Source organism: Toxorhynchites rutilus, chromosome 1, assembly GCF_029784135.1.
Source record: "Toxorhynchites rutilus septentrionalis strain SRP chromosome 1, ASM2978413v1, whole genome shotgun sequence".
In the NCBI taxonomy this organism is placed as follows: domain Eukaryota; kingdom Metazoa; phylum Arthropoda; class Insecta; order Diptera; family Culicidae; genus Toxorhynchites; species Toxorhynchites rutilus.
The window spans coordinates 2,288,687-2,577,044 of record NC_073744.1 but is presented as its reverse complement, the minus strand read 5'-3'; the positions used below and the strand labels follow the sequence as shown (position 1 = coordinate 2,577,044).

At 38.6% G+C, this 288,358-nt stretch overlaps 6 protein-coding genes across 11 annotated transcripts; 3 read left to right on the top strand and 3 right to left on the bottom strand.

The window, feature by feature from the left end:
* Positions 1 to 76,335: 76,335 nt before the first annotated feature.
* LOC129767878 (la-related protein 1) lies at positions 76,336 to 92,622 on the bottom strand. 2 transcript variants are annotated; one of them, XM_055769139.1, is made up of 9 exons: positions 91,534 to 92,622; positions 90,425 to 91,341; positions 89,648 to 89,828; positions 83,984 to 84,063; positions 83,113 to 83,921; positions 81,954 to 83,043; positions 81,001 to 81,883; positions 76,846 to 77,191; positions 76,336 to 76,772 (listed from the first exon to the last, which is right to left on the bottom strand). In XM_055769139.1, exons 2-9 carry the CDS (start codon positions 91,154 to 91,156, stop codon positions 76,352 to 76,354), a joined length of 4,542 nt encoding a protein of 1,513 aa, XP_055625114.1. In that variant the 5' UTR covers positions 91,157 to 91,341; positions 91,534 to 92,622; the 3' UTR covers positions 76,336 to 76,351. The 2 variants fall into 2 exon arrangements, with proteins under 2 accessions (XP_055625114.1, XP_055625106.1); XM_055769131.1 differs by having other exon boundaries at positions 90,425 to 91,310.
* Positions 92,623 to 103,626: 11,004 nt separating this feature from the next.
* On the top strand, positions 103,627 to 110,713 carry LOC129767865 (zinc finger FYVE domain-containing protein 26 homolog). 2 transcript variants are annotated; one of them, XM_055769111.1, is made up of 4 exons: positions 103,627 to 103,998; positions 104,065 to 109,917; positions 109,979 to 110,100; positions 110,161 to 110,713. In XM_055769111.1, exons 1-4 carry the CDS (start codon positions 103,939 to 103,941, stop codon positions 110,597 to 110,599), a joined length of 6,474 nt encoding a protein of 2,157 aa, XP_055625086.1. In that variant the 5' UTR covers positions 103,627 to 103,938; the 3' UTR covers positions 110,600 to 110,713. The 2 variants fall into 2 exon arrangements, with proteins under 2 accessions (XP_055625086.1, XP_055625095.1); XM_055769120.1 differs by having other exon boundaries at positions 104,052 to 109,917.
* Positions 110,714 to 116,436: 5,723 nt separating this feature from the next.
* On the bottom strand, positions 116,437 to 117,512 carry LOC129761767 (growth/differentiation factor 8-like; the record flags this gene model as incomplete). Its single annotated transcript, XM_055759523.1, has 1 exon — positions 116,437 to 117,512. A coding segment is annotated over one exon (396 nt), but the record flags the coding sequence as incomplete, so codon positions are not given.
* A 659-nt stretch (positions 117,513 to 118,171) lies between these two features.
* LOC129767838 (uncharacterized) lies at positions 118,172 to 272,484 on the bottom strand. Of its 4 annotated transcripts, XM_055769079.1 has the most exons (14): positions 243,878 to 243,915; positions 243,731 to 243,803; positions 232,027 to 232,370; positions 194,204 to 194,449; positions 183,768 to 183,910; positions 181,469 to 183,255; positions 173,263 to 173,778; positions 173,073 to 173,184; positions 157,818 to 164,546; positions 121,654 to 122,099; positions 121,337 to 121,591; positions 120,994 to 121,274; positions 120,720 to 120,928; positions 118,172 to 120,653 (listed from the first exon to the last, which is right to left on the bottom strand). In XM_055769079.1, the coding sequence occupies exons 1-14, from the start codon at positions 243,898 to 243,900 to the stop codon at positions 120,505 to 120,507; spliced, it is 11,313 nt and encodes a 3,770-aa protein (XP_055625054.1). In that variant the 5' UTR covers positions 243,901 to 243,915; the 3' UTR covers positions 118,172 to 120,504. The 4 variants fall into 4 exon arrangements, with proteins under 4 accessions (XP_055625054.1, XP_055625069.1, XP_055625061.1 ...); XM_055769094.1 differs by lacking the exons at positions 243,731 to 243,803; positions 243,878 to 243,915 and adding an exon at positions 271,433 to 272,484 and having other exon boundaries at positions 118,172 to 120,665; XM_055769086.1 differs by lacking the exons at positions 243,731 to 243,803; positions 243,878 to 243,915 and adding an exon at positions 271,433 to 272,484 and having other exon boundaries at positions 118,172 to 120,665; positions 232,027 to 232,367.
* On the top strand, positions 250,251 to 252,638 carry LOC129761418 (uncharacterized). The gene has a single exon (XM_055759140.1). The coding sequence runs from the start codon at positions 250,251 to 250,253 to the stop codon at positions 252,636 to 252,638; it is 2,388 nt and encodes a 795-aa protein (XP_055615115.1).
* Positions 272,485 to 277,880: 5,396 nt separating the features above from the next.
* Positions 277,881 to 280,825, top strand: LOC129769725 (E3 ubiquitin-protein ligase MGRN1). The gene is made up of 5 exons (XM_055772161.1): positions 277,881 to 278,273; positions 278,353 to 278,471; positions 278,531 to 279,349; positions 279,409 to 279,552; positions 279,611 to 280,825. The coding sequence occupies exons 1-5, from the start codon at positions 278,186 to 278,188 to the stop codon at positions 280,478 to 280,480; spliced, it is 2,040 nt and encodes a 679-aa protein (XP_055628136.1). The 5' UTR covers positions 277,881 to 278,185; the 3' UTR covers positions 280,481 to 280,825.
* Positions 280,826 to 288,358: the final 7,533 nt, after the last annotated feature.

Genomic DNA, 288,358 nt, shown 5'->3' with positions numbered 1-288,358 from the left:
TGTTGGGGGTGTGAATTGAACTCGCGACCTTGCGGATGTTATCACTACGCCAGATCGCCAGATCCGTAAAAAACTTAAACTTATTCATTTAACCAACTGCAATGTTTTCAAATTGATAATTATTCAATTAGAAAAAAATTAATGATAGGATTTTCAAAGAAATTTGGCTATGGGGGTCTAAGGTACGACTTAATTCTGGAAAAGGGTTCTCTTGCTCAAAACAGTTTGAGAACCCCTGATTTAGAGCATGGCGCTGTACAAAGATTGTTTTCTCATATCTTGAAATATATAAGATTATCTTTACATCGGATTTTAATTCATAGGAATCAGCAGTACAATAGAGCTCTGTGAGAAAAAATATAGTCCTTGAGAAAAACACTTCAAAACATCCAAATTATTACTATTTTTTTTATTTTAATCGTACAATTGAAAACCACGAATACAATAAAGTAATCGATTTCAAGTAAATAAAAATGTAATGGGTTGTATCTAGAACACGACCGCAGTTTTCGACGTAGAACTATGGAATTATATTATTTAATCCACTTGTTTACCACTTTGGATATTATTTTAGAGTGCATCGAAATTTTTGTAATATCTTTTTAGCTATTTAATCGCTTCTGTGTTTTCATTCTATCTTATTTTTGGTTTCCGCCTCTAGCTTTGAGAAGGGCCCTTGTGGAAAGAAACTCTGTTCCATACTTCTCCTTCACCCGACAAGAAAACAATCCTCTCCCACTCGACGCTTTTCGGCAAACATGTTGCTTCGATGACCATCAAACGAGAAGTGGTGTGGCTTCAAATCGCGGATGGCATATTTAAACCAAATATGTTGAAAACGGGCAGAAACGAATGTATCAGTTGCTCGTTATTGACAGCTCTGTTCAGGAATGCACACAAATCGGCAGAACTAATGTATGGGAAAATGGGAATGCTTCCAGTTTTCATTAATTTAAACTGTTTAGACATTAGTGGATTGTACTGTATAGTATATCAAACAAATCTTAGAGAATTTCCGATTCCATTGGTGTGCAAAGTATCAGAATTTGTTCGCTGTGAAAATAGTTATTAACGTTAACTTTATTTCATAAAAACGTGACCTGTTTTCTGATTTGGCACCCTTCCTGAAAGACGTAGTTCTACGTCAAAATAATAATGCAGACGATGAAGAAAATTATGTTTATATCTCGCAATGCTCTTAAACATTCAGGAAACAATTGCACCACATGTAGAAAAAAAGACACATAGGAACGCATTCAAATAAAAATTAGAACAGAAGCGGGTCTCAAAGTTATATTTTTTTCAAAATTTTGAAATTCCAGAAAATATATTAAATTTTTTTGTACCGCATATTTAATTTTTTTTATAATTACATTTTTTGATGAAAAAAATTGTTTGAAGATATTTATCGATACACCAGTAAGATGTACTTTCAGTATTTTTCCATATTTTTGGCTCAAAGCTATTGAGAATGGCGTGAAGAAAACGAGAAGGTGCATTTTTCACCATAGATCCTATGGTGTACCATATAAGGACTCAAATACAGGGAAACTTCGATATAACGTACCCTCGTTATAACGTACCCTCGATATGACGTCACTCGATATAACGTACATTTTACTTCGATATAACGTACACATTTCCAAAGTGTAAAGGAAAAAAAATCAATATGTTTTTTCCTGATAGAACAATGAATTATATGTATTGTGATGCTAAAACAAGTTGTGTACCTTCAATCAATCCCTAAATACAGCTGATTTTGTGATTTCGGATTCTAAATGAATCAAGATTTAATCAACACTACGAAGGGAAACATCATGAGAAAGGCTGGCTTCGTCTTCTGATTGAAGTTATTCGTTAACTTTACTAAAACAGCAACACAATAATGTATTATAGACTACGTTTGTGGGTACTTTATTATGCTTCGATATAACGTACAATTCGATACAACGTACAATTTTGAAAGTGAAATGTACGTTATATCGAAGTTTACCTGTATATGGTACTACTGTCAAAATGTTTTATTTAGTACTCTATACAATATTTTCCAAACAGCTGGTGATTTGGTTTGAGGGCACTTTTTACTCCCTTACCCAGCCAGACCCTTCGGAAATATAAAAAGAAAATTTTGTATCGCACAACACTGAAAAAAATCACACATATCTAGAAAAGCCGTAGGAATATATTTAAACATGAATTAAAATAGTACTGAATCTTTAAATCCCAAAAAAAAAATGCAAAATTTCAATATTTTTTTTAGTACTTAAATAAAAAAATTTTTGATAATTTTTATTGATACACTGTAGTAAGATGGACATTAATTATTTTTTTCAAATTTTTATCTCGAAGTTTTTGAGGATGGCGTGAAATAAACGAAAAATTACGTTTTTCACTATAGATCCTACGTCAAACCACATAGGGGTTCAAATAAACTGCCAAAATTTCTTATTCAATATCCTATACAATATTTGCCATACAACTGGCAAAGGGCCTGTAGCCCTTTTTATTCAGTCCCAATAAAAATACGCAAGTAAATACATCATTGGGAAGCCAACATTCTTCCATGAGACGTAGTCCCATCGAAGAAATAGTAATTACGGTAGTCTCCAAGTGAAAGTAAACGGAAACCGCGCTCAAAACATCGACCCATCCGGCTAATATAGTCACGCTAAACGCACAACAACAACAACACCACAGAGCTTTAAAAACTGCATCACCGCGATGAGGACGATTGCAGCAGCGATCGGGAAACACCCATTGGCACTGCGCCGAACACAAGACGGCGAATTTATTCCGCATTATAATGGTAATATATTTCAAAGCTTGTCAAAACTGTTGGCGAAATGATAAATTGTTCTGACAGAGCGAGCGACATCTATTTATTATCTTCCGCGTTGTTGTGCAACGCGTTGATGGGTGGCGAGGGGGTGATGTTTCAATGCAGTGTATATGCAGAGTCTTCTCGTTGAGTACAACTACCGACTACCGACTACCGACTACTGCTGCTGCAGGTTGATGCCAGTGCCAGATTCGAACATTCCGTCCGAAGCTGAAAGGGTGGGGGAAGAACTTCTCACGCTCGGCACGGCAAACGCTCCAGAACGGTTCGATCATTTCAACATTGAAATGAAATGAGGGATGGGAGAGAAGTCATCAGCCACGCCAGTAGTCACGAAAAGCGTCGGCCTTTTGGAATGAATAATAAACGGATACGGCATTGGAAGTTTAATAGAAATGTTCGGTGTTTGATGTCAGCTCCACATAGTGCCGAGATGAATTGCATTTCAGCGTAGGCTCGACGCGGTAAAACGCACTTGATCTGGGACGAGAGAGAGATATTGTGTGCTGTGTGCATACCTGTTTGACGAGGTCACTTTGGCGGCTTATCGATGACGCCGAACGGAGATGGATGGAACACTGTGAGAAATGAGTTCTCCAATGATGCTGTCGGTTGTGACACACACGCGACCCGATTGAGAGATTATTTGTTATGACGACAGAAGGAAGAGCCATTCCGAACGAACAGTAGCGAAAGTTTGTGGTTAACTGAGGCAATAAGTCATTTCAGTAATGGCCACCTTTGATCACAGTCAGGTCAATATGGCAGCGGCGTTGGAAGCAAAGCATGCTTAGATATGGCGTGCAATTTCAACAGATAATAAAAGTTAGTGAATTGACACTTCAAGATCCTATTTAGGATAGATTGGAAAGATTCTTCTATCAGTGCCCACATCAGTTGGTTTCCATGTCACTCTCAAGAGCACATATTATCCTCGAGATACTGAGAGAAGTACTTACCATACGCATTCCATACAACATCGAGAACTATTCGACGTGGAATGACCATCATTGGCTTCATTAATAGGAATCCATATCTCACTCATAAAACCGGACGCAATTTCTGAACTGCAGATCCGAACGATAGGACGAATAGTGCAGATTGGTAACTGCCATCGGGCTTATTTTCTGCCGCAGTCTTCGATCTCTCCCAGCTTCAATCCATTGTGCCATTTTGTCCGAATCATGGCCCGTCGTTCTGGTCGAGATAAGAGAATAAATATGCAATCACACGGCTAGGAATCATTACCGAATCAGGAAGGATTTTCCATCCCACAGTGCGTACCGCTTTACGGTCTGTATCCGTATGCCGTTCAGTTAGCCAATGCTGTCAAAGGACGGGCATTTGGATGGGTCGGAAAAACATTAAATAGGCAGCCGGCAGCTCCTTCGGCAAAATAATTATGTCCACTGTTGGAAGAGCGAGTGCGGCTGGCACAGACAGCTGATGATTGCTAACATACTCAAGCTAAAATTAGGGATTCGTCGAAATTATAGGCAGTGCGTCGTTTGACAGGTGGTAATTTCCTCATTTCTTTCACTCAGAGAAAGACAACGTCTTGTATTGGAACGCATTCCTATTTGGCAAAAGTTTTGACACATCCAGAAGTTTTGCCAAAACGATCAACCCTAACCCATACGACTCAGCATGTGACATTCAAACTGTGGCATCAGGACTGCTGATACTATTACCGATTGGACACTGCTACTGCTGCTGATGATGATAGCTTCGTTACCGAGCTCCAAACTTTCCCAAAATCGGTCTAATTGCAATTAGAGTATGACAACAACAAAACCTCCATATTTTAATTAAAATATATCGCTCCATAAACATCAAAGGCATCCTAACGCTGCTGCCTGCGGCTATCCGGGTGTTCAAATACATTCGCACTCACGCATACGCACACAGTCATCACATCGTTGGGAAGGAATTTTCCGGTTGTTTGAAAACGAGGCGCTCAGCCTACGGTCGTTATTGTCCTCCGCTTCCTTTTTTTCCATGCTTTTCCAGCCCCGATTATTTGCTTAAGAATATGATTACAATGAGGGTTCCGATTAAAAAGGCATTACCTCCTTGATTTAGATATTTCGGATTTTTCGATCCGAAATTTCTCCAGGGAACATACCTAAATGGTCATTAAAACAAGTTTACCTACGGCAAACAGCATCCCATGTAGCCATTCATATGCATATGTGATGAAATTGAATTGAATTTGCCTGGAATGGCATTCCGGCACTCTCAATCAAATCCAATTTGTGGTTTTGCAATGGCGATTCTAACTGGTTCTGGCTTAGCTTCTCTACTGCGCGCCCCATTCGTTCTCAAATCGAACGGTAATAACGATACCTCACAATTTCCCTCGCAATGGTCAACCGACAACCCTGATCCCGACATAAAACACAACGGCCAATACCATAATTTTCAATAACAATCCTCTTCCCATAATTGATACTTAACGCATTTCTCGACGCGCTTTCCGAGGCCCCGAACCGTGGAAGTGGCAGTATGCGGTTCTGTGGCGGCCATTTAACTTATTGATGATATCTCCTTCGGCCGTCGTCTGTCCCGGGATCGGACAGGAGCGAGCCCACTGACGCTCCCTGGTGGCCAATATCCTGGCCTGTTGAAGGCCTTGATGAAAAGGGTCGACACACCAAATGTCATTGCCGCGTTGGCCGCATTAATAGTGGCCAGGAGAAATATATATTTGTTAGCTCACAGCCGGATTTTACACCTTTCTGCAACACGGAAACACGTGCGGATTGGTGAAACTGTAAAACTCTATCATCAATGCGGAAGCATGTCGTCGATTTCGATTAGACCCGAGGACACGTGTTGTGTTCGATTCGGGGGACTCCACAGGTCTTTTTAATTATTGGTAAATTGGAAAACCATGCGCAAGTTATCAGTGTTTCGCCGCCAATACCATTGCCACTGTTGCAAATAGTTAAATTTCCAGAACATGAACAATTGAACATTTATCTGAGGGAACAACCATACATGAAACAAAAACGATCAGATAAATAAATATTATAGCACTTAACGAGAACAAGTTTTTTTTTCAATGAGCTGACAGATCTGCCTCCCTTATTGATTCCACGAAATCAGCTTTGACTATTACTGTATTCTTGGGAATTTATCAACTTCAAAAATGTCCGCCAATGAACAACTGAACAGAACACTTCTTCATACGAAGAGTTTTATGGTGACATTCGATCTGAGTAAAACTGGATCACGAAAGTAGAACAATCGCAAAATCATCTTTTTGTTGTACCAAATTTCGGCTCAATCAACAATAAGAAGGTTTATTTTCTAATAATGTGGAACAGCGCTACAGGCAACGTTACAAAGTTACCTTCGTACACACAAACGGGTCAAGCTAAAGAAACCCGTTCAAAAAACGGAAGGCCAAATCGTGAAATCCGAGGAAGAAAGAAATGGTCCGATTTGAGCCGTCTTTATTTTGTTGTATTCGTTTCATCCCGTAGATCAATATTACGGAGAGAAAAATAAAAAAAATCTCAGAAGGAAAATGGGAAAATTCGGAAAATTGAATTCCCATATGTTTAACAATTACATCATGATAAGTGTTCGCCGAAACAGCCCCTCAAAAACGATACTTACGCACCATCACCCACTAACGGCTAAACCCTAAACTACAACTGTCAGAGGTGATGATAAGCGAGGAAGAGGAATGAGAAAGAAGAGTAAAACGAAGAATTGTAAACAATATATATATATTTCTAAATCTGAACGATTAGGGGACGAGACTAGAAAACTTTGCTAAAATAAGTACTTTTTTGGATTCTTTAATTTGTTACTACAATCGGAGACTAAATTGTAAGTTGTTTCGATGCATTATTGTGAACCTTTATTTCATGAAGTAAATTGTAGCTTGAAGCTGATTAACACTCGGAAAAGAGCTGTTTTAATTCGCTGGGAGAACTCCGATAAATCTGTCTCAACAATAAGCGTTGGTAGTCCATTCGATGTTTACGCAAACTAAATTGATTTCCAGGCGAAAGAGCCCACTCCCAAATCTTCTATCTATATAAATAAAAATGGAAGATCACATGTGTTGGTAAGCGCAAACCCCGAAAAGGAATCGATCGATTTGAGCTGTCCTTATTTTGTTGTATTCGTCTCTTTCCTTTGATGAATATTATAGTGAGAAAATAATTTGAAATTTTTGCAAAAGCTTTGAAAGAAAGTTGTTAGTGCAATTGCATTTCGCATTTGCGAAACTAAGCTTCGTGTTCCGTTGATTTGAAGCTAAAATGGCAATGGATTATCAGGTGGAATAGTTAATTCGCTTAGTCAGAACACATGAATGTTCGAAACAGTTCATAATTTTGGACAAGTCTAAATTCACCGGGGCAGCTAAACGGAAGCGGGATGATATGAATCTTGGCTTTCGGGATGATAATACGTTCGCAACAATGGCCCCTCGGACGCCTTTGCGGTCGTATTAAATTTGGGCGTGGGTGTCGTACTGCTCAGAATTATTTTTCCTTGAAAAAGCAATGATACATGCAAGATTATGAAAAATAAACATTTTTATATATATTTTTTGTGGACTATATATACGTACTAACCTAACAATGTCCATCACACCGAAGTGGTACAATTGCTAAATTCTGCTGTTATGATTATTGTCCCACATACCTATGCATTCTACGCACTGTGCATTATCTTGTGTGGGTGATTACTTTGTTTGATACTGAGTACCGTTATCTAAAGCCTGTCCACGTTAAATTTCGGACACTTTTCTTTCAGTGTAGTTTATGAAATATTTCACTAATCATTGAAATAGTTCACTTACATGACAGCTGAAACCCTCCTCTTTATTTCGATGTCCAACATGTTTACATTCTCCTTCAGTTTGGTAAAATGGCGTCGAATCAAGTGGAGGTACGCAAACGCATTTTGCGCGAACGGCAGCAAAATCGAACACTGTCGGTACGCGATCTCGCCAAAAAGCTAAAACTGCCGAAGAGTACCGTGTTTAGTGTGTGCAAATCGTTTTACCAGCGCTTAGCTGTGGATCGGAAGGTTGGAAGCGGAACAAATCGAAAAGAATGCTCCCGACAGATGGACCGAACGGTGGTTGCCATTATTGAGAAACATCCCAACCTTTCAGCTAGAAATGTGGCTCGAAAGGTTGGAAAATCAAAATCATATTCATTCGGAGGGAAAAGCCCACATAGGTGGGCGCAAAACCTCATCTTTTAAGTATCAAACAGATTACATTAAATCCTACAGATATATATATATATATATATATATATATATATATATATATATATATATATATATATATATATATATATATATATATATATATATATATATATATATTTATATATATATATATATATATACATTGCTTCGACAACTCGCAAGCAGATCGGTCGAACCTATATTTGATCCGATACAGGTGTTTTTTTTACATCCGTTTCTAGTGTGTATTTTTTCATCTGGTGCGCTGCTAGCGAAGTAAAGCTCATAAAAAGTGGTGCGCCTTCGAGACAATCCGGCAGCAAGACACATCATCACACACGCTACACAGCGGCGGCAAGTAGAAGTTTATTTTCCTCTTTCTTCTTCCATCATTCTGAATAGCTTCTGTGCACGATTTACACCATTGTTTAAACTTTGTGTTTACCAAATCGGCAAGCGTTGGCATTAGGGGTGTCCATTTTGATACATCACCGTTGAACTATTTTGGAACTTTTTTCATTTTCAAATTACACATAATAACAAAAATTGAAATAAATAAAATTTTCAACAATAACTAATATAGAAATATAATTTCTTTTACTAATTTATATTTTCCAAATTATTATATTCTGTTCATATCGAACAGTTGTCTACTTCTTCGTTTTTATTAATATGGCAGAGGGCGGGGAGGATCCCCCATCCACGCCAAAGAATATATCAGATAATGAACCTCCTCCTGAAGAGCAGGAGGATGAAACAGAAGACGAGGAGGAAAATTCTGTTTACGAGATAGAAAGCTCTGAAGATGAGGAAAAAGACGAGAAGCAGGATTTTCGTCTAAAAGAATACCCTGATGGCGCCAAAGGCCCATTTATCGTATACTTTAGACGAAAATCCAAACCTCTTAACGTCATTCGCATCTCAAAAGAGTTGACACAGAAATTTTCCGAAGTTACCGAGATTACTCGGATGGGGCCAGACAAATTACGAGTTGTTGTCTCCAGCAGAACCCAAGCGAATGAAATAACGCGCTGTGATCTCTTTGCGATCGAGTATCGCGTATACGTACCCTGTTGCAACGTTGAAATAGACGGTGTATTAAACGAAAAGGGTTTGACTCGAAAAGAGATACTCGATGGTGTCGGTCGCTTCAAGAACTCTTCACTCAAAAGTGTGAAGATTCTTGCATGCGATCGACTGAAATCTGTGTCACTTAAAAATGACAAAAGAGTCCTCAATCGGACAAACTCTTTTCGTGTGACATTTGAGGGTTCCGCCCTTCCTAACTACGTTGCAATAGGTGCACTTCGTTTACCTGTTCGGTTGTTTGTACCCCGGGTAATGAAATGCAACAAATGTATGCAACTCGGTCACACGGCCGCCTATTGTTGCAGCAAAAAACGTTGCGCAGATTGTGGAGAGATCCATGATGAGAATCCTTGCCCGAAAGAGCGCAAGTGTCTTCATTGCGGCGGGACTCCTCATGATCTTACTCAATGCCCGGTGTACATACAACGAGGGGAAAAAATCAAGCGTTCCTTAAAAGAACGTTCCAAGCGGACTTATGCAGAAATGCTTAAGAGTCCCGTTCCAACGACTCAGGACAATCCCTACTCCATTCTGCAGAACGACGAGCCTGTTGCTGACGCTCCCAATGCAGGAAGTTCCGGTACATCGCAGGGTGCCATCAGGAAAAGAAAAATTACTTCTTTTCCTTCACTCCCCAGAAAGAAAACCGAAACTTCCCAAGTTGGAATGAAAACTCGAATCGAACGTGCTGAGAATAGACCGAAGCAAGTACCTCCTGGTTTAAGCGGTTCTTCTACGCACCAGGGGTCCTCAGCACTTCCCGGAGCAGCACCCAACACGTCTGCTCCTTTTTCGCGGTCGAGGCAACAGCCACAATCTGGCTTGCTTGCGCTTTCTGACCTGGTGGACAACATTTTAAATGCTTTAAATATAAACGACCCTCTTAAAAGCATAGTATTATGTTTGCTTCCAATTGTGAGAACATTGTTGAAAGAAAAATGTGGTTTTTTGGCAGCTTTCATTTCCCTCGATGCCTGATTCAGTGCAAGAGGTCAAGGATTTGACCACTGTAATACAGTGCAATTGCAGAAGCATTATTCCTAAACTAGATCAGTTTAAATTTTTAGTTCACAGCTCTAACTGTGATGTATTTTCTCTCTGTGAAACATGGCTTTCTTCAGCCGATGAGCTGAATTTCCACGATTTCAACATTATTCGCCTCGATCGAAATGACTCGTTTGGTGGCGTACTATTGGGGATCAAAAAATGCCACTCCTTCTATAGAGTCACTCTCCCATCGATGACAGGCATTGAAGTTGTCGCTTGCCAGACACAAATCAATGGCAAAGACCTCTGCATTGCCTCGATATATATTCCTCCAAGAACTATGGTTGGCCGCCATCAGTTTTTTGATATCATCGAGGCACTGCCGGAGCCACGGCTAATCTTAGGTGACCTCAACTCCCATGGAACAGCATGGGGTTCACTCTACGATGACAACCGTGCCACTTTGATTTATGATCTGTGTGACAACTTCAAATTGACAGTTTTGAATACTGGGGAAGCAACTAGAATAGCCAACCCTCCTGCACGGGCAAGCATGCTAGACATATCTCTATGCTCTTCTTCGTTATCCCTGGATTGCATGTGGAAGGTAATCCAAGATCCCCACGGTAGTGATCACCTACCAATAATTTTATCGATCGCTAATGAATCAAGCTCTCGTGAGTCAGTAAATATTTCGTATGACCTCACGAAGAATATTGACTGGAGAACGTTTGCGGAAATAATATCTGAAGCAATTGTTTCAATGCATGAACTTCCTCCACTCGAAGAGTATAACTTTATATCGAGTTTGATTTACGAAAGCGCACTTCAAGCTCAAAAGAAACGTGTACCGGCTACCACTTTCCGACGTCGTCCTCCATCACTTTGGTGGGACAAGGAGTGTTCAAAGGTCTACCTTGAAAAATCATCCGCTTTCAAAAAATTCAGGAAAACTGGATCAGTGGAATGGTTTCTAAAGTACCAAGCTCTAGAAGCCAAACTAAAAGGTTTGATTAAAGCAAAAAATCGTGGATATTGGAGGAAGTTCATCAATGGTTTGTCAAGGGAGACCGCTATGAGCACTCTTTGGAATACGGCTAGGAAAATGCGTGGCTGGAACCATATAAACGAAAGTGAGGAATACTCTGACCGTTGGATTTTTAACTTTGCAAGGAAGGTTTGCCCCGACACCGTTCCTGCACAAAACGTCGTACGCGACATTCCACTTCAAAGCGATTATGAGAATTTTTCGATGGTGGAATTCTCAATTGCCCTTCTCTCATGTAACAATTCAGCTCCGGGGTCGGACAAGATTAAATTCAACTTGTTGAAGAATCTTCCCGACTTGGCAAAACAGCGTTTGCTGAACTTGTTCAACAAGTTTCTGGAGCTGAATATTGTCCCGCATGACTGGAGACAAGTGAGAGTGATAGCCATACGAAAACCCAACAAGCCGGCTGGCGATCACAACTCGTATAGGCCGATTGCAATGTTGTCCTGTATTCGTAAATTGTTAGAGAAAATGATTCTACTTCGTTTGGACAAGTGGGTCGAAACGAACAATTTGCTGTCAAATACGCAGTTTGGCTTCCGCCGAGGTAGAGGGACAAATGATTGTCTCGCGCTGCTATCTTCTGAAATCCAAATCGCATTTGCTCGCAAAGAACAAATGGCTTCCGTTTTTCTCGATATCAAAGGGGCATTTGATTCAGTTTCCATGGAAATTCTCTCAGAGAAGCTTCATAATCGTGGACTTTCACCAATTCTTAACAATTTCCTGTACAATTTACTGTCAGAAAAGCACATGAATTTCTCTCATGGCAACTCAAAATCTTCTCGTTACAGTTTTATGGGCCTACCGCAAGGCTCCTGCCTAAGCCCCCTCTTGTACAGTTTTTACGTCAATGATATGGATGATTGTCTAACTAGAGACTGCTCGCTGAGACAACTTGCAGACGATGGAGTTATTTCCATCACGGGTACTAATCCCGCCGTTCTGCAAAAATCCTTGCAAGATACCCTGAACAACCTGTTCACGTGGGCCCTCAAGCTGGGTATCGAATTCTCTACGGAGAAAACTGAAATGGTCGTTTTTTCTAGGAAGCACGAACCCGCCCAATTCCAGCTTCACCTATCCGGCAAAACGATTCAACACTCTATGTTTTTCAAATACCTTGGTGTATATTTTGACTCTAAATGTACCTGGGGAATACACATTGCGTATTTGAAACAGAAATGCCAGCAAAGAATCAATTTTCTCCAAACAATTACCGGAACATGGTGGGGTGCCCATCCAGGAGACCTCATTCAGTTGTACAAAACAACGATATTATCAGTGTTAGAATATGGCAGTTTTTGCTTCCGATCAGCTGCCAGGATTCATATTCTCAAGCTGGAGAGAATACAATATCGTTGCTTGCGTATAGCCATGGGGTGTTTGCATTCGACACATACGATGAGTCTCGAAGTTTTGGCAGGAGTACCCCCGCTTACTCTTCGGTTCACAGAATTATCCTACAGATTTCTCATCCGTTGCAAGATCATGAATCCATTGGTGATTGATAACTTCGAAAATCTACTCCAACTGACTCCTCAGTCAAGTTTTATGTCTATATACCATGAGTACCTTACCCACGACGTGCACCCTTCACCAGGCATCTCTAACCAAGTTTGCTTCCCTTACTTCTGCAATTCCTCTGTCATTTTTGATCTGTCCATGCGACAAAAAATCCATGGAATCCCAGATCACCTACGCTCCGATTCTATTCCGCCGATATTTTCTGCAGAATATGGGAAAGTTGGATCTGATAAAATGTTCTTTACTGACGGTTCATTCATAAACGAGTCCACTGGCTTCGGCATCTTCAATGAAAATTCCAGTGCCTCTTTCAAACTCAAAGATCCTTGTTCCGTGTATGTCGCTGAACTGGGTGCGATATATTACGCATTAGGGATCATTGAAACATTGCCCATCGACCACTATTTTATTTTTTCAGACAGTCTCAGCTCAATAGAGGCAATCCGCTCAATGAAGGTTGATAAACGCTCATCTTATTTCCTAACTAGAATAAGACAACTATTGAGTGATTTGGTCGAAAAATTATTCAAGATTACCTTAGTATGGGTTCCCTCTCATTGCTCGATTCCGGGGAATGAGAAAGCGGACTCGCTAGCTAAGGTGGGCGCTTTAGAAGGCACACTTTTTGAAAGGCAAATTGCTTATAATGAATTTTTCCACATTCCTCGTCAGTATACGCTCGTAAGTTGGCAGCGCATGTGGAGTGGTGATGAGTTCGGTCGTTGGTTACACACGATTATCCCTAAGGTCTCGACGAGTGCATGGTTCAAGGGATTGAATGTAGGTCGTGATTTCATTCGCGTGATATCTCGGCTTATGTGCAATCACTACAACCTAAACGCGCATCTCTATCGCATTGGGCTCGCAGCAAACAATCTTTGTGATTGTGGCGATGGCTACCACGACATCGAGCATGTTGTCTGGTCGTGTATCCGGTTCCATGCTGCTCGCTCTCAGCTCTCTAGAGCACTGAGAGCATAAGGCAGACAATCGGATATCCCCGTCCGGGATATCTTAGGTAGCCGGGATCCTGATCTTCTGCTTCATCTATACCTGTTCCTCAGAAACGCCGATGTCAACGTTTAATGATGTTTCCTTCGTTGTGTCCCCGTTTCATATCCCTCCTATCCGATCGATAAACTTTTACTTAGTCGCGGCAATACATACACCCACTCTTTACAGATGCACGGGCCGAAGGTTGTGCAGTCCACTGATTATTCAACAAGAGCCAAAGGTTGTACCGCTCATGACAACTCTACACGAGCTGATGATTGCGCCGCCATTCTATCCTGGATTCCTCGAGTCGAGAAAGACGCACCACGCTAGATATGGGGTACAGACTAGGGGGGCGTTGCTGATTAATGGTCAGCTGCATCCCAATAGGAAGTATCCCGTGTCGGGCACACGTACAGAGCATCGAAGACTGCGACATACCAATTATGAGAACACTTGTAATACTAACCTCGAGTCAACCGCGAGTAATCGGTTACATATTACTAACATAGTCTAAGCAAACATTGTCAAAATATTGAACTCCCGGCCCCGTTAGGCTGACGCCATATGAGCCTTAATAAAATATATATTTTGGATAAAAAAAAAAAAAAAATATATATATATATATATATATATATATATATATATATATATATATATATATATATATATATATATATATATACATTCAAACTTGTTTAGAACATAAAAGAAGCAATCAAGTAACAAGAAGATTATCATAAAACAAATTCTTTAGTCTATCACGGGACACATTAAAATCAAAACAACGATAACATTTATTGAACGTTCTGCAGATGCTAATAAACGGTTCATTTGCGCCGTAGTTCGTTCGAGAGGCCGGGACGGTAAAAAAATAGTGAGAACGCAAGTTCACGCGTCTGATGTTGATATCCAACTGTTGCAACAGTGCACCACAATCGATATCAGATCGCAACAGATCAACAATAAATATCGATTTGGAAACGTCGCGGCGAACACTTAATAATTGTAGGCTCATCAAGATGCATCTACATTTGTATTCTGGCAGATTGAAACAATCCCTCCATGGTAACCAACGAAGAGCAAAGCGTACGAATCTCCGTTGGATGGATTCGATGCGATTCACACCGTTGCTGTAGAAAGGTGCCCATACTACAGAACAGTATTCTAAAGTTGATCGAACCTAAGACGAATAGAGTACCTTCAAGCAAGAAACATCTCTGAATTCTCTGGCGAACCGAAATATGAATCCGAGTTGTTTTGAGGCCTTAGCGGAAACGTAAGCAACCTGATCCTTGAAAGTCAGTTTAGAGTCAAGTATGACCCCCAAGTCTTTGATATTCGACTCGCGGCTGAGGATATGATCCTGCAAGCAGTATGTAAAACAGATTGGTGATTTTTCCCTACAGAACGTGATAACTGCACATTTTGAGGCGTTTAGCACCATTATATAAATAATGCGTCGCCTTGGTCCTTTATAACAAAATAAAGTTTAAAATCGTCGGCGTATGATAGCTTCATGCACCTAATAGAAAAATGAACGTCGTTCAAATATAGTAAAAAAATGAAAGGTTCAAGGTGACTTCCTTGAGGTACGCCAGAAGATACAGAAAACGATTCACAAATATGATCACCAATTTTTACAGCCATATATCGACCGGTAAGGTATGAGCGTAGCCAATTGAGAAGAGAACCGTGGAAGCCAAGTAACTCTAATTTGGCAATCGCAATGTTAAATATGATTAATTTTATCAAACGCAGCCGAAAGATCGGTGTAAATAGCGTCGACTTGATGTCCTTTCACCATCTCGCGTATAATTGATGAGGTGTATTGTACGAGATGTGTAGCAATAGATCTCTTCGGCATAAACCCATGCTGTTCGGAGGCAATGTAGCTGGAACAATTGTACTTAAGGTAATCCAGCACCAACAGTTCAAATAGTTTGGAGACTGCACATAAAGCAGCGATGTCGCGATAGTTCGAAATCGACTGTTTATCGCCCTTCTTGAAGATTGGAAAAACGAACAAGAACTTCCAGATCTCGGGAAAAATTCCAGAATTCAACGAAATGTTGAAGATGATTGCTAATGGTGCGAACAGAATATCAATGCATTTCTTGATGACGAGCGAAGGTATTCCGTCTGGTCCAGCGGAGATAGAGTTTTTGTGACGTAGGCTAGCTTTTCGTACGTCTTCACCTGAATTGACGGATGCGGCCTTATAGCACGACGCACAGGAACTTGACGCGCGACAGCTGAGATATGGTCTCTAGATAAAAGTTCGTTGACGAAAACACTGCTGAACTGTGACCGAAACGGATCAGCAATTCCCGCTGTGTCAGTTGCCTCTCGATCTGCATTGAACATAGTGGAAGGTAAACCTGACTCTTTCCGTTCATGATTCACATAGCTCCAGGAACTTTTAGGATTCGCTTTCAGCTTGTTTTGTAGTTTACGTTGATGGGCTTGATAAAGCCGTTTGTTGAGTTGCTTATACCGTTTGTTGGCGATGTTATATTTTCGTTTCGTCACGATCGTACGATGTTTGCAAAACTTCTTTAAAGCAGAACGTTTGTAGGACTTCAGTCGCATCAGTCGATGGTTGGACCAAGGTGGGTTAATAGGTGGGGACGGAATTTTCTTCGGAACGAATTGATCAATCGCATAAGCGACAATATTGGAAAAAAACAGATGTTGCTGCATTCGCATTACAATCCCGGAGTTCATCGTCCCAGTTGGTATGATCGAAAGAGGTGATCATCCCATTGAAGTCAGCTCTACGATAATCATAAGAAACCGTGTCTACAGTACTACGAAACGAACAATCCTGACGGAGACGTAATGTTATGTGCAGCGGTGGATGATGTCTGCTTCGTTTGACTAACGGCTCAAGTGCCTCAAGAACCGAACACTTAGAAGCAAGCTCGCGACTGACGAAACAGAGATCAAGTAACCTGTTGTTCTCATTGAAGGCTCCATTCAGTTGTAGAAGATCAGCGGTGTAGTAGCAGTCCAAAAGAGATGTTACTAGAGGTGTAGTACATGGGCCATTGATGTGAGAGTGTAAGAATGCTTTATCGTTTCTGGTCCAGTTGATTGAAGCCAGGTTAAAATCACCGACAACAAATATATCGTCGACAAGACCCAAAAAATTGAATCGATGTGTTGATTAACCTGAGCATATGTACAAAAAGTTAAGCAGAGGCATGGACTGAAGGCGTACAAAGTGAAAAAGGTGCCCAATCGTGATGATAAGCAAAATTTCACTGCAAAAAGCCGTACTAAGGTGCTCGACACCCAGTTTTTGCAAAAATGTTCATGCACCAGATGAAACTTATGTTCTCGAAGACTTCAAACAGCTTCCGGGTCTCGCTTTTTATACTGTAATGCGAAGTAATGTCGTAGCCGAGTGTTTCCGGACCAAGAAGCAGTCTAAATTCCCCGAAAAGTACTTGGTTTGGCAGGCCATATGCTGTTGTGGCCGAGAATCCGAATCTTTCGTCTCTAACGGCACTATCAACAAAGATGTCTACGAGAAGGAATGTCTCCAGAAGCGGTTGCTACCATTCATAAGAGGCCACGACTCTCCAGCGTTGTTTTGGCCAGATTTAGCCTCTTGTCACTGTGCAAAATCCATCCTGGAATGGTATAATGCACATGAGGTCAAATATGTGCCAAAAACAGCAAATCCACCGAACTGTCCAGAACTTCGCCCAGTGGAAAAGTACTGGGCTCTGATTAAGCGAAAACTATTCGAAACTAAGAAGAAAGCGAATGGCATTAATAATTTCAAGAGGAGATGGAAAGCGCCGCCGCCAGCATATCTGAGGATACTGTAGGAACCTAATGGCAGATGTTCCCAAGAAAGTTCGTGAATTTTACAGGTAACGTAATTAACATCGAAATAAGCTTTCCTTGTTTTAGATATAAGTCTATTTTACTGAAATAAACAATCGGTTTTGTTGGATTACGTGGATTTTTGTTTTACTGGCATCATCTTGATGTCCGAAATTTAACGTGGACAGGCTTTATTACTCATAGGAGCACCGTATTGATTCGTGAACAGGTTCACTAGACATCAAGACATCAAGGAAAAGCATAAACTGATACTTGGTTGAGTAAAATATAAGATTGGCATGGTTTCTTGCTGTGGTGGCTGAGAGCAGACAAACGACCACAAAGAGTTAAACCATTCTCTGTTCAAACGGAAGAGTTCGAATCGTGGTAGTCAGGACTACAACATCATCAACATCAATGTCAATGAAAGAGATAGAATGAAATCAAACACGAATAACAGAAAAATAATACTTACCAACATTCGCCTTCCTAGTTCTAAAACGAACCCCTACCGAAACATTGAGTCAAATAAATTTTATATTTTTCCTCTCTGCAAACAGTGAAAGAATTTCTTCATTGAAATAAAATACGTTCGAAAAAAAATAGAAGAAATGTTGTGTAATATGATACAAGGTGCCCCGAGGCTCTCAACAAAGATAATGGTGATTTTCTGATGAGCTTTTACTCTGAGCCAATCGTCGGCCTGCATAATTGACTACTTCTTTCAGTGAGAGTGCCACATGTCATGTTTCATTTGTGATTTCCATTTGCATAACAGACTTAAGTGATTTGCAAACTAATTGAATTGCAATTCAAAGATTCTCTAATTTTTCGAGACTTGTTTGATATGCGAAACATTGTTTAAATTGATGAAAATTGGAAGCATTACAATTTTTCCCATTCTAATATTTCCCCATAATGTTTTTCTGCTATTTTTCGTCTATAAAAAGTACAGTAAAACCTGTTTTTGTGCGATTTTTTTTTGTGCGGTATATGAAAAAAAGCATATTCGACGAAGTTGTCGTCCATTTAGTTTTTGTTCGATGATTTATATGCATTTCAGAGCGAAAAAATTATAGGAGGTTGTGTCCAAGATACGACCGCATTGTTGACGTAGAACTTCGCTGTTATTTTATAAAAGTCGCTTGTTTATACATTCGGATATTATTCTATAATGCTGTAAAATTTTAGGAACAACTGCTTAGTAGAATACTCTCTGAGATGTTTTTTCATTGTAGAATCAGTTAACGACAATTGATTGATGATTCATGCCTTCGCAGAACAATACACTAGCTGATCGTATGTCGCAATTTATTTCATGTCAATGCATTGAAAATTTTCCTCGAATGCTATTCCGGTGACCTTTTTCGCAATTGACATAGACTCGGCTACAGTCGATTAAATACATGTTGCACCAGCACCATTATTCCACATCTCATAACTACATCAATATATCTTTGACCCCGCGAAGAAACAACAACGATGACAACACTTGCAAGTATCAAATATGATGCTACATGTTATTTAGTATTGCCTCAGTGGAATTGCACCTTTAGGCATCGTTCGTACAACGTAAACCAAGCGCCAAACAAGCGTTCGCCATAGCATGCATACATAGCCATACATTGGTGGCTTCAAAATACTAGGAATATAAACACTTCTCATCATTTTGCGCTATTCTCGAAAGAAAAGCTTCTGTTTATATTACTGGCCTCGAAAAAGTTACTTTCTCATGCTCGAGATAAGCGCAGCTGTCACCCTTAGTGGTGGAAGTTTCGCTACTGGCAAGCGAAACCTAATCACATACAAAATTCCAGAACGATGGTGACTCTACAAGCGAAATAAACTCTTTTTGTTGATATCAACAAACTCGAAAACAGTAGCATTGCTTCATTATGATTAAGATTATCGCAAATGCAATCGTAGTTGAAGGCAGTTTTGCGACTGGCACGCGAACCCAAATAACTTACGACACAACGGTACGGTACAACCTTAATGCCTGCTTCGCCATAACGTCAGTTTAATGCATTCATGCAATGTCAAAGGCACCACCGAAGCCCCTATCATGACGAAAAACAAACAATGTTAACTGCTTTGAAAAAGACTGAATTATGCCACACATTGCTGAATGAATTCGAATTGAATTCGATTGCTGCCTGGGTAATGGCATTTACATTTTCGACCGACGCGCCGAAGTCGCCTATTTCGCTGTCGTTCGATGCGGTGTCACACTCGCGAAGGCTCGGTTCGAGCGCCTTTCACTGCACCAACATGGCGTGCATCATTGGATGACCCTTCGTTTTTAGCAGGGCTCGAGCCAGCCTGCCTCTCCTTCTTGCTCATCACACAACACCCGAAGCGTCCAATTTATAACGCGAAAAAAAACGAATTGGAAAAACCACACGACGATATCCAAGTTGAATTAGCACTGGTGGGGTCCAATCTTGGATCGAAGCGCAGCGAAAGCAAAGTGAACTGGATTGCTCAACAGTCCTATGCCGATTGAAAGTTTGCCTCAGCGAGATCCACTGTTTATACTCTAGGCAAATATTCCCCTTCATTCTACTTCTTTTCCTTTGTTCACGGAGACTTTCAATCCTACGATTTCCCCTTCGTTGCTCGTCGATAAGTTGCTCGTTATTGACAGCTCTGTTCGGGAAAGTACACAAATAGACAGAACAAATGTATGGTAAAATGGAAACGCTTAAAGTTTTCATGTATTTTAACCATTTACAAACCAGCAGATTATAATGTATAGCATATTAAACAAATCTTAGGGAATTTCCGATTCGTTTAGTATATTAATCGCCTAAATCTGTTCGCGGCAAAAATAGTTATTAATGTTAACTTTATTTCATAAAAACGTGACCTGTTTTCTGATTTGGCACCCTTAATGAAAGACGTAGTTCTACGTCAAAATACATACAAACAGGCACAAACCTCACCAACAAATTCCGGGAGAATCATAAAATTACGATAGGTAATGGCCTGGTTGTTAGCGCTAGCGAATTGGTCTATTTAGGATCGCGATTCTATTTTTTTGTGCATTTCGCATTTGCGGATAATCAACGTTTCACTGTATAGTGTAGAAGATATACGAAAAAGTCGTAAAATTGAAATGTACTACTAAAAATGTGTGGCGACTAGATGCAGATGGGGATTTTGCGTAAACACTTACTCTGAAGGGTTTACTTTCTGTGAAGCCATGTAAGTTTGTGGACAATCCCGCAAGTTAAATACAGAGAAACTTTGAACGGCATTGCGAGATACCAGAACAACTAATGGCGGGTTTACACTAGGGACATCTATAGCTATAGATGGATTTATTCACCTGAAAATAGGTGTAAACGGATGAGAATAAATATGATACATTTATTCGAGGTATAGATAACTTGAATAAATTCAGCATATGTAAACGCTTGTGAATTTCTCACTGGTGAGAAATCACTAAAGTTGGATGCAGTTCTACTTCAGGTAAATAAATTCACCGAAAATATGAATATATTCATCATAGAAGTTCACGCTAGTGTAAACGGTTGATGCGATTTCTATAAATCTCATCATATTTCTTCACATGAATATATCACTAGTCTAAACCCACCCTAAGACAATACTGGGCCGCCCTCCGAAATTGCATCATCAATCAAATTTTCGCAAACGATATTAGCCCAACCACTACCATTGCCACCAAAATGCGGTCGGAGTAAAATCACGTTCCATTCGATGCGCTGCAATTTCATTACACGAAATGTTCATCTCTGTCACGAAGATCCCATCCAATTTTTCTCATCGCAGCGCACTTCCCATTAATCCCATAGCATGCCTTGGAACATACCAAGCGAATGGCGTTTCTTGCGCGCGCGATCGTCGTTTCGCGATATTGAAAAATATGACAGCAACAACCCAACCAAAGGAACCGACCGACCGACCGACGGACGGACCGCGTTCCCATATGCAACAATATGTGCGAACCGAACGCTAATAAGTGACACCGGAACTCCAAGCATCCAAGCAAGCGGAGGCAAAAGAGCACGTTTCTCGACTTTGTTTCAGTTTGATTTGCTTTTCTTGTTGTTGTGTTGTTGCTCCTGGGTCTCTACACACCGGAACCGAGTCGAACCAATAAGAGTGTAGGGACTTCCGCCGAAAGCAGTTAGTTGCACACGTTCCGCTCGCGTTATCGACTTATTGAAAATAATAAATTGCTGCAACACGGTAATCCACGGAATGATAAAATAGTGTTTATAATATTAATGCCACGGCATGGATAGTGCGCGCACTCTGTGTTTATATTTTCCACTTTTTGGCATCTCGGTTCGCTTCCTGTGATCCTTCGCCGTAGAGTGGGGCAAAAGTGAACCGGGAAGTTTCCGAATACTGGAGATAGTTTCAGACCGACTTCGCTTCGGTTTAAAAATGTTGTTTGTTCAATAGATTTCGCTCATCTTCCGCGTGGTACCAACGAGCTCAAGGAACGAGAACGACAGCCAGAAAAAGAAACGATTCGCGAAGCATCTGAAAGTTAAGATACATGCCGGGGACGTGTTCTCGCCTTCAGCAAACAACAAAGGACAAAGAACATTCTCAGCAGCAGCAGCAGCATCAAAGCTAGCAGTCGGATAGGAACCGGTCGGAATTCTTGCCACAATGGGGCTCGGCGATGGAAAGGAGGGATATTTATTCGATGCAGCTTTTTTGCTAGCTGTTGCTATCCGGCGGTGGTGCGATGGCAATTTGTATCGTTTGCAAACAAGGCAGAGATATTTGGAAAACGATGGCAACGGCAGCAGATTGTCATCTGTGGCCTGTGTATGTGTGTGTGGCCGAGATCAAAGGGGAATAAAATAATTATTTGAAGCAAAACGATAAATTATATTTGTATCGCATGCGGAAAGTACAGATTGGAATTGGGTCAAACCAAAAACAAACTTTTAACCCTCCCCCTACTTTCGATTGTAGCAGTGACGGTGGGACAAGATTTGTGAGAAAAGTCACACTGCAGAGCATGTATCAATTTTGCTCCCAACTCCCTTCCCATACTGGGATGGTTTGTGTAATGTTTTCATAAGCTTAAATCCCACTGCGTCCGTAAGCCATCCTCGGAGTGCAATAATTCAATGGTGGACTTAAACATTATTTATATATTCCAGCCTGCTTTAACGCGCGGGGCAAGGGAAGTGGATCCGTTGGCTGCTATTTTGATGTTGAAATTTTCCATGAAACGCCCCTTCTCTGCGATATCTCAAAGCAACTTGTCGCTTTCACAATCTCTTCCATTCGCGCAACCAAATACATCCACCCAACCAACAGTTACGCGGAGCGTACATTTGTCCGTGTTGTTCAAATCCAAAACCCGAGCAAAGAAGCTTAAGGCTAAAAACTGATAGAACATGGAGTTATAATGAATCATTGAAAATATACTCCGCCGCAGCCGATGCTGTGAGGGGGAGACCAACAGATGCCTTTTGCTCCCATCAGGGATAACAACGACAACGACAACGACGACGATTGGCAAAGGCATATTTGTTTACAGAAACTCCACTCGCCGCTGCCGTATTCGCAAAATTTATTTATTGGCCATGGACAAACTGCGCCTTTCTCGGGGCAACCGGTGAAATTCTAATCTCGCCCGGACCGACCTCAGCGCAGCATTCAGATTCCCGGATGAGCTGTACGGTACGCATCTACAAGCATGCATACATACACACACATACACACTTGAGGTCTCCTTCCTTGGCAATGCCACGGTCGCTCGATTCTCGAGTTATGCAGCAAACCACGATGACGTTGAAAACGAGATGCATTCGTGTCCTGTGGAAGCAGAGCGTCCGCCTCCCTCGGACGAAGAGAAGTGCATTCAAGCGAAAATGGGACGTTTGTGTGATGTATTTAAAGTCGGCGTGGAAATGATGCCCGTTTGGGAGGGTTATTTTTCCTGATGGAAAAAACAGGAAGTGGGTTATATCTATGGTATAACCGCAAGGGTGACGTAGGACTATCGTTGATTTAGAGATCATTTGTTTGAAGTTGAATCTGAATTCATTCTGAATGAATGAATATTTGGGGGACTTCGAAAACGAGAGCGTTACGTTGGAGGTAAAAGGTTTTATGCATCCAATATTGGATACGGAAATATCCTACTGATGGGGCAGAATAATCTTCAGAAGCTATCCTGTTAATTGCGATTGATTGAAAAATCACAAAACCAAATGTATCTGGTCACACTGTTACATGGATAGAAAACATTCAAATAAACTCTTTCACATGAATGTATTTTTAAATTCCCAGAGGAACTGGCAGATTATTTTCCGGATCTTTCTCGATGCTGAATGGCATCCAAACGGAAAGAATTCCGTGTGTGTGTGTAGCGGCTACTTCGATGGTCACCTTCTCTTCTCCTAAAGGATCGGCTTCTCTGTGCTCCCTCACAATTTCAAACAAACTGCTTGCGTTTCAGGGCAGATCTCGATCCTTCGTCGACCAGCACCCTCAGCAACGATGTTGTCTTGTCGATGTCCTCACGAAAAATGAATGCGTCTCACCACCAGATTATCGCTTAAGTATGCTTTTTGTGCGTGATTGAATCGAGAGAAGGCGTGGTTTACGATGGCAATTTGGAAGGCAAACTAGAGGGGAATGAACTCTCTGAGTTCGGAACATTCGGCGACTGAGCAATAATCGATTGTGGGCACATACAATATTGGATACGGAAATATCCTACTGATGGGGAAGAATAATCTTCAGAAGCTATCCTGTTAATTGCGATTGATTGAAAAAGCACAAAACCAAATGTATTTGGTCACAGTGTTACATGGATAGAAAACATTAAAATAAACTCTTTCACAAGAATGTAATTTTAAATTCCCAGAGGAACTGGCAGATTATTTTCAGTAACGATTAGATATTTTCACATTTTCCTCGATACTGGAAGCCCACCAGTGGTTAATGCTAACACGATAACCATCTGTTAACACTCCTATACTCGCGCATTGGTCTGTCAGACCGAGAAATCAATAATTCGTTCATTTCTCAGAAAACATCAACACTACGACTTTGCGATTGTCTCTAGCTTCGTTATTCGTCGTTCCTCATCGAAATATGAATGTTTAACTTTCGTATAGTTATTCGCAAAATATAATGGTCATACATATATACACTTGTGAAAGAATTTCACTTGTGGAAGAATTGTAAACAGTAAACTTTTAACAGTTACAGTTTCGGGGATATTTTTTTAAAGGACAATATTGACAAGAAAACAATTAAAAGAAAAGGAAGGTCTTAGAAAACCTCTTATAACCATTTTAAAAACCATCTAAAAAAAGACAATAATTCTTAGTTTACCAACAATACGGATACAAAGAATATTAGAAATATGCAAACTTTATATTCCAGAACCTTTATGCTATGTGCTATGTTCCGATTCTTACTCCAATGAAACCACAACCGATTAATACGTTTTTATGTTATTTTATAGCTCTTTAAACTTCCATGAATTATATTCAGTTGCTTACTTTTAATTAATAACAGTGAAAAATTCGAATTTCGTATTTGTGTTGGAGTATCAAAAAATACTCTGTTTTGATGAGGCTGAATTAGATGGATTTTAAAACATAATAGAGACGGAGAAAACATATATTGTTGAATTTTTTCATTCAATCATACCCTCTTCTCCAAATAAATGCCAATAAAGCCTGGAAAATACACAATGGCAACATTACAGAGAAGTTTAATTTTCGGTCTGTGACACCGTGCGCGAGTATACGTGTTATGATTTTGCACGCGAGTACAGGAGGATTAATAGCACTTGATTGAAACATATTTAATCACAGTGTTACATGGATAGAAAACATTCAAATAAACTCTTTCACATGAATGTATTTTTAAATTCACAGAGGAACTGGCAGATTATTTTCCAGATCTTTTTCGATGCTGAATGGCATCCAAACGGAAAGAATTCCGCGCGTGTATGTGTGTGTGTGTGTGTAGCGGCTGCTTCGAGATCTTCCCGGGGAACCGTTTGTGGCATCACTCTCCTCCTGATGGAGCCTAAGGTGCACAAACAGGCTCTTGGTGACACCGTTCATCCGCGCTTTCATGATAAATGAAGAGCTTCACCACAACAGCGACAACATACTCCAATCGCTGTTCAATTAGAACTGAGTGGATTTCCGAGCGCCGCTCGCTTATATACCGATTGGTGATTTCAATAGCCTGTTTTGAAAGCAATTTTAAGACTATTGAAACAAGTTTTTGGATCAGAAAGTAACAAGTATAGAACGCGTAGACATTTTATCTTTCGAATGAAGTGTTTATCATACCATTTCGTTCAGTTATTTAGGAGCTATTAACGCTCAAAATCTCGGTCTCCGGCGTAACGCTTTCGTTTTCGAAACTTTGATTTTACACCCCGATATAGAAATGAAAGACGTAGTCCTACGTCAAAAATTCTACATTTTGTTGATATATCGTTCTATAACTGTAACTGATAATTTAGAGCAGAAATTCTCAAAGTAGTCTACAATAGAGAAAAAAATAATAGGTGAATAGGCTCATAGTCATCTGCATTATAATCTATCATATATAATGCATATTAAAATAGAGACGAATGAACTCTCAGAGTTTAAAGTCTCTCTAATTCATTACCATTACCATTACCATATTAAAACGCCATCTCTGTATGAGATTACTTATATTATGAACAATCAATGGAACAATGCGATCTGTTTCACGTTTCTTTGTTTTTAAGAGGCTTTAAACTTTGCAGTTCATTCGCCTCCATATGCGATCTGTCAAAATTCGAATTATTTTGACCATGGGCAAACGAAAACCTTCATTAACCAGTATTTGAGTGGAAATAATAATAAGTGTTTCACTATACTATTCATCGTGACACGTTTTAAGATTTCAATACAAATTGATTATTGATTTACGGTTTTCTGTGATTGAAAATAGTAAGTATGTGCTGATATATTAATATTTCATAAGTTGGCTTTGAAATTTTTCTTTTTGTTTACAAAAAGCCATAGTGAACATTGTAGTCCCGATGAAAGACGGTTATTAAAAAACTGCGTTATGAAGGTAAAACTTTTATAGAAACAGCAGAAACCATCGGCTGCTCACAGTACATGTCTACAAATGCCCGGAAAAACCGGAAGAAATCAGAAACACCAGGACGGAAAAGGAAAACTAGTTCTAGGGACGACCGCCGGATACTGAAATTGGTGAAAAAAAGATCTTTTCCTTACATCTACAGCCATCAAAAACGAAACTTGGACTGGAAATGACGACAAGAACAATCCGGAACCGCTTGATTGATTGTAAATACCGTTCTCGTGCTGACAGAAAAACTGTTTTCGTATCACTGCGAAATCGTAAAAAAGACTGGTATTCGCTAAACATCATCTGGAGAATCTCAAACAACATGGAGCCAGCTATTTCAGAATGGAGTGACGAAACAAAACTAAATTTGTTCGGTGCAGATAGCCGATCCACATAGCCGATAGCTGTCCACATAACACGTGGGCAGAAAAAAGCACGATTTTAGACTTCCCCCCTCCACTCCGTGGACAAGCGTAAACATTATCGAAAACAAGTAGCAAAACAAAGCATATGTTTCATATGAGCCCCATTTTGAAATACTTGCGCAATATACAGGGCTTTATTCCCTAATACTCTACACGTGAAAACAATGGGAAGTGAGTACAAACTAATTCCGGATTACACGCAAATGTAAACATTCTACCAAATGTTTATGAATACACCGAGTTCATCCATCGATGTTATTCTGGTTTACACTACACGCTCTCGTCTGTGTAAACCAGGGATTCTCAAACTGTTTTGCGCAATAGACCACTTTTCCAGAATGAAGTGATGCCCTAGACCCCCATAGCGAAATTTCTTTAAAAATCTCTAGTTGTTTTCTTATTCATACATAATACTTACCAATTTAAAAACTTTGCGGTTGATGAAATGAAAAAACTCGACTTTTTTTCATTAAAATCAACAAAATAAATATATACATGAACCTCAGTAATTATCAAGTGTAATTAATAATTTTTAATACAAATTACTTACAAATACTAAAGTAGGTAATTAATTTTTGAAACTATCTTTGAAATCGCAAAGTAAAGATAAAAATATGTTCCCGAAAAGCGTAAGCGTTATACCTAAAATACAATCGCAAGGTTGACGTAGGACTACCGTTGTCTTAGTATTCATTTGAGTGTATTGATTAAGTTATTGATCAAACCAGTTGTTCAACTCCGAATTCAAATGCGAACAAATCCCAATTTAGGTCAATTCATGCATTGTGATAGATTACGTTCTTCGTTGCAAGTCGTATGGCATGACGCCTTTTTCGTTTCATTGATTTCAGGTGGACTTTCAAAATATGTGAATGCCAGAATAGGCTGAACGATCAATGTATTTTACATTTCCCTCTGAATTTATTGCATCTCCCAAGTGTAAGTACTTCTCGAACCGCAAACTTGCTTGATTTATTGAGCTTCAGGCACTCAGTTTTAATTTTAACATGTAAGTTGAACGCATATTGTTCAATCGACGTTATCGACGACGACACCCAACTGGAAAGAGGTTGGTCTTTAATAACATCTCGTCATATCATCGCTCAAAGTAATTTTTAGTAGAAAGTATGTACCAAATATATTGTAGCTTATTTTTCTACGCATTTTTGTGAGTGTAAGTACTAGATATTTTAGGTATGTTCACGAGTCTACTCATTGATAAACTTGGATATAGTCTCTATTGTATAGAAATTTTGGATTAGGCACCAATCAGCGTAGAGAACAAAAACAAAGAAACCCGAACATTCATAATTTTCGGTGACAAGTGGTCGGTGTTAAGTCAGAGGGGACCAAGACGCGAAATTAAAAATCTCGAGTTATTGATTGCATTAGGTTAAGCATGTTGTAAGCTACATTCAACATCATTTCAAAAATCAAACATACAGCATGAAAAACGGATCGAAATTATTATGAATGATCAATGAAAATCCCCTACATCACTAAGCATCCATACTTCTCACGCAGAGATCACGAGTTCAATTCTCACTCCCGACATTCTTCCAAAAATGGAAGTAAAAGTGACGAACCAGCCGAAATGTGTTGAAAGTCACTATAATAGAGAGAAAAAAAAATACATCACTAAGCTTCAAGCTTCTCGAAATCATGAAAATGTCACATGGACCGGTCTGACTTACACCGACCAAGTATCCTGAAGTAATAGAAAAAGTCACAGGAGGGTTGTGTCCGCGACACGACCGCATAATTGACGTAGGATTCCGTTAGGTTATATGTTGATTTTGGATAATTACATCGTTAAACTCTTTGATAATGATTAGGTGGACCTGAAAAGGGCCGTTTTGTTTGGTTGTTGGGTATTTTTTCATTCCACCAGTGTTTAACGGGTGATGATGACAGAAGGATGATAAACAGTCGTTGGATGGTGCGTATCAGATAAAGGATACCGAAGTGGAACGAGATATGATGAGAACCGCCCTCTATAATACTATAATCCGAGATGCCTCTTGTGATATGTATTCATGAAATAAAGAAAAAAAATCACCAATGTAATATAAGATAATTATTAATACCGAACACAATTATCAATTTTTCTTATCAGTAAAAACATGTTACTTATTTTGTAATTTTCTTTTATAATTTTTACTTTCTGATTGTTTATTCAACCCAATGCGAATTTTAATTGGAATAACAATACCTAATACTATATGTACACCTAATATAATACTATATGTACTATATGTAGTGAGACTCTATGTTGTACGGGAAAGGGTTAACACAACGGCGATCGTATACAATTTTACACCTACCCTTGTGCTAAATTTTTCACAATACACGATCAGACATTGATATGGAGTTTCACGAAGCAACCAACATTAAAGTTCCAAATTTAAATTTTATTTGCTAGAATTATTCGTATCACTCTTCTTACTTACAATATAAAAATGCCCTCGACTTTCATGTATTTGCAATGCCGATTTCCATCAGGCAGTTGGGTTTTGATGTCTCTGTTTGGGAACCGCCGCATGTGTCGTCAATTTCGACCAATCAGAAGTGGGTATTTCCGTTAGGATAGTGGTTGAGATTTTTCAATTGTTTGATAGTTAGTTTAATGATATATATTATTTTATTTAACATAAAAAATTGTTATGGAGGGCCGAAATCGATTGACGCAAAAATTTCATCAATCCATCATGAAATGACTTAGCAATAAGCGTTTGAAATTGGACAATTTTCGCGATGTGCTCGGTTCTCGATTTTCAATTTGTACTCCAATATGTTCCCGAAAGACGTAATCCTACGTCAAAAACGCAACGCGTAACTAAATATCTCTTGAATTATTTTTCAATCACTTCATTTCAGTTCACATTATTCAGTTGTGTAATCACGTTGTCAAGCTCCAACGAATTTCAGAACGCAAAAAAACTTGCAACCTAAATGCAAGGTTGTTATGTTTTTTTGGACTTGAATTTGATCATGACTTCATTCGTTCTACTAAAGTATTAGTCATTATTATAACAATTTGCTTCACGTAATACAACTTATACAATATCAATAAACTTTCAAATAAGAACTTGTGTTAATTAATAGGGGTCCATTTTTAGACCTCGTCGACCCTAAAATCAATTCTCGTTTGTGTCCACCCCTTGGAAACCGAAATCGACTCCAAGGGGTCGATATCGACCACTTTGAGAAACCCTGGTGTAAACAGAGCGATTCCTCGTGCTCATCGTAAATGCCGATCATATTCCTTTTTCGACACTACTCGAGGATAACGTTTCTCTTAGAAACGACATTGGAAATGAACACAGGGTCTTTCTGGTTTTCACTCCACTTTCTACACAGAGTTCATTTTTACACTATGACATTATGAAATCGGTGGAAACGGGAATAGATGAAAAAAATGAAGTTAAATGTAAGCGTAATGGGAACGTAAGTGTGAGTGGATACGGGAATAAGGCCCACAGTTAACCATCCGAATATAAACCACACAATTCCAAAGATTGATCTTGACCTTTACTGATCGATCGCTTTGCGCCAATCGAGTAAAAATAAATGGATTTAAAATCTCTATCAGATACAATTTTAGTTCACGATTTTAAGATTAAAAAAAGTATTGAAAACATATTTAATACAAAAAAGTCAATTTGCGTTCACAGTTTTTTCAGAAATGGAAATCTTAAAGTTTCCTGAGGTGTTTGCAGTAGCAGCAACAAGCCTTGAAGTGAATTGCATATTATGTCATAGTATGAGCTATATCGGTGCCGAACTTTTCGAGAATACAAACGAACAAAACAATGTTATATGTATGAATTATTTTGACGTAGGACTACGCCTTTCATTTTTGTACTGGGTTCAGAAAAAGTTCAAAGCTTCGAAAACGAGAGCGTGACGCTTGGAGTGCAAGGTTTTGAACGTTAATACATCTTTGCTGGTTGAATGGAGTGGTATGATAATCACTTCATTCGAAAGACAAAATGTCCAAGAGTTATATGATTGCTAATTATTGACCCGAAAACTTGGCCTATTCTACCACCCTCCCTCCTCCCGATGGTACTCCACCTACACCTTCACCGCTCACTGTAAATTTGAAAATGTTCTTTAAAAGTCCAGTTGTTCCTTTGACGAATGCATTACTTTATAACAAAAATCACTCAAAATTATATATCTGAAATTTGATCAAAACCACTCAAATCCACTCTCGGTTTTTGATTCACCTTTAGTCATTAGCACAATACGAAACCTCTTCCGCCATAGTTCGAAGAATTTTCAGAGAGTATTAATATTGTATTAAAAATATTTAATGGGTACACATTATTTTTATGTATTTCATGTCCACACGGACGTAGTCCATACTAACTCCCCCCTTCTCCGTGGACAAGCGTGGACATTTTCTTATCTCCTTAACCCCCACCCCCCCAAATCTGTCCACGTGGTATGTGGTCAGACCCTTGCGCCAATCGGCATCGGTCGGTTTTAGCCGCCCGGTGAAACCAAATAAGTGTGGACGTGCCGACCGAGCTTGCCACGTCGCGACGTGGCGAAAACCGACTCGAATCATACCGAACACAACCCGAAACAAGTCGGTCCGGATCAAAGAAATGAAGTGATTTCGTGTTGACGGCATTGTGCTTCGTTACATGACGAACCGAATATCGGAATATTTTAATGTCTTTCTTCATTAATCCAATAGTTTTGTAATTAATTGTTAAGTTACGTTTAACACGTTTACTGCCCAGTCAGTCACCGGTGACTGACGCAGCCTGACGCGAAAACTCGGGTTTTTAAACGTATTAGGGCCATCGTTTCGTATCTTTCGAAAAAATACCTTTTCACTACAATGAGAAACAATGGCCCTAATACGTTTAAAAATTTCCATAGAATCGCTATGAAACCGTGACACTGAACGTGTTGAACAATAAAATTGATATGTAAAACTATAAAGTAAGCCGTTTATTTACGATTTGTTATCAAATTTACTAAAAAAAATTTTTCGCATCCATTATTTTTTTCCACCGCTGTATATCGCCCCCTTGGGGTTGGTATCCCAGGGGTCGAAATTCTGATTTTGTGGGTCGACGAGGTCTAAAAATCGAGTCCTATTAATTAACATATGTTCTTATTCCAAAGTTTCAAGATACTTAACAAGTTGTGTTACGTGATCCAACTTGTTAATTTTAGTTGTCATGTTTGTTTGAAATATGTGTAATGTTTTTATTGGACTCCGTCTCAATTTCAGAGAAGAGAGGGGTGTCATACCATCATAGAAACATTTCTCTTATCCTATAAACGTCACATCCCAAATTTGGCTCAATTTGCATGATTAGTTCTCGAGTTATGTAGAAGTTTGTGTTTTACTTGTATGGCAGCCCCCCTCTAGAGAGAAGGGAGGAATGTCAAACTGTTTATATGGTGGTTTGACATTATTGCCCCATAAATTCTCCATATGCCAAATTTGCTTGATTAGTTCATGAGTTATGGAGATTTTTTTTCATTTGTATGGCAGCCCTCCACTTAGAGAGGAGGGAAGGGGTAAGCAACCACCATAGAAACATTTATTGCACCTCGTGCAATAAAGGAGGCTCGAGCCCCCTAAACCCTTCACATGCCAAATTTGGCTCCATTTGATTGATTAGTTTTCGAGTTATGCAGAAATTTATGTTTCATATGTATGGCACTCCCCCCCTTAGAGAGGGGGGAGGGGTCTCGAACTATCATAAGAACCTTCCCCGGCCCCAAAAACCCTTATATACCAATTTCCATGTCGATCGGTTCAGTAGTTTCCGAGTCCATAAGAATCAGGCAGACCGAAATCCTGTTTTATAGATATGGAAGAAGAAGATACCTGATTCTTACCCCTTCTCATTATCAGTTATCTCTTCCAAAATAATAGCTGGAGAACTGTACTACAGAAGTATCTTTCCAATTGCGAATTTCATATTAATAATTTTCTATAAATTTTTTTTTCTATTTTTTTTTCGATAAAGATAAATTCATAAATTCAATAAATTCACTAAGATATCGAAATCAGATACGACTCAGAGATTATTTGTGTGTTGCATTTTAGTTACACAAACGCTTAATCATAATTTGATCAAAATGCTCAATTCAATATAAGTTTTTGATAATGTTTTTGGTAAATTTCAACAAATGACTTAAAATTTGAGAAATTTTTGAAAAACAATAAAACTTAGATAAACTATCGTTTTTTGTTTACATTGTTATTCAACACTAACATCCAAACAGTTAATATATCCGACCACTTCTGTGCGCCCAGAGTTTCGAAACTTACAGAACGAGACCTCAACGAAGAAATACTCCCGCCATGGCATCGAATGGAATTCCAATCTCACCGAAAGCCTGCCTCGAACGTCATCGGGAGCTACCGTGAACTGACCCCGCATTGCATATACTATGCGTGTCATTAGTTTTTCGGTGATCCGAAAATCGCCCTCCTCGCCCATATTTCTGACCTCATCGCCCAACCCCTCCCCCCAATAGGAACGAAACAACGAAAAAAGCCCGGTTGTCTCATCATTCCCCTAGGGAGCTCTTTAGACGACCGGGCGGACAATAAAACAAGAGCAGACACGGCATCGTTTGGAAAATTTGCTTGCTTCTACTGCTCCTGTTGCTGTTGCTGGTGCTGTTGCTTGCTGCCAGGATCTGTTGGACATGTCCCGGATGGCTGGAGGCTCTAAAGTTTCGCTATTAGGTAGGGAAGCAATGGAGTACGTGTCGTCGCACATGCCTGTGGTGACCGGACGTGCGGAATTTGGGCACGATGGATTGCCCCGAGCGGTCACCGTGTGTAGTATGCACCGTTGTTGTTCCGATGAACAGAGATAACCACGGGAGCGACCATCGAACAAAGAGGCGCACTATGATGGCACTGCCTTGTCCAATCAGACAAAAGCCGGGAGACAAAGATCCCATAATTAATGTCATTAGAGAACGCTGGACCATTCTCGACCAGGAGGTGATTAGCGATGGGCCGTAATCGTTTAATGTTTGTTTAGATTGTTTGGAATAATGAGACGATTTTTATGTGCGCCGCGAATGATATCGAAACAGCGCATGGGTTTTCTGTTGATCGCATTTTAATCATTCATGCTATTAACATTTATTTCGATTGGAAAACAGATTGTACACCGCCTGATAATGTCCTCGTTTGGATTCATATAATCCCTTTGAAAATTTCCCGGTATTATCAACGCCTGCTGCCAAACGATACAGAAATCATATTATCCCAAGCTGCCTACAGCACGAATAAGAATAATAATCAAAATAAGCATCCTAATAATGATTCTCAACGCAAGCATCAATTCCACTTCGCACACGAGTCCTACACAAGGAAAAAAATGAAACAATGATTATGGCCTTCTTGGATTGTTTCCCTCGCAAGAGGGGTAACAGAAGAGTGGAAAGACGATTCAACCATTTATACACACCCCACCACCCCCCCAAACACTCAGTTATCGCGGGAAGATCCCACACAACTGCCAATAAACAGCCAGTCAATTCGCCTGCTACGACCGGGAAAGGGGTAGCAAAAGTCACACGTTTCGGGTGGAAAAAAAGTGAAGATAATTTGATCCTGTCGGGGGTTTTTTGATACCGCACAACAAATTGAAAATGAAAACATTTCGCCCCCGCTTGGACACAATAATGCTGCATACATGTATGCGACGAGTGGGTATCTAAAAGTCTGGGAAAGAGAAAGAAAAGCGAGGGTACATTGATTCGATGGCCAAATTGCATGGGATGAACCTGAGAAAACCATATCAAACGCCAACCGAGAAATGGAACGCTCCGTTGCTCCTTTTGTGTAACACTAGACCTTCAAACTGCGTCGGAAGAATCGAGGTGGAACCAAACGATAGGGGAGAAACTGCTTACGAATGCCGAAAGGGAAAAATCTTTTCATTATTAAATTCAATTTCTTTATAGCAGAAATAGTTTTTTCGTCCATTCTTTTGCTCTTAATGCCAGCCAATTCGGTGTGTGTTTTTTGCCCAACTCTCTATTGCGAACATTCACGGAATGCCTTTTTGTTCTAACTGAAGTAGAAAAATGAAGATGTGGAAAATTCAAATGTAGCTTTCGGCGACGACACGAAGGGAAATGTTGTCGTTTCACAGAACGAGTCGTAGTTCGATTCAATTCATCTAGAATGAAAACCTTTGCGTCGTTCGGTTAGAATTAGCTTGACGGTTGAAGTCATCGGACATTCAGACATTTTTCAATATTTGGTTTCACAAAATTTTACCTCTAGTAGTTTGAATCGATTCAATGTTTTTTTAAGATTATGCAACTATTATTCTTAATTCAACTATTTTCCCCGTATTTCACAACATAACATGTGTTCGGGCGAGTTATACGAAAATGTTTTGACGTAGGACTACGTCTTTCATTTCTATACCGGGGTGTAAAATCAAAGTTTCGAAAACGAAAGCGTTACGCCGGAGACCGAGATTTTGAGCGTTAATAGCTCCTAAACAACTGAACGAAATGGTATGATAAACACTTCATTCGAAAGATAAAATGTCTACGCGTTCTACACTTGTTACTTTTTGATCCAAAAACTTGTTTCAATAGTCTTAAAATTGCTTTCAAAACAAGCTATTGAAATCACCAATCGGTATATAAGCGAGCGCCGCTCGGAAATCCACTCAGTTCTAATTGAACAGCGATTGGAGCATGTTGTCGCTGTTATGGTGAAGCTCTTCGATCATCATGAAAGCGCGAATGAACGGTGTCACTAAGAGCCTGTTTGTGCACCTTAGGCTCCATCAGGAGGAGAGTGATGCCACAAACGGTTCCCCGGGAAGATCTAGAAGCAGCCGTTACACACACACACATACACGCGCGGAATTCTTTCCGTTTGGATGCCATTCAGTATCGAGAAAGATCCGGAAAATAATCTGCCAGTTCCTCTGGGAATTTAAAAATACATTCATGTGAAAGAGTTTATTTGAATGTTTTCTATCCATGTAACACTGTGACCAAATACATTTGGTTTTGTGATTTTTCAATCAATCGCAATTAACAGGATAGCTTCTGAAGATTATTCTTCCCCATCAGTAGGATATTTCCGTATCCAATATTGGATGCATAAAACCTTGTGCCTCCAATGTAACGCTCTCGTTTTCCCCCAAATCTTCATTCATTCAGAATGAATTCAGATTCAACTTCAAAGAAATTATCTCTAAATCAACGATAGTCCTACGTCACCCTTGCGGTTATACCATAGATATAACCCACTTCCTGTTTTTTCTTTGGCAATCTGTTTTGAAGCAACAGATCAAACTGCAAATATATTTTTCCATTTATTTGATATCACATAATTTATTCATCAATCTTACAATTTGAATTTTCTTCGCCTTCTGAACAAAATGTTTGCTCTCTGATTGCCGAATTTCAGTTCAGATTGGCTATATTGGTTAATGAAGATGATTTATTCAAACCTCATTATATTCACAATTTGAATTATTTTTCTACCTAACATTCTAGCAGCCAATTCAACTTTGAATTTCAGCTCAGCGAACTTGCAAACACATTTTCTTTCCAATCACACGGTCTTTCAAGCTTTTCTCAAACTTTCTAATAACTTTCTGCAACTTTCTCTCTTAAAACTATTTACAATTTACTTTTCAAAATTTTCCAATCGCCCTTTTGTGTAACTCTCAGCTTTTCTTCTAAACTGCGAATGTCTGTTTTTTATTTCCACTTTCTGTCTTTGACCTATCTCACTCCGTTCGTTTCCTCATCAGCCAAAGTCTACAGCGATGCGACTAGTGATCCCCGATAATCGATCGATTAATCGATTAATCGAATACTTTCTACAAAAATCGATTATTTATGGAATGAATACTGTGCAACCAATAATCGAAGCGAACGAATAATTCACTTCGATTAATCGAACCAAATGCAGAGAAAAAACGCCTGTACGGCCTCTGTAGTTTAAGATTTTTTAGAGGTGATTCGATTGTTATCTATATATATATATATATATAGATATATATATATATATATATATATATATATATATATATATATATATATATATATATATATATATATATATATACACTGGAGACAAAGTTTAGTAAATGCAGTTACCAAATCTTTAGTAGTCAGAACATTGGTAAAATACACAAATGTTTTGTATATATTACAAAAAACGTGTAAAATCAATGTCAGATGCAATGAGCATCCCTACTAGAGATTCGTACATTTTACTCGATACCATTAGTAATCTTGTTCTTTTGATCATACCTAGCATCTGTGATGTGTGCACTTTGCGATCGCCATTTTTGTTTTGGAAACGAAGCGATTCGGAGGTAAGCATTCTGCTCTTGTTTTAAATTTCTTTGTAAATATCTCTTTTTCGCTTTCTTTTCAGCTTATTATCTTACAGAAACCTAACAATGTGGTCCAGGAAATAATTGCACTTCCATTCGGAGGTGAGTATCTTCTCGGTCGAGGAATTAATTCCATCCACCGTGGAGAAAGATTGTATTGTTTAAATATAAATCAATTTGGAGGTAAGTATTGATTTCCGCGATTATTTGTGGGCGGATGATCCGCGGATTACACCGGTATACACCGTGCCGCACTGTATTATTTCATTATTACCGTTTACATCTGATGCCATTGTTGATAATTTCCCAACAGCTAATCTTTCGACGTCTGTAAAATGTTTTCCGTTCATTTGTCACGTACCCTGGTGTCAAGTTATCGGTGGACGTTGCAAAATAATTCAAAAATTTTTTTTTTTGTAATCATCGCTACGATACTGTTCAGTGATTCCCGGGAATTTTAATCACGGCAGAAATTAACTGGGCTGACTGTATATCTTCTAGTTTGAGGAACTATTTTCAAACTTCCGCAGGGGAGAAACATTTTTAATTTTATTTGTAGGAATTTTGTAGAGATACGTTGGTGATTAAAGAATAATTTTGTGCAGATTGTTTGCATTTGAGTTTGAGTAGCTGAACCTAAACAAAAACTTTCAATTCTAATGAGCTAGATTCAACTTCAAACAAATGATCTCTAAATCAACGATAGTCCTACGTCACCCTTGCGGTTATACCATAGATATAACCCACTTCCTGTTTTTTCTCTTCTTTTGTAGCTGGCCTTGAAAATACCGTGTCATTCCGAAGGCTCAGAATACATATTCATATAATTAATCTATTATAAATACATATATATCGTGTATCATTATAATATTTATGTTTCTCTTATTTTGTACAGGTAAATATTAAGAAATGGATGAATCCGGCGACTGAATTAAAAGACAGTACAATTTTGGAATACTGGGCTAAACATTTGTCACACTTATGCTATCCAGAAAAATTTTCGGGTAAACATGCAAATTTAAATTGGAACGAATTCATCACTTATCACTAACATATCTGTATTTATTTTTATTTATCAGGTAACGGGAGGACACAAAATAAGACACAAAGTGCTGTTTTCTGATGCCTTCGATTGCCGACCAATCAGTAAGGAAAAGCATTTTGGTCTAGCAGAAAAAAGAATATAAATTGAATTATTATGAATTTGTTATTAGTAATGTATAAATAATATGACTATTTGTATCATAATGTGTAATTAAACACAACAATTTCAATAAAAACTAATTATCAATAATATCATAAGTGATAATTACGATCCCTGAATATTATACCTTACAAATGAGCAACATTGAACCAATGGTGGGTCCCCAAATTTGCCAATATTGAAGCGACGAATCGCTTTTATTGAATCGATGTTTGATCAACATTGAACTGACAAACCATCGTTCTGCTTAACATGTTTGCCTACAAATATGTTTTCGTAAGATTTACCAATAATTAGTACGGTAGAAAACGACTAGCGAATTGGTAATATTTACTAAATATTCCTCTCAGTGTATATATATATATATATATATATATACACTGAGCCATTGGACTTCTGCTTTGTCATTCATAACTTTGTCATCAACTTTCCAGTTCAGAATGTTCTTTTGGATAGTAGTTTAAAGGGCGAACACGAAATTATTGCGACACAAAGGAGCTGGAAGAAAACCGGAACCGGAGAACAAAAAGACGGAGGGAAAGGTGAAGCGGATGATCAAAGCAAATCCCAACGTCTCAAGCCGAGATTTGGCTAAAAAGATCGGCATGTCGCTGAGATACGTCCAGAATGCAAAGAAGAGAGCTGGACTACATAAATACAAGGTACAGAACTTCCCAAACCGCGATGAGCAGCAACAATCGACGGCTTAAATTCGGGCACGGAAGCTCTTCGAGAAGATGCTGACAAAATATGGCTGCTGTGTGATGGACGACGAAACGTATATAAAAGCCGATTTTAAGCAAATTCCGGGGTTGGAGTTTTTCACCGGCAAGAGCAAGTTCGATGTGGACGACAAATTTAAGAAGAAGAAAATGTCGAAGTTCGCCTCCAAATATCTCGTTTGGCAGGCCATCTGCTCTTGCGGACTGAGGAGTGAGCCTTTCGTGACAAAGGGCACAGTAAATGGCGAGATCTACAAATCTGAGTGCCTCGAGAAGCGGGAACTTCGGAAGAGCAAGAAGACAGTCAAAGACGAGAAGGACATGTTAAGAAAATGGAAAAAAAACTGAGAAACTGGTACCGAATGACACTGTAAAGACTTTGATGGAGGGTATCAAGAGAAAATGCGTTCAATTTTACACTCAAGGCTCCATCGATTAACTTTTCTTTTGATTTTTGAAGTAAATATATGTGTAAAACTACCCTAAAATTTTGGTTTGATTCTAAACATTATAAGAAAATTGGCATGACATTTTCGGTGTCGCAATAATTTCGTGTTCGCCCTTCCAAAAATTGGGCAGTAAATAAAAAACTACAGCTTTATTTTACTTTTTTGTAATCATTTGATTCATTCTCTCCTTTTTGATCCAACAGCTTCCATCGGGTTCACTATTTCAGGTGATCCCCTGTGATGAGAATAAATTCAACCTGGATAGAATTGTTTATACTGGAAGGACGTACGGAACGATTAACGTAATATTTCAACTCGTAACTATGGAGACGAAGGTGTGATGACTTGGGGAAAATTTTCTGAAAGAGGTCCGATCGAGAATACTGCGAAGTACTTCAGAATCATTTACAGCTGTTTTGCATCAAAACAATCGTGATAATTGGGTTATCCGATAGGGACGCATCAGTTCATAAAGCCCGGACAGCTATGGCATGATTTAATGAATCTTTCTGAACTGACCAGCTTGTTTACCAGATAAAACCCCAATCGAGAACTTATGGAGAATGATCGAACGAATAGTACATGTAGTTAACAAGCAGTATGAATGCTTTGGTGTCAGTTATATTTGGGTGATGTGGCGACGAACGTGTTAAACTGATTGAGAATTTAATGTGATCCACGAATAAGAAACTGTTTTAATTCATAGGAAATTAATTTTAAATTTGTAAAGGAGTGACAGTGTTCCATCTGATTCTACTCATATTGTAAGGTAACAATATTACAGAATGTCGATTTGCGCAATTTGCAATTTAATTACATGTAAAACGAAAGGGACGATTCGACAGCTTTGGTTTCGAAAGATGATCCGTTTTTTATTTCATTATAAACAATAGAAAATGGATATTGCAGCTGAACATTACGGCTGAAGTTTCCAAATTTTGTTAAGCGACCGGCTATTTGCATGGTATTACTGATTATGGACCCTATTCTATATGACGCGACGAACAATTCGTTTTGTTTCGTCTCGGCTTCAGTCACTGTCTAGACGAGCAATAGACGACCAGTACACGAGATTCATTGAAATGTTTTATTCGGTAGACTGGAAAAAATTCTGTCAATTTCTCTCGGTATGTTCAGTGGTGTCAGTTGTGAACAACAAACAAACATTTCTAAAATTGATCAATCGAAAGTCCTTTCTCAGTGTCAAAATCCAAAAACCATAACAAAGCGGAATAAGTTTCATATTTCTTTTGTTTTATTGACATTTTTCTACCAGAATATGGACGTTTCGTTATTATGGAGTTATTGGGCCCAATGCTCATTCACCTAATCATCGATTCATGAAGGTTTAAACCCTCTTAAAGCCAGAAAGAAGAAGAAGATCGATTTATAAAGAAATGTTTTCAATCTATATGCATCTATTTCCCTTAACAGTTGCACAATAAACTACTCTAGTTTCATTCTCACATTCATAGCAATAACCTTCGAAACAATAGGGACGATGAATGAAACGCATTATTGTGAAATGTAAATCAGTTAAGAAAAACATTGGTTTATCAAAATTGCTCAAAAATTGAGTTTTGAATTACTCTTTTGCGTTCAATATGATTGTTATGAAACCGTGAAATATACCGTGGAATATATTAAAAGCTGTCACCCAGCATCCCTGGAAATGAAGCACAATGTTTACACAATGATGTTTGGAAAATGCCGATTCAAAAATGTGTAAAATTTTTCAATTACTGAATTGAATTTGATGGTTGCAGTTAAAAACATACATTGCTTATGAAATTTTAGTTCAGCCGTGAAACAATTTCTAACGATAAGAGCGGAACAAAGGAATACTGATGCTTTGAATCTACAACATGCAAATTCGTCAATACAGCTGCAAAAGAATAACGATGTTCAAAGATCAGAAGAGCCAGAACACCAATTTTTGCGACTTGTTGCTGATTCACGATTCAATTGTGGCGGAAAGCAATCACCTGTATGGAACAAAGCAAACAAAGTTGGGGAAATCGGACTTTTAAGGCGTTTTCGCACATTCTTGCGGAGCTGTGCGATGTGTGTCATAAATATAAATAATATTCAGAATAAAATATTATACAAAAAAAAAATTATAGGAGGTTGTGTCTAAGATACGACCGCATTGTTGACGTAGAACTACGCTGTTATTTTATATAAGTCGCTTATTTATACCTTCGGATATTATTCTATAATGCTGTGAAATTTTAGAAACAACTGCTTAGTAGAATAATCTCTGAAATGGTTTTTTCATTGTAGAATTTGTTGACGATAATTGATTGATGATTCATTCTTGCCCTCGCAAAACAATACACTAGCTGATCGTAAGTCGCAATTTATTTCATGTCAATGCAATGAAAATTTACCTCGAACGCTTTTTTTTTGGCCTTTTTCGCAATTGACATAGACTCGGTTAGAGTCGATTATATACATGTTGCACCAGTACCATTATTCCACATCTCATAACTACATCAATATATCTTTGGCACCGCATGGAAACAACAATGACAACACTTGCAAGTTGTTGTCATTGTTGTTTCAATCAAATATCATGCTACATCATGTTGCAATCAAATATCATGCTACATGTTGTTTAGTATTTCCTTAAAGGAATCGCACCTCTAGGCATCGTTCGTACAACGTAAACCAAGCCCCAAACAAGCGTTCGCCATAGCATGCATACAGAGCCATACATTGGTGGCTTGAAACTACTAGGAATATAAACACTTCTTATCATTTTGCGCTATTCTCAAAAGAAACGCTTCTGTTAATATTACTGGCCTCGAAAAAAAGTTGTATTTCTTTCTCATGCTCGAGAGAAGCGCACTTATCACCCTTAGTGGAGGAAGTTTTGCTACTGGCAAGCGAAACCACATACAAAATTCCAGAACGACATTTACTTTCTCGGTGACTAAACAAGCGAAATGAACTCTTTTTGTTAATAACAACCTCGAAAACAGTAGTAATGCTTCATAGCGCTAATGCAATCCTAGCTGAAGGCAGTTTTGCAACTGGCACGCGAACCCAAATAACTTATAACATTCCAGTAAGACATTCAAGATGCTTGGTATTCCCCAAATATTTTTATGACGCACAACCTTAACGCCTGCTTCGCCATAACGTCAGTTTAATGCATTGATGCATTCTCAAAGGCACCAACGAAGCCCTTATGATGACGGAAAACAATGTTAACTGCTTGGAAAAAGACTGAATTATGCCACACAGCTTGTACTCTGCTGTAACACCCATCGATGCGAATTCGCTGATGAGTTTGTCAAGAGCGACCGCCTTCACCACCGGCGGGGGAGTTTGATTTTGGTTGCTGCCTGGGTAACGACGTTTACATTCTCGACCGACGCGCCGCAATCGCCTACTTCGCTGTTGTGCGATGCGGTGTCACACTCGCGAAGGCTCGGTTCAGTGCGAGCGCTTTTCACTGCACCAACATCGCGTGCATCATTGGATGACGCTTGCCTCGAAATATTATTGCCCCTGGCAATGCGTTCGTTTTTTGCAGGGATCGAGCCTGCCTTCCTCTTCTTATTGCTCATCATACACTACGCGAAGCGTCCAATTTATGACGCGGGAAGAAAAACACACGATACGAATAACGCGAAAAACGAACAGAAAAACCAAACGACGATATTCAAGTTGGATTACCACTGGTGGGGTCCAATCTTAGATCGAAGCTCAGCGAAAGCAAAGTGAACTGGATTGCTCAACAGTCCGATGCCGAATGAAAGTTTTCCTCAGCGAGATCCACTGTTTATACTCTAGGCAAGTATTCCCCTTCATTCTTCTACTTTTCCTTTGTTCATAGGGACTTTGAATCCTACGATTTCCCTTCCGTTGGTCGTCGATAAGTTGCTCGTTATTGACAGGTCTGTTCGGGAAAGCACACAAATGGACAGAACAAATGTATGGGAAAATGGAAACGCCTCAAGTTTTCATGAATTTTAACCATTTACAAACCAGGGGATTCTAATGTATAGCATATTAAACAAATCTTACGGAATTTCCGATTCGTTTAGTATGTGAATCGCAAAAATCCGTTCGCGGCAAAAATAGTTATTAACGTTAACTTTATTTCATAAAAACGTGACCTGTTTTCTGATTTGGCACCCTTAATGAAAGACGTAGTTCTACGTCAAAAATCTGCAATGGAAGAAAACAAGATGTAATCATTTTTCTATAAATTTTGTGATATTTCTATTCATTTGTTCATCAATTGCAAAGAATCGTGTTATCCAATCACATAGAAAATCTGTTTAACAAATAAAGTTAACTTCAAATCGTATATTTCAATTTCAGTTTAAGTTCACATTGTTTCGGGTAGAGTTTGTTGCACCATGGATAGCTTGTTTTCCTTTTTACAGTTGATGAAGAGATGTTAGAAACAGATTGGAAAACCCAACAGCAACCCCAGCACCATTAGTAATTAAAATAATTACAAATACAATTAATTACAACGGCAAAACAATTCTAGCAAATAAGTAAAATTAGTCTAACTAAATATTTGGCGATCAATCGATTATTTTGGGCGATTAATCGTAATCGTATCGAATATCAGCTGAAAAATATTCGATTATCTGATGGATGATTACTTTCAAAAATCTGGGATCACTAGATGCGGTAGGAACAACACCAGTGTGGCCAAAACAACATGAATTGCCGAGTCTCCATCAAATCGTTCTTTTGAATGCCATAATGGTCGATTTATCAAATTATTTTAATCTTATCGTAGTTTTAGTAATATTGTTTTATTTTGATTGAAAAAAGCAAGCGAATGATTGGAGTTGCTATCGTTTAACAAGTCGATTTGAGTGATCATAATCAATTTAGACTCGGAATTCAATGAAGTCGTCGAATGGTATTTTATTATCCTAATTGGTAGAAGTTCACTGTGATTTTGAGAATGACCTCGCATTTATTTTCATTATTTCCAATCTGGAACGACTGTCCCTCACCAAATAACTTGATATGAAATTCGCGTTGACGGCATTGAGCTTCATTTACTAGTTTAGGAGAGCGGCAAAGAATAATTGATTTTCAGGTGGAATGAGCACATTTTTAAAATTAAAATTATGAATGAAAATTAGTTTTTCCGTATCAAATTAGTATGATATTTAAGTAAAACCCACTTTTTTCTGAAGTTCATGCAAAAATCTCGTGCGAAGATTGTTCTTGAAGATAGCTTTAAATTTGAAAAGATTCAGTAACAATATTGGAAATGTATAAACAAATAAAAATGTATGTAATGTAAAAACAAATAAAGGTCAGAAATGCGTGTTTCAAGTAATTAAATAACATGAAGTGAAAATTTTCATTCAAATTTTAACATTTTCAGACTGACCCCTGTCTTCTAATCTTATACAGATTACACCACCGATTTTAGGACCCAAATTATGGCCCCTAATCGAAAGTCACCAACAGACATCGACACTGTACCACTGTCATCGCGAATTGTGGTCCCTGAAGCTTCTAGGTTCTTGTTTTTGTTAGAAGTATTGCTCCCGTTTTGTTTTGATTTTCATTATCATTATCATTTCCTCGCTGTTTGGGTCAAATCAAATTTTTATGTAGATTTGTAATATTTGAATGTTTCTCGTTTGTTTTATTTTTCTTCTTGTCCCAAAGTTTAATAATAGTTTATTTTTCATTTTTGTTTTGGTTTGTCGAAGTTTAGCGTTTTTCTCGGTTTCTCAACCGGAAAATCTTCGAAAATTTTCTCTGCGTCCCGTTCCCAATTATACTTTCACAGAACCAGTCAAACTCCGAACGAGTGCATTTGAACGAGCGCAAAATTGCTGCGGGGGCAATTGTTTCGTAATGATTTTTATTGAATTGAATTAACCTGGGCTTCACATCAAAATGGCTTGCATGCTGTGTGACTCCCCGCTCGCTCATTCCAATTTTCATTTTGATATAATCACAATTTGCAGTCACAACGTTCTCTTCCACTTCCACACAGAAGCAACTGGAGGAGAGGAGGAAAAAATAAACGAACGAGAAGAGATTGCACGAACAGATTATCAGTTCTCCCGGGTGGAGCAAGAACAACTAAAACATGCAAACAATTTGGCAGAACGTTGTTCCCTCATTTTGTGATGCTTCCGCTGCGGGCTGATCCCGCCCGATTCCCAGGTCCGTGTCGAATCCGGTGGTGAGGAAGATGACATGACGGGAAAACCAGATGCCACGTGCAATCGGCGGGGGACCGGCGGTATGGGAAATAGAGAATGCTGTTTGAATCTTGTTTCGACGATGTACCTTCCATCTCCCCGTCGAAAAAGTGCTGTTGCTCTTCTTTGTCTGAAACTTTTGCCCGACCTGCGTGAGATGGTGCGATACGGAACGGAGGGAACCTTTCGCTCAGCCCTCGAGTGTTTTTCGAATCCCGGTCCCAGTCCATCACGCCAGCCGTCGAGTGCTGGATTGAAAGGTCCATCAAAATCATCCATTCCGTTTCAACGGAGCGGAAGGAGCGATGTGAGCATACGAATGTGTGCAGCAGCGGGGCCATAAGCTGCTGAGAAATGGACTAATGGCATATAAGAGGAAAGCTAATAGCGAGCGAATTTTGCCTCCGATCGCTTCCGGACATGTACGCATGTTTACCTGTGTCATTGACTATCTTCTTCGTTCGTCGTGTCCCGTCTTCAACTTTGTTCCTTGCCAATAAGCCGAGCTATTCGGGTTGATACTGACAGTTCCGTTATGCAATAATTTATGATCAACGGGAAATGTTTCAAAATCGGCAGAAGGCGACCATCGCAATGGATATATTTAATTCTTCAAAATGAGTTGGCAGAGGACGCACGAAAGGCAATAAATACAGATGGACATGGGGTGTTCCTCTAGCCTTATTTCTGCATATCCCTACCATAGTATTTAAAAGACTTCCGACATGTCAAACTTCCAAATAACATTGTCCTCTTTGCAGAGTAGATTTCAGATAAACTCTATAATTGACGACTTTCTCGCGCGAAAGTAAAGGTGGAACCAGAATGCCGCGCTATGCGTCGCGTTGTGACAATTGTGCTTTGACACTTCCCCACCTCATCCTTATGTCACATTAAGTAACGAAACCTCGACCCATCCCCCCCTCTCCTTACTCGCGTTACGTAATTTATGACTACGCCTAACATGTTTCCTTCCATAAAACTACAACTAATCCTAATTTTATTTAAAATCACGATAGCGATATAATGTATTCGACAAAGTTTTAGATCTTGTTAAAATATGAACTTTCGTCAAGGACGTCAACTTTCTATCTTTTATAGTTTCTGGAAAATAAGGCATTTTTGTATGGAGACTCCAGAAAAAAAAATGTTTTACCCGTAACATTTTTATGTGTAAATTCTCACATTTGACATGTTCTTGCATGTTTATGAATAGAAAAACAAAGTAGCAGAGTACATAAATCGTGATTATTTATACAGGGTTTTCCAACTTTGAATTCCGAAAGTAAATTGAAAAAAAACACACTTAGAATTCGAATTTCGATGAAACTTTTATTTCAAATTAAAGTTTGGTTTATGCCATTATGTGTGAAATACAACATCATTCAATAGTCCACCTAAGGCTTTCTCGCTCACCTTGATCCGGAATAGGTAATTTTCGATGACTTTTCGGCACATATGGGGCGTTATCTTGGTCATAACTTCACGAATGTTGTCTTTCAAATGTTCAAGAGTTTGCGGAGAGTTGGCATAGACACGGTCTTTCGCACAACCCAAAAAAACAGTCTAGCGGGTTCAAATCGCATGATCTGGACGGCCAATTGGCATCACCAAAACGCGAAATTATGCGTCCCTCAAATTTCGTTCGCAATATGGCCATGTTCGGTCGTGTTGTGTGGCACGTGGCGCCGTCCTGCTGAAACCACATGTCATCCGTATCCATATCTTCAATTTGTGGCAAAAAAAATCGGTTAACATGCGGCCATAGCGCTCACCATTCACAGTTACCGTGTCGCCGTCCTCATTTTCAAAGAAATACGGCCCGATGACTCCATCAGACCATAATGCGCACCAAACAGTGACTTTTGGCGGATGCAATGGTCTCTCAACTATCACGTGTGGATTTTCTGAGCCCCACATACGGAAATTTTGGGTGTTCACATAGCCACCGAGCTCGAAATGTGTCTCATCGCTGAAGAAAATTTGATGCGAAAATTCAGCTTTTTGCTGCTGTCGTTCGCTCACCCCATCGACGTATGCCCGACGCATTCCATGGTCACCACGCTCTAATTTTTGTACCAGTTGGACTTTATATGGATGTAGGTGCAAGTCCAAATGCAAAATTCGCCACAATGATGTGTTTGACAAGCCCAATTGCTGAGCACGCCGTGGAATCGAAACATTCGGGTCATCCTCCACACTGGCAGCAACAGCAGCAATATTTTCGGCAGAACGCACATTACGATGATGCACAGGTTTCACAATATTCGCTACGGATCCAGTTTGTTCGAATTTACGCACTACATTAGCGATTGTGTGCTCTATCATGGACGGCCTCATGACGACCAAAATCCGTCCGTAATGCTCGAAAAACATTTGCCGGTTTTCCATCATTTTTATAGTATAATTTAACAAAATTAACACGTTGTGCGATGATAAAACGATCCATATTGTAAAATGGCAGACATTCAACTAACGATATGAAGTTTTGGTTGACAGCTATGTCAAACGGTTGTCAGCGCAGTTCTGTATACTTTAGGAAGCCCGAAATGGAAAACCCTGTACAAACAAAAAAGTTACGAATTAAACATGAATAGTAATTTAAAAAAAAAAAAAAAGTTGTTATTCGAAAAACTTTTTCCCTGTAAAAGTGCCCATCTTTCGATGTATGGGTAACTTGTTGAAAATTGTGAAAGCTATTCTGCCGTTCTACGCATAATTATCCAAATAACGTTCCAAAATTAGCAACTGAGAAAAACGCAATCAATGTTTTCTCGCATATTTGTCAATTTAGCAACACACCGGGTTTTTCATAAGCACTATACTATTGTTTAATGAAATGTGAAGAGATCCCCTCACTAAATCAATCATGCTTGATTACGGGTTTAAAATTTCATGGTTATGCCTAAAATATCAACATGGGACAATTGAGCTTGATGTTGATTTTCGATATACAACAATTTTTTTTTGTGTTTTTCCGAAAGATTATGAATAGAGACATTGTTTTATGAAGAAATGAGTGATCTGCAATTGAGCTTGATGTTGGTTTTTTTAAAGCTGGGAACAAACTATATGTTTTTTGTATCTTTTTCCGTAAGATTACGCATAAAAATAACGTTTTATGAAGAAAAGTGAAAATCGCCAAAAAGTAACATGGGACAACGATGCGTAGAAAGGCAGTATTCATATCTCTTTTTGATTCAGAATTTTACAAGAACATTTTTTCGAGAAAAATGAATTTTAGTTTCCAAAATGTTTTTTTCAATGATTTTTTTTTCAAACATTTATTTGATATTCTTCAATGATAACGTAAATAATTTCCTACATTTCATTCTTTGACTAAAATTTTGTAGGTCTGATTTTTTGAAATTCTGAGGTTTTTTTCCAACATTGTTTCGAATAATCTTAAGGTGGTATTCTAGTGTAGGGAAACGATTTTCGGGCGTTTGTTCGAGCTCCGCAAAAATAAAACGAAGAATTATTTTACTATCCATTATATCATTATTTGTTCATCTATCTTTTAACAATAAAACGAAAATTGAATGGAGAAAAAATGTGCATAACTAGAATAGGTCAGAGCTGATGAAGTGAGGGAGTTAAAAAAAAAGTGCCATGGCGTACACGATTCCAGCCCCTCTGGTTCTCTGAAACAACAAAATCGAACAGCGAACTAGTAAAGAAGCCGCTATAGCATGAACCTCGGACAAGTCAAAAACATGTTTTTTTTAACAAAATGCGGTTTAAAACGTTTTTTTTTACGTTACCCGATTTTTTAAAAATAATAAAATTTTTAAAAATATCATTTTTAAAGGTTCATGCGCTAGAGAGAGGCCTGCAGATTGTATCCATATTCATTCGACATGAATCGGTTCAGTAGAACTTAAGACATCGTGTACGCCAGTTTGAAAAAAAAATAGTTTCGAGAAAAACGCGTTTGAAGTTCATTGTTATGACCCTAATAGATTAGATATCGCATCACTAAAATGGCTCTAACTCGGCAAGTAACAAGATTTTCGATAAGTCCTTTCTAGAGTATATTCTTGAGTGCCTTAAGTACAGAAATATTAAGGGAAAAAATTTTGATTTTTTTCTAGACTAGAATACTCCCTTAATTTAACATATTAGGGACCGCAAAGAAATCTATAAGACATACGCATGGGACCGAACGTTTTGAGGCAAGCTTGAATCTCTATTTTTTTATAAAAATATAAACAATTTTCTGAATTTCATCCGTTGGATTTTTTTTAATTTTGTAGGTATCATAGTTTTTGCGTCATATTTTTTTTGTAAAAAAAATAGGAAAAAACAGCAATGAATTAATACTTTTACTGAGTGAGGAGCGCGAACGTTTCGCTAAACTATAAAAAGCGCATCAGATTTTCTAACTATCTATCAGAATTAACATGTTTGCTCGCTGTTCAGAATTATTGAATATTCAAGTAGGTTTTGAGTATCTCCTAGCAATATTACACTTCCAACGCTCCCAAAAACAATGCTCCACACTCAGAACGACAACAGAAAATCCGAACCTAATCGGGTGTGTGTGTCAACAGTAACCGTAACCGCTGTGAAATAAATTGTCACCTTCAATTCACTCCGAAGAACGCAACTCTCATATCTTCTTCACATTTGGCTTGAATTTCACTGCGCTTTGACGTCACTTTTAGCCAAGAAACAATGCTTGAATTCAGAAGGAAAAGTCACCAAATACTCATTCACAAATTATCAACCTTATTGCTAGCGACCAGATGGCAGCGGAAGCGAGGCTTTCCATATGAACATTCCATCTCAAGAGCGAGTGTTTAGTTTAGTTTTTCTGATTGACTTTTTTAAGACCTGAGACGAATGAATTGAGAAAGTCTGAAAGTCTGAGAAAGCCTTTATAATTCAAAACATCACCATCATTACACCAATTAAAAAGAACACACTACTAAATTCACACAACTTCCAGTAAAAAAAATATAAAAATAGCTTTTGATTATTATGATTTCAGAATGCATCGAAATTCTATAGTCGAAAGTTTTGGTGATTGTTACGGCAGCTCATTATAAAATAAGTACATTGTAAACCCTACTACTAAGTCAAGTCACATTGTGGTAATAGATTGCAAAATGCGAGGGAAATATTTCAATATTGAAAATTATAGTAAAATTATAGTATACCTCACTCTCTCTAAGTATTAATTCTCCTGATATAAATCGCTGATCTCAGCAAGAACAAAGAAATCTATTGAAGCAGATAACCCTTTGTAACGAGCATTCAGCATCCAGTTTAATAAAAGTCACCTTTGAAATAAGACGTAGTTTGCGCAGTCAACCTTTATTTTACTACAAGTTGGCGTAAATTCGGAAGGCTGTTAAATTAAAGCAGTATCTTCGCAATTTCCTCAAATTTAATCATCGAGGACACGTGCAAGCTTCCTGTCCGCTTCAGGATAGTTTCCTCAGCTATGATCCGGAACAGTGATAATTCAAAAGACCGATAGTTTGGCCGGGAACAATACACGAGATTTGTGCCTTTATTGCGAATACACATAGCACACCCAGTATGTATCGCGGATATTCTTCTATAATAGTGCAGCCCTAGGTTATGCCATATTTATTTCCCATCAACGCTATCTATTTGATAACGCATAAAATCAACAATTCATACGTATGATTCGATCATACACAACCAAGCTCCAAATAACGGAAAACTAACGCGGTCGTACTATTTAAGATTTTTCTTCTCCCGTCGGTGCAAGCTCTTTATTTTATTTATCTTCGCTTATTTTTCGTCGGCCTATTTCCGCCACTTTAGTGCCAATCACCGACATCAGGGAGGCGACTCCACCTGTTCCTACCTATCAGACTCAACAACTCATGAGCCGGGCCAACTTCTTTTACTTCCGCTCCGAAGGAAGACGTAACCAGAGATTTTTCGCCTCAGAAAATCCCAACGACGCCAGCTGGGATTGAACCCAGGCCGATCGGATTGTGAGGCTGTTACGCTAACCATACAACCACTGGCGCCGTCAGTGTGTGTGCAAGCTCTGCACTGTGATTACTTTGCTCATATTCTAAGAGTACGTTGCTAACTTAATTTATCGAAAAACGAAAAAAATTACACGACCGTTCAGCACGGTAGCAAAAAAAAACTGAGGTTGGCCAGGACGAGCACAATATTCATGGTACTTTCATCGTCATCCGATGACATGCATCAGCCGCTGACCAATCTTGACTTAGATGGATTTTCAAGCATATTTATAGGTTTTTGTGATTTTAGTAGCTTGTTTTCAAAGCAGTTTTTGAGGCAAGGAAAAAAGTTTTTGAGTCAACAAGTAACTAACATCACTCATACATGTTCTCTCTTTCGAAAACGATTGTCACACCACTTCGTTTGACCATAAATGAAGTATCTTTGCTCGAATTTTTGCACTTCAAACGTAACGTTCTCGTTTTCGAATTTTTAAGCTTACACTTCAGTACAGATGCAGCAATAATGTGGTGCAAAAATACGGGAGCACTCTTCGCCAGACGGCATGAAAATCAACGCGGTGCCTTCACTGGATAAAATTGCACCACTGTGTGGGATATCTATTTTCCATTCTTCCTTTGTATCGAGCAAAATAACTGTGTCTGACATCAGCAATGAGAAATACTGCTGTCTGCTAGCTGGAGCTAGACTGTGACTTGAATGATGATGATCATAATAGTTTGAATTATAAAAGCAACAAAACTTTCTCGGCCTTGAGAAAGGCCATTTGGAAACACTCGCTGTCGTCTGGTCATTAGCTGGATGACTGATGAATCGTGATTCGCGAATAGCTTGTTTAAACACAATAAATTGAAAACGAGCGGAGCTTAAATTGCAATACTTTCTCTATTCACATTGTTCGTAGAACGAACGCTGCATTTGATATTTCTATTTTATAGAAACGGGTCTTGTTTTCTGATTTAGCACCATTACATAAAGTCGTAGTATGACGTTAAAAAAATAGGTAATTATTTCTTAGGTTTTCGTTATACAAAATAGTTTCGAATAAAGTAGCAACAGATGGGCCATAAGAGCCTCCCGGACCGCAGGTTGAGTATGGCTGCTCTACATGGTCTGCCCTAGAATAACCTCACCAACTTACCACCCTAAGAATGACGTTGTGCACTCATTGAAATTAAACCTTGACTAAGTTTTCAATCGAATCTCTGATAATTTCGATTCCAACATTGTTATTCCATAAGCATAGATTGAAGTCAATTTAAGATTTGCCATGAAGACAATGAATCACCATGAAAATTTGTTAAAGATTTTGATACAAAGGATATATTGATTATAATATTAAATAAATTTATTCCAAAGAAATATACAAAACACAAAAAACAAAACTCTATCCGTCATAACTTTATTATATAGGTTAATAAAATAACAAACTGGATGCAAAGCCGAATCGTCCCCCAGAAAATTTTTGTTTTGGAATATTCTGAAACTTGTTGCTATCTTTTAGCTGTGTTTTTCTAAATATAGAATTTGAGTACAAAATATTCGAAAGTTCATAACTCAGAGGTCGTTTGCTTATCTTTTGTTATACTGATTCATATACAGGGTGACAAAAAAGTCCGGTCACACAGGAAAATCTCAATATTTCAAAGAATAAGAAGAAAATCTGAATCTGGCTTTCATAGCTTTATTCAGTAACTCATAAAGATACTTCACAGACAATATCTCGGAATTACACCACCTTTCTCTGATCGAACCAGCTTCAGACGTCTCGGAAAGTCGTCGCAAGCGGCGCGCACGTGCTCCATCGGCATCTCGTCCCAGATTTTCGTGATAACTCGCTTGAATTGCTCCAAATTTGTTATTTTATAGTCGTTCAGCTTCGACATCATGTATCCCCACACGAAATAATCCAGTGGATTCAGATCCGGAGACGACGGAGGCCATTCATTCTTCGAAATGAAATCGGTCAAGTTTTCCTCACACCACGCCTGAACAACCTTTGCGGTGTGGGATGGGGCGCCATCTTGCTGGAAGCAGTAGTAATCGTCTTCAAACAATAGTTCAGCTTGAGGCAGAACATTTTTCTTCAAAACCGTGTCCGTGTCGGTCCATTTTAAGGTTCCTGGCCAGCTTCCGTGCAGATTGGGCGGGATTCCGGCGAATCCGGTCTCGTATAATCTTTTTCAGCCTTGGAGTTCTCACAGACCTTGGTCGTCCATATCGTGCCTTGTCCTCGGTGCCTCCGGTCTCTAGGTACCGATTTATGGTCCGGTACACGAATTTCCGGTTGATTCCGAGCGGTTTTAGGTGTTTGAATATGTGTCTGGGTTTGTACCCTTTCACATATTCAGCGATAACAGCTGCTCTTAACTCTGCCATGGCTCACAACTCAATGTTACCAAACTGCACAGAAACGAAACTCTGCCACTTTGGGCAGCAAAGTTAGCCCTTTCATTTGACATATAGATGGCACCAGAGAGATGCAACGTGTAGGCTACAGGCGACCCCAAAAAAGTGTGACCGGACTTTTTTGTCACCCTGTAGAGCTGTTAATAATTTTTCATTTTCCATCATCTTAAATAATATCGGATGAGTAACATTTTTGATATGCTGACACCGGACATCCGTTGTGAGCATTCTTGCATGAATCTTCAAGCAGTTCGTTGAGGAGAGACGGTATAGCTGGGGATTCATCTTATATCTATCGTATCTCTTTGCAGAATTTGTTCTCATGAACTTCAAAGAATTAAACTTTTTTGGACCATCAATCGAGATCTTAAAAGTTTCCGGGTTCATCTTCATGTGCTGCTGATGTGAATTCTGTGTCACAATTCTATTTTTTCATCATCAAGCAGAAAAACAGTTAACCAAAAGTGATAATACAAAATAGGATTAAGAAACGGTTCCCGGAATAAATCGCCACAGAAAACGACTGCAACAGAAACCACCGCTTATAAAATGTGTAGTAGGCTATAAATATTGTGGCGCGGTATTGTATTTCAAAACAAGAATTAACCGGGCAAACGTATCGCCCCAGGCAAACGTAACGCCCCGGGCAGACGTATACCGTCCGACGCTCGCTAGAGCTCGGTCGGACATTGCTAAAGGATCGTATCCTATGTTTCAAACTAACCGGGCAATCAGTGGATCCCAGGTTTGCGTGCGAGACACCGCCGCTTCCGACGGCGGGTCGGCGGTGGACTCGGATTGCGTCATCTTGGCGGCATGGGCCGCCTCGATTCCTTATCCTCGCCAAATGGGGACTTCGTCCCCATTACATTGTCCTCAGAATAAATTTCGAAAAACGAGAACAAGAGAATAAATTTATAATAGAAATGTGAGGCACATGATGTTTTTCCCGCGCCAAATATTTCTAGCCTACTACACTTTTTCTAAGCGGTTGTTTCTGTTGCAGTTGTTTACTGTGGCGATTTATTCCGGTCACCTTAAGAAACAAACCCCCGTACTTCGCTTCTAAAAAAAACCACAATCGTCCACACACACAGTTTAAGCATCGCAATGGAATGACAATATTGCCCGGTCACCGTGGAATGGGATGATCGGTTCAATGGGCGTGTTTATTGTTATGGCATAGTTGAAGGTTGGCCGCACCACAAAGACCGTACCGAGAGCAGCATTCCCCGCCGGCAAGTAACAACAACGTCAAGTAAATTCTCCGGACCTACCTAACGAAGCTACACGGCACTCTACTCCGGGAGACGACTGCTCTGCTGCTGCTGCTGCCCCGAGAAGTCCAACCAATGGTCACGTTGTGGGGAACGGTTGCGCGGCATAAGGGGGAGGGAAGACAGGAGCAAACGAAACAAAGTACAATTAAGATGAATTTAATGTTGTTTAGGTTAGGCTGCTTTCGGCTATTTTGGCTTTCATATAATGCAAAAGTAATGGTTCTTCTCCGGGTTGGGAAGAGGTGGAAAGCTGACGAGATGTTTCGGTTCTACACAGCCATTGCCTTCTCGTGCTCTGGTATTATTTTTTCAATTATTTCTGTGTTTTGCTGCCGTTGGCGGGACGCAGGCTTGTTGATAAAACGGTAGCTCCTTTCGCGCCCCCTCTTATCTAGGTAACAGGCGATGCTCATTCCGCCCTGGGTCGAGGTCGGGCCTTTTTGTGGTCTCTCTGCGGGTGCGAAGCGTGTGTTCGTGGAATCTTTTCTACTCGGAGTTTCCAGTTCGTAGTCGTCTGATGAGGACGATGGTGGGAAAAGGGTTTTTCAGTGAATTAATGTATGGGTGCGGGAAGCACGAGATGAAAATTTTTACACGTCGACAGCGGCCAGACCCGAGAATGTATTATTGTTATGATTATTTTAACGTCCGCCCTGTCGTCGACACCTTACGACCCAGAGAAATTATCTTCTTCTGCTCAAGGGTTGCGATACTTTCAGCGCGACGGAATATATGTCTTGGTTTCCTAGGAGGCCTGATCCGTGTCTACAGAGCCAGGTTCAAGTTATAAAGATGACCTTGTTATGCTATAACTGTAAGTCAAACATTGGAATTTTATTAGTTTTGGTTCTTAATGTGCCAAAGCTTAATTTTTTGTTTGTTTTTCCGCAAATTCAAACTTTTTACATAAAACATCAAAGTTTCAGTCATTTTAAATTTTACTCGCGCATCTCCATAATTTAGTCAAACCAATGTAGACGCATGGGAAAATAGGCATTTAACCTTTTTACAGGTAGTGGCAACTATATTACCACAAATAAAAAATATTCTTTTCGCTGCACTTGGAATATTTTTGACGTAAGACTACGTCTAACCGGAAGATATAGGGGGTGAAATGGAAATCTAGGCACTGAACAAGTAGGAAAAAATGCAAGATTTGGAACGCTTATAACTCGAGCATTTCTCAATAGATCGCAAAGGTTTTTGCATCAATTGATAGGAAATATATCTACGCATCTATCATTACGAATAACATTTCATTTTTCTTGAGATAAATAATTGAATAATTGTGAAATATCAAGCATTGTCAAAATGCACTATGTGCCCATTTTTGATTGGTCCATTTTGTGCTCTTCAAATCGTACCGACCAAAACGGGCAACCAGAGCAGCAGCGAAATAGAATGAAGCACGATTGGAAAAGAAAAAGAAAAAAATTAACGAAACATTGGTCGCAGTCTCACACATGCGTAATTCTCGAGCCAGCCAGTCAGCTTAAAAATCCCCGCTCCGCTGCCGTAACGATCATTCTTTGTGTGGACACCGACTGGACAACATCGTTGTCGGCGAGGCGAGGGATCGAGTGCCTTTCTCAAGGCAAGAGGGCGAAGGTGGTAGCGCTGGAGTAGAGTAGAGTAGAGTTTTCAAAGGGCCTTTCTCAAGGCTAGAGACGAATGAACTGCAAAAGTTTAAAGTCTCTATAATACCATACCTTCCTTCCTTTCTTCCGTAACGATCATTCTCATTCAAACCGTACACCACATCGGTTCGCATCACAACACATCAACAAACCAACCCAAGCAGCCATGTCTGGACATGGTAAAGGAGCAAAAGTGAAGGGAAAGGCAAAATCCCGCTCGAACCGTGTTGATCTGGAGTTCCCCGCAAGGGTAGCTAGGCCGAGCGCGTTAGTACCAGTGCACCAGTCCACCTAGCCGGCGTTATATAGTTTCGGCCGCCGAAGTGATCGAGTTAGCAAAGCTGCTCGTGACGATAAGAAAACCCGCATTCGGAACAGAACACATTCGGTTCGGTGGACATCAAGACAACAGGCAGTTGCAGCGAGTGGCGAGTGGCAAACGCAATCGCAAAACGGCATCAAGTAGCAGAAGAAAAAAGTTTGTTCTTTATACAAACTTATCGAAATGGTTTTTTTCAAAACCACGAGTACTAAGTTTTCTAAATTGGAACCATTCCATAAAACAAGGCGCTTTTCAGGGTCATTAAACCTTCCAAAAAAGAGTTTAGGAAATACAGTTCAATGTTTTCTAAAACATTATCCAAAATAATAATAAAACACAAATTGATTTTTTCATAATTTGTTTGCCAGGATCTGATGAGTATGTGAATTTGGCAGTTGTTCTGAGCTTATTGATAATTGGGGACTTTCCTGATTATTCAATTTTCACCAATTCTTAAATTGTTTCCAGATTGAAAGTACAGTAATTTACAATTAGTTCGACATTTAGCAAATTGGACGGACATGTAATGCGACTTATTTAGTTGGACATTTTTGTAAACATAGAGATCCAAATTATGACCCCACATTGAAAGTCGACACTGTACCACTGTCATCGCAAATGTTCAAATACAGGTTAATATCGCCTCCAATCCGACACTGAGTGGCGCTTCGACACGTCGCATTGAATGTAATTTACTGTACAACATGTCACAAAGCTGGATGGGATGAAATTTTCCATCTGAAAGCTGTGGCGAGTGGCAAACGCAATCGCTAAACAGAAAGGATTAGCCGAACAAGATGGGGATATCGAGTGATAACAAAACAATAAACTCTTTAGATTGAAGATAATTTTGTGATCCTGAAAAGGACACTTTTTATCCTGCATGTGAATCCAACGAGCGAACAAATCGTAATGAATGTAATTTTTTGCCATCGCTCCCATTTAACGCTCATTCGTTCGTCTCGTTGGACTCGCCCCTCTGACTGAGTCTGCCGATTTGTCTCTATCCTGTGAGTGTGTACCGCTAGAGTATAAAACACGCGGACCCCAAAAAAATATCTTATTTTCTTTCGAACCGTAAACCCGTGTGGTGGTACGGCATCGGTATCGTGGACGTAACAAAGGAGGACAAGTTAAGGGAAAGGCAAAGTCTCACTCGAGCCGTGCAGGTCTCTTGTTCCCTGTTGGTCGCATTCACTGATTGCTCCGCAAGGGTAACTAGGCCGAACGGATTGGTGCCGGAGCACCAATATACCTAACAGCGATTATAGAGTTTCGGCCGTCGGAGTGCTCGAGTTGGCTTGCAAAGCTGCTCACGACAATCAGAAAACCCGCATCAAGAACAGAGCAGCTTCGGTTCGGCGCTCATCAAGGCAACAATTAGTTTCAGTGAGTGGCAAAGTGTTTCTCCGGCACGTCGCATTAAATGTAATTTACTGAACAACATGTTCAAGCTGGATGGGAAGAAATTTTCCAACTGTGAAAGCTGTGGTGAGTGGCAAACGCAATAGCTAAACAGGAAGGTTTAACCGAACAAGATAGGAATATCGAGTGATAACAAAAACACAACGCCAAAGGTTCTTTTCAGAACCACCAACATGTTCATAAAGAGTAAACAGTAAACTAATCCATTTTTCAGGTAGACAGGTAGGTATTCACGTAGGAGACGAAAATAAAACAATATATTTAAAATATATATTTAACAAAAGCTGTCCCCTTTGTATAGTCCTACGTCACTCCGGTTATGTCCCCGACATTACCCACCCGTCTTTTTCAATATTTTACTTAGCCAAAACCTTCTAAGAGTACCTGGCAATTCCCCAATTTTTTTGGTATGCTAAAAATGTACGATATTACTTTGGGAGTCAAACTGCAAACGTACTATTTAGGATCTTCTGTGTAAGATGCAGCTTTTTCAATCAAATGAATGGTGTATTTGATGAAAAATTCAAATTTTATTTTTTTTCTTTGAAACACTATATAAAAACAGGCTTTTTCGCTGCACTAGAAATATTGTTTTGATTTTTGCATAACCGAATGGCCTTTCTCAAGGCTAGAGGCGAATTAACTGAAAAGTTTAAAGCCTCTATAATTCATCACGTTCGTTCGTTCGCATAACCGAAGGCGCAATAAAGTGAATTTACAAGGCAGTATTTTTGGGTTTAACGGGCCGTGGCAACTATATTGCCACCATTTGTTTCTTCTGTTTCATTTGTTGATTTTTTTTTCAAAGGTGAATATGTGTTATGGCTCATGTAAGGATTATGTTCTCTTGTTGGAGTCGATTCGTTGCCTAGTTTCTACGACCTTATAAATGGTTAAGATGTCAACCTATTCTTGTTATATGATACAGGAATGTTGAGATGAACCGCAGCTGAAAACATTGTATAATCATATGTGTGTTATATATGTGCATTAGAACCTCGATTATCCGCGGAATACCCAGCAAACATTAAATCGCATAACAAGCGTATATATAACATCATATGCCCTAAAATTTGGTTGGCATATAATGCGCCTAACTGGCATATGATAGCTATAATAGCGATTATGTTGGAATTGAATTGCGATCTAATATGAATATATTCATGAATTGTCAAAGCACCAAATACGACTTTTGCCATACTCTTATACGATTTATTACAGACATAGAAAAAAAAACAAATGGCGCAAAAAAATCGTGAAATGTTTATTATACCCATAACTCACGAATCGCCATTTTTATATATGTGTATTTATGTTCGTAGAAATAATAATTGATTGATTGACTTATGTTGGGAGTGGAATATGAATGTTTAAAATGGCACAGATTGATGTTTGGTGAAAACTGCTCTGATGTGGGTTCGTACTCCGGTCGTCTGGATTATCATCCACCAGCTATCTCGCGCGGCTATCTGAAATTTAATTCAACAGCGGTTAAAACTTTCGAGTGCATCAGCATTTCATTGACATTTCAATATGATGTAATATGTTCTTTATTAGGATCTAATATGATTACTGTTTCATGATTTTCTTCAGCATGCAACACGATTTACTGCAGTACTGAATCGATTTAAATTATACGCTTATACGACACATAAACTGCATCAGCGTAATATACAAATACGAAATGATGCGGATTAAATATATTTTACGACAATATACATCATAAAATTGATGTTTATTATACCGAATTGCGACTTGATTTGATAATGGTATATAAAATCGAGTTTTTACATTTTATGCGAATTCAAATATACACGATACATACTTTGATTGATGTTATATGTGATTCTGATTTATTCGGATTTCTTGTAAGACTTGGCACGTGCAAAATTATACGATTTAATGTTTGCTGGGTAGTCTGGAAGGTGATCGCGAAAAACAAAAAAAAACGCAATGAAGGACTAGAAATGAGGTGCAAACACAAAAAGGACATTTGGCATGAAGACAATGTTTTATCAATATAGAAATCTTTCAACTATCCATCCACAAGGTAGCATACACCAGTCCATTAGGATACTAATGGACTTTTTTATTCTGTTGACCCAAAAATAAGCAGGTTTATGCCAATTTTAGGAAAAAGCTTTTAGCAAACTAAAATGGGCTTTTACCTGTTCCAAAATAAACAAATAAACGTTAGTCATTATAATTTTTTTTTGTGCTGAATCAATACCAACACATATGACTTCTGCAGCGCATTTTAGTTTGTTTACTTTGGAATACGGATGTTTTTTTCATTTATTTCAGCTTTTTCAATTCTGAATATTTTGTCCGTAATAACCTTAGGTGTTGGCAGTCCGTAGAATTTTGTGTGTCGAGGAATCAGAGGAAATCATCAGTCCGTGGAATGATGATTCTAATGAGATTGCTGGTGTGAATATTTTTCCGCCGGATCCGGTGGGCGATCTCATCGATAAAGAAAACATACAAGATGATTCAATTCAACTGAAGATAACCTGGGTTCAATGCCATTGTTTTTTGTAAATTACAAATCAATGAAAACGATGGGCACGAATTGCATGAATTGGGCTTCGAATTGCTTCCTAATCCACCGTATTCTCAAGATCTGGCCCCAGCGAAAAGAATGCATGCTGGCAAGAAATTTAAGACCGATGGTGAAGTGATTACCATAACTGAGGCATATTTTGGAAAAACGGAAAGAGTACTATAAAAATGGTATCGAAAAGTTGCAAGATCGCTATAATCGCTGTATTGCCCCCGAAAGCAATTATGTTGAATAATAAAATTGAATTTTGCAAAAAAAAATAATTTTACTGTATTACCTTATAAACTCAGCCGACTTGTTAATTGAGGTTGGTGTTCGAAAACACAAAGTGCTTGTGAGTGCTCTTCGAGCATCGTCCATGCCTCGTGTCCATAGGAAACAATCGGTCGAATTATACGGAGTTGGAGTTTGTTGGACCTACAAGTTTTTTCGAATCTGCCTTGAAGAGTTCCACTGCGAGCCCATCCATACCAGCTGCCTTGTAATTCTTTAACTCTTTAGCCTCCTTAACTTCACCCATGTGGTACGCCGTCGTTGGTCACTGCACCGCCGCGATAAGTTGCCGACGACAACATTGGAGCGAATGGCAACGATCGATGGACTTTGGCATTTTTCGGCGTGGACAAGCAGAGGCAGGAAATTTCAACTTTGCATTATGAACTGTATTTAACTTTGATTAAATGAATGAAGTTAGTTCATGCTAGCCTACTGACAAGTGTAGATATATTTTTTAAGAAAACAATCGCATCTGTGATATCTTAACTCGCGCTGTTCAGGTTTTCATCGTAGTCCTGCCTCCACTTTTCGATCACCTCGCGTTCGTTCTTCAAGATGCCTTCTTCCTTGTTCCCGCACATTTTGGCCCGTCGCACAAAACCTTTTTTGCGAGGCGTTTAGTTTTTTTTTAAAAACTTCTCCTCACACTCTTTCTCTTCAGGCGATGCTATTTTGCCGAAAGAGATGTGTTTGCTGCCTTCATTCCAATCGGTATCGTTCCATATTTTGTCAAGTCATTCGTTGCAGCATGGCCGCGCTTGCTGCATCCTTCGCTCTGAAGCGCTCGGCCCTCAAAGTACGTAGAATAAGAAGGTAGTCTACTCCCTGCTTTGTTCAAGTAGTGGTAGGCAAAGAAAAAAAGCAAAAAATAGTTATTAACCATAGCTCGAATCCATATAAATTCAAACATTTTTTAATTTTTTAAATTATAACACAAGAACTGTCTCGAAATATGTTTCGAAATAATGGAATAGTGGTATACTTAATTATTTTAAAATTGAAAACAGTAAAATTATCGCACCTGTACTATAGAAATAATGCAAAACCGATAAACAAATGTGTGGAGAGGTTATATCGAAGCAGTGTCGTTCTCGTTCCCGATCCAAGGAGCGAATGCATGGGATAACTGAAAACATCTCCGATTAGTTTATCTCATTCGAAACTATTCTGTTCCGGCATCGCGGAACGTGGTATTTCAACATTTTGCTGAAGTAAACAAAAACTATTCAGTATGAAATCGATAGAAATTCACATAAAACGTTACTTGCAGTGAAAAACAAGTACACTATCGTATTTACCGTCGACTCGACCGGCGATTTTGCCACTTTTTATGATGTTTAGAACTTTTAAAATCGAGAAATATTGAAAAAACTTCAGAACTTCGAACAAATTGAGGATTTTTTATTACTAACTTCGTTGTGTGTGTAATACATGCGCTCTCCGTGTGTATACACAGGAAATATCCCTTACCTTCTATTCTATGTACTTTGCTCGGCACTCATCGTCAAACCATTCGTTCCAGGCTAAGTGGTGCGGACTCAATCCACTTCATTTTCAAGCAAATTCATTGATTTTTTCAAGCGGTTTCTTGCAATAAATTCTCAGACCACCAGAGATGCCAGATTAACAGATATGTTTGTAAATTTACAGACATATCTGTAAAATACTTTTTATTTTTGTTGCAGACTTTTTGAATATAACAATATTTCACAGGTTTTTGAAAAATGAGAGGCTCTATTTATCACATCAAAGATATTTGACTCATCGTATTACATTTTTCCATAGTTTTAATACATAAAATGTTTTTATATTTAGTTTATATCAATACACATGACGTTATAACTATTTTATGAGTAATTCATTTACACTTTGTCGTCCGGCGTAACCACAGTGGTTATGTGCGCAAAATAGGTCGCATTGCAGTGATTTCGTGAGCATAGTATCGCTCAGTGATCGACGACAGTACTTCAGTATCTTTTGCATTCTGTTAGTGTTTTGTTTGGTAACAATAACTTGTATACGTCAACGTTTTTCATGAATTCATAAGTACTTTTGCCCTGAACTCATTTTGCATTGAAATCAATTCTTCACGATGAACGAAAAATTGCATTAAATGTATCTATACTATACTTCAAAATTTCATGACAGTGAGGGAACAGAGTCGAGAACTTATGAGAATTATCGATGAGATTGGTAAAACTTAACAGATTGTAATTTCCCGAGAATATCAAGAACAGCCGGCGACAAACCAAGTAAACTGAATTAGCGCTGTTGCCGCCAAGCGAATCAGTTTCATCCCAGTCCTTGAGCATCCCTTCGCACTGTTAGCCTATATATATATATATATATATATATATATATATATATATATATATATATATATATATATATATATATATATATATATATATATATATATATATATATATATATATATATATATATATATATATATATATATATATATATATATATATATATATATATATATAAATAAAAATGGAAGGCCAAATGTGTTGCTCCCTTTTGAGCTGTCTTCATTTTATTGTATTTGTGGTATTCTGCTCGCTCATAGAACAATGTTATGATGACAAAAAGTTTGGAAATTCGTTCTATAGAATTCATATCAAAACAATAATTTTGCGCGGTAGGAAGTAAGCCGGGTCAGCTAGTATATGTATATACAGTTATTTACATTTAATGCGACATGCCGATGAACCACTAAGTGTCACATTGGAGGCAATTTTGACCTGTAATTGAACATTGGCGATGAGAGTGATACAGTGTCGACGCCTGGTTGGGACTTTCAATGTGGGACCATAATTTGGGTCCGAACTTGATATTTACAAAAATGTCCAACTAGAGGTAAAAATGTCCAATTAAACGTGTCGCATTACAGGTCCAATTTGGTAAATGTCGCATTAAATGTAAACTACTGTATATACAGCCATTTCATGCCAATAAAGTGGTTCTCAAGAGGAAAAATGATTTTTCGGATCACCGGTTAACTTTAAAAAACCATATCTCAAAAACGAAAATAAAAGCATCTCTGAAATCGAGATATATTATGTATAATATACTCAGCTTTCAAGAAAAGTATGAAAAATATATAGTGCCCTCTAGTCCAAAGCCATGAAAATAATTTAAAAAAACTACAATCGATAATTACGAAAACAAAATCCATTTTTTTTTTGCGATTTCAATATATTATTAGCTTCAATTAGATATGTCGATAACTTAATCAGTTCAGTGATTCAAAAGTTATGAATTTTTGAAAAAGTCAAAATGATTTTTCGGACCAATATAAATATAAAAAAGGTCTAATGTTTTGCGACAAAGAACAAAACTACTACTTTTTATCGAAATCTGAGAGCCACTATACCGGTTTCTCATGGAATGGCTGTATATGATGTAGATGTACATATACAACATATACAATAATATACAAAAGACAATCTCACGTGCATCGCGATGTACAAAGTATCAATGAATCTGGAAGAATTAACGTTAAAAGACATTTCTACAGATCCGCACACTTTTACAGATATTTCCACATTTTTAACAGACTTTCACATATTTTTACAGACTTTTTTTAAAAATCATCTGGCAACTCTTCGTTCCACTTTATATCGAATGTTTTCAAATCGTGGGAGTAAACATTTACGTGACTGTGACTTTGTTTGTTGTTATTTCGTTCGAAAAAATATTATATCAGGGAAAGTGAACATTAAAAATGCGTTGCTCAGTGAAAGGCTGCCCGAATACGAGTGAAAATGATCGCGTAAGCTTTTATCGTATACTCTCGGAAACGTACAGACGCGCTGGGTCGATTTTTGCGGAAACGAAAAACTAGTTCCGAATAAGAGTTCGCGTATCGGTGGAGTAAATACGATGTTTGAATTATTGAAAACCATAAGTGTATCAAACTTTTCATACACATTTTCAGGATTATTTTTATAGCGTCTTAATGCAGTGGACTGTAAAAACTGCGACTTAATTCCGCTGCGCGATACCGAAGCAGCCTTTATGGGGCTTGCCTAGCGAGAGAAACCAAATTTCCCCCGTGGGCGCGATGCAGACTGCCTTCATTGCAGTGATGCAGCGGGGATTTTCTATTCGCATGGAACTTCACATCACTGGCAGATTGAGGGACTCGTTTCTTCGGAGACAAAACACAACACACGTTTAAACTATAACTATGTACATTGTATTTTACTTAATACTATAGAAATATACATGAAATTTTACAGAGTTATAAATTATACAAGCACTTAAATTTCTTCTTAAATTCTGCTTCAAATTTGCTGCTGTTGCGTACACTCTGCTGTCTTTAATCGAACTGGTGTGCTGTCCTTATACAGCAAAAACTATCGTCCAATCCGTTGGCGGAGCATGTCCGATTCTTTTTGCAGGAGAGCTGTGGATTGCACTTTAGGGTCTGGCGTCGAGGGATTGCATCGCATTCATCTGTTCTCTCTTCAGTGCGCTTGCGTCTATACAATTTACATTATACAAAATACATCGTTACATTTCAACCGGAAAAGAAACCTCGTGAGAAACCGTAATGCCTTCTCCACAATTAAGCCGGTAGTTGACTTAGAAGATTACGTCCATCATCAACACGAAGCGCAGATTGCTTTACCGTTATATTCATCACCAGCACTATCGGATCATAATTACGCGGATTTCATTCGGCCAGCTTCACTAACAAAAGTGTTTTCGCCGACGTTAGAAAAAAACGTCCCTAAAACATTTCACTTTTGCTATGTATGTACGTATCAAAATTCGCCAATGTCGGATTTCGCTCCCACATTAAAATCTTGGAGTGAACTAAGCGTTATTCGTAGTTTATTGGTATTCTGTCAGGTTCTGATACCTTGCAATATGAGATGCTCTTTCAGAGATTTCTGTCAATTAAACAATCGAAAGAAAAATGAAGTTCGTTCATTTTATAAGTTTGATAATTTTTGCCTTTGATAACAATACCTTTTTATAGTGCTGATTATCATAAGAAAAATAACACTCCTGATCGTTGGATCTCTTTTGACATTTCAATTGGATCTTTTTTGACAGCCGTTTTGATTCAGTCCGCACTACCTAGGTTCCATGTTGTTCATACCCGATGACGGTTTTTGCAGTGTTGCTAATTGTTGCTTTCAGGATGCTCAAGCATTCATCGAGGGGAGTAGCATTCAGTTCATCAATCCTGGTAACGCACCTTCAAGACTCTGCGAGCATGTTGCAGCAACGTTCGGCTCCTGCAGTCGTCGTAGGCGGTACCGTGGTGAGCGCTGGTGTCTTATATTACGCAATTTGACCATCACCAGGTAGTGAACGTTCGCCAAAAAGCAGTTCCAGTTTTGGGACGACTACTGTACATTTCTTTTTAAGAATGAATACCATTTGTAATACAGGAAAGTCTGTTTTTGTGCGATTTCTCATTTGTGTGACTTATTTATTATATTATTATTTGTGTGATTAGTTTGTGTGATTCAAGACCCGATGTCATAATAAAATCGCACAAACGAGGAATCACGCGGAAAGGGACCGCACAAAAACAGGTTTGCCTGTACAAAAACCGACGTGATACTGATGCCATTATTATTAGAGAAATTGGCACTATCTCCGTAGTATCAATGTTCATTTATGTTTGATCATAAATTTTTTTTTCTCTCTGAATGCGAAGATCCGGCCCATTGCAAGATTTACATCTATATAAATAAAAATGGAAAGCAAAATTCGAGGAAGGAATGGTCCGATTTGAGCCGTCTTTATTTTGTTGTATTCGTCTCTTTCTGTATATATCTTTCTTTCAATATAGCGGACAGAAAAATCGAAAAATTCTTGAGGAAGGTCGGAAAATTCGGAAAATTGAATTCCCATGTTCTACAATCACATCATAATAAACGTTGTCAGTCCATTCGATGTCTGCGCTAACGAAAGTGATCTTTGTTCGAAAGTGAAAATGAATTTTCAGGCGAAATAACGCACTCCTATAATTTCTATCTACAGTCAACTCTCCCCAACTCGATGTTCTATATCTCGATATTTTCCCTAACTCGATGGGTTTCATGGCACCTCTGATTGATTTTACAAGCATTCTCTCTCCATAACTCGATACCTCCCTAACTCGATGGTCCCTTGGATATCGAGTTAGGGAGAGTTGACTGTGTATAAATAAAAAAGGAAGGCCACATGTGTTGGTATACGCAAAACCCGAGGAAGGAATGATCCGATTTGAGCCGTCTTTATTTTGTTGTATTCTTTCCTTCCCGTAGATCAATGTTATGTTGTGGTTAAAATTTGTAAATCCCTGAAAAGCTTTGAAGGAAAGCTCGAAAAAAATAATTCAAATATGTTCAACAATGACATCGTTGTCAGATCAGTTGGGTTTAGCGTTTGCAGAATTTAGCTTCGTTTTCCGTTGGTGTGAAACGAAAATGGCAATAATTTCTCAGGTAGAATAACGCACTTTGAAAATAGAAATCATGAATGATTTTTTTTCTGGATCTAATATTTAGTCCATGTAACGGATAAACATGTTATTTGCAAGTGAATCAAGAATCAGTGAAAATTGTGCATGAAAATAAATTTATATTACACCCAGGTTTTTTTACGCGGATTTTCGCGTTATTTTTTTACGCGGATTTTCGAATTAACGCGGTTTTTTACGCGGTTTTTTTTACGAGTTACGTATCCCTCTCGTAAAAAAAAACCTGGGTGTATAATGATGAGATTTAGTAGAGTTAATAGAAAATGATCATAAAAGGAAATTGAAAATGGTCAATTAGAAAATCAATTAATGGTGAAATCCAATGAGGTACACATGAGGTGGAGCAATAGGCAAAGTATATTTGCATTGGTAAACAAAATATGGTGTCATTATTATTTGCATTCAATATGGAATGTATATGGAAGAAACGAAACCATATTTAAATAAAGGCTGATTTAGACGATGCCAGTCAGCGCTCTAGTTGAAGTATCCAGTGAATAGAGAACAGACACTCGGTTCAAGTTAGAGGCCAATTACTTGTTTGATACTGGTACAAGTAACTTGAACAGAGTGTCTGTTCTCTGTTCACTGGATACTTCAACTAGAGCGCTGACTGACATCGTCTAAATCAGCCTTAACTCACAATTTGATGATATCATGAGCCAAAATGTTCATCTAATCTTGTAACTGATTGTTTTTTTTAATAGATTATAATTGTATTGTGATTTACTTCCATCATTTAAGGAGCAAAAACGTCCAGAGAACAGTCGTACTCTTAGTGCTCGGAAATAGCACTTGATTGCTTGATTGTAAACTATTCATTTCAAATCACATACACCGGTACTAGGAGCTTTCAAAATATCATCATATCATCGCAAAAATAACGAAAATTTGTTTGTTTCTATGAAGATGAGAGAGTGAAAATGACAGAACAAAAATATCGGGCCCTATTATAGAAATCGAGGCGATAAGAATTTTGCTCGTTAGCTCTATTTTACTATTATAGAAATCGAGCAATTCGATAGCACCGAGCGAGTGATAGCTATCGATGCAAGTGTCAGAAATTTTCGAGTTGTTTGGTTCGCTTTTTGCATATCTTCAGAGAATTATTTAGTTTTGGTTTGCGTCCCTGATACTTTCCTTTGGGAAACATTTCAGAAACGCTTAAATATATGCAATTTCCAACACATGTTCGTTTGTTTTGATCAGTATTTGTTTTACGGTGCTGCCAGAATAGTCTATACAAGGTAAGTGTTCAATCCATCATTATTTATATTAATCATGTTGTAAATTACAATGCAGAATTTACTTCCAGCGCATATTTCAGTGGCTGAAAATGAGTGGACAGACAAATCACCATCAGTACGACTCGTTGAACCAATGAAAGCGAATGTAAACATTGCTCGAGTTTTTTTTTTTGGAGGCAGTTCAAATAGAATCCCTGTTAAGGAAAAGTGGGAGGAATTCAGTGAGGAGATTGATGCACTGAGACCATCAATGTGTCTTGGTTCAGAACGGCAGAAAGTAAGTATTTCTTCTACGATATTTATAACTTCATAAGTAAATTTTGTTATATTCTTTGAATTACTATCAACCGTATTTCCTACCTAAAAATTACTTATTCCTGCTAGCGTACATTAGTACGTGTTACTTTTGTCAGTAATTTTCTTTTTTATTGCTATACTATACCAAACTTTCTATACCATATGCTAAAGCTGAAATGTCTTGCAAAACAATAATGATTTTTTTTTAATTACAGATTTGGATTGACATGAGGTGAAAGGTAAAGAAAACACTAGCACACAACAAGCGAAAATTTAGGGTCACAGGTGGTGGCCCAATACAATAAAGCTATTGACGCCGCTACAACGAGAATTCAACGCTAAAAGAAAATTACATGCAAAAAATTGTTTTGCTAAAAAAAGTGGAATTCATGCGTGACTCCTTATGGAATTCATTTCATTTTCTAATAATTATATTTTTTGTAAAGCAAATTGTTCCATGAAGTCGTTTTTATTACACATCCATGCATGCATTACATCCATTAAGCTTCATTCGTAGAGGGAATATCAGTTTTCTCCAAAACATAACCATATTAACCCGTTTTATGCCAAGCGTTCGAAAAATCGAACAGTAACTTCGATAATTTTTCATGGCTTTGGAAAGCAACTCTATGGTAAGGCTTTGGCATCAAATGATAGCTTAATCTATTAGCTACCACTTACTATCAAAATCATTCAAATTTGTATCACTTTATTGGGCATAAAAATCGATTCAAAGCAACTATGTGCGGAAAGTACATAACCTCACATAACCTATCAAAAAACAAAGCCTTACCAAATATGAAAATATGTAAACTTTTCTAGAATATTACTTTGATAAAAGATCACACATTGTGATGTAGGAATAAAAGCATTGGATTGAACCTCATACAGGAACAAAAACGTAGGTATTGGCCAATGTTTTTGTTTGGCGCTTTTTTGATTTTTTGTCATTTTCCGGGAAACAGAAGAACGGAAAAAAATAATTCTTGAAGATTGGGGTTTCTGTAACGTCAATAATCAAAATTACACCAATTTTTTTTTTATTAATTCGTTTATTTTTACAGGCTCAGTTACTTAAGTTTAAAGGAGCCGAATTCTTAAATATAATTTTAAAACTATATATATAAACAATTTTCTTACATCTATGGTTAGTAAGGTGGAAAACCGATTACTCGCGGTGTACTCGAGTTTAGGAGGGTGACATATTTTTAGGAGAAGGATGGGATATAAGGAAATTGTAACAATGTTGATGAACACTCATTTCATAAATCTATTCGTATATCTATAGTGTATTTACATTTCAACTTATTCTACTATTTATAGCAAGGGGACGAATTACCCGCAAAGGAAGGAAAGGAGGGTATAAGGATGTAGGGACAATCACACACGAAGATCTATAGCTTCAAGGAAAACATATATATAGGACATGTAATCAAGGTCTAACCGAGCCAACACATCTCTCACCGGCACATTGGGCTGTCTTCCTCGGGCCCGAAGGGAGTTTTTTAAATTCGATCTGGCGACCAGATACACCTCGCACGACCAAACAATGTGCTCGATGTCGTGATAACCTTGGCCACAAACGCAGAGATTGCTGCTGGCAAGATTGAAACGAAAGAGTAGTGCATCCAACGAACAGTGATTGGACATGAGTCGGGAGAAGGTGCGAATAAAGTCCCGACTCAATTCCAGACTTTTGAACCACGGTTTGAGGCTAACCTTAGGGATAATCGAGTGAAACCACCGGCCCAATTCATCTTCATTCCACTTGCGTTGCCAGTTAGCGATAGTATTTTTGCGGACTAAAGAATAAAATTCATTGAAGGCGATTTGTCGCTGATAAATATCGCCTTCAATTGCACCTACCTTTGCTAATGAGTCAGCCCTCTCATTACCCGGAATGGAGCAATGTGAAGGGACCCAGATAAAGGTAATGACATAACAGCGTCTGGATAAAGCACTCAAAATTTCTCGTATTCTCTCAAGGAAGTACGGCGAGTGCTTTTCCGGCCTCACTGAACGGATAGCTTCGACAGAGCTAAGACTATCCGTTACAATGTAATAGTGTTCAACAGGTCGTGAGGCGACGCTGTCCAGCGCCCATTGAATTGCTGCCAATTCAGCAATATACACTGAGCAAGGATTCTGAAGACTGTGTGAGGTGCTAAAAAATTCGTTGAACACTCCAAATCCTGTGGACTCGTTTATAGTGGACCCATCAGTAAAGTACATATTGTCACAATTGATACCCCCATACTTTTCATCGAAGATCGTTGGAGCGATCCTCGATCGTTGGTAATCTGAATATCCATGGATATCTTGCTTCATGGACAGATCAAAATGCACAGAGGAATTGATGTAGTCAGGGAAACAAACACGGTTGGGAATATACGAAGAAGGATCAACCTGCATGGAGATGAATTCATAATATGAACTCATGAATCCGGAGTGAAAATTTAGCTCGATCAGCTGCTCAAAATTTCCGATCACCAATGGGTTCATGACCTTACACCGGATGAAGAACCGAAGAGATAATAAATTGAAGCGATCTTTTAGTGGGAGTAGGCCTGCCAAAACCTCGAGACTCATGGTATGCGTTGAGGGCATACATCCCAACGCGATACGGAGACAAAGATACTGAATTCGCTCGAGTTTAATGAGGTGTGTTTTGGCAGCTGATTGAAAACAGAAACTGCCATACTCCATCACTGAGAGAATAGTTGTTCGATACAACATTATAAGATCTTCTGGGTGGGCTCCCCACCAGGTGCCGGTAATTGTACGGAGAAAGTTTATTCTTTGTTGGCATTTTTTATTCAGATACCTAATATGGGCCCCCCAAGTACATTTGGAGTCGAACCAGACCCCAAGATACTTGAATGACATAGCATGAATGATCGGTTTACCCAAAAGTTGAAGCTTTGGTTTTGCTGGTCTATGCTTCCTAGAAAAAACCACCATCTCTGTTTTCTCCGTGGAGAATTCGATCCCTAGCCCAATGGCCCAGGTTGAAAAATTGTTCAAAGTATCTTGTAAGGGTCCTTGCAGGTCGGATTCGTTTTATCCTACGACAGACACCACTCCATCATCTGCAAGTTGTCTAAGGCTGCAATTTTGTGTAAGGCAATTGTCGATGTCGCTTACATAGAAGTTGTACAAAAGGGGGCTTAAACATGAGCCCTGGGGGAGGCCCATGTAAGAGACCCGACTTACTGTCGAATCTCCGTGAGGAAAGTTCAAATGTTTCTCACAAAGTAAGTTATATAACATATTATTCAATAGAGGCGGCAGACCCCGAGAGTGTAATTTGTCCGACAAAACCTCTATTGAAACAGAATCGAATGCCCCCTTTATGTCCAAGAATACTGAAGCCATTTGTTTTTTTTCGGCGTAAGCCATTTGAATTTCTGAAGAAAGCAACGCAAAACAATCATTCGTCCCCTTGCCTCTGCGGAACCCATATTGTGTATCTGAGAGTAGGCCATTCGTTTCAACCCATCGATCAAGGCGAAACAAGATCATTTTCTCCAACAATTTCCGTATACAAGACAGCATTGCTATTGGGCGGTACGAATTGAAGTCGGACGCGGGTTTTCCGGGTTTTTGAATAGCTCGTACTTGTCTCCAATCATCTGGAACAATATTATTCTCCAGAAACCGATTGAATAAATTCAACAAGCGATGTTTCGCCACATCAGGGAGGTTTTTCAGCAAGTTGAACTTAATTCTATCCAATCCCGGAGCAGAATTGTTACATGAAAGCAGAGCAAGAGAGAATTCTACCATCGAAAACACGGAATCAAGATCGCACCTACCTTGTGGTATATCTCGAACAATTTTTTGCACAGGAGCGGATAAAATTACACCAATTGCTCTCGTTAAAAAAAATAACACTTTCGTTAACACTTTCGGAAATATAGATATTTATAATTTTCATAGCCAATGTCTCAAAAAAAGATTTGGTATCCTTTCTATAGTGCTTTGTGAAACATTTCAAACTCCTTTCAAAATATTTCATTACTGCCACTGACATTCGAGCAGAGTAACGAATCGAGCTGTTTTCCTCGATTTCTATGATTCCAGATTTTACTCGGTGTGATAGTGATAGTGGTTGTATCGAATCCTCGATTCGATTTCTATAATGGGGCTCATCACTTTTATTCATCTTTTCCGACATCTTTTCACAAAACTCCACTGCACATTGTAATATTATACGCATATTCAGTGGGAACTTCACGAAAAGATCTGTTTTTAATTGATAAAAACCTTATCGGAAAAAGCGTTTTCACATGGATGTGGAAAGCAATTGAATGTAAACACAAATATGAACGTCACAATGTGAAAAGTAGCTATGGCAGTGCATACTATCACGCACACTACGCTTGCGAATTTTGCCATCTGCTCCACCTAATAATCCTGCTCATGGGGTGAGATCTACAAATGAACCCGCGAATGTTCGCTTAGTAAGAAAATGGGAATGTTCGGAAGAATTCATATCAAAAAATTAATGTTCGGCGGGACGAAGTTCGCCAGGTCAGCTAGTTGACAGTAACAGTTTTGGAGACAGAAAATGTACTTACCATACATTGATTCCGAATTTCACGAGCACAATCAAATTATAAATAGTATTCTGATAACTCGAAACAACAGTAAATCGGCTATTTGATGATACACATGATTTAAATTACAATTGATACATGTTTGGTCTCATCTTAGGGAAGCAAAAGGTAAAATCCAAAACAAGATGTGACGATGGGCTCAGCAATTTTTATATCAAAACACACTTCAATCAATAGCAAAAGGCAAAGCAATGAATGACAGAAGTTTGCTCAACCTTCATGGCTTACTGCGACTTGCCCAATAATATCAACTCACACATAAACGAGTGATGAAAACATAAACGCAATTTTTGTGTGTCCTTAATTTATTGTTTCTTTAAACATTACTGAATATATAGATAGTTATTATTTACATTTCAAGTTTTTCTCGAATTCACAATTAATTACAGTATGACTATATTTTTTTTATATACGTTTTAGATGTTTTAAACTTTTTTTTTATTTATTTTGTTTTCCAGTCACTGTGTTTATTTCTCCCGCAAAGCATAGTCCATTTTCTCTTTTGTGGCATAACTGTGTGATACGTTTTAATAGCATGTTTTATTTATTACTTCATGCTTTCTCGTGCTGGTTACTGTGATAGTCCCAAGAGAAGAAAAAAAAAACATTTCTTTTAAAAATAGTTAACTTATCAAAGAAAAAAAGAATAGAAAATATTCCATCGCTTCAGTTCATCTCAAACTAGAAATTTGATAAAAAAAAACTGGTTAAGGCTTACTGATACTTTTTTTCATTTTTTTATATATATTTATTTTCCTCTACAAATAGTTTCCTCCAGTTTTTCCATCATTGTTTCTTCAATCAACAAGCAACATTTTGAAACTTAAGGCGATTGATTACCCATCAGCGGGAGAAAATCGTCTAATGACGTATAATGCGAATGAAAAGGAGCAAAAGTGGTGTTACTGAGCCATTTGTTCCAGTTTCTTTCGTAGTGCCATTGCGATTAGATAAATACAATAACTACTTGTTCGAACAAGTAATGCAACGCAAAATACTTCCCCACGCTGATGCCTCGAATAGAGTAGTACTATTAGAGCTATTTATCTGGGTTTGTTTCGTACAAGAACTATTACTTTCGATTACATGATTTCAATATTTAATCACGGTAAAATGTATGACCAAAATGAAAAGTTCAACTGAAAAGCACAATCAAGAGTATAGCGGAAAGCTTAATGAATGCAACATCTAAATTCTATTTCCTGCACTTTTCTCTTAGATTTTTCCGATGTTTCTAATAGGTATAGTTTTATCAGCACTAATCCTAACAAGAGAACAGAGAATGGCAGTAAATATTTCTCTTTCTCATGTTTTTAAGGTGAATGTGATTATTGATTTGACCTCTGTACGAAATTTACTGTACGAATTCCAGTTTGTTTCAACCAAAATCGAATGCTTTTTCCTACTATAAATAACCGAATTTGAACAAAAAAAAACCCTAAAGCTTTGGGATTCAGATTCGCCATGAGAAAAATCAATAATTTTTACACAATGCAAAATGAATAATAAATTTAAGTCATCTAAAATATAAGAGCAAAAAATTATATGCAATAGACGACAATTTCTTATAAGGACGTGTAAATGTAACATAAAACCGCTCATGTTGTGTGGTAGTTTAGTTTCACTAGTTTTCACCGTTTTGAAATCTTGTCCTGCTTCAAGTCGATGGGAAACTGTGCAGTTGCTTCCCACGCACTCTCCTTCAACGAAAGTGCTATTCAATATAGGGGGGCTCTCTCCATTATCAAGTTCAACAAGTACAAATTCATAATTCGACACTTTACTTATCACATGTCGTGGATGACGATTTTCCCGCTTCAGCAGCTCCTCCTGTTGCTGCCGATGCCAATGTCGAAGATGACATAGAAGGTACAGGATTTTCGGGAGCCTTCGATCTGCTGTTGCTGCGACTGTTGTTTCGACTATTTCCGCGACTATTGTTGCGACTATTTCCCCGGCTGCTCTGTAATTTCTGCTGGGCCAATTTGCCAGCCATTCCAGAGAAAGACGGTCCACCGCGATTGAGCAGGAAACGTTCGTTTGTGACCCTTACTACTTTGTTTCCCGTTGATCCGCTGCGCGGCCGACTCCCGGCTCCCCTGGAAGCACCCTCTCCAAAAGAACCTGTGCGGAATCGAGAATTCCCGAATGGTCCAGAGCGATTTGAAGCGTCCACTATTCGGTTGCCGGCAGAATCGCATCTAGGAATAGATATGAGTAGATATATGATATAGATTATTGTTGGTGCAGATTCATGATGAACCGAAAACTCACCTCTTACGGCCATAGTTCGATTGGTTGTAGCCGCCATAATATCCGCTTGACTGTCCGCTCGTCCCGCCACCACCCTGTTGAGCCCGCCTGACATTGCTCGGTCCCGCAACCACCGTAACACCTTCACTCTCCGAAACACTTCGAGGCCTCCGTTTCGATGGGGTAGATTTCAGATTGCCCACCCCTTCCAACATCTCGTTGATCTGCGGCTGCACCACACGGAAGTCGTCAATTGATTTAAATTGGTCCAAATACTCCTTCAATTTAGGACTGACACTCAGCTTCGAAGCATTCTTATAGTACTTGCGAAAGGCCCAAAACTTTTCCAATCCATATAGTTGACCACCTGAACAAGAGAGAGAGAGAGAAAGAAAGAGAAAAAATCCGTCATTTTTATTCACAAAAATAGTTTTGTTATATCGGTTTGGCATGGATTGACCAAACCGATCTAGTGATTTTCAGATTTTCGTTAAAAGTGGTAATTTTGTTCCTTATTGCAAAAATATTAGTCCCGTTTTTTTTATTGACTTGGGACTACGTCTACCCGGAATATATGAGGGGTAAAATGAAAACCTTACACAGAACATGTAGGATAAAACGAAAGATTTCGAGTGCTTATAACTCGAACATTTCTTAATATTTCGGAAAGATGTTTGCATCAACTGAAAGGAAATATTTCTACGCGTCTATCACAATTAATGAAATGTTGTTTTCCCTGAGATAAGCGTTTATCGGGGAAAGGATAGTTGTTAGTGGGAGGAGGTAAGAATCAGGATTCACTGCGGTAAGTGCTGTGATTATGTAAATGCTGAATATCGACCACCCGACTGAACGAAATTCCGTAAATCTTTTATGTCACTACTTGCGGCAGCAATTAGGTATCCTGAGAAGGAAAACCTGTAAAATTGATTGAACCGGCTACATAATCTATTATTTAACGCACGACCTGACATCTTGGATTGTCTTCGTAAACTGCAAAAGTAATGTTGATGTTGATGTTCGTAAAAAAATACTATTATTCTGGTTGAAAAATGTTTATACGGAAACCCTGAAAGTAATCTGTTTCTACTAAAAGTCCAGTTTATTCTATAAGACGCAACAACTTCACATTAGACGTATAAATCGTCCACGAATTTCCTTTATTTCACACGATGCCTGCAATCGAATTTCGTATGCTATCTGCAAAGATTTTCAAACAATGTTCTACTCAGCATCGTGTCCCGTTGAGTTTGTAGCGAAAATTAAAATGGGTTGAATAAACACTCAGAAAGTAAAAATTATACAAGAAAATTACCATTTCCATTTCTCAATAACAAAGTAACATGTTTTTTTCTAGTTAGAAAAATTGATAATTATGTTCGATATTCAGGGTGTCGACTCAAAACTCGAAAATAAGTTCCCTTATATTCCCTGATTTTCCAGTAATTTTTCAGAAAAATTAAAATTTTCTATTCGTTCTGAAGTTGTATTTCTTAAAACATTTAATTAGCTAATTGTTTGTGATTTTTAATTAAGTTAAACGATAAGAGCCCTCTCAACGTTGTGATTTCCACACCCGAAACAGAAGACCATTTTTACTATGGTTCCGTATACTTATCATAGTGAGCAAACCTGTGATAATGTTTCAGTGCTGAGTCCAAAATCTGTGAAATTCAGAAGCAAATCGAAAGCTTCTCGAATCGTTTCCCAGCAAATTTTTGTTCAAAGTCAACGACGAATGGCTCAAGACGAGCTCAAAAGAGGATACGACTTTCATCGCAGGATACATCAACGCTTTAAAACCAGTGCTTTCAACATTTCTTCGCATCCCAGACGAAATTGTAGGATTTGACTGTCGTAAAATTTTTGGAGACCACCTGCATGCATCGTGTAAAATACACAACCGAAGCTATCCAAGTTCAAGAGTTTTTCTTCTCCATATTGAAAGTCTAGTTACAGCTCGCGTAAAATGACCAATTCACGATGGTGCCGTTCATCGACATTAAAAGAAGTTTGTTCAAAGCTACATTTCCCAGGCCTTCTTTTTCTGCAAGTTGATCTCTGATGCTTGAGAACGTCCCAAGAACATTGACGTCATTTACGCTTTTTACCACCTCCTTCTCTTCTTCATCCCAAAATCTGACATTCAGATCCATCTGTATCCTCTTTGTAGTCTTGTTCAAATCCTCATCGAAGCCAACGAAAAAGTATAGCTTACAAAGTATCGTCGAGCTCAGATTTAGAACTCGGGACAAAGTCAAACATCATCATGAAGCTCATTTTATCACGCCCTAGTTAGACCTTCTCAGCTTTCTGACTGTCATGAACCATTCTTCTCAATACAACCATGTCTTTTTCAGCAGTGCGGAGCGATTTGTGACACATAACTTTTTCCAGGAACCACAGGGTCTCAATTTTGTTAGCAAGGTTTTTAAACATGAATTGATCAATATTTTTCAAAGAAGGAAAGAGGAAGCGAATTGGTTGAAACTGAAGTGCAGGTACTGATTACATAAGTAAGTGATCTATTGCAATACAACCTGGAGGTGCCTGGTTTGAGCTCTTGGTGTGAATGCGAAACAGTACTCGCATCCTAGCCAGTGTCGATCAACCATGACAAAATCTCCGGATCTTATAGCCAAATGTCTTGGACGGAAGTTTTTCCTGCCATTCCATACTTAGTACTGTTATGCCCCCTATGTTTCAGTTAATAGTATTATTATCTGTAACGAAGAAATCATTCATTTTTTATAAAAAAAAAAAGATACAAATTGCCAAAACTCCATACTTTCACTTCAGTTGACAGTCGGAAAAGAATGTCAAACAACTTCATGATTATATCGTACCTCTTTTTCTCTTTTTGCGGACATATCTGTCAAATGCCAGAGAAACAGCATGAATGTAAAAGCCGTCCAATTTTGCGCTGTTTACCCTTTGGGAGGAGTAAGTTCACCTTACAAAGTGATCTACAAGCAAAAGCAAATAACATGTATGTACTGAAAAACATACAGAGAGTCAAACTAGTGAAATACATTATTGATGGTATCGTTTACTTTCTATTTACTGCCATAATCAAAATTCTGATCGGCGAAATTTCTTTTTTTCCAGATTGTTGACGAAATTCCCTGATATTCCCTGATTTTCCCTGACATTGTTTGAATTCCCTGAATTTTCAAGGTTTTTCAATGTAGTCGACACCCTTGATAATGATAACAATTTTCCAATTACATTGGTGAAATTTTTTTTCCTTATTTCATCCATACATAGCACAGGAGCCATTTCGTCCAGGGGCAAATTTGCCGCTTTCATCATATCTCAATCCACATCGGCATCTTCTATTACGATACGCACCATCCTTCTGTCATCACCACTCGGTTATAAACACTGGTGGAGTCGGCCCTTTTCAGGGCAACCAAATCATTATCAAAAAAGGTTAACGATGTTATTCTTCAAACATGTCCAGAATCAGCATGCAACACAACACAACAATGCGATCGTGTCTCGAGCACAACCCTCCTGTGACTTTTTTCGTTAGGGTTACAATTTCCATTTTAGGGTCAGATAGATAGGTGTATCAGATAGGTGTTTTTTCTTCTTTTTTGAGTTATGTTTATTAAAAGTTAACATGTTTTCAGTCTCCGTTTAATACGCCTATGCGACCAAACTAGATCTATGCAACTAACATAAGGTTTATTTTCACATGTGTGATGTAGGAGTAGCTTGGTTTTAATTTGATATGTTGATCATCTCAATCGGTTTAGTAATTCAGAAGCATTTTTTTTTTGTTTTAAAAAAAAGTCATTTTTGTCATCAACTGAAAATTGACGCCTTTTTCATTTTTGGATATGTTATGTAAAAAATCTTCAGCTTTCAAGAAAAATATAAAAGAATATAGTGCTCTTGGTTCCGAGACCATTAAAACTATATAAAAAAACATCAATGATAACGATAACAAAATCCAAATTTGATCATCTGAATCGGTAAAGAAATTAAAAAGTTATGAATTTTTTGAAAAAGAATTTTTGGAAAAAAAAATGAGAAAAAAAATAATTTTTCGGACCACCCCAAATGGAAATCGCGATGAGGAACGAAATTACCACTTTTCATGGAAATTCGAGAACCACTATATCGGTTTGACATGGAATGACTGTTTGCGTACAAATTTTGCCCACTCACCGTTTTCGTGATCTTTGATCGTTTCCGCCTGAAAATCGTCATAAAGCTGTGGTCGGAATTTCTTCTCCAAACCGTACGAGTAGAATCGGAACAAACACTCCAAACCATAGCGGAAGCCTTCGGCCGCATCCTCGAGTGCGATCTGGCGGAATTCGTTGTACATAGTCTTGTTGAAGTTCTCCCTCAGGAAGAAGGACCAGAATCGGAAGAGTGTGTTCATCTCCTGCGACTGACCCGGTCCCATTCGTTTGCGTTCCTTCAGACAGCGGCCGTGATATTTGTGGTACACCTGTTGGGTGAATCCGTTCTCTTTCAGCAGTGAATGTGAAGGATGTTGGAACGTTGGCAAACTCTGAGGCAGTGAACCATAACTGGAGGCAGTGGGGGATGTTCCCGTAGAACTGCCCATGCTTGTGGTCCGTGGTCGATGTTCGACAACGTCCATAACCCAACCAACGTGACTCTCGACGGGTGGATTATTCAAATGCCTCGTTTTGCGTTTACGTGGTGTGATCGGATCGACAAATTCATCCTTGTTCACAGCGAAGAAACGCGCCTTGTGTCGCTGGGCAGCGCTGGTGCTGCTTGCGTTCAAAACATCTTGCGACTCTACAAAAGTAGGTGGCGGTGGCGGTGGTGGAGCTTCCTGTGAAACCTTAGGTGTCTTGGGGATGATTTTGTCGAATTCTTCCTGTGAGATCAAGTTGATGGTTTTGTAGTTGCTCGTACCATGGCCATGGCGGCAATTGATCGTTACAAGATCCTCTTCGTAGTTGTGCAGTCCATCGTTGATTATTTCTTCCAGATCCTGGGTGATTTTTGTGCGTGTGGTGAAATCACCCGTCCGATCGTAACCATCGCGTTTTGGCACTCGACCGCGTACCTGTGAGAACAGAAAAAGAAAAATTCAATTAAGTTGAAACCTCTCATCGATTGTTCAAAACAAAACGAACCTGGGTCACAATGAGGAGCTTGTTAATCTCGTGATCCGACAATTCGAAGTCAGACTCATCATCGTCATCGGACCAGTTGTCCGTGAAATGATTCACGCGTCCTCCCCCTCGCGGAAGATCAAGTTCTTCGTCAAATTGGAAATCTAACTCTTCTCGCTCCTCTCCCGTTTGAGATGGTCCAGCCAACGCTACATCTCGAGAAAGTGGTTCCTTTTCGGTAGTCTTCTTTTGCTCGGGTCGTTGATTTCGTTTGGATCGATCCTTAGGTTGGGCCTGTCCTTCACGGTGCTGCTGTTGTGTGGCTTCGTGGTGAGATTGGGCTGACCGGGAGCGACGTTTTACTTCCTTCCACAGTTCAGCTTCTTCGGTGACAACAGGTGCAGGAGGCTCAATAGTTTGAGGATCAGATTTCTCTACGTCGTTTTTTGAAGGCTGTTCGCCCTCGGCTTTATTATCCTTATCCTGACTCGAGGCTGCCGCAGCGTTGGTGGTGTTTTCAGTGTTTTCGGAAGATAGTTTCCGCTGTACCACCGACGTGGGAATGAATTCCGGCACATTAGGGTTCCAATTTTCCGATTCCGAAGTCGTTGGCGTCTTCGCTGCTGGCGTTGTAGTTGTTATTGTAGCTGGAACTGCTTCGGCACCACTCGCCGAGATTATAAAAGGAACTTTGTTGGTCGTGGCTACTGGTGTGTTTTGAGCACGAAAATTGCGAGGCATCGGAGGTGGTGGGATACTTGACAGAATCCTGGAAGCTACCCCGGGTACGGGTGGATTTTCTGCTGGCTTCTCGGCATGGGTTTCAACCGCCGCAGCAGGAGTGGTATTTGTTGTGTAGTGGTTTGTGCCCATGTCTGTCGGATCGATTGGCCACTTGGTCGGATCGTTTTTGGTCCGAACGTTATAATCATTGACCAGTTCCAGCTTGTCTGAGTCTTGAATTGCCGATATAATGATGTTAATATCTGCGGTCATGTTTTGGACTCGGTGGAAAGTCGCAATAAGCGTCACCGGTAGAAATCCTTCTGGATTCATCTTTCGGCGGAGGTAGAAGTCACGATTTAAATTCTCCTCACTAAAGTAGTATTCACTAAAATAAAAAAAATTAAAAAAAACGGTTGTATATACTCTAGAATCAAAAACACAAAAATGAACTCACATTTGCTTTTTGATACACTCTTTGACGCTTGTCGGGTCCATTCCGATCAGCGGCGCTCCATTGTAGTAGAACGTGCTGAGGTAAGGCATCATAAACGCCGTCTGCTCCTTTCCAATCGTCTGTCCGATGGCTCCAAATTCAAAATCAACACCATTCGCTAGTGGCTGTCCGGTCGATCCATGTGATGTTCTATCCCCGTGTCTTAATCCCGGCCCCAGTGCTCCTCGTGTTGATGGTGGACCCCTGCGGATGCCTCCACCGCGTGAAATTCGTCCACCACGTCCGCCACGGTACGAAGATGGTGGTCCACCACCACGACTGGTTCGCAGCCGGCTGGATCGTGGCGGTGGGCGCTCCTGATGCCAGTTGCCATCGTCGTAATCATCATAGCGACGCCTTCTCGGGGTTCGCTCTCGCCGGCCCCGCTGTTTCGGTAAATCAATCGGCAGCGGAACCCACTTTGGCCGTGGTCCTTTGCGATTGTTGCTAACACCGCTCGCACCATTTTGCTCGCCCGAATCTGCACTTTTTGGTCGAATGGAGTCTTCCTCCGCAGAGGTCTGTGGCTTTGACGAGGAAGTATTAGCTTGGCTTGTATCAGTCGATGTGTTTGCTGTCGGAGTTTGAGTTGAAGTCGCTTCACTGGGAGTGCTTGATGATGGTTTGTTTTGCTCTGTTGTCGATACAGATGCTGATGTTGCAGTGGAAGCAGTTTCTGCAACCGGAACCGTTGCGTGTTTTTTGGGTTCCCCAGATTTTTGCCGTCCCTCGAGCGTCGGCCAATCGGAACCACTTGTTAAGTCACTGGACTGAAAGTGTGAAACATAATGTGGAGACGAACTCGGATAACTACTAATTGATTTACGCTTACTTTTTGACTAGTGCGTTTCTTTTCCTTTGCTGAAACCGCAGGCTGATCGGATGTGACTTTCGACGGAGCAACCGGTTTGACTGTAGACAAAATAAGTTATTAGTAAAAATCGCTCTGTTTTCGTTTCGCTACACAATAGGGCGTCGACTCAAATTCCGGAAAAAAATCCCTTTTTTAATCTTTATCTGAGAGGCTGATTCGCCTCTCTATCGCCGGCATTGTCGCAAGATTTCGATGTGAACAAGTCAATGCACAAAAAATTGGACAATAATGGCACAAAAATTAAAAACATATAAATCCTTTTCCTAAACATAACAAAAAAAAACTTGCTGTTAGCTTGTTGGACCAGATGGCTAGTATGTCCTTGGACCATGACCCTAGGTCAGTGGAGAGGAAGCCGTGCCATTGAAGATTCCGACGGTTCTTATTTCCCTTCATTGTGGAGAGGAAGGAAAAGGATCTTCTTGGCTGACTCATTGTTCAAACGCTAGATCTCGTTGGCAGATCATCATATTTTGGGCAACCACACAGAAAGGGTGTTCGACGGAGGTGTGGATTAGTGGTCACAGAGTAATTGGAAAGGTCCTCGGTTGAACCCATGTGAGACCGAGCAGTGACCGGTCCTCAGTCTGGACAAGATTCGTTGTTCTGTCATGCTTTTTACGTCGTCGAACCTGACAACCGAGCCCTTGACTTTTCTGAGAAACTGCCCTCTCTCAACGAACTACCTTTCGGTCCAAAGGCGTCGTGCACAAATTACGTAACGCTGAAAATCCGGATTTTGGATCCCCTCCCCCCCTACGTAACGCAATTTCCTATCTCTAATACACAGGAAGTAACGCAACCTCGACCCCCCTCCCCCCCCCCCTTATCGCGTTACGTAATTTGTGCACGACGCCAAAAGGTGCGAAAAGAGTGGATGATCCACAACTTCACGTCGTCAAGTGGCACCTCCTGAGTAAAAACAGGACCGGTGTGACCGATTCTGGCAAATCGGTCTAAAATGAGCACAGTAACAGGCAATAGGTGCTTTCTGATGGCCTGTACTCATCGTTGCTTGGACCTGGCCGCACAGATGGCATTAATGGCACTCGCCAAATCGGAGGCGACCAACAGCGGCTTGGAAGATGAAGCTGTGGTGCCTCGAAGATGCCGGCCACCTCGGTCGAGAGGACCTGGCAGATGTCCGCTACCTTCTTGCTGGAAATCAAACTGTTATTGACAAATTTAATGCCAACTCGACTGGCCGTTGGCAGCACCATCTCAGATAGCAGTGGAACGTTGTGGGTGTAGAGACATGGGTCATTTAAGCAACTTTGCATACTTGAAATACTCGAAAAATAATTAGACAACTTTTTGGAAAAATACAATTTCTTTTCTTAATTTTTTACAAAAATTTATAACTTGAAAACTATGATAGCTACAAAATTCTTGTCAAAATTGAAATGTAGGAAATTATTTAAATTTTCACAAAAAAATACCAAACATTTTTCGGAAAAAAAAATCGCTGACAAAAAGTTCATTTTTCTCAAAAACGTATTTTTTAAAAATTCTTAAAAATATATATATGAATAGCCCTTACAATTTCCAACAAGTCGTCCATACATCGAAAGATGGGCACTTTTACAGGGAAAAAGTTTTTCGAACAACAACTTTTTCATGTTTTCTTTGAAAAAAATACAACCTATCTTTTTGTTTAAAGTCAAGATAGTGATATACTGTATCCGACAAATACGATCTTGTTAAAATATAAACTTTAGTCGAAGACATCAACTTTCTATCTTTTATAGTTTTTGGAATATAAGCCATTTTTGTATGAAGACTCCTGAAAAAAATAATGTTTTGCTCGTAATATTTTTGTATGTAAATTCTCACGTTTGACATGTTCTTGATATGTTTCTAAATAGAGAAAAGTTATAGCAGAGCGATAATTTATACATAAAAATGTTACGAATTAAACATTAATACTATTTTTTCAAAGAAAAAAAATGAAAAAGTTGTTGTTCGAACAACTCTTTCCGTGTAAATGTGCCCATCGTCCGATGTACGGAAAACTTGTTGGAAATTTTAAAGACTATTTATATCTATTTTTTCAGAACTTCAAAAGCATATGTTTTCGAGAAAAATAAATTTTAATTTCCAAAAAAAATTTTTTCAATAAATTTTTTTTCCAAAAAACTATTTGATGATTTTCAATTAAAACCTAAGTAATTTCCTACATTTCATTCTCTGACCAACTTTTTGTAGATCTTTTTAAGTTAAGATTTTCCGGAAAAAAGTTGAAAAAACACAAAATTTTAAAAAAAACCACAAAAAAAATTATAAGACCTACAAAATTTTAGTCAAAAAATGGAATGTAGGAAATCATTTTGATTTTCATTGAAAAATATAAAAAAAAAATTTTGAAAATACAATTCATTGAACAAAAAATATTTTGAAAATTAAAATCCATTTTTCTCGAAAACATATGCTTTGAAAATTCTGAAAAAAATAGATATAAATAGCCCTTAAAATCTCCAACAAGTTTTCCATACATCGGACGATGGGCACATTTACATGGAAATTTTTTTCTTTTTAATTTAATTACTTTTTAATTTGGGGGTCTCCGTAGCCACATTGGTTGCGCGTTCGCTTAGTAAGCGATCGATCGTGAGTTCAAAACTCAGGGCCCTCATTGACCATCTTTGTGTTGTTACAGAATAGCTACGTCCACGCAACAATCATCAGCGATGGAGATCGATCCACGGTCGAATAAAGATCGATTCGTCCATACAACTGCTCTGCTCTGCAAGAAACATCGGGCTGCTGCTCTATAAATAACTCAACAATGATCAACAACGGTCTCCGCTGTCCGGTCTAACTGGATAATGGAAGAACAGATAGAAAACTCTTACGCCTAAATGGCTACTGTGTAAATGTGTATCATATGCAATGGTATAGTAGGGAATAGTCTAACGCCGAAAAATGGCAACTGTGTAATGTGCTAATTATAGATATGATAAACATGTGACATGTACACGATTAAAAAATTCGGCTCTGTTACAGTTAAAATGCTAATGAGCCTAAAATAAACAAAAGGGATAAAAAAAAAACTTTAATTTTCTTTCTTTGAAAAAATAGTATTAATAACTTAGATAGATGAGGTTCCAACCTATTTTCCACATTGGTAAATACAGCTGGGAATGTATTTGCAGCTAGGTTATGACCCAAAGAGAGAGTCGATCACATCACTTACACCCCTTTCATTCTAAGCCCCTCAATTAGTAGTCTGTACGTTTAAATCGAAGACGAATAGATAAATAAATAAATAAAGATCTTCAGGAGTGACGTTGATAGTGATTAAATGCATCGTTTCAGAATAATGGTTGGTAGACTGTCGGGTCCTGGAGTGTACGAAGACTTAAGCTTACGCGCCGCTCTGACAAGCATTTCTTCGGATACAGAGAAGCGGTCAACATCGACAAGGTCGGTAGAAACTGTGTGGAGAAATTCAGTGGATGGATTGTCCGGAAGAGCATTGCCAAAAGCTGACGAAAAAAGTTGGCATTTCGCTCTCCATCTTCCTTGTGCTTTGATTTCACAAACGACCGAAACATCCTTGGATCGCGACGCAATTCTTCTTGAGTTCTTCTCACCCAAGCAGCACATCTTTGGCGATTGTATGCACGGTAAACAGAACATGCTACATTGAATTGAATCTTCGAGTACATACACCGTGGCTACGAATATCTCCGAAGCGCCGTCGAGCGTTTGGTTTTCAGGTTCCGAAGCCTTCCGATCGACAATGACGGCTTAAGTGATGGTTTGAATCGGGGAGTGTGGTTCATTTATCGACTGATTGATCGACTCATCAACTCATCAAACCACGAACAGTAGACCAATCAGTCAATTCCAAACCTTCAGTCAACGCGTCTTAAGCGTCATAAAATTTACGCTTAGCCACTACCGACTCCTCAGGCATGTTTTGAAAAATACATTCAGCGTTAATGGAACACTACTCGCTAGGTTGGCGTTTCTAACGAGTGACAACAGGTCATTTTTACGATGGTAAAAAAAACCCCTTAAACTTATCCCCCTAAAGCAATCCCTTCAAAAAATTTACATTTCATTCATTATGATCGTCAAAAGCAAACTTGTTGCTACCAACAAATATAGAATATTGTTTCAGTGCCAAGTCTGCTGAAAATCCTCTGATACGCCCAAAATTTATCCATACAGTTAAAGCTTCGTTTCGTTTTCCAGCCAATGTTTGATCGGAATCAATGATCGTCCTTGAATGCACCGTGTAAAATATGCATTCCGCAGCTGGCCAAGAGTCTTCCTTCTCCACGTTTAAAGCCCATTTTCAGCTTGCGTAAAATTGACCAATTCACGTTGGGGTCATCCATCGACACCTGAGGAAGATTGTCAATTAAATTATAGCCCTTCCATTCCATATTGTGATATGCATCATTTTTTCTACTACGCTTCAAGCTTATCTTCAGATTATTGATGAAGAAAAAGACTGAAAGCTATAACGAGAGAGGTGCCAATCAGGAATAATCTGTTTGATGAAATTTATAGTTCTGATCGGCGACACAGGCCAAACTCCATAATTCAGATACAGAATTGCCTTATCAAGGTGTTGAAGTCTGCGTTTTGTTAGTGCTCCGGATTTGCAGAGCAAATGTTCCGAGGTTTTGCTTTCGGCATTACAAAAGCGACAAATATCATTTTGCACTAAACCTAGGTTTTTGAGATGGTATTTACTCGGACAGTGTCCTGTTGTAAGACCAGACACAGCGATCCAATTGGATGTCATTTCCCGATCCTCCCATTTCTTCAGCTCACTTTTCAACATACAGTCAGAAATTCTACAGAATGGTTCTGAACCAGTGAAAGGGTGAGTTTGAGCCGTTCCTGGCAAGTTCATCTGCTCGTTCGTTGCTCTGTACACCGCAATGGCCAGGAATCCAGTACAGTTGTACCGAACTTATCTGACTTAGTTGCCGTAAAAGGCAAATGCATTCCCAGACAATTTTTGAATAACACTTGAAAGCATTTGAGCTTTATGTGCCGCTTGACTGTCTGAGAAGATGCAAATGTTAGCATGTCTATAATTTCTTTTGAGGCAGACATTTCTACATTCTATTATTACAGCTACTTTTGCCTGAAAAATTGTTGACCAGTTCCCCATAGCTACAGAACTAATAGCGGCTTAGCACGGAGCTGCACAAAAATAGAAGACTGTTTGCTCTTTTCAATTCAAAGAAAAAAACGAACAACATCCACTGGAATAAATGTACACAGAAAGCCTGGAAGGCTAAAACACATATATATTACTAGCTGATTCGAAAAAACATGTGGGAATTCAATTTTCCGACCTTCCTTCAGAGTTTTCCGGTTTTTCTCTCCTCTATATTGATCTACGGGAAGAGACGAATACAACAAAATCTAGAAGGCTAAAATCGGACCATCCCTTCTTCGGGTTTTCCGCTTACTAACAGATTTTGCCTTATATTTTTATTTATATAGATATATTAAAAGAATTTCATAGATGTATCAAAAAAACATTTCGTTACCGGACCTTATTTGAATTCTCAGATATTTCCTGATTTTCAAAGTTTTTTTTCAGATGATCGACACCCTGCACAAGTTCATCATTTGAAATTGTCCTTCTCTTACCTTGGGGCTGAACCTTTACTTGTTGCTGTTTGGGTTGCAGAATGCGTTTCTCGGTCGAGGATTTAGGGGCCTTGTGACTGGCCGTCTCGGACGAAACAGCGACTGATGCTTGAGAATCGGATGATTTTCCAGCTTTTGAGTCAGCGGATGGGATGGGTGCTGGGTCTACGCTGGGTGTTACCTAGAAATAGAAATGGTTTGATTAATTCAGCACGAGACCAATTATTTCAGGGAAATGTGAGTACCATGGTGTTTGAGATGTTAGAATTCCCTCATCTACTAGTTCAACAAACTATATCTATAAAATCTCGGCATTGCAAATTGGTGAACATGACATTATGCCTACTAGCATTGATCGAAAAATAGCCTACTGCATCTTGTGTGCCATAAGCCGCACAAAAAAGGTTCGCTCTGTTGCTCCATTCCACCAAAACTAGTTTTGAAAAATATTCCACTTTGCATATACAAAACAGCATCTACTGACGATCGTCTTTAGAACGAAAAAACAATATTGTGTCTAACCACGTGGTATGGCCGGACATTCGTCTGCAACGTTCGCGAACTCCATTGGTTCCATATCTCCATGTTTATCGCTTTCCCTTTCGCTCCAACGTTCCAAATCATCATCACTATCGCACTTGCACTCTCGCTTCACGGCCACATGTGTTTACAGTTTCAAAATAAAACGCAGTGAGCTGCGAACGTACGATGGAGCAAAGGAAAAGCAAAAGAAGAAAACAACAAACCTCCCCACTTGCACTAATCAACTTTACTTACCTTCCAAGCATTAACTTTCGGCAGAGGAGCTTCAATGAACTTTTTCGGTGCCTCCTTATCAGACCCTTCCTCGCTGCTAACTTTGTTGGATCCACTTGTCTCACCCGGGGAATCTTTCTCGGTCACCTTTTCTTCCTTCTCAGCCTCCACCCGCCCTTTGCCGGCACGTCTTCGTTCGTCAGATTTTCGTTTCCTATCTTTTTTAGCCGGAGCAACTCCCTCAGATGTTTCTTTCCTAGCACCACCGGCACTGGCACCGCCTCCGCCCCCACCACCAGCACCTCCTCCTCCCCCTGAACGACGGGATGATTTCGATGGCGGCTTATCACCTTGCTGCTGTTGTTCACTAAACTTGGATGTCGATGCGGCAGAAGCTTTCTGCCTCGAACGACGATCCCGCTTGTTATGCGAAACCACCGGGACAAAACTAGCATCATCTTCCGCTTCATCGCCACCCCCAAGCGTTGCTATACTCCCTCCACTGTCTTTACTGGGAACATCTGGTGCCTTCGAAGGGCCACCTTGACCAGCAGGTGGTGAACTCAACGGAGGTTTTTCACTGCGAATATTCTCCTTGTTATTATCATTCTGCTGCTGAAGCTGCTGCTTTTGGTTCTGTTCCTTGATGTTCAACAAAACATTTGCGTATGATGAACTTGAACTGTTGTTGTTGTTGTTATTGTTATTGTTGGTATTGCCAGGGCTTGTGTCTGTCGAAACGTGCGTTGCCATTATAGGAAATTGAATTCCGAATCGTCGTGAATCGATCCGAATTCGGCTCTAGTCTGCGACTAGGCTATATATTGCTTTTTTTCCTGGCCAGACCCTGTTCGATGTTCCCTGCTTTTTTCACTAACGACTTGCGTTTGCTAAAGCAGGAAAAACTCTGCACAAGAAAAGATAACAATGAAACAGTCCTGTAAATCACACAATATCACACGAATTCAATCAAACAATAATTACAAGCAGATATGTTTAGAATGCGTTTTAAGATGAAGTAAAAAAAAAGAATAACAACAATAAAATAGAGAAACAATCTGTAAATCGATAAACTCGATTACACGATAAAACAATGGTTCTCAATTATTCTTTTTTTGTGGAACACTCACCTACTAGCCCGTGAGAATAAAACAAAATGAATCGAACGAAAAACAAGCCGTTCTCTCTCTCTTCCGCAGAGATACAAACTGTCAAAAACTGATGCAGGCAAACAAAGTTTGAGATCGGTATTGCAGACTACTACGACGACGACGACGAACAACTCGTGCGTGCTCTCGTGTGCTGGTGTTGCTATTCTACTCTATCGACATTTTCGCTCCATGTTGGCCCTCTCTGTTCGGCTTGCTGTCCCGCTCACTCCCACTGCACAACTCAGGCCAGAAGACACGGTAAAGTCGTTCCAGAATTGGCCATCGCGCTGCTCGGTTAACAGATAATTGACCGGTATGCTATTGCTATAGTAACTAAGTTTGGTTCCAAACTATAGCAATCAATTTCTTCCTGTTGTTTGCACGCAGTTATCTGTTTTGCTGATTAAAAGCCCGATGACATAATCTTGCTCTCTGGGTCAGGGTATTTGATCTTCTCTTTCGAGGAAGGCGATCCAAACCGTCGACAGCAAACCGGGGAGAAAAAATTCTATCTTTACTTGACCAAAAACACTCACTAGTAACGGTTGCTTAAACTACGCAACAGAACTGAACTGAACTTGTCTTGAAAATTGATTTTCATAAACACGCACCAACAGGAAAAGCCTTCCTTATCCCGTGTTTTTTTTTATCCTTTCGTGGATGAATCCTCCGAAGGAAATACTCGCACCGCTTTTCCTCGTTTGTTATCCTTCACGGATTAACGCTTCGGTTTGCTACTGCTTAACGCTGCAGCAAATGAAAATGCAAGGGGCAATAAGAAAAAGTGTCCTTTACTGCTAGATGTTCGACCAGACACGATTCGATTCGTGTGTGATTTGATCGTAATGAGGTGGATTTTTTTTCGGTCACTGACGCGACAAGAACTGACCGTTTTCACTGCACTTCAGCACACCACGATTAGTAGTTCACTCCCGATTGGAACGAGTGGCACTTTTCCACCAAACGGTGCCAAATTTTCGCGAATTTCGAAAAATAAATATTTTGTTGCTGCAAAACCACGTTTTGTTGCCCGAGAGCCGAAATGTTAAAGGCAGAGGGTTAGTGAAATGAGCAGGGCTTGAGCGAATGTTCAGTTGACAGCTAAGCGTTTGACAGCAGCTGTACACGATTCCATGATACGCCAAGGCGTTCAGCGAGGTGGAATGGTACGGAAAATTGTATTTCGACCATTGCAAAATTTTAAATCAAAGCGGTACCTAATTCGCGAGCTGAACATTTTAATTTTTTTCGCCATTCGCTTTTTTTCTACGTAAGTAATAAATCGTATATATGCATATAATCTATCGTATATACGCATCAAATACCATAAAAAATATGGGATATATGATGCTGTACATACGCTAGTTATATGATTTAATGTTAGCTGGATAGATCCCCTACAGCAATGCTTCTCGGATCATTGCTCACGATCCCAGAAGAGTAGGAAAATTAGATTCATTTTCATTTTCTCTTTTTACTTCAAAACAAAAAAAAACAACCATAATCCAGATCAAGTAACGCTGCAAGCAGATCGATATCTCGCACGTATTGGCAAAAACTGGTCTAAAAATGTCCAATGAACACTTACCGAAGGTCGATCAAATGATTACAAGTGGCACTATATGATGTCGATCGTTGACACTATCACCTCTATTCCGGAACCCGATCGGGTTTGAAATTAGAAAAATGTTGCATTTTGTAACCCGTTCGACTTCGATTAGGCACATATCGCAATCCGTTCGATTCGAATTATTTCGGAATCTGTTTTTCATGGTTGTAATTTTGCTGAACGAATTCGTTCATCTCTCTCCCATGTATCGTTTGCATGCATCGATGTTTGAGTTCAACGTGTTTGACAAACGCTACAGGTGAACTAGATTATTTTATATCGTACACGAAATTTACTCACACGTATAAAATAGCGTGCAATGTGTGTGCGCTATTTTTCACGTTGTTTACTAATACTAACGCGAGTATCTTCATAGCATACCTGATAACTGTTTAGGTTCGTTGGTTTGAGCTTACGATGGGTAGATAATAAACCGTCCATTACTAACTACTTATTTTGCATGAGAAATAAAGTTTTCGTTCCGCTTTATATGGACGTAAACATAAGATTGCGTACGCGGGTATAAAATTCGTTCCTAGGGGGGTAGAAATGTGGATTGAAGTCAGTTGAATGAAGAGGCAGATTTATATTCATTAGTCGAGTCAGTTGGAATAACCACTGACTAGACTAGTTCATCAGTCATCCTCTAGTTAATTCATTTTCTAGTCAATTCACTTTTTGTTGACGGCGACTGCCGAAGCAGTACTAGTCGAAGCGAAGCAACTGAGAGTACAGTCGGTCTTCATTTTTCACCTTCGAAGATTTCGGGCCCTGTGTGTAACGCACTTAAATCGACAGTGGTCCACCCAGCAAACATTAAATCGTATAATTTTGCACGTGCCAAGTCTTACAAGAAATCCGAATAAATCATAATCCCATATAATATCAATCAAAGTATGTATCAGGTATATTTGAAATCGCATAAAATGTAAAAACTCGATTTTATATACCATTATCAAATTAAGTCACAATTCGGTATAATGAACATCAATTTTATGATGTAATGTACATCGTAAAATATATTTAATCCGCATCATATGCGTATATTACGCTGATGCAGTTTGTGCGTCGTATAAGCGTATAATTTAAATCCATTCAGTACTGTAGTAAATCGCCCACCAAACATTAAATCGTATAATTTTGCACGTACTAAGTCTTACAAGAAATCAGAATAAATCATAATCGCATATAATATCAATCAAAGTATGTATCGTGTATATTTGAAATCGTATAAAATGTAAAAACACGATTTTATATATCATTATCAAATTGAGTCGAAATTCGGTATAATAAACATCAATTTTATGATGTACATTGTCGTAAAATATATTTAATCCGCATCATATGCGTATATTAAGCTGATGCAGTTTGTGTGTCGTATAAGCGTATAATTTAAATCGATTCAGTACTGTAGTAAATCGTGTTGCATGCTGAACAAAATCATGAAACAGTAAATCATATTAGATCCTAATAAAGAACATATTACATCCTATTGAAATGTCAATGAAATGCTGATGCACGCGAAAGTTTTAACCGCTGCTGAATCAAATTTCAGATAGCCGCGCGAGATAGCTGGTGGATGATAATCCAGACGACCGGAGTTCGAACCCACATCGGAGCAGTTTTCGCCAAACATCAATCTGTGCCATTTTAAACATTCATATTCCACTCCCAACACAGGTCAATCAAACAATTATTATTTCTACAAAAATACTCATATATAAAAATGGCGATTCGTGAGGCTATAATAAACATTTCACGAAAATATTTTGCTTGTTTTTTTTCTATGTCTGTAATAAATCGTATATGAGTATGGCAAAAGTCGTATTTGGTGCTTTGACAATTCATGAATATATTCATATTAGATCGCAATTCAATTCCAACATAATCGCTATTATAGCCGGTCAAAGTTGCATATTCATCCAAACAAATTCGGTAAGCATTTGCCATGTATGTATATGGCCTCCACTTTTGCATGCATATGCCAGTTAGGCGCATTATATGTCAACCAACTTTTATGGCATATGATTTTATATATACGCTTGTTATGCGATTTAATGTTTGCTGGGATAAATACTCATATATAAAAATGGCGATTCGTGAGGCTATAATAAACATTTCACGGAAATATTTTGCGCCATTTGTTTTTTTCTATGTCTGTAATAAATCGTATATGAGTATGGCACAAGTCGTATTTGGTGCTTTGACAATTCATGAATATATTCATATTAGATCGCAATTCCATTTCAACATAATCGCTATTATAGCCTGTCAAATTTGCATATTCATCCAAACAAATTCGGTAAGCATTTGCCATGTATGTATATGGCCTCCACTTTTGCATGCATATGCCAGTTAGGCGCATTATATGCCAACCAAAATGTTATATATACGCTTGTTATGCGATTTAATGTTTGCTGGGCAGTGTCGACAACTGTTGATGACTTTCAATTAGGGATCCAAACTCGTTAGTGTTATCTCTATCAGATTAGAAGTCATGAAGCCTGTTTTAAAATCTTAAAATTAGGATGAACATTTTCACATCATGTTATTTAATTTCTTGAAACCCGTATTTCTAACTTTTATTCAACCATTTGTCAGAATATTTCCAACATTGTTACTGAATCTTTTCATTATAGTATAAAGTTGTCTTCAAAAACAATTTTCGTATGAAATTTTTCACCACCAGCTCGTTTTGCAGTTTTGCGCGGAACAGGTTTGAACTTGCTAAACTCATCGTTGTTTGCATCCTCTAAAGCCTGGGCGGTTTGCTTCAATGCTTCCGAGTCCGAATCAAACTTTCCGGATTTCAGTAGTTTCACCTGCCATTCCGTTTCCTTACGAATTTCATTATTTGATTTGAGGCTGTTTCCGAACTTGATTGCCTGTCTAGCATTGACTGCATTCATAAAAAAAATGAATGAATAATATGTATAAATACATTCAAGTGGATCCCACTTACCTTACAATTGGCTTCAAGTGGAGTCAATGTCTTGGTTATCACTGGAAGTCTTTCCACCAGGATACCAGCAAAAATATCCCACTGTTCTTCGGTGGACGATGAGAAAGCTTTGGTTGATGCTCTACGAGCAGAAGATCAAACAAATTTCTGCAGAAAGATAATCTTACTTGAGCGAAATTCTGGTTCGACGAAAAAGGTAAAAAACAAAGTCCGAGTCACGAAAACGTTTGTTCCTTTGATCGGAGTGTGAGGGGAAAAAAAGCAAGAAAACTTTTTTTTTCGAGTAAAATGCACTTGAAAAGGAATACTTCATGCAGTTCGCATGACCCAGGTTCTAAAGTAATTCATGCTGCGCTTTCAAAAAGTGTTAATATTTTCATTCACTTTTATAATCACCTTGATATTACTTATATCGAGAGACTGGCAATATCAGTCTCCAGATGCAATGTTTTCGGCAAATTAAAAACTTCAACGACCGGAACAAGTTTTCTCGTTGTGTTGTTACGAAACATTTTACTTGATTAAGTTATTTAGCGTTTGAATAGTTTTTTGATAGTGAAATATGCACATTCTTAGTTTCGGAATGTGCCTGTGAAAGGATTTCAAAAATCATTTTGATGTTTTCCAAGTGAATAATCACGAATGAAATAGTCTTCTTATCTAAGCTACTGTTCAACTTCCGGTGTAATTCAAGATTCTAGGTTTAAGTGCGATTCACATACAACATACACGTCACGTTCACGTCCCGTCACGTCACGATACGTCAATGATTCTACAATGCAATTCTCATGAAAACATTCACATACACCAGTAACGTAACGACCCGTCAGCATACGTTCAACGAAAACGACCGGCAGGGTTTGTAGAAAAGAATAATTGACGGAGACGAACGGCTCGTTTGGTTTTTGTCTAGGCTTTGTGTATCGGCTTTTGTTTTGATTTGGTTGTAGAGTAATTTACATCTACATCGACATTAAGCTTATTGAACAGATCTGTGATGCAACACGTTTTATTAGACATTTTTACCTCTAGTTGGACATTTTTGTAAACATTGAGTTCGGGGCCCAAATTATGGCCCTACATTGAAAGTCGCCACCAGTCGCAAATGTCCAATTACTGGTCAAAACCGACTCCAATGCGACACTGAGTGGTGCTTCAGCATATCGCTCTATAAGTAACTTACTGTACTTTTTATGCCAACATATCTTTTAGCTCTAAATTTCGGAGTGAAAATCATTCGCGACTTATTATTATTGTTGCATAAGGGTCGGACTACGGGCTTTAAGCATTTAAATAATTGAATTGAATTTTTCAAAATTTAGAACTGATTCTAGGCATGCTGATTTGAAAGAGGGCATTGCAATTTAAAATTGTTGTAGGTGACGACACCATGAATAAAATTAAATAAATCATTCGTTTGGCATTTGACGTGACGGTGCTGGTGGAAGCATTGACTGCATGTGTGAATTGGTGGAGACGTTGACGGAGTGTAGACGTTCTTCTCCGTAACGTGCTATGTGAATTATAGTGAAAATATCACCAATATTCGATGTCCATAAATTATTCAATAAGAAATACGCTTCGGACATTGAATGGCGTTTTGCTTCGCAAGGGTGTATCATTTTATACCGATTTTGTGCAATTGTGCTAGATATTTGAATTCCAACATGTCGGATATTGATATAGATAACTAAAAGAAAAAGTGGTGTGATTGTATCAAATGAAGGCAGAAGGTAAGTTTATTTCACGTTTATGTATATTCAAAAGAACATATTAGAAATAGAATATTTTCTTAACGTGCGGTAAATAAATCGTATATTGGACAATCTCGAGCATTTTTCTACGTTCAAAATATGATAGTATAGTGATGTCCGATAATCTTTCGATTGGTCGATTAATGGAATAATGACTGCAACAAAAAAAAAACAATTTCTAGACAACTTATTCAAAAATTCTAAGTTCAAACCCACATTATGACTGCATTTATTCGATGAATTGTTTTGATACAATTTAGGATGTTATATCCCATTCCACCTTCAAAAAACTGCTAAATTTGGGCTGTTTTGTCATTTCTTCTTTGTCAGCGTTGCTGTGAAATTAATAGAAGTTCCGGTAAGCTCCTTCCTTTTATTCAAAAATTGTGCCTTATTCTGCAAAAATGGTAACAAATTTAATATTCAAAGTATTGCCCATCGCTAGTCATAACTTCTTCCCATATTTCTGGCAATCCCTTTCCGAAATAATCGGCCGGATTGTCGGCTAACCACGATTCGATCAAAGAAGTGCTGGTCAACCAGGCCATGTTGCATCGATCGAAAAAGGCAGTAATCGGACGGAGCAATGTCTGGAGAATACGGCGGGCGGGATAGGATCTCCCATTTCAGCGTTTCCAAGTATGTTTTGAGTGGTTTCGCGACATGCGGCCGAGCATTGTCGTGCTGCAAAATAACTTAACGTGCCTTTGCTCGTATTGTGGCCGTTTTTCCTTAAGTGCACCGCTCAAACGCATCAATTGTTGTCGGTAGAGGTCCCCCGTAATGGTTCCATTCGGTTTTAGCAGCTCATAGTGCACCACACCCAGCTTGTCCCACCAAATAGACAGCATAACCTTCTGGTCGTGAATATTCCGCGCGGCCGTCGATGTTAATGCACGGCCGGGCTATCCATACGTTGCCCGACGTTTAGGATTGTCGTAATGGACCCACTTTTCATCACCAGTAACGATTCGATGCAAAAACCCTCCTTTTATGCCGTTGGAGCAGTTGTTCGCACGTGAAAAAACGGCGTTCGACGTCTCGTGGCTTCAATTCATACGGCACCCAATGTCCCATCTTTCGGATCATTCCCATTGCTTTTAAACGATCGGATATGGTTTTCTGAGCTATTCGAAGTTCTTGTTGCGTTTGTGACGGATCTTGATCGAGTGAAGCCTCCAATTCCTCATCTTCAAACTTTTTAACCACTTTTAAACTGTATAAACCACGTCTGACACGTTCGCTCGGTTGGAGCATGGTCACCATAAATTTCCATCAAAATGCGATGACTTTCCCCAGCTTTTTTCTTCATATTGAAGTGAGGAAGTAACACTCCCCGCAAAAATACTCTCGTTGGTACGCAATTCGACATATTCGAAGTGGCAAAATACTATGTTGTTTACGCTTCAACTTTTTGACATATTCTGAAAAATGCCGGCAATGACAGTAGCTTTCCAACGAATGTCTGGAAATTTGATTCACTTGAATAATAATCAAGTTACGCCATCTGTTGTAAAACCGAAAAAACTCACCGGTAACTGTCACTGTCAGTCCCAGTGATTAACGTTTTTCTAAAGACCCTGGGGACCGACAGGGGCTCAACGTATTAAAGGATTTGACATGTGTGAGTCAAACTACTTATAGAACTTTAGTCAAATTCGAAAATAACAACACGATCAACGAGGCTCCTAAAATCAGGTGGCTGCTACGACAGATGATAAGAAGTAGAATGTGGAAATATCATGTCGTAAGGAAGAATCTTCAATAGATAGTCAGTGGGGAACACGTTTCAGAAGAACACAAACTAAGTATGTCAGCAGGGAACCAACCGGGTGCTATAATTGGTGCTAAGATCCGATTGCAAGGAAAATTTGGAAAATCTCAAGCAGAACTGTCAGCTCTGGGTAAAAGGCAGCTAAGGATGGTTGCAACCCAGCAAACGTTAAATCGCATAACAAGCGTATATATAACATCATATGCCCTAAATTTTGATTGGCATATAATGCACCTGACTGGCATATGCATGCAAAAGTGGAGGCCATATACATACATGGCAAATGCTTACCGAATTAGTTTGGATGAATATGCAACTTTGACCGACTATAATAGCGATTATGTTGGAATGGAATTGCGATCTAATATGAATATATTCATGAATTGTCAAAGCACCAAATACGACTTTTGCCATACTCTTATACGATTTATTACAGACATAGAAAAAAACAAATTGCGCAAAATATTTTCGTGAAATGTTTATTATACCCATAACTCACGAATCGCCATTTTTATATATGTGTATTTATGTTCGTAGAAATAATAATTGATTGATTGACTTATGTTGGGAGTGGAATATGAATGTTTCAAATGGCACAGATTGATGTTTGGTGAAAACTGATCCGATGTGGGTTCGAACTTCGGTCGTCTGGATTATGATCCATCAATTATCTCGCGCGGCTATCTGAAATTTAATTCAACAGCGGTTAAAACTCACACATATGATTCAATATGGTATAAACTAATACATTCTATGTAGTAGAATCAGTCATTCCTGGTTTTCGAGCCATATAAGAGCCACTTTTTTTAAATTTAATTATTTTATTCTTTTGTATGTGTTCAGACATTGCTGTTATGAAATGAAACTTGTCAATGTTAAAGCATTTCATTGACATTTCAATATGAAGTAATATGTTCTTTATTAGGAGCTAATATGATTTACTGTTTCATGATATTCTTTAGCATGCAACACGATTTACTGCAGTACTGAATCGATTTAAATTATACGCTTATACGACGCACAAACTGCATCAGCGTAATATACGCATATGATGCGGATTAAATATATTTTATGACAATGTACCTCATCAAACTGATGTTTATTATACCGAATTGCGACTTAATTTGATAATGATATATGAAATCGAGTTTTCACATTTTATGCGATTTCAAATATACACGATACATACTTTGATTGATATTATATGCGATTATGATTTATTCTGATTTCTTATCATTAATTATCTTAATAGAATCTTCCGAAAGCTTGTTTTCGACTTTCATAAAAGGGAAAAGAGAACTCAAGTTTGAGTCACTGAATGTTGAATCCTTTCAGTTCAATAGGGGCTCAATGCGGACGTCACTCGCGTGCCTGAAATAACCATCTCTATTCCGGTACACGAACGGGTTTGAAATTACAAAATGATGCATTTTTTAACCCATTCGACTTCGAATAAGCACTTTTATCCAAGGCGGTATAATAAGGTGGAACGTTATGTCAGAACTGCTGTTTAGCCATTACTTGAGTTCGAATTGACAGCGACCAAACGAACGGCTAGAGTTTTCCGAGAAAGAGGATAACAAATGGCATGCAATGATGAGTGCATACCGCTATGTGTTTTCTGCGCATAAACGTTGGTTTTGTTTACGCTGTTGGCATCATTGTTGTGTTTCGGTGACTGCTGCAAGTTGTTGTCTGCATTGCTGTTTTACGGAACGTGAGGGTTGTTGCTGTTGCTGCTGGGATTGGCAATTCAGCGATTGTGGGAGCTTTGCTAGTGGGTATATGAAAGGGTCACTACCGGCGGGCTTGTGTCGTACTGCTCTAAGTTCCATTCGCTTTTGTGGAATTAGTCGTTGGCGACCCATTAGGATTAAGTGATAGCGATACGCTGTGGATATCCATGCATATCGTTTCCCGGCGACTGCTGCTTTAGCTGGAGACTCACCTGATCGTACGGGTTGTGAGACACAACAGCTAGTTCGATTGAAACCGGCCCAGCGTATGTATATGTTGGTGTGGACCGCTATGTAGCATAAAAATCAGACCTGCTTTGTTTATAAACAAAAATATTCGCTGTCATTTTTTATCCCCTCTCGCATCTTCTATGCCCTATCATCATACTGTCGAAAACGAACCACCTGTCAATTCCAGCTCCTTGCTTTTATCAATCCGTTCGACTTCGAATTATTTCAAAATTTGTTTTTCATCAATGCAAGAATGCCAAGTTCGCAGACTTGTTCGCAATTTTACTGATATTTAATTTTCGTCACAAGCTCTATTCTGTTGCAGACTTATATTTTCAGTTGCAGACTGCAGGGATATGGTATTTCTCTTCTTTATGGTTTGATTCAGTTTCCTGCGCTAACAACCTCTTTTTTTAGACATCATTTTGCGATTCTAACGGTTAAAAAAGTAGTTGGCGGATATTTATACACATCAACATTTTCGTAGCAGACTTAAAAAAATCATATAGCATCTCTGGAGGCGATGACGTTTACTCTGACAAAAGCCAAAACGAAAACATATTTCTCAATGGTTTTCATTAGCCGATAGTTCTAGATGTTTGCAGAGCAAACTTTTCCAGAGCGTGTTTTCGAACAACTCAGTATCAGTATCTATCTTTAAAGATTATTATAATAAAATTGACTATTTGATAGATGTAAGCGTTGACATTTTTTATTTTCTTTATTGTTTCTTCGCTTTTTTACTCTTCGGCTCATCTCCATAGACAGATATTGTCTGAGGTTGCATTTTAGAGTAGACTGGAACAATCCAATAAGAATTTTCTTCTATATTCTTAGCATATTTGAGAAGTGCCTCACGAGGATCTTGATCGTCTTCCACTCTCTTGTTCACACCAAGATTCCTAATTACATACGACGTCAAGGTACCTCCGGAGCTGGCGACACGCCCCCTTTGTTCACTGGTAGTGGGAAAATTTGGATCCACGATCGAAATAAGATCGATTCATCCATACAACTGCTCTGCTCTGCCAGACACATCGGGCTACTGTTCTATAAATAACTCAACAATGATCAAACAACTGTCTCCGCTGTCCGGTGGTCCAACTGGATAATGGAAGAACAGAAAGAATACCCTTACGCCTAAATGGCTACTGTGTGAATGTACCATATGTAATGGTATAGAAGGAATACTGGCGAATGGCAACTGTGTAATGTGCTAATTATAGATATGATAACCATGTGACATGTACACGATTAAAATTCGGCTCTGTTACAGCTAAAATGCTAATGAGCCTTAAATAAATAAATGGGATAAAAAAAAACTTCGGATGCCAATGAGTTCGAATTACATGTGAATCAGTAAATGGGATAATCGTTCCCACGGCTTACAGAGACAAGGCTAGTTCTTTAGCGAGTAAACATTTTTTTTATGACGTCATCCGAATTGTCAGTGTAAACAATCGCCAGTTGTATTTTGTTTTCCGACTTACGCGTAAATGTTCCTGAAATGAAAAATCGAAAATGGTTCAATGCGCTGTGAGCGGGTGTATAAGTTATGAAAATGACATTATCGGGCCAAAAAAGAGATTCTTTCGCTTTCCGAAAAACCAAAAATTATGTTCTTTGAGGATAAATGTTTTATCAAATTATTCATGGTGTTAAATAGTATCAACTATATTATCAACGCACAAACTTACAAAGCACGAAAAATAAAAAATAAGAACACATTGTTTACTTCAACGACTCAGATGACGTCACTAAAAAATGACTGATCCACAGTAGCTAGCCTTGTCTCTGTAAGCCGTGAATCGTTCCGAAAGTGGCTTGCGGAAAAAACTTTTGTTTTTGTTTTTTTCGCAGTTGTATGACAGCTGCGATGAAAGTTCGAAATTCACCGCCCTTTAGGATTAGAGGCGAACGGGCAGAATGCAAAATATTCGAACTCGTTCGGATTGTGAAATCCAATCAATCCAATCGCCGATCGTGAACCGGAATGAGGAATGACTCCAAACAAAGCATTCCCGGCCATACTTTATTGCAGTACATAGATAGTGCTACATGGTATACTTGTGTGGGTGAATTCATTGCTTTTGTTCAGAATCAAAACAACTTTTTATATGGGTTCAGTCAATGTAAACAAACGCATTCGAGATGTAAAATCTCGGTCAGTCGTCATCTTTATCTGTTGTAGTGATGTAGTTGTTTTTGCTCAGCGGTCCGAAACAATAAGTGCACTGACTGGTTCTGTTCCAAAGGAAGAACATTGTTGCTGCTGCTAGTAACACCAAATAATTGTGATATTAAGAGTTAAAATCGAAATGGACCGATTCAACGAATATTGGGAGCTGTTCTCGGACAAGAGTGTTCCCATTGGAAAGGTAAAGGCTCCCCCCGAATCATCATCACTGCCACTGCTATGACTCATTATCAGTATATTCTTGCAGGAGCTGATAACATACTACAAGACACTGCATGAAAACGAAGACGGGGCGCCCCTATCGGAGCGATGTCGCGAGTTTCTGCTCAGGAATCTGCTAGCAAATCCTTATCCCACATGTCAACTGCTACGATTGTTGGCCACATCGAGGATACCGCTGAAAAATAAGGCTCTGCGAGATATTTGTGATTCCGGAATGGCGAAATTCGCTGAGACATTCGAGCAGGAAAATGTGGACAAATGCTACAATTTAGTGGCGAATAATTTACTCACCACTGATGCTCTCAATCGGTTGATCCCGTTCGCATTGCAGCTACTGGAGGAGAACAAAATAGATAAGGAGAATCTGCTGTTGGCTATGGTTTCGAGGAAATCACCGAAACTGCTGAAATTGTTTCTCAAGCAGATGAAAATGACATGTGAGCAGCGATATTTAACGGAAATTATTGACGACAAGCAACATTTTATAAATAACGTTCTCAGTACAGAGGACAATATTTTTAAGATTCCCGCGGTCAGAGACTACATTCAATTGTTTCAATTAATGCAAAAAATGAACAGCGGCGAGTCGATTGGTTATATCTCTAGCCAATTGGACATTCCGAAAAATGGATGTCTAAGGGATTACTTCCTGGAGATGAAACGGACCCAGTGTCTTCAGCGTTTGTTGGAAGGACGAGAGAACCGTCCCCAGATTGAGGATTACGCGGAAGAAACCTCTGTGATTGGTTTATATTTAAAAATGAAATCGAAAATTACTGCTTCTCATTACGAACAAATATTCGAGGCAATTGTTGAGAATGAGCGACTGAATCGAGAAATTTCGGGAAAAGTTTGTCCTACTGAAACAGAAGTTCAACAGCCGCGCGATCTCAAGTTGTTGCAAATGTTGATGATTTGGCAGTATGTTATAGATGCAATGACTGATTCTTCTCGTCAAAAGAACTCCGGTGTTACCCTTCAAAGCAATGTTAATAATATCAAAGTGATCTTGAAGTCTGTCAACGATACTCAAACATTTATTGAGCTGCTGGAGAGCGTAATAACATTGCTTTTTGTGCGCTACGAACACTTGCCAGAGCGAGTGTTTGGTCAAGTGGGTTTCATATGTTCAAGCATCGTGCTGGAAGCGATTCTGAACTGCCTTAAGCCTGTTGCAACTCAGAAGAAACATGCTGTGAATTATGATAATGCAAACGACGAGTTGAAGCAACGTCTAACAAGTTGCTTGGACATAATCAATGATACTCTTTGGAGACTGTCGCTTTTCTCCAATTTATGCACAACCGAAGAAGCTTCCCTTCGATTAACGGATATTGATTCCGGCTCTATAATCATAAAAGTACCAGACGTGGCTCAGGAAGAGGAAGATAACATGTTTCACAGTGTCGAATCTCTCCAGGATCAATCGCATAAATATACCACTTTACCTAAGCGGAAACAAACCAAACGTCGTCAGCCCTCTCAATTGTCCTCCAGTGGCTCGACCGGGAATAGGTTTCTGATGCAGCACTCCCTTCCGCTGCCCAGTAAAATCGACACAGTGATAGATTCCTCGATTAGTGCAATCATTCCAAGGCCGAAAAGTATATTCGCAAAAATTATCGGATCTCGGGAAAAACTTGCCACTCTTTGCATGGTCAGTAAGAATATTGAGGTCGCAAAGGAGATCATAAACAGCGGAAATCTTAGCCACACCGCGGTTGGTCAGGATATGATTTTTTTGGAGAATTTCACCCAGATCAAAAGCAAGCTGTCGAGTTTGACTGCTAGCTATGACCGCATGCGCCAAGAGCAGCACGATGGCAGCGCGGGGTCCACGTTGGGCGATATTCGCTCGAGCACAGCGATCGGATTCGAGGCCTCCAAGATTGTCAGTACGATCGAAACGTTCTCGATCAGTCAGAAAATTCTGCAGACCGAGGAAGACCACCAACTGTTGGAAAAATACATCGCCCAGTATCCGTTGCTGAAGCTTTTCCGTGGCGATTCCTTGCGCAATATTTACACGATGGATCTGCTCTTGGGAGTTCCGATGGGGTACGATTTGAATCTCAGCATGTATAATTTGGTCTCGAAAAGTTTGCACAAATCAAAATGCAGTGATGCGTTGAGTTTTGCATACGTGGGGTTTCTGAAACGATTGCTCGATGATATGCAGATGTTTAGGACTGTGGGTTCCACGGGAAGGCCTTCTGTCACCTTCCATGATTTGTTGAGTCGCGAGGTATGTCCGTTGAATCCCGTGCAGCTGAAGCCGATTCTGGAAGCCCGTCGCGATCTGATGACCTTGGGTTCTTTGGAAGATCTACAGCTAGGGGAAGGAAAGGCGCCATTGATTTTGCCTGTCAGGATACAAAAATTCGTGGACGAGGCGGAAAAATTACTCGGGCTCCATACGGAGTGGAAAGATTCATTGAGAGCTGATGATATCGTTAGATTGGATTTAAACAAAATTGTGAGCGAATTAGTGTTTGACGCGCGAGTACCTTTAAACGTTTTGGAGCCCCTAACGAATGGAACCAACCTCAATCTGGTTTATATTATTGCCAAAAACTTTCTGTGTGGAGCTCAAGAGAAGAGTAGCTTTGATCTGTTGAGTCATGGGCCTGATGTGCTGGAATATGTATCGAAAAAGAACCAATTGCTAGGAATTATCCTCAAGGAAATTACGAATGTTGATGGTGGTAACAGCTTGTTGAAAAATTTTAAAAATCTCTCATTTTTTGATGCGCTAGAACCTATGTATCAGTACAGGATGTCGGCTGCTTTGGATAGTGATCGTTTTGATCTAAAACAATGTGATGTTTACCAAGATTTGGATGATATTCATCGATTGAAATTGATCGATTCCGTTTTAGGAAGGAAGCAAAGAGAGCCACACAACCGACTCCATAAACTACGACATGAGATCGTTACTCAGCTGCTGCAATCCAATAGTACAGAGCTGGAGATCCCATTCGAAAAAATTCTCCAAAATACTCACGACATCAATCGTAAGGCGGAATATCTACTGAAATGCATTGATCGTATCTCCTGTGCCCAAACCATAATTGATACGATCAGGAGTATTCTATGCTCCAAGCATCGTGGCGACCTGACCGGTGAGCACGAAGAATCTCTGAAAGAATGGCTGTTCAAACTGCAGATCTACGTGGAAATCGGCGAGGCTTTGGATAACCGAGACTGGCGATCGATTCATCATCTTTCCGAAAACAGTATGGATCAAATATTGCTTCAGCTCATGCTGTTGAACTTGCTTGATTTGTGCTCTCGATGGATTAGTGTTCACTCGTTGAAGTGCGATAAATACGGAGAGTTTCATGACATCTTCACTCTCGCCGTGACGAGAGTTGCCGCTGAACAGCAGGATTGTTCGACGCTTTTCACAATCATCGAAGGAATGCCGAAGGGGAAGGTGATTCGCTTCTATGAAACCGTCCTGTCAGGAGTTAAAAATGAAAGTGTGATTGAGCATGCCGTTGGATATTTGGAACAATTCGGAGAGAACCACAAAACATACCAGAGACATCGTATTTCATTGAAAATATTTAGTCATCTTCCGGTGGGTGGTGCGAATCGACCATGGAATCTTATCAGCAGACCTCTGCTGATAATTGAACAGTATCTGATGAATTCAAAGTTGGAGCTGTTGGCCATCGTTATGGATTCGATTCGTCCTTTGCTGAAGGATCACGTATGTCAGCAATGTTTCGAGCAAAGAGAATACATCCGAGATTTACGCAATCGTTTGAATGGATCTATCGATCTGGATTCTAGCCATGACGATCAGTTCATCACAAACGAGTGCATAGACTGTCTGTTGCGAATTTACGCCGGAAAGGCCTTGGATTATCGTGTGTCGAACGACTCGGGAACTTCGGGAGAATCGATGCATGATCAGAGTATGAACGCTTCCAGTCTGGATTCTCTGTGCGGGGCGTTTGTGATGCCAAAGGGAGCTCCCACCAAAGACGAATGGGTTCGGGATGAGGAGGCTACCCTTTGTATGTGCTGTAGGAGGAGCGTATTTTCGATGCTCAATCGTCGTCATCACTGCAGGCGTTGCGGCAGGGTGGTTTGTCATTCGTGCTCGAAAAGGAAACTACAAATTCCGGAACTGTACGAGAATGTTCCGGTAAGAGCTTGCGATGATTGTGTGAGGCAGACTGAGGCTAAGTCAAATGTTCAAGCACAAAGTTCGGCGAAACCATCCGGTCCCAATAGCTCTGACGAATGGCAGCTTACCGGGAATGTGCGGAATGATAATATTATCCGAGAGGAATACAGCTACGAATATGCCCCCTCAACAAGCCAGTGTCTCGCGATATGCAATCTCCACAGTCAGAATGAGGAAATATCCAGCTTTCTGTTGTACCATTGCGCCAAACTGGAATCTCTCCTGCGTCCAATACATCCCGGATACCCGAACCCCGAGATTGATTATGCGTTGGTGGCTCGAATGTTGTTGAATCTCACTTTGGCAGCTAAAGTGCGCGGAATACAGTTCTCCGAAGCGGATAAGGTTAAGGAACATGCGGAGATTATTCTCTCGATCGTTAATAATGATTGCGAGTCGTTGCTTCTCCAAGAATCGATGAGCAGCGCGAATCTGCGCAAGTTGAGGGATGCTCTCGTTAAAGCGGAAAAATGGACACTCGCCCTTGAGCTGTCACTGAAGGGTGGATTCGCTACCAGCGGAGTGATGGCTGCTTGGGGTACTACAAGTCTCCGTGCCGGCTGTTACGAAACGGCGCGAGAAAAGTTCTCTCATTGTCTGCAGAAATTATCAACCGATGCCGACAACAGCACAATCCTCAATTGCATCGAATCACCGGAAACAAAACTCGCCAGCTACAGCACAGCAATTCCAATAAAGCGCCCAACCAAAAGTCCTCCACTGCTGCTGGAGATTATCAGCATTCTCGAATCGACAGCCCAAGCTCAGCCACCGGAAGTGATTGCCAGAGCAAGTTTGATTAAAAGCTCCAACACATCGCTTTCGTCCATAATTCGGAAGAAAAGCAAAGAAAACATTCCTCTGCATGAGCCAGCCTTGAATGTTCTCAACACTCTGTCCAGTCTGAAACATATCACCAAAGGTAACTTCACCGACTTCCTTCCGGAGAAACGAGCCGCGCGGATTCGTGATCCGGCGGCTTCCGCTACTACTGCTACTGGAAGTGCAGCGGATTATCTCCATGCTCTCGATTGCATCATGAGCACCCGATTCTTCGAGGAATCCATGTACTATCTGTTGACTTATGGAGCCCATCAGGATATCACCAATTTCCTGACCAAACACCGTCAGATTCTCCCCGCAATGAAGTACTCTCTCATGCAGCAGGTCGACCCGGAAGTGTTTCTCCAGACAATCGTTCTACCGTATCTCCGAAATGGTAGGCTCGAAACCATCATTCAGTTGATGAGCGGCATGGATGAGACGTTGCTATCGTGGAAGGACTACATCATCCACACCTGTCGCTATCTGGAAACGAATCAGATGCTGAACTGCTTGTACAACGTTCAACTGCTGCTGCGGGATCCAATTCGGGCCAGTATGACTTGTGTGCGGTTCTATTCTATGGGCGCGAAAAATTTCACCGATTTGGAGACGAATACATTCCACCTGAAGAATAGCGTGGCCCATCTACAGGCGGAACTGGAACTGTGCAATTGGGAGGAGGTAAGTGTGGATAGTTACACAAATCGCGGCGAAACGCACAAAAGTTTGCTGATGAAAATGGAGCCGCGGGAGCTGAATAATCATATCAACACAATCTTGCGACAGCTGGAGCTGTCCAAGTTTCTTTCGAATTGCGAGGCTAGGGGTAAGGATGTGATGGGTCTACTACTGAAGGTAAGGAATGACACCCTTACGATATACACGCTTGTAAACAATTGGAACTATTTGATTCCAGCTGTTTGTGGAGTCAACCAATGTGCCAACACTATTCGGGACGGTTCATGAGAAGTTGCAGTTGGCTGTTCTGGTTCTTGTTTGTGGACAGAACATCGAGGAAGGATTCGGGTTATCCTATAGGTAGTAGATTTCGTTCCACCTTTGATGCGCGAAATGTTAACACCAATCCATCTGTTTTAGAGTCATTCAAGATTTCAATTTGAACAGCCTGCGAGTGTACGGTTTGACGGCGAAATATTTCATCAACAACTCTCAAGTTGAAGAGGTTGAGAAGTTGATACAGGCCATCGTCAGCAACAGCTCGGTAACCGTTGATACGCACAGTTTCTGCGATGAGCTGATCAAAAACTCGGTTGAAGCGACGATTTCCGTCCATGGGAACAGTTCTCAGGTGAAAACCGCACTGGAGGCACTGATCAAACGGATCAGCGATGTGGGACTTAAGGTGCACTGTTACGTCGTGACGGGCCAGTTGAAGACTGCGTATTTGCTGGCGAACAAACACGGGCGCATTGGGGATATTAGGAAAATTCTGCGACAAGCCGAACTGCTGAATCAGGTACATGTGAAGAGGCTTTGCGAGACAAAATTAGCGACAGAGAGCGGGTCCAAGAAGTAGGCAGCTTCCGTTCAGGTTGGATGGTTTTTGTTTTGTTATTTTAGTACAATATATCATGTTCAAGACGGAATTATATGTTGAATATATAGGTTTTAACCATTTTTTTCGGCTAGATATTTGTAGTTTGATTTTTGAAAAAAAACAACAAATATCCGATATGCTCGAGCCATTTAAGACAAATGAGGGGCTTAGAATGAAAGGGGTGTAAGTGATTTCATCGTTTTCTCTACATCGATACTCTCTTTTGGTCATAACTTAGCTGCAAATATATTCCCAATATAATATAATGCGGAAGACAGGTCAGAGCCTGATCTATCGGATTCTATAGCAAACTCAAATTGAAACTTTTTTGCAGTTGACTTATTAACTGAAGAAAAAGTTGATGAAGAGAAATCGATCAAGTCACTCACACCCTTTGCATTCTAAGCCCCTCAAATATCTAAAAACGACAAAGGAAGCGTATTACAAACCGGTTGCCATGTCTCCTTTCAACTTGAGGGGGACCCCGGTCTGAACGGTAAAAAAAACGATTTTTATTTTTTGCATTTTTGGAAAGCTTATACCCTCAGAAATGTTGTCCTAAAAGTATTTTCCGATATTTGATTTCGTTGGAAAGTTACGGCCAAAAGTATTCACCTCAAGGGTATAGTAGGGGAGCGGACTCAAATATGAAACTCGATCTTTATTTTGAGTGTTACTCAGCTCGTAATTAAGTTAGCAACCCGTCCAAACCCTTGATCTGTAGATAGTCCACAGGGGGACCACAGTTTGACCCCCTAAAACCACGACTGCCTATCTTTAATGGTCTTCCCAAAATTTTTATTTTTATAAGAACCTCACTTCCAAAATTTAAAAAAAGGTCGCCAAATATAGAACTTTTTTCTTTTACATTAAAAAATCATTGAAACACTCAGAAAAAAGGTTTATTAAGGAAATAACAAGTGATTATAATCAACAAAATTCACACAGAAAGCCATCTTGCTTCTGGTCGACGCCCGCACAATCCATATGGCACCATCTTTCGCATTTTGGAAGTGCAATAAAAACAGCATTTTCCATGTCTCTTTCAGCATAAGTTTTCCGTTTCTTTGCGTTAGAATTACCAGCCATCTCGTTTTCTGCTGTAAACAAAACAGTTCCATATTAGGCAACTTGGACTTTTGACGTAGGATTACGTCTTTCGGGAACATATTGGGGTACAAATTGAAAATCGAAAATCGAGAACATCGTGAGAATTGTCCAATTTTAAACGCTTATTGCTCAGACATTTCATGATGGACTCATGAGATTTTTGCGTCAATCGATTTCGGCACTCCATAACATTTTTTTATATTGAAGAAAATAATATATGTCATGAAACTAACAATCGAAAAATTGAAAAATCTCAACCCCTATCCTAACCGAAATACCCACTTCTGATTGCTCGAAATCGATGGCACATGCGACGGTTCCCTATCAGAGACATCAAAACCAAGCTGCCTGGGAAAAATCGGCGTTGCAAATACATAAAAGTAGAGTGAGCTTTTGCTCCCACCGAAATGTGTTCCCTAAGAGAGACATCCAAACCAAGTGCCGGGGAGAAATCTGCATTGCAATTACATAAAAGTAGGGGGAACTTTTGTTCCTACCGAAATATATTCCCAAACAGAGACATCAGAACCAAGCTGCCTGGGGGAAATCAACATTGCAAATACATGAGACATTAAAACCAAATCATTATCAAAGAGTTTAACGATGTAATTCTTCAAACATATCCAAAATCAATAGATAGCCTAACGGAATCCAAATCATTTCGCGAAAAGTCACATCAATTAACATATTGAATTTTACGAGATTAATGCGTGCCGCGTAAAAAATACCGCGTAAATTTCGAAATCCGCGTAAAAAAACCGCGTAAATTCCGAAATCCGCGAAAATTCCAAAAACCGCGTAAAAAAAGGCGCGTTTAAAAAAACCGCGTAAAAAGCGACTTCAGTGTATTTATTTCAATTTTGTTTTTCATTTGTCTAAATTTTGTCGGTATATTTAGAGCATTGCATTGTACAAAGATTCTTAAAATATCTTTAAAAAATATGAGATTATCTTTACATTGGATTTAGATGGTTTATCAAATTCATAGGAGACAGCAGTACGATAGAGCTTTGTGAGAAAAAATAAAGTCTCTGTGGAAAGATCGTTTGGATTAATGAGAAGAACACTTTAAAAAATCCAAATTATTATAATTTTTTTTTTATTTTAATCTTACAATTGAAAACCACGAATACAATAATAAAATAATCGATCTCTGGAAAATAAAAATAATGAAGAAAATTATTTTTGTGTCTCGCTCTTAAAAATTCAAGAAAAAATTACGCCACATGTAGAAAAAAAGACACATACGAACGCATTTAAATTAAAATTAGAGTAGAAGTGGGTCTCAAAGTTATTTTTTTAAAATTTCGAAATGCCAGAAAATATATAATTTTGTTTGTACCGCTTATTTAATTTTTTTTGTACATATCAAATTAAAGCCAATTACTTACTCTTTATTGGAAAAATATACTTGCCCAAATTTCGGATTTTTGTTTTCGTAATTATTTGTTGTATTTGTCTCTTGTTGTTTTCATGGCTCTGAACTAGCGAGCGCTATCTTTTTTTTAATGTTTTTCCTTGAAAGCTGAAAAATATTGCATTTGGGAAAAAATGGATTTTCGTTTTGAGTTATTTATTGTATTAGTTTTTCATAGTTTTTGATAGTTAAAGATAGAGGGCGCCATTTTTTTTTTTCTTGAAAGCTAAGGTTTTTTTTACGTAACACATCCAAAAATCAGAGATGTGTTTTTTTTCGTTTTTAAGTTATGATTTTCCAAAGTCAGTCGATGGCCCGAAAAATCATTTTTTTGCGTTTCTTCCAAAAATGACTTTTACAAAAATTCATAACTTTTGAACTAATGGACCGATTCAGATAATCGGCATATAAAATTGAATCCAATGAGCTAGTATTATTAAAAAATATTACACTTACGGAAAAATTGGATTCTAATCGCATAGATCTAGTCTAGTTGCATAGGAATATTGAACGAAGACTGAAAACAAACTAAATTTGAAGAATCATAGTTCAAAAATGAAAAAAGACACATCTTTGGTTTTGAATATGTTATGTAAAAAAAACTATCAGCTATCAAGAAAAATATAAAAAATATGGCGCCCTCTATATTTAACTGAAAAAACAATGAAAAACTAATACAATAATATCTAATATCAAAAACGAAAATTCAAAATTTTCCTATCCTTCTGAGAAATTATTCTAAAAATTGAGTTTTTCTATATACCAATGCCAATATATAATTCGAAATGAATTATGTACATTTCGGTGGCAATGGATGCATGGAAAAAAATCATCATCGAATTTCAAAAACCGACCATGTACATTTTGTTTATTGGCCCAAAAAAATGACCTGTGCAAAGCTTCAGTTCAATCGGACGTGATTCAGAGGTGCCTCAAGTTTGAGCTAAAATGTTGCACAGGTAATTTTTGACGTAGAACTATGTCTTTCATGAAGGGTGCCAAATCAGAAAACAGGTCACTTTTTCATGAAATAAAGTTAACATTAGTAACTAATTTTGTCGTGAACGGATTCTGGCGATTTACATACCAAACGAATCGGAAATCCCCCAAGATTTGTTTGATATGCTATACATTATTAATCGCATAGTCTGTATATGGTTTAAATTGATGAAAATCGGAAGCGTTTCCATTTCCTCATACATTTGTTCTGTCCATTTGTGTGCTCCGTGAACAAAGGAAAAGAAGAACGAAGGGGAATATTTGCCTAGAGTATAAACAGTGGGTCTTGCTGAGGCAAACTTCATTCTTCGTGAGGACACCGACTGGACAACACCGTTGCTAGGCGAGCTGGACGGCGAGGGATTGAATGGTTTTCTCAAGGCAATGGGGGTGGATGAGTAATATGAGGAAAGAGTAGAGTTTTCAAAGGGCTAGAAGACGAATGAACTAAGAAGTTTAAAGTCTCTTTAATTCAACGAGGAAGGAAGGTCTCGTTTTGTATTCAAAGCAATAAATATCGCTTGTTCTTCCTTGTTTTGCATCATCACATGTCTTCGTTTCGGATTGAGCTGTGGACGCGATCAAATTACTCACTTATGTTTCTAGAATGCAATCATTGCATCAAACTGATACCATTGCATTAAGGTTCTGAGCTACACAATTGTGTGGGGAATCATCAAGCTAGGCTATTGTCAGCTCACCAAGAAAATAAATGTTCTGGAATTTTGTCAGTAATTTGGTTTCGCATGACGGTAGGAAAACTCTCTCCACAAAGGATGACAGTTGCGCTTATCTCGAGGATGTATTGTTCTGCGAGCACAAGAATGAATCATCAAACAACTATGGTCAAATGATTATAGAATGGTAGAATGATTATTTCAAAATTTTAAAAAATAATTATAAAATAATATCCGCAGTTAAAAACAAGCGACTTGAATTAAACTACAGCGTAGTTCTACGTCAACAATGCGGTCGTGTCTTGAAAACAACCTCCTATATTTTTTTGGGCCAATATACAAAATGTACATAGTCGGTTCTTTAAATTCGATGATTATCTTTCTTTCCATGCCTTCATTGCCACTCAGGTCCTCAGTCCCTAGAAGGTCTATTTTCGGGCAAAAAATTTTTTTTTCAGATGACACCAAATCTCGACGTTTTCTAACAGTGCTTAGTGAAGATTTCTACGCCAAATAACATACCTTGAATATATTCTGCATGGCATGCTCAATAATACGTGTGTATCACAATGTATGTCGGAGGAGGCTTCATTTATGAAAAATATCCCGGCCTGAACGGAAATAGAACTCGAAGTCCCCGGCATAATACGTGTGATGCTAACCACTCGGCCACGATAGCCACATTATCATCATAATTCACAGTTTCGCTTCAGCCAGCACATAGTCTTAATGGCTTAATGCTGATGTCACACAGCGATTTTCCTAGAAAAGAAGTCCAAAAGTAAAATCATTTCGGTGGATCGATAGGGTGTTGTGATTGGAATGGAATGGACTGTGGCACACCATAAATTCAAATTTGAGGAGCGAGGTTCGTTGAAAGATGCACAGCGTCGGTTTTCATGTTGTCTGGAGGAGAGTGCGGCATTTTTTTGTTCCATGAGTTGCATTTTTCAATGAAAGGAGCGATAAACTTAAAAAATTGAAGCCTCTATAAGAAGATGGAGAACGCTCACGAATAATATTCGAAGTGATAGACAGGTGAATCAAATAGAATAATTTCCTAGTCCTACGTCAACAATACGATCGTGTCCCTAGCTCTATATACGGAATAAGGTAAAACCACGAGAAATCCCAAATCCGAAAAAAAGCTTCGCTCGGACGAACCACTCTGAAGCCGTCGGATTCCTAAGTTTTGCGTCTACCCTAGTCGAGATTTCTCGTAATACGGGCTTAACCCATAAGAGAATAATCGGCAAGACTTGCAAATTCCAGGGTAGAAGTTCTCTCGGATAACATTGGTGGCTCCAGAAACGAGGAGCTAGACCAAACTTTTGGTCGAACTAATTTTGGTAGCTCAAGAGAAGCAAAAAGTCAACAAAGACTGCCAATCTAGGGAATTTCGCTTCCTTAGATTACACTCCCAGAAAATCGGCAAAAAATCGACATTTTCAATGTGACGAAACTACTAATTCAATCGTATTACGGGTACTGAAGCTGAAGCACGCGCCTTTCAAACATATCTGTTGCCAACTTCAACATAATACAAACAGTAAAATGCAGTCAAACATTTGCCAGTCGAAAAGGAATTTTCTTTGAAAAACGAAGAACTTAGATTACTTTTAGGTTATCTTCGTTTAACTGTATTCTTAGCCTTACTCACTATTTTTGTCGTGCTTACTCGCTTCACTTTAAAACCATGGAGCCTTATTGTCCTGTTCATTATGTACAATTTTGAACACAAATTTTCCAAATCATTGCATCGCATTCGCCAACTTCGGGCAGTTGCAGTACCGACTATCAAGCTATTTTAGTTTAATATTATGTGATTTTTTTTTCTTTGTATTACTGTGCTCTCTTTCCCTTTGGTTCTGCCTTATATTATAATAACGCTAATCAAATTATCTAATGATTTCTCTAGTGCTTAGGTTTTAAGAAAGTTTCTCCAGAACTTTTTTTTCGCAAAAATTAAGCTGCTTTCGATAATAGTTATCACAAGATTTGGAAACGAAATTGAGACATGATTTTAAGTCGAGTTAGCCTAAATGCCACATTTTTATCATTATTTTATGTTGTTTCGTTTTAAAATTTCGCTTATCACCCGTCACATGAGATAATACACTTTACGTTTGAGTGGGAAGGGTTTGCCCTAGTTCTAGATTTGATTCATAATTTTATTCCACTCCATGTTCCAATTGAAATATCCCAAATCAGACTCATCAATTCATTGCTCTTAATGCTTAGAATCCTTACTTGCTAGAAAAAACACCGATTTCGGAGCGCAGTTTACGCACCCTTAGGAGCAACTACACTTCTTCACGATCATGTTCGGTATGGTGCTGTAGATGACTCGATAGTTCAGATCAAAATACAGCAACTTGATGGGGCTCATCATCTTGGGCGAGCAGCACGGGATAGCCGAGGTGCTCAGCTGCATCACGTGGGTGTGTTCGTAGCGCGGCAGGAAGCTCAGCATACACTCGCCGGCACAGTAGGACGCTTCGTACCGCTTCGGGGCGATGATCCAGTCCCAGCCAAACTTCTCGAAGTCCACCGTCAGCGGGTACCGGCAGCAGCGGGTTTCGTTGTCGTTTTCGTCGCAATCCAGCGAGAGGTTACGCTTGATGCGCTTCTTCGGTGCATCGCGGAACTCGATCTCGATGTAGGGTGTCTGTTTTGGCGAGAGATTCGATTAGTAAGCGTCTTCATGATTTCGATTTTGTGAAATTTTAGTCAGCAGCGTCAGCAGCAGGAGGATGTGTGTGCGTGTGTGTGTGTTTGCAGCTGGATACGTTGATCTGAAAGTAGACTACAGAGAGCAACAAGTCATTATTTTAGTTTTTCATTGCTGTCATGTTGATAAAACTTACCAAAAGTCATTGAACTTAAAAAATAGTATGAGGAACGGTATGCAAAGAACAAGATGCAATGCAAACAAATGAATGGCAATGAAAGTACCTCGGTAAAATGTGGTTTTCTTCATGTATATTGCAAAATATTTTCCATTACAACCAAAGTGTGTTTAACATTGATTTTTCCATGTCAAATTCAAATGTTTTGTTTTGTTTTCTGCCAGGAATGCTTTCATTTTATTCAACTCGAACCTTGTTGCATACAAGCTTTAACCAAAGTTTTGCGGCCGTTATGATCGCTAATCGTTACTATTTGTGTCGAACAAAGCAAACAACGCTACGTTGATTCATCTATGATTGACTGGGTCGTGCAATAGCTCACTTTCGAGAAAAGTGGTCATGACTGTGCAGTTCTTTGAGTGATAAACTGAAACACTGATATGAGACCAAAAAAAAAATGAGAATGGAAAGTGTCTGGTAGAAGAAAGGAAAACATGAGTTATTGATAAATAAGTTTTATTGTTCAACACTAGTTTCTTTTTTCGACAATTTGTTATTTTTTCCAATAGTCGATGTCGTGTCTATATATTTTTTTCAAATGGAGTTCGTGTCGATTGGTCGAGATGAATTTCATGTTTTTTTTTTATTTAAGCTTAATGATTGATGACTTTTGCTTCGCGTAACATGCTCTTCCGTTCTAGCTAGCATAAGAATATAGTGTTTTGTTTTGTTTCAATGTTCGATTGTTCGCATGTGGTGATTGTACAGAATCTGGAAATGTGACTAACTGGTATGAAAAGTATGAAATGTTTTCCTCATTCAGGATTAGAATTGCATGCATCGTTTGTTATCATTCATTATAAATTATATAATTGAGCATTTGTGTTATAGCTTGCAGATGCTTTTGTTTTCTTTCGCTCTCTCGATTGTATCATTAAGTGAGCTTAAATTTGGCCCTAGTGTTGCTTTGTTATTCATCACGAGAGTGATCATTAAGTAGAATAATAATAGTCAACAGATTGTAAATATGCAAAATCAGTTTACGGTATATTGGTTGCCTTAGAAAAAAACTGCACACGTTAGGTGGATACAAACATCAAAAAAGCTGAAAGAAACTAAAAGAAAGCTTTTAGAAAACTTTTTAGAGATCTTGGCAATGATTTTTTTGTTTGTTAATTTTCATCGGGCGCATACATGTTTTCGATTTAATCACGTGAACAGAATCAGGGGAGAACCGAAGAACCTGGAATATCTACAACTTTCTACTGCAAGTATAATGATAATTTCACTACATTTCCTCGGAATAACAATTTCAGAAGCCTTAGTACTGTTTGATTCTAAGAAAGAACGTAGAAAATAAATTCTCGCTGTTTGGCTTCTATAATAAATTCAAAGAAGATTTTGCACAGAACAGTACTACTGCTAGAGATTTGTATGTTTAACTTACTAATCTGCTCATAAACAATTGCCAATACACTACCGCTACAATTAGTTTTGTTTATGTGATTATGTTTCTGTCAATTATTCATCGAAAACTGTTTAACTTGTCTACTGAAACGAAACACCCGAATTCAAAGCGCTAATCAAATGTATGTTTGTTACTAGGTTCATTAATATTTTGCTTTCACTAAGTTTTGTTCATAAGAGTTGTGGTTTCTTTTATCATCAATATCGATTCGCTCTCGCCATAAATATTTTACGTCAATGTTTGTAAGATCCTATCCCGAAAACACCACACACGCCTGTTTCGCTGCTGCTAGTAAGGGTTTAGAATTGTCTCTCAGCTTTCTAACTACGGTTCTCCACACGATCAGTCCTTTTCGCTCGGCTTGTTAAATTCTCAGTGCTAAATAGAAAGTGATTCTAAAGATTTGTCTTTTCTCTTCTTGGTTCGATAAAAATAAATCTCTAGTTTTTTTTTGTTGTTGCTTGCTTTTGATCAGTATGTATTTATATATTGCAACGAAATCCGCTACTGTTTGACAGTGCGTGACCGCCTTTACCCCTTTCCTAGTAATTCGTAGCGAGAAAATCCTAGATAAGTCCATCGTGTTCAATGCACGCGCAAAGCACGCACAGCGAAACAATATTTGTGTTTCTGCCTTCAGCAAGTATTGGTTAAAGATTCACAGCATTAGGAAACAGTTTTTTTTGTGGTTTGTTTGTTGTTAAGATTATGTGTGTATAAATATGTACATATTCGGAAGAGTTCACAACTTTGATTTTCTGATTGATTATAGAGATAGAAAAAATGCTGAACATTAGTTGACGTTGGAAATACAATCTTTTAACATCCGCTAGAGTAAATGGAGGGAGCAGAATAATTTCTCACGCGTTTTTTGTCTGCGTCTTGCATAAATAATACTTGACTGCAAAGTGTATACGTATCCTATTTACACACAAAAGGAGTTTCCCTTTTTTTTTAGTCACCGACAAATTAGTTTTCCCTTCCAAAGACCAACATTTCTTACGATATAGTGTCGAGAAAATAAAAGGATATAAAAACTTACTCAATCGTAAAAAGGTATACCTCCAATAGTACTTCTTATCTGAACACCGATCATCATTAAGCATCATTGTCGTTCATAAGGTTAGGTAATCGAAACATGTTCCTTGCTCTCTCTCATGTCGTGTCGCGTCACTTACTCCTTAAAATATTGGATTATATCTATGAATAGGTTGTTGTTGTAAAGCAACATCACAAATTGGAATGATTTTTTTTCTGCCTCTCTCTTAGTGTATTTTTCACTCGGAGGACAGGAGAATATGGTATGGAAGAATCGACTACTACACGATTTCTCCAAAATATAGTTCTACGGGGGATTCGCAAAATTATGACGTGAATTTTGCGTTGTCCAGCGAGGACCGAAGAACGAGTGCGCCTTCGACCCAGAAATTTGGTCTATTGATCATGTTTTGCCAGAGGGACAACTCCTTGCCGGTAGAATCCATCCAGTCAACCGTCTTGCTGCCATGTTTGCCTGTGAAGGGAGCTCAAATTCAAGTAAGATAACATGACAGTAAACTCGAAGGATTTCGGTATTTACCTGTTCCAAGGGAAAATCGAACTCCGCCGAGGAATTCGTTACTCGCTAGTCGATCGTGATCCCAAATCGTAAGTTCCAAGGCTCGCTCGGATAACTCCGCTAGGGATACATCCTCGTAAATAAACGTGTAGTTCCAAATGGGTGAATTGGAACGTTTCACCACTGGGGTTTTCTGTTTCGAGCTACGATTCTTATCCGGAAGAAGATAGCTGAGGGGGAAATTTCTCATCACTTAAACACATTCATTCCCGTATACAAGTTACTGCGGTCTCACCTCTTACAAAATGCATCACAGGTTCCATTAGCCTTAACGGGTTGTAGATTCTTTGCCTCCTTCACCAGTACGTGCAGTGCGCCCTTACTATGGCCGGACGAGCCGGACGAAGTTGATGTGATTGATTTAGTGCTAAACTTACGTAGATTCAGAGTTCCGCTACTGCTGCCACCGCCGTTGTGATGGTGCTGAGGGGTGCCACCATCCGATTCTGGCGGAATGTATTTGAGTCCGATGATGATATCGCCTCTATACGCGGACAAATCGTCGAAGGGTTCACTCTGTGAAAAGGACCAACAATTAACAATAATTATGGAGCCACAGTCCAGTGCTGCACCCTTACTCTTTCCTGCAGTTGATACCACTGTGGGGCAGGATTGTCAAATACTTTATCCTGTAGCCCCATCATCACTTCACCGAGGAAATCGTTCCTACCGAACATATCAGAATGCCAAACCGTCATCCAGATAGTCCTCGTCTGTAAACCGCTAAGCGACATGTGAAATCTCAGCACTTCGTCGAACACCGGGTTCAAAGTGTGTTTCTTCACTTTGGTCTTTCGTTTCCCGCTTTTCGATTTGTCTGGTAGAAGATACACCTGCAAAAGAGCGGACAGTTCACGGATCTGAAGGTAGCAGTTTTGAACAGAAAAGACCATACCTTAACATACGGATCGCTACGATTCCGCTTGGCGTCCACCGCTGCCAGCTCCTTGCACTGTTTCACGTGAATTTCCAGCGCGCCCTGCTTGTAGTTGTACTGCATACCGAATTCGATTTGTCCGCGAACCGTAACAGTACCGTAGCGACCCTCGCCCGCTCCCGAGTAAACCGAGGCCATCGAATCGGATCGCAGTCCTAGCGAGCTGAGCGAGGCTCGATTCTGGTGCAACGCCACCAGCCGATCGATGTCCTCGTCCGACTGTGACGGCCAGTGTTCCGACGTGGTCGACCCAATCGGACTGGTCGCTATGCTGCGACGGGCACTGCCCGGTGCCGCGCCACTTCCACTACTGCCGGCCAGCTCCTGATAGCTGCCGCCACCCGTAGTGGTTCCATTGTCACCGATCAGGGGCGAGCTGCCCGTCTCTAGCGTGCCGACTTCCTCTGTAAATGAAAATAAATGAAAATTTTTATTAATTTCGTAACTCTTATCAGAAAACAGCATATCATATTTATTGTGCTTTTTTTTTTATTTATTAATCCTTGCATTGTGTGACGTGCATTGTGGAAAATAGTTTCGATTCTTCCAAATTCTTAGAAAAAAATTCCTCCGTTCCTAGAAATGTCTAAATAAATATATTTCATTTTTTAAATCATTCGCTGGCTGAAACCGATGGAAAAATGTTTATGCTATGATTCCAAAAATTGGGAACATCTATTACACTCGCCTTTGCTGTTCCTTAATACTGTTTTAAAGATCTTCATTTTTTTATTGGGCCCAAAAAATGTACCTACAAAGATTTACAAAGTGAACCTATGTTAAAAATAAAAGCACGACACCAAACGTTCATCATGTGAACAAATCTGTCTCCAGAGATGAGCGTTAATGGAATCGATATAAATTTACGAGCAACATTCTCACAATTTCTTAAAAATAAGTTGCCACTATATATAGAATTCAACGGTTGGGTTCATCGGACGCACCCAAATAGTCATAATACACAACAAGAAAGAGTGGCTAGACATACCTTACAAACCTCGAAAACCAACTCTGTATTCTCCAGACGTTGATCCATCTGATTATTCTGACATGTTTCGGCCTATGAGACACAACCTGGCTAATCAGCACATGCGGTGTTATAAGGAAGCGTAAATGCGAGAAAGTAGTAGCCAGTGACGAGTGATACTTTGACCCAAAAATCGGAAAAAGTGTTCACAAGAAAGATTACGGGAGTGTTTGTCTTTGATTTCTATATAGGGGGGTCACTCTACGAAAAATGTAACGATTCATTAAGAGTTTTCAAACGCATATTATTCAAAATCATCATTTGCGATAAATATTGTGTTATGTACCATTAGACAGAAAATTTATCCGGCATTTTTTTTTTTTGCTTTAAACATGAACAGTGAAAAACAGTAGTAAAATAAGTTAACAATGTGACGATTAAAATGGGTATGTTTTACCCATTTTACTTACCACTCGCTTATCTACCCGACGTAACGAGCAATCTTTTTCCCTGAATTCGGGCGTTAGCTCACAATGAGCGTATAATGATTTATTGTCCATTTCCCGATAATAGGCAATTCACGTTTTTATCGTGTAGGTCTTGCTACTAACAATTTATGTAATTGTGGTCCAGGATGTCATAATTACGAGTCTGTTTTTTGGTAATGTAAAAAACTGTTATTAAGGAATTTAACTGGCTGCTGATGTAAAGGTTGGAAAAGGTATGCTCAGATATGTAAAATTATGAAAGCTTGAGTAGTCGCAATTTTAATATTATGCTCCCTATATATGTCTTCCTAAGAAACACGCTTCACTTCCTCGAATGCACATGCCCATGCCCTTTCCCTTTCCTATACATAAGCAGAACTTAGCACCCAATGAGATCAATTGACTACAGCAGCATGACCATAGAATACTCAATATACATCGCCTGGCTAAAAACAGGAAGTGGGTTATATCTATGGTATAACCGCAAGGGTGACGTAGGACTATCGTTGATTTAGAGATCATTTGTATGAAGTTGAATCTGAATTCATTCTGAATGAATGAATATTTGGAGAACTTCGAAAACGAGAGCGTTACGTTGGAGGCACAAGGTTTTATGCATCCAATATTGGGCACGGAAATATCCTACTGATGGGGAAGAATAATCTTCAGAAGCTATCCTGTTGATTGCGATTGATTGAAAAATCACAAAACCTAATGTATTTGGTCACAGTGTTACATGGATAGAAAACATTAAAATAAACTCTTTCATATGAATGTAATTTTAAATTCCCAGAGGAACTGGCAGATTATTTTCAGTAACGATTAGATATTTCCACATTTTCCTCGATACTGGAAGCCCACCAGTGGTTAATGCTAACTCGATAACCATCTGTTAATAGCACTTGATTGAAACATATTTGGTCACAGTGTTACATGGATAGAAAACATTCAAATAAACTCTTTCACATGAATGTATTTTTAAATTCCTAGAGGAACTGGCAGATTATTTTCCGGATCTTTCTCGATCCAAACGGAAAGAATTCCGTGCGTGTATGAGTGTGTGTGTAGCGGCTGTTTCGAGATCTTCCCGGGGAACCGTTTGTAGCATCACTCTCCTGATGGATTCCCTTCTGGCCTAAGGTGCACAAACAGGCTCTTGGTGACACCGTTCATCCGCGCTTTCATGATAAATGAAGAGCTTCACCACAACAGCGACAACATGCTCCAATCGCTGTTCAATTAGAACTGAGTGGATTTCCGAGCGGCGCTCGCTTATATACCGATTGGTGATTTCAATAGCCTATTTTGAAAGCAAATTTAAGACTATTGAAACAAGTTTTTGGATCAGAAAGTAACAAGTATAGAACGCGTAGACATTCTATCTTTCGACTGAAGTGTTTATCATACCATTTCGTTCAGTTGTTTAGGAGCTATTAACACTCAAAATCTCGGTCTCCGGCGTATCGCTTTCGTTTTCGAAACTTTGATTTTACACCCCGGTATAGAAATTTAAGACGTAGTCCTACGTCAAAAGTTATCACAAACAATGTTCCGGACAACGTGGCGACGGAGGAGAAAATGCTATTTTTATCTATAATATATTTCTGTAGTCATAGATTCATTTGACTTAGGCTTATATTTATGGAAATCTTAATTTAGACTTGTGTTTAAAAATGATACATGATGGGCCTGATTCTCGAATACACTTCACGGTGGAAACGAAATAAACGGCCATTGAACTACGTTTTACGAGTTGGTGAAGTGTCGAAGATAATAATGAATTTTCAGGCAGAATGAGCACTTTTCAAATAAAAAATCATTAATGAAAATTAACTTCTTCGTATCAAACTGGTATTTAATATGAGTGGAAAACTTTGTTTTCTTCATGTGATATAATAATCTCATACAAAAATTTCATCTGAAGATAATTCGATATTATTATGATAAGTTTAGTGGGAAACTAATCTCGTATCGAGATGTCGACACCGTACCGTTGTCATCGCGGATACGTTTCATTCCGTTTCTACCGTGAAGTGTATTCGAAGTGTATTCGAGAATCAGGCCCGATGACTCTTTATTTTCTTCTGCATAATTGAATAAACAGAAGAAAAGGGTTGGCTTCAATGGTATTTTTGTGTACATTTTTGAACAGAATGTGGTTCCGGATTCTACCTCGTTATCTCATCAAACCCATAAAGGATATAAGTTCATACAGGAAACGGTTTTTTTCAGGGCTTCCATTTGATGTATCAAAAGAGAAAAAATTACATATTTTGAACAATGAAAAAGTTCAATTCAAATGCAATTACTACACACAATCACAGTCCTATATCAAGGTCCGTCCGTGCCCCTAGGCCCAGACCCATCAACATTTTATTTTTTAGGTTGCTTTCTGTCAGTGTGATCTGTCATTTAGTTTGTTTACAGCGTTATTAGGAACAATTTTTTTTTTGATTGACGATTTTTATATGGACAATTCTATTGGTCAAAAATGTTGTGTGAAATTTTGTGTTGCAAACAAAATTTGTTGTACCGGAACGTTGAAAAAGTTGTTGAATACTCAACTACTCATCTACGTCGAAAATACGGGTGTATAAATGGTACAAGACGACCATCCACTTCTACAACTGACGAAAACATCGACAAAATAAAAAATCGTCATTAAAATTTGAGAGAGCTAGCCCGTGACCAGAATATCTCTAGGTTTTTGGTATTTTGGTTGACGTTTCGGGCATGAGAAAAGTCGCAGCACGACTAGTGACAAAAGATCTCAATTATCTTCGAAAAATACATCGCCATTAAGTGGTTGAAGAAATACTTGAACCATCAAACTCTGTTCCCACGTTCGTTCAACGTATACTTAATGGCGATGAGACGTGGTGTGATTTTTTTCCCATTTTCAGAACTCAAAATACCGCTTCGTGGAACCCATTTCGACAGCATTTAAGACATTAAGACGAATTCGCTGCGTGAATTGAGGACAATTCCTGAATACAGCTATAAACAGTGTTTCGATGATTGGTTTGTTCGTTGTAAAAAGTGTACTGCTTTAGAAGAGGCCTAATATAAATTAATAATATAAATTTAATTATAAATTTTATTAAAATTCTTCTAAATTTAGATGATATATAATGCATTTTCTCTATTCGAAAACGGTTCGTCCGATCTGTGTTGTCTTCATTTTGTTGTGTTCTTCATAGCCCAAGTAAAGTATTCGACGACGATTTTTTTAAATAAAAATAGGAAAAATCGAAATAACGAAAATCATGGATAATGCGATGTACGACTAAAAATGAGGTGTAAACACGAAATAAAGATATTTCAACATGAAAGCTATGTTTTATCAATACAGAAAACATTAAACTATCCATCTGCAAGGTCGTGTGCACCAGTTATCAGATAATATTAAAGCTATGATCAAAACAAAAGAGCAAGCGCCTACGTCTCACTGACAAATTTTGGGAAGCTCTACAGAATTCCTATGGAACTCGCCTCCGCGGATAACCCGCATCGCGGATCAAATGGCCAAAAAATGGCCTATCCAGAGTCCCAGTCTGAAACCAATTGAAAATCTTTGGGTTATCATCGATAACAAGGTGTTCAAAACAGGTGTGAGAAACCTGGCAAAAGGCTTGGGGCGAAGTGAATCCACAGAACCTCCGAAACCTCGTCGAAAGCATGTGAAATCAAAGGACTACTAAATATTTGTTTCAATTTGTTTTTGTTTATTTTTCGTTGAAACATGAAGCGTGTCATACTAAACTGTGTGTTAGGTAAAACGTTTTTATTTTGATGTATTTAAAAAAAAACAACGTGCTATGAAGTTTTGCTTTTCTAAACTATAAGACGAAATCATGAATAGTTTGGAAAAAACAGGTTTGCTCAAATTTTAATTTATACTGAGGGATTTGTCTTTGTGTTGATAACTATACTCTTCATTATAACTGTGATCTTTATTAACCCTTTGGGGCACGGTGGTATTCAAAATTGTCTCACCTTTTTGATTCGTAATAACGCATGGTGGGACAGTTTTTGACCTACCAGAAATATTAGAATAGCTGCGTGTTCATATTTTTTTTCGGAACCTTCTTGTTTAAAGTAGTTGGCAACACCATTACTACCCTTCTACGCATAGTTGTCCCATGTTCCAAAATCAGCAACTAAGAAAAACGCAATCAAAGTTTTCTCGCATATTTGTCTTCTTCTTCTTCTTCAATGGCACTAACGTTCCTAGAGGAACTTCGCCGTCTCAGCGTAGTATTACTTGCGTCATTTTTTATTAGTACTTAGTTGAGATTTCTATGCCAAATAACACGCCTTGAATGCATTCTGAATGGCAAGCTCTAGAATACGCGTGATCACAGTGCAAGTCGGAGGAAATTTCTTTGACGAAAAATTCCCCCGACCAGAACGGGAATCGAACCCGAACACCCGGCATGTTAGTTATGACGCTAACCACTCGGCCACGGTAGCACACGCATATTTGTGCACCAAAAGCTTTAAGCATTTCAATTTAGCAATACACCGGGTTTTTTTATGAGCACTATACTATTGTTTAATGAGATGTGATGAGATCCCCTCGCTGTATCAATCATGCTTGATTACGGGTTTAAAAATCATGGTGGGACTGTTATGCCTAGAATATCAACATGGGACAATTGAACTTGATGTGGTTTTTTGATATAACATTTTTTTTTGTGTTTCTCCGAAAGATTATGCATAGAAACATCGTTTTATGGAGAAATGAGTGATCTGTAACACCAGAATAAAAATCTCATTGTTATTAGGCATTCGCTAACAAGGTGTACAAGTGTTCTGGTAAGCTTTTATTATTTGTTTGAGAATTAGTTCGTTCTTCCAAACCAGGAATGAGTGCATTAGCCCTGCTGAAAGTGTGCTGAAATTCTTGTGCTTGAACCGATTTATTCGATTTTGATCTACAAAAAATACATGGTGGGACAGTTATGAATAGAATATCAACGTGGGACAATTGAGGTTGATGTTGTTTTTTTAAAAGCTGGGAACAAACTATATGTTTTTTTTGTGTTTTTCCGTAAGATTATGCATAAAAATAACGTTTTATGAAGAAAAGTGAAAATCATCAAAAAGTAACATGGGACAACTATGTGTAGAACGGCAGATTAGCAAATGTCAGAAATATAGCCGATTGCGTTGGCAAGGTTTATCATCATATGTTTTTTTAAATTTTTTTTCAATTTTGAATGATATGAAGCTTCTGTGCAACATGGGTATTTTTATTTTCTAAAATTCTTTCCTTCAAAGAGTACCACATTAGCGGATTTTAAACGGCAATGCATTTCACATGTCAAAAATGTATTTGGATTATTAAGATTGTATTTGACGAAGTAGTTTTTAATGATTTTTTACGAGTTGAATTTGTATGTGTATGGAAATCAGTGCCACAAATTATAAAAATTTATTCACGAATGGAGGAATTAACTTTCTCCCACGGTCGGGTGAATTCTCTTCTGTTTAAACTCAACGCCATATCTGTCGTAATGAGTATAACACAAGAGTCGAGACGCGTGAACTTTGTCTAGTATATTGAACGAAAACAACACGAATAAATTTCGAAAAGCATTTAGGCACTTTTTTTTACTATCAATAATTTCAGATGATTATCACGAAAGCCAAATTGATTTTAATCTCGCAGTGAATTTTTATTGAGAACGTGTTTTATTTTCATATTTAGACAAAAAAAAGCACCAGGGATCCTGAAAAGGCAACATTATGGGTTTCGTTGAGCGTTGCGTGCGGCCAAAATAGCATCGAAATACGATTATTTTCACCCTTTGCCCATATGATTGGGGGTGTATGTCGTTTCCGAACAATCGGGACTAGAATCATGAAATATAGCCAAAGAGTTATACTATACATTTCATTGCCGAAGTCACCAAAAACAAGAATTTTAAGTGATGAATGGCCTTCCCTTACCACTATTCGATTTCACTCTCAATTGGTTGACGCTGAATTTTATATTTTATGTCGTATTTGAATGTCATAAACGTGAATATTTTCGGCACTGATGGAAATGAATTGCCATCTTCGTCTCAATAATAATGAAGGATTTTTGATATGTTTACAGAAATTAAAAGAAAAAGAAAAGAAAATAGAAAGTAGTCGTCAAGTAGTACATAAGTTTGAGCACGCGCGTTGATGCAACCATGAGAAATCTGAATTGCGATAGCGATTGGAACATAGTAGAGTTTGCTCCCTTGGCCGAGTGGTTAGCGTCATAACTAACATGCCGGGTGTTCGGGTTCGATTCCCGTTCTGGTCGGGGGAATTTTTCGTCAAAGAAATTTCCTCCGACTTGCACTGTGATCACGCGTATTCTAGAGCTTGCCACTCAGAATGCATTCAAGGCGTGTTATTTGGCATAGAAATCTCAACTAAGTACTAATAAAAAATGACGCAAGTAATACTACGTTGAGACGGCGAAGTTCCTCTAGGAACGTTAGTGCCATTGAAGAAGAAGAAGAAGAAGAAGAGTTTGCTCTGATTGTGGAATTGAATGTGCAAGTTTTGATAAAAGGAGTACAGCTATGATTGAGGTTTGGTTGAAGATCGTGAGAGCGAATGTTGTCGAATAATGAAAGCCCATGAGCTTTTTCTGAAGAATCAAGCAGACAACCGTCAGAATGGACGCAAAGGCTACTACCTGAAATTCATTCAACCGGTCAAATATTTGATTAGTCTGAAGACAAGAACAGGTTGTCTGATTTGATTTGGCAGTCAGGTTACAGTTAACTCAGAAGATGCTATGAGATGGCTTGATGGAGCAGCAAATGTTTCTTTATGTGACTTGGCTGAACTGGAAGATGTACTGTTCAATTCTTCCATGCATGTCTAATGAAACTTTTGAGTTGATGAAGCTTAGTGAAACACCGGTATCACAAAGAGGTGATTTCATATCTGTAGATTAAATCGGTTGGTTTTTTTTTGTAAAACTGGTTATGTATTAATTAATTATCAACTAGATAATCGACCAACTCAAACCTATGTGGGGAATGAGGCGGGAACTCCACTATTATTATTGAACTACACTATGTGTTTCTCGAGATATGTTTAATAGTATTCCAAAATAAACTGATTTTTTATTAGCATAAATAAACCAATTTGAATATTCGTTTTTGGTCGCACGACGGTTTTGTGAAATTCCACAACAGTATATACTCTAATGAGAATGGAGGCAACATTTGCACAGATGATTTACAAAAGCGCACGATAATGCCTTCAAAAGACAAGGCTTCATGCTAAAAACAGCTGTCAGTCGCAGAAATTCATCCCAACTTGCTGCAGCCATCCAAACATGTAGGCTTGGACAAACACAACACATTGGAAAGCCTCCCTCGAACGTGGCCACCTACTCTGGGAAGAAATTAGCTGGTGTGATTTCTCTAAAGGAAATAGGCTGTTCACAATGGGCAGCCTAGAGAACAGTTTGGATTAAATTCCCTATGGATAGCATATTGATGGCGTGATAGACTGTCTATGACACTTCATTGTCTTTCATTTCTTTCGAAATGAAAGGAACCGAAAATCCAGTTCATTGCAACCAGGGTTTGACGATTCCGAAACTAAAAGATGAAAATGACTTTTTTACTTCTTCCTTTCTCTTCAGTCAATTTCAGTTTCGATTATGTATCCACTATGCATACTGAAACATCGATTCTTCAATTTCGTTTTCGTTCTGCTGTCGTTTCCTTTGAATTTGAAAGCAGACGCTTTGACGATTGAAAGTTCCCTATTCATTATCATTAGAATGGGCTTTATTTCGCGGTTTCACATTTGAAATGACTGACTGCTTTCAATTAAAAGTTTCATTCGATAAAATTTCTCCAAACTGGATTTTCCCGGACCGTCTCTCAAATAAAAAGTGGAATTAAAAGAGGTATATGAGGGCATATTAGTCTCACAACCAGCGCTGACAACTGATTACACCTGCTAGTATAGTACACGTTCTTTCGCATCGTCTTTTTTATTAGTTTCAGTGAATACGGTTCGAGCTCCAACGAAATTTTCATTCGAAATAAGACACTTTCATTCGATATAAAAACTGGAGTCTATCCGGCCAATATTTGCTTTCCGGGCGGATACAGGATATTAGAAAATATAAATAATTTCTCATTAACACAAGATAAACCATAACAAAATAGCCCTTAACATCAGTCATACATAATTAAAAATAATGTTTGGTTACTGAAATGCCAGTTTTTTTTTCAAAATTAAATTAATATTAATTCTAGCAAGTCTTGTTAATTTCTCCAAGGATCGTTATTGCGTTCGATTCGAAGTGTTTTAACATAACAGTCGATTTCGTTAGCATTGGAATATTTTTCCTGAACCCGTCGCTGATTATAGGTGCAATCTCGCTCTAGTCCAAATGCTTTTTATGTCGCAAAATGATAAATTACCTCGAATATACAGGAGAGATCAGAACTTATAATTCCTGTTATTTCATTAAACGATATCAGAAGACAAACGAATTGCTCCATAAAACCATAGAGAATGTTTTGTAGTGGAGTCTCTCAGATTATCATCCCTGAAGACCCAACCCACTAAAATCTCATCATTGTGATAGAAAATCCTTATCTGAAAAATATCTGTTCAAGATTCCTTGATACTCTATTAAATGATATTCATTCTAAACGGAAAATTTTATCATCTTTCGTTATATTAATGCGAAAATATGTTGATATGTTATGTCGGTGTCGTTAGCGTGATATTCTGACTGTCTAAGACACAACATTGTTGAACAAGCCTTCTTTCGAAATGAAAAGTAAGTCGTAAGACTCCAAGATTTTACCGAGGATGGCACCGAAAATCGAGTTCATTGCAACTTTGAATAGTGAGGGACGGAATTGGACAGCCCTTGTGTATTGTCCGGTAGGTAGGGGTAGTGGGGGCAAATTGGTCATGGGGGGAAAAGTGGTCACCTGCTTGTTTGATAGTATAACTATTGACTATTGACACCGCATTGATAGTCACCTTATGTTTGAAGGATTTAATGACCCTGTACTTCAGGAGTACTGCCACATGTCAAAATATAAATAAAAACAGAAATTGCTCTCACTATAATCATTTGGCCATAGTTCTGTGCGCATGGTATCTAAGGAATTTCTCGTGAAATTTAGTTTATTCAATCTGATATATTGGGCGATTTGTCAGTTTAGACAACTGTTCACATATTCTAGGAGAGGTGATCACATATTTTATTCAATCTCAGTGATTAATTAGCATAGAAATTACTTTGATGTTTGGGGGCAAAGTGGTCATAGGTGCATAACGACTTACAATGTTCTGTTTACTAAAGCATTCTGCTCTTGAAGAGATTCCTTTTGTGGCTTCAACCCTGGAAAAATATGCCACTCCAACTAAACCAAGCCTCATTTTGCGGAACGTTATGTGTTTCTTACAACGTTTTTGTATGAATCAGAAAATTTAAATTTAGACTCTAGGTGAATAGACCAAGCTTATTTCATACATGTGCCTACTACACTGCGTTTCATAACTATAGAACCACTCCATTTTTCTAAGATTCCAGAGATATATAAGAAGTCGATTGAATTGAAGTATATAGTGTAGGATATAATAACTATCTTCATTTATAAGACGGGCCATTTGAACTTCATTGTTGTGTCCAGGCGCGAAACATTGAAAAAACTAAAATTCCAATGTTTCATAACTATAGAATCAGATGGGAAAACTCTCACTCCTTTACAAAGTTAACGTCAATTTCACATGAATTACAATAATTTTCTAATTCGTAGGTCATCTTTAGTTCCTAATCAGTTCAAATAACCCATTCGGGTTGGTTTCGACCAAGCTGAGCCATGTTGTAGTGTATATCTCGTTCTACGCAGAGGATGCTGCTCGTTTAAGTTCTTCAAATCACTCATACTGCTTGTAAGCTGCATCTAATTCGTCCGATCACTCCTCATAAGTTCCTGAGAGGGTTTTGATTTGGTAAACAAGCGGACCAGCCCAGAATCTGAAGCCCCTATTCATTAAACCATGCCATAACCTTCCTGGATTTTATGAATTGATGCCAAATTACCCGATTATCAAGTTGTTTTGATGCAAAAAACAACAGTAAATGATTCTGATATACTTCGTTGCACTTCTGACTGTTCATTCGTGTTGATGGTAAGCTATCTAAACCAGGCCTTTTTGAGAAAATTCCCCCATACCATCAAACTGCCGCCTGCAAAGTTACGAGTTGAAAAATTAAATGACACGTTCCGTAAATCCTTCCAGTATGAAGAAATTCTATTCAAGTTGAATGTTTTTTCATCAGAGAAGTTCTCCTGAAATAGTGAAACCCATGGGATAAACTTACACATTAGTTTTTGGACTCGCAGCTTTGAAAATGGGATTTTTATGGTTTTGGGAGAATTGTCTCAAAAAGGCCTGGTTTCTTTACCTCCAAGCAAAAAAAGATCGATTTTTCACCTTTTTTTTCTAATGATGAAAGATATATTATATTGAATTTTCATAGTAAAAGCCGTACGCTATCTTGAACAACAATGAGTTGAACTATAATATTCTAAGGAAAACGGGAATTGTAGCGGTATGTGGACACTGGAAATGGGTATATTCCTTAGGGTGACCACTTCCCCTACGCAAATTACACGAAAATAATTCGCCCGGAAAGGAATATTTCAGCTGGCTGAAAAACGTCGATGTTCGTAATGAGGAAATTCCCCATCCGAATATGCTTATTGTTAAAAATGACGAATTCCAATATTGATCGACGGGAACGTGAACGAATTCTCAGCATACCGTTCGACTGCATTTAATCAGATAATTGATGAGGACAACAACAAAAACAACGGTTGAAGTTATTCCAAGAATTTTCGCCCTCTTGTATCCCTGGCACGGGCAGAGGACTGGGCTACATTCGCAAATCATCTCAGTTCTACACTTGCCGTGTCGCAGCGAGTTATCAACGGCCCAGCGTGATATCAGTCTCAGTCTGAGCGCTCATAAATTTCCGCTCAAATTATTCTTACACCACTTGGCGAAAGGAACGACGAAAAAATGGAAAACCCCCGGGGGAGAAAAAAAAATCACTAGCCGCCAGTTGCACGACAAATAAAACAATCCCGATCTACGCTAGGTAAAAAACTGGACCATAAAAGGCTACGAGAATCATCCCTCTCGTGAGCTTCCCCCAAGCTCGGAGGCTACCCGCGGTCAAAAATATTGAAATTCTTCCGTCAGCTTGTAATTCCTTTCCACTCTCATCAGAGGTCTATCATCCGGTGGGAGCAAAAGCAGTGCTTAAGTGGAATGGTGGTGGTGGTGGGGTAGAGCGAACCATGCTATCACAAGTGCACCAAATTGCTTTTTAAAACACAGCATTGTTCACATACACATATATCATCGTCCTCATCATCATTTTCATGCTGTTGGTGTTGCCGCGGTGCAATCTTCAGGTCTAAGCTGATGTTAAAAACCGTTCACACCATGCATACTGTGCCCTCATTATCCGGTAGCAGTCATGCAGCGCGGCCAAACCTATCTCGATCTCCCCCAGAATGGCACGGTCCTCGCAGAATGCCGTAATTTGTTTCCGCCTCGCGATGGTGGTAAATTTTTTTCTCAGGCTAGCTTCGCCGCAACTAATGTCGTCAAGCTCGAGGCATTCCAGGAACTTGTCGGAGGTAGATTTGACGCTGTCATTCCAGTTCCAGAATTTGTTCTTGTGCAACTTCTTGATGGTGTTCCGCTGCGAAGGTGTCAGTTCATCGTATGCTACACTTGTAGCGGCTTCCGAGCTTGATAAGCCGCCGGAGGTAGCATTTCCGCCCTTGTCCGCTAGCACTTGCCGTTTGTATCGTTCAAACGCGGCATCAATATCATCATCATCCCGGTCGGTGCTTGCGGAGGAATTGTTCTCGTTTACATTGGCGCAACAGCTAGTCTTGCAACACGATAGTGGCGAGTGGTGGCAGCAAAAGGTGGCTCGGAAGGCTTTCCGCATCCTCTTCCAGACCCTCGCCAAAGCTCTTCGTAAGCGGCTTTGCTTACTGCTGCTTCCACTCTGATTCTGTTTGTGAATTACCATCTTTGTACTCTGTTGCTTGCTCATCTTCAATTCAAATTTCGTCTCTTTCTTTTTGGTGACATCCTGCTTTTGTTGGAAGCTGTTGCTTTTCTGGTGATTTTGCTGCCGTACGGCATTAATACTAACCATTTGTTTTTGGCTCGCAAGATGATGATTACTACTGCATTGCTTCTGAACTACCTTTCGGGTGGATGGTGGCTGCGGGAAATTTTCTTCATTGTTGCTGAAGCTGGTATATCGATTTTTGTGAACAACTCTGTTGCTTTGCTCGCTTGTGGCACTGACACTCGTCTTTAGCCTTTTGAAATGCATTTATTCCGCGAACAACACAATAGACACAGCGCACTCACTAAAAACGGTGGCGAGATGTTAAATTTAGCCCCGGGGTGATTTATTAAGACGACGCGCACATAGTTATGACTTCTTGAAAACCTTTCCTATATCGATATCAACCTGTTTGTTGTACTTCGCTTCCACTTCCTGCCAGAGGACATTTTTATTTTTTGAGCTGTCAGCCGACAGAGACTGCTTGAGCACCATGAGTTGCTCTACTTTTCAATTCGTTCCCTTTGTTGATATTGCACATTTCACAGTTCAGCAACGGTACAGAAAGTCACTATTATCACTGTACACCCGTATGCATTGCTAAATAAAAGGAATCGTCTGTCGTTCATTCCAATTAGTTCACTCAAGTCGAAGAACCCTCTCGCTTATTTGATCCTTTTGTCGTTCGTAATCAAGCACCACCGGGATACAACGTTCTCCGTGAAAATCACAGCCCAAACTGATCGGTTCGGTCCCAGAATGGCCAGTATTTAAGATGGAGAGTCCAGCCACACTGTGGTCAGATGTCAACTAACGGTTTAATTGAATCAATTGCGAGAGCAGTCGTCTTCATGTGTCTCCTTCGCAAGTGGAAGCTGAATGATATTGAAAGTTTAGAAGAGGGCTATTTTTGATTCTTCGTTCTATGATGTTGCTTATCTTGTCCAGAAAAGACAAAAATAGACAACTGCTAAAATTCTCCACACCCCAAGCCAGGCCAACCGCGGCTCAGTTTGCTTCTCTCAACCAATATTCGCCCTGACGAAAATACATCGTCGGTTAGCCTAATTTAGACCTTCGATCTTCTCCCTCTTTCCGACCAGTGGTGATGGTGGTTTGCTTGCGGCAGAGTTTATGAACGCAAATTCAATTGACCTGCGAGATCAATTGCTTCTAATTGGGAGTACTGACTGCTGTCGTGGCTCGTCCGCAACTTTGCTATTTTTAAAAACACTGATTTCTTTCGGCGACACTTTGCGGATTGTTGCGATTCAATCGAGAGAGGAAAAAAACTGCAACATCAACATAATACAAACAAGGCTTTCCAATCCCCCACTTGACCAACACTCCTCTCGAATTTCGCCCCGGCGTTCCTTGATAGCGATACACACTTTCACCGCGTCAGTGACTTTGAATCTGTGGGATTAGAGGATGGGTTGAAGAGAAGTAGCTCTTAGAAGAGTTTTATTCCTTCTCTAAAGAAGGTACATCATTAAGAAGCCTTACGGAGTTGAAAGCGGAAAAGGTTGACTTGTAGCATCTCGTGGACGTGATCTGGAAGTTTCATCCCAAATTGTGGTTGATTTTGGAGGATTTTTTTCTACCTTGGCTATAGATATTGTATGGAAAAAAGCACTCAATAATATTTCCGTTAATGCATCGGTGGATCATTTAAAGGCGTTCACTTCCTCATTGCTGCCGCCAATGCTGTTGAGTTGTGAATGTGAATGTTTGTTCTTGCGTGTTCTTATAACTGAGGACCGTGTTATTATGTTCCAAGTACTTTGGCTCACGATGATGACATAGCTCCTAGGGATATGATGGCAGAGCTCGTTTCTCAATGGAATCGAAATGATAGAGAAAATCAAACTGGAAAGATAAACTGTATGGTAAATAACGTTAATATACAACTCTCAATATGGGTTTTGTTTCCTCTCCGCTAATAGGGGGTGTGTGTAATGCCTCGAAATATTCCGGATATCACAATGCAAAAACGCAAAAAGCCAAGTAAGTCAAAAAAGAGCGAATTGTGATGGCGTTTTGCGACGTTTGCATCATTTGTTCTTGGGAGAGCATAAACATTTCCAAACGCATTTTTAAATGATGACTTCTTTCTCTTTCTCTTTCTCTTTCTCTCTTGCTCTCTTGCTCTCTTTCTTACTTTCTTTTTTCTCTTCCTTCTTTTTTTCTTTTCTCTTTCTCTTCCTTATTTGCTTTTTCCTTCTCTATATTTTTTTCTCTTTTTTTCTCTTTCTTTCTGTTTTTCCCTGTTTCTTTTTGCTTTTCTTTCTCACCTTCGCTATTTCTGTCTCTTTCTCTCTTTCTCTCACGTGTGTGCGCTAGAGACGGAAAAACCGTTCACGACCGGTACGGGAGAACTTATTCGCCAAAAGGAGTGAACGAACGGTCGTTCGAGTTCGAGAGTGTGCTTTTTCCTTCTCCCGTAAATTTCAAAAATATAAATATCATACAAATCAAAAAATGTCCAACGATATCAATGCTAGGATGCTAGGTTCTTGATACTCATATTGACACCGCTGAACGAATGACTGAAAGAACGATTGATCTCGTCCTGACAGAAACTTGAATACGTTCAGAAATCACCGATTCTGAGTTATCGAAGGACTACTTCATCTTCAGATGTGATCGCAGTATTAGTTCGAGCCAATTCTCAAGAGGTGGAGAAGTATTGATTGTCATTAAGGTCAGTTACCAGCATCGAATAATTTCGCTTCCGGGATGTGATCTGCTTGAGCAGGATACCGTACGTATCCGTCATGCACATCATTCGATATACATTATTGACATATATCCAACCAAATTCTAGATCAGTGTTACATTCCAATCATTCCGATACTGTTCAAAGAATATCGAGAAATCTTTTAAGAACAACATTTCTAAGGGGATAAGCTTTTCAAAAGTGCAAAAAAATATATTTCGATTTTTTCCACATTCCAGACTGTGGTGCCCCCTTAAAGTGTTATTCGCGATTTTCGTTATTTACGGTGATATTGCCAGACTATTTCGCGGACAATCGGGGTTCTACTGTATAACCAAGCATCAGAGTTGTGACAAATTGTTGATCTGGTATTCGGGAGACCCCAGTACAACATCACAATGGGGGAATGTGGATACAAATCTTCTATGAAGGAAGGAATGGTGATGTTCAGATCTTTTCTCACAAAAAGTTGATCGTCATACATTCAGAGACAACTGAGTTCTTCAACAGGACCCACGTGACCCACGCAACCTCTCTGAATTAGCCGCCCCTATCGTCACCTTTCTCCTCCCGAAAGACAGCAACACATTGAACTCATCAAAGAATCAATAACGTGCCTATCGAGTCTGTACAAAGTTTTTCTGCTCATTTCGAACAATACAACAGAAGGGCAAAAATGATACCGAAGGATTGCACATGGTTGCAAAGACTTGTCCAATCATCGACGCAGCCATGATTGGACAAGTACTTATAACCAACGAAAACTCAGTATGGCGTTCATAGACTATCGGAACACTTATGACTCCATACCACATTTCGTTCCGGCAGCGCTCTGGTATTCCCCACTCCGAAATCAAGAGTATCAGCATAACGTACAACGTAGACAAAATGCTTAAGACGTTCAAAGAGTACTAGGGAATTAAGCGAAATGATGGTAACGGCACAGTGGATTCAAAGATGATTTGGAACGGTACTGAACATTGAACCAATTCGAGCGTCGATCCTTCATTTCGATTCGGAATGTGACAAAAAAAAAGTGAAGCTTCAATTTGTGTGTTTTTTTTTGAAAAAACAACATTAGAACGTTTTGGATGGGACGTAGCCACAAACGGTGGCTGAAATTCACGAGAGGAAGCTGTGCAGCAAGTGACTTAGAAACATGCGTCCATCAACGGACGAATTCTTTAGGGATTTACTTCTGCTCACGAATGCTCAATGATACTGTTTTGACCTGATTTGGCATTCTGCACTATTCTCGACCCGTTAAGAAGCTAATAATGTTGTTATTTTACAATAATGACATCTCTGCGAAAACTCTAGAGCAGTGGTGGCTATCTTGCGGCCCTCCAGCTTTGTTCATGCGGCCCGTGTTTGAAAAATGATGATATTTTTTTTCCATCTGAGTGATGAATGAATATAGCTAAAAACTTCTTCACAAAACTGAGCAAAAAGAGTTGTTCTTGTTAGTACTCAATGGACCCATCTAACGAGGATAAGGAACCGAGGCGGCCCCAAGCCGCCGAGGTGACGCAATTCGAGGCGGCCGCCGACCTGTCGTCTGAAGCGGCGGCCTCTCGCAAGTACACCTGTGTTAGCCCGAATGACTTTTGGTTTATGTGGACAAAGAAACTGCTGGAAGAAACAAAAACTCATTCTCAATTGAATGCGAAGGCTGATGGCTTCATATTCAATTTTTTTAATGAATATGGTCCTTAAAAAAAGCAGATGGAACTCATTGAAATGTCGTGTGATTTAGAACTGCGTGCCAAATTCGATAACCAAGATCCTCTGGGTTTCTTCTTTTCCAGAACCAAGAAAATTGTTTCTTTATTTGAATTCACATGCATCTGTGAGAAATTGTTTTTTGTGTGTTGAAACAAGTGAAATCGAAATCAATGAGCCGACGTCCAATAAACTAACTTAAAAAAGTTGTATGTTTGTATTTCAGCATTTTCTATGCTGAAATAATAAATATGGTTATAAGCCATACAAATGAAACACAAATTTCTGCATAACTCGAAAACTAATCAAGCAAGTGGAGGCCAATTTTGCATGTGAAGGTTTCAAAGGGCAAAAACGTTTCTATGGTGAGTCTGCCAAACAAATGAAATACAATTTTCTGTATAACTCGAAAGCCGTTCAAGCAATTTGAGCCAAATTTAGCATGTGAAGGTTTCAAAGGGCAAAAAAAATTGAAATACATATATCAATCAAATATATTCCAACCAAACATGACAATTGAAAATTTTCGGAAAACTCTGAAAAAATGGGAAAATTTGCGAAAATTCAATTCCCATATGTTCTACAATTTCATAGTGACAAGCGTGACAAGCGCTAACGAAATTGATTCGAAAGAGGAAATTGATTTGAATGTGATAAAACTCACTCCTATTGCTTCCTCTATCTATATAAATAAAAATGGATCGCCGAATGTGTTGATAAGAAAAAAACACGAGGAAGAAATTGTCCGATTTAGGGCTGTCTTTATTCTATCATATTTTCTGTATCAAACATTTATTCCATGTAACGGAGAAACATATTATTTGCAAGTGGATGGAAAATCTTTATCGAGAATTGTGTCTGAAAATAATCCCCTAATAATATTATTATAATGACGAGTATTGGTAGAAGTACTAAAATTTTATAATAAAAGGTAATTTTAAAGGGTGGATTAGAAGATCAATCAACGAACAGTTCTGCGATTGGACCCATGAACGTGCAATGATAACGTGAATGTGATAACGAAAAAATAAATTTTGGGCGGGACGAAGTTTGGCGGGTCTGCTAGTAAGAAAATAAATTAGTAGCCAGGAGCCATAGAAAGAACCAGTTAAATCCGTATATTTTACATTTTATCATAAATAGCAGTGTGAAAAAAGTAATTGCGGCCCGCGACTATGATGAGAAAACTGATTCGAAAACTGATGCCTATACCTGGCCACCCCTGCTCTAGAGCTTTGCGGTATCGAAAAGTTCTGGGTCATTCTCAAACATACCTTCATATATCTCTAAAAGAGATTGAAACACAAAAGTGAATAAACTACTTGAAGGAATGAGTGAGTGTGGCCTGAGGACTTTATTCATGAATTGCTTTGATAGAAATGCGATTTCTCTCTTCAGAAAATAAAAAAAAGTGAATAAATTTAGAAAAAAAATCATATAATTTTTTTTTGTTGAAAAATTATTCGGCTTTTTATTCCGAACTCGTCTGCTATCTTCTTGTAACAAACTTTCTCCTGCGTAACTCGAAAACATAACATACCGACGATTGCGAGTTAAGTAGTCGATCAGTAACAGTAATCAGTAACACACCACACAATTTGGAGAATCAGTCGAGAAAAGCCGACCGGAAATCACCATCATTGCTTCCACCGATTGATCCACCATGATTGATAATAGGCCACCGATTTTATGCAAACGCGCAACGATTGAGACGATCAAGAAGAGCAGTGCACATATTGCGCTAGCCCGATAGCAACAACCTGTTTTCTAACGCTCAATTTAGAAACACTTTTCTGAGCGATTTCAGAAAATAGACTGATGAAAACATCAGACACAATCGTTGTGAAATTATGAAAGCACATCGAATCGAGCGATTTGAACGCTCGGTGAAACTGGAGCCATTTTTTTTTTTGATAAATTTTAACACTTTCCACAATGATGCTGCGCCGCTGCATACAGGTGTATATGGCGGAATAGGTAATGGCTTCAACGGCGATTCAACAATAATCGAAAATTACGAGTACCGTTTTTATTGTTATTTTTTATTTCTGTGGAACCATCTTCGCTTCATTCGCGCGCCATACCGCACCAAAATTTGCACCGACAGGAAGTCATATGATCGATTATTTAAGTATCATTACGCGCGCAAACTACGTAAGAAGGCAGAAAAAATGTAGGAATATTAGAAAAATACATCTCGTAGCGCGATGGTTGCGAGTGTCTCCGTTGAAGTATAATTAAGGAGAGTGTGACTAGACAAGTACTTTGTGGGGCTTGGAAAACCAGCTCTCCGTGGTTTGTGGCGGGTTTGTGTTATTTTGGTCTCGTGCATACAGCCCCCTTATGGAAGGCAGGAGTAGAGCAGGAATAATTATGAAACCGCGCACAAGTTGCCGCTTGCTGCTTGTGAACAGATGCCCAGGTGAACCGGCCGTGAGAGCGCTTGGGGGAGGGGAAGCCATAGTAATAGTGGTGGAGAAAAAAAAATAAGGAAAATTTGCCTTGTTTGGCTTAACTTATTTCAGAGCTCCTCTAAATAGCGGTCGTTGTTCCACGATGGCGATGACGATGATGATGTACTTGTGGATAAACGCGGATCTGCAAACGTGCCGTTGCCAATCTGGTATGAGTCATGTTCTAAACCGGTTTCACATCATTATTATTGTTTCTTTTGGTTCTAGCGGAATGTATGACATTACGATATCAGTCAGTCGCCTAGGAGCGAGAAAGTGTGTTTTGAACCGAGGTGATGTTGCATATTTCCCCTCAAATGGCAAGAAGCCAGTAGACCACTTGTGGTCCACTTGCGCCATTGAGAAAAGCACCACGATAAACATTGTGAGACTCAACGTGTTAAATTTGTAATTTTCAAATCTCGCTGCGAGATGAATTATTTCGATTCTGTGTGTTTGCATCTTTACACCAATACCATTCTGCGCGCCTCATCGCGTACACGTTGTTGGTGGAAAAGCTGTTAAATTTGTGTTGAAAAAACAACACGTTCAAGTGCCGCATACAGTAGTAAACACGACTGTTTCTCACTGCATTTATCTGTGGCACGGCAGCGAGGAGAATTCAAGCTTTGTTTACTATCGGCATGTTTCCGAATGCCACATACCACCATCATCACTGCTGATTTGTTGGTAGTTTTTGTTGCAAACATGTGCGGTGGCCACAATTATGTGTTATTTGTTTTACTTCACTCGGAAACACGTTGTAATCAAACACCTCCGGAGTTGTCGTTTGATATAAATTTAATGCCTTCGACGTATTCGTTTAAACACGGCTTTTGGTGTATTTGCCGGAAAGTTTATTCTGATGTAATTCATGGTACTAGAGAGCTCTATTCGCATAGAATGCATATTGGTCTATATTAATTCTGTAATATTTTGATAGTATCAGTTTTACCCATAGTCAATTCAAAAGTGTTCCTCGTGGAATACACAGAAACATTACTATTCGTTGTTTTTTCGAAGGTTGTGCTTGAGTGGAATCGAGAGAGGAAAATTAGTTTTGGACACCACGTCGGAATTTGTTCATATACAAAAATCTCTGAAATTATCTAAACTTGGCGTGTACGACGCTCTTAAATGTTTTCGTGAAAAAATACATAAAAACACATTAAAGTACGCTTCGTAGTGGAACTTATCGTGGGTGGTTCAATTTAGATGTATTGAGAACAATCAAGTGCTAAATTCTTCAAAAAAAAAAAGGCAATTCTAAACATTGTACTGTCCGGAGAATATGCTAACGAGGAGATTATCGTCCTTTCCGTGCTAGTAAATAACCAAAATCGGAAGCTGAATCATGACCAAGACGTGACCGAGACGGAAGTTGTACACCCAAAATCTAACGAAGTTCCAAGGATGTTTACTAATGGACTTTTGATACACTTCCTGGAGAATTCCTTTATCTCGTTTGTATTTGGCTTCTATATTAAACAGAATACAAATGAAACAGAAATTTCTACATTACCCGAGAATTAATCAAGCAAATGCAACCAAATTAGGCATCTGGAGGTTTTAGGGTGCAATAAATGGTTCTATGGTGGTAAGATACTCCTCCCCCCTCTCTTAGGGAGGGGCTGCCATACGAATGAAACACAAATTTCTGCATTACTGGAGAATTAATCAAGCAAATGAAACCAAATTTGGCATATGGAGATTTTAGGGTGCAATAAATATTTCTATGGCGATTAGACACTCCACCCTCTCCTGCCACACAAATTAAACAAAAATTAAACACAACTTTCTGCATTACTCGAAAACTAATCAAGCAAATTGAGCCAAATTTGGCACGTGAAGATTTTAGGGGGCACAAAACGTTTCTATTGTGAATACAAATGAAACAAGCATTACTCGAGAAATCATCAAGCAAATAAAAGCAAATTTGACATGAGGAGGTTTTAGGGTGTAATAAACGTTTTTACGGTGGTTAGACATTCCACCCCCCTCTCTAAGGGTGAGCTGCCATACAAATGAAAGACAAACTTATGCATTACTCGAGAATTAATCAAGCAAATGAAACCAAATTTGGCATGTGGAGGTTTTAGGGTGCAATCAATGTTTCTGTGGCGGTTAGACACCTAACACCCCCCCCCCCCTTCTAAGCCATACAAAGACAAATTTCTACATAACTCGAAAACTAATCAAGCAAATGTAGCCAAATTTGGGATGTGAGAGTTTTTGGGTACGAGAAACGTTTAAATGTTTCTGTGATGGTATGACATCCCTTCCTCCTCTGGAAAGGATATAATAATGCATATTTCAACCAAACATATTCCAACCAAATACGACAATTGAAAATTTTAGGAAAACTCTGAAGGAAAATGGGGAAATTCGAAAAATTCAATTCGCATGTGTTCTACAATTTCATATTGACAAGCGTTTTTAGTCCATTTGATGTTTACGGTAACGAAATTGATCTTCGTTCAAAAACGGAAATGGATTTTAATGTAATAAAGTGCACTCCAATATCATCTACTATTTACAAAATAAAAATGGATCGCCGAATGTGTTGATAAGAGCAAAACTCGAAAAAGAAGTTGTCTGATTTAGGGCTGTCTTCATTCTATCATATTTTCTGTATCAAACATTTATTCCATGTAACGGAGAAACATGTTATTTGCAAGTGGACAAAAAATCTTACACGAGAATTGAGTCTGAAAATAATCTAATACTATAATTTTGAATTTTGGTAGAAGTACTGAAAATTTATAGTAAAAAATAATTTTAAATGGTAGATTAGAAGTTCAATTAATGAACAGCCTACTTCAATGGAGCTAATGTATAGGCCTATCTCAAACCGAATCATATCGTTGTTGTCATTCAATCGAAGAGTTTTCACATCACGTGATGTGACTTGAAACACAACTTAACATACACATGAGTATTGAATGTTTTGTTCATCTGAAAGATTGATTGCAAGATTGCAATCCGTTCAGGTACTTCAGACTCGATCTCGGTAGACATATCTATAATTTCTGAATGAATTACTCTATCGTATTTTGTCGACTAACCACAGAAAATGTGTATAAGAGGCAGTGCTTGGAAATATCTGTTCCACATCAATCTTTTCAATTGAATTTCCGACCACATTCGATCATTATACCATTGCAATCGGGATACCGAAAATGAACCAACGCCAAACCTCGCGATCACAGAAAGCCACTCCCAGTTGATTCCTTCAGTTTCGTTCATTCTCTTTTTCGTTCTGTTCTGCGTTCACGGAAAGTGAGCAAAAGGAAATATTCCCAGTTTTGTCATTCATTGATAATAATATACCAGTTCATTCACTATCAGCATCGTTCTCGGACACTGACGAAACGGAGAAATTCGTTGAGGAAAATAGGGAAGTACAGAATGCGCATAATAGGGACAAGAAATTAAATTGTTCAAGCATGCAAGGTTTCCGTCGCAGTTAAAATGCTTTAATTTTACATAGTGAATATGCAATTCCAATTCCACTTGTCAGAAATGATTCAAAAGACTCCAATACCGATGTAAAAAAATACCGAACACACGAATATAAAAGGGTGGCGTCCAAGACATGACATGCTTTCACATCATTCAAGAATTACATACATGTTCTGGAATCCACTCTCCTACCGTTTTTGCGTGGATATCGTCACATAAAAATTCACATTCCAGGAAAACAATGCTACTATTCATACCAGCAAGGAAACTATGCAATGGATTACGGACCAAAAACTTAATTGTTTGGACTGGTCGGCTCACTCTCCAGATTTGAATCCTGTTGAAAATCTTAGTGGGATCCTTGTACACTGAGGAAAAACGGTACACCACGATTGAAGAGTTCAAGGTGGCAATTTCGAAAACATGGAAAAATATCGAGAAATTCGTTCAGCAACATTTGGTGGATAGTATTCCAACACGAATTTTTCAGGTTAGGTTTTCAGGCCGAAATGACAAGGTTGCATTTATTGACATGTAAATCAGCCGATCGTTTTGAATTTTTCATTGATAATACTTATGAATTTTGAAATGGTCTAATAGAAACTGGACAGCTGAAATTATCATATTTAAGCACAATAAATAAACAAACAACTCTTTTGAACGAAATTAACGATAAATATACCTTATTCTAAGCATTCAACAATGTATGAATGTATCCTGTTGAAATTCTAACTGTTTCTGTTGCAACGAAATAAAATCAGGATGGTCTAATAGAAGTTTGACAGAGTGTATTTCAGTGTAGAAGTTCAACGATATGAAAAATTATGCCTCTTTGACCGAAAAACTCTCTCAGGGAGCTTAAACTTTTCGTTCATAAATGCAGAATACATACTCAAAATGGGCGGAATGTTCAAAAATGAAAGAAAACTGTAGAACAAATGTTTTTTTTTATTTCATTTTTGAAAATAGATGTGATTTTTTAGAATTTTTTATCTAATTTGTCCACGTGGACAATATTTATATCCCCACCTCCCTCATCGTGGACAAGCGTGGACATTGTACCCCTTACCCACTCTAAAATTGTGAACAGCAAGTTCGCAATATATGTGATGTGAACGACAAGTTCGTTTTTCTTGAAATCATAAAAATGTCACATAGTTCTGTCTGACTTTACATCGATTAATTCATAATAACAAAATAATCTTTTAGTGGGAAAGCAAATTGAAAAAAAAATGTTGCTTTCAATCTATTGTTTAAATCGTTTGTATCTTTAAAAAAATTAGTCAAAAATTGACTTTTTGGCACTCGGTGATTCTTTTTACAATTTTTTTTAGATAACAGTAAATCTCGACATTTCATGCAAATTTAAGGAAATTTGACATCAATTTTTATTTCCAAACTCCCGATTGCGTTCTTCCCCCTTGAGTGTTTTTCTGTTTTCAGAAAACTCAAATGTTATCGTCTGCGACACTAGCAAATGAAGTCCGTTTGAGCTAATATATTGCTTTGGATAATTTATCGTGTAAATGAACATTTCGCACGATGTTCCATAAGAAAAATCAAGATCATCATTTTCACTGATACTCTAAACCATACGTTTTGCCTAGTAAAGGGTGTGTCACATCAAATTGCATCATGGAAAAAACGCTGTAGAAATTTAATTTTTAGGAATTATATCTTCAGCTTTCACTTATAATCAGATAAGAGTGTATAGATCACGTTGGCCATGCTTCACTGTCAATTTTTCGTAAATTTGGAAAAAATGTCGTCGAACGAAAAAGAGCGTCGTGAATTAATCCTGTGCACTCATTTCGAGAATCCGGAGTTGTCACATCGGGACATCGGTAAGATGCTGGGAATCGTCCAATCCACGGTCAGCAGGGTACTAAAACGATACTTCGAGAACCTAACCATCGACCGGAAGGTGAAGAACGGCAAAAATTGATGCTCCGTCAGTGAAAAAGATCCGAGAAGTTCGGTCCGGGATGTCGCCAATAAGCTGAATTTGTCAAGTTCATTCGTCCAGCGGACCAAGCAGCGGGAGGGCCTGCGTACAAACAAGGTTCATAATACAAGGCTCCTAACCGCGACGAAAGGCAAAACATGGTGTGGGAAGACGCGAGCCCGGAAGCTGTACACCGAAATGCTGACGAAGCCGCATTGCCTGATAATGGACGACGAAACCTACGTCAAAGCGGACTTTCGTCAGCTGCCGGGCCTGTTGTTCTTCTCCGCAGAGGACAAATTCAGCGTTCCGGAGGAGATTCGCAAGCAGAAACCATCCAAGTTTGCCAAAAAGTACATGGTGTGGCAAGCGATCTGCTCTTGCGGAAAGCGGAGCGCCCCCTTCGTGATGACCGGCACGGTAAACGGGCAGGTTTACCTTAAGGAGTGCCTACAGAAGCGCTTACTACCACTATTGAAGCAGCACGAGGGCCCGACCATCTTCTGGCCGGATCTCGCTTCGTGCCACTATTCAAAGGACTTGTTGGAGTGGTACGAAGCCAACGGGGTCACCTTCGTGCCAAAGGAAATGAACCCGCCCAACGCACCGGAGCTTCGCCCAATAGAGAAATATTGGGCGATTATGAAGCAGGCCCTCCGGAAGAACCCAAAATTTGTCAAATCGGAGGCGGACTTCAAGAGAAAATGGATTTCTGTTCAAAAAAACTACAACCTGACGTTGTACAGAACCTTATGGAGGGGGTAAAGAGGAAGGTGCGAGCATACGGGCTTGGGCTCGAAGTATGAATAAAAAGAAAATGACAAAAGTTGTTTAATAGTTTTTATTTTACTGTCTAAAATTTTCAAAAGGATCGGTCTACTGGGCGAATTTCTACAGCGTTTTTTCCGTGATGCAATTTGATGTGACACACCCTTTATTCCGAGAAAATAAGTCTCATAAAAGTTACCCATAAAAAATGTTCACCGCTTCGAAAAAACATCATAAGCAAAATATCAGCTCAATTGGACTTAAGGTATTACTTGCGTCATTTTTCTTAGTAGTACTTAGTTGAGTTTTCTATGCCGGATAAAACGCCTTGAATGTATTCTGGAATGGCAAATTCTAGAATAATGCTAGTCGGAAGAAATTTCTTTGACGGAAAATCCCCCGGCCAGAACGGCAATCGAATCCGAACCCCCGGCATGATAATGTGGGACGCTAACCACTCGACCACGGGAGCATTTCGAGTTTTTCGTGTTAATGTTGGAATATCTATCTGATCTTTTTCAACAGTTTATTGTTGAAAATAGAAAGTATTAATGATTAACGGTTTCGGATTTTTCATACCACTAAAACTCTTTAGTCTGTTTGAAATTCAGTTCAGTTCATTTCGGTTCATGTGATTTTTCTAGGAACACCGTCTGGAGTTTTATTGAGTTAAATTAACGGATTTCTGTGCAATTACGAAACTCAATTCAAAGCAATTGCCCTCAAAGGCCTACGTCAAGTCTCCGTCCGTGCTTCTAGGCACAGACCCTTCTACTTTTCTTTTTCCTCTGAACATTCTCATCATGTTTTCATACACCATGATAAATTATGATATTTTTGTGAAAGCGTGTTTTGACCTATGCCAACTGTTTCCTAAATTACTTATATAAAATATTCAGTCTCAATGTTGTAAAAAAACAAATTGTAAAAACTACCATTTAATGGCAGGTTGGCCTTCGTTAAATTTTCATTGTCAAGCGCAGTGAAAATAATATACACTTGAAACACCAACATGATTAGGGCAGAATATCAATGTATCGACATAGAAAGAAAGTGTGGAAAGCAACATTTGTCGTAAACACTTTTAAGTACAATTTTTGTGGGTTAAAACGCTTCTTAAAAATCCATCACGAAACTAATTGTCTGCGTGCGATATCGTAAAACTCTTCGATTGTAGTACAAAACTTTCCCTACGCATCACATCGTGACGAAATTGGTTCATACTGTCATATCCTCGGGAATCCACTACCGGCACAGAGCAAATGGCTTTCGTCAATTCATTGACCCGTATTTTATGGTTTATTTTTTAATAATGCATCAGCAAACCGGCGCGCTCTCACAATATTTGTCATTCACGGCGGACGCACCAAAATCAACAGACTGAGTTTTACATTTAACCCAACCAACCGATATCTCACGGGGCGTTGGAAAACGCACCGACGGGGAACGAGGGAAACGCTCTACCTCTTTCTCTGCAATTGATAATTTTCCCTCTGGATGGGTTCATGGAAAAAAAAGTCATACGAAAATAAATAAGTAGACCAGACAAGCACTTATTTAAACTCACAAAATAATGGATGAAATTTCCCGGGTATCAAAAAGGGAAAGGGGTGAGCATTTGCAAGTTCAAGCCGATCTGCCATCCACCTCTCCCAAACACACGAAAAGTAATGGATGGATCACACCTAGAAGAGGAAATGGACAGGGGTAGAATGTGGGCCAAAAAGTGTGCGGCACGTACTTTTGCCACGTCGGATGGCAGCAAAAGAGCCGCTGGGGATGATGATGGTAGAAATAAAACCTACAAAAGCGCGTCCACACGTGACTTCTGCTGGCTGTTTGTTGGCTGACCAATATGATGACTTCGCACAGCGAGGGTGTGGATGAGAAAATAACTAAACTAATCAACGAACGGCTGCGTGTGGCACACAAACCCCGTGTTTGGGTGCTGCTTCTTCTGCAACAATCGACCACCACACCGTCTGTATGTCGGTGATTTGTTAGCGATGGAGAGATTAATTAAGGAAAGTGGCAGAAAAATGTGGAACAGTTTTAAAATCAAGTGATGGGTTGGAACACAGGTGGAAGAAAAGTGAAAAACTCCGAGCTCGCTTTGTACGACAGCTCAGAGCGAGATCAAGAGAAAACTTTTCACGGTACAGAGAGATTGATGAATTTTAGAGCAGAACAATTCATGGGACGAAGGGCGCGTGTTTCACGGAAACGAGGGGATATGGGGGAAATGGGGAGCCTTTGCGTCTCGAAGTTTGCTTTTGAAAACATTTCCTTCACTGGTTTTTCCATTTTGCCCACCGTAAACACCACCACGAGAGCCACGGATAAAATGTGCAATTATGTTTATTTATGTTTTGCGTTCGCTTAGTAGTGGCGGTCTTTCAGTCCTTCCCCTCATGATTTTGCTTGTTGCTGGTATGGAGCATACACGTGAACGAGAAAACAAAAATTGTTGGAGAGAAACTTTCTGTAAATCGCAAAACTGCCCTCGTTCTCCACAATATCAACATCATCTACACACGACTTTAATTTGGATCGAATCGATTCCAATATGTTGCATCAATATTAATCTTCATTGTCAATTCATGTGAAAGATTCGAATTACAATAAACACACATACACACACGCACACATCATTGCGAACAATATGTGTGAATTCGTTGCCACCGCCAATTGGGTCTAATGACAACAAGCTATTGACCCTGGCAATCTCGCGTCTGGTTCGCAGATATGCAAGGCGCGAGACGAATTCTTGTTTTCAGCATCGGTTCACAGTGAGTGTTTGACTGAGACATGAATTAGTCGAGCCGAAATTACGTCACCCATTGTCGTCGTTGTCGTCGTCGGCTGCCGCGGCACGAGTCGTTTGGTGATTGATGATGCTTCATTTTACATTATTTTTTCGGTGCTTTCAATTTGCACATTATCGGTAATTCAAAATTATACATAAGCCTTTCATGTTTTTTTCACTGTCTAATGTAGAATGCGTTGTGTACCGCAGCAATCGGTTGCATAACAAGATAGCAATTGATTTTTCCTTCTTCGCGATCGGAATGTGAGCCAAATTTGGAATCGACAGCTTTGGAATGTTGTAATGGGGTAGGGTAATTTGTCGAATGAGTGGTATTTGGTAAGGTATGGGTTCTAAAGCTCTAGTCACCTCGAGTCCGGAGTCACTGCTAACTTTATACCAATACCCTCTAGTGGTCGATTCTGTAATGTTTTGACATCAGTTTGTTTCTTTTTCAGTGGGTAAATTTCGTTACGTTCCGTTCAGTTTTTTTCAAAGCCGAGAGAAGAAACTTGATTTTGTACATCCACTTCGAAACCTTAGTTGGTCTTAAAAATTGCATAATCTTCGTAAATTTGTGGACGTCAACCACAAACGTTTTCGCGAACAACACCAACAAAAATGATAAAAAGGAGCAAAAATAATCAATGATCCAATCGAGAGGCTGATCAATAATGAAAACAGCGTTCATGAACATTTGGTGTAGATTGGGCGTGTCGATTTTAGTAAGAGAAATCTTTGATAATTTATATCTCAAAAACTATGAGTCGAACAGAAATAGTGTCTTAGAAAGAGTTATAGAGTATTGATATTTAAACGTGAAAAATTAAATTTTAATTTACGGAAAGAAACTTCAATTTGCAATATCTAAAATATTTATTTTTTTTTATTTTTATTTTATTTTTTCATATAAAATAGAAGTCATGTAGAAAATTAAAAAAATGGGTCCAAGATGCTGGAACTATTTTTGACAAACTTTGTGAACATCGAATTTTTATGAATTTTCGAAACTTGGAATTTTTGTATGTTAACAACGATTTTAGCCACAAATCCTGAATTCTGATGTGATTTAAAACAAAAAAGCTCATTATCAATCTCCTTCTAAATGAAGCCATTCTTGAGATATTAAAAAAAATAATTCTAATTTATTGTCTTTTTTGTAGTAAATAGGCCCTTTTAATATATTTGTCGTGTTATACCATCATGTTCATGAAATTTTATGAATTTATGAATGAACACCAGCTGGGTTACAAAATCCTAATTTCCTGAATTTTCCGAACCTCGAAAATTTAACTGTTGTGGGGGTCAGCCCACAGTCTAGATTTGAATCCAAATTCCAAATGAAAACGTCCTAAAAATGCTGATTTGAAAAACATGTATTTTTGATTCGAATGAAAGTTTGTGTTCCGTTTAGGTTGAAGGAAATATGAGTTTTCCACAGCAAAAAAAAAAATTCTAATTTATTTTCTTTTTTGTAGTAAATAGGCCCTTTTGATATATTTGTCGTGTTATACCATCATGTTCATGAAATTTTATGAATTTATGAATGACATACAGCTGGATTAAAAAATCCTGATTTCCTGGATTTTCCGGATCTCGAAAATTTAACTGTTGTGGGGGTCAGCCCACAGTCTAGATTTGAATCCAATGGAAAACATCCGGGGAATCGTTTGTGCGATGGATCTATGCCAAAAAGAAGTAGTACAATAACACTACTTAATTGTGTCATAACATTTTGACGTAGAACTACGTCTTTCATTAAGGGTGCCAAATCAGAAAACAGGTCACGTTTCAATGAAATGAAGTTATCGTGAATAACTATTTTTGCCACGAACGGATTTTGACGATTTACATACCTCACTAGTCGGCTGTCAAAAAAGTCCTGCGGTATTTCCGCGAGGTGTCGTTGTAAGCGCGTAGTTCTAGTTGTATTCATTGTATCGAGTCATACTATAGCGTGTTGGAAAGGTATTTTTGCGCGCTATAATATAGTCCTTGACAGTTTTGTTTGGTTAAGTCGTTCGTGAGTTATAGTGTCGCAAATATGGAGCAAAATAAAGAGAAAATCCGACATATTTTACAGTACTACTATGACAAAGGCAAAAATGCATCTCAAGCTGCCAATAAAATTTGTGCAGTTTATGGACCCGATACAGTTTCCATTTCCACTGCACAACGATGGTTTCAACGTTTTCGTTCTGGTGTAGAGGTCGTCGAAGATGCGCCACGCTCCGGAAGGCCTGTCGTCGAAAATTGCGACAAAATCGCTGAATTAGCCGAGAAAGACCGGCGTAGTAGCAGCCGTAGCATCGGCCAAGAGCTGGGGATAAGTCATCAAACCGTTATTAACCTTTTTAAGGAGCTTGGATTCACAAAGAAGCTCGATGTATGGGTGCCACACACGTTGACGCAAAAAAACATCTTTGACCGTATCGACGCATGTGAATCGCTGCGCAAACGGTCGTGGTCGAAGCCCGCTGAAGCGGCTCAGACGGTGGCCAAGCCCTCATTAACGGCCAGGAAGGTTCTGCTGTGTGTTTGGTGGGATTGTCAAGGAATAATCTATTATGAGCTGCTTCCCTATGGCCAAACCCTCAATTCGGACCTGTACTGCCAACAACTGGACCGCTTGAAGGTAGCACTCATGAAGAAGAGGCCATCTTTGATAAACAGAGGCCGCATTGTCTTCCATCAGGACAACGCCAGGCCACACACTTCTTTGGTGACGCGCCAGAAGCTCCGGGAGCTCGGATGGGAGGTTCTTTTGCATCCGCCGTATAGTCCGGACCTTGCACCAAGTGACTACCACCTGTTTTTGTCCATGGCGAACGAGCTAGGTAGTCAGAAGTTAGCCATAAAAGAGGCCTGTGAAAATTGGCTATCCGAGTTTTTTGCCAATAAGGAAGCGAGCTTCTATAACAGGGGTATTATGAAGTCGGCATCTCGTTGGGAACAAGTCATCGAACAAAACGGCGCATATTTGACTTAAAACAGATGATTGTAACTAATTTAATGAACAAATGAAAATTCAAAAATAATACCGCAGGACTTTTTTGACAGCCTAATATTTGTTTTTATGCAATATATTACAATACCCTGGTGTGTTATCGGTTAAATTGATGAAAACTAAAAGAATTCCCATTTTCCCATACATTTGTTCTGCTCATTTGTGAGCTTTCCTACCCATGCCGGCAATAACGAGCAACTTTTCGGTGATGAACGAAGAGCAATGATTTAAAGTCTCCGACAACAAAGAAAAGAAGAAGAAGTAGAACGAACGGGATTATTTGCCTAGAGCATAAATATTGGATCTCGCTGAGGCAAACTTTCAGTATCGTTCTAGGTACGAAGCAATGAATATCGCTTATTTTAAATTTTCGTGGGTTACGTATGACGAAGGGTCGCCGCAAAATTCGTCCCAAAATTGTACAATTTCGACCAAAAACAGCATCGCATGAACATTGCTAATGAGCTGTTGGGCTCTGTCCGCGACGACCCAAATTTGCTCCAGAGGGTCATAACTGGTGACGAATCGTGGGTTTATGATTATGACGTGAAACCAAAGCTCAATCATCCCAATTGCAGCTGCTGAATTGGAATACGCAAAAATCGAAGACGAGCCAAAACACGTGCAAACGAAGCGACTTTCAAAAATTAACTGAAAATTCGAATTGGCCGTACATGCCAGCATAGGCGAGAGACATGAGTACCAACATAACGCCACAAAAAAAAAATCGAAAATCGAATATACGTAACCTGTGGAAATTCAAAAGTCACAGACCTCGTATGAATAACGGATCTCTGCTGAGGCAAATATTCAGACTTTTTCTTCATTCGAAGCAGTTAACATCGCTTGTTTTTCGTCATCAAATAGCTACGTTGGTGTCTTTGACATTGCATCAATGCATCGAACTTACGCTATGGCGAAGCAGGCGTTAAGGTTGTGCGCCACATAATTATTTGAGGAATATCAAGCTAAACCATAGTGAATGTCGTGCTGGAATGTTGTGAGTTATTTGGGTTCACGTCCCAATCGCAAAACTGCCTTCAACAAGGATGGCATTTGCGCTAATCTTGATCATAATGACGCAATGCAATTTTTTTCGAGGTTATTGAGATTAACATACAGAATTTATTCCGTTTATTGAGTCACCAAGAAAGTAAATATCGTTCTAGAATGTTGTATGTGTTTGGTTTTCGCTTCACTAAGGATAACAGCTCACTTATATCGAGCATGAGAAAGTAATGCAGCTTTTTTCGAGGCCAATAATATTAACATAAGCGTTTCTTTTGAGAATAGCGCACAATGATGAGAAGTGTTGATATTCCAAGTCACTTCAAGCCAATGTATGGAACTGTATGCATGCTATGTTGAACGCTTGTTTGGTGCTGGTTAGTTTCCGTTGTACGAACGATGTCAAAATTCCACTGAGACAATACAAATAACATGGCCTCCGGAATAGCGTTCGAGTTAAATTTTCAATGCATTGACATGAAACAAAGTGCAACATGCGATCAGCTTGTGTATTGTTCTGCGAGGCCAAGAATGAATCATCAGTCAATTATAGTCAACTGATTCTACAATTGAAAACCATTTCAGGACAACCAAACCATTCTCCTAAACAGTTATTTCAAAAATTTCGCAGCATTCTTAAGTAATACCAAGTTATTAATCCAAAGTTGTTAACAAGAGACTTGAATAAAATAACAGCGTAGTTCTACGTCAACAATGTGGTCGTGCCGTGGACACAACCTCCTCTATTTTCTTATATTATTATACCTGGTTCTTGAATTATGTCTGAAATTTGTGTGTGGCTATAGGACATAATCACAGTGTATATGAGATAATGCAATCTCAAATTTATTTTTTATAGATTCAAACCATTTTTCTTATTTTTGAGCTACTAATAAGAAATTTATGATTTCCTACGCCTTTCAGTTGTCTTTATCGATTCGTTGGCACTAACATTCTCAAATGAGCATCATGTTCTCACCGTCGCATTACTTCCATCATTTTCGTTTGTACTTAATTGAGATTGCGTTTCAAATAGCATACAGTATGCAAAAAAAAAAGTTATCGCAATGTTTATACCAATGATGACTGGAATAAGGTGATTTTGTCATACGAGACGAAAGTAATGCTATTTGGGTCTGATAGTATCACATGAAAATGGCGAAGTGTTTGCGGCCTAAAGTCAAGCATGGAGATGGTGAGCTATTTTACCAAAATTTATTTTTCAACCAACTGAGCTTGACTTTGATTTTTTTTTCTATAGGCAGAATCATGGTATGGGGATCTATGGCTACATCCGGTGTTGGAGAACTTAAGTTCATCGATGAAATCATGACCAAGGAGGTTTATTTGGACATTGATTACTAAGCCAACGGTTGTCTCACGTCAACCTTTCGGTTATATCATAGATATAACCCACCCTTTTTTTTCAACATCATGTCTCAAATGCAAGGGAATTTGTTTTTTTTTTGTTTTTTGAACTCGCATGAATTGGTTTTGTTTTTAAATAAATAATTATAAGATGAACAACAACTGATCGTGTTTCAATTTGAGGGTGATTTTTTTTGGAAGAAATTAATTTTTCACTGGGGATGGATTAACTTTTTTGCATACTGTATCTCGATTAAATTCCGTGTGACAAGTTTAATGATATGAAGTCATCCGAAAGATGAAAGATCTTTTTGCGAGATCTCTATTCAATTATACAATTACTGGTCGGACTCGATTATATATAATAATTCCACTTTCCACGTTAATTTTCGAATCCAATACATAATCGAATCACAAAAAGCTATTTTTCTATTAATGTTTGACTTTTATACATAAATGAAAAAATTGTTTTCTTGAGATTCGATTATGTATATGATTTGAAAATAATTGTTGATAAAAAATGGTCGACTATATACAATCGAGTCCGACCTGTATGTTAAATATATTTAATTAAATATCGAAACGAATCATAAAGTGGTTTTAGATGACCAACACCTGAAATTGTATGGTTTAGCCCGACTGTGAGCAACAATAAGTAGTATGGAGTATTTTACACACAGAACACAGTACCTCACGACAAACGGAGGCTTGAGAATAAAAAAATTGGGATTTGAAACAGCTGTTTGTTGACACATTTCACATGATCATCAGATTTGACTAGTTCCGACCAGAGTTTCAGGAAATAGGACAGAATAATTAAATCCCCATTCAGAAAGTCGAGCATTTGAACAAATTCTTATACTCATTCCCAACTAGAGGGCAATCTATCCATCTCGTACCTCGCGTACGTGTACCATTCACACCTACAAGTGTGAAACAAAAACATCAATTCCAACATCTGTGCAATTCAACGCGCGCTCGCGTTGTTGAATCACGGCATGTTTTGGACCTCATTGCATCTAATAAAGTACACATTCCGCAACTCCGTCATTCCCATGATTTCTCTTTCTCACTCTCGCGTTCGTCTGTGGGGCACTTTCAAACCGAAATAAAAATACGAGAAACAAGGAAAACAATATCACGTTCACGCAAACGATGCCGAAAGGTGTTATTAGCTGTGACTCTCGCTCTCGCTCGCAGAGTGACCTCGCGGCTTGCGCTGGGCTTCATAAAAAAATGTTACAACCAAAGTACTTAAACGACAACTCACCGCAAAGATTGCTCTGAACCCTGCGTCGTTCTCGACGTGGGTACAGAGGCTGCTGCAGACCGGGTGCCGATACGGCACGTTTCGGTGTGCTTGTCGGCGGAGGCCTATGGTTGAATCCTGGGGCACGGTAGCGAGCGCTTTTCACGTTGTTCTGCAGGAAGTGATAGACACTTTGCGATTTTTGCATCACGGAAGACGTTGACGCGGATGTGGACGGAGCCGATTGCATAATGGTTTGAATGTTCGACGTTGGGAGGCGAGGCAGAGAATTGGTGTTCACAGCGGTCGTTGCATTCTGCAGACTGCGGGGCAATGTGGAGCGTGAAGCGAGACGATTGTCGTTACGCGAAGAATCGTCCGAGTCCGTATCGTCTACGACACTGGATCTTCTACGGCTGACCTTTTGACTCGGTGAGGATCCCCACAACGGAGAGGACTCGAAATCTTCTCGTTCGCCACCTATACTGCCACAACTTCGGACACGATCCAACTGTTCCCGGCTAAGATTCTGGTTATTGAACAGAAGATCGCCAGCCGATCGTCGTTTGGCAGCCAGAACCGATATCGAGGAGGAGGAATTATCCAACATTGAGAGCTTCGAGCGAGAATCACCATTTGCCAGCAGGGCAGACTCAAAGCTTCCCCGCCAGGAAAATCTTTCATAATCGCTCGCTTCTTTTTCTTCTCCAACAATTTCACCACTTGCGGAAGACTGATTATGGTGATGCGATCTGGCATCACCCAAAAGCAAATCGTGGCTTTTACTCCTAGGAAGCATGTATCCCAAATCCTCATTCTTCTCCATGTTACTTTCGGAAGCGCTGTCATCATCTTCGGTGGTTGTGGCCGAAATGTTTGGCTGTCCCTTCCGCTGTTGATATCGCATACTGGTGGATTTGGGCGAGGTGCTTGCATGGGACTCTCCGCTGCTTACTTCATGCATCAGTGCCACCAACCGACTTCCGATATGGTGCATCACTTTGGCAATCAGAGGCGGGGAACTGGTGGTCGCGTTAACCGGTTTTTCCTCGTCTTTCGTCATTTTTGTTAGCGACGCCACCAGTCGCTGATACACGAAGGCGGTTTCCTTGTTCAGAGTGTGGGGTTCCTCAATCAGGCCTCCATCGCCCATGTCACCTTCCTCGTCCTTCTCCAGCGTGTCGAACTTATTGATAATCTGCTGACAGCTAGCTGAAATCTGTTGCTGAAGGGCCGATTTCTGGGAGACTGCACCCTCCAAATCTGAACTAGTGTAATCGGATGAATCGTACGAATCTGACCATGTGTCCTCACTACTCAAATATTCGACAATCTCCCTAACCTGTTCGTCCCGTATCCCCGGGACGGTTTTCATTAGCCTGGTTAGCTCATTCTCGAAATACACCAGCTGCGGGGGTTTATTCCGATTTCGGCTTTTTGGCACCGGAGTTCCATGCTTCGGAGTGTTCGGTTCGCTAACCGTTGGGGTGGAATTGCGAGAGGCTGCTCTACTGTTCGCTGAAGCAGCCACGAGCGTCTTGAAGAATTGTCTCATTTTGGACATCATTAGATTGGTCTCCTCGTCAGAACTCCAATTGTTAAAACTATCCTTTCGTACCAGATTCGAGGGCGGCGGGGGACCCCCGCTGGCAGGCGTTTTGTAGGAACTGTTTTCTGGTTTGAGATCAATTTTGTTTTCCTCCTGTATTTCCTCTAGTTCTGGTTTCAGCTCTGGAGATCGGACGGCTTCGCCATCTTTCAGCAAGTCATCGTTGCTTCCGATAAATCCACTGTCACGGCTGTTTTGCTTTTTGCTCTCCGACAATGGATTCGTGAGTGGCAGCTGAAGTTCCGGTTGGGGTGTTTTGCGATTCTCCTCCTCAGAACTGTCTTTGTCGGATTTGTGCGGCAGCGAGAGCTGCGCCATTTCCGTGTGCTTTTTCGACTCATCACTCTCGGACTTTTTGGAGAATTTTTTCTTCCGCTTTGCCGTGTCATACAAGCTATCGTTTTTGTCCATCTGGTTGATGGATTCATCGCAGGTGTCCGTTTCCGACGAATCGGGACACTCGTGTCCACAATCGCCTGATTGCTGCTCGAGTTCGGAATCTTTCGCCAGTAGATTATCGAGCGAGGAACTTTGTGAACGGCCCGCACCCCTTGCTCTGACAAGCCGTTTTCGTCGTTGCTCCGGACTCGGATGGCCTTCGCTATCACTGCCCACACTGCCACTGCCATCGGATTCGTTGCGCTCCGAAGTGAATCCCATGAATCCCGTTAGGAAGTATTTCTCCAGCCGAGACGATGCCAGATCAGCCGATTCGGTTGATGTGCCGGTCGATTCTTCTGGTCCACCGAGCGAGTCCAGACCCTCGCTGCAAACCGAACTGCTCTCGGATATACTGTCGTCTCGAATGTTTTGCGAGATAGATCCCACGGCACCATCTCCCAGCCCGTAGAAAAAGTATTTCTCAAGCTCCGAGGCGGATATGCGATTTCTCCGTTTGGATTCTGACGTGCGATGGGATTCTGCTTCGCTGTCTTCACAGCTCTCCTCCACAATTGTGTGAAGTGTGAAATCGATTGCCGTCCGATTGTAGCCCCGCAATTCCTCCTCTCGATCGGCGCCCAATGAAAGCTCTTCACCCGAGTCATCAATGTCGGACTCTGTAGCTGTCGTTGTCGCAAACTCCTCATCATCCTGGCTCACTTCCTCCACCCACGAATCGTCATCCGCTAATCCGTCTTCTAAACAAATAACCGCCGACAATGTGTTTGCACCTGTCACCACTGTCACATCTTCATCCTTGCTGCTGTTATTCAAACTTCCACCACTGCTGCTTCCACTATTTCTTCCACTGCCATCACATTCGGTCACTGTTGTTGTCGTAGCGCTGGATTTACATATTGAACCACTTTCACTAGCAGTGATCGCGGTGTCTAAACCGTGATCCTCATTTTTCTTTTTGTCCACCAAATCACTAATAACGCACGCATCTTCGTTACTGTCCGCTACACTACCTATTATTGCACTTTCGTTCGTTGTGATTTTCACGGGTCGTCTGTTGGTTTGGGGGGACGCCTGCTCCAACGAGAAATTAAAGTAACCCGCCAGACCTCGATCGAGTGAGCGATCATCGGGTTCGTCGTCTACTAGCAGCCCAGCGTCATCGCCATAGTCGTCCGTCTCGTGCTCCTCCTCCTCGTGCATTCTCCTCGCAATCCAATTGGTGTGCTTCACAGTCACCGAGGTGGAAGGAGGCTGGAGGAGGTGCTGTTGTTCATCATCGTCACTACAGCTCACGATCCGTGTGGTACGACTCGTGACGATACTCACGTGAGGAAAGTCCTCGTTCCGTTGCTGTTGTTGGTGTTGTTGTTGTTGTGGTTGTTGCTCGGTGGACACAGTTGACGTTGACGATTCGGCTGCCATTGAAATCGTGCCACTGTCCGGGCCAATCAAAACTAAACTCTTATACCGATTGCTAGCAGCATTGGTCGCTGCTACATGTGAGTTATTTACATCCGCGATGGACGATCGTTCGTTTACTACTGAGGCTAGTTTCGTGTTTACGAGGTGATCGCGCACGGTAGACACCACCGGGGCTGCTGGTGGTCGTGGTGATGGTGGTGGTGGCGACGGTGTTTCTTTTGCTGTGCTTTGCCACGGCTCACCTTCACACAGTGGAGCATTGTGTTTATTTTTACTTGCATTATTACCTTCGCCACCTTCGGTTCGGTGGTCCTCGATGGTAGTGGTGTCCATATCGCATATCGCTGTTTCCTCTTGTTCATAGTGGCAGTGGTGGTCTGTTACCTGTACGGACGATTTTATGTTTTCCTCGGATAAGCTGTCTCGCTCTATGTTGGGATCACACACACTATCGGAACTTTCGTTGCATGTTGGCGTGGGAGATTTATTCTCGGCTGAGATAGTGGTGGCACTTGTGGCAGTGTTTTCGGAAAATTCATTTGTACTTGAACCTACTGACTTTATTTTTTGATCAACATACGCTGTTGTTGTTGGTGCTGCTGCAGCGTTCGTCGCCGGGTTCTGGTGTGGTTCTAGTTGGCCTTCACCTGAAATCCAATCCTTGAAATCTTCACTTTCACTTTGTTTTTCGTCATTCTCTGGGGTGGTAACCAGCCGAATGCGCTTCAAGATGATATCACTATCCTCGATATGGCTGGGCGATTTCGAGGGAACGTTTAAATCGCTAAGCGGTAAATAGTTGGATGAAGTACTGCTGAACACATCGGAGTCACTTGATTCAATGTCGGAATCTGTGTTCACCACCATCACTTGACAAAATTTCTTCGATTTGGGTCTACGGTCGGCAATGGTTCCGGTGTCGTCCGTGTCGGTATCCTCTGAAGAACTGTACGACGTGGACGAATCCGTATTTTCACTACTCACTGCAAGACCTTTCACTTTAACGGGTTCATCACTCGTAACGTCGTAGTTACGTTGCACTGATCGCGACAGTTTGTTGCTGTCGATCGTTTCACAGTCCTCGCCACTACTGGCCAACGATGATTGCGATGAACTGAAACAACTCTCGGACAACAAATAACCCTTCAAATCACTAGCCTCCCCAACTGGTGGTGATGCTGCTGCTACTGGGACCGCAGGTGAATCCGCCGCATCATTCGCCTTTCCGATAGTTATCATGCTGTCGCTATCTGCAGACTGATAAGTACTATCACCACACGTCACCTCGTTGTCAATGTTTTGCTCGCGATTCGTGTCGCCAGTCGTGTTTTTTGTTCCCGCAGCATAGTTTTCCCTTTTTCCACCATCCAACGACACTCTCACCAATATCATCGGCTCGTGATTGCATGAATTTACACTATTAACGGTGTCATTGTACGTATTACACGGTAGTGGTAACGCTGTTACATTACTTCCATCGTCCGTCGATTGTGTCCGGTTGTTCACTAACTCTTCTTCGTTTTCGTTGTTTTGCTCACTTTTTTGCTGCAGTTGTTGTTGTTTTTCTTTTTCGCACCGTTGTTGTACAGTTATTACCACTGATTCACTCACACCACGCTGTTTCGGTACAGGTTTTTGCACTTGCACGCTCACAAGTGGTTGTTCACTTTTAATGGCTTCGTGACTGCGGCGATGGTGCACTATAGGGATTCTTTTGTTAATTTTAGGCTTTTCACATGAGTTCTCTTCGCCACTACTGCTGCTGTTGTCGCTAAAATTATTCTGTCCCTGTTGTGATGCCTTGGTGTGATGGCCTCCGCTCGTCCCAATCGTGGCTGTTGGTAATTCTTTATCTTTTCCCCCTTGTTGTACGACTAAATCGCTACCAGATGGTGGTGGGACTGGAGCACGATGGTGAAGACCAGCGCTGACAGCAACGGCCAGTTTAGTACTAGCCAATGGATCAGCTTCACTTTTACTCGTACCGTTGCTGCTGCTGCTGCCAGAGGAATCGTTGCGAAACAACTTTTCGTTATTAAGAGCACCACTAGCACAACTACTCGCATCACCGATGGTATTATTACTATTTCCATTACCGTGTTGTATTTTTTTAGCCCTATCGCTGCCGCCACCACTTTCGTAGGTTTCATTTCGCTCGAAAGATTCCCCATCGTGATTAAGTGACGATTGAAACAACTTTTCGTTATTAAGAGCACCACTAGCACAACTACTCGCATCACCGATGGTATTATTACTATTTCCATTACCGTGTTGTATTTTTTTAGCCCTATCGCTGCCGCCACCACTTTCGTAGGTTTCATTTCGCTCGAAAGATTCCCCATCGTGATTAAGTGACGATTGTTCCGCCGCCGCCGCCGCCTCAGAACCCTTCTTGGAGTCTATTTCCTGCTGGCAAGCGGTGGTGGTAATTTTAGGTTTTTCAGTTCCCTTTTGCTGATGCTGGCAGCATGAAGACGAATGCATGCAGTTCCCGTTATTGGTGGGCTTGAATTCGAAGAGGGCTCCCTCACCGCCGGTACAATTCCGCCAGAGCTGTTTGATGAGTTCGGTTTGGGACTGTTCCTTCAGCATGCTGTCCATCAACTGGTCGTGGCTTTGCTTCTGGGACCAGTTTTGGAATGTGGCAACAGGCACCGGAATTGGAACAGGAACCGGAATCGGTACAAAGTGTGTTTTGAACCCACAGTCGCATTTGCAGGTGCCAACTTTAAATCGCTCCAAATTACGATACTCTTCAAAGTTCTCCAGAAATCCTTCACTTCTTGTAGGTGAGGATGAAGACTCGGTGTGGGTTAAGAATTCGTCATCTGTCCCGGTGTCGTAGGCAGTCGGATTGGTTGAGTAGGAGCCGCTGCGCTGTCTTCGGTACAGCATTGGCGAGGTGAGAGGAGATGACTGAAGAAGGGACCTTTTCCGGGGAGTGCGATTGTGGTGCGGTGGAGTATTCGTTGTGATATCGTATAGCAGCGTTTTCGTGGTTGTGCTTATTCCCGGCTCGAAGTAATCCCAGTCACACTCATCCAGGGCAATGCTGTGCCTTGTATAGGCGGAAGATGTTGTCGAGCTGCTGTCACATTCCTCCTCTTTGCTGGATGAATCTGAACTAATGAACACCAGCCGGTAGTCGTCACAATCGGCGAAAGGCAACTTGCCAAGGTTGCTGCTATTGTCCGGTTCGGAGGATGATGAACCAGCCGTTGGATCATCATATGGCAGTTGTTTTCGAGTTGCCCCTGGGCTATTCTGATACAGCAGTGGCAGCGGATGATGGTAGCGTGGACTGACACAATAGTCACCTGGATGACAGACAAAGATGATAAGCGATATCATTGGTATTCGATATTCTGTTTTTGACTGTTAGCTTTTGTTAGTAACCGTTACCTTCTGAGCGAATAACAATATACATAGCGTTGAACGTTGTTAGTAGTTGACAACTCTACGGCAAAAATCACACTACTAGTTAGGCTAGATGCGAATAAACTTGTTTTTGTTGGTTGCTATTGAGAGTGAAATTCTTGAATAAATCTCTGTCGCCCCCACGTGGATTTTGTTAGTTGAGAAATAAGCAGGGATCGAAAAAGGGTTGTAGTCAATCAGTAGTGCAATTCCAAATGAAATCGTCCTCAAAATGCAGATTTGAAAAACATATAATTTTGATTCGAATGAAGGTTTGTATTCCGTTTGGGTTGGAGGAAATATGATTTTTCCACAGCATTTAAGAATTTTTTGACTCAAGTGTAACTTTTGAAAAGGGCGTATCGATTTTAGTAAGAGAAATCTTTGATAATTTATATCTCAAAAACTATGAGTTGTACCGAAATAGTGTCTTAGAAAGAGTTATAGAGTATTTATGTTTAAACGTGAAAAAATACACAAAACAAAAAAAAAACTTTAATTTCCAATGTCTAAAATATGTGTTTTTAATTTTTTTTATTTTTTTATATAAAATTGAAGTCATGTAGAAAATTTAAAAAATCAGTCCAAGATGGTAAAGCTATTTTTGACAAACTTTGTGGACCATCAATTTTTTATGAATTTTCGAAACTTCGAATTTTTGTATGTTAATAATCATTTTTTGTCACAATATATGAATTCTGATGTGATTAAGAACAAAAAAAACTAATTATCAATCTCCTTCTAAATGCACCCATTCTCGAAATATTTAAAAATTATTTCTAATTTATTGTCTTTTTTTAGTAAATAGGACCATTTAGTATGTTTGTCGTGTTTTACCGCCATGTTCATGAAATTTTATGAATTTCCAATTTCCAATTTCCAACAACTTTTCCAAATACATCATTATGGTAAAAATATATGTTTAGGAGTTACGTTGAAAAACATTTGAAGACATGTGGTTTAATACAAAACGTAGCGATATTAACCCTTTGCGGTCGTATTAAATTTGGACAAGGGTGTCGTACTGGTCGGAATTATTTTTCCTTGAAAAAGCAGTAATACATGCAAGATTATGAAAGGTAAATTTTTCAATTTTTGTTGTGAACTAGTATAGTGTATTAATTTAACAGTGTATTTTAATGGGATGTTTTTATATAAACAATATTTTGCCGCTTGAGACACTTATGCGATTATTCAAATAACATGGGGCATTTGTGCAAACAGTAGTTCTGATACTTATGAACAATCTTTTCCATAACTCCAAAGTGGTAATTTTGTTCTTTTTTGCAAAACATTAGACCTGCATTTTTTTTTTATTTTTTCATCAGGGTGACCATTTCCATTTTAGAGTGGACCGAAAAAATTTTTTTTTTGCCTTCTTCCCAAAATTTTTTTTTTTAAATTCATAACTTTTGAACTACTTGATCGATTCAGATGATCGATATATCAAATTAAAGTCAATTACTTATTACTTACAAAATTTGGATTTTTTTATTATTGATTGTATTTGGTTTTTGTTGTTTTCAAGTCTTTGGACTAAAGGGCGTTATTTAAAAAAAATATTTTTCTTACAAGCTGAGGATTTTTACATTACATATCCAGAAATCCGTTATGTGTTTTTTTTTCGTTTTTACGTTATGATATTTCAAAATCAATAAATGGTCAGAAAAAAATATTTGTTGCTTTTCTGCTCTTCCAAAAATTACTTTTTCAAAAATTCATAACTTTTGAACTATCGGAACCGACTATTTGAACCGATTCAGATAATTGATATATAAAATTTTAGACAATGAGCTATTCTTTTTTGAGAAAATAATACGCTTGCAAAAAAAATGGATTCTAACCGCATAGATCTAATCTAGTTGCATAGGAATACTGGACGAAGACTAAAAACAAGTTAAATTTTGAAAATTATAACTCAAAAACTAAAAAAGACTCATCTTTAGTTTTTGGACATGTAATGTAAAAAAACCTTAGCTTTCAAGAAAAACTTAAAAAAATATAGCGTCCTCTATCTTTAACCGAGAAAACTATTGATTGTGTTAGTTTTTCATAATTACTAAAACAAAAATTCAATTCATTTCAATTTGATACATCGATCTTCTGTTGTTCAAAAGTTATGATTTTTTCAAAGAAGTCATTTTTGGCAGAAAATGCAAAAAAAATCGGGCCGTTGGTTGACTTTGAAAAATCATAACTATAAAACGACAACAATCACATCTCTGATTCGTGGAGGCGATCTGGCGTAGTGGTAACATCCATACCTCTCACGCAGAGATCACGAGTTCAATTATCACTCCCGACATTCTTTCAAAAGTGGAAGTAAAAGTGATGAACCAGCCGAAATGTGTTGAAAGTCACTATAATAAAGAAAAAAAAAAGCTTTCTCAGCTTTCCAGATAAAATATAAAAAAAACTAGCTGACTCGGCAAACGTTGTTCTGCCAAAGAAATTATTTCATGTAAATATTTTAGTTGTGAAATGAAAAATCACTAATGTGTCCTAAGTGTTGTTGAATGTTTCAACGATCTATAAAATTTATTGAATGTGATCAACAAAATAAAACGAATGAAACGATTTGAACGAAAGTGTGTTTGATTACCCCACTATACATGTAATAGACATTTAAACATCACATTAACGCTGAAAGGTTACATTTCTTCTTGAAATAAGCCATATTTGAAATATAGAAAAAAAATTGTATATAATCGAATCACATATAATCGAGTCCGACCTGTATATCGTTGCGGTGCAATCAAGCATTTCATAGTGTATCTTCCCGAGTATGATTACGGTCCATTCTTTTAAAAAGATCACACAAATATGTGGGAATGGGATCTATCACATACTGAGGAATGGAGGGCTATAGACGATGACGATGACGATGATTTTATATATATATATATATATCTATCTATATATATAAAAATCTCGTGTCACGGTGTTTGTTACCGAACTCCTCCGAAACGGCTCGACCGATTTTGATGAAATTATACTCAAAATACTTGGTAGGTATGAGAATAGGTTGTAAACTATATATGATACCGGTAGGATACCGATAACCGTACATTTAATACCGAATAGAGTGGCTCTATGCAGAAAAAAAGATCTGGATATTTTTTTTTTCAAAAATTTGACTTCATACCATACATATAACCTTAAATTTTTACCCCAATTCCCTATTTTTAATTGCGATTTTATTATTTTTGTGTCGAAAATATTCTAATAATTTAACCGTTGTTCGTTTTTTCAACAGAACGAATTCATTTAAGTTGTTCAATGACTGATGGCGTAACGCCCGCTTCACTACAAATACACAAGTAACATCAATTCATCTAAAGCAGGGAGCATCTCCGACGAGCTGGAAGCCTTTTTGAATGAGCACAATGAGTTATCGAAATTCTTCAAATCACATTTGCTCGGATTACAAAATGACAATCACGCTATTGCCATCAACCCTGATAAAACATCAGCTGGAGAGCACGTGTGTAGATCCAAAGCACAAGCGCTGCTGGAATCATGATAGCACGGTGACACGAGAGATTTAATGCGAAGAAAAAACAATAATCTGGAATTCATCGTTGACACACACCGTTCATACGACCCTCGCTATGTTCTTCTTCAATGGCACTAACGTTCCCAAGGTTTGCCTTCTCAACGTAGTACTACTTGCGTCATTTTTATTAGTAAATAGTTGAGATTTCTATGACGAACAATACGCCTTGAATGTATTCTGGAGTGGCAAGCTCAAGAATACGCGTGACTACAGCGCAAGTCAGAAGGGTTTCTTTAACGAAAAATCTCTTGCATAAACATTAGACCAACGAGACCCCGTCACAGATACTTAATTCATTATGAACATCATTTCTCATTTTGATTTAATATTTATGAACATGCGACGAACAAACAGAGGGCGCGCTCGAAGGATTTTTATGTTTATCATATGGTGATTTGACATGGTCAAGAAACGCCAATTCAAGATATCGTAAGCTGTGCCAACAATTTATGGTCGACATATACGCGAAGGTAGAGATTGAACGACTTGCGAGACACTATCATGAGCAACGCCGACACAGCTTTAGTTATAGCCAGGCCAAAGCGCAGTGCATTGTCATGACATTGCTCGTGTGTTCAAACACAAAATGAAGTTCGATCGTATTCGTCCCCACATATTGTTGGTTGTATTCTGTTGAATGGAAAAAGCGCAATTTTGCATTCTGTTCAAGCTCAAGTCCAATCGAGTTGAGCAAATGTGACAACCTTGCCACGCAATTCGACGTAAACAACATTGGTCTCCATGTTACATTTCTATGAAGCAAAAATAGTAATGGTCTTTCGGGTGGAATAAAGACGCAAAATTTGGCATTCAAACACATTCAAAACAAATTTAGCATCCGAACGAAATCGAATAATAATTTTCATTCAAATTTCAACAATTAAGAATTATTTCCGGAATTATGCCGATCAGATAGAAGGTAAATTGAACCACAAATACGGATGACTTATTTTGACCATTGTTTCGCGACAAGGCGAACGAATTTAAGAGTGTAAAAGTCGATTTCGATCGAATTGTAAAATCCGATCACTCATATGCATATATGAATATTGAGTTCTACAAATCGGTGAAGAGTAATAAAAACATCCATGAATAAAGGAAGCAATATGGCTGTGTTTCAAACATAGATTACCGATGGAATACTCCTCGATTGAATGACAACGATAAAATAACGCGATTCCAAACAGGCCGATTAATCAGCTCCATTGAAGTTAGCTGGCGTATCGCTGTTTTCCAATTTATGAACGAGACCAATCTGTTATAAACTAAGCCATGTTGAAAATCACATGCACGTATTTTCTAACAAGGAGACAGCAATAAATATTGATTTTCTATATTTCATTTTTTCTACTTTACGACAATATAAATTCGTATATATATAAAATATATAAATATATATAAAATTATATATATATATTTTTTTTTTTTTTATTTTTTTTTTCTATACAACCTTTTTTCTATACAAAATATATATATATATATATATAAAATTATATATATATTTTTTTTTTTTTTATTTTTTTTTTTTCTATACAACCTCGCATTTTCGTCAAAACATTATCAATGATATAAAATAATTATCATATAAAATAATTTATCCATTATATAATAGCGTGTTAGTTACACCCGAAAATCTAAATCAAAATTGAGAATTGACGTTCATTATGAATGAAGTAAGTGTGGCGAGATCTCGTTGTTTAATGCTTATGCGATATCCGTCTTGTCTATTCAGAACGACCGGTCAAAAACTATTCGTCAAAAATTGTTTCTCCGGATTATTGTTTCTCTTTTCGAATCACAATTTCTCGCGTCGTTAGTCGTTATGCATTTGCCTACCATGATTCCAGTAATGTCTTCAAAAGCATGCGCATTCGATCAATAGAGTTATTATCATTTTGCAATCTGATTTGTGATTACTCACTCAAAAAGGCTTTCAGCTCGCCGGCGATGCTCCTGGCTTTGGGCGAATTAAAGATGAAATGAGTGGAAGAAAGTTCGAAGAAGCGGTCATTCATTTAACAACGTTTATAAATTCGTTATGTTTGAAAAAAAAACGACGAATAAATTATTTGGATATTTTTCATACTTTATCTAAAATGGCACTAAAGTTCCTAGAGGAACTTCGGATCGTTACTAATTGTACTCTATTGTGTTGCTGTTTGGTTAAGGTTAATGATAAAATTCAATTAGAAGACGGAAGACCGGGAAGTGACATGATGATGATGATGATGATGGTCCCACCTCATACCCCTACAATGGTTTGAGCAGGACGATTTATCATTAAGATAATTTTTAAAGTTTAACAAAGCACATCTGGAACCAGTATGCAAAATAAAACGAACTGGTTCTGTTGCAGACATAAATTGATATCATAAGAACATTAAACAAAAGACGGAAACCGAAAAGTAAAGATATAATCCCAAGGCATGTCGAGCAAATTTCCAACCCGGGAAGATCCTTGACTGATCGGGAATCGAACCCGATATCCTCAAGTTTCCACTAGATACTTACACTGAGATCTGCCGCGGTACAGAAAAAAACTCGATATAACCATCTGCTAATACGATAGTTTACAAGTATTCCGTCTGGGCTATCCCTGGTTCGAATCCGGTTTCCACTGAAGACCCTAGAACATTTCATTGTATAACGATTTTCGCCAGTGTTCAAAATCAAGTTATCTATGTCTACCGAAACGCGCGCGTGGCTCAAGCTTTTGTAGACTACTCATTTATTTTTTTTTTTTTTCAAATCTAACTTACAACAACAATAATGTAACAAAAATCCATCATCATCAATACGAACATGATAGCTTATGCAAACATAGAAACATTGAAACATTTTTACAAGTTCATAACACAGATTTCACATGTGACAGACACAATTCTTTGAACTCAGCTATTGTTGCCGCTCGTTTGATATTTCTGGGCATCGAATTGAAGAATTTTAATCCTTTATACAATAGTGAATTTTGGGACCTGCTAAATAAAAAGTTAGGTGTTCTTGCATCAATCGCGTTTCTTGTATTATATCTATGCAAATCACTTCCTCGTTCAATTCGATCACACAAGTATCGAGGCAGCATATCATTCAAAATTTTAAAGATGAACACCATTGTCAAGTAATAAATCCTTTGCTTCACAGATAACCACCAATTGGATGGCTACAAAACTTAAACAGGCGAAAAATGTATTACACCGAGTATTAAAAATACTCAACAGCTGCTAAGCCTTAGTGAGAAAGACTTCAGCACATTCACTTGTCTTGTAACAGGACACTGCCCGAGTAAATACCATCTTAAAAACATAGGTTTAGCACAAGATGATATTTGTCGCTTTTGTAATGCCGAAAGCGAAACCTCGGAACATTTCCTCTGTAACTGCGGAGCTCTAACTAGACGCAGACTTCAACATCTTGATAAAGCTATTCTGGGGCCCAAGGAAATTTGGTCTGCGTCGCCAATCAGGATTCTAAAATTTACCAAACAGATTATTCCTGATTGGCACCTATCTCGCTATAGCTTTCAGTCTACTCCTTCATCAATAAGTAGAGACGAATGAACTCTCAGAGTTTAAAGTCTCTCTAATTCATTACCATTACCATCAATAAGTAGATAGCTAGCTCAATAAGTAGATAAGCTTGAAGTGTAGTATAAAAAAGGGGTATACCACAATAGTTCAAAATAATGGACGCAGGGTTCACACCCAACAGGAGGAAAAAAATTAGAAGACTAATCTCTCTCATGATGTTTTCCTCCGAACTGTTGGTTGAAAATTGATTCATTTAGAATCCGGAATCACAAAACCAGTTGTATTTTGGGATTGGTTAAAGAAACAAAACATGTTTTAATATCAAAATATAGATAGATTATTTTACACTTTGAAATGGTGTACGTTATAACGAGGGTACGTTATGTCGAAGTTCCCCTGTATGTCGGTTTCACATGGAATGGCTGTATATGGAGAAAAAAAATCGATGTTTGATAAAGTTGGTCAAAAATAGTTTTATCATCATGGACTTATTTTTTAGGTTTTCCGCATAACTTCTATATTATATGAAAAAAATAAAAAAATACGTATTTTAGATATTGCAAATTAAAGCTTGTTTAGTAAATAAAATAAGAGTACTATTTTTTTCAATGTATATTTTTTACGTTTAAACATTAATACTCTATAACTCTTTCTAAGACACTATTTCGGTGCGACTCATAGTTTTTGAGATATAAATTATCGAAGATTTCTCTTACGCACTTTTCAAAAGTTACACTTGAGTCAAAAAATTCCCAATTGCTGTGGAAAACTCATATTTACTCCAACCCAAACGGAATACAAACCTTCATTCGAATCTAAGATATTCATGTTTTGTTATTTGTCGATTAAATTAGGAATTGCTCAGTATCTGCATCACAAACAAACCATCAAATCTACCCCATAAGTTATATATCCTCACTTCAACCCTGGCGTCTGTTTTGTAGCTTGCCAGAGCGCAGCATTAAAATACGCCTACCGAAGTCGTCGGCTTCTCGCGTATTTTATTCTAATCTCAAACAAAATGAAACAAAATCAAGCCACATAAGAATGGTTGTGTTTTCTTCGCGCGTAGTTACATAAAGCTGACTGGAAAACAGTGTATCAAGATAAAGACGCTGACGATTGTGACAGTGTCACGGAATCTCGATATCTATATTAGCACTTTTATTATGACTCATTTGGTTGTGCAACAAGCAGCGCACTTTTGATTCTTTCACAGAATGACGATGTAATCGCACACACAAACACAAACACTAGACTATGTCTCAAAAGCGGCATTCACCATGCATATTTCCCCTATTTCTACACCCACTCGCACCAAACGCTACTCAAACCTCACTCACCTTCGTCTTTGGTACGCTTCTCTTCGCGCCGTTGGAGTACCACCTTCTTGAACAAAACCGCAGCAGCTTCCACGGCGTTTTGAATCTCCTGCTCGCCCAGATGCGTCTTGTGCTGCAGCCGAGAAACGGAAATTCACTTTCATTCATGGTTCAATCAGTCAAACAGAGTATCGACGATGCACTCCCTTACCTTCCTATCAATCAGGTTGATATGTTCGTCACTGCTGTTGTCGTCGCTGTTCTTGTCCCCGCAAAAGATGCCATCATCCAGTGATTTGGATTTGTCCTCGTCGGCCTCCGCATAGCCACCGTACTTCTCCTCCATCAGCTTCGAGGCCACGATGTCCAAACTCTTGGAGTCACGCTTTTGCAGTCGTTGATTTTGGAGAATCTGCTGGAAGGCGGAAATCTTTCGCGGGCCAGTCCGTGCAATTGCTCCCGTGCTTCCGCCGCTCCCAGATGTGGCGTTGGTAGCGGCCGACGTCGCGGCTTGCCCTGTCTGCTGCTGCTGTTGTTGCTGCTGCTGCTGCTGCATCATTTGGGAAGGTGTGGGCGCTTCGGATTCGCACGCCTGGTCCATCGATTTGAAGGCTTTGCGACGGGGCGATGGCAGTTTGATTGACTTCTGGGCACGCTCAAGAATTTCCACCAGTGGTCGTGGCGAAGGGATTTTCGTAATTTCCGACTTGCGGGCGTTCTGCATTTGCTGCAATTGAAAACGAGATTCATTTGAGTGTTAAAGTGGTTTTGCAACGATTCTTATGTTGGTGTTATTGGTGGTCTTTACAACAATGAGTTAATATTTTTTGTGAGATATCTCTCTCCAAAAAATCTATCCAATTGTGAAAAATCTGTGAAAGAACCGACTAGAAGATCAATTTTGGATGTAAAAGGACAGTTTCATGGTCCAGGAATTAATGATTAGAGGGTGAAATATAAACAAACAAAACATAGAAAGATTTTTCCTCGAAATATTTTTTTTTTCCAAAAAGACCCCACATTAGTTCGATAACAATAAACTGTAAACACTTTTGACGAAGATAATATTCGAATACAATAACTCACGGATCAATCAAATGTGACTCGGGAGACCATCTCCATTCATTGAAAGGCCATGGGATAAATCCAAAAGATAAGAAAATGGATTCGACACGAGCTAAACGAAAAACAGCAAAAAACCGAAAATGTTGCTGGCCAGATACAAAAGGAATTCATTTCTTCATCGGATTGTAACTGGCGATGAAAAGTGGAGATCTTTGATAAGTCCAGGGAAATCATTCGGTTGTATGGCCAAAGGACAGGCGACAAGCTTCGTGTAAATTCTGATATTGAACAGTTGATAGACGTGTTGTGCTTTCAGTACCACGAAAATGGGAAATTTTATGTGGAGAAATTTTGTCGAATTCAGCACCTATCTTGAGTCGTTATTGAGCTATTCGAGATTTTTATATAAGTACTAGATACGTTTTTAAATATGATTCTATCAGACATAATTTGCGTTTTCCTACCCAAACTATTATGAACTTAATGTTAACCAACCATCGTTGACCACGGTTGCTAAGCAACATTAGTTTGTTTACATTAGGTACAACATTCATAGTAGGCGCTGTAGTTTAGCAAGCAGGGTCCAACATTATCGATGATGAACAATGAAAATCGACTCTCATCTCAGTCGCTTCGCTTCGCCTAGGACTATTCAACCCTGACATGAATCTCGTTGCCCGCGTACACAATCTTATTTGAACTTCCATAGAAAGTGAAATGAAAACTTTATTTGTGGTGCAAACAAATAATTACATCGTTAACTCTTTGAGGCACAGAATTTTAGAAAATTAAAATACCCATGTTGCACAGAGATTTTATATCATTCAAAATTGAAAAAAAAGTGTGGGTTGTCTTATGATGATAAACCTTGCCAACGCAATCGAATGTATTTCTAACTTCCTCCTACTAAAGGTTTTGCCAACTACTTTAAATAAGAAGGTTCCGAAAAAAACGTATGAGCACGCAGCTATTCTAATATTTCTAGGTGGGTCAAAAAATGCCCCACCATGCGTTATTACGCATCAAAAAGGTGGGACATTTTTAACACCACCGTGCCCCAAAGGGTTAATGGATGACTCCGTTCGCGATGACGGCGCTACGGTGTCGCCATCTAGATAAGACATTAGTTTGTATGAGGTAAATTGTTCTCTATCAGATTAGTCGGTAAGAGTATTCATTCTGTTCTTCCATTGATCAGTTAGACCACCGGACAGCGGAGACAGTTGATATGGTCATTGGTTGTGTTATTAATAGCACAACTGTCCGATGTTTCTTGCAGAGCAGAGCAATTTCAAGCAAAATTGTATGGATGAATCGATCTTCAATCGACCGTGGATCGATCTCCATCGCTGATAATTGTTGCGTGGACGTAGTTATTCTATAGCAACACAAAGATGGTTAATTTAGAGCCCTGAATGTTGAACTCACGATCGATCGTTTACTCCATCGTCAATTAAATGTACAGTAGAACCTCGATTATACGTGAGCGGTTGATCCGCGGTGCGGATTATCCGCGAATGTGAGTTCCCTAGTAAATCTATAAACCTAAAACCTAAAAAGAGCCTTGCTTTTTTGTTTTGGTCATGGCTTTCACATTATCTGATCACTGATGTACACGACCTTACAGATTGATAGTTCAATAATTTCTGTATTGATGAAACATAGTTTTCATGATGAAATATATATTTTTCGTGTTTGTACTTCATTTTTAGTCTTATATTGCATTATCCGTGAATTTCGTTATACGCGATGGCATAGCCCGAATATTTCGCGAATAATCGGGGTTCTACTGTATTAATCAATGTTATTGGTACAGAGGAACCTCGATAATCAGCTAGCGGATGATCCGCGGTGCGATTTATCCGCGAAAGCGAATAAATTCTATGGGCTTTCCCGGAATTTATCATTGAGTGGTAGGCTTTTGCGCTTTTGTTTTGAGCATGGCTTTCGCATTATTTGACCACTGGTGTACACGACACGTATTGATAAAACATAGTTCTCATGCTGAAAAGTCTTTTTTTGTGTTTGCTTCTCTTTTTTAACCATTATTTGCGTTATCCGCGATTTTCGTGATCCGCGATGACCTAGCCAGATTATTCCGCGGATAATCGAGGTTCTACTGTATAGAATATTTATTGAGTATAATGCATAGCATTATTATATTAATATTTTTATTTGATTTTGGATTTACGAAGAAAGAATAAGGACAACGTTCATACGTGCAAAAGCAGAATACAAATGTTAGACTTTCGTATACTCACTATATACAAAGGTCATACATATACACACCTGTTAAAGATTTGTGAACTATAATTGCTATATAACTAATCGGTGGTTGATAGTTATTTTTGATGGTCTTATGAACTTTTCGGGGATAAGGTCTTTTATATGGGCTGAACAATATCGACAAAAAAAAACAAGTCGCAAGAAGTTTCTCTAAATCTTTTTATATTATCTTATTATGCTCTATCATAAAAACAAGCGTTAGTTCCCGGTTTACCAAAAACACCCAATCCTCTGGATAAGAAAAACTCTAAATTCAAAATCATCATTTTTTCATTACATGCTCACTTTTTGGATTTTTATTTTATACCTTATACCTTCTGTTAAACGTAGTTCTATGTTAAAAATAGTTGGCACCACAAAATTTGACGCGGCAAAAAAATTGCACCTTACTTCTTCACCATGAACTATTTTGAAGTTTTCTAATCAATCAACTGGAAATTTTAAGCAAGTATTACTATAACATATTGTATTATCTCATGACTAGCTGACTCGGCAAACGTTATTTTACCATATACATTATTTCTAGTGAATATTTTGGTTTTGGTTAAATGAAAAATAACTAATGTATAGTAGGTGTGCTTGAATGTTTTAGCGATCTATTAAATAAATCGAATGTGATCGATAAAGTAAAAGGAATGAAACAATTTGGACGAAATTGCGTTTGATGTTTATGATACCGGAGATGACGGTACGCATTGTCATTCGATGATAATGTCGCAGCGCGATATCGTTGCGGAACAATTCAGAAATATCAGTGTAATCAAGCATGCTGTATCTTCCCGAACCCGACTATGGCTACTGTCCATTCTTTTAAGAAGATCACACAATTATGTGGGGATGGAATCTATCACATACAGCGGAATGGAGTACTATAGACAATGACCACCGACAAAAAATAGTTAATGCACAGTTCAGCAATCGGTACTGTGCGATTTTACCAACTACGATCATGAACACTCATCCTGAAATGACTACCCGGCATAAAATCCGGACCTTAGAATTTCGCACCCTGCCATAAAATCATAAATCAGCATAAACATCGGATAAGGGTAAGATTAAGGAAAAATAAAATACAAAATATTAGAGTCAGGTAGACTTTGTAGGTATAATTAGTGAGTAAGAATGAATGTAAAGACAGTTGCTTTTTAGTTGTCAAAAAATTAGGAGATTCGCTCCAAAAGCAATTCACCTGAAATCGTTATGATTTCTTAACTAATTAAGAAAAACAAACCATTCATTTTGTTCTTTTTTTGTATGTGGAAAATGTAAAGTGGCAAAAATGTTTAAAAAATCATTCCCTCACTTGCAGAGAATGTGTTATTCTGTTACATAGAACACATATTTGAAAGAACTAATTTTCATTTATATATTTTTTGTTTTAAAAGTGTTTCGGGTGTGTTATCACACCCGAAAATTCATTGTCATTTTCGCTTCACAGAAGCTCACTGTTGTATATGTCGAATTGCGTCGCAAGGTTGCCACATTTACACAACTCGGTTGGACTTGAGTCGAATGGATTACGCAATGCGAAATTGTGATTCGTTCGGGTAATTCTGACTTGATCGGAGGGCGTATTTTGTCCAATAACCATGCAAAAATGTGTGTATGTGGTAATAATCGGCGTTGCTCATGATAGCATCTCACAAGTGAATTAACTCTTCCTCACGCCGCTCCTGTTTATTTTGTCGTAGGAACCGCAGTCATTCGCTCTCTACCTTCGCGTGGACGTCGACCATGAATTGTAGAATGTCGTTTTCTAATTCATTATTTAAGAGGCTTTTAGCTCCTGGGCTGGTTCGCCTCTAGTAGAATGACGTTGTCCTTGCCGCGTCGAGTCGTCATACACGTATGAAAATTCGTCGAGCTCTTATCATCCTCGTCTCCTCTAACCGCATGTTCATAAATGCTAATTCAAAATGATAATTTTCGTTCATAATGAATGAAGTATCTATGGCGGGATCTCGTTGTTTGATGCCCATGCAATATTCGTATTATCTCTTCAGAAGGGCCGGCAACTTTTCGTCAAAAAAAATCTTGTGACTTGCTTTTTGCTCACACATATTGTAGAGCTTGACACTCAGAATACATTCAAGACGTGTTGCTTGTCATAGAAATCTCAACTGAGTACTAATAAAAATGACGCGAAAAAGGGTGAATAAAACTGTGAGAAAGCGAACTTTAGGAACGTTAGTGTCATTGACAACGAACCGACAATGAACTCCAATTTGTAACATGTTTGTCTGTAGCACTTTACCACAATTATAGAAATTTGAACCCCTTCCTGTTGACCGATTGATCTGAAATTTGAAACACACCTTTACCCCTGCACTCATTATAAAACTGTGTATTTCATGATTTTAAAAATCCAAGATGGCGGCCGCTACAAAATGGCAGATTACATATTTTCCCAAACCCCCATCAATATGGGTTTTACCAAACAACATCAATATGGGTATCAAATGAAAGGGCTTGACTAGTAGAACACAGTTATTTATGAAAAATGCCACAAAAAAAATTGCCGCCACCACAAAATGGCGAATTACATATTTTCTCAAAACCCCATCAATATGGGTATCAAATGAAAGAACTGAAACTAGTAGAACACAGTTATATATGAGAAATGCAAATCCAAAACAGCGGATTACATATATCCTCTAAACCCCATCATCATGGGTATCAAATGAAAGGGCTTGACTAGTAGAACACAGTTATTTATGAAAAATGCAAATCTAAAATGGCCGCCATCACAAAATGGCGTATTACATTTTTTTTTCCAAATCCCTATCAATATGGGTAACAAATGAAAGGCTTGACTAGTAGAATAAAGTTATTTATAAAAAATGCAAATTCGTAATGGCTGCCACCACTAAATTACATTTGACATATTTTCTGGGGCGAAGGGGTTTGACCAGTAGATCACAGCTATTTAGGAAAATTCAAATCCTAGATGGCCGCTGTAACAACATTGCCAATTACTTTTTTAAACGGTTTCATTCAACTTGACCTGTTTGTATGCGTGTTTGAATGTTTGTAGGGTTGTCCCACATTAATGAAAATTTGACCCCGTTGTTTTTGATTTATTGCTCTGATATTTGGAACAAAACTTTATCTCTGCTGTCTTTATAATACTGTATATTCTATTATCTTGAAAAATCAAAATTGGCCGCCGTTAAAAATAGCTGAATGCCTTGACTTGGAGAACACACTACATTATGAACAACATAAATTCAAAAAGGTGTTTTTTTTTGTAATCCGCTCAATATCGGTATAGAATGAAATGATTTGACTAATAGAATACAGTACATCGCCACAATATTCCGAAGAAAATTAGGTAAGAAATATAAATAAAAAAACATGAGTCAACACGCGTGTTGGTGTTTTATCAGAATAGATGTGGGTGATTGAGTGATTGTCATTTTGCAAAATTTGGAGAAAACTCCAAATTTTCACCCTCTTACCCCATTCTCTATTTTTCATATTTGTATACAGCTTGAACCACACTGCTCTTATTATATTGATGACAATAACAAACGAGCTCATTTTGTTCATATCGCTGATGCATGAACAAATTTGTTATATGAATGAATGCGGCATTGTGTGGGGTTCATAACTTCGCTGTTACTTATACTTTGAATATCAAAAGCAACAAATAGATATTTATCACATTCGAAATGACATTCGTTCTGGCATTGATTTTGAGTCAAAATTCAAAAATAAAAAAATTAGTCAGGCTGGACCATTTAGAGGACAAAAACGCCAGAGTTCGATGAAACGAACTTTGCAAGAAATCGCGCAGGATTTTGTTTGGCGAAACGGTTACAACGGCCTAGATGAAAACCATCCGCACGCAGCTGCCTCAGGTTAAACAACAACAGCTGATATTCATTTGGCTAGAATGAAATTCAATTCTGGCATCTTGAATAATCATGATGAAAACGACACTGGGTGGAAAAATAAACTTCAGAATATATTGAAGAACAAAAGTTCATTTGCTCATATTCACTGGTTGTCTGGATCTGTCATTTTGATTTTCGTTTGGAATATATAGATGCAACCTAGCCCGAAAATCTATGCATTTGAACTTATCGAAGATAATTTTTTTCAACACTGTTTGTATATTTTCCTATTTTTATACTGTCTATATTTTTGTGGAAGTTAAAGTCATTTTTTTTAATGCCAAAAAAATATGAAGAAACAATCAGGACAAATGTTTTTCTTTTGCATAAGGTACCCTAATCAGTATTGGTATGATATATAGATCCCTAGTGGTATGATATATAGTTTACGTCCTATTCTCATGCCTACCAAGTTTTTTTTCTGTATAACATCATGATTTTATCACTCTAACCGTTTCGGAGAAGTTCGACCACAAACACCGTGACACGTGTTTTTATATATACATAAAGATTGTTCAACTCCTGTGACAAATGTTTTGTTACTACATGGAGTTGCCTCTCATAGGACCTACCGAGACACCACTCAGTATTGCATTTTAGGCGATTCTAACCTGTAATTGGGCATATCAACAAACACAACACAACAGCAATTTAAAACAGGAAAATCATTGAAAATCCAACAAATAATCATAAGCATAGTGTGAAAAATACTTAATCTAGGTTGAAAAAGCTCCTAAAAATATATCGTGTTGTAGAAATTCGCACAAAAGATTATTACAAAAATGCCCAATTAGAGGTCCAATCATTCGCGTCGCATTACGGGTCTGTCCAATTAGCTAGGTGTCAAATTAGAGGCGAGTCCCTGTATTTTCATTAATTTGGCCATCTCCTTTTCCGTAATTTGAAAAGCTTCAACATTCCTAATTTTCCATCCACTTCATTTTTCCAATCTGGCTTCCAGTGACCAGCGTCTACTACTCGTACCTCCACCATACCTTGTACCGAAAACAAATGTTGCAGGAAAAGATGCTCAGCTCTAGTGGAAGAAATGGTTGCCGAAGCTAAAGAGTATCTTGAATCCAAACATAAATTTCCACCAAACAAAAAATCCCAGGAAATATGATAGAAGCATTGCAATGAATGTATCACTAGTCTAATATAAACACCAACCTGCGAGTCCTTCTCGGGATGGGACAGCGACCGTCGGGGCGTGGGTTTGATCGATTTATTTCCCGGCGATTCCTCCGAGATGGAACGCATCGTTTCGGGCTTGCGTTTGATTGGTTCGTCCTCGTTCGACGAGGCCACCGGTTCGGGTTCCACCGGTAGATCCCGTGACTTTCTGCGACGCAGTCGCGTCTCCTTTTTGTTGCTTCCCTGTTTGAGATAATCTTCCGGATAGAAGTACTCCGGGCTGGAGTCGTTGAGAAAGCTTTCGGCACTCTTAATCGTGCTGGCGGGCACTCCGCTCGTGCGCAGCCGTCGGTCGATGTTGTAGGTGTCGTAGTTTTCCTCGTTATTGTAATAGCTAGCTTCCTCGTCTTCGTTGAAGTTGAGCTGCGTGATCGAGTTATTCGTTAGGTCGTAGTCCTCCATCATGGCTTGTTTCGCTTCGGCAAAAGTTTTCTGTTTGGGAGATCGTTTGTCTGAGTTTACTGAGTCTTCTCTAACGTGTTCTTGACGTACCAATCTTGGCGAGCGATTGCTCGGCGTCTCTGGCAGCAGCCTGCGTCCCTCACCCGGTGCCCCGGCAACAATTTGGTGCGCTAGGGGCCCTCCTCTATTGAGACTGTACTCTTCGTTACTGTGGCTGCGTACTTTGATCATCTTGGAAGCGTGATGTGGACCACCTATATTGCAGGTGCCACCAACACTACCGCTTGGGGTGCTTGGGTTTTGCTGAGGTGTCACCGACAGCTCATCGGCCATCGTTGGGAAATGCTGTTGTGAAAGAAAGGGACGTGGTGCAGGTGCTGGTTGTGGAAATAAGAAAGATTGCTTTTGTCTTGGTGAGATAGGCATAAATTTTGGCCCGTGCTGATGAACCGAGAGCGAATTCATGCTGTCTGGTGCCGGGAGTGTGCTTTGGCGTGCAAACTCTGGTGAGCGTTTGATACTGTGCGGTGAGAGCTGTTTTTTGGGAGGGGAGGTAGGAAGCAGCTTCACGTGCTGTTCGGGATTAGGTAGTGTGGCTTGCCTGGTCATCTGAAAACGGCGGGGTATCGACGAGTTACCCGAGCTTCCACCGTCGCCAGCAGATTCCGCACCACTGTCGGGAGATTTGTTGAACAACATCCGATTGGGTGAGGTGGGCAGATGGCGCTGTTGGCCGGACTGTGGCGGTTGCGGTATTTGCTGTGAATGAGCCTGAATTTGCAGGAAAAATGGATCACTGGAGTTGGATGGAAAAGTTGACTGACGTACAAACGGTGGATATCTCGGGGGTGGATCAGTGTCGGATTTGTCCGGGGATCGACTGTACAAGTTTGTCCTACTGTTCGGGGATGTGGACAGCAGTTTGAGTCCAATGTCGTGGTTTTCATTTGGCCTACAAGGTAGTGTTGATTGTCTGCGGATTTTGTAACGGGCGGCCACCGGTGAAGTTTGCATCGGATCGGCGTCGTCGTTTTCGTTGTCCGTATGGTACGGACTGTACTGTGGGCTGGGACTAAGCTGTTTCGGCGAAATCGATGGGGGCATGAGATTATTATTGCTACCGTAGTACATGCCGGCTTCCGGATTCGGTAGTGTGGACTGTCTTGGCATTCGGCGCCCCATCGGCGGGTGCAGCTCGTTATCGAACTCGTCCTCCTGCGCGTAGTCAGTCATTGTGCTGGGACTTTTGTACGGGTATCTTACCAACGACGGATAACTGCTCTGCGATTGCTTACGAGGTAAATGTGTGTATTGCTGCTGATCTTCGTACGCTCCAGTTTGACGATTGTCATCTTCTGCATCTGCGATGGGTACGAAATAAAAAGGGGAAACAGAGAAGCGAAATGAGTCAATCTTATTTACGACAGAAAGATAGTGGCATCTGAAATGTCGCTGTCGTAATGAAAAACAGACAGCTGATGTAAATGCAATGCGAGCTGAGAAGAATGACGGTGATGCTGATGAGTGACGACGAATGCCACACACTGTTGGGCGGCTGTGCCTCGTTTTTATTATTCTGCTGCTTTGTAATTATTTCCACAGGCTTGTAAATGACACAAATATAACTATATATTGAAGGGTAGCTGTCGATTTCTGGGTCAATCGATTCTTCCTCAAATAGAATGCAAAGCTCCAAACTAGTTTTATTCCCGGGGTTTTCCACCAGTATCGAATGACACCACGCTGGGATAACACTGTCTATTATTGCAATACTATTTTTTTTGCTGCCTTTCCGAGGTGCCCTTTATGTGACCCTAATGTAAAACAAGTGGGAGGCAGCGTGTATGAGCGTTGGTTTTTAGACTGAACTTACTTGATATAGTCCAGGAGCGCCGGATGCTCTTTTTGATCAGGTCAGATGCGGGCAGGTAATCCTTGTTGGCGATGACGGAGGTTCGGCGAACGCTGCTGTCAGCGTAATCGCTCATCCAATCTTCACTGGCGGCCTGCAGCTCACTATGGATTTTTATTTTTCCATCGTGTTTTACGTTGGTGACGTGGTCCGGGGGAGGATTGAAATAAAATGGAAAAATGATTAGCATCTTGGAATCGCTTTTGGGGATAAATCTTTCAGGCATTCCGGGGGAAATATTTGAAACAAATTCGATGAAAAATTACACCAAGCCTAAGTGCAAAGGGAAAAAACTTTCAGTAACCGAATCAAGAAAAAAGCACACACAAAGAAGATCGGTATCGAGTTTTAATTAATAATCATCAGCCTGTGTAAGCAGCCCGGGGGCGGATTCAAGGAGAACATAAAACAATTATTCGCCGATTGAGGCTACGCGCTATATGGCGCCCCAGACGACGAACTTCTGTGCTACGCCACTCAAGAAGCAATTAAACGATCAACTTGCACCATCAACAAAAAAAAAATATTGCCAAAAATGGATGGATTCCGAAGCGATAAAGTTTAATTGGCCAATCAGCAATTACGACAAGAAGCGAGAAGAGAACGTACGCAAGCGAAACAATACAAAAGAGTTGACAACTATGGGATACAGAGAGATACACAGAAAATGCATTTGGTTTTATGTGTTGATTTTTCATTCTTTCTGATTATTTTTTTCATCGAAATTTCATGCCAGATGTGTAATAATTCGATGTAATCCGATTATTTTTGTACACATTTGGAAATAATTTATTTGTCAAAATTTACGGCCCAAAGTTCCGATGACAGTTTATTTTTATGCTTCTTCAGGAGATCGCCTTCAAATCTCGCACGTGGAGTTCACTCTGCAGACTGCTACACTCCGAGATAGCTTTCATAATTAGGATTGAAGTTTCACTGGTGGATTCCCGGTAAAAAGATAATCGAGCGGAAGAAAAGAATCAAAGGCAACTTGTCACACAAAAATAACCTTCGTCGTCGTCGCCGTTGCCGACTAAAAAGAAAGGACGATTAATTCAAAAGAAGCAAGGATGTTTCGCTTCTCCGAGGATTACTTCTGGAAAATGCCTGGCGGCGACTACTTCTTGAGGAAAGACCGTAATACTGACAGCCACCCCCACGCTGCCAAAATCTGAAGAAGCGAACAAGATACGATTTGTTTTTTCCAAGGGTCGCCCCTTCTTCTGCAGTGTGTTTGTTGAATTGTGACGGATTCGGTACATCGTGCGCGGTTGGGAATTGGTAATGAAAAGTGCTGGAAACCCATCACTCACTCTTTGGCTCGTATTTGGTTCAGATTAATCGATAGCAGGAGCTCCTGGCGACAGCTGTTCCGCTAGCGGAACGAATATCGCTAATCTGGTTAATGAACAAGGCGTAGCTACTTGTGGTGAAATCTTGGGCGGAAATTGTAATTCGGGTGGAAGATTTCCATTAAGTGTTATTTTCAGTAAGTAATTCGAAATAAGTCGAGTAGTGTCACAAAATTAGAGCTGTCATCATCACTGTAAGAATATGGCGCCACAATAATTAGTGAGAAGGTATCCTTCAAAATTTTATTGGACTGTCGGTTTCCATTTCTATATTCGGTTTTCGAATATATTTCAAATAGATTTTCCGTGAAATCGGACTGCATCGTTTGGTATAAGCGATGATTTCAAGCGACTATGTCTGATTTATATGACGATTGGAATGGCACTTATATTGATTTCAAAATGAATCCAAGAAATAATTTTGCTATCCATAGTCGCTTATCCTGGTCGTATCTCTTCTCTAGTTACCTTCAAACTCATTACTTGTCGTTGGCCAGTGATACCATCATACTCTTAGTGCACAACGCCTTTCTGATTTCACTGAACATGGGACATTACTGTGATATTATGATTTTCTATTACCTGGCTTCATCTATGGTTTTTTGCGTCTCAAATTTCCAAAGTAAATATATCCTTTTTCCAACAGTTGACCGATCGATATATGATATCGCTACCAACTGTGGTTGTCGACATTTTCCGATTCTATAAAACTTTCACCGAAGGGCAATTACCCGAAACACATTCACTCAAATTTTATTTACACGAATGCAACATTAACTCAAATGTATGATCTACTTGGAAAATACCCACAATATATTACTCGAAGCATTTGTGGCAAGCTTCATTGAAATAAAGTTCTTATGTTTTGTGCAATAAGCGTTTCCCCACTTCTATCCAAAATCAGCCCGTAATACTCACTCATCCACTAATATACTCACTTACTCGCTCATTCACGAATTCTCTTGTTCATTCACTCATTCGTTCACTCTCATTCACTCTCATTCACTCACTCATTCACCGATTCAGATTCTCATTCACTCACTCATTCAGTCTCATTCACTCACTCACTCACTCACTCATTTTCTTAATCATGCATTCACTTATTCGTTTACTAGTTCAGTCTTTCATTCATTCTCGCATTTAGTTACTTATTCACTCACTCATTCACTCACTGATTAACTCTCTCATTTACTCACTCATTCAATTTCAATTACATTCAATCACTGATTTACTTTATCATTTACGCATTCAGACACTCACTCACTCATTCGTTCTTCCATTCACTCTTTCATTCAGCCTCGAATTCATTTCTCATTCACCGATTTAGATCCTTATTCAATCACTAATTCAGTTTCTCATTCACTCACTCACTCATTTACTCATTCGCCTAATCATGCATTCACTCATTCGTTCACTAGGTCAGTCTCTCATTCACTCATTCATTCTCTCATTTAATTACTCATTCACTTAGTCATTCATTAGTCATTGCTGATTCACTCTCTCATTTAGTCACGCATTCACTCTCTTTTTCATTTTGATTCACTTTATCATTTACCCATTCAACCAATTACTCACTCACTAGTTTCTCATTCACTCATTCATTCACTCTCTGATTCATTTTATCATTTACCCATTCAACTAATCACTTACTCACTAGTTTCCCATTCGCTCATTCATTCTCTCATTTATTCACTCCACTCATTCAGTCATCCATTCCCTCACTCACTCATTCACTCGTTCACTTATTCACTCACTAATTCACTCATTCACTCACTCATTCACTCATTCACTCACTCATTCACTCATTCATTGACTCATCCGTTCATTCATGCATTCTCTCATTCATTCTCTCATTCACTGACTCGTTATCTCATTTAGTTTCTCTTAGTTTCAGTTCTCTCAATTATTCATTCATTCACTCCTTCGTTCTGTCATTCACGTCACTCATTCAGTCTCCTATTCATTGACTTTGTTTCTCATTTACTCATTCAAATGAGCAAATAAGTTCAAAATATAAGAAAAATTTCTATAAAAACATATCATATTATTTTCTTCTCAATTCTCTTGATATTGAAACTATTTATGGTTTAATTTATTGTTTATTGATTACTCGAATCACATCATACAAATGTTCCAAAGCACGTATTGATCTAGAAATGGCAGCACGGAAAAAAAATGTTAACATGTTAACTTTTCTACATTATTTGAATCTTAATTACCCGGAAACATCCATGGATATTTATTCTTGAATCTTTTGGAAAAAAATGCGTGAATTTAGCTCAATACTTCCTTTCCGAAAAAAAATTAGATTTGGTTTTTTCATTTCACCTATAATTCTTTGCTAGGGTGATACGAAAAATGATCTTTTTATTAATACGCTCATTTTTGAGCATTTGTAATTTCGAATCTCTTTTGATCGATTCACGATTTTTGGGTGCAAATAAAAAGTATTTTGATATTTTGGGATTTTCAGGAAAAAAAAATGTTCGGGAACACACCACAGCAAGGAGTCATATTAAATGTTTTTTTTCTTATAGTAGTTTACTAAACGAATTTTAATTATCAGTGAACCTATGATTAATAGATAACGTGACTCGGTCCGAACAAACGATTATTAGCGTGGAAAGAAAACAGGATTTCAGGGAATTTTTTCGACTCATGCGTATCCATTGATTCAATATATCGGGATTTGGGGTCATTATGAAGACGCATAGGTTTTTTAAAATGAAAATTAACATTGAAAAAAACTTTAAAATGAAACAATTAATGTTACTGGAGTTCTGATATTTTATGTAAAAAAATTATCTTTCCGAAAAAATTAAGAGTTGGGATATCTCTGAATTGGATACTTTAAAAACCACGAAATATCTTTTATTTGCACTCATTTTATCGTAAATCGGTCAAACGGTTCAAAATTTACAAATTGAAAAAAAAACGATATAGTGGTTCTCAGATTTTCGTCAAAAGTGGTAATTTTGTTCTTTATCGCAAAATGTTAGACCCGTATTTTTTTTTTATTTTCCTAAAAATGACTTTCATAACTTTTGAACAACTGAACCGATGTAGAAGATCGTTAGATATTTTCTTATATTTTTTCTTGAAAACTTTTGCATAACATATCCCAATATCAGAGATGCTTTTTTTCGTTTTTGAGATATTATTTTTCAAAGTTAACCGGTGGTCCGAAAAATCATTTTTTCCCCTTCCCTTATAGCGCCCTCTAGTCCAAAGTCATCAAAACAATTAAAAACGACTACAATCAATCATTACGATATAAAATCCATTTTTTTGCGGGTTCAATATTTTTCATTAAAACTAGCTCATTGGCTTCAATTTGATATGTCGATTATCTAAATCGGTTCAGTGGTCCAAAGGTTATGGATTTTCGACAAAAGTCATTTTTGGAAAAAAAAGTGAGAAAAATTGATTTTTCGGACCACCCTAAAACGGACGGGTCTAAAATTTTTCGATTAGAACAGAGGCGACACGTGACCAAGTGAGCTACCTGTTCAATCAACAATGGTGTGTTTGTGTGTTTTCTATCGTTTCCATGGGCTACGTTCAGCAGGAAACTTTGTATCTCAAATGTCAGTTTTACGCAAGGTGGCGCATTAGTAGTAGTGATCGCTTCATACATAGCAGACTGCGTTTACCCTGTCGCACTTGAATATGCAGAAAAGTGTTATCAGATAACATTCTTCACGGTGGAGAAATTCTACTAAAACAGAAAAGCAAATAAGGATATTCAGGATAATATGGAAATTACTCATCCATGCTACAAATGTGAAATTAAAAATAAATCTCTGAGATTGTCTACTTATTCTAGGAACAGTTTGAACAGGCGGACGAGACGCCACTGGATAAGAAATAGGTATAGAAGGTCAAGGCCAAAGCCAAGCATTTTTTCTCCAGTAGATCCCTTTTACATGTAATTGCAGTATTCAGAAATATAGCCTGAAGACTTTTCTATTGTTCTTCAAATATTTGTTGGTAAATGTTAAATTGGGATGAACCGTTTTCGGGAATTTGCTACAGGCCAGAAAAATGTGTTTCAGGTGCATGGAAATTGGTTAAATCTTGTAGAACGAAAGGCTTCATCCAATAATTTCTTCAATATTTCAAAGTCATATCTCATTTTGTTTGTCAAAAAAATCGTTTTTCAAATGTTGCAATTTTTTTGCAAATTGTATTCAATGCCCCTGTCACGGTAATATTCAATGAGATAAAATACTGCCAAAAATGACGAATGCAAATAGATCGAAGTCGTCGAAGGACACATTCTTTAAAATACTTTACACAAAATAGTTTGTTGAAAAACGCGCTTTTCACTCTATCTGCGGTATTCTCAGGTGTTTTTTGTTTTTTTTTTTATCTGTATTATAGTGATTTTCAACTCATTTGGCTGGTTCGTCACTTTTTACTTCCATTTTTGGAAGAATGTCGGGAGTGAGAATTGAACACGTGACCTTCAGCGTGAGAGGCATGTATGTTACCACTACGCCAGATCGCCTCCACTCCCTTTTTTGTTGCTGCTTCATCTCCTTTAATTAGATTCTATGGAAATCGACATTTTTGTTTAAAACTTTTGACTAAATACTTGAATACTTGAAAAATTGTGATTTTCCTTATAAATTGCTAGAAAATAGAGATTCTATACACAAATTTGCGTAGGAAAGTTATCAGTCGTTCTCATTTATGAATAATTTTTTTTTATTTTCAGTAGAAACAATCATATAAAAACAAATATCGAAACCGATTTGGTTTATAAGAGTTAGATATTTGGAAAATTTATGTGCAATTTTGTGTGTCATTTTTATACTGCTTTTGTTTAACAAAAAACATTGACTTTCGATCACAAGTTAAATAATAAAATACTCTAAACTCAAAACTCAGATTTATATAAATTCGACATGGGCGACATATTCACCTTAGTTTGGAAATTAAAGAATCCCGATGGCACTGTCGAATAGGCGAAAAGCTTCTATGTTACTTGTTGAATGTTTATTCAATTGTATGTTTTTAGAAGGTTATTGATGTGGCGGAATATGAGGATTACTATTTATATTCGTCATAGCATAAATACTTGAATGGCATTTACAGGGGAAGTTCAATATGACGTACCCACGTTATAACGTACACATTTTCAATTGACGTATTTCATGCTAACTCGTCTTAGAAGTTGACAGTAGCATTTAAAATTGCAGTGAAACGTTGTGGGTGTTATAATATTGGTCATTTGAAAAACTATGCATACTTGAAATCTCAAAAAAAAAAAAGAATTATATTGCTTTTTTTAAAGGGCCATTTTTTTCATAATTTTTTAGAAAAAATTTTAACTCAAAGACTATAATACCTACAAAATTTTGGTCGAAGAATAAAATGTAGGAAGTTGTTAGAATAAAAAAAATAAATAAAAAAATAAAAAATATGAAAAATACTATTTTCTGAACATATACTGAAAAAATATATTTTTTTAAATTCTTCATTTTTCTCAAAAACGTTTTTTTAACCTTTCCACGGGAAATATTTTTCCCTTCTACAAAAATCGTTATCGATTGTTCAATTATTATTGAATCGACATTTTTTTACTGAATGTCAAAATAAAACATACGCCCAAAGCAGCAAATGTGTTTCTGAACGAATAAAAAAAGAACTGTCAAACATGGTCTGGTCTGACTTAACATAATAAATGTGTTATGTGCAATGTCCACTTGTGCTTCAGAAGTGAACGAAATTGTTTCGTAGAATACCATAGCTAATGGTTTATTTTACTCGATAATTTTTAATTTTTTTTTGTACTACAAAGCAATAAATAAAATACCGATATAATAAATCTAACTCTTCGTTCATTTACTTTTATGGTCCATATGAAAAATATTTCCCATAAAATTATAGGAAACCTATACACCCTGCTATGTTTTTCTGGTGATATTCTCTTACTTTACACCCACAAGAGCTGAAATATTGTGTTGTATTGGCATATTCAGTCTTGGACATCTTATGGTCCTGAAAGAGTTGACTCTCAAAAAAATTACCAAAGGTAACAGTACATAGGAGACTTGTTGGTAGTTGTATGGACTATTCATATTATTTTCCTTCACAACTTAAAAAACATGAATTTTAATTTTCAATTTTTTTTTTTTTTTTTTTGAGAACTTGTTTGCCATTTTTCAATAAAACATTGAACCTTTTTCTTATATTTCATTGTCTGACCAAAATTCTGTAGTTCTTATAGTTTTTGAGTTGGAATTTTTTTGTAATTTAAAGTTTTTGAGCTTTTTTAACATGAAAACTTTAAGACCTACAAAATTTTAGTGAGAGAATGAAATATAGGAAATAATAATCTTTCATGAGAATTTCAAAAAAATATATGAAAAATTACACTGAAAAATAAAATTATTAAAAAAATTGAAATTCAAAGTTTTTCTCAAAAATATTTTTTTTAATTCAGAACGAAAATTATATGAATAGTTCTCAACCTTCTAGTTGGATTTTTCATCATTATTTACTAACTCCACTAAAAATGCATCATAGCAAAGTGAATTGAGCTATGTTTCTGAGTTCTTGAACAATTTTGAAAGCGAAATGTACGTTATATCGAAGTTTCCCTGTAATAGTATTGAGTTAGATAGTACATAATAGTAATTAATGCGCAACATAATTAAATTTTGGAAGCTTTATTTTGGTTTCGAAATTTTTGAAAGGGATTAGATAACAATGAAAACTGAGTTGACGTCAATGGATGTGAATATTTTCAAATGCATGAAAAAGTGCATGTTTCCGTGCTCTAACGCGCACCAGGAACCTGTGAAGTTTTCGCCACCTCAATGATACGTGATAATGAGGAGGGTTTTTTCAACTGGAGTTTCAGTACTGAGCATTCCAATTCTGTTTCTTGTAATAATAAATAATTGTCACTGTTTGTGATCATTATGAACACATTCATATCTCTCTCATGTGAGATTCAACAATACTATAAGCCTTCCTCACACCTTATGACACATATGTCGAGGTGATTATTGCCTTGCAAAGGCAATTAAAATACTCATGTAAATTTCATTCTCCCATTACAATCATCACCAACGGCACACAACAGCTGGCAACAAACTCATGACACATTTCATCCGATCTCACTTGGCTTTAATTGGCCTAGAATTTTCTTACAGCATCATCACAACTGGAACTGGGGCAATGCAATATATTTTCTTATTGGCAAACAAACAGCTCTATTTCAATGCAACCGTGTTCAGAGATAACTCGTATGCATGGCATCTTCACAGAATAAAGTTAATTAGCTCGTTCTGCGAAATTCCACTCATCCTGTTGGACGAGGGTGGCATATTGTGCGAAGAGAGAGAGAGAGAGTGAGTCTGTGACCAACACACGCGACAGCGGGAGGATACGTCGGGAAATAACTCGAATATCTTTTATGCCCGATTTCATCTCATTATGCTTCCATCCGCATTAACTATGTCCGGAATTCATTGCTGACATTGCTTGGCTCATCATAACGATCATCGCAGCAGCATCGCGTAATCAACGTTTCCGCGGAATGAGCCTCTCTCATAAAGTTATGGAATTCGTTTCCTGTGTTCGACACGCGCTCACTCTCGGAAGACTTCTTGTCCGACTTGCGGCGGCCGGAGTGTTAATAAAGTTTAAACATTTCATACACACACACACACGCACGGGATGCTGAGATGCTTCATATGCCAAGCACAATTTAATGTTTGTAGAACTTCAAAGGATCGTAAAAAAATCAATTTCGAATCCTTCTCCTCCCCGGTATAAGCATCTGCATCCTTCCTTAGTGCCAGAGCTTAGCTGGATCCGTAGTTCTGAGCTAGTGTTGCGGAAGATATTTTACGCAAATCGGTTCGATGCTCCGAGGGTGGGGGTGAGAGGTTTTTTCATGAACAGTCATGCGAAACTTATGAGCATAGACGGGGTGAAACTATTGGTTCGATTCCGATACAATTGCAAACTTTTATGTGGGAGTGGGAAGAAATCATGGGTTTGACATGAAATGCCGGAGCCAGTAATGGAACGACTCTTATCAAGCATTCTATTTCCAAGCAGAATGCTAAAATATGCAAAATACAAGAAGTTATTCTATCAACCAGCTCGGAATGATTTTGCTATCATCAGCCATCACGGTATGAATTTTAATGTGTCATCTGTGACGCTCCGGATAGCATGTCCACCCATAAACTCTTCTCATTGTCCTAGTTGCTATAAATTGCCGTCATGCAAAGCACTGGGAAACCGTATTTGAACAGTTCTACCACCTGTATTCTGTAGCGATGGGGGTGGTGAACACACTCTTGGTGTTCAGGGATGATAACCACGACATGTCCTACTCGATCGCTAGAAACATTGTTGCTGAAAGCAAACACCGGAACGCGACACACAACTCGCATTGCAACTTTCTAACGAAAAATACACGTAAATTGATGGTACACGCAGAGAAAGAGAGAATTACACAAAAAACCAACGCTACAAAAAACAAAAAGTTCTACACACAAGCACTGCTCACACGATGCATGATGATGATTGGGTTAATTGTAGGGGGTGGTGAAGGAAAAAATGCGACGCTAACTATCGGTTATGTTGCTTTTTTTTTTGCTGAACAACAGGAAAGGATTGAAGAGGGGGAAATAACCGAGAATCGGGGTCCGATATGTGTCACATAAAGCGAACGGGTTGTGAATGCGGTTGGATTCTTTGGCTGAATGAGAGATGGGGCACTGTAAGAAGGCAACATTGAACAAGCAACATAAAACATAGAACACAGTTTTTCTTGTACGTGTACGTGGACGAAAAAAACAAACATATATGCAATTGCAACAAAATATGTTGCACACGAACAACAGCAAGATTAGCTGGGAAAAGTATACGCTGTTGTTGATTAAATATTATGGTTTGCTTTAGAGGGTGGGTGGGGGTGTTTAAGGAAGCGTATATGTAAATGGGGTAGTTTTAAAAGGTTCTTATACTTTATTACGCTGGCATTTCGGAGCGTTTATATCTTTTTGGTGCACTCACATTTGCTTGTGGCACACCACGCATACCCAGTCGGTGGTGCGAGTTGAGAATTCCCGACACCCCTTACACACCCGCAGCCGACAGGACCGGCACGGTGCTCCCCGGTTGATGATCCTGCCCAGTTCGATGCCACAACGCGAGCAGCAGCGGGTCGACTCGATATACGTTGGCCGATCGAGGGAGCCACCGACCAGAGCTTTCACGTTGCCCTTCTTCCGCAAATTGAACAACTCAGCCCGGAGGAGCCTTTTTTGTTTCATTGTTTGGTTGGTCGATTTGGTTCATTGGGCGATTGGTTGGTTGGTTGGTTGGTTGGTGAGTGGGTGGTCGATGCAAGGGGTGTTGATAGGTTTTTATTTTCATACGGTGCAATGGTGCGTGTTTTATTCATTTGTTTCATGTGTGATTGGTTCGACAGATTGAGCAGAGAGCAGGAAAAGAGAGAGAGAAAGAAAGAAAAAGGTAATTTTGTTTAGAATACTGATTAACGGAAAGTATGTCTTAATTTCACTAGATAGAGGTGAGAAAACCACTTCGAGGTGTATTGCAAAGTATGTACAGGGTGAACGTATCTGCCAAGATATATCATACACACAGAGGTGAGGTGAGGAGCAAGAATGATGTGTAGGAAAGAGCTGCGAAAGATAGGTGTGTGACCTACTGCCATTCACTTCTACGGGAATAGCTTACACACCGTTACGTGTCAATCAAACTAGCTCCAGGTGCTCGGAGGTGTTCACGCAAATGTATGTAACATGACAAACAAACTCGCTATCGGTCGGAAAAACTAACCACCGCCTCTAGTTATAGTAAGGTGCGCTCGAGTGCTGGGCTCCAGTGGGATATGGAAACTAATTTTTCTTCGACCCATTCATTATTAGTCACATTCCAAAGTGCTGCTCTAACTGCCTTCAACAAGTTTGCTCCCTCCCTCAGCGGTTACTATCGCTTACTACAGTAGCAAATAAAAGTGCTCGGACGGTTCGGCTTCTATTATAATATTCCACGCTTTTTCGATAAATATATGGCAGTGACCCGGATTTTATCTCGTGATCCCACATGAATAGGTTGAAGTTGATCACTTTATTCGTTGTAATTAGTAGTTATACTTCGAACTCACATCTGTTAGTGTATAATTTGTATCAACACAAAACAGAAACGAATCTCCAAGTAAAATATTTCTACTAGAATAAAAACAATTATGTTTCTTTGTGGGGACATTCCTCCTAATACAAAATCGTTCGAAATTCCTCTTTCATTTTGCGCACTCACAAAGCATGAGTCACTGAAACACTGGCACCGTAAAGAAGGGATTTCCAATTCAATACAATGCTTCCCTTTGTGGAAGCGAGTATTAAACGTGTGAAACATTTCATCTGACACTCAGGGTCTGGTGACTAGGTGATAAATGCCTCAAACAAGCTATGGATATAAATATATATAACCTTTGTAAAATTAAATTTTGAATCCTGAGTATGGAATCCGCAACTGGAATCTGACATTTGGCGAACAGGAACAGGATATGTTCCTTGTGTCTGAGTATGTTGCATTTTTTTCTGCCAGGCTAATTGACTCTCAAAAACTTAAAGTGGGTATCCAAATTATAATACAAAAAGCTTCCATATTTCTATGCTTTTGTAACGCTGTAACTTCGTGGAAAATTGACGTATGAAGACGAGATACAGTAAAACCTGTTTTTGTGCGGTTTTTATGCGATTTTTTTGTGCCATTGCGCAAAGTAAAAACCATCAAAAATCTCACGCGATTTTTTTTGTGCAGTATTTGAAACAAAAAAAAAGGAAGTCATCGGTTATTTATTTTTCTCTATCTTCGATATGTATTTCAACGATATACGTAGGGACTGTGGCAGCTAATTCCCATTCTCATGTTTTGTTTCGTTTGTTCTAAGGTGTCAGTAGGACCTTATTGAAACGAGCAAAGAGTTTATTTTATGATCTGCGCAAATGAGGAAATAGAATGCTGTTCACGAATGGAATCATTAGGATTTGGATTATTTTTTTAAGGGGGTATTCTAGTGTAGAGACAGAAATTTTGGACGGTTTCTTCGAGCTCCGTAAAAATAAAACAAAGAATATTTTCACTATCCATTATATCATTATTTGTTCATCTATCTTTTAACAATAAAACAAAAATTGAAAGGAGAAAAAATATTCATAACTAGAATAGTTTAGAGCTGATGAATTGAGAGGGTTAAAAAAAAGTTGTGCCATGACGTACACGATTCCAGGCCTTCTGGTTATCTGAAACATAAAAATCGAACAGATTCTGAATCAGTAAAGATGTCGCTATCGCATGAACCTCGGACAAGTCAAAAACATGTTTTTTTTTTGGCAAAATGGGGGCCATTTGAAAAACAAAATGCGATTTGAAACGTTTTTTATTACGTTTCCCGATTTTTTTAAAATAGTGAAATTTAAAAAATATTATTATCGTACCCATATAACTTCGACATTAATCGGTTCAGTAGAACTTGAGATATCGTGTACGCCAGTTTGAAAAAACTAGTTTCGAGAAAAACGCGATTGAAGTTCCTTGTTATGGCCGTAACAGGTTAGATACCGCATCACTAAAATGGCTCTAACTCGGTAATTAATAGGATTTTCGATAAGTCCTTTCAAGGGTATATTCTTGAATGCCTAAACTACAGAAATATGAAGGATTTAATTTTTTATTTTTTTTCGAATTTATAGAAAAAGGAGTATTCTACTCCTTTGAGGGAACTTTTTTTTGATGCGCATAAAAATTTGTTTTTCAGATTGTGTAGCGAACACTGTTTTTTAAAGCTACTGGTGAAGTTTGATACGATTTTTTTATGTGATTTCTTTTGTGCAGGCCCTATTCCCCGCACAAAAACAGGTTTGTCTATACATTATTTTAAAGCTCCAAGTTTATAATTTTGGAATATCGAAGGAACATATTTTTATCCGATGTGTATGTGTGTAGTAGCTTCCGTGACGTAGTTGTTACAGTTACATATCGTGCCGGGAGTTTGAGAATATATTGGATACGATATAATTAGATGAAATCCAGTTAATATTCTGTGAAATTCAGTTCATTTTAGTATTTTAGAATAACTAACTGAAACAAGAATCGCCGCTAAGAAAGCCGAAATTTTGTATCGTTAAGAAAAAATGCGGTTTTTCTATTCTTATTATGTAGCGTTATGATTGATAACTATTCACCACAAGGTAGCTCGCGATTCTTGTTTCAGCTGTTAATAAAAAAAAGTTACATTGCGCTAAAATTCCACTCTGCGAACTTTCGTGTTTTAGACTAAAAAAAAAATTGACTGTTGGTTGTGCGTATTTATACTGTTGAATAGTTAGATTGTTCTTTTGTCTGTTGTAATTTACCGAAAAAATTGAGTTGTACAGAAAAATATATAAATAAAATATAACCCACTAAGGGTGGGTTATGCCTAAGATATGGCCGCGAGGTTGACGTAGGACTTGTAATCATTTGAGTGTATTGAGTAAACCAGTGATCCGTTTCCAAATTAAATTGCGAACAAATCCCAATTAAGATCAATTCGTGTAAACGGAAGAATGTCTAAACGATCAATGTATTTTACATTTCCCTCTGAAGTTATTGTATCTCGTACGTACGTACTTCTCGAATCGCAAATTTGCTTGATTTGATGAACTCCAGACAGTCAGTATTGATTTTGACATGTACAGTGAGGGGCAAAATAAAGTGTCCAAATAGTTTTTTTTTTCCATTTTCTGGTTAAAATTCAACGAAAACACATCGTAATCATTTTTAAAATATTATTTATTATGTTCTTTTCAAGTTTTGTTAATGTTACGCTGGTAAAAAAGAAAGTTTTTCTGATAGATAAAAAAACAGTTAATATCCAAAAAAAAAGAGGGGCAAAATAAAGCGTCCAACTCGAAAATCGATATAATTTCGATAAGTTTCCATCGTGAGACCCCTCGAATTTGTTTGTGTCTACATTCGAATAAGTTGTAAAATATGGAGAACGCAAAAATTTTCCGGTTCCATTCCGTTGTCCATCCGGAAACTGGTTGTTCGTGATGTCAATAACGGCCAAACGCACCGGGAAGTTGCCAAGCACTACGAAATCAGCAAGACAGCGTTATCAAAAATCAACAAGAAGATGAAAACGTTCGGATCGGTGGTGGATCGCCCGGGAAGAGGACGGAAGCCCAAGACAGATGCCGTCTTGATGCCATCAAGACGGGTCTCGAAGAGCGCTTTGTTTTCCAGCAGGATAACGATCCGAAGCATAAGGCCAAGCTGACGAAGTCATTTTTCCGTTCCTGCCACATCAAACCCCTTGAATGGCCCCCACAAAGTCCTGATCTGAACCCCATCGAAAATCTGTGGGCCATCCTCGATGCTCGAATTTATAAGACTGGTGTGACAAATAAAAATACTTATTTTGATGCCCTGGAGCGCGCGTGGGAAGAACTCGATCCACAACACTTGCACAACCTTGTTGAAAGTATGCCGAAGCGCTTGCAGGAGGTGTTGAAGGCTAAAGGAGGCCATACCCATTATTAAATCGTTCTTGTTCGCCTTCAGTTTGATTTATTTGAAGCTGTATTGATCTGGACACTTTATTTTGTCCCTGTTTTTTTGGAATATTAACTGTTTTTTTTCTATCGGAAAAACTTTTTTTTTACCAGCGCAACATTAACAAAACTTGAAAAGAACATAATAAATAATATTTTAAAAATGATTACGATGTGTTTTCGTTGAATTTTAACCAGAAAAATGAAAGAAATGGAAAAAAAATATCACTGTAAATTGAACGCATGTTGTTCAATCGACGTTATCGACGTTATCGCAGCAAATGATTATCTACATTTTGCTAAACGGTCTACGTAGAAGTTCTCAAGACATGAAGGGATATCTTCCAAGCAGTCTCGAATAACCGAGCCAAAGCGTTGTGTTAATACCGTTTTTGCAGTCCGCGCACATTCCGGAGTGCAAAAATGCGTGCGGGTACAAAAGTACCCGCCCCTTGCTTATATTTGCAATGCCGATTTCCCCAAACTCCATGGTTTTGAAATCTGTGTTGGGGAAACTCATTCCGGTCGGCAGAAATGCATGCGAATACAGAAATACCCGCACCTTGCACCTTGTTTTACAATACCGATTTCCCCAGGCTCATTAGTTTCGAAATCTGTGTTAGGGAAACACACATATTCCAGCGATCGTACATCAACCGCAGCGCAATCATAACTGAGTGGATTACCTAGCGGGCGTTCGTTTATATACAGATTTGAGTGATTTCAAGAACCTGTTTTCAATGCAATTTTTAAGCTATTGAAACAAGTTTTTGGGTCAATAATAAACAATCATATAACTTTGGGCCTTTTTGTCTTTCGAATCAATGATTATCATACCACTCCAAGAGATATTAACGTTCAAAATCTTGCACTTCGAAACTTTGAACTTACACCCCGGTACAGTAATGAAAGTCCTACCTCAAAACAAATCTGACATCACTGAAAGTGTCATATCAGTAAGTTTTAAGTGTTTTCTATCTGAATGTGATTTATTTGAAGTGTTTAAACTGAATACGCTTTCATGAAAAGAGAATTTAGATCGCGCAGAAATAAGCATGTTATGTTTTGTTTATGTTCCTAACTCTGCGCAGGATGAAAGAGGCCTTGGTCCGGTCCTTTAAGCGATACAAAACTGTTTTATGAACGGTTACAGATAAAACGTGAAATAACATAAAAGTATGGAAGCAGCATTTATAATCATTTTACTAACTTTTCAGATCAACGTAATCGTATTGACTCGGCATTTAGTGGTGTTAGATAAATCAACCCCACACGATACACATTCGACACTGGAAAAGACCGCATCTCTGGGCAATTTTTAATCTGCAGATGGTCTGTGAATTGATGCTTACGACGAAGCATTCCAAATGGGTTTTCCGAAGCACTCCTTGTCAGCTTAAAAACCAAGCAGAGTGGAAACTCGTCCACCGACACTCTTCCAAAGTATTTGAACTCCAAAAAGTATTTGGACTCCAAAAAGTATTTGAATGATATAGAAGCTTAAAAACAGAATCAACAACAACAACGATCGCAGAAGAAGATTGACCGCAAGACAATACCACTACCGATAATTTGTGGTAATTACGAATTTTCTGTAGTGATTTTGTTGACAATAATTTAATTATTTCAATAAATAACGTTTGTCTTCTCCATTTTTCTATCAAATATCACCCTCCAAATAGAAATTTCTCAAGACGACTATCTTCTTGCGGGTCATAAATCAAACAGATAACGCAAATATTGGTTATGTTATTTAACAATGTTTGTCAATAAATAATATTTATTTTATGAATGCGCAGAATTAGGAACACACCTGCGCAGAGTTAGGAATAATACGATTTAAGTGCGCTAAAATAGGCACTTATCAAAATTTTTCCAAAAATTGTTTTTTAAATAGTTTTCATTTTCAATGTTACTACTGATAATGTCTAAAAATTGAATACTCTTAACTGCGCAGAATATGGTGAAGTTATGGCATATTTTCGGAATCCGAAACATATGTTATAAGTAAGTATAAATAATCCTATACATAGATTTACTAGATTTAAAAATAAGATTAAAATAGATTCAACAATTTTTATTGCAAATAATATACAGATTTCCGTCTATTACGCGTAGCGAGTGAAACATTCGCTCACGTCCACAGCTCGAGGGAAAACGCAGAAGACACAAGATGATTAGAATGACAACTTTCATTCTCGCTCGACGCTCGCCGGCAACGAAGTTGCTTCGATGACCACCAAACGGGAAGTGTTTTTTTTTCTCAGAGGAGATGCAACAGCGTATTTACTGTACAAGGGTGGACTTTACGTCGCAAATATTCTATTTTCTTTATCCCTTTCGTTGTTTCTATTCTCGCGGCTGTATAAGTTGCCCGTTATTGACAGCTCGGTAAGGTAAGCATACACATGGACAGAACAAATCTATGGGAAGATGAGAATGCTTCTAGTTTTCATCAATTTAAACACTTTACACTACAAGGAATTGTCATGTTGTATCAAACAAGTCCTAGAGAATTTCCTATTCGATTGGTATGCAAATCTTCAAAATCCGTTCGTAATAAAAATAGTTATTACCGTGAACTTTGTTGAATAAAAACGTAACCAGTTTACTGATTTGGCACCCTTAATAAAAGACGTAGTCCTACGTCAAAAAGCTTCAGTTATTATTTTAGTGATCCAGTGATTATTCCTTACTCCACAATTCTTTCACTATCGCGTCAGACCAAAATCAAAACTGAAATAAAGGTTTCCAGATTTTCGTGAAAAGTGGTAAATTTGTTCTTTATCGCGAAATATTATACCCGTATTTTTTTATTTTATCATTGGGGTGCCCATTTCCATTTTAGGGTGGTCCAAAAAATCATTTTTTTTGCCATTTTCGCAAACATTATTTTTTACGAAAATTCATAACATTTGAAGTACTGAACCGACTCAAATGATCGATATAGCAAATTAAAGCCAATTACTTAGACTTTTTTGGAAAAACATTACGCTTGTCAAAGCATTGGATTTTGTTGCCAATTATTGATTGTATTTGTTTTTTTGTTGTTTACATTCTTTTGGAGCACTCATATTTTTTCTTGAGAGCTGAGAATTTTAACATGTCCAAAAACCAGAGATGTGTTTTTTTTCGTTTTTAGGTTATGAATTTTCAAAATTATCCGATGGTTAAGAAATCAATTTATTCCCCCTTTTTAAAAAAAAAACTGTCTGAACTGGAACGATTCAGAATATGGACATATCAAATATGAGCCGATGATCTTGTCTTCTTTGAAAAATATTACATTTGCGAAAAACCTGGATTTTCGTCCTCGTAATTATTGATTGGACGGACGCTATATTTTTAAATATTTTTTCTCGAAAACTTTTTATATAACATGTCCAAAAATCAAAGATACTTTTTTTTCCTTTTTGAGTTATAATTTTTCAATTTTAACTTGTTTTCAGTCTTCGTTCAATATTCTTTTGCAAATAGACTAGATCTATGCGACTAGAATCGATTTTTTTTCGCTAGTGTAATATTTTTTCAAGAATGACTAGCTCATTGTGTTCAATTTTATATGTTGATTATCCGAAGTTGAATCCGAAGAAAAATTTTTGAAAAAGTCATTTTTGGAAGAAATGGCAAAAAATGATTTTTTGAACCAAAAACCAAAAAGTAATAACTTAAAAAAAAAATCACATCACTGATTGTTGCATATGTTATGTAAAAAATTCACAGCTTTCAAGAAAAAAAAAATATTAAAAAATATTGCGCCCTCTAGTCCAAAGCCATAAAAACAACAAAAAACAAATACAACCAATAGAGGAACTACTACAAATTCGGTACCTCATTTTGTTTTTTTGGACTTAGCTCTTGGCCAATGCTCGGAATTTCTTCATATTACGTCAGCTTATGAAGGTATCTATTGCGGACATTTCCCCGCAAACCGATTTCAAAAATCTTGATTTGGCTCAGAGCTTTGAGCATGGAAGTGAAACAACTCAAATTCGAGTACCCGAGATGCCTAGGTATAAATTTGGCACCCCATTTTTTTATTTTTTCAAATTAAAAGAATCGTCCTGAAATTACTGAAAAATGTATTTTTTAACGTAAATTAACTCAACTTTGACGAAAAATCATGCAATTTTACAAAACAAAGGGGAACAAAAATCGATTTTTTCAAGAATAAGTGAACAAATTTCAAAAAAGTAAAACGAATCAAAAGCCTTTACAAAAGTCGCAGATGTTTTGGGTTTTTGTGGCATCTGACGTTTGTTACTACATTACTAGGACACTTTTTTTTATTCACCACCTGAGTGCGCTCATTACCGCCGGAGATCCGGGTGGGTACCAAATTACCCACGGGGTACCCATTTTGTACCAGTTCCTTTAATTAAGAAAAAAAGATCCGAAATTTTTGCAAGTGTAGTATTTTTCTATGGAATACCAACTAATTGTCTTCAATTTGATATGTCGATCAGTGGTATATTTGCTCTTTATCGCAAAATATTAGACCCGTTGTTTTTTTTTAAATCTGAGAACCATTATATCGGTTTAGTATGGAATGGCTGTATACGGAACCGGCAGCGAAAGAGTGCATTCCAGAGAATAATTACACCTCTCCAGCGTTAAATGTCTTGCGTCATTTTTGATTAGCATTTAGAGAGATGAGTTGCTGTTGTTGATATGTTGAGTTCAAAGGCTCAGAGGCTGAAACATTTGACCGGGAACAGAGCCTGAAGCTTCAATGAGTTATTGTTAGAATATACATCGGTAATCTTGTAACCCACGGGAGCATTTACAGATTCAGTAAAGGAATGGAAGAATAAGAGAAAATAAGCCTCTAGAAATTCGAATAAGGACGGGTTTCAGTATCTTTTGTTTAGTTTACTTTTTAATTACTCCACTTTATTCAGTGTGCGGTGTTCAACGTTTGGATTTCACGACAAGAGCGGCAGAGATATTTTCGGCCATGATTTACATGCTTACGCACACTGAATGGCATTAAAATTCATCTGTATTGCAATTTAATATTGTTAAACCTCATGCTAACGGCGGGTATCTGATCTGCGCAAAGGAGCGGAATCCCATGTAGGTAGCTACGATAAGTGAGATCTAAATACACGATAAGATAAGGTTCTTGTTTTGGTTCATAGCAAAACAGAAATATTGTTTGGACAAACATAGTTCACGATACTAAGTTTATCTGGACATTAAGATTGCATTTACGGCTGCTCTGACTAGTGGAAGAAAAAACATGTTGACTAGATAAAATTAAAATTACACCCAGTTTTTTTACGCGTGAGATATGTACCGCATTCATTTGAAAATCCGCGTTTGAAAACCGATGTTATTCAAAAATCCGCGTAAAAAACCCAGGTCACCTAAAATCCACGTAAGAATCGCGTAAGAATCGTCATAAACACTAAGTTCCGTCACAAGTACTAATTATTGTCATATGCTCTGAGGGAGCATGAGGGAAAAATGTGAGTTGAGGGAGAGATGTGTTCAGGTTTTTTTATGCTGGTAAAAAAAACGCGTTAACAAGAAAATAAGCGTAAAAATTCGCGTTAATTGGAAACCCCGCGTAAAAGTGGAACCGTAGTGGAAAAAACACGTAAAAATCTGGGTGTATCAGTGACTGAAATGTCAAAATTCGATTCAAACATTTCGTATTGATTCAACATGAACACTGAATGAATATTAAATCATGCACATTTAGAGGTTCCCAAGTATGCAAGAAATCAGCGTCAAACCGAAATCCGTACGCGGGCGTCAATTCAGAATCCAATCTAAATGAAACGCTGATTGCATATTAAATCGTAAACTCTTTCCCTAAATCTAGATAAACACAACAATTTGCAAGGCATTCCTCACTCAGCCTCCGAATCACGCCACCATGAATTATGTAAACATTCCTGGAAATGCTTTAGAGGCGTAAAATTAGACCCGAATTTCATTGCACATAACTTTTTTTTCCTAATCCATATAGCCAAACCCGCACGCTGTATAAACTCCACAAAATGAGGATTACAATGCCTATCCTTCCTCAAGCGGCTTCAGATCTTTAGCCTCATTACTAATTGAAAACGTGACGTGCTTATTATAAGCATGCTTGCAGGTCCCTGGAGCCTCGAAACCAGCAGAGCAGCAGCAGACGTGCCGTCCGGTGTTGAGAACGATGCGAACTGATGATTAATTTTTCATAAATAATTTTCTCAAATTCCAACACAATATTTATACGTTGGAAACTCCTCGGAATCGGAAATGCATATAAATGTGTGTGCGGTGTGTTTATGTGTACGGTGACTTCCTTTCCCCCCTGAGGGCACTGTTTTTACGGTTCGTAGCTCCTCCCAACCTTCCCTTGGCAGCCATTGAATTGAACCGTGGCGACATTAAAAATTTATGAGAATCTTTCCATCGATGCGGCACACACAAATCCAGCGAGGCACCTTCATGCTGGTCTTTCACTACGTGTTCCGTGTGAATCGCAAAAAAAACGACGTATGACATATCGTAAGGGAGCTTCGAGCAATGATAAAAATGCATTTTTCTTTGCGATCGTCATCCTCACCCAAGCATTTCCTTTGGAACAAAATAGAATGTGATCGAATAGAGAAAAAAAAGAACAAACTCAAGTGGAGGCGATTGTATTCATTCCCTCGAATCCACACAGAAAGTAAACAACCGTAAGAAAGTAATTGAATGATAATGAACTTCTTCTGGCACTTCTATTGCTTGAAATTGGACTGGCAGCCGGAAGAGCAGCAGCTCTTCGTCCGCTACCCAAAATTCGAAAGAGCAGAAGATATCAATGAAAATGAAATGCCAAAGTCAGTTCATCTAGCAGTGGGATTTGAGTTATAATGCGATTCCGTGGAAAGCAAATAAAAAAGTGTCTGTTTTTCTTGAACTTTTCATATTAAAAAAAAATCCACGTTTTTTCCCACATACATTCGAAGGGTAAAATTCGTACGCCAACTTACGCGTTGCCACACACATCATGATGGCATTAATCCGAAACCGCCTGATGCCCTCTTCCCCGAATGCAAAAGGCAAACTTTTGCAAACCTCCAAGTTTGGGGAATTCATGGGGTGTATATACGACACCCCCCACAAAATAAATTCCGTGGCTTCGCGTTGATGGGTTTCGTGGCACCACCTTGGTTTCGCAGCACGCCGCTCGTGTGTGGAACCTGGTCACTACTTTTGGGAGTGCCTATTCAGAACTAAGTGGCAATCATTCGCGTAACGGACCCTAGTTTTATGAGCCATATCGACCGGGCGTGCATGAATTGACTGTTGTTCGGCCAATTTTGACCGGGTTGAAATTTGCAAATAACTGGTCCTCTCGGCATTACGGAGGTTGGGAGCGGACAACGTCCTCCCCCTCTTCCTCCATCCGTGTCAGTAGTTCAGCGCACGGAGTGGTATATGCCAAGCGTTTGCTTCTATTTCATTTACATTGGCATTATTCCCGCCAATACCCGTTGGATTTTTTGGTTTGGGGCTGTTTTTTTGCTGCCGCCGCCGCTCACTCTCTTGTTATTTGCGTTATTTGTGGTGGGAACCTTGGCAAAGTAGTTTACTGTGGGCCACGCAATTGGCGTGACCTATTAATCAAGACAATACTCTTTGACCTGAAAATGGATGTACACAGCGGGTCAAATCGATCAGCACTTGTGTGTGTGTGATCTACATTTTCATCGAGAATGAAAAATAGAAGATAAGCTAGGGAATGCGACCATCGAATCAGAAATTATTTCAGATTAGTTTGATGTGTTTATACATCACAATTTTCGACGAAAATTGGAAGCATTCCTGTTTTCTCATAGATTTTTTCTTTCCATTTCTGTGTTTAAGTGATCTGCGTCGGTCCCTTATACCATTCACCCTAAAGACGTTTACCAAAAGCACATTTCCCCGAATTTAACAAATACCCGAATGACATTCCTCCGGATGTATCGAATATCCGGATCCACATTTATCCGAATGTAACATTTACCCAAATTAACAAGGAAAAAAAATCGTCAAATCAGGTTATGAAATTCGTCGAATCTCCGGATAATAAATAAGATTAATTCAATACAACATGAGAGAGCAACAAAAATACGAAGAATAATGAAAAATTGTAATGATATAAATTGTAGAATGTAATGAAATTTTAAACTGATGCGGAAGACTTCACTGATACTTTTCTAGAAATTAGGGTAGGTTTACTTCTTTAACCTTCCTATACACTCGAGCATCAATGATGTGGCTGAATTAGATGACTATTAAAACTGACTGAAGTTAAAGAAAAAATATTTTCTGGGGTTTTTTCACTCAATTATAACTTTTTCGGGTATTTGTTACGTTTGGGTACATATCTTTTGGTTAACTATCCTTCGGGTAAATGTTACACAATCGTTTGAATAATACTGAATGTCGGTTTGTATATTGTGACCTGTTCTTCGATCGTTTAGGAATATAAGGAATATGTGTCAGTTCCTCTGTGACATTTTTTCCGAGTTGAATTTCTGAATTTACGTTCTATTGCTGCGTTATATTTTGAGTCTCGCATATAGCATAATGCAAAATATCAATTTCTTTGTGGATGGCGCATATAACTCTATCATCTAACTATTTTTATAGATTTATCCTAATTTCAGACAGTCGTGATCTTGAACTCAAGCAGTCTTACACCATTAGGTATCAGATTTTTGTTGGAAACTGTCCGGTTTACATTAAGTATTTTTTTCTAAAGTTTTTTCGACAGTGTAAATATTTCTTAATTTTTTCTTAAAAAGTTCATCAATATTCCAAAAAAATATTTTAACCAGACAGCTGGCTTCGATGTATGTTTTTAACGTAGAACTACGTCTTTCAGGAAGTGTGCCAAATCAGAAAACAGGTCACGTTTTTATGAAATAAAGTTAACGTTAATAACTAGTTTCACAGCGAATTAATTCTGATGATTTGCATGCCAATCGAATTGGAAATCCTCCATGTTTTTTTTTGTTATGCTATACATTGCATTACGATTCATTATTCCCTTAACGGTTTCAATCCATGAAAACTGGACTACCCATGTTTGCATAGGAGACGTAATCACCAACATCATTAGTGTGAAAACGCAATTTTGTTGTTTTTTTGCCTAAATCTGTCCAGTTGCAAAAAGAGGGCCTAGGAGATTTTGCGGATTAAAACGTATTTTTCCCATTTGGAAAACGCTTACGTCTATTTAGGCGGACAATCAATCGTTTCAATGAACATTTGTTCACATAGCTAGAAGTAATCACCAGGTAGCTCTGTCTGTTGCTTTAGTATTTACATTTTCGATAATAGTCAAAACGTTTCCATCGGAAGTTTCAGTTGTTATCGGATAAAATCAAGGAGGTTTGGGAAAAAATTAGTGAAATTGCTGGAAAAGGTGCTCTGATAGTACTTTTCTCCTGGATACTCTGGGATATGATAAGAACAGCAGGCTCGTGTTTTTTCAATTAATTTAATTTGTAAAGGCAATCCGCAATGTTGGTAATTTTAGCAACATGATTTACCGTGATATCGGTAAATCATGTTGCTAAAATTCAATCGCATCAATCGCATAAAGATGGTGGAGTGACTTACGCCAACGGTATGAGTAAATGCTGAGTATGTTGAATAATTCGATGTCGAATCCGAGATGTCAAAATGCTAAGAACCAATATTATTTTAATTTTACTACTGATTTGATTGTTTCATTATCTATTTGAAGATTCAAATGCAAAAAATTTGGGTAATTATAACATTAAAAAAACACAATTGCTTCTCTTTGTTCATCGTGTACAGAAAATAGTAATTATATGAGCAATGGTTTCTTATATTTATCTATTAGGAAACACTAAGTAATAAGATACTATCGTAACAGGCCTATTGGACTCTACAAAGAATGTAATTCAAATGTAGACTCAACTGATAGCACATAATACTGATAATTGTTGATTTTTGAACGATGTATGAAAGCTGTATGGAACTACGTCTGTTATGCGGACAAACAGTGATTTTTCGGTTTTTTCAAAATTGCTCAAATGTTTTCGAACAAAAAAATGTTTGTTTGCATATTGAGCAAACGTATTACATTGCGTAGAATGCAAAACGGCGAAAAAGTGTCCCAGTGCGATTTGTGTGCTAACCCTACCCGTACCATTAATAACAAGCAACTAATACATTCGTTTCTACCCGTTTTCAACATATTTGGTATAAAAAAGCCGTCCGCGATTTGAAAACACCACTTCTTGTTGGTCATCGAAGCAGATTCGTTGCCGGTGATCGTAAAGGGTAGTGGATTGTCTTTCTCAGGAAGGAGGAGTATGGAGTAGAATTTTATTCCACAAGGGAAGGGCTCAGGGCTAAAGACGAATGAACTGAAGGAGTTTAAAGCCTCTTAAAAACAAAAATGGAATGGAATGGAACCACAATTGCGAGCGAACTAGTAAGCATGAAACAACGAGCGGACATCATTCATGCCTAATGCCGATTTTTCAAACATATAGACAAAGTTCGATACAAGAATTGAATGAATGAATGATATTGCGAAACACATTCACGACACATCCTCGAAGAATAGGAAGCCCTCTGTTTGAAAGTGTGCTACTATAAAGGGGTTCCAGCAGCATAAGGAATATTTTTATGCTAGTGCAGATATGGAAGAGTATCCAGAATTTTTATGCTAAATTTCAGCTCAATCGGACTCAAGGGAGAGTGGCGCAAAGCGGTCAAAGTTTGAGTTTTTTGAAATTCGAAGAATCTTCCAAGGGGGGAGTAAAGGAAATCAGGGGTTTCGAAAAAAAAAACTTTTTGATGCCAAATGTCTTAAAATGTCTTGTCATGGAACGTCGAGATTTACAGTTATCTCGAAATAAAATGTTTTTTTTCCAAAATCGACTTTTTAGATGGAAAAACGACCGAGCACCGAAAAAAAAATTTTTTACTAAACATTTTTTTTTTTACTAAAATGACGTTTCATGCATTTTTATGACATTTGGCATCAATATTTTTTTTTTCGAAAACTCCCATTTCCTTTACTCTCCCCGTGGGCGATTTTTCGATTTTCGAAAAACTCAAACTTTGACCGCTTTGTGCCACTCTCCCTTAAGTCCGATTGAGCTGATATTCTGCATAGGGTGTTTTTTCGAAGTGGTGAACATTTTTAAGAGGTAACTTTTTAAAATTCGATATGACCATTTTCATTGGCACTCTAACGGACATACACTGCATTTATTTAGATACAACGTATCTTCCATGGAGGTATGCTTTCAAATTCCAATACGAAAACCTTACTGTTGCAAGCTCTGGGGTTCGATCACTCCTCAAGCAGAATATAGGAGTAAAAGTGTTTAAAGGTGCGAGAATGTTCTGATCCGAGTTGGCAGCGCAGTTCAGTCGTAGAGTGAGGAAGGTACCAAGTGAACGAGGAGCGTTGATAGCTTTCGACGATTCTCTTCATCAGTAATTTGTTATAGAAGAATCCAAAGATGCTGGCATATACGTGATATACGAATCAAATGGAGCTACTGCTTTCTGCTCGCGCAGCTCTGTGCAAACATTCTGTGCAAAGATTGATAGTTGTTGAATGGAACCAGGGTTTGCTATGAAGTATGTTGTGCACAGATAACAAACGCAGTTTTATCCGGCACATCGGCACAAGTAGACAAATACATGATATATTTATATTGTCAGACATAGTGGGCTCTCAGTACGAACAGGCAGCACAGACGTAGCGGAGGTGTTTGTTTTTGAAGCGAGAAGGCTGATTCGCGTTGACGACATTAAGTTTTCTACCACGAGTTGGGATAGCAGTAGTAAAAAGTAGTAGTAAAAAGAACTAACTTACTAAAAAGTTATTTCAAAAATTTCGATGCATTCTATAATAATATCCGGAGCGATACACAAGCGGATTAAATAATATAATTTCGTAGTTCTACGTCTGAAATGCGGTTGTGCCCTAGATTCAACCCATTAAATTTTTTTTAAATTGTAATTTGTGTAGTCTCCAACCTACGTATATAGTTGTGAAGGTTGGGGAAGAGTCGGGTAATTAGGCTTGGAAATGCTCTAGCGTAAACCAGTGATTTCCAACCGGTAAGGGATTTGGAAATTGGATCATTAAAAGCAGGAATTATATTGCACATTTGATTTGCTTCGAAGATGATAATGATTAGCAAAAATTGCCACAGAAACTTTTTTGGATACACTAAAATTTGCGATCCTCGGTAAAAATTCCCAAATCTGAAATGTAATGTACAATTGAACAATTTCGCAATGTTTCAAAGACTTTCGTCAGTGAATGATAATGGAACAGACGACGAAACAGTAATGAAGACAATAAAAAATGGTATTGTACAGCATTTGTCATGACTTTTTACAAGTTAAACTTGAACCATATTTTCCTTATATCAAAGAACAAGATTTGGACATGGTTTGAAACCCCTATCCGACTAGCAGTGACGAAAATTTCGTATCAATTTCAGAACAAGCTCATCGATCTACAAATGATCGATTCTCTGACATGCTGAATAAACGTTACGAGTGTTGTTATCTTTTGCGTAGTTTTTATGTGAATCTGGATTTTCTATAATGCTGGTGCTGGAAACAAAACACCGTAACAGAGTGGATATCGAAGATGATATGAGGTGTGTTTTTCGACAACGTTCTTTAGAGTTACGATTTTAACGGAAATCGTCCGGGCGCAGGTGCCATACTGACTTGACAAACTTTGTATCAAATCAAATTTGTTGCGAATATAACTTAAAAATCACTGGCGTAAACGATGTATTGATATGTATCAAGACAACAGCAAACATAATAATAATAATGAAACTTAATTTAAGATTAACGCTAGATTAACTCGGAAGTAAAACAATATTGCCTTGCCTTGAAAGAAGGTAGTCCCAATAAATCGAGAGTTTTTTTTTATCCCATTTATTTATTTAAGGCTCATTAGCATTTTAGATGTAACAGAGCCGAATTTTAATGGTGTACATGTCACATGGTTATCATATCTATAATTAGCACATTACACAGTTGTCATTCGCCAGTATTCCTTCTATACCATTACATTTGGTACATTTACACAGTAGCCTTTTAGGCGTAAGAGTATTCTTTCTGTTCTTCCATTATCCAGTTAGACAACCGGACAGCGGGGACAGTTGATTGATCATTGTTGAGTTATTTATAGAACAGCAGCCCGATGTGTCTTGCAGAGCAGAGCAGTTGTATGGATGGATCGATCTTATTTCGACCGTGGATCGATCTCCATCGCTGATGATTGTTGCGTGGACGTAGCTATTCTGTAACAACACAAAGATGGTCAATGAGGGCCCCGAGTTTTGAACTCACGATCGATCGCTTACTAAGCGAACGCGCAACCAATGTGGCTACGGAGATCCCCAAATCGAGAGTTGTGTAGTGTAATTTTTCCTCGTGATTAAACATAGTACGACAATGTTGTAGTCCCAGTTATTTGAAACATCTTGGTAGTACAATGTTTTTTTTTCTATATCTTGAAATAACCGAGCCTTTTTTCAAAATTGCGTTAGGGTCACCATGAAAAAAAACCCTAACATGTTTTTTTGCTCTAACTTTTATATTTCGAACTCTACATACAAACTGTCTTCGGACGACTTTTATAGCTTACTAACACAAACATTTTGTTTGTACTTATTGAATTATATATATTTAAATGGGGCTATTTTTACTAATAAAATGTTCCAACTATAGAACCTATTTTATTGTTGTAAAGCTTTCTATTTAAGCTGTGCGCAATCAGCTTTACACGAGTTCCATCTACACTCTGTCCAACTTCTATAAGACCAGGTGATGATCTTGCTGCTTTGTGTCATTATAAATAAACAATGCTTCAACTTATATTTTAGTGTGAACGTATTGGTGACTTCCATACACTGCATGATTTTCATATGCGTGTGTGCAAGCGCTTAGCGTAAACCAAAGGTTTTGTATTTTCCAAGTGTCAAGTTTTTATAAGACCAGTTACATTTTTTCATTGTTTTAGTTGTTTCGATCAATAAATCTGGAAAATGCCGAAGGGAAAAATGATCACGGAGCGAAAAAAAAGACAAATCGATGCATATAACCAAGAAAATATTGGTATCTGAGAAATTTCTCGTCGGATGGGACGATCCCATCAAGTAGTGCTCAATTATTTGACGAATCCTCAAGGATACGGTAAGAAGGAGAGAGCTACACGTAAATCGAAGCTCTCTGACCGGGATAAGCGGAAAATAGCTAAAACAGATTCGAATACCTCAAAATCGCTTATGCAAATAAAGCAGTATTTCAATTTAAATGTTACTCGGGTGACAATTCGTCAAATTTTGGTAAAAAATCCTCACATAAAGAAGGCTAAAAGGTTAAACCTTCTCATCTCATACCATCTCACATCGGAAGACGTCTGAGTTTTGCCAAAACTCACATGAACCGACAGTGGGACATGGTATGTTGTGACGAAGAATGTTTTCAAAAGAATACATTTTGCTATATACCATCACGAAAAGTTCTTCAATGTATAGATTATCTTTACTGACGAAAAAAAGTTCCATTAGGATTGTCTTGATGGTTTCAACGGGTACTGGCGTGATTTAAGGGAGAAGGAACAGAATTTTTCAACCAGGAATTTTGGTGGAGGCTCGTGCATGGTTTGGGTGGGATTCGGAAAGCTCAAGACAGCTTTCACATCATTCAAGAATTACATACATATTCTGGAATCCTATCTCCTACCGTTTTTACGTGGATATCGTCACAAAAAACAGGAAGTGGGTTATATCTATGGTATAACCGCAAGGGTGACGTAGGACTATCGTTGATTTAGAGATCATTTGTTTGAAGTTGAATCTAAATTCATTCTGACTGATTTGGGGGACTTCGAAAACGAGAGCGTTACGTTGGAGGCACAAGGTTTTATGCATCCAATATTGGATACGGAAATATCCTACTGATGGGGAAGAATAATCTTCAGAAGCTATCCTGTTAATTGCGATTGCTTGAAAAATCACAAAACCAAATGTATTTGGTCACAGTGTTACATGGATAGAAAACATTAAAATAAACTCTTTCACATGAATGTAATTTTAAATTCCCAGAGGAACTGGCAGATTATTTTCAGTAACGATTAGATATTTCCACATTTTCCTCGATACTGGAAGCCCACCAGTGGTTAATGCTAACTCGATAACCATCTGTTAATAGCACTTGATTGAAATATATTTAGTCACAGTGTTACATGGATAGAAAACATTGAAATAAACTCTTTCACATGAATGTATTTTTAAATTCCCAGAGGAACTGGCAGATTATTTTCCAGATCTTTCTCGATGTTGAATGGCATCCAAACGGAAAGAATTCCGCGCGTGTATGTGTGTGTGTGTGTGTAGCGGCTGCTTCGAGATCTTCCCGGGGAACCGTTTGTGGCATCACTCTCCTCCTGATGGATTCCCTTCTGGCCTAAGGTGCACAAACAGGCTCTTGGTGACCTCGTTCATCCGCGCTTTCATGATAAATGAAGAGCTCCACCACAACAGCGACAGCATGCACCAATCGCAGTTCAATTTAAACTGAGTGGATTTCCGAGCGGCGCTCGCTTATATACCGATTGGTGATTTCAATAGCCTGTTTTGAAAGCAATTTTAAGACTATTGAAACAAGTTTTAGGATCAGAAAGTAACAAGTATAGAACGCGTAGACATTTTATCTTTCGAATGAAGTGTTTATCATACCATTTCGTTCAGTTGTTTAGGAGCTATTAACGCTCAAAATCTCGGTCTCCGGCGTAACGCTTTCGTTTTCGAAACTTTGATTTTACACCCCGGTATAGAAAGTAAAGACGTAGTCCTACGTCAAAAATCACATTCCATCAAAACAATGCTACTATTCATATCAGCAAGGAAACTAAGTAATGGATTATGGCCCAAAACTATTTTTTTTGGACTGGCCGACTCGTTCTCCAGACTTGAATCCTGTTGAAAATCTCAGGGGGCTCCTTGTACGCAGAATCTACACTGAGGGAAAACGGTACATCACAATTGAAGAGCTCAAGGTCGCAATTTCGGAAACATGGGAAAATATCGAGAAATTCGTTCAGCAGCATTTGGTAAATAGTATTCGAACACGAATTTAACATGTTATTAGCCTGAATGGCAAGGTTGCCAATTATTAACATGTGAATCAGTCGATCGTTTTGAATTTTTCATTGATAATACTTATGAATTTTGAAATGGTCTTATAGAAACTGGACAGCTGAAATTATCATATTTAAGCACAATACATAAACAAAAAAACTCTTTTGAACGAAATTGACGTTAATTATACTTTATTCTAAGCATTAAACAATGTACGAATGTATCTTTTTGAAATTCTAACTGTTTGTGTTGCAACGAAATAGAATCAGGGTGGTCTTATAGAAGTTGACAAGAGTGTATGACCATTATGACGGGAAAACGGGACTTCACTAGCTTCTCGTTACAATTCATCGATGTTGATCCACGCTGGATATAGCCTTCTTTCCCACATTTCCAACATCGACTCTTTAAAAAACAATTGTCGAGCGGCTGCAATACGAGGACCTTGCACAACGGCGTTCTTGTAGCTTTTGACGTAGGATTACGTCTTTCGGGAACATATTGGGGTACAAATTGAAAATCGAAAATCGAGCACATCGTGAAAGTTGTCCAATTTCAAACGCTTATTGCTCAGTCATTTCATGATGGATTGATGAGATTTTTGCGTCAATCTATTTCGGCACTCCATAACAGTTTTTTACATAGGATCAAATAATATATGTCATGAAACTAACTATCGAATAATTGGAAAATCTCAACCCCTCTCCTAACGGAAATACCCACTTCTGATTGGTCGAAATTGACGACACATGCGACGGCTCATGTACTTACAAATATTGGTCAGTTATTTCCTGATATTTGCATCAACCGACCTGAGCACTTCATAACAGTTCATTACAATTGATAAAATAATATATCATATGAGACTAACTAGCAAACAATCGAAAAATCTCCAAACGGAAATACCTCGTTCTGATTGGTCCAAATTGAAGATACGGAGAAATCGGCACATCAAAGTAGAGGGAACTTTTGTTCTCACCGAAGTGTATTCCCTAACAGAGACATCAAAACCAAGCTGCCTGGGGGAAATCGGCATTGCAATTACATGAAAGTAGGGGGACCTTTTGTTTCCACTGACATGTATTCCCTAACAGAGATTTAAAATCCAAGGTGTCTGGGGTAAATCAGCATATAAATACCCTCGTGATCGATAGTTTAACTAACGGCGCGCACAAATGGATAGTGCTCATTGTAACTAGCGTGGGAATTGCTGATTGCATACGTGCTGGCGAATTAGTAGGGAGCGATGAATGAGTGCTTTTGTTTTATTTTCGTTCCAGTAAGAATCTTTCGGTTGAAGAATGCTATTTCAATGAAATGAATAGAACTTATGTTGGATAGAATATAAATCAAATTCAAATTTGAAACTTTTATGTTGGTTGCTTCGTCAAATTTCATATCAATGTCCAATTGAAATTCGCATTGAGGCATGTAGCATCGTGTTCCGTTGAGTTTAAAGCGAAAATGGAAATGGGCTGAGTAAACACTCAGAAAGTAAAAATTATAAATCAAATTACCTTTTCCATTTCAAATTCTCTCTAATAAAATAATACTTTTTGCAGATGAGAAAACTTGATAATTGTGTTCGATAATGATAATTATCTTATATTACTTTGATGAGTTTTTTTTCTTCATTTCATCCATACATAACACAGGAGCCAGCTCGTCCAGGGCCACAGAAGGCGGCTTTCATCGTATCTCATTCCATTTAGGCATCTTCTATCGTGATATGCACCATAAAATGACTAATCATCTTTCTATCATTATCACTCGGTTATGGACATTGATGGAGTGAACCAAGAATATCTAACAACCAAACAAAACGGCCCGTTTCAGGGCCACCAAATCACTATCGAAGAGTTTAACAATGTAATTCATCAAACATATTCTAAATCAGCACGTAACGGATAATCTAACGGAATCCTACGTCAACTATGCGGTCGTGTCTCGGACACAACCCTCCTGTGACTTTTTTCTTAAAAATAGCGAGGAGCGGCAGTTTGTCAGCAAATGTGCAGACAGATCACTTCCACTAGGTGCCGGGACTCAGTGTCCTATTTGACCGCTTTTGAAATCGAAGTCGATGCAAAAATTTTGAATATTTTTGTTTCGTCAAAGTAACAGATTATCTTTGTGCAGAATTTATTGTAGTTTCCAAAACTGCCTTTCGATTTTCTGTGCGATGGTTTTTTTTATTGAATGATTCATCATCAAAGACGAAGGGGTAATTTTTCATTCAAACTTGAATATCTCTGTATGGGAAGGTCCTACAGGAACTTTCTAGGAACCAAATGAAAGCTGGTTGATGAGGGTAATTGGATTTGCTGTTGAGTTTACCATTGAGTTTAGCAAAAATTTGTGTTAGTCCAGAAAATCTTTTTTTCATTTCTTCCGGATAATGTTGTCCATTACACCTACACAGAGCAGGATCAAACTATATACGTAAAATATTCTAATAGCTAAAAGTTGTAGCTTCAAAATGATGTACATCCCATCGATATGCGGACGCGATTTTTTACGAAGTTACAGCATATCAAAAATCACTTAAAATTTCCGACTTCGCACTCTGTTTCTCTAATTTTTTGTAGAGTGTATTTTACAAGTGAAAAACTGCAAAAACGAACATTTTGCATTAGAAACGGAACTGCTCCGCAGAAAATATACGTCACAAATATCCTCCCGGGGTTTCCCTTTCTTGCCGAGGAGTTTCCGTTGAATTATTTTTACAAATAAAAAAGCAACTAATTATTTTTGATTATCAATTTCGACCTTTTGATATTTTTTGTTTTCATTATATTTACAGCGCATTATTTCAATCACTATTGAAAAGACTCATACACGAACCTCGTGAGCTAATGTAATGCCAACATACTTTTTTTCAGAGTAAAATAAGAGACGATACTAAAACTTCAAAAAATTATCAAATTATCAAACACTCAAACCGAACATCTTTTGACCAAATGTTCTCCATTCGCTCCCACCATACGACTCCTCGAATTAGCGTCCAATTACCAACGGAAAGTCGGATTTCGTGACACACTCTGTTCAAACATGCACACACGTACATTTCGGGCACAGTTCATGAACGTTCGCATAATTTAGAAACGAAAAATCGTTTGACTTAACCACACTAAACAAGATTATATCGATTTGTTGTGTGTACAAGAACTGAGGTTGAACCTAAAAGCGATAATAAATGAGTGTTTTTTTCCTACTCCACAATATTGTTGGGGGCGTAATGATGAATCGCTGTTTGCTATATGGAAAGAGAGAGCCTTTCTCCCAGCGCGACGATGGTGGGACGAAATTTTGTAGAAAATATCTTCCGCATGATGAGCGATTGGGTTTCGTTCGTGTCCTATGTTGAAACCTACCATCGGATGTGGCAAATCAGTACGTTTACCATGCTTCCACATGCTCGTTTTCCACGCTTCCACAAATCCACACTTCATTCCAGACCGAGGAAAGAAGGCTCATATCAGCGAAGTGATTCAATTTACATGTTTCGCTTCGAAGGTATCTTCGTTCGTCGTAGTTTACAGTCGCAGAAAAAAAAAATCTGGTTTTATCCAATTACCACAACGCTCGCACTCTCACTTGAATTATCATAATTCAAACAAACGCAATTACTCCTATCTCTCTTAAACGGTGTCGCCAACAGTAATGGAACATATACTCATCGTCATCGTTATGCGTTTAACCACTTTTTCAACGCCCATTGGAATGCAGCGACGCGGTGATTCAACCAGTAGTGCGATTAATCTCAGCACAGGGTTACAAGATGAAATAAGTGAGATTGTAATGAATCGCACAGGCAAATATGGTAAAGGGAAAAATTGTCTGACATCCCCGCTCTCCTCACCATTACTGCTGCTGCGGACGATCCATTATCTGACTTCTTTCCGTCTGAAACTCGGGCAAGATTTGATTAAAAAAGTTGAACTTTCATCTCGTTCTCACAGCCCCCACCTCGAACCCCTCAGTCGGCCTATCGACATCGTCATTATCATTATCATCAGCCGTAAATTCAACAATAACAACGGCTTCAACCTTAGCGCCAGCACCACCTGAATGTGCTCTGAATGTGAGGAAGGTTTTTCCTGTTTCCACCCGTTTGAATCACTGCTGCTACTTTGAAATTCTTTCCATCGGAACATAAGACTCACTCGGGGATTCTGTTCTGTTCTGTTCTGTGTTTTTTTTTTATCTTTTTCGCTTACCGCAACAGAGCTAACAGAACACCGTTCGTTCGCGAATCTCTGAAACCTGTGTTCTGCACCAAGTAGGTGATTTTTGGTTAGTAATATATTCCATCGTGATTTCATCTTCCCGCACTTTCCACAGATGTAATAATGCTTTAAGTCCCTCGGTGCTACCGAAACTTTTATAGCCCCATAATTGGCCGAACATATCAACTCCAGAATCTGACCACCAGGTATTTCACCTCATTCCACCTCATACATTGAGGTTAAATGAACCACCACTGGGCACTATGTTTGCCTTCCTTAATCACTCACGCACACACGCCGTAACGATCCACGCTCACATATATTCCCCTCACATGCAGACATAGAATGCAGGACATATTTTATTCAAATTGAGCATATTTTCACCTCTTTGTTTGCACTCCATTTGTACAGGTGTGCACCGAATAACCAGAAAACGTACACTTTCCGTTGCGACGACGATGTGCTTGGTTCCCCCGATGCAACACAGAAGAGGTGGAAATCGTGCAGTCCTCTGCAAAAATTCTCAACTAATTGCAAACACACTTATTCTTTCCTATACACCACTTTGTGCAAGTTGTTGCCTCATCTTGTTCAAAAAACTCTGGCTGCTTGTTGCGCGTGGAAAAGCTTAACGCAAACCGCTGCAAATTAGTGAATGACGACCGGGACACAAGAAAGAATTATTGACACCAAAAAACGGCTTTGCTTTTCACAGGAAATCTGGTAAAGCGGAAAAAAGTGATAACACAGAAACTAGCCAGCGAATGGATACACTACACAAAAACACCTCCGAGCGAGAACTTTCCTGTATTCCTACTACTCTAATGAAGCGGTTCAGCTCAACTGTTGCTTACGTTCTACGGTCGACTACGCGACCTTTTCGGCGAGAGCAGCGGTTCGCTGCCGTTTATGGCACACATCGCTCAGCTCGCACACACCTACACCGAAAAACGCTCCAGCCAGTGTGGTGATCCAAGTAAAGCATCCAGCAGGTTTTTAGCTCAATCGTCGGATGGTACGGCCCAAGCGTGCGGCCGCTTTGGTTCGTTGTATGAACTGACTTGCTGGCTGGCTGTTACTCTGGCGACGGGAGCTTTTTCTCTTTTGTGTACACATTTGTTGCTGTTGATGGTGGCTGGCCTCATACCATCAACAGCGTAAAAGCTCCTTTGTCTGTGTGATGTTTTTTTTTTGGAAAATAAAAAAGGTAATACCAGAACCTCCAAACGATAGCAGCGCAACATAGGCTCTCACGCGCGAGCTCTTGAGCCCCAAAAGAGCAGCCCGCGCTGCGAGAGAACGGAGCGACCTGTCGCCGAAACCATGGGCTCTGTGCGTGAGCCTGTGTCTGTGAGATCGGAACTGCATGCTGTTGCTGCTGATATAGCCACCGTCGCCGCCACCGTCGCCACTGCCGCACATGGCTACCTGTATTAGGAGACCGTTGCTAATTTTATTTCACCTCTGTATCTTCGTGCTTAATCCAGCGGAACCCGGGTAGAATGGCGGCACTGCTCTGATAACAGCGTTTGTTAGGATTGGTCTGAGCGAAAGAGTTCAAATTGTGATTTAATTCATCATTCACTTCATTCAGGTGTAAATGGTGATCGTGATCTTGGTAATAGGAGTACCGGTAAGTTTATCGTTTTTTTTGCAAAAATTAATGCTTTATACTGCAAAAAGGGTTACAAATTTAATATTCAAAGTATTGCCCATCGCTAGTCACAACTTTTTCCCATCTTTCTGGCAATTCACGGATCCCTTTGCGGAAATAATCGGTCGGTTTAGCGATGAGCAATGTCTGGAGAACACGGCAGGTGGGATAGGACCTCCCATTTCAGCGTTTCCAAGTATGTTTTGTCAGGTTTCGCGACATGCGGCCGAGCATTGTCGTGCTGCAACATAACTTTATCGTGTCTTTGCTCGTATTGTGGCCGATTTTCCTTCAGTGCACGGCTCAAACGCATCAATTGTCGTCGGTCCTTCGTAATGGTTTCATTCGGTTTTAGCAGCTCATAGTACACCACACCCAGCTTGTCCCACCAAATAGACAGCATAACCTTCTAGCCGTGAATATTCCGCGCGGCCGTCGATGTTGATGCATGGCCGGTGTATCCATACGTTGCCCGACGTTTAGGATTGTCGTAATGGACCCACTTTTCATCGCCACTAACGATTCGATGCAAAATAACCCTTTCTTTTATCACGTTAGAGCAGTTGTTCGCACGTGAAAAACGGCGTTCGCCGTCTCGTGGCTTCAATTCATACGGCACCCAATATCCTATCTTTCGGATCATTCCCATTGCTTTTAAACGATCGGATATGGTTTGCTAAACTACTCCGAGTGTATCTGCTAGTTCTTGTTGCATTTCTGACGGATCTTGATCGAGAAAAGCCTCCAATTCTTCATCTTCAAACTTTTTTGGCGGTCCGGAACGTTCTTCGTGTTCCAAGTCAAAATTACCACTTTGAAACCGTGCAAACCACGTCTGACACGTTCGCTCAGTTGGAGCATGGTCACCATAAACTTCCACCAAAATGCGATGACTTTCCGCAGCTTTTTTCTTCGTATTGAAGTAATGTTGTAACACTCCCCGCAAAAACACTCTCGTTGGTACGCAATTCGACATATTCGAAGTGGCAAAAAACTATGTTGTTTACGCTTCAACTTTTTGACATATACTGAAAAAGACGTGCAATAACAGTAGCTTTCCAACGAATGTCTGGAAATTTGATTCACTGGAATAATAAACAAGTTACGCCATCTGCTGTAAAACCGAAGAAACTTACCGGCACACCTTATAGTATTAAACTATCGTAAGAAAAGTTGTAATTGAACAAGTCTATATTCTAAACAAATGTACACTGATGGGCACAAAAAAAACACCTCCATTTGAAATCAAAGTGTTCCAATTTGTTTTTGACGTAGAACTACGTCTTTCAGGAAGGGTGCCAAATCAGAAAACAGGTTACGTTTTTATGAAATAAAGTTAACGTTAATAACTATTTTAATTGTGAACGAGTTCTCATGATATGCATACCAATCGAAAATTCTCTAAGATTTGTCTGATATGCTATACGAGGGTCACTATTTATATTTCGGGAATAGGAACAAAAACAAATAGTTAAGCTGCGAATATATTTTTATTGTTTTTCAAAGTACTCGCCACGATGATCGATACACTTTTGCATGCGCTTAAACCAATTTTCAAAGCATTTATTCCAATCGACACGAGCCTTTTTTTGAGCGATTGTCAAATTATGTGGGATCCAACGTGAACATAATTTTGGCACAACTAAGTGTTCATGTAAAATCGCATATATGCTGGTGGAACTAATGCTTAGGGATGCCTCAATCTCACAATAGGTTACATGACGATCTTGCTTAATCATTTCGTGCACAGCGTCGATGTTTTCTGGCACTACAGTCGATTTTGGACGACCTTCACGAAACTCGTCGGACAGCGAACTACGACCACGATTGAATTCACTATACCAGCGATACACAGTAGTTTTTGATGGAGCTTCATCGCCAAAAGTCAAATTAGGTTGATTGACGCACTCTTGTTGTGATAATCCACGTCGAAAGTCGTAAAAAATCATCGCACGAAAATGTTCACGATTAAGTTCCATTTTTTTGCCGAGACCAACTTTCAACTAAATATAAAATAAACAAATAGCGTCCGTATGACAAAATGTTCTGAGTACGTATATCGTCAAAAATGTCAAACTTTACGATGGAACCGTCAGATGGACTCACATGACATCAGTGTTGCCAATTCCCGAAATATAAATAGTGACCCTCGTACATTACAATTCGCTAATCTCTAAACGGTTTACATTCATGAAAACTGGAAGAACTTCCTTTTCCCCATACATTTGTTCTGCCGATTGGTGTGCTAATCCTACCCGTATTTCGAATGCTTATAACTCGAACATTTTTTAACAGATTGGAAAGATGTTTGCATCAATTGATAGGAAATATTTCTACGCGTATATCACAATTAATAAAATGTTATTTTTCATGAGATGAACAATTGAATTACGGTAAAATGTCAAGCGTTATCTAACACGGACTTCTAAATTGATGTGCCTGGGGGAATCCGCTTTGTCAAAACATACAAGTTCGTACTCGTTTGTCGTTGTGTAGACCGGAATATGTTTCCCTAAAATGTACTTTTAACCTGAGAAGCCTGGGAAAATAGTTATTTCAGATACTAGAGGTGAATTAACTTTCACGGTTCGAGAACCACGTAAACATAAGATGTGCAATAATTTCAGAGGGTAATGTAAAATGTAAAATACAATGATCGTTTGACAATTCTTCCGTCCCCATATTTTGGTAGTCCTAGGGATCATATCAAACCTAAAAGGACGTTCATCAAATTTATTTGTAACGAAGAACATAATCTATTGCAAAAATTTCGATGCATTCTAAAATAATATTCGAAGTGGTAAACAAGGGGATTGCATAATATAATTGCGTAGCTCTACGTCGAAAATATGCGGTGGTGTCCTAGATACAACCTCTCACAATTTTTTTTCAAACTTTTCACTATTCCAGTCCATACTACGTAAAAGTGACTGATTAGTAGACCGTTTTCTCATTTCAGTATCGTTGATTTATTTTTTTAGAAAAACAAATGACAATGACAGTATGACAAAAAAAATCCACTTCATGGTTTATTTAAAAAAAGACGGGTGGGTAATGTCGGGGACATAACCGGAGTGACGTAGGACTATACAAAGGGGACAGCTTTTTCTAAATATATATTTTAAATATATTGTTTTTTCTGAAGGCTTTGTCCCTATTAAATGTTCAACGCCGGGCATCTTTTGGCGTATACACATATCGTACAATCAAAATGATGGCTGTGATAGGGAATGCATAGGTAGTCCTCAGCTCATTCACTATCATATATTTCACTATTGAGCACATTACCGTACCTTAAACTGTGGTTTCGGAGACGAATGAATTGTAAGATTTGTAGTCTCTGCGAACAAAGTAAATAGAAATGAAAAAGAACTGAGGTTTTGGAGACGAACTCTACGATCTGTTGAGAAATAAACGAGCTATAAGCGTTCTGAAAAACCAACAGTAAATACAGGGACGGATGACCTTCGGATTAAAGTCCTTTAAAATAAGAACAGAGTAGCACGAAATACATAGCTCATCATGTTGCTCCTTAGTTATTTTTTTCTATACAATGCAGATGTAACGTCAGTCAATTTTCAACATCAGTTATCAACCAAAGAAAGCAGTTCTTGCTATTGAGAAAATTCGTTAATGCAATCCTGCATACAATGTGTTGTAATTTGAAGCCACTTTTAATTCGGAAACCATATATGGGTTTGTGAAAACTGAATGATCAATTTAAAAGACCCTAACCACCAATAATCTCAAAAACAAGCATAAACAAAATAATTCAGTTCATATTATATGTCATATTATGTCACTTTAGAATGCATTGGTATTGTGAATAACTTTTAATAACTCTTCTTTGAAAGGGTCAATGGCCCTGAAAAGCGCCGTGTTTTACGGTGGCTGGTTTTGCCACCAAAGCAGTCTGTATAAACAAACTTTTTCCTTCTTCTACCTGCTGCCGTTTTGCGATTGCGTTTGTCACTCGCTGGAACTAGTTGTTGCCACCGAACCGAATGTGGTATGTTCTGTAGGCGGGTTTTCTTATTGTCGTGAGCAGCTTTGCAAGCCAACTCGAGCACTCCGGCGGCCGAAACTCTATAACCGCTGTTAGGTATACTGGTGCTCCGGCACCAATCCGTTCGGCCTAGTTACCCTTGCGGAGCAGTCAGTGAATGCGACCAATAGGGAACTGCAAACCTGCACGATTCAAGTGGGACTTTGCCTTTCCCTTAACTTGTCCTCCTTTGTCACGTCCACACGTCCACGTTGCTGCTTGTGTTGCTTTGTTGATGTTATGCGATGCGATGTGAAACGATGCCATACAACCACACTGATTTACGGTTTGAAAGAGAATGATATATTTTTCAGCGGGTCCGCGCGTTTTGTACTATAGCGGTACACGCTCACAGGATAGAGACAAATCAGCAGACTCAGCCAAAGGGGCGAGTCCAACGAGACAAACGAATGAGCGTTAAAAGGCATCGATGGCAAAAAAATATATTCATTACGATTTGTTCGTTCACATGCAGTATTTCTAACAAACACGAAGGCAATAGTGGAAAAGGAATAGTGGAAAAGCCGCCAAAAAGTTCGGCACGGCGCAGAAGAATATCTCGGAAACCGACAAGAAGAAGGAGAAGGAATCATATGCTATCTACTTCATAAGGTGCTGAATTAGGATCATTCCGACATCGGTTTCTCATCGAAGGCGATGAGCGTCATGAGCTTCGTCAATGCATCTTTGAGCGTATCGTAGCGGAAGCCTCGCGTCTGACCCACTACAATAAGTGGTTAACCATTACGGCGTGGGAAGATCGCAATCAGTCTGTTGCTGCCCGGTGAACTTGCATGCGGTTTCCGAAGGTACCAAAGCGGTGAAGAAGTATACTTGCACCAAATAAAGATTCGTAAGCAAACCCAAAAAAGGGTCCTTTACAGGACCACAAAATCATCTTTAATCTAAAGAGTTTATTGTTTTGTTATCACTCGATATCCTCATCTTGTTCGGATAAACCTGTTTAGCGATTTCGTTTGCCACTCGCCACAGGATTCACAGTTGGAAAATTTCTTCCCATCCAGCTTGGGACATGTTGTACTGTAAATTATATTTAATGCGACATGCCGAAGCACCACTCAGTGTCGCATTGGAGGCGATTTTAACCTGTAATTGAACATTTGCGATGACAGTGGTACAGCTTTCACAGTTGCAGAATTTCTTCCCATTCAGCTTGGAACATGTTGGGTCATAATTTGGCCCCCAACTCTATGTTTACAAAAATGTCCAACTAAATATGTCACATTACAGGTCCGTCCAATTAGCTAAATGTCGAACTAAATGTAAATTACTGTACTTTCAATCTGGAAGCAATTTAATTGGTGAAAATTGAATAATCGAGAAAGTCCCCAATCATCAATAAGCTCAGCACAACTGCCAAATTCTCATACTCATCATATCCTGGCAACAAATTATGAAAAAATCAATTTGTGTTTAATTATTATTTTGGATAATATTTTAGAATGCATTAAACTGTATTTCGTAAACTCTTTTTTGAAAGGTTTAATAGCCCTAATAAGCGCCGTGTTTTATGGAATGGTTCCAATTTAGAAAACTTTGTACTCGTGGTTTTGAAAAAAACCATTTCGAACGCCCTCGATGCCGCCTTGTTCTGGATTTGCCACCAAAGCAGTTTGTATAAAGAACAAACTTTTTTTCTTCTGCTGCCTGCTGCTGTTTTGCGATTGCGTTTGCCACTCGCCACTCGCTGCAACTGCCCGTTGTTGTCTTGATGTCCACCGAACCGAATGTGGTCTGTTCTGAATGCGGGTTTTCTTATCGTCACGAGCAGCTTTGCCAGCCAACTCGATCACTTCGGCGGCCGAAACTATATAACGGCGGCTAGGTGGACTGGTGCACTGGTACTAACGAGCTCGACCTAGCTACCCTTGCGGAGCAATTGGCGGATACACCTACGGGGAACTGGAGACTAAGGCTGATGTCACATTAGGCGGATTCGCCGCCGCGGATTCCGTGACAGTTTTTTTCTCGATATAAATTCGCTTTCAAAACCGACCCGCTCTGTATGTCATGGCTCATTCACAATACACTGTAGATCATCCGCTGCGGTTTTACTCGCGGAATCCGCGGCGGCGAATCTAATGTGACATCAGCCTAACACTGTTCGAGCGGGATTTTGCCTTTCCCTTCACTTTTCCTCCTTTGTCATGTCCAGATATGGCTGCTTGTTGGTTTGTTGGTGTGATGTGATGCGAAACGATGTGGTGTACGGTTTGGATGAGAATGATCGTTACGGTAGCGGAGCGGGGATTTTTAAGCTGAATGGTTGGCTCGAGAATTACGCATGTGTGAGATTGCGACCAATGTTTCGTTCATATTTTTTCTTTTTCCTTTCCAATCGTGCTTCGTTGTATTTCGCTGCTGTTCTAGTTGCCCGTTTTGGTCGGTACGATTTGAGGAGCACAAAATGGACCAATCAAAAATGGGCACATAGTGCATTTGGACAATGCTTGATATTTCACAATTATTCAATTATTTATCTCAAGAAAAATGAAATGTTATTCGTTATGATAGATGCGTAGATATATTTCCTATCAATTGATGCAAAAACCTTTGCGATCTATTGAGAAATGCTCGAGTTATAAGCGTTCCAAATCTTGCATTTTTTCCTACTTGTTCAGTGCCTAGATTTTCATTTCACCCCCTATATCTTCCGGTTAGACGTAGTCCTACGTCAAAAAAGTAACGATGTTCCTAAGGTGTTCGGAGTCCAGGTCACCCAAAGCCTTCTTCAACGCATCAAAAAAGTGTTTCTTGTTCGTAATGTCAGTATTGTCCACCTTGTTGTCCAAAATCGCCCATAAATTCACAATAGAATCAAGTCGGGGCTTTGGGGTGGCCACAGCATTGGTTTGATCTGGGCCGATCAGAGGAATGCTGTTGTTTTCTTCCCAGTATGCTTCATATCATTATCTTGCTGGAAAATGTAGTTATCTTCCAGTCTCATTTTCAGCATGGATTCTTCCAGGTTCTTTGACAAAACGTCGACGTAACCATCGGCAGTCATAATACCTTTGATCTGCGCTAAGTTTCCCACACAGCCTACGTCATGATGCTTGCACAACCGTGCTTCATAGTCGGTCGCTCGTCTGCCACACTCGGGTTCGCCTTTTCTTGTTAAATAGCTCGAACTTGGGCTCGTCCGACCAAATAACGTGCTTCCAGAACTCCAACGGTTTGTTGACATAGTTCCTCGCTAACTGAAGTCGTTTTTTTTGTTGGGGTTGCTGATCATTGGTCGATTTTTGGCGAAGTAGTTGTTCAGGACTCGTTCCACTTATCGTTTTTTTTTATTTCTGTATTATAGTGACTTTCAACACATTTGGCTGGTTCGTCACTTTTACCTTCCATTTCGGAAGAATGTCGGGAGTGAGAATTGAACTCGTGACCCTTAGCGTGAGAGGTATGGATGTTACCGCTGCGCCAGATCGCCTCCATCCACCAATCGTTGTCGAATGGTGCGATTGGATAGGTCCAGGTCCAACCATTCTTTAATCGCCCTAATGATCGCTCGTGAGGTTTTCTTCACTTCCCGGTTGATAAGCGTATCCGTTCTTGCATCAGTCTCACGTTTCAGTGCCCTTTCCGGTTGATCCGAATGTCCGGCTGAACAGCACTGTGGCAATGTCTCGCGATGTTTCGGCGAGATTCCTTACGCTGGAAGCAGTGGCGTAGCGTGGCCGGGTGACACCCGGGGCGGTTATCTTGGGTGTCACCCCTTAAATCAAACCTTGTTATCGAGTCTCTATTTCGGGGTTTAATAGAAGTCAAATTTATCGAACCCAGAAACTTATTTATTCTAATATTAGATGAAAGGAACAAAAAAACATAATATCTTCACGCGCCTAGACTTAGCAGCAGCAAATTTTCTGAACAAAAAATGAATATCGACAGGCATTAGTAATTCACTTTTAATTGACTATGAAGCCAATTCATTTACCACGTTGAACCTCGCGTCGGTCCATAGGGACTGACACTAAATTTTCCGTTTAATTCGCGCCGGTCTCATTGGTCGGACAGCTAGAAAATGATGTTAAGAAAAGTCCTCTACCGTTACATCGGACGTATCAATCGAGCTTTTGTGTGTGTTCTCGGAGTTCAAGTCGGCATATATTGGGAGTACAAATTGAAAAACAAAATTCCGATAGCGTCACAAAAAACGTCCAATTTTGAGCACTTTTTGCTTTGGTATTTCTTGATAGGTTTACACACCAATCAATTTGCACCAATCGACTCGAACACTTCCTAACAATCTATTACAAATAATTTCCCTTGAACAAGATCATCTTATCTTTCCACGCAATAATCTTTTGTTTATACCGAGTACCGTTATGTATTATTCACAGAAGATCCATATTTATTCGTGAACAGCTTCACTAGACATTAAAATTCTGGTAGAAAAAGTGTTAACTATTACATGGTTAAATAAAGTATCTAGAATGATTCCTTGCGGTGGTGGCTGAGAGCAGATATACGACCACAAAAAGTTCAAAACCTGAACACCAAAGCAAACAAAGTGATCGAGTGAAGTATGTCGACAACGAGGAAGGCTGGATTGACATCCGGTAGACGTGTTCATTTGCTTTGTTAAACGCGCTGTCCACCTAGAAGAAGGCGGAAGCCTTTCTTTGTTTGATGTTATCCATCGATTCATGAATCGCAAAAGTTCACCACAAGAATTTTTGCTGAACAGGAAAAGTCGAGTTTGCCTTCTACAATGCTCAACGCAGATCGAGAAAAAACTGATATGGTGAGAATTACTGATTTTTCCATTCGCAGTTTAGCAGTACAGGTCGGACTCGATTATATACAGGCTCGATTATATGTGATTCGATTATATACAATTTTGGACTCGATTATATACAGTTTGAAAAAAAAATTTTTTTGCATTTCAAATATGACTTATTTTAAGGAAAAATGTAACCTTTCAACGTTAAGGTGAAATTTAAGTGGCTATTATATGTACAGTGGGGTAAAAATCGCGATTTTTTGAAGATTTTGCTTGAATTTCTCACCAGGAATTGTTTATATCGATATTGCAGCGAAACTGAGATAGATAGAAGTTGGGTGTCAAAGAACAAATTGTAGAGCAATTGGTGAACTTTAGTTTAATTGATAGAAACAACCATGTTTGATTGGACTTTTTAGAATAAAATTAACAAAAATACATTAAAAATTACTAACTTTGAAGTTTTTTAACTTTCAAAATTTTATTTGAATTGTAGATTTTAGATGTTTAACAACTATATCCTGTACTCTTTCTAATGGAAGCAACAACATCGTCTTCTGTAACATACTATTCAATGTAACGCCAGTTTGAGGCAACAGAGTCAAAAACAAACAAAAAGTTCTATAACTCTGTCATTGTTGAAATTCGAACATATGTATAGAAGGAATTTTTTCATCAAATATGATCCTCTATCACCTCCCGAATGAATTCGGGTTTTTTATCTGAGAAAGGTATGTTACGACTTTAAGGGGATGAATCAAAAAATAAATTCTTCTTTTATTTTCAAAAAACGAAAAATATATGCATGAAAAACGATTAAAAGAAAGCTTTTTTTTCCGACTCGATTGTATACAGGATGTGATTATATACAGTGAAAATAAATCCGAGACTGTGTATAATCGAGTCCGCCCTGTATTTCCGTCACGAGAATTGATTAAACGACCATACCTTGACCTCCACTAAAGGTTTCTATACATCGTACTATTGTATTACATTCGTCAATTTCGGGTAATGGCATACTTAAAGCAAGCATCAGAGTTTTGTTCGCACCATTGACGTGCATCTTCAACCATTCTTTGAAATCTCCAAAAATCTTTAAGAAAGATTATAAGCAGTCGGTTACAATCTATCGCGGTATTGCCGCTTTATGTGCTGTCTCTAAACTTTTTTGGAGTTATTTCCATTTTTAGAGTTGTTTCATTTTTCCAAATGTTGTAAATTTAAATGGTCTTTTTCAAGACCAGTGTTCCTGCATCTTGAGCTATCATCATCACTGGATTCGTTCATATCTTATTGGTCAACATATGTTAGTTAGAATTAAGTGCAAAGTTCAAAGCTTCTTTAATACAAGGAAGTTAAGTTTCCAGTATCTCCTGGTGCTCTCAGGACAATCACTGAGGACTGAGTTCATTGCGATGCGATTTGGATTTGTTAATGAATTAGTTGGCAAAAAAGTTGATGTTAGTCCACAAAATACTTGAAAAAAACGGGAAAAAAATCGATTCTTTATTTCTTCCCAATATTTTTATCCACTACATAAACGCCTAAATGGCTACTCTGTATAATTTACCATATGCATTGGTATAGAAGGAATACTCTTACGCCGAAAAATGGCAACTTTGTAATGTTCTATTTATAGATATGATAAACATGTTATATGTACACGATAAAAATTCGGCTCCGTTACAACTATAATGCTAATGAGCCTAAAATAAACAAATGGGATAAAAAAAATCTACACACACTAATATAAAAATTTATTCGCAAAATATTCCAAAACTTAAGAGCTTGAGCTTTAAAATGATGTTTATCCCATCTATATGCGTTCATTATATGTATAATAAATGTATTTTATCTGTAAAACTTAAGAGCTTGAGCTTTAAAATGATGTTTATCCCATCTTTATGCGTCCATTATATGTACAATAAATGTATTTTATCTGTAATAAAAAAAAATCGACAATCACTTTTCGGGCAACCAAATATATATCTCTAGTTTCGATTTACTCTGAAAAATTCAGAGGATTTATCTGGGCAGTACGTAACTCGTGACTTTCACTTCATAACAGACAAGTTGAATACAGTAAAATTGTTTGTCCCTCCACTGGTTAGTACTATTTCGTGCACGTAAAATATATTGCGCAAAAATATGTGTCTACATTCAAAAGTTGTTTTTGTATTAAGAAAACACAATGGAGGTCGTGGTTTATTTCCAATATTCTTTATCGGAAATTGGAACAAAACGTTATATTGTGTCAGCCTCCATTTTATCGATAAGTATAAGAAAGCGATATATTAACAATACTAGGATATAAAATTCATACCAAAGCTCAGCAATCAACCGGAGAGGAAGAGTGTGCGATATTTTGATCTCTAATAGGTAAATGGAGAGTGTGACGATAGAATACAAAAAAGTAGATCAACAGAAAACATGCCAAACTCTCTTACATGATCCGTGCCGCATCCGCCTGGCGCACATTCTCGTCCCGGTTGAGCACATTCAGGATGATCTGACGTTCCTGGTCGGTTAGATTCTCCAGCATCTGGGAGGTGGCCATCTCCTGTATAGAACCGGTCTTATCGCCGCCGCTTCCGCCGAGGGACGACGAATATGTATTATTGTTCGTGTGCATTTCGGCTAGTGGCCGTGAGCTGCTTCCGCTTCCGTTGCTGCTGCTTCCATTGTTGACCTGTGGAGTTGGTGGCAACCGGGCTCGACCACTTGCCATCCCTCCAGCCTTGCTATCCTCTCTCCCTCGCGTTGAATATCGTTTGTGTGTAAGAAGATGCTGCTGACGAGAGAGCAGAAAGATAAGAGTTACGATAAAATGGCATTATGTTCCTCATTTCGTTTGGCATTAGTCTCTGATACAAATCCCACACTGAACACACGGCAGAGAAAGAGATAGAGCGTAACACTAACACGTGTTGTGTTCTCTTCCAGTGAAACGGAAATCATCAATTTCCGATGCACTTTCTTCTAGTGGACCCCATCAGAAGCATATTATTCCCCAGCATCCGATCCCATCACGCACGAAGAGGAAGACACGGTGTTCAATAATTTTTCTTTTCTTGAATCTCGAACGAAATGTATCAGTGTGACCAGCGTGGAGATAGTCTTGTCACATGGAACATTTTCTTTAACCGAGTGTCAAGACCTTTTCCCTGAAGAGAGAAATGCAATTTGTATAACATTTCCATACGTTTCATCTCGTTCGTTCATTTTATTTATGTATAAAAACGAGACAGTCCTCAATCGAAAGCCATTTTTATGCAAGAAAGCAATTAACAAGTAAGTGGGTAGTATCGAATAATATTATTAGGTTTGGTTGGCTATCAAGACAAAATTGGTTGCGTTCTAGCAGCAATGAGCGTAATGCAACAGGTGATACTTATACCGCCGGAGGTCATTGCTGTTCCGGGGTTTATTATGAGACCGAGTCTCGCGTAGGCTGTGCTTCTCAATTCACTGAACGCGGGAGTGACAAATTTTAGCAAGTCAATTATAGAACTTTGCCTGACGAAAAAAAGATCAGCTCACTGAACGATGATGGAACCGATTTACAAACTGCCAAATTTTTTCAGAGTGCGGCGCGCGCTAACAAGCGGATTATAGCTAAGCCGTCCGGATGGAAGTCGAAACTTCGATTTCAGACCGTAAAATCAAACACATGTTGTTCACAACGCAGGATTTCCGTGCGAAGAGGATGAAAACATATTCGTTACGATGTATGGGCGGTCCTCATCTCGGCTGCTGTTCGCGGAATCGGGAGGCAATCAGATTGCGAAGGAAGGTACTAATAAAGTTTTGCTTTACTCTCTCAACCTAGAAAAGGTTTGATGTCTGGTTTAAGATTGCAATTTTCAAAATTAGAAATTTTATTACGTTGAAGTTGTCTTTCATGAGTTAATTTTACTAAGATTAGAACGAGTAGTGTGAGAAAATTTATAATCAACCATTTTTTTTTATCCCTTTTGTTTATTTTAGGCTGATTAGCATTTTAGCTGTAACAGAGCCGAATTTTAATCGTGTACATGTCACATATTTATCATATCTATAATTAGCACATTACACAGTTGCCATTTTTCGGCGTTAGAGTATTCCCTTCTATACCATTGCAAATGGTACACATTTACACAGTAGCCATTTAGGCGAAAGAGTTTTCTATCTGTTCTTCCATTATCCACAGTTAAGACTGGACAGCGGAGACAGTCGTTGATCCATTGTTGAGTTATTTATGGAACAGCAGCCCGATGTTTCTTGCAGAGCAGAGCAGTTGTATGGATGAATCGATCTTATTTCGACCCTATAATCAAGCAATGAAATCGATGATTATTTAGTCGGCGTTGAGTGAGAGCGGACCAAGGGATTTTTTTTTGCATTTTGAGAATTTAAAGTTTGAAGCTCTGTAATGCTCAGTAATAATGCAAAAAATATTTGCTACTCACAATTACCCCTTAATCTTGTCGTAAGATATTACTACTGACTACGGGGAATCTTTGAATGGCTACGAGGAGTTGGTTCTATCTGACAATAAAAAATCAGATTTTCAATTCTCTGTGGATAAACAAATAAAAAAAAAGATTTTAATCAATAATAACAATAAGTGTAACGTAAAACATGAACAGCATCATCCAAGACCTTAGAAAATCACTGCCGTTGATAAACTGTCACTCAATAATGAAATTACTGCATTTCATGTTGCACCTTAATCACCCTGGCTCAATATATTACTGCTCCATTTACACTCTCAATAAAGGAACTAACTCTTCTCCCTCGTGAAGCTATACGAGAAGAACGTGAAGCTATACGTTCATTTGTTTCATTCTTCACACTGACGTTTTTAATCGTTATTTTTTAAAGCGAATCGAGACACTCTTTCATTCGAGCAGTTTATATTCGAACGAACATTTCAATGTTGTTGTTCGATAATATCGTAAATTAATCGTAGAATAGTGTCTATATTTGCGTATGAAATCGGGAAAAATGCGGTAAAAAGTCGGGAATTGCTCCATGAAGTCGGGATTGCGATTGCGTTTTAGTGCGCTAAAACGTCGCGCTAGATGCAACAACTTTCTCTTTCTGGTATTCTGCCATTCTACGCATAGTTGTCTCATGTTACGTTTTGACAATTTTCCCTTTTTTTTTTTCATAAAACGGTGTTTTTATGCCTAATCTTCCAGAAAACACAAAAAAGTTATAGTTTGTTCCCATCAATTGTCCCATGTTGATTTTCTATTCATAACTGTCCCATCATGTAAATTTTTGTAAATCCATATCAAATAAATCGGTTCAAGTACAAGAATATTATGCCACGCTTTCAGCAGGGTTAATGCACTCGTTTCTGGTTTGGAAGAACGAACTAATTCTCTAACAAATGAAGAAAAAGGTTGACAGAACAAGTGTACACCTTGTTAGCGAATGCCTAAAAACAACGAGATTTATATTCTGCAAAGTATTGCAGATCACTTCCTTCTTCATAAAACGATGTTTTCAAGCATAATCTTTCGGGAAAACACAAAAAAAAACTTCTTGTTGGTTCTCAGAACTTCACAAAACCACATCAAGTTCAATTGTCCCATGTTGATATTCTAGGCACAACCGTCCCACCATGAATTTTTAGCCCGTAACCCAGATTGTTTGACTCAAATGAGGGGATCTTTTCACATTTCGTTAAACAATAGTTTTCTGCTTATGAAAAAAACCAGTATATCGCTAAACCGAAATGCTTCAAGCTTCTGGTAGACAAATATGCTAGAAAACTTTGAATGCGTTTTTCTCAGTTGCTGATTTTGGAACATGGGGCAACTATGCGTAGAACGGCAGTATACGAATATGAAGAACGTCTTGTTTTCATCGAATTTGTTCCGAAATGTCGGTGGTCGGTGTTAAGTCAGACCGGACCATGTGACATTCTTACGAATGAATTTGTAGTTTAGTTTTCTGCATTTTTCGAACCTTTCAATTTTTTTTGTTCAGTATTGTTCCCAGCAATGTTAGTTCTCTCTGACAATACTGTGATATATGATAATTGCGAAAACATCAAGTTTCATGCCCAAAAAAGAGAAATTTGGCTTCCTATACGTACACTCTGACTGACTCAATCAAACACTTTTTAAAACTTGGTTCACTATGACTGAACAATTTAAAAATATTTTTCAATCAATTAAAAATTGTGAGTCAAATTTTCCGCCATTCTGTTATGAAAATTAGAGGGAGGAGAGGTGTGGGGTTGAAATTGTATAAACATCTAGTTGCGTTTAGTATAATAGTCTCTGCCATCTGCTACAGGCAACAACATGATAGCACGGCTTACATAATAAAGCATACACTTACCATTTTCAATCATTTTAGGGCAGTATTCCTCAATAGAATCATCAAATTCGAATTCATTGTCTCGCTACAGCTTAAATCGCACTCTGAAATAGTTCATTTTGTGATCACTAACACTGAAGACCAGCATTTCTCACTGATCCGTTTAGTCGGAGTGCATCAAGTTCATTTTTTTATATATAATCAAAATGTGTCTCTTCTGCGCTAACGGATTGAAGCTCATTTTAACAAGGTTCAAGAAAATTTATTTTTGGTTTGAATTTGGTGCATGGAAATTGTTTAAATTCAATATACAACTGATTGACACATGGTTCGCTCTGTCTGCACATTATATAGAGTAATATATAATCAGCTAACCGACAGCAATGAAAAATCGAAATACTCTCGAAATGCATTGCGGTGCATAAAGCTTACAAAAAAAAACCCCCCTGATACATAACAGTCTTAAAAATCGGTGACAAAATTTTTCCATGTTTTTTGCAAGCAACCTTATGGTAATGTTTTCGCACCAAATGATAGCTTTATTTATTATAAGTGTTAGCTAACAGTGCCACAAATTATCAAAATTTATTCACGAATGAAAGAATTAGCTTTTTCCCAGTGTCGCATGAATTCTCTTCTGTTGAAACTCAACAACATTTTTGTCATAATGAGTATAACACATGAGTCGAGACGCGTGAACTTTGTCTGGTATATTGAACGAAAACAGCATGAACGAATTTCGGAAAGCCTGCATTCAGGCACTTTCATTACTGTAAATAATTTCATGTGATTATTACGAAAGTTAAGCTGATCTTCATCGCTCGCAGTGAATTTTTATTGAAAACGTGTTTGATTTCCATATTTAGAACAAAAGAAAGGATAAGGAATCCGGAAAAGGCAACATTAGTTTTCGTCGAGCGTAGACCGTTGTTCGGTGTTGAGCGTATCATTAATCCGGAAATCAACACAAGATTATATTCGTTTTCCGCTCACCCATTGCCCAGATAATAGGGGGTGTATGCCATTTCCGGCCAATCGGAAGTAAATTCATGAAACATAGCAAGAGGAATCTATGCATTCTATTAACAAAGTCGCCAAAAACAAGAACTTTGAGTGATGAATGAACATGCTTTACCATTAAACGATTTCACTCTCAATTAGTTGACGTTGAATTTTATGCTTTGATTTTCACCAACACGCAATGATCTTCAATTTCTACGTTACGAATATCATGACGAAAATGAAGATGCAAATGAAAAAATGAACTCCATGGCAAGCTGATGTTGATGTTCATTCCACTGGTGTTCATTGATAGTGTTGTTTCATATTTATCGGCTCTCGCTTGAGCAGTAGGTTATCAATACAAAATGCAATCGGCAGAAACGAAGAAGCAATCGGCGGCACTCGGCGATGCAATCGTACACACACATAGCCAGCGTTGCCAATGTTCCAGTTTAAACTGGATTCTTCCAGTTTTTTTCTCGATCCAGTCAAACAGTTAAATCCTTAAACTTTCCAGCTTTTTGATATATTATCCATATATCAGTTTTTTTTATATGTGTACTTCAGTTTTACCAGTTTTATGTAAAATAAATTCTGAAAGTATAAACATTATCCCTCCCTCATCCTTCCTATCTCATGTCCAGTTTTGTTTCTTGACATTTATCGTTTGATTGGTCCAAGGTCGAATCTTTTCTTACCCACCCACCTTAGATTTTTCCTGTTTACACCTCCGAATTCAATACGGTTAGCGCTCAGTGTGTGTAGTGTCTTTGAATTTATATAAATATTAGATGTCCTAAGTACTCCAAAACATTCCAAAGTTCAGATCAATTGATCTACCATTTCCACTACGACCGGTGCAATGTTCATAGCAAGAAATCTCACCCAAAATGGTTTGTACAGCCCGCTATGTGGTCTTTTTAGGTTTATATAAACATCAGATGATGTAGGTCTTCCAAATAATTCTAAAGTTCAGAAGATCATAGAGTCAATTTGATCCATTGACTTTATTTGATATGAATATAAATTCCAAGTAACCTTACTTTCTTGAATTTTAAATTCTAAATAGCATTAATATTACGTATGATCTAAACTCTCCTATCGAACGCATAGTTCGTAATGAAAAGATATATGTTATTATGCATACTTTGCATAAAATGCATTTGCACTATTGTTGGCACAACCGACAATCACCGTTTAGCAAAACTCTTTTTATGTTTATTTTGAGTTGAGCTGTAATTTTTATTCTATTTTAGTATGTAATTAGTAAAATGAATTGGTGAGTGTTTGACAATTCTGTGTTAATGGTTTGTGAATCTATTGTTTCACTGCCGGCGCACTAATATTTTCAGTTATGGGTTCTTGTAACGCTTGATGACCCACTGCTAGTTTCTGTTCGGAACAACTATAATGTTTATTTTACCTATTAATATGTATACATTTTTGTTATTTTGTTTATTAATATGAATATATTTTCCAAAAATATTTTTTCGAGGTGGAGGTAAAACTTAAGGATGCCTCATTTTGATTTTGATAACAAAATTTGGTTTGGGCAAGCCTGATATAAGAAACATTTTGGTATAGAATGTGCTCATTTTAGTCCTGGAATGATATTGTGGGGCCTAATCAAGAATTATGCATGAGAGCTGAAACAAACTACTCAAAAACTTAATGTCGAAGGTAAGGTTAGACGCCGTGAATGGAATTATTGATTTCTTCTACTCTATATTGTTAGTGAGTGCGAAATAGATAGCAACGAAGATGGTTAAAATAACAGGAAAAAAAATCGCGTTAGAAGAAATTGAGATTAGGTTCGATGCAGTGTTCTATAACTAGGAATCGTGTCCTCATGCATGTCCCAAAATTCGAGATGTTTCAAGTTTCATCCAACTAAAAACGTATTTTCTAGAGGTTTAGAAGATCCTTAAAAATTGTTTCACTATAATATTAAAGAGGTGGAAACCGTCATTTTTATCTGCTAGAATTAATTAATTAATTAATAGTTTGATTCGCCATTTTATGATCTACATATAAATACTATAAGAAGCTTAGAAGGAACATCTATTTCAGAAGCATTGGAATACGTAAAAAAAAAAAATTTTAGATAAATCAAAGCCGATTTTCTTAATAATGTGCGATTCACATAGCACGTTACGGAGAAGAACGTCTACGTTCCGTCATCGTCTCCACCAATTCACACATGCAGTCAATGCTTCCACCAGCACCGTCACGTCAAATGCCAAACGAATGATTTATTTAATTTTATTCATGGTGTCGCCACCTACAACAATTTTAAATTGCAATGCCCTCTTTCAAATCAGCATGCCTAGAATCAGTTCTAAATTTTGAAAAATTCAATGTGAATCATTGAATTCAATTATTTAAAAGCTTAAACCCCGTAGTCCGACCCTTATGCAATAACATTAATAAATAGAATAATTCTTTCAACTAATCGCGAATGATTTTCACTCCGAAATTTGGAGCTAAGAGATATGTTGGCATAAAAAGTACAGTTAGTTACTTATAAAGCGATATGCTGAGGCACCACTCAGTGTCGCATTGGAGTCGGTTTTGACCAGTAATTGGACATTTGCGACTGGTGGCGACTTTCAATGTGGGGCTATAATTTGGGCCCCGAACTCAATGTTTACAAAAATGTCCAACTAGAGGTAAAAATGTCTAATTAAACGTGTTGCATCACAGATCTGTTCAATTAGCCTTATGTCGATGTAGATGTTAATTACTGTATAACCAAATCAAAACAAAAGCCGAGACACAAAGCCCAGACAAAAACCAAACGAGCCGTCCGTCTCTGTCAATTATTCTTTTCTACAAACCCTGCCGGTCGTTTTCGTTGAACGTATGCTGACGGGTCGTTACGTTGCTGGTGTATGTGAATGTTTTCATGAGAATTGCATTGTAGAATCATTGACGTATCGTGACGTGACGGGACGTGAACGTGACGTGTATGTTGTATGTGAATCGCACTTAAAACGGTTTTATAGGATCCAGTTTTCTTCCAGTTTATTTAACAGTAATCTTCCAGTTTTTTGAAAAATATTATTGGCAACCCTGCACATGTCATGTAATAATTGTAGCTTTAAGTTTTTTTTCCCTATTTTGGTAGTGTGTAAGGATGTGTAGATTTAAGTTTTTCTCATTCTGTTTGCGACAATTAAAGGATCGTAAATTGAAACTGCCTTTTTTTTGAAGAATCATCCTGGTAAAGCAGCAGCAGTGAAATACAATTTGGTCAACAGAGCGACCAACGTAATTCCTTCCTCTGTTGTGTTGTGAGTTACCAACAAACGTGTTCGATCCTGTCGTCCTTTTGCCTTTTTTCTCTAATGGTTCTGCTGTGTGCTGCTAAAAATTAGGTGAAAATTGACATTGTTTTTTACGGCGAATGTGCGCCGTGGTCCTTCGACGAAGTAGAGAAGCCAACGATCTGTGTGTGCGATCGTCAGCGACTTTGTGTTGTGTAGAGACAGAACAGCATGTAAGTGCGGAAAGTGCATAACCTAACATAACCTAACAACCAAATAAAATACAAGAACATGTGATCTTTTCTACAAGGTTACTTTGAAAAAGAACACACATTGTGATGTAGGAAAAAACATTGGATTGAGCTTTTTACGGGAAGAAAAATGCTGGTTCTGGCCAATGTTTCTTGACTCGTACCGAAAATAGAAGATTGAAAAAAAAATCTTCAACATTAGGGGTTTTTGAGTTGGCGTTCAAGAAACCCTAATGTTCAAAAATTATAGATTATACCAATGGTTAAAAAATAAAACGATAATATTTCGCAAATAATCTACGAGTTGAATTCATTTATCGTTATCAAACCTTTAAAAAGCTTTAGAAGATCCTTAAAAATTGTTTCACTATAATATTAAGGAGGTGGAAACCGTCATTTTTATCTGCTAGAATTAATTAATTAATTAATAGTTTGATTCGCCATTTTATGATCTACATATAAATACTATAAGAAGCTTAGAAGGAACTTCTATTTCAGAAGCATTGGAATACGTAAAAAAAATAATTTTAGATAAATCAAAGCCGATTTTATTAATAATGTGCGATTCACATAGCACGTTACGGAGAAGAACGTCTACGTTCCGTCAACGTCTCCACCAATTCACACATGCAGTCAATGCTTCCACCAGCACCGTCACGTCAAATGCCAAACGAATGATTTATTTAATTTTATTCATGGTGTCGCCACCTACAACAATTTTAAATTGCAATGCCCTCTTTCAAATCAGCATGCCTAGAATCAGTTCTAAATTTTGAAAAATTCAATGTGAATCATTGAATTCAATTATTTAAAAGCTTAAACCCCGTAGTCCGACCCTTATGCAATAACAATAATAAATAGAATAATTCTTTCAACTAATCGCGAATGATTTTCACTCCGAAATTTGGAGCTAAGAGATATGTTGGCATAAAAAGTACAGTTAGTTACTTATAAAGCGATATGCTGAGGCACCACTCAGTGTCGCATTGGAGTCGGTTTTGACCAGTAATTGGACATTTGCGACTGGTGGCGACTTTCAATGTGGGGCTATAATTTGGGCCCCGAACTCAATGTTTACAAAAATGTCCAACTAGAGGTAAAAATGTCTAATTAAACGTGTTGCATCACAGATCTGTTCAATTAGCCTTATGTCGATGTAGATGTTAATTACTGTATAACCAAATCAAAACAAAAGCCGAGACACAAAGCCCAGACAAAAACCAAACGAGCCGTCCGTCTCTGTCAATTATTCTTTTCTACAAACCCTGCCGGTCGTTTTCGTTGAACGTATGCTGACGGGTCGTTACGTTGCTGGTGTATGTGAATGTTTTCATGAGAATTGCATTGTAGAATCATTGACGTATCGTGACGTGACGGGACGTGAACGTGACGTGTATGTTGTATGTGAATCGCACTTAAAACGGTTTTATAGGATCCAGTTTTCTTCCAGTTTATTTAACAGTAATCTTCCAGTTTTTTGAAAAATATTATTGGCAACCCTGCACATGTCATGTAATAATTGTAGCTTTAAGTTTTTTTTCCCTATTTTGGTAGTGTGTAAGGATGTGTAGATTTAAGTTTTTCTCATTCTGTTTGCGACAATTAAAGGATCGTAAATTGAAACTGCCTTTTTTTTGAAGAATCATCCTGGTAAAGCAGCAGCAGTGAAATACAATTTGGTCAACAGAGCGACCAACGTAATTCCTTCCTCTGTTGTGTTGTGAGTTACCAACAAACGTGTTCGATCCTGTCGTCCTTTTGCCTTTTTTCTCTAATGGTTCTGCTGTGTGCTGCTAAAAATTAGGTGAAAATTGACATTGTTTTTTACGGCGAATGTGCGCCGTGGTCCTTCGACGAAGTAGAGAAGCCAACGATCTGTGTGTGCGATCGTCAGCGACTTTGTGTTGTGTAGAGACAGAACAGCATGTAAGTGCGGAAAGTGCATAACCTAACATAACCTAACAACCAAATAAAATACAAGAACATGTGATCTTTTCTACAAGGTTACTTTGAAAAAGAACACACATTGTGATGTAGGAAAAAACATTGGATTGAGCTTTTTACGGGAAGAAAAATGCTGGTTCTGGCCAATGTTTCTTGACTCGTACCGAAAATAGAAGATTGAAAAAAATATCTTCAACATTAGGGGTTTTTGAGTTGGCGTTCAAGAAACCCTAATGTTCAAAAATTATAGATTATACCAATGGTTAAAAAATAAAACGATAATATTTCGCAAATAATCTACGAGTTGAATTCATTTATCGTTATCAAACCTTTAAAAAGCGCAGATAAACTTAAATTTTAATTAAATAATAATTGCTATACCACCGTTATCTGAGTTATTTTTATTGACGTAGTTATAATGTCACAAATCACAATACCAATAACGCATAGCTGCAAAAAGGCCTGAAAAAGGACAAGCGCCAGTTGCAGGCGGAAATTTTCTCAAATATAAACCAAGTAATAAAAGTAATAAAAAAATGCTGGAAATATACTAGAAACGTATACAATTAAAGGAATATTAGCCTCTATGAATTAGTTAGAACTAAATACAACTTCCTTTACATTTTTTGCGGCTGTTACTCCAAATATAATAAATTGATGTATCAGATTTTTATAAATAGGAATATGTAAGCATCTTTTCTAATTAAAATGTATTAATCATTAAAAGTGTAGTATTTATGGAAGAAAATATATTGGATTGCTTTGAATGCCGGTACTGAGTATTGGTACTGTGATAGGCGTTGTGTTCCATCAGAGCAACGCCGAGCTTCGTTTCTCTTCGACAACAGGACAAATTATTTTGGATTCTGGCAGAGAGATGTTATTCCTCCAACTGAACAACAAAATTCTCTCAAGGGCAAAACTTTGACTCTATGGTGAAAACACAAAGGCCTATTCACCTTTCCATCGCGAAGATTCATAATCGGGCGATCTGCCCTTGTTTGTCCAGGTAAAACCACAGATATATGTCCAGCCGTTGTTGGGCTATCTGTTTCCTACACTCACTGTTTACTTTTGCATGTTGGAGCACATAATTTGGAAGTAAACAAAGAGCACAACATCACTACTACTACGACATTACTGAGGATCAACATTAGACATAGACAACATCCATATACGGACAAACTGGTTTATGAGCACTGAGAATATCTGAGCACACACACCACCAAACCTCAATATTAAACATCCCGTTTCAACACAATCCAGGCAAGGTTTCCTGGTTAGTCCAGGTAAATTACACAATAGTCTATGTCCAGCCGTTGCTGGGAAACTACACATATCTACACATTTTCTATTGTTATTCATAACCCTACCATAACGAACCTCGAGCTGAGCTGCCGGCGCATCATAGCAGACGTAAACAAAACATACTCAACGTCACTATCCCTGGAACCAAAATAAACAATCCGATAAACACACTGCAACATATCACCTTCTTTCGTCATATCATTATTGATTACCGGAAGCCACAACAAGAATTCATCAGCACCGTTAATATTTCTCCAGGAAAAATATTATAAACAGTATATGTCCAGTCGAAGCTGGAGTTTGTTTGGTTCTACCAGCAGGGTGCTAAGCTGTCATATTGTCGATGCTAAGATATAAAATGTCATGCTGCTAAGAAGAATAAGAAATATATAAACAAAAACTGAAAGCAAAACGAAAACAAAACTTTGGTTTGTGTACGGTTTTAAAAGATAAATTCAAAAGCAAAAGTTCAGTTCGTTATAGACATGAAGTGTTTTGTATCCGAGTGTGAAAGTGACTTCCACTGTCGTAAATATATTGGTGAACCGATGCAGGCCGGATTTTCAGTGCACAGGTTCCCCAGGAATGTCCAACGTCGAATGGCTTGGCTACAGGCCATATGTAATGCTGAGGACAGAAATATTCACGTTGATGCAATAAACTTCACTTTAGATCGAATATGTTCGAAACATTTTTTGGAAAGCGATTTTTATTATTGCTGTGGACGGAAAACTATAAACAAAACAGCAATTCCTTCCGTTTTTGGTGCTTATTCAAGCTCAAAGTGAATATTATCGACGCATAAGTAGTTTGCTAAATGTAATAGTCTTGAAAAATACCTTACACAGCTCCGTGCCTTCTATCGATCGAAATTCGTTGCAAATTTTTGATGATTCCGGATTCAATGATGCCAATGAGACAGAGGAACTACTGCCGAAGACACATGTACACTCGTCTGAACCAAAAGAAAACATTTCACGTGCTCTACCTGGTTTAAACTATGAAAGGTGTTATAACGAAGTGTTTTAAATATCTATCTTGTTGTACTAAATATATACTTATTGGAATATTTTAAAGAACCTATCATCCCAGCCATCTCGCCGGTTCAAGCGGATCGTACATTCTGCATGACATCGGAATCAATCGCAGTGATCTGGTCGATTCAAGTCAATCGCAAACCTTGCATGACTTTCAAATCAATTCTGAATCTCATGATTCCGAAATCAATCAAGCAGCAGAGTCGCTTCGGATTGGATGCATGACTGACGAGCAGAGTCTATCTCCACAAAAACGTCGAAGGTATTTTATAGGACAGATTTCAGATTTGGTATTCTACGTAGCTTTCTTCTTTTAGAACTATTCGGTATGCCGGAGATGTCAAAGACGATATTACAGCAGAAGAATTCTTAACTGCTGTACCTAAAATCAAATCGCAGCTATCACGATCTCAGAAGACGATTAAGTTACTCCGAGGACAGGTCAAACGGTTGAAAGATCGTATGAGCAGCATGCAAGATCTATTGGACAAGTTGAAGGAGAAACATTTTTTATCGGACTCTACCCATCCGATATTCCAGGTAGACCTAAGAAATCAAAATAATGGCTTTGTAATTGATTATTATTTTATTTATTTAAGGATTATTTGTCAAATGATTCGCTTTTTGAGGAGTTGAAATCACATACCCATGGTCAGCCATACAGTGACGCTCTACGCAGCTTCGCCATAACCTTGCATTTTTATTCACCGAAGGCGTACACTTATGTACGCGATGTGTTCAGGAAAATTTTGCCACATCCCCGTACCATCAAACGTTGGTACGAAAGTATGAACGGAGAACCTGGTATCACGCGAGAAAGCCTAGAGGCTTTGAAGTTTAAAGCAGCTAGTATGAAGTCCCAAGGAAAACCATTACTAGGATGCCTCATAATGGATGAGATGGCCGTGCGCCAGCAGGTTATATGGAATCAACAAACAAAAAAGCTGGAAGGAGTAGCTTATTTGCATTCCGTTCAAATAATGGATAAAAATTCTCAGTAACTGTAACTGCTGCCAAAGAGGCTCTAGTTTTCATGGTCACGGGTGTCCAGGATCCGTGGAAAATTCCAATAGCTTACTTTTTTATTAAAGGGCTTAACTCCATCGAAAAAAAGGACATTATTAAAACAATTTTGGAAAGTTTGTACGAAGTTGGCGTCACGATTGTCGCTTTAACTTTCGATGGAACGTGCACGAACATAGGAACTGTTAATGCTCTGGGATGCGACATACGTGGGAATTCGAATTCCTTGAAGACATGCTTCAAACACCCTACTTCCAACCATGACGTTTATGTCCTCCTGGATCCAGTTCATATGATTAAGCTCATACGAAACACGCTCCACAAACAGAAGGTGTTGATCACTCCCAATGGAGCAGTTAAATGGGAATATATAGAGAAGCTTAATCAATACCAAAAAACTCTTGGTTTGAAGTTGGCGCCGAAGCTGTCTGATAAACATGTGAATTTTGAGAATTCAAAATTGAAGGTGGTGTTAGCTGTTCAAGTGCTTAGCAACAGCGTTGCTACCGCTCTTGAACAACTTGTTAGCATCGAGCCGGAATTCAGCGATTGCTCAGCGACAGCTGAATTCCTTCACTTGTTCAACGACTTGTTTGATTTGAACAACAGCATGGACAAAAATGGTAGGGGTTTTAAAAAACCGTTATCTGAACAAAATTTTGACCTCTACCATGATGCTTTCGAGTATATCGAATATTTTATCCGCAATATGAAATTATCAGATGGATCAAGCATTTTGGATTCGCGAAGCAAAACAGGATTTTTGGGATTTCTAGTAGCGATTGAGAGCTTCCGGAAATTGTATAGAATATATGTTGAAGAATTGGGGTTTGTTGAAAGTATTTTCACGTACTGGTTTAGCCAAGATCACCTGGAACACTTTTTTGGTGCTATCAGATCGAAAAGCGGATCAAACAACAACCCCAACGCAGCACAATTTAGGGCAAGCTACAAAAGGCTGCTGGTTAACAACGCTGTAATGAATCCAACAACAGGAAATTGCTTGAATTTCGGGAAAGTTGACACGCTTTCAACTAAGAGTCTCACTCAAGAATATCCGAACTACGAGGAGCATCACGACGATCAAACAGATGGCTGGAACACAGAGTATTTGCAGGATTATGACTATTTTAAGACAGATGTAGCATTGTGTATGGTAATCGAAGAACATGCCAAAATTGTCGAGCAAAAGGTTCTTAGCAATTTAAAATGTACACCTTGTGCGATTTATATGCGCAAGTATGGATCGCCGATTATTGCTTCTGTATGCAAGGCTGCAGAATACGAGTTCAAAATAATTATATTTCCCTTCATTTAATAATAAAGGTAAAATTTAGCTTTCAAATTATGTTCTACTTGCAGATACTTGTCGACGATCAGAAAAATGTAAATATTGAGAAATATTACAATCATGTTGCGACGAACGCATTCTTAAGAGTGCAATCGGATATTTATGATTTATACGGTGATTTTCCTGAAAGCGAACTATGTGCGGAAGACCATAAATTTAGTCTGCTTAAACTAATTGTAGACATTTACCTTAACATACGAATGAAACTATACAGCAAAACCATTGTATCTTTTAAGCCGACAAACAGGCAAAAACTTACCAGACTAATTATTTTCGAAGGAAATTAATAAATATTTATAAACAAATTGAATAAAGTTAATGAGTTCAAGGTTATCATTCGAAAGAGGCATTTTTATACATTCCATAGTTCCTGACTGTTCACTTCAGTTCCATTTTGAGTCCTCTCGAAACTAGCTCCATTACTCTAATTTCACATCCGATACGCCGCGCATAATAGGGCAGAATGTCTTGTTGATAACGTAAATTATTTAGCTGAAAATGCCATCAAATGGTCTTGCTACTTCCGATCATTCGTACAACAATTTTCCCGTATATTTTCATACCATCGGGTACACAGATTAGGATTTCAAATCGTGCAGCTAGATAACAAAAATACTCATCCCGCTATACATGCCGCAACACTTAATAGCACAAAAGTACGTGCGATACTCTAAATTCTCATTCTGATCGGTTCAGTAGTTTTCAAATATATTAGAGCTCCAACAATAAAACCACTTTTAACCTATGGAAGATCCTGGTAGTTCATATACGATAACAAAATATTAAAAAATATATATATTCAGTGAATCGACTTATGAGCTGGATATTTTCAAAGTTCAAGACATCGGTAAACAACTTTTGTATTTACATGAAATGTAAAACAGGATGTACTTATCATACAATAAACTTTTTTTTTCAGAATTGCAACACAGATACACTATGTAACATAATCACTAAGTTGCCTCATTTAGTTACAAATGCTTGGTCTTCAATACGAAGGCTTCAAGCCACCTATTCTTTATTGCGTTCTGCTTCCTCAGCCCTGTTCTTTAGAATGATTGTTATGAAAAATTCGCCCGCCTTGCATGAGCTTCGTACAAGTGGCCCGCTGGCAGTATAGAGGAAAACAATCGACGCCGATGGAGTGGAGACCTATAGAAGAAACAAAATCATTTTCAATTCGATCATTTTAGTTGTTTGACGACCATATGTCTGTCTATATCAAGTGTTCTACAAGTGTTTACAACAAATTAATCACCCTTCGTTGTTTACTCGAACTGGTCATTTGCTTCCCCAAGATCCAGCATAATCGAGGTTTTCGTGACCATAGCGTTTCGACCGTTCAATATTATGAGCATACACATCGAGTTGTAACAAGATTACTGGTTTTACTCATTCCAAATCACCCAGCAGGAAGATTATCCCAATCTACTGATGTTAGCACGATGCAGTCCAGTACCCAGGATGCACTATCGGTGGCTGTTTCCTTTAGTTCGTCAGGATCAAGTGGCCGCAGTATGCGAGCAGTTTTTGCACTGCAAGAACGACTCCCCTGTGTACAGGTGTCACCCATCAACTAAAACTCAAATGTTAAAATTACAATGCTATACGTGCTAGTTTAAAGTAACAAAAACTGATAATCGAAACAAGAATAATCAAGCACTCCGCTTTCCGTAATTGATACATGATGGAAGCTGATATTGTCACATCCAGAAAATAGTGTAGATTTAAATAACTCAACGATAACTTTTGCGACGCTTACCTTTAAATAACAGTTTCCATTACACAAAAGATATTTCTTTAAAAAAATGCAAGTAATCGCCGACATTGCTATGCATCACAAGGAATAATTTGACAATGTTTACAATTTTCAGTCAAATTCAAGACTTACATATGAAAATGCCTTATCTAATAAAGAACAATTCAAAGTGATGATAAATTTGGTTCTTTTTAATGAAATATGTTTATAAAAAGATTGAGAACTGAACCACAGGCCAATGGAAATTATAGCTATATTTTTTATTGGCATCAGATTTTGTTACGACCTATTTAATGAACATAACAGTTAAAATACAAAGTCGGAATCAATTACTAAATACGCCATTATGAAATATTGTTCTCCAATCGAACCTGTCAGTGGGGAACCCAAACTGAGAAGTGTCAGTGGGATACTCGATATGTTGGCTACTGTCAGTTCAATAGGGGTTCTCTAAAGACGTCACCCGGGTGGGTTCTACACATTTCACCTTTTCCTCATCGAACGCTTGTATTGGTGCAACACGCAACATTTGTTTTCATTTTGTGGTACATTGTAATACGAGGGGCCCACATATCTCGTTATTACAAACACCACTATTAAGGAGCAACAGCTTGTGAACACGAGAATTAACCGGCACACTGTTATTGGCAATTCAGTAGCATCAATTTTTTGTCAGGTCAGTTTGAACAGTATATGTCCAGCCGGAGCTGGATTCTACTTTTGGTACTACATAAGCTGTTTCATTTATATACATAACTACAAACGAGTATTCAAAATGCCACCAACAACAAGGAGTAATTCTCTGAAGGCGCTACAAACGAGGTTGAAGTCCCTGCAAGAGATGTTCAACGATATCTGCCGTTTTTTGGACACTCTGGATGAGGAAACGATTGCGACTCGAGTTACAGTGCAGCTGGAAAAACTTGAGGAATTGTGGGAAAAGGTTAATGAGGCCATAATAGACATCGAAATGCACGACGACTATACCGCAGAAGATGATACCTATTCTAGACAACGTTCCGATTTTAGTAATAGATATTATGAGGCGAAATCCATGTTGCTAGAGAAGGTTAAGGACTTAGAGTGTGGGTCTGGTATGAATGCGACTACCCAAGGGCTGGACGTGACACAACAATCGACTATTGAACATGTTCGTCTCCCACAAATCAAATTGCAAACGTTTGACGGCAATATTGATGAGTGGTTAAGTTTCAGAGACCTATATCTGTCGTTAATACACCACAAAACCGATTTACCAGAAGTTGAGAAATTCCACTACTTGAAAGGTTGTTTAGCAGGAGAGGCAAAGGCTCTTGTAGATCCGCTCGCAATCACTAGGGGGAACTATCAGGTAGCATGGGAAACACTGATGAAAAGATACAACGATACGGAGACAAATTCAGGCATTGTTTAGAATGCCAAATCTAGTGAAAGAATCTGGCGCAGAATTACAAGCATTACTGGAACATTTTGAGCGTGCTATTCATACCTTAGATCAACTTGTAGAACCAGCAGAGTATAAAGATTTGTTGCTGTTGGATATATTAGGTTCCAGATTGGACCCAGCTACAAGAAGAGGCTGGGAGGAATATTCTGCATCCAAAGACCAAGATACCATCAAGGACATGGTTGATTTCTTGCAGCGACGGATTCGGGTACTTGACTCATTACCACCAAAGGGAACAGGAGCCCGGGTTGAGGTAGCACAACCGCCGAGAAGAAGACAACCACTTACGCTAACGAATTATAATGCAGTGCAAACAGCTGGGCTTCGTTGTGTAGCTTGTTCAGATACGCATCTTCTGTATCAGTGTCCGCAGTTTAGACGCATGACGATATCGACTCGTGATAGGCTTCTCCGCAGTCATTCATTGTGTCGTAACTGTTTCAAAAGAGGTCACCAGGCAGTCGATTGTTTATCCCGTTTCGTTTGTCGTGTTTGTAAGGGAAAGCACCACACGTTAGTTTGTTTTCGCGAAGAGAACTCTCAAGGCAATAAAGCAGCTGAAGGTTCACCGGTAAAATCAAGAGAATCTTCGCGATCCTTCAGTCCCAAGGAAGTGTCGGCTGTACTCGCTGCATCGACATCCAACACAGCATCGTATTGTGCGTCCTCGGTATTATTGGCTACCGCTATCGTTTTGCTGGAAGATGATAATGGTACCGTAGTTCCAGCCAGAGCTCTGCTAGATTCAGGGTCAGAGTGCAATTTTATGACTGAAGGACTGAATCAGCGTTTGAAATGCAAGCGAAGACAGGCTGACGTGGCTGTCAGTGGCATTGGTCAAGAAACCACTCGGGTAAAACACACAGTATCTGCGGCAGTCCGTTCACGATTTGGGAATTACACATGCAAAATGGATTTTCTTTTGCTCCCAAGAGTTACAGCAAATCTTCCGACGAAAAATGTGGTTTTGATGACCTGGAAAATTACGAAAGTCTTAGATTTGGCCGATCCAGCATTTACGGAATCTAAGTCAGTAGACATCATCTTGGGCATTCAACACTTCTTCACATTCTTCAAAAATGAAAATGAAATCCACTTGGGTGCAGAATTACCCTCGTTAACCCGATCAGTTTTTGGCTGGGTGGTAACGGGGACCGTTGGGAAACAGAATGCTAGTCCACGAATTACCTGTAACTCGGCTACGTCCATAGACTTAGATGCATTGATAAATCGGTTTTGGGCCTGTGAGGAAGTTGAAAAGTCTACTAATTACTCCCCCGAGGAACAGCGTTGTGAGGATCTGTATAAAAAATCGGTTAAAAGGGAGAGGAATGGCAGGTATACATTCTCTTTACCTAAAATTGAAGACGTGCTGGAAAGGATGGGCGAGTCAAGGGACATTGCATTCCGTCGGCTCCAAGGCTTGGAGCGAAGGTTACAGAATGATCCTGCTATGCGTCTACAATACAACGATTTTATGGAGGAATATTTGCGATTGGGACACATGCGGAAAGTGGATATGGATAACGTTGATAAGGTTAAACGGTATTTTCTGCCCCATCATCCAGTAATCAAAGCAACTAGTACTACGACCAAGTTACGGGTAGTATTCGATGCGTCGTGTAAAACAGGAACAGGGATATCCTTGAACGATTCGCTGATGGTGGGCCCAGTTATACAGGAGGATTTGAGGAATTTAATTATACGATGCCGAACTCGTCAGATTATGCTGGTAGCAGATGTAGAGAAAATGTTCCGTCAAATTAACATGAATACCACAGACGTGCCGCTCCAAAGTATTTTATGGCGAACGGATCCATCGCAAGAGGTTGACGTTTATGAATTATCCACTGTAACTTATGGTACTAAGCCAGCTCCTTTTCTGCCCACGAGAACCCTGAAACAATTAGCTGAGGATGAAAGAAGTGAATTTTCCCTAGCAGCTGATTCGTTGATCCAAGACGTCTACATGGATGACATAATAGCAGGTGTTGACAACGTAAATATGGGAAGTGAATTGCGAAACCAGCTCGATTCCTTATTGCAGAAAGGTGGATTCAGGTTGAGGAAGTGGGCTTCCAATTGCCCACAGGTTTTAGAAGGTGTGCCTCCGGAAAACCTAGCATTCTCCACTACTGAGGTTCAACTTGACCCTGATCCAGCTGTGAGAACACTGGGACTGATTTGGATACCTGGAACAGACATCCTAAAAGTCCAATTTAAAATTCCTCCAGTTGATATCAGGGAAGAAGTGTCTAAACGGAAGATATTGTCCATGATCGCCAGGCTTTTCGATCCTTTAGGGTTGATTGGAGCTGTTATTACAACGGCAAAAATTTTCATGCAGCGACTATGATGTTTGGAAGATCGAAATGGGAACAAATACGACTGGGATGATCCGTTGCCTTCAAGATTGAAAGGAGAATGGCAAGAATTTCAAAGACAGCTACCAATTCTCAACGAAATTTCGATCGACCGATGTGCTATAATACCGCAATCAATTTCGACAGAATTGCATATTTTTTCGGACGCCTCTGAAAAGGCATATGGGGCATGTGCATATGTGAGGAGTTGTGATTCATCAGGAACTGTTCGAGTGATTCTTCTAGCATCGAAATCCAAGGTGGCACCATTGAAGTGCCAATCATTGCCAAGGCTGGAATTATGTGGGGCACTGATGGCAGCGCAATTGTCGGAGCTAATTATGAAATCAATAAAACAAGAAATAGACTTATATTTTTGGACCGATTCCACGTGTGTGTTGCAGTGGCTTAAAGCAGTGCCGACTTCATGGGTAACGTTTGTCGCCAATCGAGTAGCGAAGATACAGGCGATTACAGAAAACCGACTATGGCAACATATTCCTGGAGCTGATAACCCCGCAGATAATACCACCAAACCAGCTGATGAACATATTTTGGTGGGAAGGACCATCTTGGCTAAAGCAAACGCAAGGTTCCTGGCCTTATCAAACATCCTTGTTGCAGACACGAGAAGCTGAGATAGAAATTCGCCAAACTACGACACATAATGCAGTTCAACAAGGAGAACCCTTCAGTAGCTGGTATATCAAACATTTTTCGGACTTCTGTCGTCTATTGAGAAGTACAGCATATTGGTTGCGTTTATTTGCGGTATTACGGCATAAGGTTGATAAAAAGAATGTAGTTATCCCACTTACTGCTAGGGAACTAAAGGACGCTGAGTTCATTTTGATCCGTCACATACAACGAGAGGAGTTTGAGCACGAATGGAAGGCTCTCAATAAAATGGAACCAGTTTCCCGAAGTTCACCACTTCGAAAATGTAATCTGTGTTGGAGGACGATTGGAAAACTCATAGGAAAACCAAGAAACCAAACATCCCGTAGTTCTACCATCAAAACATGCATTAACTAGAATGATTTTTGAACATTTTCACAAACAATTGCTTCATGCTGGACCTCAACTGCTGTTAGCATCGGTACGTCTCAAGTATTGGCCGTTGGGAGGTCGTAATTTAGCCCGTATTGTGGTTCATCAATGTCAACGTTGTTTTCGAGTTAAACCCACTACAATACAACAGTTCATGGGAGAGCTTCCAGCGGCCAGAGTTAATATAGCACGACCATTTTTGAGAAGTGGTGTCGATTATTTTGGACCAGTTTATGTTCGTCCAGGACCTCGGCGTACAGCAGTCAAGGCTTACGTATGTCTATTTGTATGTCTCTGCACAAAGGCCGTGCACTTAGAACTTGTCACTGATCTATCCACTGATCGATTCCTGCAAGCGCTACGAAGGTTTTTCGCGAGAAGAGGTCACAGCTCAGATATTTATTCAGATAATGGAACCAATTTCCCGCAACCCGCAATAAACTCCAAAATCTATTCAAGCTTCTGAAAAGTAAGGAGCATAACCATCAAATATCGAGGGAATGTGTCATGAAAGGAGTACGATGGCATTTTAATCCACCTAGTGCCCCTCATTTTGGAGGGCTTTGGGAGGCTGCTGTTCGTTCTGCAAAATATCACCTTTTAAGAATTCTGGGTACGAATATTGTTAGCCTCGAGGATATGAACACGTTACTGGTGCAGGTTGAAGCTTGCCTTAATTCTCGACCAATAACAGCTTTGTCAGATGACCCGAATGATTTTGAACCACTGACGCCAGGACACTTTTTGATTGGCTCCTCACTGCAGCAACTTCCCGATCCAGATTATACAATGGTTCCTATGAATAGACTTAAACATTGGCAAGCAATTCAAAAAAATTTGCAGGATTTCTGGAAGAGATGGCGAACTGAGTACCTAGCACAATTGCAGGGAAGAAATAAGAGGTGGAAACCACCAGTCCCAATAGGCATTGGACAGTTGGTAGTCATCAAAGATGAGAACATCCCCCCAATGAAATGGAGAATGGGTCGTATAGATCAGGTCCACCCAGGAGTTGATGGAGTTATTCGAGTCGTAACATTGAAGACAGCTTCTGGAATGCTGAAAAGACCAGTAGAGAAAATTTGCGTTTTGCCGTTTCTGAATAATGATGTACTTGCTCAGTCCACATCAAAATAAAATTAATGTTGTAGGATGTCACCCACATGTTGTTCGCGAGGAATGTTTTTCGTTTGATTTCAGAAATTCGTAGAATTCCAGGGTGGGGGAGGATGTTGGTTATTACTAGACGAAACTGCAAGAACCCCTCGCATCGTTGTATCGTTTTCCTGTAGGAGTCTACTGTGTACTAAATAAACAACAGCAGGCAGGCAATCAAACATGGGCGAAATGGGTGAAACAGGCTTTTTTGGTAGATCAGATTTTTCATATATCCCGACCACCAAAGGCAAAAGGTTGCCATTATCTATGTATTGAGTGCAAAAAATTAAGTGTAGTCAAATATTGTATTTAGTTTAATAAATGTGAAATTGTAGTGTTCTTTGTTAATATAAAGTGATGTTTTCAAATAGTGTGTGTTTTTTAATGAAGTTGATGGAAAATCTTGGTTGCCAACCAAACTCACCAAACTCAATTCGGAGCCAGTTCCCCATCATATATTTTTTCAAACAAGACTGACTAATTGGCTGAAGATTGCGTGTTGTACTTATAAACCCAAGTTTCGTCTCAAGTAACGATGCATTTGATTTATGTTGGTTTACATGATACCAACTCAATGTTCGAGTTATCTTTGATTTTTTCCTGGTTAATTTATAATCATTGGCCAACATAAATGGAATGTCGCTTTTTCGTCAGTTTTCGATGGTCTGGCACTGTGTTTTCCATTCTCAATCCAATCAAAAGCTCTGTATATCTTCCTCACACCGAATGTCGAGAAACAAATCGAGAACGGTCGTTCTGAACAAAGCTCATCATCATGATTAATGAATTATAACAGTAGATCAAACGCTTTTAAATGATAAAAAAAAATAGCAGCGTATTGCCTAAACCTACGCATCGAGAATTGTTACGAGATTTCGAATGTGTAGCGCCTTCGATGTGTTGTTCTCCGCTACAAGCTACAATGTAGAAGACGGGTCGTCGCTCATGGTTTTTGTACGGTATTCTCAGTATGACCCTCCCGCGAAAAAGCGCTACTTCTGATTAGTCAAAAAGTTTCGAAATTGGATCGGAAACTGTTCGGAATTCGTAGGAGACCGCTTCGGAGTATAATGTGTTCGAGGAAACACGGAAATTTCAATGCCAGGCTTCTGAAGAAGACAAAAAAAAAGCGTTCGTATTATTTTCATTTCAACATTCATTCCTACAAACAGTAACGAAATTTACCTCTGGCAATAATTTCGTTAAAATTGTATAAACTTTGGCAGAATCCAGTACTAAAATAGAACGGTCATCCCCCAGAAGGGATGCAAAACAGCACCTACTCGATGTATTCTATGGCGTTTATACTGGGGGGAGACCACGCACTGCCAGTGCTCTGCCCGTTGTGGGCGGATGCCAAAATAAATGCGGTAATTGTGTGTCTTTCGTACCATTTCATAACAATCCTTCTGGAGAGAACGGTTTGGTGTCTGCTAGTAGCCGATACCGACATCATGTATGCTGATTTTGGATTGTATGAGTTTGTGATTTAATCCTCTCAGATTCCACTAAATGTATTGCTAGTTCTAGCTTCTTTTCAGACAGGTTGAACGGTTAGTGAAAAATTGTTTGATATTTGACGATTAAAAACACGATCCAACGTTGTGAAAAGCAGAGGCTGCATTGATAGTCCTTTCGAAAGCAAACCATACGCATTGAAATACGGTAAAGATAAGGATGAGGGAGCAGCAGTATCATTGTCTGGGTGGTGTATGACTAGGCGTCGATACCACGAGGCTCCATAAACTGATTACGGTTGGCTGAAAGTGAGCATTTTCACGTTCTGTGAAAGTTATTTGGTTTGCGAGCGGAGGCGAAAAATCTGCTACAGCTTTTTTTTTGCACGCGGTGCGAACGAGCCGAGCTGTGCTGATACACGAAACGGATGTATACAGATTTTTTTTTTCGTTACACCTTTTGTATCGAAATGATGACTGCTACATTGGGGGTGGGCTTGTGTACATAGCTACTATAGCGTATAGACACAATAAAACCGAGAAACATGCTGACGGAAAAAAATAAATGTATCGTAATGGAGGTATGTTTTTTGGTCGACAAAGTTATACACTTTAAAATAGACTCCGGTCCTCGGTTTTAATATAAGTCAGCTTTAATTATTGGAAAAGGTTTGATTCAAGATTCCTATTTGTATATTGGAAGATATATTAACAGATACGTATACGTAGCAGAAGCAGAAAATAGGTGATTCAATTTTATTTAGTTGCATTCTAAGACAAGACGTGACAACTGGCTTCTTACTCTTCTTTCTGCATTTTCTTCGACCAAGTGCTAGATAACAGGGAAGCGAGATGTGAAGGTTGCCAAATGTTATAAAATTTCGGAAGATTATTTTCTCATGAAGAACATGTGTTCTTCGTATCATGTATTTTAATCTTCCAACCGAATATCACATATTTTAAACAATAAGTATTTTCCTGTTATTTTGGTATCCAAAAAATCAAATGTGAAGAGATAAAGAAAACTAGAAAACGTAGATTTGATAGTAGGAGTATGACATGTTGAAATATATGAATTAAATTCAAAGTTCATTTTATTTATCAAGAGATTACGGGCCTTACCGTTTACACTTCAAGATGAAAACGGCCATTAAATTTCGTTTTACGAGTTAGAGAAAATGATGGGTTTTCAGGTAGAATGAACACTCTTCAAATAGAAATAATGAATGAAAATTAACTTCTCCGTATCATATTAGTGTTGATTGTGAATGGAAAACTTTGCTTTCTTCATTTGGTAAAATAATCTCGCACAAAAATTGTATCTGAAGATAATTTTCTATTATAATAAGTGTATAGAAAACAGGTCAAGTTAGGGTAAGAAAGACGTTCTTCAAGTAAATAAATAACGCCAAGTAAAAATTTTCATTCGGGGTTTAACAATTTAAAAGTGCCTTCGGGCCGAGTAGTAAGACTTGTTAAAAGCTTATTTCGTTTCCAGATATCGACACCGTATCTCTGTCATCGCGGATAAACTTCAATTCGTTTTTACCGTGGAGTGTATACGGAAATAAGGCCTTATAATTTAACTTTGATATCGTTCAAATACTAACAGTACTGAAATATTGATAAAATCATACATTCCCAAATAATAACATAGCGTTTATTCAGGTTTTTTTCTGTAGGTATGTATGGTTTATTCAAGTTCCAATATGATTTTAAATACTTTTCTGCTGCCTTGGTTGTTATTTGTTATTAGATTATAATTATATTGCTAACTGCTTTACGGTTGGAAAATAATTGAATGCTCTTCTCTGTTAGGTCGCTGCTATTATGCTATGCTAGATGGCAAAATAATCCCGAAAAGATGTAGGATGGAAATTCCGATGCAATGTTTCCTTCTCTTCGGGAACTGAACACCGGACGTAATAGAAACGAAAATATACAAAAAAAATCCATTATAGAAATTATCGCTAAATTGAAATGTGAATGCAACAATTATTCAATTTTGAATATATTTGGCAACACTGTGAAAATGTTGGAAATCCCATTTTTGTATATTTATCTTTGTTAATTATTTTACTCATTAGCCAATCAGAAGGCGAGTTGCAAGTGGTCCGAGTTTGACAGAAAAAGTGGTCCGGAATCGGCCCCCTATTGTCATGTCTCGTCTCAGGTTGCATTCACTGCGATCTGTCAGCTTCAGTTTCTTTTTGATGATCCGATTTACAACCTTTCCCTCGTCGTTAGTTGGAATCAAATTTATTCAAAATACATGGAAGAGTGGTCGATCCAAACCATTTTTTTGATACATTAGACATTAGTCTACATTAGAGTGCCTATGAAGATGGTCATCTCGAATTTTCGAACGTAATTTCACGCTAAATGTTTATTCTTGCGGACAAATCGTTGTGCAAAATTTCAGCACGATCGGCGAGTGTCGCAAAGACGCCAAAGTTTGAGTTTGAAAACGGGGTTTTAAAAAAGAAAATTGGATGCCAAATACTGTCTACTGTCAACTCCAAAGTTTTTTCCTGACAAAAATCGATTCTCTGCGACTTTCTAGATCTCGACGTTTCATGCAATTTTAAGACATTTCACATCATTTTTTTTAAACCCTGATTTCAAGGGAGGACCCTTGCACGATTTTTCGGTTTTCAAAAGCACAAATTTTGACGTCTTTGTGGCACAAGCAAATGAAGTCCGATTGGGCTGAAATTTTGAATATGGTACTTTTTTGCCCTAAAGTCTGCTTCATTTAATATTGGAACAAATTCTTTTGCTCATTGTGGCGCTCCTAGTGGACGGATTTGGAAACTTTTTTCACCCACGAGTCGGTAAATTCATTACCTTTCACCATGTATTTATGTCATAACACCAAACGATAGCATTTTGTAAACAACCGCCATGGAAGCCGAACGGAGAGATAAAATTGTGCACAGTTTTCTTGAAAATCCATTGTTGTCGGCATCTAAGCTAGCTAAACAGCTTAAAATGCCCAGAAATACCGAATGGCGTGTTATCAAGCAGTACAAGGAAATATTGACGACGGCTCGGAAGCCGCATTCGAAGCGTCGGAGTGGAACTGTCGACCGGAAACTGCGTGGGAAAGTCATCAAGGCCGTCAAGAGGAATCCCAATCTTTCAGACCGCGATTTGGCCAATAAGTTCCAGGCCGCTCACAGTACGGTGCGACGAATTCGTCTCCGGGAAGGAATAAGGTCATTCCGAGCCAGCAAACAGCCAAATCGGACGCTGAAGCAGAACAATGTGGCCAGAATCCGTGCTCGAAAGCTGTACGACCAAGTGCTGACCAAGTTCGACGGATGTATTCTGATGGACGATGAGACCTACGTGAAGGCGGACTTTGGGCAAATCCCAGGTCAAAAATTTTATTTGGCGACGGCTCGGGGGGATGTACCTGCAAAATTTAAGTTTGTGTTTGCGGATAAATTCGCCCGCAAGTACATGATTTGGCAGGGGATATGCAGTTGTGGACAGAAAACCAAAGTCTTTCTCACTGACAAGACAATGACATCAGAAGTCTACAAAAAAGAGTGCCTACAGAAACGGATTCTGCCGTTTATTCGTGCCCACGACCGTCCAGTAATGTTTTGGCCGGACCTCGCAAGCTGCCATTACAGCAAAACGGTTATGGAATGGTACGCAACGAACGGGGTCAGCGTAATACCGAAGGACCTCAACCCCCCAAACTGCCCCCAGTTCCGGCCGATAGAGAAATACTGGGCAATCACGAAGCGGAGGCTTAAGGCAAAGGGAAAACTTGTTAGGAACATGACTCAAATGAAGAACTGGTGGAATCAAATCGCCAAAACGGTGGACGAAAAGGGTGTGCGCCGCCTAATGTGCCGTATTACGGGAAAAGTACGAGAATTTCTTCGAAACAGCAATGAATAATTTTTTTTTTTATGAAAGAGTAAAGAAAATGCTACATTTGTATGAAAAACAAATTATGAATTCGTTAATAAATGACTGAACTACACGCAATTGTTTGTGTTCCAATATTAAATGAAGCAGACTTTAATCAACATTTTGCAGGAAGTCCCGTTCGAAAATTCGAAAGTCACGTTTTTCCCATACATTCATTGACACTCTATTCCACATAGATAAGATAGATAAGAAGTAAGGCTTAACCCTTTCATTACGGCAGTGTGCTCCGCCGAAGTCCTACCCCTGTGCGGAGCACTGCGCCGAAAATTATGCACATCGCGCTGGTTTGATCGAAGAGCATGAGAATTTCATGTCGTCTAAAGACGACGCTCGTACACACAGCTCGTCGCGCGGATGTCGCCTCGTAACGAAAGGGTTAAATATTGATTTTCTCTCTCTCAAATGGCACTAACGTTCCTAGAGGAACTTCGCCGTCTCAACGTAGTGTTACTTGCGTCATTTTTATTAGTACAGCGCGGACTCGATTATATACAGTTTTTGTTTTTTTTTTCACTGTATATAATCAAATCCTGTATATAATCGATTCAAAATAATTTTTTTTTTATTTGGTTTTTTTTCGCATGGTTTTCTCTTTTTTTTTAAATAAAAGAGGAATTTGATTTTTGATTCATCCCCATCCAGATTCTTTCAGGAGGTGATAGACGAATATTGATGAAAAAATCATTCTACGCATATGTTCGAATTTCAACAATGACAGAGTTATAAAACTTTTTTTTTTGTTTCGGGCTCTGTTGCCTCAAACTGGTTCTACATTCAAAAGTACGCTACGTAAGAGGACTCTAATGCTTTCATTTGAAAGATGAGAAAATTTGGTACAGGATTTAGTAGTGGAACAACTGAATCAGTGGATTTTAATAACATTTTCGAAGTGAAAAACTTTAAAGTTAATAATTTATTTTTAATGTGTCATTATTAATTTTATCCTAAAAAATGATATTAACCCTCTACCGCCCAAGTTTTTTATTTATCTGAAAAAATCTACTCCACTTCTATCTCGAATTTCCGACTTTCAACATAAAATACTCCTAGCAGGACGCTGCCAGCATAAAAACAATGTGTATGTATGATAGATGAAAATATTCTAAAGACGTTCTAGTGGGGGTGAACATTGGAAATAATGTCTGAATAATTTGAAGAGGGTATTCGCAAAGCCCGTCTAAAGGTGGGCTTGGATTGTAGAGGGTTAAACTAGATTGTTACTATCAATTAAATTAAAGCTCTCTAACCGCTCTACAATTTGTTCTTTGACACCCAATTTCTATCTTTCTTAATTTGGCTGCAATATCGATATAAACATTTCGTGGTAAAAATTCAAGTATATAATCACGATTTTTACCCCACTGTACATGTATTAGCCACTTAAATTACACCTTAACGTTGAAAGGTTACATTTCTGCTTGAAATAATTCATATTTGAAATATTAAAAAAAATATTTTTTTTTCTAAGCTGTATATAATCGAGTCCAAAATTGTATGTACAGTAATTGTACAGTCTGAAATTTTGTTTTTTTTTTCAAATATTACTTATTTCATGAAAAAATGATACCTTTCAACGTTAAAGTGACTTTTATATGTACAGTAGGGTAAAAATTGTGATTTTTCAAGATTTTGCTTGAATTTTCACCATGAATTGTTTATATGGATATTGCAGCGAAATTATGAGAGATAGAAGTTGGCGTCAAAGAACAAGAACTAGAAGTTAAAGAACTTCATTTGATAGGAACAATTTAGTTTTATACAGGCAAACCTCTTTTTGTGCGGGGGATAGGGGCCGCACAAAAAAGTCGCATAAAAAATTGTGCAAAACTTCACCAGCAGCTTTAAAAAATCGTGTTCGGTACACATTTTGAAAAAAACTTTTTTTGTGCGGTAGATAGGGACCGCATAAAAAAAGTTTCCCCCAAGGAAATAACTCAAATCCACGCTTCAGTTTCCTTTTGTTTCCCTGCTTTGAGATGGGACACTTTGCCTTTTCGGTTGCCCGTGGCTATTTTGTGCTCTTAGTTGCATGTCGAAACGTGTTGCTGTTAGAAATCATGTCATGCAAAAACTTAGAAAAACTTAGAGCAGGAGAGCAGGAGAATAATGTGGATAATTGAGGCGCAAATATGTTTTTTTCGTACTGAAATTCATATAAACCATCGAAAAAAACTAAATGGACGATAACTTCGTCAAATATGCTTCTTTTCATACACCAGACAAAAAAAATCGCAAAAAAAAATCGCACAAAAAGAAACCGCGCACAAACAGGTTTTACTGTATAAATTTTTGGGATAAAATTAATAATAGCACATTAAAAATTACTAACTTTGAAGTTTGTCACTTCCAAAATGTTATTAAAATCCACTAACATACATGTTTCACTACAATATCCTTTACTAAATTTTCTCATCTTTCAAATGAAGTCAACAGAATTGGCTTACGCAACGTACTTTTTAGTCTAGAGTCAGTTTGAGGCATCAGAGTCCGAAACAAAAAAAAAAGTTCTATAACTCTGTCATTATTGAAATTCGAACGTATGCGTAGAAGGATTTTTTTCATCAAATATGATCATCTACACCTTCTGAGAGATTCTGGAAAAAATATTACTTTCATGTGACGAAGGTGTTTTCTGACTTTAAGGGGATGAATCAAAAATTAAATTCTTCTTTTATTTTCAATAAACGAAAAATATATGCATAAAAAACGAAAAAAAAATCTTTTTTGACTCGATTATATACAGTGAAAAGAAATCGGAGACTGTATATAATCGAGTCCGGGCTGTATTAATTCAATGTAGATATGTCAAATTGAGAAATTAAGTTACTCGAATCAAATCTCATCCGCATGGCTGAACAATCAGAATAAACAAAAATTATTTATTTTATGATATAACCTGTGCTTAATTGTTTCATTAACTATCGCAAATAAAATTACACAGAAAACCTGTCTTGTTAAAATAACACTGGACAAAAATGTACAATAGGAATAGGAGCATATGAGACAAGATGAAGTAAACAATACGAAGTAGTACTTTTTTGATCATTCTGAATCTGACTCCTTTTTCTTTAAAATGTGCCAATTTTTACTCCAGAGCCTTGATTCATTTCAAGGACTAGTTTCGAACCGTATGCTGGATCTACATTTCAACTATCAACTACATTTTTCTCCAAAATAGAATGTTTCTATTGGATGCCATATGAAGGCCATAAGAGATAATAATTAATTAATCGTATTATGTTATCTCTCATTACAAATGTAGTTCAACTTTCAAGACTTTTTGAGCATTTTAATTTTCTCGTCCATCAAGGACGGATCTCTCTGGGCGTCAGGCAGCATCTTCATTTTTTAGCCTCCAAGTCGCAAAATTTAAAAGATCGAGTTATCGATTGCATTAGATTAAGCATTTCGTTAGCTACATCCCACATTTATCAGATTCGAAAAATCATACATACAGAACCAATAACGGAACGAAATTGTTAGGAATGATCAACGAAAATCCCTCATAGTATGCAGTCAAAGCGATCCATTTGTTCAGGGTTGCCAACTATAATTTTCAAAAATCAGGAAGAAATCAGGATAGCGCATGTTGGTTTGTCCGGAAAGTTCGTGCCGATTTTTGAGAAAACAAGAGCATCGTTTTTATAAGACACTAGCTGACCCGGCAAACTTCGTTCCGTCCAAAATGGATATTTTTGCTATCAATACCTTCAAACATTCACGTTTTCTTGCTAAGCGAACGTTCATGGGTTCAATCGCAGAATTGTTCATTGATAGATCTTCTAATTGACCCTTTAAAATTACCTTTTACTGTAAAATTCCTAGTACTTCTACCAAAAGTCGTCATTATAATATCAGATAATTTTCAGACACATTTCCGTACAAATTTTTTCAACCATGCAAATAACATGTTTCTCCGAATGATAGAATAAAGACAGCGCCATTTTTATTTAGACACATAGAAGAAGATATAGGAGTGCGTTTTATCGAGTTATGCAGAATGTTTATTTCATTTGTATTCGTATAAAATCCGAAATCCAAGTGTTTTTTAAGAGGCTAGCTGATTGCCTTCGATTTGATATGTCGATCATCTGAATCGGTCTAAAAGTTCAAAAGTTATGAATTTTTGAAAAAAGTCATTTTTGGAAAAAAAATAGGAAAAAGTCGATTTTTCGGACCACCCTAAAATGGAAATGGGTACCCTAGTAAAAAAAAGTAATTCTACACGGACTGTTTCCTGTTTGCTGGTATTATTGATCAATAATATTGAACGTCTATGGGCCGTTTTAATCGGAAAATTTAGTAAAATTAGTTTTTTTTTGCAAACCTAATTCATCTCAGTTCATTGTTCAATGTATTTAGTGAGATAGTAAATGGTTTTGTTGTTTATAGATGCTCAAAAACTTTGTTATTGGAGTTTCCAATCATTCGGGGTGTAACCGACACCCACTTTGTGTTTCACTGACTGGAAAAATGCGTTCTTACTTATTGTAGATGCCTCGTGTTTATAGTTAGAAGACAGAACGGTAGAACTAGATCGATATTTAGCTACACGCCAACAAAAAAGCCTGCTAGAACTTATGGTATCTCTTCGTTCAACGCTTATCGGCACATCTTCAACGGATGCTCTCCCATGCTGGAATCAAAACTTTTGTATATACTCCGGACAAGGAGCATGAGTTTGTCCATCACCTGCTTGGCTTTTGAATTGACAAAAAAAACAATGTGAAACATCCTTTTAATATTAGAAATTTGTTGGCTACTGTCTGAGATGTCTAGGCCGGAATCCGAATCAAACGTTCCGCAAACCTGAGACTACATCGACAGCGATAGCTGTGGGGTTCATTAAGCCATCAGTGAACAGTTTTTCTTGCAGTCGAAATACATGAATTTGTTTGCTTTTTTTATCATTCAAATTCGAGCAATCCAATTACATATAATTTGAAACTATCACTCTTTCCTCTCTTAAGGTGTTCACATAGTATATGGATAGCCTCTTAATATTTAGAAATCATTGTAACAATTTTTCATTCGGTTCTCTAAAGGTGTCGGTTTTACCCGCATCAATTCACCTGAAAAAAATAATTTTTGTAATCAATAACAATTCGAGTTCTACTACAAAAACATGATCAACAGATACTGTAGAATGTTTCATGAATAGTTGAAGAGAGGTTCTGTAAAGATATGAAGTCGAAGAAACATGGGAGGCCCTGAAAATGTGTGGTTATCCCTAGAGTGTCGGTTTTACCCTGATTTCCCCTACTAATGAAGAAACTATTTGGATTTTTGTTTGTTTCGTATAGAGCAATTCCAAATTAAATCGACAAATGACAAAACATGAGTATTTTTGATTCGAATGAAAGTTTGTATTCCGTTTGGGTTACAGGGAATATGAGTTTTCCACAGCAATTGGGAATATTTTAACTCAAGTGTAACTTTTTAATAGGGCGTATCGATTTTAGTAAAAGAAATCTTTAATAATTTATATCTCAAAAACCATGAGTCGCACCGAAATAGTGTCTAAGAAAGAGTTTAGAGTATTGATGTTTAAAGGTGAAAAAAAATTTACACTGAGAAAAAAATTGGTACCCTTTTTTATTTACAGAAAAAAACAAAAATATGTAGTATTTAATAAAAAAAATATGTTTCATATAAAATAGAAGTCATGTAGAAATGTCATGTAAGTCCCAAAAAGTCGATTTTCGGCCAAAATTTTTTTTCCTGATAACACCAGATCTCGACGTTTTATGTATTTTAAAGTCATTTGGCATCGAAAAAAAAATTTCGATTTTCTAAATTTCCTTCAAAACTTTGAGTGCTTTGAGGCACCCTTAAATCATGTGCGATTGAGCAGAAACTTTGCACAGATCATTTTTTTGGACCAATAAATAAAATGTACATGGTCGGTTCATTAAATTCGATAATTTTTTTTCATACCTTCATTGCCTCTCAGGCTAAGTCCCAAAAGGTAGATTTTCGGCCAAAAATTTTTGTTCGAGATAACACCAGATCTAGACGTTTCATGCATTTACAAGTCATTTGGCATCGAAAAAAAAAATCGATTTTCCAAATTTCCTTTACTCCCCCCTTGGAAGATTTTCGAGGATCAAAAAATCAAAACTTTGAGCGCTTTGAGGACCCCCTAAATCATGTCCGATCGAGCTGAAACTTTACACAGATATGTTTTTTGGGCCAATAAACATAATGTACATGGTCGGTTTTTGAAATTTGACATGACCATTTTCGGCCACCCTAATGATCATCTATCACCTTCTGAGAGATTCTGGAATTTTTTTTCAGGCGAGAAAGGAGCTTTCTGACTTTGAGGGGATGAATCAAAAATCAAATTCTTCTTCCATTAAACGAAAAATATGCATATGCATAAAAACGAATAAAAAATGTTTTTTTTACTCGATTATATACAGTGAAATTAAATCGGAGACTGTGTATAATCGAGTCCGCGCTGTATGTATATTTTTTCCAAAACACATTCTCGAACAGAAGGATATACTTAGGAAATACATTATTTTAATATTGATACCAAAGTTTGGTTTGAACAAGAGAAATACCGAAAAAATAAGAATAAAAAATTGAAAAGAAATAGCTTTTCAATGAGAAAATTTGATAATTTGAATGCCAAAGTAATAATTGAGCAACGTTGTTTTGGTATTAAATCTGTTATTTAAGTATTGAAATAATATTGTTGGAACTACTCAAGAATTATTCCAGAATTCTATCACATAGATCACTGCCTAAATCAGTGCACGAAGACTGCAGTTTGATAGTTTTGTGTGTTTTGTTTCAGCTCGCATTCGTTGCAAATTTTTATCTATATTACAGTGACTCTCAACATTTTTGGCTGATTCGTCACTTTAACCTTCCATTTCTGGAAGAATGTCGGGAGTGAGGATTGAGCTCGTGACCTTGAGCGTGAGAGGTGCGGATGTTACCACTACGCCAGACCGGCTTCACGTTCATTGCAATTACCGCATGTCCATGTTGAAATGGTAGGAAATGGAAGCTGAAACAAACCATACAAAACCGTCAAACCAAAAGAATGGTTACGTTATGAGGTGCGATGAAGTGATCTATAAACATAAACCGACCGTGTCCCTGTACCTAAAACCGTATTTTCCAGAGGTTCTAGAATTGTTTTACAGTAATGTGCGAGTGGTGGGAAATTTTGATCTACTCAAATAATATGAATCATTAATGGTTCCCTTCTACATTTTATAGTAGTTCATACTATAGGAAACTTTGAAGGAAACGAGACTGTATCAAATAGTCATTATAAAATGTATGTAGTACCCGACGATGAAATAAAATTTGACCGTCCTGTACTCGCGCGCAGAATCTTAACTCTTATACTCGCGCACGGTATCACAGATTGTGTGTTTCTATGTAATTTTGCTATTGTTTATTTTTAGGCGCTATTTGTATTTATTTGAAGTAAAAACAAATATAATTAAATGAAAAAACTCCAGAATCTTTTTTTCTTCAACTTTATTCAGTTTCAATTCTGTCTCCTCGAAACAAAATTATTGATTCTCGGTCTGTAAGACCGTATGCTCGAGTATAGGAGGGTTAATTCAAGGGAAATCATAAGTCATACTAATAAATATTCAATGATAAATTATTCTATAAAATATAAATAATTATCGATTACTAAATAATTGATAAGTAATACTTAATTTTCTGTAAAGTTTAATTAACCAATATCGTTGATTTCTTCAAGGAAATTGTAATTTATGAACATACCAAGCATTTGTTTTACATAAAAATACACCCAAGATGGTTATTATATTCCTCCATTACCTAGAGATATAAGAACTATTGATGGAACGGATATCCGGTAACTATTCGGTATCCGGCCTACCCGGCCAGTATTTGCTATCCGACCGGATACCTGATATTAGAAAAAATCAATAATTTCTCATTAACACAAGATAAATCATATTTTTCTCAAAATTTAGTTAGTATTAACTCATAGCATTATTTCATTAACACTATTACTTTTATTATAATTTTTTTATCCGAACCATTAGGCTTTACTTCGTACACCAGGCCAGCTTCAGAGAACAGTCTTTCACTGTAGACACTACTGCAAGGAGCTGAAAGATAAACTCTGGCAAACCTTGCCAATTGGGGGTACTGCTTAGAGCTTAACGACCACCAAAAATGATTGCGATCGATTCGAAATGTTTTCGCACAACAAGTCGATTTGGTTAGTAATAGAATTTTGTCGTGAACGCGACGCTTACTATCATTTTCATTTGCCACTTCGTCGGAACAGTACCAAAAAGTGTCATGAGCTTCGCGTGTAAGGTTTAATTCAGTTTCGTCTATTTTGCTTCGTTTTATTCGATTTCTGGTAAAGTAAGTGTACCCACTCTCAGTTTATCATCCCTGAAGACAGTTTCAATTTTTTTAAATCTTGGATGTAAAAATAATTGATTGATGTTCTTTGCTTATTTGAATTCGAAGGACTTACTCTAACTCGACTAGTGTTAAAGTTATTTCAATATATTTACAAACATTTCATCATTTTAATAGAAAATCCTTAACAGACAAAAATCTGTTCAATTTTCCTTGCTGAAAATTTGATACTCTATCAGGAAATATTCATTCTGTATGAAGAATTTCATCACAATGTATTGTTTTTAATTAAATTGCGTTTATTACTCCCTAAAATGTTAAACTTTATTTGCTTCATGCACACATGCAGTTACTCCTCGAAGCTTGCCGGATATCTGGTATCCAGTGTCCGGCAATACTACTATCCGTTTCATCATTAATAAGAACTATCTATCAAAAATATTAGCCCCGATTGTGTGAATTGAATCGAACGGCCAATTCGATCCGTATAACGTATGAAATCACACCGAGCGAATTTTCGTATTTTTTTTTCAAATCGATAGAATCTTATCGAATCGAGTTCTTTCTCGAACGTCATGTGTTGCGAATTGCATATTTTAATGCGTTGTCGAAATATTTCCCAAAGCAAAATGTCATGAATGCAACAAGCAAATCAAACAGCTCGAAAAATTATGCAGACATAGCAAAATTGAGCTAAGGAGCAAAATTCTGTTCAACTAGAATTACATAATAGGGCTCAATATTTAATTTTAACAAATTCTAATGGACTATCTGAAAGAAAATATTAAAACGGAAACTTTAATGAAGTAATATCTTATTGAGGTTAGCTTAAACACCACGGTAAAAGATGGAGAGATATGTAATCCCTTGTGTTGGAGGTGAGACTAGTCCAGACCAGCTGGCGGTCGCCTAGGAATACCTACGCGATCGACCGGTAGAGCGCGGACTACCATCCCTGTACCATTGGCCATCCCTGTATTATATAAATAGAATCCAATCTTCTTGAAATAAACAGTTTTTACTAGATCCAGTTTTCTTCCAGTTTTTTAAGAACAATCTTTCAATGTCACAAACTTTACCGGTGCTAAGTCGAAACTGCATGAACTGTGGAGGATATTCAATACAATATTTTCTCAGTACAGGCAAACCTTTTTTTGTGCGGGGGATAGGGACCGCACAAAAAAAGTCGAATCAAAAAAATCGTGCAAAACTTCACCAGCAGCTTTAAAAAATCGTGTTCGATACAAATTTTGAAAAAAAAAAACTTTTTTTGTGCGGTAGATAGGGACCGTATAAAAAAAGTTTCCCCCAAGAAAATAACTCAAATCCCCGCCATTCACCGCTCAATTTCCTTTTGTTTCCCTGCTTTGCGATGGGACACTATGCCTTTTCGGTTGCGCATGGCTGTTTTGTGCTTTTAGTTGCACGACGAAACGTGTTGCTGTTAGAGATCATGTCATGCAAAAACTTAGAAAAACTTTGAGCATTTGATGAGAGGAGAGCAATGATTTTAGAAATGGATAATTGAGACGCAAATATGCTTTTTTCGCACTGAAAAGCATATAAACCATCGAAAAAAAACTAAATGGACGATAACTTCGTCAAATTTTTTTTTCATACACCACACAAAAAAAAATCGCACAAAAAAAACCGCACAAAAAAATCGTACAAAAAAATGCGCACAAAAAAACCGCACAAAAACAGGTTTTACTGTATTATCTAAAATTGAGAAAGAAGGAACTAACTTGCATTAACAACATGGATTTCACGTTATTTTCATTCTAAACACAATGCAGACAACCATCCCAAGATGCAAACAAACAGGGTTTGATTAAAACATATAACTATTGAAATTTTATGAAACTTTTCCGTCGAGTGGTATCCCTTTTGTCAAAGAAGCATATCACGATGAATGATCTCTCAGTCTTTCCTAACGTAATTCCTGAAGCACAACTGTAGCGTACTATTGAAACTAATCTACTTCCTACAGCCAGATTCAACCAACGTCAATGTTCTTTTCCAGCCGCTTTGTTCCAGCTAGATTGCTATTTTTGCGGCTCTCCGTATATTTCTATCGATAGCATCAAACCAGAATGAATCGATGTTTTCTTATTACGACAGTGTTATGATGGGCAGTACACCTTTTCTTATCTAGATTAATACTAATTTTCCCCCCCGAAAAAAAAATGTTACAACCGAACCAAGCCGAATTAGAATGTATGATTAGTTTATATAAAATTTTTATTGGATTTCCTTTCCGCTCATGATCCATCCAGGCCCACTACTGACCAAGCGAACTTTTTTCCCCTCAACACGAAAGTACACATCCTGTTCTCAGCAAGAGGCAGCACGTTTCTCGAATTTGCTGACCAAGGGTGAAAGCATTACATGATTGACTAAATTCGACCACCGCCAGCTAATGGCAACGTTACAACATCCTTTTTCTGTATTGGTTTTCCGATGACGGCAATAATGGGCTATGGTTTGGTAATTTAAAAGTTTTTCTTGCGGTCTGTCGTTAGCTTTTTTTCCCAAGCTATCGGAAGGGATGGGAAATCAATTCCCAGCATCTAAATTTTCAACCATTGGTATTCTAAGCGGAATGAAAGACAAATAATAACGACATAAAAAACAATTTCCAGATAAACATGTGCTTCTTTCAGGGGGTCCATCCGGAGCAACAGACATATGCTGTGGATGTGTATCCACTCTTTCTCTTCGTTGTTACATCCTTTTATAACCCTTTTGGGACTGTTCTGTCGATTCACACAATATTTTAATCAATAAATATACCTCACCTTCACTCTTGTGTCAGCAGGCAGGATTGGCCAGTTGGTTTTGCTCGCTTTTCAGCACCACAAAGCAATTAAGAGCAGCTTTAGTACCTATGTTTCTCCACGTAGAGGATTTTTCCCATTACCCCTTGTTTTATGTGGTATAATATTTTTGAGAGATGGTGATTTCCTCCCTCCCGACGGCGGAGCTCAACCACTCTGGTTTATTTGTGGCTTTCCTAAAGAGAGTCTATGAGCTATAGATGTATGCTTCAGCTTCTTCCGAAGAATAATGCCATTCCGCTTCGCACAATATTTCTCTCACACAAGTAGCTATCCACGCCAAGAAAAGTATCATTGCTCTTGTGTTCTCGATCAGGCCACAAAGATTTCCATAGGCATATCACCTGGATTTAGCTAGCGTGCTGAAGGAAACGGGGACTATATTGGCCTGTCCGCACGTAGAGCCAGACCCAAGGCAGGCAGAGATAATTGATCAATAAATATACACCTCTCTATATGAGAAACTTGTTGCTTATGCTTCACAAGGCTTGTACACAGAATTCACGATGTGCTCTTCTTCCTTTTTTTCCCCTCTTGACAAAATCTCGCAGACCCGGGTACTCTCGTCAGCTCTTGACGGACTTCTTCTGTCTTTTCCCGTACGAAACAAAAGAACTTCCAAAAACTTGTTCGAGCTACCTTTTAATTTATATCCTACGTCTGAACTTTGTTTCTAGGTAATTACGCTACACAAAACTTCACTCATATTTGCACAAAGATTAAACCGAGCTGTTTCTTGAACTGTAGACTTTTCACTTCACACTTGCAACAGTGTTTTCACAGAAAACGTGCACTCGAATTCGCGAAACTTCCCAAACGCGTAGCATTCGTACAACAGTGATATTATTAAGTTGTTTCTAAAACCAAATACACAAAAAGCAAATCTGGTTTTTTTTTCTTCCACCAATTTCTGCAAAAAGTCTCTGATAACCCTAACAGAACAATGGGATACAAGGCGTCTCAGCGCTACGCAAAGAAAAATGCTTTCGAGCGACTCGAAAGATATCCAGGCACTGGCAGAGTGGAAGCCTGAACACAGTCCTTTCACACTTTTGGACGCTGTTGCTCCTGCCAAATCGCCAAAGCTCCTCTAGTGTGCAACAGTCGTTTGTCGTCGTCGTGGAAAAGGACTCGTTCGTCGAGCCACGAACAAAACGATTGGTGTTCTGAGAGAGATTCCAGCGGCAACCGTGAGAGATGATAACCAGTTGAATATTTAACACCGACGCTATCACCCACCACCACCCAGTTTGAAATATTTCCGCCACTTAAGAGCTCGTAGCCACCCAATGCCACCCCTTTTTTTTTGCTTGTTTGTACCTTATCTTACGGCCATGATAATCGCCCAAAGGGTATGATTTCCCATCGAAAAAAAAAGCTTCAGGATGTTCACATTCCTCCCGTGAGACGCTTGCACAAGATGCATGAGATGAGTATCCGAAGCAACATGTGTGTGAGAATATCTGGGAGAGAGGGAATCCGACGGCACTTTGACTCTCGGGATGAGAGCGATTATTGGCTGTGGTGAACGTCTATGCGTGTGTGTGCGTGTTTGTTCTAGTTGTACTATCAGAATCTTCGGCTTGAGTGTGTATGTATATGTGCGTATGGAGGATTCTGTGGAAAACCTAGCAAATATTCATGACAATGGAACGCGTGGTGCTTCTCATTGCTTGTTGACGTATTTCCACCCACACTGAAGCGGGCGGTCGGGCGGTCGTTCCATGTTGAACATGATCACGAAATGCGACCGTTGTCGGCGTGTAGGATTATTCTTGGTATGAATGGAACGTCGTATTTTGCTGGAAGGATACGGCATACCGGGCGCGTAATGAAAAGTTCGCTAGATTTCGTTTCACAATTGTTGAGATGAAAGAGCAACAAACGATCCAGGGGCAAAAAGCAATTATATTGGTTTTGTTGGGGCGTTATACGTCGAAGGGATTATTCGCTGCAAGCGATAATAAAATAACGAAAACAAAGAAAGATTAGCATTCGACTAGGAGGATTCATCCATCAGAAATATCATAGCATAAACTATCTCGTTGCAATCTTACAAAGGTTCCAGCTAGTACTAGCTGTAATACGAATGAATCTTGAAAATATTTACCGTATAACAAGTATTGACTTGATAGTAAATCTCTTTTGAATTGAGATAAGCCTGGTAGTCATCGGCTGGGTTGCAAAAAATGCTGATGTTGAACAACTAAAAGATCAGGATTTATATATGGACTAGCTGACCCAGCAAACTTCGTCCCGCCCAAAACGTATTTTTCGTTATCACATTCACATTTTCGACGTAGAACTACGTCTTTCATTAAGGGTGCCAAATCAGAAAACAGGTCACGTTTTTATGAAATAAAGTTAACGTTAATAACTATTTATGCCGCGAACGGATTTTGGCGATTTGCATACCAAACGAATCGAATTTTCCCTAAGATTTGTTTGATATGCTATACATTACAATTCCATGGCGTGTAAATGGTTAAAATTCATGAAAACTATAAGCGTTTCCATTTTCCCATACATTTGTTCTGTCCATTTGTGTGCTTTCCCGAACAGAGCTGTCAATAATGAGCAACTTATGGACGAGCAACGAAGGGGAAATCGCAAGACTTAAAGTCTCCGTGAACAAAAGAAAAGAAGAAGAACGAAGTGGAATATTTTCCTAGAGTATAAACAGTGGATCTCGCTGAGGCAAACTTTCATTCTTCGTGAGGACACCGACTGAACAACATCGTTGCTGGGCAAGCTGGACGGTGAGGAGTGGAGGAGTAATACGAGGAAAAAGTAAAGTTTTCCAAGAGGCTTTTTGAAGGTTAGAGACGAATGAACTAAAGAAGTTGAAAGTCTCACATGTCTTAGTTTTGGATTGAGCTGTGGACGCGACCAAATTACTGACTCGCTGATGTCTTTAGCATTGCAATAATTGCATCAAACTGACGCCATTGCATTAAGGTTCTGAGCTACACAATTGTGTGGGGAATCATCAAGCTAGGCTATCGTCAGCTCACCAAGAACATAAATGTTCTGGAATTTTGTCTGTGATTTGGTTTCGCATAACGGTAGCAAAACTCTCTCCACAAAGGATGACAGCTAAGCTGATCTAGACCGGCAATATTAACAAAAAGGGCTTCTGTTGAGCGCAAAACGGAGATAAGTGCGTGCATATTCAATTGTTTCAAGCCATCGATATATGGATATTTGTGTGTGTACGTACGTGCGTTTTAACGTATTGTGCTGTTGCGGAGAACATGTCGATCCGAACGTGGTGACAAGGAGGGGAGATAGCGGAAAGGAAATATTTGCACTAGGGTAGTAGTAATGAATCTCTGCTGAGGCAAATATTCAGCCTTTTTCCTAGCAGTTGACATTGTTTATTTTCCGTCATCATAAAGACTTCGTTGGTGCCTTTGACATTCAATGCATTGAACTGACGCTATGGTGAAGCAGGTATTAAGGTTGTGCACCAAAAAATTATTAGGGAATACCAAGTTCTTCAATAAGTTTTAATAATTAAGTATTTATTTATTTGGGTTCGCGTGCCAGTTGCAAAACTCCCTTCAACTAGGATTGTATTTGCGCTAATCTTGATCATAATGACAGTGCTACTCTTTTCTAGGTTGTTGAGATTAACAGAAAGAGTTTATTTCGTTTATTTAGTCACCGAGAAAGTAAATGTCGTTCTGGAATTTTGTATGTGATTTGGATTCGCTTGTCAGCAGCAAAACTTTCTCCACTAAGGCTGATGTCACATTAGGCGGATTCGCCGCCGCGGATTCCGCGAGTAAAACCGTAGCGGAGGATCTACAGTGTATTGTGAATGAGCCATGTCACACAGAGCGGGGCGGTTTTGAAAGCGAATTCATATCGAGAAAAAAACCGTCGCGATATCCGCGGCGGCGAATCCGCCTAATGTGACATCAGCCTAAGGATGATAACTGCGCTTATCTCGAGCATGTATTGTTCTGTGAGGACAAAAAATGATTCATCAAACAATAGTCGTCAAATGATTCTACAAGAAAAAAATATTTCAGAGCGACCAAACTGGTAGAATGGCTATTTTTAAAATTTCGTAGCATTATAAAATAATATTCGCATTTATAAACAAGCGACTTGAATTTAACTACAGTGTAGTTCTACGTCAACAATGCGGTCGTGTCTTGGACACAACTTCCTATTTTTTTTTTACTAAGCGCACGTTAATGGGTCTAATCGCAGAACTGTTCATTGATTGATTTTCTAATCTACCTTTTAAAATTACCTTTTACTATAAAATTCCTAGTACTTCTACCAAAACTCGTCATTATAAAATCAGATTATTTTCAGACACAATTCTCATTTAAGATTTTTCAACCACTTGCTAATAACATGTTTCTTCGTTACATGGAATAAATGTTTGATACAGAAAATATGATAGAATAAAGACAGTCCTAAATCGGACAATGCCTTTCTCGAGTTTTGCTCTTGTCATTACATTCTGTGATCCATTTTTATGTATATAGATAGAAGAAGATATAGAAGTGCGTTTTATCACACTATCAGTTCCTTAAGAGAGAGAGGAGGAGCGTCTATCTACCATAGGAACGTTTCGTGACCCCAAGAACCTTTTCATGCCGAATTCGGCTCCATTTGCTTGATTAGTTTTCGAGTTATGCAGAAATCCGTGTTTCATTTGTATGGCAGCACCCCCTTAAAGAGGGAGGTGGAGTGTCTAACCAACGTAAAAAGATTTATTGCACCCTAAAACCTCCACATGCCAAATTGGGTTTCATTTGCTTGATTAATTCTCGAGTAATGCAGAAATTTGTGTTTCATTTGCATAGCAGACCCTCTTCTGTGTCGATTCACCATAAAAACGTTTCGTGCCCATTAAAATCTCCATATGCCTAATTTGGTTTTATTTGCTTGATTATTTCTCGAGTCATGCAGAAATTCGTGTTTCGTATGTATGGCAGCTCCCCCTTAGAGAGGGGGGGGAGTGGGGTGTATAACCACTTTAGAAACGCCTCATTAATTTCCGAGTAATGCAGAAATTTGTGTTTCATTTGTATGACAGGTAATATTTCGCGAAATTAAATTGATTTTTAGATACAATAGAGCCTTCTTTTTCATCTGACTACAATAAAATTGATTTAAAAATACATATTCATGGAGAATAACTAAAAATATGTGCAATCACTTTTGTCTCAAATTCCGAACACCATTTTTGTCACTGACTCATATTCCGAAAACTTTTGTCTCAAAATCCGAACAGCAAAAATGCAATTTAAAAAAAATCATCTATCAAAAAAATGTATTTTGCTTTTATAATTATCGATTGTATTTGTTTCTTATAGTTTACATGGTTTCGGGACCAAGGGCGCTATATCGGTATTGATACCTGTAAAAGATGTTAAAATGAAGTCTATATCCCAAAGAATGTCAGGGTTCTGAATATTAAATTATTTATAACATTAAAGTTCAGTAAATTCACATTTGAAAATGAAGTGTTCACAATTTGAATAATGCGTAGAAACTTGATTCATATTCCGAACACTAATTTTAATGAAGATTTCTGCATAAAATATCATTTTATTTCATCCATTTAATGTAGATTCTTGCCATTTCTAGCACTTAACATGAAAACAGCAAACAAAATAGTTGAAAAAACTATAAAAACTGAAAAATTAACGATGCTTGTTTTTTTACAGAATTTGCTAACGCAAACATTTTGACTGTCATTTTTTGGCAGATGCTTAACATTATAAATTATAAGCTGTATCGATACCTGTTAAAGATGTTAAAATGAAGGTTATAACCCAAAGAATTTCACAGTTTTGATTATTCAATTATTTATAACATTAAAGTTCAGTAAATTTACATTTGAAAATGAAGTGTTCGGAATTTCATCATGGGTAAAAACTCGATTCAAATCCCGAACACTACTTCGATATTAATTTTAATAGAGATTTCTGCATAAAATATCATGTTTTCCACCCATTTATTGCAGGGTCATACATTCTCTAGCACTTGACATGAAAACAGCGAACAAAATAGTTGAAACAACTACAAAAAATAAGAAATGAACGATGCATGTTTTATACGGAATTTGCTAACGTAAACATTTTATCATTGTTTTTGACTGTCACTTTTTTGCCTGTGAATGATGTCAAAATGAAGCCTATACCTCAAAGAATGTCTGTGTTTTCATTATTCAATTATTTATAACTTAAAAGTTTAGTAAATTTACATTTAAAAATAAAGTGTTTGGAATTCGAGACTGTTCGGAATATGAGACAAAACGGCACATTTCTCTACAATTGTTCTGAAATATTCCCATCTTTTCTCTAGACCGTGCTATAATTTATGGCATCCAATGCACATATGTCAAACGCAGAAGTCACACAGTGTTGTGTGGTGAAAAGTTATGATTTTCGAACAAAAAGAGAAGGGGGCTCGTGCAGTACGTCAGGAGGGCAGTGTCTGAATATCTTCTTTCTCTAATTGTGTCAAATGGGCAACTTTTACTTATACATAATGTCGGAGTGAAAAAATTTTACGTTTTACGTCCAGTGTTAAGCGGAAAACAGGTTCCAAACATTGTAGCAAGGCAGAAAAAGTTCGCAAGTTTCGCCTGTGTCCGAGCGGATCTGGGTGGGAGTGCTGAAACAGTGGGGGAAAACATCTCCTGGAAGAACCAGATAATACAACACAGAGATTAGTTGAAAGATTATGGGTGCACTAGCCAGCAGACAGAATGCAACCGTAGAAGAGGCGGACATGAGTGCAAACCATCAGTACAAGTATCCTCCTCGATCAGGTAAACAAAGTAAGCCAACTAGGTGTATAGTTGGCTAGCTGACAATGTTGGGTAAATTTTCAATATGTTTTCTTGGTAGGGAATTACTTCGGCACCCACTTCATCATGGGAGGGGAGCGATTCGACACTCCTCAGCCGGAAGCTTATCTGTTCGGTGAGAATGCGGACCTCAATTTCCTGGGTTGCAAACCTACTCCCGTAAGCTCAAGCATATTTAAACGAAACGCAATAAAATACAATTTTCGTACCCCTTCAAGTTTCCTTATCCACCACCGCAAGCTACAGAACCAACGAAAACGCTGAAAAGTCTAATAAACATACGAAAAGAATCGGTACGGTTTGTGAAAGCATCCGACTGTGCTGCGAAAATTCACGGAGATGGAACAAAAACCTGTGCGTATAATATCGAGTTTGTATTCGACGCAGACGCTCGCTGTGCTATCACAATCTACTATTTCTGCATCGAAGACATTGGAAGTGCAGGGGTCAGCTATATTCCAAGAGATTCGTCACTGTCGTCCGAAACATTCCACTTCAAGCGGGGAGTGAATCAGCTTTTCTCAGCTCCATCGCATGTCTTCAATCCGTCTCTGTTCTCTGAGGATGAGCTCGCGTTCAGTTCCGAAAAGGACACTTTTCCAGTGGTCATTCACTGCGCCGTCGAGGAAGGGAACGAAGAGAGCCGGCAGAGTCACACAACAATTTGCGTAGTGGATCACCATTCGGATGGTACTTACGCGTTGCGTGCCCTAAAACAGAAGATTTTCGTCGATGGCTTATGCTACTTACTGCAGGAGATCTATGGAATTGAAAACAAACTTGTCAGTAAGCCTATCGGCGATGAGGACACGGACGATAACGGAAGCGAGTGCGTCATTTGCATGTGTGACACCCGCGATACGCTGATTCTGCCCTGCAGACATTTGTGTTTGTGCAATTCTTGTGCCGATTCTTTGCGATATCAGGCTAACAACTGTCCAATTTGTCGGGCACCGTTCCGAGCTCTGTTGCAAATTCGTGCAGTACAGAAAAACACCACCGGATCGAATGTGGTTTCGGTTCAAAGTCCACAGGATGTGCGTCTGAATATGGGTTAAGCTTTCGATGCCTATTCTAACGGTTAAACATTTTGCAGAGCACGGATAACATTCCTTCGGGATATATTCCAGTGTCACTGATTGAAGCTCTCAATGGCCCAACAGGACCGGTAAAGTCACAGAGCATTGTAGAGAACGTAACGGCAACGGAGAATGCTAACGAAACCACTCAAAATAATCAGGTAATTGTTGTTTTCATGCAAATCGAAATCGTTCGTAACCAATTTTCCACTATCGAAGACCACAGATAAGCAGGACCCCCTGAAGAATCCGCCCAAGGACGCAAGTACAATGGGATCGCGTGAAAAGCTGAATCAAAATGTGGTGGATTTCCGGATGTCTGTTCTGCTATCTAAGGAAGACGGTTCGGTCTCTTGTGTCACGAAGGAACTTCTCACCAAGCATTCGCCTCTAATGCAAAGGGCTCCTGTTAGCCGTGACAAAAATCCACGCGAAAAGGGAAGCCTTCGTATCCAATCCAATCAGTCTGTGGCGATTAAGGAGCCGCCCCCCTTAAACCACGAGGTAGTTCAATTGGTGAATGAGAAAATTCAAATGCCCAATTTAACCGATCTGGATGATGATAGCGAAGCGGAAAAATTGTCACCATTGCTGCAGAAAGCGGATCACGATGGGGTTGAACTGAGCTGCGAGACCTACGAGAAACTGCCAAGCATACTAAGAATGGCCCAAGAGGAGGCGGAGAATTTGGATGCTCGTAGTCAAAAATCGGTCGTAGTGCTGGCAGCTGCGGAGGACTCTGACTACTACACGCCAGAAGATCCACATACCACGATTCTTAGTCCACTGAAAGGCGAAGAGAAGCTCGAAGGAGTGAAGAAATTGTCCACACCGTTGACAGTGCTGAAGGAAGCATCCCAGAATTCGCTACCCGACAGCCCCATCAGTGGCAATTCCCACACTTCCACGCGGAGCTCTGGCGATAGCTACTCGTCCAGCTCTAGCACCCGACAGCTGCTCTCGTCCGTGACCGCTAATGACACGCCCACCCACGTTACGGTCAATGTCGATTCGTCGGTAGAAGGGTTGGTCAAGCACGAGATCAAAATTGGCAATAGTACTAAGATCGATTGTATCGATAGTGATTAATTGCCGGAGCCGGAGGGTTGCACAGCAAATAAATATCTCAATCTTATATTGAACAAATTGCATTTCAGCTCCAGATGCGGAGTCACTGGAGTAACTAAAAGTAAACAATAGTAAGTGTGGGACTTTTGTTGCTTCAAGAATAGCCAATATACCGTTGATAGCAGATCTATATGAGTACACAACACGACAGCATAGCGCGACATCAATTCCGATATTACGCATTAGTGAGTGTGTATATCCCAGCAGAAAACACTTTATGTTTTGATTTTTAATATTAGGTTTTTATTACTGAAATATCACTGATACAACATTTATCAAATAAACTCGTTTTACTCAAACCAATAATTGGGGGTGCCAAGGAATAATCTCGTGACGAGTGCCGATATCATCGCCCAAATATGGTCGTGAAAGCGTGGTTGAAAGTTCGGCTGAAAATGCGGCCTATTCTCTGGAAGAAAAACCTTCAGATTCAATTACATCGCAGATGATGGGTTTCGATGCGTTACTTACTACTGATTGTCGTCTTAATTTGCGCCCGAAAGGTGCCGAGTCCCCCGGAGAACATATCACTGCTAGCAGACACAACGCGAAAAACAGTATCCTCCAAAAGTCCATTATGTGTGCAGGTCAAAATGCTACTGAATCATATAATACGATCGGAAGTGCATATGTACAGTAAGAGTAGAAGAATGGAAGTGGAAGCTGCATTGCTGCAGCGTGATCTAAATGTTGCGAAGCCGTTATAGGTTCCCACGATATAAGGTATGCCAACAATAGGCAATATTTAAAGTGTTTTGATATTGCTGTTGTTATATGGACTATGATGGTTTCGACATTTGTTCTTGAACGTAGTCTTGATTGATTGATGATAACTTCCGGCGAAAATAGCATGATTTATCTAACACCGAATCGGTGCATTTTTGCAAACGTATGTATCGTAATGCTCCCTTATGCCAATTTGGTTGACATAAAATACTGTATTCCTTCTTGTGTATACATGGCGGACTCGATTAAATACAGTCTTCCTTTTTTTCTGTATTTGATTAAATTCTTTATATATCGAGTCAAAAACATATTTTTTTATTTGTTTTTTATGCATATATTTTTCGTTTTTTGATTATAAAAGAATAATTTAATTTTTGATTTATCCCCTTAAATTAGAAAAAAAAACTTTCTCGTATAGAAAAGCTGAATTTTTTCAGAAGGCGATGGAGGATCTTTTTTGATGAAAGAAATCCTTCTACGCATATGTTCGAATTTCAACCATGACGGAGTTATTGAACATTCTCTCAGTTTCGGGCTCTGTTTGCCTTTGACTGGCTCTAATCCAAAAAGTACGCTACGTAGGACAATTCGGTCACTTTCATTTGAAAGATTAGACAATTTTCTACAGGATACAGTTGTGAAACTTCCAAATTAGAGAATTTGAGTATCATTTTAGAAGTTAAAAACATAAAAGTTAGTAGTTTTTAAGGTACCTAATAAACTTGAATATTTCTTTCAACCAAATTGAAGCTCTCTAACGCTCTATAATACGTTCTTTGACACCCAGCTTTGATTTTTTTTTTCATTTCTTTGCAATATAATTTGAAACAATTGACGAATTTCATGCCAACACGTCTTAGGAGTTGGCAACACCATCTCAGATAGCAGTGAAACGTTGTGGGTGTAAAGACATGGGTCATTTAAGCAACTTTGCATACTTGAAATTTTCGAAAAATAATTAGACTACTTTCTGGAAAAAGCCAAAATTTTTTCCTTATTTTTTTTACAAACATTTATAACATAAAAACTATGATACCTACAAAATTCTTGTCAAAGGATGAAATGTAGGAAATTGTTTAAATTTTTACGAACAACAACTTCTTCATAGTTTTCTTTGAAAAAATACTATTAATGTTCAATTCGTTACATTTTTATGTATAAATTATCGCATTTTAAATGCTCTGCTAACTTTTTTTTAAGAAACATGTCAAACGTGAGAATTTACACACAAAAATGTTACGAGCAAAACATTTTTTTTTCAGGAGCCTTCATACAAAAATGACTTATATTCCAAGTTGATGTCTTCGACAAAAGTTCATATTTTAACTAGGTCTAAAACTTTGTCGAATACATTATATCGCTATCTTGACTTTAAACAAAATTAGTATAAGTTGTATTTTTTTTCAAAGAAACTATGAAAAAGTTTTTCCCTGTAAAAGTGCCCATCTTCCAATATATGGATGACTTGTTGGAAATTGTAAGGGCTATTCATATAGGAGGGGCTTAGAATGAAAGGGGTGTAGGTGATTTGATCGATTCCTCTACATCGACTCTCTCTTTTGGTCATAGGTCAAAACCTCATCTATCGGATTGTATAGCAAACCTCAATTGGAACGTTTTTGCAGTTGAGTTATTAACTAAATAAAAAGTTGATGAAGAGAAATCGATCAAGTCACTTACACCCCTTGCATTCTGAGCCCCTCATATATATTTTTGGGAATTTAAAAAAAAAACGTTTTTCAGAAAAATAACTTTTAATTTTCAGCGAAATTTTTTCCCAAAAAATTTTTGATATTTTTTGTGAAAATTTACACAATTTCCTACATATTATCCTTTGACAGAAATTTTGTAGGTATCATAGTTTTTAAGTTATTTAAGTTATAAATTTGGCATTTTCCAAAAAGTTGTCTAATTGTTTTTGGAATATTTCAAGTATGCAAAGTTGCTTAAATGACCCATGTCTTTACCCCCACAACGTTTCACTGCTATCTGGAATGGCACTGCCAACGGCCGGTCGAGTTGGCATGAAATTCGTCAATTCCTGGTAAATCTTCAACTAGAATCTACCTAAATAAAGATTTTTTTTCTTCACTGTACTAATAATAGCCAATTAACTTTCATTTTAACGTTGAAATATTGAATTTTCGCTTGAAATAAGTCATATTTGAAATAGAAAAAAATATTTTTGACGTAGGACTACGTCTTTGATTTCTATATAGGGGGTGAGGCATGTATCGATTCATTAAGAAATTTCAAACGCACATTACGCAAAACCGTTATTGCGATTTATGTAAATGTAAAATTATGTAAAAAATGCAGTTAAAGAATTTAACTGGCTGCTGATTTAAAGGTTCGAAACAGTTTACTCACACAAGTAAGATCATGATAGCTTAAGCAGTCGCGATCTTAGTATTATAAAGGGTGTGTCACATCAAATTGCATCACGGAAAAAACGCTGTAGAAATTTAATTTTTAGGAATTATATCTTCAGCTTTCGCTTATAATCAGATAAGAGTGTATAGATCACGTTGGCCATGCTTCACTGTAAATTTTTCGTATATTTGGAAAAATGTCGTCGATCGAAAAAGAGCGTCGTGAATTAATCCTGTGCACTCATTTCGAGAATCCGGAGTTGTCACATCGGGACATCGGTAAGATGCTGGGAATCGTCCAATCCACGGTCAGCAGAGTACTAAAACGATACTTCGAGAACCTAACCATCGACCGGAAGGTGAAGAACGGCAAAAATGGATGCTCCGTCAGTGAAAAAGATCATAAGCGCGTAGTTAAGCAGTTTAGACGTGATCCGAGAAGTTCGGTCCGGGATGTCGCCAATAAGCTGAATTTGTCAAGTTCATTCGTCCAGCGGACCAAGCAGCGGGGGGGCCTGCGTACATACAAGGTTCAGAAGGCTCCTAACCGCGACGAAAGGCAAAACATGGTGGGGAAGACGCGAGCCCGGAAGCTGTACACCGAAATGCTGACGAAGTCGCATTGCCTGGTAATGGACGACGAAACCTACGTCAAAGCGGACTTTCGTCAGCTGCCGGGCCTGTTGTTCTTCTCCGCAGAGGACAAATTCAGCGTTCCGGAGGAGATTCGCAAGCAGAAACTATCCAAGTTTGCCAAAAAGTACATGGTGTGGCAAGCGATCTGCTCTTGCGGAAAGCGGAGCGCCCCCTTCGTGATGACCGGCACGGTAAACGGGCAGGTTTACCTTAAGGAGTGCCTACAGAAGCGCTTACTACCACTATTGAAGCAGCACGAGGGCCCGACCATCTTCTCGCCGGATCTCGCTTCGTGCCACTATTCAAATGACGTGTTGGAGTGGTACGAAGCCAACGGGGTCACCTTCGTGCCAAGGAAAATGAACCCGCCCAACGCGCCGGAGCTTCGCCCAATAAAGAAGTATTGGGCGATTATGAAGCAGGCCCTCCGGAAGAACCCAAAAGTTGTCAAATCGGAGGCGGACTTCAAGAGAAAATGGATTTCTGTTCAAAAAAAACTACAACCTGACGTTGTACAGAACCTTATGGACGGGGTAAAGAGGAAGGTGCGAGCATACGGGCTTGGGCTCGAAGTATGAATAAAAAAAAAATGCCAAAAGTTGTCTAATAGTTTTTATTTTACTGTCTAAAATTTTCAAAAGGATCGGTCTACTGGGCGAATTTCTACAGCGTTTTTTCCGTGATGCAATTTGATGTGACACACCCTTTATTACCCATACTGCCGTTTTACCCATAGTTGTCCCATGTTCCAAAGTCAGCAACTGAGAAAACCACAATCAAAGGTTTCTACCAGAAGCTTTAAGCGTTTCAGTTTAGCCATACACTGTTTTTTGACGTAGGACTACGTCTTCAATTTCTATATAGGGGGGTCGTTCATTAATTAGGAGGAGGCATTGAGATCCGCATTACATCGCGAAAATGAAACGAAATGAAATGTTATTCTCAATTACTTAATTCCTTCTATGATAAATTGAGCAGTAGAACCAATACGATACTGCTCCCGATGCCTAATAATAAGAATAAGACAATGGAAAGAAATCACAATACCATAGCTATTCATTAAAAATAAAGCGACTTCATGATTTCATGTGTATTTTACCTCAAAATATCATGAAATCGTGAGTATTTTGAACTTGTTTTTTCGTTTCTTCCCCATAAATTTCATATTCAATGTAATCAATGACGATATATTTTTTTTTGTTTACCGTTTCACATATACTTCATTTACCATTCCATTCTGTTATGTGTCCTACTGATATTCATTAATCATTTTCAGTTAGACAGTTGAACTTCCTGCCAGAAGCTTACTGTCTTTCTTTGTTCGTCACAAACCGTTTGAAGGATATGAGTACATACAAACGGCCCTTTTCAGGGCTACTATTTAGAGTTTCAAAAGAGTTAAACTAACAGATTTCTGAACAATGAAAAGAATTACATTCAAATAATCGAGTGTTCTAAACAATCATAGTCCTACGTCAAACTTCCGTCCGTGCTCCCAGGCTCAGACCCTTCTACTTTTTTATAAACAGAGCTTGATGTGGTTCTCTAAAAGATTGGTTTTTTGTGTTTTTCCGGAAGATTAGGCATAACAATATCGTTTTATTAGGAAAAGTGAAAAATGTCTAAAAGTAACATAAGACAACTATGCGTAGAACTTTTTATACACTGTTCTGAATTATTCCATCTTTTCCCATCATTTTTTTCCAAATAGTCTTTGAAATGAAATAATGAAATGAAATAAAAAATCTAACTTTCTTATCTCTTTAGATAGTGGTAAACATAGTTCTACAATGTTGTAGTCCCAGTTATTTGAAACATCTTTGTAGAACAAAGTTTTTTTTCCATCTCTTGAAATAACTAATATAGCGCGTTTTTGCTAATTTGCGTTGGGGTCACCATTAAAAAAAACTGTTTTTTTTGCTCTAACTTTTATATTTCAAATTCTATATACAAACTGTCTTCAAAAGACTTTTAGAACATACTGATACAAGCATTTTGCGATGCAGAACTTGTCAATATCTCAACTTCACTCAAAGTTATAGATATTTCATTCCAAAACATACGTTCTCTGCGATTGTTTGTCATTCTTTTTGGGGTAAACATAAACAAAGTTTATTGGCGCCTTCTTACCGTATCCTTGAGGATTCATCAAATAATTGAGCACTACCTGATGGGATCGTCCAATCCGTCGAGATAATTTTCTGATACCAACATTTTCTTGGTGAAATCGATCGATTTGTCTTTCTTCTTTCTACGTGGACACTTTTCCCTTCGGCACTTTCCAGATTTATTGCTCAAAACAACTAAAACAACTGGTCTTATAGAAAGTTGACACTTGAAAAATACAAAAACATTCGTTCACGCTCCGCGCTTGCACACACACATATGAAAATCCTGCAGTTTGTGGTAATCACCAATACCTATGCACTAGAATATAAATTGAAGCATTGTTTGTTTACATTAACACAAAACACCAGGATCATTGCCTGGTCTTATAGAAGTTGGATAGAGTGTATGGTTGAAATGACCCTCTACTTTGCGGGTATTTTAGGATCCGCTGGCTTTGCCGGACTGCCAGTCACAGGTTTCCGGGCGATGCTTAGACTTTCGCCGAACTGTTTCAGAACGTCACGAATCGTGGATTTCGGAAATTTAAAAAGTTTCACTGGCTCACGAGTGAAAAGACCGAGATTTTCGTTTTAAGTATGTAGAGTTGAATCGCAACGCGCTTGCTCCGGTGAAGCCATGATGTAAACAAATAAGCCTATCCTGAAAACCATTTTTTTTTTATCCAAAATATATATTTTATTAATGGCGTCAGCCTAACGGGGCCAGGAGTTCAATATTTCGACAATGTTTGCTTACAACTATGTTAGTAATATGTAACCGATTACTCGCGGTTGGCTCGAGGTTAGAATTACAAGTGTTCTCATAATTGGTATGTTGCAGTCTTCGATGCTCTGTACGTGTGCCCGACACGGGATACTTCCTATTGGGATCAGCGTTGCCAATATTCCAGTTTAAACTGGATACTTCCAGTTTTTTTTCTCGATCCAGTCATCCAGTTGAACCCTAAAATCATCCAGTTTTTTGGAATATCGTCCAGTTTTATCCAGTTTTTTTTATATGTTTGCTCTATTTATACCCATTTTTTGTGAAATAAGTTTACAACGATAAATATTATCTCTCCCTCCACCTTCCTATCCCTTGAGCAATTTTATTTTTTACCATTTATCGTTCGACCTTGGGACGATCTCTCTTTTCTTACACAGTCAACTCACTGTTACTTACACTTCCGAATTCAATACGGGCAGCATGCAATGCGTGTGGTGAAAATTACTGTTTTTCAGTCGTGTTCCATCTACCTCATGAACTTCTGCGACAGGTGAGGTTGTAATTTGGTTCTTCCCATTTTCTTGGAATCGTCTTATCTTATTCAACAGCTTACCCAAGAAGCAACGAGCTAAACTGTGTTTTGATTAATATAAATATTAGATGTTCTAGGTCCTCCAAATCCTACTAAAGTTCAGAAGGTCATAGAGTGAATGGTCTCCATTGACTTTGCTTCCGTTTACATCAAATGAATATTAGTTTCTCATGGTCACTCAGAGGAATTTTAGTTCTAAATATCATGAATTTCATACATAAATAGTATTTTTTCAAAAATAGTTTCTCGACTAAGAGGAAATATTTAAAGATACCTCATTTTGATCTTGATACCAAAAAAGATTGAGAGAAATAGCTACAACGCTCAATAGCCTAATACCAAAATGATAATGATAATTTCAATACCAAAGTAATACTTGAGCAGTGTTGTTTTGGCATTGAATGTGCTTATTCGAGTATTGAAACAATACTGTGGGAAGTTGTTTATGTTATTTTTCTTTGGTACTTTACCTCGTATCTCATGCTAATCCGTACCTTTTTGATGTATCGAACTATTCGCGGGTTTGTGACGATCTTCTATCAACGATTTTATGGACATGAAGCGATAAATACGAGACTCTTCATGTTTTGCCCAAAATAAAACCGTCTCTTAAATATTATTTCACAGTAAATACAGTTACAGTTTTATGATCTACATATAAATACGTGCCCCCGTGGC

Excerpts from the sequence above, each read along its gene's own strand:
- LOC129767878 (XM_055769139.1), bottom strand. The coding sequence starts at position 91,156 with ATGGCAACGCACGTTTCGACAGACACAAGCCCTGGCAATACCAACAAT. Across the intron at positions 83,044-83,112 it reads GAGTGTATCAAAAAGCAAAT|TGAATACTACTTTAGTGAGG; the intron begins GTGAGTTCATTT and ends TTTTTATTTTAG. Across the intron at positions 77,192-81,000 it reads GATCAAAGATCACGAAAACG|GTGGTCAACTATATGGATTG; the intron begins GTGAGTGGGCAA and ends TCTCTTGTTCAG.
- LOC129767838 (XM_055769079.1), bottom strand. The coding sequence starts at position 243,900 with ATGAATTCTTGTTGTGGCTTCCG. Across the intron at positions 232,371-243,730 it reads TCAGCTCGAGGTTCGTTATG|CAGCATCTTCTTACACACAA; the intron begins GTAGGGTTATGA and ends CTCTCTCGTCAG. Across the intron at positions 183,911-194,203 it reads GTGGTGTGCCACAAGCAAAT|TGAGCTGCAGGCCGCCAGTG; the intron begins GTGAGTGCACCA and ends AAAAATCCATAG.
- LOC129767865 (XM_055769111.1), top strand. The coding sequence starts at position 103,939 with ATGGACCGATTCAACGAATATTGGGAGCTGTTCTCGGACAAGAGTGTT. Across the intron at positions 103,999-104,064 it reads AGAGTGTTCCCATTGGAAAG|GAGCTGATAACATACTACAA; the intron begins GTAAAGGCTCCC and ends ATATTCTTGCAG. Across the intron at positions 110,101-110,160 it reads GGATTCGGGTTATCCTATAG|AGTCATTCAAGATTTCAATT; the intron begins GTAGTAGATTTC and ends CATCTGTTTTAG.
- LOC129761418 (XM_055759140.1), top strand. The coding sequence starts at position 250,251 with ATGCCAAATCTAGTGAAAGAATCTGGCGCAGAATTACAAGCATTACTG.
- LOC129769725 (XM_055772161.1), top strand. The coding sequence starts at position 278,186 with ATGGGTGCACTAGCCAGCAGACAGAATGCAACCGTAGAAGAGGCGGAC. Across the intron at positions 278,274-278,352 it reads CAAGTATCCTCCTCGATCAG|GGAATTACTTCGGCACCCAC; the intron begins GTAAACAAAGTA and ends TTTTCTTGGTAG. Across the intron at positions 278,472-278,530 it reads TGGGTTGCAAACCTACTCCC|TTTCCTTATCCACCACCGCA; the intron begins GTAAGCTCAAGC and ends TACCCCTTCAAG.